General features: G+C 42.3%; 3 protein-coding genes, 1 long non-coding RNA gene and 1 other non-coding gene across 16 annotated transcripts in view; 3 read left to right on the top strand and 2 right to left on the bottom strand.

Annotated features, from left to right (window-relative positions):
• Positions 1-96,079, bottom strand: part of RIC8B (RIC8 guanine nucleotide exchange factor B) — a 100,682-nt gene extending 4,603 nt beyond the window's left edge. Inside the window, exons 1-13 of one of the 9 annotated variants that reach the window (XR_015164032.1) lie at positions 95,868-96,079; positions 87,171-87,218; positions 60,180-60,788; positions 48,608-48,702; positions 41,887-42,115; positions 41,054-41,149; positions 34,792-34,936; positions 22,538-22,682; positions 10,774-10,893; positions 7,774-7,857; positions 3,497-3,635; positions 2,675-2,851; positions 1,396-2,177 (exon numbers count right to left, since the gene is read on the bottom strand). Coding sequence is in view for 5 of the 9 variants with exons in the window: in XM_086401153.1 (XP_086257279.1) it covers positions 7,818-7,857; positions 10,774-10,893; positions 22,538-22,682; positions 34,792-34,936; positions 41,054-41,149; positions 41,887-42,115; positions 48,608-48,702; positions 60,180-60,788; positions 87,171-87,218; positions 95,868-95,951 (1,611 nt within the window). In the remaining 4 variants the exon portion in view is untranslated. Of the gene's footprint in view, positions 1-1,395; positions 2,178-2,674; positions 2,852-3,496; positions 3,636-7,773; positions 7,858-10,773; positions 10,894-22,537; positions 22,683-34,791; positions 34,937-41,053; positions 41,150-41,886; positions 42,116-48,607; positions 48,703-60,179; positions 60,789-87,170; positions 87,219-95,867 lie in introns of those variants that run through there. The other 8 variants (XR_015164031.1, XR_015164034.1, XR_015164033.1 and 5 more) reach the window with 8 other exon arrangements.
• Positions 96,080-108,203: 12,124 nt separating this feature from the next.
• Positions 108,204-280,434, bottom strand: RFX4 (regulatory factor X4). Of its 4 annotated transcripts, none has more exons than XM_086401147.1 (18): positions 280,014-280,434; positions 252,200-252,286; positions 234,881-234,941; positions 213,384-213,507; positions 181,288-181,349; positions 176,734-176,947; positions 174,734-174,811; positions 166,923-167,086; positions 160,975-161,075; positions 158,904-158,962; positions 154,381-154,525; positions 149,094-149,188; positions 148,541-148,658; positions 137,025-137,144; positions 136,293-136,454; positions 119,968-120,130; positions 118,153-118,291; positions 108,204-109,797 (listed from the first exon to the last, which is right to left on the bottom strand). In XM_086401147.1, the coding sequence occupies exons 1-18, from the start codon at positions 280,054-280,056 to the stop codon at positions 109,525-109,527; spliced, it is 2,208 nt and encodes a 735-aa protein (XP_086257273.1). In that variant the 5' UTR covers positions 280,057-280,434; the 3' UTR covers positions 108,204-109,524. The 4 variants fall into 4 exon arrangements, with proteins under 4 accessions (XP_086257273.1, XP_086257274.1, XP_086257275.1 ...); XM_086401148.1 differs by having other exon boundaries at positions 136,293-136,451; XM_086401149.1 differs by lacking the exon at positions 280,014-280,434 and adding an exon at positions 261,882-261,951.
• LOC147372377 (uncharacterized) lies at positions 112,776-130,425 on the top strand. The gene is made up of 3 exons (XR_015164030.1): positions 112,776-112,854; positions 124,994-125,075; positions 130,051-130,425. It is a non-coding gene; the product is annotated as an uncharacterized LOC147372377 (long non-coding RNA).
• TRNAY-GUA (transfer RNA tyrosine (anticodon GUA)) lies at positions 183,592-183,662 on the top strand. Its single transcript has one exon. It is a non-coding gene; the product is annotated as a tRNA-Tyr (tRNA).
• On the top strand, positions 279,022-279,870 carry LOC147372375 (uncharacterized). The gene has a single exon (XM_086403674.1). The coding sequence runs from the start codon at positions 279,022-279,024 to the stop codon at positions 279,868-279,870; it is 849 nt and encodes a 282-aa protein (XP_086259800.1).
• Positions 280,435-288,358: the final 7,924 nt, after the last annotated feature.

The following is a 288,358-nucleotide window of genomic DNA, read 5'->3' as shown; positions in this document are numbered from 1 at the left end:
AGGTCTAGAGTCAGGAAGTCTCTTTGAAGTCCTGGCTCTTCCACTTACCAGTTGTGTGATCTTGGGCAAGTCTCTGAGTCTCTGTATTCCCATCTGTGAAATGGGGATAATAATACTAGCTCTACCTACCTACTTCCTAGTGATGACTTAAGGGGTTATAGTACTAGCAGTGGTAGTAGTAACAGCAACAATAATAGTATAAATGAAAGAGTTCTATGTACTGTAAAGGAGTCCTAAATATTAGTTGTTGTTATTGTGGTACAGTGAAAGGCATATAAAGGTTTTGGAATCAGACCTAGGTTCTATAGCAGTAAGATCTTGAATTCTCTGAACTTCAGTTTCCTTATCGGTAGAATTGGGATAGGAATACCCATTTCACTGAATCGTCATGAGGGTGAAAGGTCATTATACATATGAAATACATAGTGCGATGGCTGGGGTGTAGTTGGAACCCATGAGACGCATTTCCTGTCCTTTATGTGCTTATGGAAGGAAGGTTTCCACAAGATTGTTAGGGCAGTCTTTGGGAATAAGTGGGGGAAGAATATGCAGAAGCAAATAAAAGACATGGTCCCTGTCCTCAAGAAGCTTTTAGTCAGTTCAGAAGGTAAAACACACACACATTAAACAATATTAAAGGAATTACAGAACAGCAGATCAACAAGCTTGAGATGATTAACAGGCAGAGCCCTGCTTTCCCTAGCTTGACAGTTCAGTACACCCTTACTGTATTTGAAATTTATTTAAAGGCAATTTCTCATCCTGTTTGGGAATGGAAGGAGAGAGGATCACTTACAGATAGACTCTTTTCTCTTATGGACCCCGAGGCTTACTTTTCAAACCCCCATCCTAATGATTCTGCTCTTCCTCTCTATCATATAACAGCCCACAAATACCAAAATGAATTCTTTGATATAGAAACTTACTCCTAAAAGGTCTGAAAAATGACCTGGTTATACTAAACTGCTTCATTTAGTAAGATCTGTTGTATCTAGATGAGCAAGATGTGGACAGAGAATGGGAAGCATTAATGAATACCACAGAACTGTTATTCCACCAGTCATATGGGCTATGTACACGTGGGAGGGACACGGAGGAGATGGGGATGCTGATCACAGGCTCCTGGCAGGAGATGGGTTCAGGGCCAGACTGTAATGGCAGTGATGGACACAGATTCACGGGGAGAAAGGCATCCCGAAGCAGGAGGTTAGTCAAGCAAAGGCACAGAAGCGAGAGTCAGTTGTGTGCAGGGACTGGCAAGCAGGCTGGCTTGGCTGAGATAAAGGAAAAAGAAAGCTCAAGACAGATATGGGGTACAAAAGAGGATTTGGATGGAGACTTTGCAATCCTGGGCTGACAAGTCTGGGTTACAGTACAGAGATATTTTGTCTTCTATTTCAAGGGTCCCATATTTTAAGACTATTTATTAAAAATAATTCTTATTACAAAGGTTGAAAGCTATAAAACAATACTGCTTTGACATTTAAAAAGAAAATATTCTACACTGTATTCATTTTCATATCCCTATGTGTCTAGCACAGTGCCTTGCAGATGGTAGATCCTCAATAAGTGTTTATGAACTCAATTTAGCTGCAATTGGTATTATCTTGTATTTTCACAGAAAGGAATGGTATAGTGTTTTATGTGACACCTAATAAACAAACCCTGACCAAGAGAAAAGGTTCATTTTCATCACCAAGATTTACAATTAGGAAAAGTATTAGCATTCTACAGGGAATTCTGCATGATGCTTTCCAGAGATTTCTCATTTTCTACAGGACTTGAGCAACTTGAGGACAGAGTCCATGTCTTCTCTGGCTGTGATCTGCAGGATCTAGGATGGGCACATAATAGGTGCTCAGTAAAGTTCTACTGAAAGAATATAATACATGGGTCATAGCACCAATGGACAATGGTAGAGAACCATTTGCCACGAGTCATCCTCATACTATTTTAACTATAATTACTTCCCTGATGAGTCAATGTCATCAGACATTCTGACCGTCCAGAAATCAAGGCCCTCTTTGTGCCATACAACCTGGAATTTCCAACCACTGATTCATGTAGACTCGGCTGCTTACATCTGGGGCACCAGTGGGTCTAGACTCAGATTGTCCACTAATGTGCTGGGTGTCCTTGGGCAAGTCATTTCCTTCTCTGGGCTTGAGTCTCCCCATCTATAAAATGAAGGGGTTGGACAAGATGATCCCTAAGATTCTATTCTAATTCCAAGAGACTAAATATTAGGTTACTAAATAATTATGATCTACTTAAAAAGCGGCTAGGTTTTTAAGACACTGAAACTGCTAGGCTTTTGTTTCTAATCAAGATCTTCTAAACCTAAAAGTCAAGCACAGCAGCCTACCTAATTGTCACTGACATACACCAAGACCACAAGTCCTTTCTGCAAAGCTACCAGCAAAATGATTAGAATGATTCCAAAAATAAAATCAAAGCAATGGCAAATGTTACAAGGATGGATCTAAATTTAATCATGGCCCTCAATAAACAGGCCATTTCATGAAGAGTTACTGGTCCTAAATCATGAAGGTCCCATCTAAAAAGGATGGCTAGGTGTTAGATATATGTAGATCATGGTTAAACGAAGATACTGTATACTGAAATGTGCATCAGGGTTAAGATATTCACATAGCAATAACTCCTTCATACTTACCTTCAATGCTATACACAGGCCTTAACACAAGTTAAGACTGCCCTCGTTATCATCAAAAAGTACAGTGATGTCTACTGGATAAAGAGCCCATTCTAGGCACTGTGACAGTATCATGGCGGGCTTCTCATCTGATCAGGCATCTGGCCAGGGAAGAGATAAGCCTCCAAGAATGTTCAACTGGAACGAAACATCATTTAGAAATTTGATCTTACTAAACGATAAGGAACCATAATCTATAAGGGCTTGGCCAGGAACGAGGACACAGATAAAGCACGTCCAAGAAAGGAAACCTTATTTTGCCCCAGCCTAACCCTTAGGACTGCTAACGGAAACCAAAAAGTACTTTTTTAAAGGTTTAGGGGTGGGAGATTATGGAATTTATACCATATTGAAAGCTTTATAGTCTGTCTTTTTTGTCCCCAGATATAGTTCCACATTTTCCTGAGCCACCATTTCCCTGTAAGTATGCTCCTCTGGGATGCCTGGGCTTATACAACCTCTCAGGACTTAGCGAAAGCTCCACTGTTTAGACTTCTGGTTCCTACGTAACTTTCCCCCAGAAATGACAGTGCAATATTGGGGCTCAGATACTAACATACCCAATAGCACATTATAGAATAGGCCAGATGTGTATGTGTATAAAACACCTTACTTGACCTGGAAACAAGAGAATACTCTTGCCCAAAGCACATGTTTTTGTGCAATACAAACAAAGCATTCAATTCAAGTGTACTTGTTGAAAAACAGGACATAATTAAGCAGTTGGTAAAATGCATTCTTGTTTCCCACTTGCAGATCTCCCAAGAGTCCCTTCGAATTTACCTATACGAGTTTCAGCTTCCCGCTTGCCACTTAGCTTGATAACGACTCAAAAATCATTCCCTTGTTTTCAAGGGCTCTTCTTTCTTGTCTGCTCTGTGTACTACAGGGCAGTATTGACACATGGAATTAATGACAGGGTCTGTAATGAAACAACAGTCATGCAAACACCAGTCTGCTCTTTTGATAAAACAGCATGTTAGAGACCTATTCACCTCCCTCTAATTGAGTACTGCATAATAGTTCCAATCCTTTTATGTAACATATTTTGTTCTATGATTAGAAAAGAAGAAAAAGGGGGAACCTATGAAGCATTGCTTCCTTCAATCACCCCCTGATTAATTCTGATTTTAATGAGGGTGGCTGTTATTTAGGCAGGTTCTGTTACATACTTGTTTTGTTGACTTCTGTACAATGTATAACAAAACCCAGGATGGGATAATTGGGAACCATTTCTTTGGCACAGGGATTCCTGTTCTTAATGTAAGGTTGGCTTGGAAAAAAAGAACCCTGACATTTAAAATTAGCCATTTCGTATTTAATTCCTTTCACATTTGGAAGATAGGATGAAAATAAATATATAAATAAAGTATTTTAATTAACAGAGCTTTTCCAAAAATGCCTGCTGTAACGGAGCCTGTGAGAGCCCCGAGAAGGAAGCTCTGTAATCTTTGCTATAATTCTGAGAGTGCATCTTATTTCAATACTTGAGCATCAATGGAATAGTCCATAATCTATTGAAGTACAATGGATTTCCTCAAAACTTGTGATATTCTGAAGTGTTTTAAATGCTTTGTCCTCAAGAAATTAATACAACTTTTGGCACTAGTTAAATGTTCAGTTATATACCATCAGAGCATGTCCTTTGCTGACCCTTCATCTTTCAGTATAATCTTCCATCTGATGGCTTCCTAGTGCTGAAGTTATACTCATCTTTTACTAAGCCACTAACCAATAGGTAGGAGAGGTATGGTGGCTTTTCTGTACCAAATCCGAGGTCTTCAAGCTCCATTTCTCAAAAACATTTCTGAGACCCTTCCCTCAGCCTCACCGTCATGCTTTGGGATTGGGTACAGTTGGGAAGTTAAAATATACAACATAAAAATATCATTCCCAAGAGAAATGGATATGGCACACTGTCCACACCATGCATGTCCTTCCACTTCGGGAGCTGAACAAACAGGCAACAGCCTTGTAAATAGGGAAGCCTTTCTAAAGTTAATTTTCTTCATATGATCACACTGCATATAAGAATCTGTCAGAATATTCTCTTTTCAAAATAATTAAAATATTTTATAGTAACATAGAATCATAGCAGTTTTACTGGTTTCCTTCATATGAAGCTGTTTTTGTTTTTGATATAAACTGCTTAGGACCTGACTTGATATTTGAGAAAAGCTCAATTATGGATTGAAAAAGCAGGAATGGCCTCCAAATCTTAATTTTCTTCTCAGGTAAATAGGCTTACTATCTGTCTTTGTCCTTTGAATCTATTTAAAATTTAGAGCATCTTACTGAAGATAATCAGACTGACAAATTTGAGAGCTGTATGTTGGTAATTTTTTAAAATAACAGTTAAGATTTAGAGTCTGAAGTCTAAGAACCAAATCCTGACTATATCACTAACAAGACGGCTGATCTTGGTTTAGATACTTAATCACTGGTCCCATTTACGCCTCAATAAAATATCTCTTACCCTATCTAATTCACAAGGCTGTTTTCAAACTTAAAAGCAATATATAAAATATTAGTCTTTTATTATTCTCATTTCTGTTAGAAGATCACATGCAAAGCTTCTAAAAATGTGTTATCCACCTCACATTAAAGAGTATGGTTAAGAAAATATAGAGAAAGAGGTTAGGGATAATGTTAGAAAAATAAAACTGAGTTTTACCCTTAAGTGAAGGTGATCTTTATTTCTTGGTAATTTCTCTACAGACCTTTCTATCCTGTTGTCCAAAATTAGCAAAATAAATATTAATAAGAGGTCAGCATGCCAACTGACAGTGTTGAATAAAGCAGTAGAAATGGAAGTTCTGACATGTTCTTCTCCATTAGAAAGGAGGAGGGTGACTAAGAGCAAGTAGTCAATGGAGATTATTCTTATTTGATGTTTCTATAATAAACAAAAGTCATTTTGGCTAGTGCTTAAATCAAGAGCTCAAAGTAGGCATTCCTACTACAGAGTTAAGGGACAATGACTACTAATAAGCAATACAAAGATTGCATGACATCCTACTTAGAGGTGTCCAGCCAGTGGAAAGGCCCTCTTTAACCTAAAGATGAACAATATCGTATTTCTCCCTTACCACTGTAAGGGTATATTAGTTTAACTGGATCCACGTTCCTTTAATTAAGCTTCTAAGCAAACTTGCAGTGTATTTTTATTGAGATAGAACAGTGCTATCTAACAGAAACATAATGTAAGCCATACATACGTAATCTTAAATGTTCTAGTAGCCACATCGAAAAAGTAAGAAAAGTAAGATTAGTTTTAAAATAATTTGCTTAACCCAATATATCAAAAATATTATTTCAACATAAATTCATAATAAACAATTGAGGTATTTTATATTCTCTTTTTGTACTGAGTCTTTGTTGTTGTTGTTGTTTTTTTTTGTACTGAGTCTTTGAATGTCTGAGTATTTTAACACTTAGAAGACATCCCAATTCAGACTAGCCGTAGTCATATATGACTAGTGGTTACCATATTGGACAGTGCAGATCTAAAGGATTTTCTGATGTTAGCAATTGAGATCATTACACTTTCGTACCCACAATAGATCTTACAATGCTATAAAAACTGGATCATATTTCTGAAATGTACCTACAAAGCATTTCCTTGGTTAACTCATCAAGGTGGGAGTAATCACAGTTGTTATTTTTATAAGCAGAGTCAAGAAATTTAGTTATAAAGAAAAAATTATATAGTTATTACTTTCAGTCATAAATTACCTGTCCCAGCTTTAATAAGCTTAAAAATAATATTTGGAGACTAAAGGGGAACTATTTCTATATTTGGTACTTGCATTTATTAAGAAAGCCATGTTCCACCAATACTACATAATGGCTAGCAAAATTATATTGGACAAGGAATAGATAAGAAAGGGAAGAAATGGAAAACAATTATTTATATAGATGTAAATTTTAGAAGATTTTGATATAATTTATAAGCAAAAAGGCAGTGTACCTTGTTAAACAGTGATGGGGTAAGTATGCAGTAGAAGATTAGTCAGTCCTGTTCCAATTAAGAAACTAAGGGGGATTAGAAAAGTCAAAACAAAGTTTGAAACTTGAAATATTACTTCCCTTGGTTAGTTTAGGCTTAAGCCATCAATCTTCTCTCCCCTCTTCTGGAGGAGGCTGTGCTGTTATATGCAAATTGTGTGCTGTAGCTAAGGTGAATGCAATTGTATTAGCCACACTGGACTTGCTTAACCACATACAATCCAAATTCTAATCTCCTGCTTAAGTTGCAGGGACTTATATTTTTTCCAGTTCAAAAAAGGAAAGAAGAGGTGGAGAGGCAGGCCAATTTCATCCTCTTTCCCACCTCTGTTCTCACATTAAAAATGTCAAATGAAGCTTTCTATAATCTCCATGCCTCAGGCCTTAATGCTTATGTCTGATAAATATTACAATTATCATTCTATATTAAAGAAATTAGGTACCCCATTATTTAAATTAGCCACTCATGGACCAAAGTACCTTACAGAATTCCTTTCCAGACCTGCATTTTATGACATCTGGCCAAGAAATTGAACTGACAAAAGTATACTTTAAAGTCTTTAAACCATGTAGGCTATTTTATTGAGCAAAAAAATTAACCTTTGATTTGGGGATCAGCTTTGACATTTCATCAAACACACTGGGAAAATCACAGGGTACAAGGCACTGTACTAGCTAGACATGATGGGACTTACAGGGCTCAGATTATTCTCAAACTCTTAAGACCTCCAGGTCCACTGCCAATCCCCTTACCTACATCTGTCTAAAACAGAATCCTTACACTAAAAAAAGAAAAATCACATGGAATACCACTGTCAGTTGGTATTCAATGGGAAGAAAATGTTTCAGCACTGATCTCTCCAGTGTCCTTAAAAATCTAGCTTAGATAAAGTTGCTAAGGCGGTGAGCAACTTGAGGCAGTGGCTATGTCCAGCCTGGAGGCAAAATGGAAATGTAATTTAAATTTTCGCATTGGTGGTTTTTACAGTTTTGGTGGTAAATAACATCTGTACCCTACACCAGGCTCAGTAATAGTACTTGGCATGACCAACCTTAGTCATCACTTTGGTAAGTGCTTTGGCACGGGCCACTGTTGCTAACCACCATCCTGGTGCAGGTCCTTCACATCTGCTCTCCTATGGATGGAAAAAAGGGAGTGTCTAGTGTCCATTCATTGGCCACATCACCTCCAATCCTATCCTTTACTCACACACCTTTCAACTCAGGCCCAGGAGAAAATGATTTCATTTTTGGAAAGGAAAGCTAACCAGACAAAGCTATAGTACACTCTTAGCACAGTAAGACTTGGTGGGATGCAGAACATCCTTAGAGTGACAGCTGAAGGAACTAACCAATAGCACATTGCTGAAGAGGATGATTTAGGAAATATTCTGGCGAACACTGACTCTAACAGACAGAAACAGTAGCACAGTGGACAGAGCAAAGGTCTTGAATTCTGAAAAATGAAGTTCTTAGCCTCACTTTAGCTAGAAAGACAGTGTATGTTTTGTAAACTGTGAAAGGAAATGTGTACTTTTTGTAAACAGTTTTGTAAACTGTGAAAGGAAATGGATTTTCATCAGTCATTAGCTTGGAAATGTGTGGGGCAATTCTTTGGGCCTTGCTTTCCCTAATGATAAATCTGATAACTTAATCAGACTGTGATAAATTAGCTCTGGTTATGAGCTCTTTAGAAGAAAGATGCAGTATGTGAATAACAAAGATTTATCTTATTAACAAGAGTAAGTTTCCCTCCACCTGGAATGAACGGTCATTTCTCCATTTGTTAATCTAACACCTCTTAAACTTCAAGGATCAGCACAATTGTTACCTTCCCTGTGAAACAGTCCCTGATTCATCGCAACAGAATGAACTGCTCCTTTTCCTTGGTGCTCACAGTTCAATACAGACCTTATTTTGACATTACTTCCTTCTACCCTGTGTTCTAGAGTAGCTTATAGCCATATCCCACACTAAAAGGTGAGTTTTCCAAAGGCAGAGACTACCACATTCACCTCTGAATCTCCCTCATCTTCCTAGCACAGTGCCTTGCACAGAGTACCTGCTTAATAAATATTCCCCGAATTTACTGATTTTAGTCTCCCTTGGCTTTATGGCATCTTTTTTACCTCAAAAAAAAAAAAAAAAAAAAAAACAACAGTGAAAAAAGAGAAGGAACTAAGACAAACACGTAAGACGACGCATAAAGAATGGGTTCATTCTTTGCATTCCAGCTTTGGAATGCCCACTGCTCATCTCCATACAGTTTTGTCATTGACTGTTATTAGTGAGAGCAAATGTTAGAAAGCACATAAAGGCAGACAATGTAAAAAAAAAAACAAACCCACCACACATCATGGAAAAGTGATTTAGGACTATTCTCAAAATTGTCTTAACTTCAACTTGAATGGTGAAATTCATACCATCAAAGCCAACACAAGATATATTTTGCTATGCAAAAATCAGTATCACCTTCAGATTGACCTGAGAGTCGGCTGGATGTTTACTCATCCAGGGCAAATTGGCAAGCTGGATAGTATCTGTGTTATCTTTTAAGAACTCATATTACTGAAATGCAATTTAAGAGAAACAAAATTTATTCAACCTAACTAGTTCACTGTCTTCACGCTAGTATGCTCCATCCTGGTCCTTGTTAATATCTCCCCCTCCATCTACCAGGCGGACTCTGTTGGTTCTCATCCTAGCTGCTGTAGTTACACTGCTGTGTTTCACTTGCCACATCAGATCCTTGTGAAGTACAAATCTTATTTTTATTTGCTCATTCAGAACCTGTTCCTCTGCCTCCTATGTTTGCTCTAACAATATATCTTCTCTTTTACTGTAAATTCATTCAGGGTAGAAACATGTATATTCTATACAAAGTATGAAGAATGTCATATGCAAAGAGATAACAATGTCTTTTGAATATTATGAGCATGGTTAGCTGTAAATTCTAAACTTGGGAAAATGATGGAAATTTAAAAGGAATAGCTGGAAGTCAACTAAATTCTATCGCATTATCAGCATCATTTGAAAACTCAGACTCTGTAGAGGGTCTAAATATCCTAACTTGTCACACTCCTCATGTCAGCTCTTCCTGTTTTTGAACACTTCTGTTCTAAGCTTCCTGCTGTGCTCTTAGTCTCTGACTATTTCTTTATTATACCTTTGCCTTTTATGGTTCACTTTCTGGCTTTACCATTCCAGTTGCTACTTCTCTTGACTGAGGGATACTAGCCTTTGCAGAGTTGTTGTGAAAAAGGAGATGACCAGAAGAAATTCACCTTCTGGTGGCAGCTGCCACCAACACACAGAAGCACTCACTCAAGATGGCTTAAAGGAGACAGTGACTCAATATATGACTAGAAAATTGAGCAATTCAGGCAAGTGTGAAAGGAATACTTTCTAATAACTCCTCCAAGATGACTAGTTACTTATTAGTATATATTTAGTTTAATTATTTTCAAAACTGGCTATTTTTGGAGGGGAAGGAGGTGTGAAGCAAGAAGGGAAAGTGAAATTGTTTTTAGAATCCCTAATTAATACAAGTGCCTGCTTTCAGAAAATCCTTCATTTGAGCTATTCCTTTTCACCTTTTCCTAGACAGTTTAGAGTTCTTGGTTTCAGCAGCAATCCAAAAAGAAAGAATTGCAAACTTGCACATCAAAAATGAATAAAAATAAAAAGCATCATGATTTGGAACAAAAACCAAAACAGACTAAAACGAAAAAATACAAGAAGCAGCAAAATCATCAAACCTAATTCGCAGCATCTTTTTGAAGACAGGGAGGTTAGTTGGTTAAATATCACAGTGACCTGGCAGCTACTCTCCTAGCTTTGAGAGTTGAAATGTTGAGGAACGCACATCCATAAGCGGCACATGTAGAAGAACCACAGTGGCCAAGAGAGGTCTGAACTAGTGCTGCCTGGGCCAGCCTGTTCCAATCAACATGGATTTCCAGAGTTGCTGTTCTATGGTAACTCTCAGTGAGAGAGACAAAGAAATAGAACATTTTTAGAAACCAAGCAAAAAATGGAGGGGAATACAATACCTGGAAAGTTTATCAAGCATGTTGACAAGTTTCATGGCTTCATATTCTTTTTGTTCTTCTGTCATTTCATCTATGGGGTTTGGCATTGGTTCCTCTAAATGACCAGTGATAAGATTAATGCTACAAAAAGAAAAAAAAGTTATGCTGTATGTTTTCAAATTATGCTCTTTCTATACTTTTCTGGTCCAAGTTTTAAGTTATAATAAGAAAGAGTATAATAGCCAAAAAATTGGCAGTAGCAATTTTATGGTATAGAACTGCTATAGGAATTTTTTTAAAAAACTGACTTTTCCTACTAATTTGCTTTGGGAAGTGGGTGATAGCTAACTTGCCAGCTTTTTTTTTTTTTTTGAAGGCATGGCTACTTTCTAAAAATTGGAAATTAGATTGGTGCCGTTAGGATAAATATCCTTGGATGCACAGCTTAATTATATAGGGGACAAATGATTTCAGAGAAGAAGAAACCTGTTTTGTGATACAGCATAAAACAAGTATGTCAAAAAAAATTGGAAAAATGATGACAGGCTGGAATCTGAAAATGAAAGCATGCCAATTTATAATCTCAGGAAATTAGTCCATTAGTGAGACCACAGAAGGCAATGAGTGTTTAAATAATAAAAGATAAAGCAGAACAATTTTAATCAGATTTGATCTGACCTAGATGAAAAAAAAAAGGAATGAAATCTAGTCTACCAAAAGACAGGTATGCCATCTGGCTTTCTGGAAATAGATTTAATAAAGTACTTAAAATGAATGTGTTCCATAAACTTTGTATGAAGTTCTAATACCAAACCAAACTATCCTCTTATTTAAAAGTCATACTATTTTTTTTTTTTTTTGAAGAGGAGGAGGGGGAGGTGAAATAAAAGATAATTCTTTAAATGGCTGCCAAGTATCTATAGTTTAAACGTCTTTCTGGATAAGCAGACAAGAGGTTATAATATTCTGTACCAGCCAAGTACAGACAGTAATGTTTTTAATGATCAAATATCCCTGCAAACAGAAAAGTGCCAATAAATTACTTTCTAGGGTTTATAAACACAAATGCTTTCAGGGGCCAGGCCTTAAGGATAGGCAGATGACTGAACTGGCTAAGTATAAGTAACGTGGAGTATTGTGGACTAGGGTAAAATGGAGAACAGTTCTAGTCTAAACAGGGAAAAAAATCATGTGGGCCAAAACCAAGACATTGTGATTGCTTATGTCCTTGCTTGCTGGCCTGGCTTTAGACTTTATACTTGGGCAAGTTGACTTCCTTAACTAAGCAGGGCTTTTCCTCACATAGAGCAAGGGCTAGGTACTATAATGTTAGAAAAAATATTTCTTTTTCTACATTTTTCAGAGGCTGCCTGACAGATTTCTTGCAGAAGGACTCAGTGCTCACCATCCTCAAAAACTGGATCTTAAACATCTATTTTACCATTCTGTATAAAGACCTTTGTCAGGGGTCATGGTTAAAAGACTTCTTTTTCCTTCAAAGCAGTGGAAACCCTCACCCTTTTACACAAATGAAATCTACACAGAAAGCTGATATATGAAATAGATGAAAGTGGAACTGCTCGGGCAGAAGAGGGGCCAGGGATGGCCAAGGAGGGTAGGGGCCTAGAATCCCTTCTATTTGCTTCCCTTCTATCCTCACTCACTTGCTTCCTCTGAAGGCAGCCCCTAAGACACTTTCAGGAACTCTGGGGAAACAGTCTGAAAACCCACGGGCTTGTCAGTGATTCTTAGCTTTGGCTGTAAACTGCAATCATCTGAGAAACTTTAAAGATGCGACCTGGGCCTCACCTGAAACCAACTAAATGTATTTTTTCCCCAGTTGATTGTGATACACATTGAGGTTACGAACCGCTAGGATAAAGCCTAGCTAAGACGCTCACTGTGTGCTACTAGTCCCTCTCCTTTTTTTCAGGTGCTCATGCATGCTCAGTTGCTAAGTCGTGTCTGACTCTGTGACCCATGGACTGTAGCCTGCCAGGCTCCTCTGTCCGTGGGATTTACTAGGCAAGAATACTGGAATGGGTTGCTATTTTCTACTTCAGGGGATCTGCCCCCTCCAGGGATCAAACCCAAGTCTCCTCGTTTCCTGCATTGGCAGGTGAATTCTTTACCACTGTGCCACCTGGGAAGCATCAGGTGCTCATAAAAGAAAAAGGCCTCGAGTTGGTGGCCATTAACAAAAATGTTGAACGGGGTCATCTGCTGCTGCTGCTGCTGCTGCTGCTGCTGCTAAGTCGTTTCAGTTGTGTCCGACTCTGCGTGACCCCATAGACGGCAGCTCACCAGGCTTTCCCGTCCCTTGGGATTCTCCAGGCAAGAACACTGGAGTGGGTTGCCATTGCCTTCTCCAATGCATGAAAGTGAAAAGTGACAAGTGAAGTCGCTCAGTTGTGTCTGACCCTCAGCAACCCCATGGACTGTAGCCTACCAGGCTCCTCCGTCCATGGGATTTTCCAGGCAAGAGTACTGGAGTAGGTTGCCATTGCCTTCTCCAACGGGGTCATCATATTTCCCCAAAGTCAGGAACAAAGAGGACCCAAATCAAGCTTCTGAGAAGGTAATTTTTAAGAAGTCTCCAGATGCCACACTGAAAATGTAATTCCACCACTCATCTCTTATTTGCTTAGGCATAAAACAACAGGACATATTTTCACTGGTTTCTCTTCTGCTGCCTGTTAAATTAGAAAAACAACTAGTCTTAAAAATAAGTAAGTAAAGGTATTTATTATAAGGCACATGCCACTTTCCAAGCGGACAAAAGAAATACGGCCTTAGAAGAAGGTATAAGGCAAGACAGGTGTATTAACTACTTTAGGTCATGCTCATCTGTCTCTTAAGAGAAGTCTTCTCTTTTCAAGCTCAATGGAAGGGTGACAAAAAAAATTAGATCCACACAATGTTTTAGAATATAATGAAATTAGCACAGGCCATCTTGTGCCTTAGGGAAAAAAATCTGTCAGGAGGATACCACAGCACATGAAGTCAGGACATGATTTCTGGATCAGGGCACATTTGATTCTTTTCTTGGTTCTTTTAAGGACTTAGTGGAAATGATGACTCTTTTCTACAAGCTGACCTCAAGTCTAATGCTGCTAAAATGATTTAACAACTTGCTGTGAAATTAGCTACTAGAGTCATACAATGCTTTGCTCACTGAGCATAAAATTCACTCTTACACAATAAGAACTTACCATCCTTTACCCCATCCTTTACCCATGTAGTAAAACATTCCAACCCCCCCCAAAACACTCTGGGAATTGAACTTTCAATTTTTTCCTTAAAAAAACATTCCCCGCCCCAAACCCCAAGCTGATACTCAGAAGAATATAACCACCACCATGGCACGCAGAAGTTGCTGAACTCTGCCACTCAGTTATGGTAAAAAAAAAAATCAAAAACGCCAATATGCAGGGGGCAGGAGGCAGCCTTAGACACTGTCTCCCCTCCTGCTCCCCACTTCAAACCAATCTCATGCAGTTTCCCCACCCAGAAAAAGAGAAAACAAATAATAGTCACCACCACAGCAACAGAGTGAGGTTTCATAAAAGAGTATTTTCGCTGAACAAATACTGCTACCTTTATAACCTTAAGAGTATAGTCTGAGATGTAACTTTCCAGGTTTCAGAATCTTAACACTGAAATTCTAGGACTGGTTTTTTGTCCAAGACTCGGTCCTAAGATACTTTAAGTACACTAACTGCGGTAGATACTTTATTGGGTAATTTTATATTTATCCTAGTTTTTCCCACCTTGTCTCTGCTCCCGGCCCCCATATTTTCATCACTCCAATCCTAACTCTTCTGTGTGATATTTCATCAAGAATTTTGTATTATATATAATGCCATTATATGACTGCAGCTATAGGTCTGCAGACAAAAGGATTAAGACTTTTACTCTTCAAATTGTTGCTACATTTGGCCAACATCAATTGCATTATACTACTTCACTTAAAACAAAAAAAGGAGCTATTAAATGTTCCCTGAGCTATAAGAAAGTTAACATCTATCTCTAAAAAACATGGGTCAAATTTTACTCCAAGCATCCTGGTTAACAAGCTGTAAAGTCAAGTCCCTGCAGAGGCTAAGGCAGATACGATGAACAAAGAAGGTACATTATGAAATCGAAGGAGCTTATGCCTGGTATGACGGGGCCACAGTCACGCAGCTCAGTCAGGTACCATGTGGCACTGTAGGCCTAATGTCATCAGAACTTCCACCTTTTCAAAAGAAGTTACGAATCTAAATTTTCATCTGAAAGATATGAATTCTAAATTAGTTTAAGCCCTATGTAAAACAGATATTAAAAACATAAAACCAAATAACCAATGCAACATCAGGCAAGTGAAGCAAAACCTACTTGTGGGCTAAATCTAGTCTACGGACTAACGATCTGTAACCTCTAGGAAAGGGATCAGGGCTTTTAGGAGAAGGCGTTTTTGAGTCCAAACTAAGGAAGAAGAGAGCAGTGGGGTGGGAAAGGAGACATTATGTGCTCATGAAATTAGAAATATCTTGCCAGGAAAAACTCTCCATAATATCTGCCACCCATAAAACAATAAATAGAGTGGAAATTTACCATACCCTGTTTTCTTGAATTCCATCCCCTGGCCCCATTTCCCAGCTAGATGTGGAGCCTGAAGAGGGCAGGGACCTCATCTGTCTTGGTTATCCTCATGATAAGAAGGGGCTGACCAACTTAAATTTATAAACACCTTAAAAAAACTAATATATTCAACAAAAATTTACTGAATGCCTACTGCACATGAGGCACTATTTTGGGGACATCTCAATGAATAAAAAAAATTCTCTCATGGAGTTTATCTTCTACTGGGAAAAACAGACTAGATGAATAAGTAAATTGTATGGTATGTTAGAAGGTGGTAAGTGCTATGAAGAAACAAGAGCAAGCAAGTGTGAGGTGGAGTGGTGAAGGTAGGGGTGTGGCAATTTTTAATGTGGGGACAGAACAGACTTTACCAGGAAGACGATAACTGAGTTAAGACGTGCAGAAGCCAACGGAATGGCCTTACAGCTCTCTGGAGAACAGGCATTCCAGGCAGAAGAACAGTCAGTGCCGAGGCCTCGGGAGTGTGTCTGGAGCGTGACAAGCAGTGAATCACCGGGTGACAGCACAGTGAGAAAGGCTACATGTACATCACCATAAGGACTTTGATTTTTAGCCTTTGGAGAGTTTTGAGCAGTGGTAATGTCCGACTTACATTTTTATAAAGATCACGTTGGCTGCTGTGTTGAGAACTAAAAGAATGACAAAAAAAAGTAAAGAAGTAAAGTAAAAAGTAAAGTAAAAAAAGTAAAGAATGAGTAAAGAATGACAAAGATAGAAGCAACAAGACCAGTGAGGAAGCTATTTAAAATGATCTCAGAGGGAGATAAAATTTGAGCTTGGACTAGAATAGTGGCAGTGATGGTAGTGAGGGGTGACTATTTCTGAATGTACTATGAAGGGAGAGCCAGAATCACCTGAGAGATTTATGTGAATCAGAATGAACTGAATGAAACTTTTAACTTTCAGGGATATCAGGACTTATAAAAAATATATTTTCTCTTATTTTCTATTTTGGTTGTATCAAAGAAAGATAAGAGATGCTCTAAGAACAGGGAGATTACGTGAAGGGCAAACTCATCTCTCCTTTTGATTGGCCCTGAAGAATATGGTAGCAGTTAAAACACAAGCTTTGACTTCACACATGTTAGGATGGCTAAGATATTAAAAGAAAAACCTGAAAAATAATAAGTATTGGACAGGATATGGAGAAACTGGAACCCTTGTGCACTGCTGGTGGGAATGTAAAATGGTATGGCAGTTCCTCAAAAAATTAAACATAGCATTACCATATGATCTAGCAATTCCCCTTTGGGTATATACCCAAACTTATACACTCACATTCATCATTCATAGCATTATTTACAACAGCCAAAAGGTGGAAATAACCCAAGCATCCACTGATGGATGAATCGATAAACAAAATGTGGTAAATACATACAACGGAATGTTACTCAGCCTTTAAAAGTAAGGAAATTTTGACACATGCTATAATATGGATGTGTTTTAGAGACATTTTAAGTGAACTTAGTCACAAAAGGAGAAATATTGAATATTATTTCACTTACATGAGGTTCCTAGGCAAATTCACAGAGAAAGTGTAACAATAGTTACAAGGGGTTGTGGGGACAGGGGATAGATAAAAGTTTCAGTTGGGGAAGATGAAAAGTTCTGGAGATAGATGGTAGTAATGGCTACACATTAATGTACATGGTGCCACAAATCTGTATGCTTAAAATGGTAAATTTTATGTATATTTTACCCTCAAATTAAGGCAAAGTGAAAAATACAATAAAGCCTGCTTTGCCTACCTCAAAAACAAACAAAAACCTCAAAAAAGACCAGCTCTGGAGTTAGGTCACCTGATTGCTCATGAATTGTGTGCCCTAGACAAGTTCTGGAAACCACTGAGCTTTATTTTCCTCATCTGTAAAATGTGGATAACCTTTAGCCCAAAGTTTGCTGTGAAGATTAAATGAGATAATATTATGAAAGTTCTTAGTACAACACATTAGATACTCAGTAAATGTCATTTATTCACTCAGTTATGTCCGACTCTCTGCGACTCCATGGACTGTAGCCTGCCAGGCTCCTCTATCTGTGGGATTTCCCAGGCAAGAATACTGGAGTGGGTTGCTATTTCCTTCTCCAGGGGATCTTCCCAACCCAGGGATCGAACCCACATCTCCTGCACTAGCAGGCAGATTCTTTACCACTGAGCCACCAGGGAGTCCCATTTAATAAACACCAGCTACTAGCATAGTGAGCTACTTGTCAAGAAGTAAGCAAGCCAAAAGTCCTTGAATCCAGTGAGTTAGTTTATTAAGTTAAATCATCACCATGGAGCTGCACATGCAATCTTCATTAACTAAAGAAGCCACACAACAACTAGGTTTTTTGTGGCATTTGCTATGGTTAAATCCAGTTTTAAGATATTTTAAAGAGATACCAGTTAATAATGGTGACTGAGGTGAAAATTTGAGAATTACTGTATAAGACTGATTTCACATTTAAGAAGTAGGATAAATTATGGAACAATGTCTTAATCACAGATTTTGCATTCTATTAACAATGCAAAGAAATAGGGTAATGTGGTATAATTCATTTATTAATTATTAAGTATCATGGATCAGCAATATAAGTAGACATACTGAATACACATAAATACATCAAGTTGCATCTAGGCAACTAAAAAAGCTCCAAGATACTTTTAAAATTACAGTGCTTTATATGTTTCTTATATTGGGCTGTTTCAAGTGCTATCCTTGATATAAAGGATATAAAAAACTATGGTTGTAAATCAGTAGGAAATAAAATCTGAAGTAAAGCTCAATACTGTAGATTCAGATAACATACCTCTTGCTGGTCATTTACTCAAATTAAAATACAAAAGAAAAGTCAGAGAACTCAATTTTCAAAGTGCAAAGCTGGTATGAATTGTAAATATCACAAAGGCGAGTTAACCAGTATGCATGGGAGTAGAGGCAGTGATTTTATTTTCAATTTTGGTCTTTAGAGATCTGAATTTAGATTGTGTTTCATGACTGCTTACAGGAAATTAATTCTAGTTCCTAGAAAGGCTAGTTACAACCTACTATACATAAATATACCATCATAGTCTAAACTAGGCAAAACGAGAAATCTTCAAGTCCTAGTTCTGGTTTATCTACTTCAAGAAATATTAAAAACAAAGCTATCTCTTCATTTGTATAACCCCAAGATATGGAGAAAATTATAATGGGACTTGACTTAAAGCAGCATAACAAAATCTTGACAAAAGAAAACCAAGTCATTTGTGCTGAAGAAACTATAATATCTATACAGCTGCTGCCATAGCTACTGTTGAAAAATACATGGTCAAGAAGGAAACACCCCTGAATTGCTTAGTAGTATAATAATTTTAATCTGATGGGTGTAATTATGAACTAGTGTGGTGTATTAAGAATACAACAGGGCATCCTAGAGTTCTATACACTTTGGCCCTTCCCTTCTTCTGCCCCTCCATACAGCAGCTCTTTTTTAAAGATACGCTTTTGGACTCATAGGCTCCTATATACCATACGAGGCCTGAAGGCAACTAGTCTAAAATGAGTCAAATGTCACTACGGTACACATCTGTCAACTGATGTTTGGAATGATGTACAAACCACAGGAATCAGTTACATTATACCATCTATACAGTCAAGGAGCCTTCATACTCAGAGGTGGAAAAAAACAGGTATAAAGTTAGAATTTAGAAATGTGTGCTAAGTCACTTCAGTCATGTCCAACTCTTTGCAACCCTAGAGACTATAGCCTGTCAGGCTCCTCTGTCCATGGGATTCTCCAGGCAAGAATACTGGAATGGGTGGCCATTTCCTTCTCCAGGGGATCTTCCCAACCCAGGGACTGAACCTGCATCTCTGATGTCTCCTGCACTGGCAGGCAGGTTCTTTATCACGAGCACCACCTGGGAAGCCCTGTACATTATATCACCAATACAGTCAAGGGGCCTTCATGCTCAGAGGCATAAAAGAAACAGGTATAAAGTCAGTATTTAGAAATGTGGTTTCTCTTTTATACAGGACCAGTGCTTATTTAATTACTTTTTTACAAACATGGCTAGATATACACCAAAAACCTGTGTGGCATATACTTGATTCTATGACTGTATTTTCTCTAAGTATGTTAATTGCAGAAAGCTATTTCCAGTCCATTAAATACATTTATCTTGACACAGAAAGGACTGTTGTGATATTAACTGTCTCTCATGGCCTAAATGTAAGCTCCATACTATTCTTAGTTTCAGATTCCACTAAAGGATTACAGGTTACCTTGGTGCATTAATCAGAATCCACTTATATTTTTGACAACGGGATGAGGGCCAACTGAATGAAGGGTAATTCTCTGCTTCTGCCAATACTAACAGTGTTTGTGAATAAGTGCATCATAAGAGAAGCAGGCTGTGATCCTGAGAGCACTGATTGGTGATGGTTAATCAGGCGGTAGGGGAGTAAGTCATCCTTTCAGATGCTGACTTTATAAACTTGACCAGATTGCTAAGAAGTTTTCATAACAATTTTAAAGGAAGAAGTTCTTTGAGCTTGTGGATCACTGTCCAAAGCACAAAGGATTATCTTGCTTGCAAAGCACTTTGTTTACCACCACTTCCATGGGAACCATTTTAATAAGTATTTTAAATTAACAAATGAAACACTGCTGCACCTGAAAGAGGAAAGATGTAAGAAAAAACAGAAGCAGATCTATCTGAAAAGGGAAGATGTGATGCTATGTTAAAAGACATATTTACACTTGTAATGAGCAATGTTTAAGAAACACAACAAGATTTCACAATGGTGACTATTCTGGCCACACTAACACACCATTCCTATATTAATGATACAGGCCAGGTCCAAAGGCTGAAGAAGATTCCAACCAGGAATGTAAGGCCTAAACACAAAATCTTTCCATGGTCAAGATTCAAGACAATAACAATATCACACATCATGGTCCTTGATTTTAAAAAGCAGTGCTCTCCGATACTGGATGCTTGGGGCTGGTGCACTGGGACGACCCAGAGGGATGGTATGGGGAGGGAGGAGGGAGGAGGGTTCAGGATGGGGAACATGTGTATGCCTGTGGCAGATTCATTTCTATATATGGCAGAACCAATCAATATTGTGAAGTTTAAAAATAAAATAAAATTAAAAAAATAAAAATAAAAAGCAGTGCTCTCCTGAAATCTAACATCACTTCCATAATGTAACACATTTCTATTTCCTGTACTATTGGGAGAGACCCAATGTTATTGTATTTTTTCTGAGGTTTTTCTTGTTATAGTAGTATTCTTGTGTTTGCTAGATATATGTTAGTTACTCAGTCATGTCTGACTCTTTGTAACCCCATGGACTGTAGCCAATCAGGCTCTTCTGTCCATGGAATTCTACAGGCAAGAATACTGGAGTGGGTAGCCATTTCCTTCTCTAAGGTATCTCTCCAACCCAGGGGTAGAACCCGGGTCTCCTGCATTGCAGGCAGATTCTTTACTGTCTTAGCCACCAGGGAAGCCCTGCTTGATATACGATCAATGCCATTTTAGAAGTCATCCACCAAACAAATTAAAAAATACACACTGAGATGCAATGATGTCAACCATTCATGAGTACTCAAGAATTTCCTATGTTAGCTGACTGTGTCCACATACCCTGGGACACACTGAATGCTTAACGTAATTTCTTCCTTAATTTAAAAATACGAGACTCTTTAAGTGGTATATTTTAATGTCTCAAATAGAGGATATTAAACTAATATGGAAATACAGTTTATGAAATGAAAAAAGTCAAGAGCTAGCAAGAATAATTTAGAATGATGACTTCTATAATTATGCAAAGATTAATATATTATTTTTCTACCTTAGCTTCAAATATCTGATAGAGACGCCCAATTTATAACATCTAAATGGTGTCAGTCTTAAGAATTTAACGCTTAAAGTCACTGCTAGCTTTTTTTCCCCCAAAGCCTTTTTCTTCTGGGACACACTCTGTAAGATCTTACCAAGGCTGAAAGATCTGGGGATGCCACAAGTAACACCACCTACTCAGACCTGATTTGCTAAGAATACAGGCCCTATAAGTCTTGTCTGATTAGGGAAGGATATTTTTTTGTTTCTTTTACATTGGCTTTGGCAATGATTTTGGTTTTGAAACTACATCAAACTAGGGAGTGATCTTTTTTACCTTCTGACAACCCATTATTGTCACTTCAACAAGGCACAATCTACACTTTTAAAAATGGGCTGTATCTTGCAGATAATCATTTTTCCAGCCTCGATCTACTACTACGTGACCCACATCACACTCTAGAAGACTGTGGGTAGAAAAGAGCATATGTCGATGTCATCATTGATAGGGCAGGGCATACCCTTTTAACATTCAGTAATGCAAACCAAAAAACTGAGCTCAAATAACTCCTAATAAGTAGAAACTAAGAAATTTAGCTGGGATTGGAGTTGAGAGGGGGATGAAAAGGATGGGAAGTGGGTAGAAGAGAGTAGAGGTGGTTCGTTTCAGGATGAGAGACAACTAGTGTCTTTGACTTACAACCAATGAGTCAAGGAAAACTTGATAAGAGTCTCTGGCTTGCCTACCCAGTGGACTAATGCCTCTGCTAAAAGATGGTTCCCTAGTTGCTTAATTAAAATTTACCACAGAGCCAGATTTCTTTCCTTTGGCTAGTAATGTGCCTTGTGGCTTTACTTGATTGACTTATAAAGGCTTTCACACAAGAGGAAAGATCAGAATGTATGGAACCTACATTTAGATTTCTGAGAAAGACTGAAGCATCAGATAGCCAACTTAAATACTTGGTCTTGGTTATACCTTATAAAATCTCAACTTATGGAAAGGAGAGCACAAAATAAGCAACAATATCCTTTAAGTATGTGACAGGAGACGTCGAAAAACACTACCTCTCTTAATACTTAGGAGAGGATGATGAGCATGTTAAAAGCATCATGCAGCAAAACATTTCTTGCAGTATTATCCTTCCTCAATCACTTGAAGTCATTCTCTAAGGCACTAGCTATGCAACTGCCTCTAAAACAGTATTAAACAGAAAGCTTCCAAATCCACAAAAGAAGAGAAATGAAAGACAAAGGAAGTGAAAGGCAAATAACCAATCCAAAGGCAGACAAAGTTAGGTGAAAAGAAATGTGATACTATACTTTGGTTTTGCATTTTTGTATTCTTCAGTGTCTGTGTCCTCGTCCTCTGAGTACCAATTATCTCCTCTTCCTCCAGCCAAGAGGCCCCTGGCCGCCAACAGTCCTGCAGCATTCCCATAGCCAGTGTATTTCAGGAGACTATCCACTGCAAAAACAGAACAGGTTTTTAGACAGGAATCCTTGAGTGCTCACTGTTATCACCAACGACTCACCAACACAGGGAAGCTGGACATACATGCCATGGTAGTAAATCTTAAAAGTTGAGAGGTTGTCAAAGTGTGGTAGTAGTAATCCTATATGTTCTGAGGACCAAAACCCTTTTTTAAGGTATCAGAAATTCAAATAGAGCTGTTTTGAATACACTCTGTGGCAGGAGTGGGGCTTCTGTGACTGCCAGGCCATTGGTAAGGGTGATGTTTTAAGGTTTTGATCACAAAATTGTTCTCTTTATTCAGTTTCAGAGAAATGATGATTAGAGTTAATGAAAGCCAGACTGGGATTTTACCAATATAGCATATAATATAAAATCTTTCTTATTTGCTTCTGTAGGAACTGGAGGGATATTAAGATAATAAGGAATAACAAAACCTAAGTGAAAGTTTGTGACCCCATGGACTATACAGTCTATGGAATTCTCCAGGCCAGAATACAGGAGTGGGTAGCCTTTCCCTTCTTCAAGGGATCTTCCCAACCCAGGTCTCCCACATTGCAGGTGGATTCTTTACCAGCTGAGCCACAACGGAAGTCCAAAAAAACCTAAGGATATTAGCAAATGTAAACAGAATAGGCTAAGTTATTGCTTTTTCAAAGAAATCAGAAAAAGTATGGAAGCACATTATACCCAGTGAGTATAAGGCCAGGAACTGCTGGACCTTAGTGATGGCTCTACCATTTATTAGCAGGTGGACCTTAGGTAAATTATTTTGCAGTTCTTTACTCCAGTTTTCAGATATAGAGAACTGGAATAATACCTACCTCACAGATTAATACATGCAAGGTGCTTAGAAAAGTATCTGGTATTAGGTTGGTACAAAAATAACTGCTGTTTCAGACAGTGAATTTTAAATCATCATAACTAGGCTCAAATGCATCCTTATTAATCGAAATAGGAACCACTACCATCAACACATCTTGCCAACAAAAAGTACGTCTGTTTATTCTTATAGTGTAAAAATCCATGCTTCAGGATTCCACAAACTCTTGGAAAGCATTTTCTGCCTCCTGCTGGTTGTGGAAGCATTTTTCCTTGCAAATAGTTGTCGAAATGATTGAAGTGGTAGTTGGCTGGTGAGAGGTCAGGTGAATATGGCAGATGAGGCAAAACTTCATAGTTCAATTCGTTCAACTTTTGAAGCATTGGTTGTGCAACCATGTGGTCAGGCGCTGTCATGGATAAGAACTGGGCCCATTCCGTTGACCTATGCTGGCTGCAGATGTTGCTGTTTTCAGTGCATCTCACTGATCTGCTGAGCATACTTTTCAGATGTTATGATTTTGCCAGGATTCAGAAAGTTGCAGTAGATCAGATGGGCAGCAGACCACCAAACAGTGACCATGACAATTTTTTGGTGCACATTTGGCTTTGGGAAGTGGTTTGGAGCTTCTTCTCAGTCTAACCACTGAGCTGGTGGTCACTAGTTGTCATATAAAATCCACTTTTCGTCACATATTACAATCCGATTGAAGAATAGTTTGTTGCTGTGTAGAATAAGAGAAGACGACACTTCAAAATGATGTTTTTTCTTTTTTTCCAGTCAGCTCATAAGGCACCCACTTAGCTTTTTCATCTTTCCAATTTGCTTCGAACGCTGAATGACTGTAGAATGGTCGACGTTGAGTTCTTGGGCAACTTCTCGTGTGGTTGTAAGAGGATCAGCTTCAATGATTGCTCTCAGTTGGTCACTGTCTACTCCCAATGGCCAGTCACTACGCTCACCCTCAAGGCTCTTGTCGTCTTTGCAAAACTTCTTGATCCACCATTGCACTGTACCATGAAGGGCACGGAGAGGATGTAGGATGAACAGTCCAGGGTAGAATTGTTCATTAAATTTTCAAATACTTGAATGACAGAGTATCTCCCTTGACACTGAAAATAGGTAGTTTGAGAGCAAGTAAAGGGAAGTCTGCTTTCAAGGGACTCAGAAACTAGTGAAATTTATGCAAAAGGAAATATGGATTAATAATGTAAGTAGATTAAATAAAGTTTTACACTAGTCACTTTAAACTATTTTCTACATTAAAACCTATTGGTAACTATGGTCTCTTTGGTACTAATTCTCAATGGATGCTGGGTAGAATCATTAGAATTTAATGAAGGATCATGGTGGTATAATTTGAAAGCCCTCTGAATAAATCTGATATGCTCTCTCTTTCCATCAGTTCTTCCACAAGACGGAGTGATTTAGATAAATTAATGGATTCTTAATGGATTATTATATGTGCACGCTCAGTCATGTCCAACTCTTTGTGACCCCATGGACTGTACCCTGCCAGGTTCCTCTGTCCATGGAATTTTCCAGCCAAGAATACTGGAGTGGGTTGTCATTTCCTGCTCCAGGGGATCTTCCTCATACAGGGATTGAACCCATGTCTCTTGTGTCTCCTGCACTGGCAGAGAGATTCTTTACCACTGCACCACCTGGGAAGCCCTAATGGTTATTAAGGGAAGTGAATAAACAGTGTATACAAATATTCCTAATATTCATGACCCTAGACATGGTCAGACACAAAGTCACTAAGGCTGAAGGATCGTATATCTGAACCCACATTAATAATGACACTCTCATTGCAAGTTTTTGGATAAGATATATTTTTAAACAAATACGGATATTTAGCAGTTCCAAAACTGTGAAAGTCTAAATTGAGATGCTATGAATAGTTTAAATAAATATACTAAAAAATAATTTAAAAAGACACAAAATTTAAATAACCACCTACAGTGGCTAAACATTAAAATAGTTTAAGAATGTAGTTTATGAAAGGCCAAAATAGGTTAAAAAGAAGTCAAGAGAACACTAAATAACCTGCTTTCTTATGCAGAAAATCCTCCTGGAAGCTAGTGAATGGTAAAAATTCCTAGCACTTTTATGAAAATTGTGCTTACTGTTCATTCACTGGAACAAACCTTCTGTGTCAACTCTGTGATAGTTTGGGTTACAAAGACTGTTTCAGACACACCTTGCTTTCATAACAGTAGATAAGGCTATAGCCAATAATTTAAAAATCAAATGAACATTTGCTAATAAGATAAACACTTAAAAATTGGCGTTGGGAAGGGGAGACAAATGAACTACAAAAACCACACAGTGAGGAGGCATTTTCTTTGTGAAGTTCTGATTTATATTACTGATATCTAGTGGAGTGTTTCTAATTACTTTTTAGTCTATTTTTGAATATTCTCTATAACATCCTATTTGATATTGGGAAAGTAGTAAAAGGAAAATGGACTGAATTTGGATGTTAAGATGAGCTGTTAAGGCAAACAAAAGATCTCCTGAGTGGTCCTTAAAAGAAAAAAAAAAAGAAACACAACAAATGTTTTTGTCTTTGTCACAGTACTCATCCATGCACTTAGATGAAACTGCTAAAGAAATGAAACAAATGACAAGAAAGATTTCACCATGATTTTATCAAGATGCTAGAGGGCATTATGAAGAGGAAAGCAACCACAGCAGCACATGGCAAAGTCAGAACTGCACTGGTAGTAATGGCATTACTGCTTATACAAAGCATGGGTTTTATCACACTTGACTAACAAAAAAAAAAAGGCTTTGCTCTTTTACTGAGGAGAAAGAAGAGCACAACCAGATTCTACCAGAAACCATTCCCACTCTCTGTTACATACAGAAGGATTTACAGTACTTTTCCTTTCAGTTAATGCTGAAAGGAATTCAGTTAATGCTGTGACTTTTTGAAATACCGTACTAGAAGCTTCCTCTGACTAGTCTCTGTACTTCCAATCTCACACCCGCTCCTCTCCTGGTTACACACAACTCCCTTATATCCTTGTAAAGCAAAAGTATGACATAAGCACCTTTCTGGATAAAACCTCCAAAACCTCCCACAAAGGCTAAAGCTCAAATTCTGAAACAGGGCCTAGAGGGATCATTTTCTTGCCTCTGCCTTCTTTCCTAAACTCATTTCCTACTGCTCCTATGCAATGCAGATTCCTCACACTTTGAACTAGTCTCTTTTCTGTACATAACAAGGCTTCTTCCCACTTCTCTTTTCTCTTGGATGAAGACTTTCTCTGACCTTTTCCACACCAACCAATCATTTCCTCTTCCAGGTTGCTGCCATATCTGGCACATTCTTCTCTTATGGTGCTTACCAAAGTATATTACAATTATTACAATAATTGTATAATAATTGTATAGTAATTAATAATTATTATACAATAATATTATAATTATTCCTTTATATGAAAAAGTTCATAAGACAGTGTATTCACCACTGAATTCATAGACAGCATTAATGTTTGGTCTTTCATTAAACATTTATGGTGTACCTACTACCTGTAAGGTACTCTGTTAAACACTGGGGAACCAAAGGTGAAGAAGATAAGATATCTAACCTAAAGAAACTCAATGTCTAGAATAAAAGTTTAACAAAAAGTTATAATATAACAAACGTCAGAAGTATTTTAAAAAGAGAGAAGAATAAGTAAAAATGGTACAAAGCAGAGAATGATGAACTCTTCATTGGATGATCTTCATACAGATGACACAGATGAAGATTATGATCTTCAAGAATACAAAAAGCTTACTATGCTAACAAGGATGGAAGAAGCATTCCATGCAAAAGGAACAGCATCTGCCAAGCCATGGAGATGAGCCAAGGAACAGTGCAGTATAATCAGACAAGAATAAAGAAGTCTTTAGTATGATTAAGCAAAAAGTGTAGGGTAGGGAGTAGATTTAGGGAGTAGATTTAGTATACTTACACTATAAAGGTAGGCCATGGAGTAAAATTTGTATTTTATCATGGAGGTGACAGAGAGTCATTGAAAGTTTTATAAGGGGGAATGCCAATAGGATAAGTGTACTCTAGAACAGTCTCTCTCTCAGCCGTGTGTAAGAAAGAATGAAGAAAACCTGACCAGAAACAGAGGGATAGTATTATTTTAATAGTTTATTAAGAGGGATGCAGATTTGGAAATCCCCCTCAAATAGGCTGAAGCAGAAGCCAAGGGAGGGGATAATACTGCTCAGGAAGCAAGATAAAGTGAGGATGGGGCCAGATGAGAACTTTAGAGAAAGATAGCAATTAGACGTGGACAAAGATAGGATTGAACAAATCAGACTGAAAAGAATGAACAGAGAAGTGGGTCAAAGGAAATCTAGGAGTGTGTTGTAGTAGAGACAGACAATGGTCAACAGTATCAACTGTTACAAAAGAAAGATGCTATTAAGATAAAGACTAAAAACTATCCATTCCTTTTGAAAATTAGTTGTGGCTTCCCTTATGGCTCAGATGGTAAAGAATCTGCCTGCAATGCAGATGACCAGGGTTTGATCCCTGGGTTGTGAAGATCCCTTGGAGAAGGAAATAGTAACCCACTGCAGTATTCTTGCCTGGACAATCCCATGGACAGAGGAGCCTGGAGGGCTACAGTCCACAGGGGTCTCAGGACTGAGCAACTAACACTTTCTAACACTTTCTTTCTTTGTGACTTTGTGACCTTACTGAAAGCATTTTCAGTGGAATCTGGGAAGTAGGGAATGGTGGAAATGCCTTACTTGCTGCAAGTTGAAGTCTGAGTGGGTAATAAGGATACTGAAAAGATGAACAAATTAGGAAGAGTTAATAAAGGAACAAAGGGTTAACACTTGATGGAGCAAAGCTTTTGAGAAGATAAGAAGAGAAAAGATCATCAGGAGAGGGAGACTGCTTGGTTTCAAGCTGCTGCTGCTGCTGCTAAGTTGCTTCAGTCGTGTCCGACTCTGTGCAACCACATAGACAGCGGCCCACCAGTTTCCCCCAACCCTGGGATTCTCCAGGCAAGAACACTGGAGTGGGTTGCCATTTCCTTTTCCAATGCATGAAAGTGAAAAGTGAAAGTGAAGTCGCTTCAGTCGTGTCCGACTCTGTGCGACCCCATAGACGGCAGCCCACCAGGCTCCTCCGTCCATGGGATTTTCCAGGCAAGAGTACTGGAGTGGGGTGCCACTGACACTCCTATTACTGTGACTGAAGTAAACGAGACAAAAGTAAAGTGTATAAAGGTGTGGGGCTATGCGCTGAGAGAGTTTAAGCCTTATTTATCTCTGCAATTCAGCCTCTGCCCTACCACAGTGCCTAACACATGCTGAGAATTAATAAATGTGTTAAAAGGAGGAGTTTGGGAAGGGGGGAAATACCTCACAAAGGCTTGTTTTACAAATTATTTTCTTTATTAAACTATGTGAGGCTTGTTTTAGGGCCCCTGTATAAAGTACATAATTGGCAGAACAGGTAATAAAAATTTAGTTTTGTTAGGGCTCAACAAAGAGGCAGCTGTTAGTTGTGAGATATGTTTAGCCTGGCACAGAGGACACTTGGAGAGCTGTTTCTGTACCAAATCTTCCATAGTTTTGCATTTGTAGCTCGCTCTGTTTCAGTTTTCATTCTTAACCTCATCTCTGTTCCTAACCCAATTTGACTGCTTTGTGCTGTTTATACTTACTGGTCTGACCTCTGTGCCTGGATCAAGGTACTTTAACTTTCAAACTCAGCTTAAAGACATTCATCTTTAAGAGGCAAGTTTAATCACTCTGATAAATTATTTTAAATTTATTTTATTGTGATATAATCTGCCTCCAAACCCAACCCAAGCTCCAAAATCTTATGATGACTTATAAGTTGAATATGGACTACAAACTTTTTGGTGGTTTTAAATTAGAATTAGAATTTTAAATTAGAATTAGTTGACAGCATTTGAAAACTGAGGAATTTTATGTAAAAACCCAGAGTCCTGGCTTCTCTTGAAAAATCTGGATGATTTGGTAACACTGACCACATGTCCCTTCATGGTAACAATCAGCTGGAGCTAAATAGCAGCAAGGTCCTGTTTCTAGTCCCCCACATTCCCCTTGCTCCTCCACTCCCAACCCACTATCTCCCCAACAATTAGCTAAGTGTCAGGTTTCATTGATCATCTCATGTTCTATCCATTTGACTTACTTTATTAATTTTGTAGGCATCTGAATTTGTAATCCTTGATAAGGTAAATAATATGAGGGCAGAGACCTTGTTTATCATGTATACCTTTGTATTCCCAGGGTCGACCTCAAAAAGTATTCAAAATTTGAATAAGCAAATTTGTATTCCAGAAGAATACTTTTACTATTAAAGTCTAACTGGAAGGAAAAGCAGATGAATATAAATAATTGTTAAAGACCAAATGAAAAAGATAAAGTTTTGCTAACATGCGTTTGGGGCTCAAAGTTAGGACTATGAAACCTCGAATACGGGGTCCTGGGGGAACAAAGTTAACCATTTCAAATAAAAAACAATTAACAAATTCATTTTAAATGTATATACCATATGTGTTATAACACTAACACATACGTGACGTGATTGATTATATTTATATTTATATATAAAAGATGCTTGCTCCTTGGGAGAAAAGTTATGACCAACCTAAACAGCATATTAAAAAGCAGAGACATTACTTTGCCAACAAAGGACCGTCTAGTCAAAGCTGTGGTTTTTGCAGTAGTCGTATATGGATGTTAGAATTGGACTATAAAGAAAGCTGAGCACCAAAGAATTGATGCTTTTGAACTGTGATGTTGGAGGAGACTCTTGAGAGTCCCTTGGACTGCAAGGAGATCCAACCAGTCCATCCTAAAGGAGATCAGTCCTGAATGTTCATTGGAAGGACTGATGCTGAAACTGAAACTCCAATACTTTGGCCACCTGATGCGAAGAACTGACTCATTGGAAAAGACCCTGATGCTGGGAAAGATTGAAGGCGGGAGGAGAAGGGGACAAGAGAGGATAAGATGGTTGGATGGTATCACTGACTCTATGGACATGAGTTTGAATAAGCTCTGGGAGTTGGTGATGGACAGGGAAGCCTGGCGTGCTGCAGTCCATGGGGTCACAAAGAGACATGACTGAGCAACTGAACTGAACTATATTTAGATTTATAAAATTATTTAGATATATATTTAGAAATGTAATTTATATATTTAGGTAATATATGTATTTAGATATGTAATGTATATATTTAGATATTAATTACAGATAAAATAAACTTCATTTTTCCCCTCTTAAAAACTTCACAAGTACACAAGAAAGCATGCTCATTGCAGAAAACTATAAAATACAGAGAACTAAAAGAAAATCTCCAGGCATTCTACTACTTAGAGGTAACAAGTGGATAAGATTTTGATAAACATTATATTTTGATAAACATTTTTTAATGAATACATACATGTGTGGTTTAGATTTATGTGTATACACACACACACACAATTATACTTGAAAAACAGCTAATTTCTGATCTCAGAAAACTTGACTGAATTCAGCAAGTTCTTACAGACTGCTAAATGCAAGGTGCTATTCCAATCACTTAATTTCAAGATGTGGGATCTTTTTTCATAGAAATAATTGAACTGCTTAAAACAGCAAATGTTAAATGAGCTAGTCTATGAGAATGGTTGAGGATAATTACTGGTGACCCTTGAACAACACAGGTATTAGGGATGATGGCCCTCCAAGCAGTTGAAAGTCCTCCCATAACCTTATAGTTGGCCCTCCATAATTGCAGTTCCCCATCTGTGAGTTAAACTGTGGCTTGCACAGTACTGTAGTATATATTTATCTGCATATAAGTGGACCACGGACAGCAGTTCAAACCCATGTTGTTCATTTGTGCATTATGGGTCAATTGTATTATGAGAGGAAATATGGCAGAATGGAAAGATAGGACTCAAATTCAGGCTTAGCTTTAAGCAACTGCATGACCTTGGATAAAACCCTTGCCTCATTTATGACACTGAAATAATAATAATATTTACTTTAGAGTCCTTATGAGAATGAAATGAGATTATGGCTTAGAATGTTTGACACATGATACCTCAATAGTTGTGTTTATTATCACTATAGTGATATTGATCTTATTAATATACTATCTTAGCAGTAACTTAAGTGGTTGTATCAGTCAGAAAAAAAAAAAAAAGAATTCAATGAATGCAACTCAATAACAAAAGTTCCCAAACAATTCAATTAAAAGTTAGGCAAAGGACCTGAATAGACACTTTTCCAAAGGCATACAGATGCCCAACAGGTACATGAAAAGGTGTTCAATGTCACTAATCATCGGGGAAAATGCAATGAAAACACAATGAAAGATCACCTCACATCTATTAGAATGGCTTTTATAAAAAACAAGAGATACAGGGATGTGGAGGGATGCGGCAAAGACAAAACCCTTTTACACTGTTGGTGGGAATGGAAATTGGTGTAGCTACTAGCTACTATTCCAAGAGTCATGTACAGATGTGAGAGCTGGACCACAAAGAAGGCTGAGAACCAAAGAATTGATGTTTATGAATTATGGTGCTGGAGAAGACTCTTGAGAGTCCTTTGAAGTGCAAGGAGATCAAACCAGTCAATCTTAAAGGAAATCAATCCTGAGTATTCACTGGAAGGACTGATACTGAAGCTGAAGTGCCAATACTTTGGCCACCTGATGCAAACAGCTGACTCACTGGAAAAGACCCTGATGCTGGGAAAGACTGAAGGCAAAAGAAGAGGGCAGCAGAGGATGGTTAGACAGCTTCACTGACTCAATGGATTTGAATCTGAACAAACTCCGAGAGATTATGAAGGACAGGAAAGCCTGGCGTGCTGCAGTCTGTGAAGTCACAGAGAGTTGGACATGACTTAGTGACTGAAGAACAACTACAGAAAACAGTAATGGAGGTTACTAAAAAATTAAATATAGAACCGTAATATAATCCAGCATGCCACTTCTGGAAGTATATTCAAAGGAAATGAAGTCAGTAACTAAGAGATATCTCAGCTCCCATGTTCATGGCAGCATTTTTCACAATAGCCAAGAAATGGAAACAAGCTAAGTGTTCATCAACAGAAGAACAGATAAGACACACAGAGTTGGCCCTTAAAGAATCCTAGGGTTAGGGATGTCCACCCTTCATGCAGCTGAAAATGTGGATGTAATTTTAGAGTCTGCTTTCTGTGTCTGTGGTTCCACATCCACAGACCCAACCAACTGTGGATCTAACCTATCATGGATCATGTAGTACTACAGTGTGTATTTATTTAAAAAACATCCACATCTAAGTGAACCCAAGCAGTTCAAACTCGTGGTCAATGGTGAACTGTATATAAAATGGAATGTTATTCAGCCACGACAAAGATGAAATCTTGCTATTTGCAACACATGGATGAACCTAGAGAATATTTATGCTAAGTGAATAAGCCAGACAGAGAAAGATAAATACCGTAGAACTCACTTATAAGTAGAACTTGAAAAAAAAAAATTCAAACACACAGAAACAGAGAGTAGAGTAGTGATTACCAGAGGGTAGAGGGTAGGGAAACAAGGAGATCTGGTCAAAGGGTACAATTTATAAGATGAATAAGTTCAGTTATAAGACTAATAATTTCTGGGGATCTAATGTACAGCATGATGACTATAGTTAACAATACCCTGTTGTACACTTTAAAGTTGCTAAGATAGTAAATCTTAAGCGTTCTCACCACACACACACACACACACACACACGTAACTATGTGAGGTAGTGAATGTGTTAATTAACATGACAGAGGTAATCATTTCACAGTGTATATGTATATAAATCATTATGTTGTATACTTTAAATATATACAATTTTATATGTCAAATATACCCCAGTAAAGCTGGTGGGGGAGAAAAGAATTCAACTGACTGAAGATTTTTAGAGAAGTGAGTGAAGTTTCTCACCTCTAAGTTATCTAGCTCACAAAACTGAGGTACTTTGAATGGATAAGAAAGCTGTGGTACATATACACAATGGAGTATTACTCAGCCATTAAAAAGAATACATTTGAATCAGTTCTAATGAGGTGGATGAAACTGGAGCCTATTATACAGAGTGAAGTAAGCCAGAAGGAAAAACATAAATACAGTATACTAACGCATATATATGGAATTTAGAAAGATGGTAACAATAACCCGGTGTACGAGACAGCAGAAGAGACACTGATGTATAGAACAGTCTTATGGACTCTGTGGGAGAGGGAGAGGGTGGGAAGATTTGGGAGAATGGCATTGAAACATGTAAAATATCATGTAAGAAATGAGTTGCCAGTCCAGGTTCGATGCACGATACTGGATGCTTGGGGCTAGGGCACTGGGACGACCCAGAGGGATGGTATGGGGCGGGAGGAGGGAGGAGGGTTCAGGATGGGGAACACATGTATACCTGTGGCAGATTCATTTTGATATTTGGCAAAACTAATACAATTATGTAAAGTTTAAAAATAAAATAAAATTAGAAAAAAAAAAAAATAATAAAATGAAAAGTGGAATATAAAATCTGCTTAGTTGGGGCTTTTACTAGTACTTTTATAAACCAGGAGATGAAGAAAGAAATAGGTAAAAATACCTGAATAACTTGGTTCAAATTCTTGTTTGGAGAACTTTTGCAGAGCAAAATAACACAATAATTTAAATTGTTAGATGTATTTCAGAAGACAATCACTTTATATGAACTTATAGAATAGTATTTATTATAGTATAGTTACTTTTTAATTTCTTTCTATTTTTGTCTTACCATTAACTCAAGGGTAAGGGATGTATCTTAAGCATCTATAGCTCACATTCAATAACTTTTTATTGATTAAAGAAGAAATGAAGAAATAAAAACTCCCGTAGTTTTAATTCCAAGAGAAATTAAAAAGGGGAACTAACCTAGGCCTTTGCCTATCAAGATAGTAACACCTTAATTACGTAAGTAGATTCTTCATAATGACTCCAGGTCTTCACTCATAAGGATTAAGAAGTCTGGGTTAAGGACACAGGAGGCAAAGTTTAAATGTAAGTGTGTTTAGTAGTGTATCTGTCTGCATGCCTCAATAAATTCAGAAGTGTATAGAAAAGCTTTTAAATTATTAATTTTTATTATCTCCTCAAACCCTCTAATGGAACAGATAGAGAATAAGTTGTGAAAAGAGCAGAACAAGATGGCCACTAATAACAGAAACATTTCCCAAAGACCCTCAGAAAGGTGAAAAAGTAGAGGGCAAAGAGTTTAACCTACCTCTCTCTTTGCAAAGGACAAAAAGGAATTCAGCAGCAATTTGCTTGACTCCCAGGTCAACATGTGTCATGAGGCGCACCAGTTTATTTCTCACAGTTGAGCCAACTTCAGGTCGATTTGTCACATCCCTCAATGGTGGTAAAACCTAATGGCACAAATGCAAAACCATCATCAATCGTTTAAGTGCTAGATTAAGTAAGAATAGTACCATCCAACTAGTTTTTCTTATAATTAGTCTACCAAGCTTAGCTTTATAAGAATAGAACAAACATTAAAAAAACAGTTTTCCAAATAAAACTAAACAACAACACCGACTCAATGGACATGAGTTTGAGTAAACTCCAGGGGTTGGTGATGGACAGGGAGGCCTGGCATGCTGCAGTCCATGGGGTCGCAAAGAGTCGGACATGACTGAGCGACTGAACTGAACTGAAACAACAACAATATAATTTCATTTCATGTCTGCAATGAAATTTCATCTGAAGAGAAACAGCTCTTCACTGACCACCATGATATATTCAAATCCATTCCTGGGTGTTTACTCATCTCAGCACCTTGGAATGCCCCAGCTGCCTCTACCAAAATCCATTTTAAAGTCTGGGTCAAATTTCTCTTTCTCCCTCAGAGACTTCTTTAATACCCTTACTCATTGATTTTTTTCCTTCTTTTAATTCCTGCAACATTTTCATTAGTTACTAAACAACAACAACAAAAATAAAAAACCCCTGTACATATGTTTTCTAGTTGTTTTCTTTATAATAAAATGGTTATTAATTATTGAGTACTTCCTATGTGCTAGTTGCTGTAATAGATGATATACATACATTCTCTATAATCAACCCTCACAGTTACCACGCAAGGGAGCTGGTATCAACACTGTCATTCCTATTTTATAGACTGGTCCCCAGAGGAGTTACAAAACTTGCTTGGTTTGTCTGTTTGATAACTCACTCACTCACCTAGACCTTTCCTCTTTTGGTTCTCCTATTATCTTACTGCTTGCTTCATCTTAGCCTCTAGGCCAATTATCTTTTATTCTCTTGTTCTTTAAAAAATATTTTTGGCTGTGCTGGGTCTTAGTTGTGGCACATGGAATCTTTAGTTGTGGCATGCTGGATATTTAGTGGGAGCATGTGGGATCTAGTTCCCTGATCAGGGATCAAACCTGGGCTCCCTGTATTGGTAGGATGGAGTCTTAGCCACTGGACTGCCATGGAAATCCCTTTCCTCTTGTATTTTAACTGCTGGACTATTCAAGGGTTGAGTTCTTGGGCAACATTTCTTTGCTATTTTCACTCTCTATTGGTGATCTCATACAGTTTTATGGATTTATATGGTCTCTATTTACTGCTAACTCCCTAAAGTATATCTCTATCTTGATTTCTTCCCTGACCCCTAGACTTTAAAAAGCTTCTCAAATTTAGCATGTCCTGAACAGATTTTGAAGCTCCCAACAAAGTTGTTTCTTCTACAGTTTTCCATCTCATTAAGTGGCAAGTCTATTCTTCCAACCTGGGCTTCCCAGGTGGTGCTGCTGGTAAAGAACCACCTGCCAATGCAGGAGACATAAGAGAATCAGGTTCAGTCCCTGGGTCGGGAAGATTCCCTGGAGAAGTGCATAGCAACCGACTCCAGTATTCTTGCCTGGAGAATCCCATGGACAGAGAAGCCTGGCAGGCTGCAGTCCACAGGGTCGTAAAGATTTGGACATGACTGAAGCGACTCAGCACTCTTTCAGCTGTTTACTGCTGCTGCTGCTGCTAAGTCACTTCAGTCGTGTCCAACTCTGTGCGACCGCATGGACTGCAGCCCACCAGGCTCCCCCGTCCCTGGGATTCTCCAGGCAAGAACACTGGAGTGGGTTGCCATTTCTTTCTCCAATGCATGAAAGTGCAAAGTGAAAGTGAAGTCACTCAGTCGTGTTTGACTCTTAGCGACCCCATGGACTGCAGCCCACCAGGCTCCTCCATCCACGGGATTTTCCGGGCAATAGTACTGGAGTGGGGTGCCATTGCCTGCTCCCACTGTTTACTGCAAACAGCCTTAATTCCTCTCTTCCACATCCCACATCCAGTCCATCGGCAAATTATTTTGGCTCTACCTTTGCTTTATATCCACAACCCGACCACTTCTCACTACCTCCTCTAGTATTACTAAATTCAAGGTACCAATATTTTTCACCTGAACTGTCCCCACAGTCTCCTAAGTCATCCCTGCTTCCATTCTGGTCCTTCTATGATCTATTCTCTACAGAGCAGTTAGGACGATCCTTTCAAAGTCAGATCCTGTCATTCCTCTTCTTAAAGTCCTTCAGTTCCCATGGCCTCTCATCTCATCATAATAAAGGTCGAGATCCTTCCAGATTCCTTGGGTTTCACATCATGTGTCCTCCTGCTACTTTTCTGACAACTTCTTGCTCACATTGCTATACTTTCACAGATGGAACTCCTTAAACTGAGCACTTTCTTGCCTCATGGTCTTTGCATTTGCTGCTCTCTCTGCCCAGAAACCCTTTTTCTAGAAACTGGCTTGGCTCATTCCCTTACTTTCTTCAGGTCTCTGTTCAAATATCATTTACAGGAAGACAATCCTTGGTCACCATAAGGAATTCACCTTCAGCATTATCTTTTCTCATCCCCTGCTCCTGGTTTAGTCCTCCTCACAGCACTTATCACCACCTGACACAGCATACATTTCTTAACTGTCTACCTTCTTCCATAAGAGTCTGGGGGCAGGAATTTCTTTCTGTTTTGTTTACCACTCTCAGTGCGTGGCACATAACAGGTTTCAATAAATATTTCGTATTTGAAGGAAGAATGAATTAATTCAAGTAGCTTTTATAAATGCCTTCTATAGGCGAGGCACTATGCTAGGAAATGAAGATAGACACAAAGTCAAGTTATAATTTACTATACCAGACTCTTTATGTGCATATTATTTTTATTTAATTCATTCAGCTGATTTCCTTCCTTCCTTCCTTATCTCTTTCTATACTGAGTGCCTACCATGTACCAGGAGGTGTAAAAAACAAACAAACAAACAAACGAAATCTCAGAAAACTGAATAATTTACCCAAATGTTTATAGAATCCATATTTCAATATCTCTGGCAGGACAGAGCAGATTGCTATTTGTGCCCTGTAAGCATAAAATAATTACACAATAAATTCTTATTATTTGATTCAGCTAACCCTACTGAGTTTATCTCCCATTTCTAGAGAAATGAGACATGAAACAAGTGATTTCATGTAGTATGTACCTACAGTTCCAGAGCACAGTATCTATTAATAATGGTTATCACACAAAAATTTTATTAGCTATGTTTTCAGTTCCTTAAAACAAGTTTTTGAAGTGAAATTTTGTTATATATTATGCCCAGACAAACTGTCTAAGTCTGGATCACTTCTGGTGGTGGTGGTGGTTTAGCTGCTAAGTCGTGTCTGACTCTTGTGACTGCATGGACTGTAGCGTGCTAGGCTCCTCTGTCCATGGGATTCTGCAGGCAAGAATACTGGAGTGGGTCACCATTTCCTTCTCCAATGGATCATTTTTCTCCAAAATTTCTATTATCCCCCAAATACTACCTTTCATTAAATTTTTTCTTTTGAGAAATCTTGTCCAGTTCTTTTTTCAAACCCATGGAATCTTCATCTCTTCTAAATGCCTCTCCAGACTAATCCAACCTGAATCAGTAATTTCTACCATCTGTTCTCTTTCTACCTGCCCAAATACTGAATATTCAAGACCAATTTACTTTGGGTATGCACAAGGTAGATTTAAGCAGGTATTAACCACTGGGCACAATAACTAATTAGCCATGGTTCCATTCATACTGTTACCAAAACTAATCATCTATTACTTGAGGTTCTGCCCTTCTTGATCATCATAGTCTAGAGTGCATCTTCCTCAGAAGGAAAGTTGATTTTTGTATTGTGCCATTTATCCTTCTTTAGTCAACTTTTTACTTGTTATGTCTCCTTTGTACTGCAGTATTTCTTTGAGGACAAGGAGTGGGTCTCACAGTCTTTTGTACCTACATAATGTATAGACTAAGGCCTTCATATAAAGAATCTGTTTAACAAACAGGATATATTTGGGGTGTCCTGTTTAGAGATAGCAAAATCTAAACAGTTTAGTGGAATGTGGATCTCCTATGTGAAAAGCTAAAATATAGGACACAAAGTATTTTCATGTATTATTCTTCACTAAGTCTTTCTAGTCAGAATAGATGTCTTAAAATAATCAAACTTGGAAATGACCTTAATTCAATTATCTAATTTATTTTGCTTAAATGATTATTCATGTTTGATGGTACCTAGTCCTCTAATGGACTATAAATTCTTCAAAGATACGAGTCCCTACTTTCTAATCTCTCCTTATCAGCAATATCTATTAATATGCTCTACACAGAGCAAAGTGCTTATTAAATCTTGACCATAAACATACAGAGAAAAATGAACCTAGTTCATTTATTAAGAGAAATTCTACATGACAATAAACAATGGGGTGGAGGGTGGTGCCATGTATTGAATGAGGAAAGAAGGAGAAGATAGAGGGGCAGAAGACAGCAAGTCAAGAGATTAGTTTGGGATATGTTAAACTTAAAATACCTACTACCCATCTAAGGGGAGGAGATGGGTAGGCATACATTATATAAGTCTGGACAGCCTAGGAGACAATCAAGGCTAGAGATAGAAATTTGGGAGCCATTGGTGAATAGAAGATTTTCCAAACCAAGATTGTTAAATGAGATCAGCAAGAGAGCAGACATACAGACAAAGATAACATTGTCTTGGGGAACTCAGAACACTGCAAAGAAGAGGTTCCCTGTGTGTCCAAGAAACCAAGTGAAGAAATTACTTCAAAAAGGAGAGAATACTTAATTATATCAAAATGGTATTGGGGAATAAAAAAAAAGATTTGAGAACTATTAGATCTGGCAATATTGGGTTGATGACTTTTGATAAACACCTCTGTAGTAGAGTGGAAAGCATGAAAACCTAATTTCAGTGGGTTCACAAGAGAATCAAAATGAGCGAAAAGCAGAGAGAAGGTGAGCACAGAAAACTCTCCTGAGGAACACTGCATGAAGAAGAGCAGAGAAATGGGGAGGCAGCTTGAGAAGTGGGATTAAGGGAAGGTTTTTCTGCCTTTAAGATGGGAGATGTGTTTGGGTGCAGATAAAAATGATCCAATACATTAAAAAAAAAAAAAGGTGAGAAAAAAGAGAATAAATGTAGGAGCAAAGTTCTTGAGGTGAGAGGGAAAGGGTTCCAGGATATGAGCACAGAGGCTGGCCACAGAAGGAAGCAGGGACAGTTCATCCCCTGTGACAGAGGGGAGACAAGGGATATGGTGGTACAGACAGATGCAGACAGACGGTAGATGCGGAGATAGGAAGATCATTTCTTACCATGAACTCTAACTACGACCATCATAACCTTCGGCATCAGTTCTCTTTTGAGATGGTCTCCTCACATCTACTCACACTCCTCTGGCCTATCTAGTAGCCAGAATATCTTTAAATATAAATGAGGTCACACCACTTCCCTTCTCAAATCTGCCCAATGCTTTCCCACGTCACTTAGAAGAAAGCTGAAAGTCCTACACAACCTTACGTTGTTTGATTCTTGCTTACCTTTTGTACTTTATCCAGTACTCTCCCTCTGGCATGACATTGTCTAGCTTTTCTGCTTTTTCTTAAGCATACCAAAATATCCTCTCATCCAGAGACTCTGAACTCATTCTCTCTGGTACATTCCTCTTCCAGAATATTCCCAGAACTATTCTCAGAGAATATCCTCTTCCAGATATTTTCAAAGATCCTTTTCATACTTATCCAAGTTTCTGCTCAAATTTTCTCAGAGAGACTCTTCCTTATTCCCTTAAGTTTTCCCTTCCTCTGTGTCTTTCTTCAGAACACTTATCACTACTTGCCATTGTATCAAGGTACTTGTTTACTTTTTAATATCCCTACTATAAGGGAAACTCCACAAGGCAAAGACTTCATTTGTATTTCAAGGCTTAGAACACAGCACACAAATCTCAATAATCATTTGTTGAGTAAATGAATGAATGACTTAAAAAATATACAGGGTCACTTATTTCTGGATTAGGAAGATTTCAAAGATTAACACTAACTTTTTTGAGTTTCTGACATTCTGAAAAGAAATCACCGTGAAAAAATTCGACTCATTGATTTTATGTTAAAAAATACATGTAAGAAGATTAACTTTGAGATGAAATATGCATTAAACAGTTACCTGATCTTTGAGAAATTTTCTGATGTTTCGATGGGCTCGGGAACATTCTGTTAACAAGCTGAGAACTGGAGTGAGACCCTCTCTATAGCTGCTTCCCTACAAAGAAAACCATACATGCTGCATTAGATTAGTTTCTATCAGTGTTACTTTTCTTCATATAACTGAGTATATTAATACTCCTCTTTTTAAGGGGGAGATATTTTATGTTACCAAAGCTGTAAAAACTATTTAAAAAATTATTTTCTTAAAAATATTTCTATTTCATGAGTTATCTTCATGCTTACTAATGCTCATTTGTATCCTTCTTGATTTTTCCTACATTTTATAGGATTCTCACTGGCTCAGACAATGGGCTTAAAGGCAGCAAAGGTTTTCATGACCGACCCAAACTAACTTCCTGCCTTTTAATATAGTTACCTGACAAAGACAGTGATCAGAAAGGAGAAAATAAGCAGCTTACAGTGGCAATTTTCCTTTAAAGATGTCTTTTGGCTGTTATGGAAAATATTTATCATCAATTTTTTTTGGGGGGGGATAATTTTTACTTCTAGAACTTATAAAATACCTACACTAGAAAATTACTTTTTCCTTTGTTTTCAGGCACTAGTCACAATTTTGGTGTCACATCAACACAATTTTCAGCTTTAAACAAATAAATTCACTTGGTTTCAGCAATTTGTCATTTATGGTAAATAAAAAGCTTTCCAGAGTATAAATAATTATTCAAGATATCAGCTATAAAAAATTTAGATTCAAAAATCATATCCTGTGATGTTTGTATATGTGTACAATTACATTCTTTAGAAGCATCTTCTCCATTTTATCAGAATTACCTTGTCTATTCTCTTCTCCATAAAATTGAGTAAGACATGAATGGCTTCCATATTCATACCATTGTATACCATGGTATTGCTTTTCAAAACTGTTTCTTTCTCAGCTGTTTTATCACTGGGCAGTTCATCTAAAGTTGTTGCTTCTTGGGCTGTTTCTTCATGGGTTAATGGACAAATGAGAACATCCAAACAAGAGACCGGAACATTGCTTAAAAGGTTGACTGCATTGCTGAAAAGCAATTTAAAAAGACAATATTTTAATTTGATTGAATAGTCCTTTAAAATGCAAACATAGTAAGACTTTTAGGAGTCAATTAAAATTCTTCTTTTTCAAAATGAGCCTTTAATATTATTTGGCATTTACTGACTAAGAGACAGAAAATAAAAAGAATTGTTTCAAATACACATATGGCAAATTAGAAAGAACAGATGTTAAATGGACATACACAATCACATGATGTCATGTCACTTTCTGAAATGCTAAAATAGGAATTAGTGAGCTTTAACACTAGCTCTTTAATTTTATTATGATACAATACTAGTCTTGCAGTTTTTCCTTGGGGTTTTAAATCCTTTTGTGGATCCACTGGGGTTTTATTATTCCTTAGATTACAACATAAAGCATTTGAGAAGCACTGTATATAAGCAGCTTATCACGGAGGCAACAGCATTAAAAACCAAATATTGCAGGATTAAGTTTTGTCCTTTCTAGACGTAGAAATACAATTTTTAGATCATCCCCTTTTTCATAAGACACTTCCAGAAAATGGTAAACGGTGCTTTTTCTCCCTCTCTCATGCCCGGATTTCTTTAAGAAGCCAATATAGCTATTTCAAATCTTCATCCCCCTAGGCCTTTCTTGCTATGTATTAATGAAATCACAAGCCTAGTATGTACACCAGTAGGGGGAACCCAAACCTTGTATTTTTTGGTATTCCCTAAAAATTTTCTGCTTCTCAGTGTGTAAGAGGTTAAAATGACATTAAGAATTTAAAAATCAGACATGCTCTTATTTAATATATTTTCCTTCATGTATTATTTCATATTTTTTCATTTAAAAGGAGAGGTGTTGTTCTGTGCTAACTGGATCTTAAAAGCCTGTGCCTCAGAACTTCCGGATAAACAACAATGGAGAGACAGGCATTACATTTCCTAGTGACAGAGAAGCAGATCTAAAAATAACCACATCCTGACTAAAAATAAACTCTTGCAAATGCAATTTAAAAGTCTAACCACTTGGAAACCAAATTCAGGGCTTAATCTAACTGATGCGGTCTTAATTTAGGCCATAGTAGTTTCTTTTAATTTAGATTATAGTGACACCCTCAAAAATAACAAATAACAATGAAACAGAAATAAAATACAAAATATTTTCTCTCCTCTACCCTGAAGTGTGGCTGCATTTCCCTAAGAATGAGTATTTCTTTTCTTTCTTTTTATATTATGGGGAAAAAATTTTATAAGAACTCCAAGTTTAAAAAGTAGTAAGTGGTTAAAGGGCATCAAAAAAATCAGAACCAAGAAGGAAAATAATTTAACAAGTCCTCTGAATGAATGGTTCCTGGTAAAATACAAGTTATTTGGTTCTACCTATAAAGAACCTACTACAGCTGCTGCTGCTGCTATCACTGCTACTACCATTAAACAAAGTCCCTTTTTGGTTATTTGTAAAAAATCACAATTGGCTGAAATACCATAGTTTTCCCTCAAACTTCCCTTTTAAAATGTTTTGCAATTATCTGTAGATTATTATCTATAGATAAAAATATTGTGCTCCTAACTTAAGGATTTGGGAACTATTATTAGATATCATAGATTTACTGGCGGTAAAAGAAAAAAAATAGAACTCTTCTTAATTAATTTCTAAAACCGTAAAATCCATTTTGAAATGTTACCGGTATTTTTTCAACACAGAGGGCAATAGGCTGGAATCTAACACAGAGACCACAGGGAAAAGTTTAAGGTGATGCATTACATTATAAAGGACTGCTTCCCTTTAAATTCATCTAAAATCAGCAGTTTCTAGGAATTTGGTAAATTTAAAAAATCAAATGTAGAGTTTGAGTTAACAAATATTTAGAGGTTTTAGACTTTTCAAGATAAGGTTCCATTTTCTCGTTTTTTATTGAACAACTGGGTTACCAAACAACTACAAAATTAATTTTCTGGCTCACTGTGTTCGAGCTATTCTTTTTAAGTAAGGAAAGCCAGCTTTTTGAGTTCTGTCACTTCTCTGACAGTTTTATTTGCGGTAGAAGAGTGTATGAAATTCTCCAGCTACCAGGAAGTCAGTGACTATGCACAAATCTGCACAATGGTGTTTGCATTCCTACTCCAGGGGGTAGAAATACTGTGTATATTACTCTCCCCTTTTCAGCCTCCTAGAGATCATTAATCACTGGGACATGACATCCTCCCACTCAAGCTCCCAGCCCCCTCCTGATATGCAGATTCAAAAGCAGGGCCTATTTAGAGCTCCTTAATGCTCTGATTAAAGTCTTGTTAGTTGTGGGAGAAGGAAGGCAATCTGAAATTCAGTCCTGTATCAATCACTGGGCTAAACATAATTTAATACCAGATGACACCGAGGAGCATGATAACAGTATAAGCAGACCTACAGCTGTTAGCAAACTTTCCTGGTCAAATGTATCTTCTGTATATTGGGAGCTCACATACCTTTTTTCACGGCTGGAAAATCTTATGTGAATCTCAAGATTTCCAAAAGATTTTCAGAGGTAAATACCTAAGTTTACCCTAATATAACTCAGAGGTAAATACCTAAGTTTACCTTAATCTAACTCAGTTCAGTAATTATTAATTACTTATGCCAGGCATTTTTAGACAGGTACTATGAAGAAAACAGAGGTAAATCCCTCCCCTTCTGGAGCTTATTTTCTAGCATGTAGAGATCAGTCAAAACAAAAAAGCTAATTGAGTAGAAGGTGATAAATGCTCTGAGAGTAAAATTCAAGAGGGTAAAGGGACATGTGTATGGTGGTTTAGCCACACAAACTTCTTGGCAGTTCTTCACACCTGCCACTGCTCCTGCCCTAGGGCCTTTGCTTCTGCGCTATTTCCTGGACCGCCCTATCCCCACACAGTCAAAGGGCTCACTCATTCCCTCACTTCCTTTAAGTCTTAGCTGAAATGATACCATCTAGGTGAGGTCTGCCCAGATTACCCTATTCAAAACTACAACTCATCAACTTAGTTGGTGAGCCTTGGAGAACAAAGATCATACTCTCTTTATCTTTGTTGCCTCTAGAGCTCAACATAGTGTCTAACACATAGTACGCAGTTTATAAATATAAACCAAAATAAAATGTTCCAATTTACAAACATTTATCAAAGTCTGTCATGTGTGAGACATTATGCTTATTTTTTAACATTTTGTATTTGTAATGTGTATCAAATCAACACACTGTACCCCTTAAATGCATATAATGTTATATGTCAATTATGACTCAGTAAAGCTAAGGAAAAGACATGCTTAGCACTGTAATGAGGTGTCATTAGGTGTTAAACTGTCCCCTTCAATATGTGAGATAAAATGAACTGGTCTAAACAAAGAACAACAAAAAAAAGCAAGGAAGCAAGTATTTTTTAAATACACACTGGCACTTTTGGATATAAAAAAAAAAAAGAAATCTTTGTTGATGCCAATGAAAGAATTAGGCTGAGAAGCTGAAGGAAATTAAATCAGATCTGGTCCTTCCCTCTCCTTTCTTCTCTAGCATACAGGCCATCCCCATCTTCCCCCTTCTCTCCAAAATAAAACAAAACCACAACCACATCCACAAGCAACTCTTCTTTTTTTTTTTGGCTAAGTGTTTAGCATAAGCTTACTGATTATGGACAAGAGGGCTGAAAATACTCTCAGGCAGATAGCAGAGACAGACAGAATTAGGATGTCCTTTAATGGAGCCACAAAGGTGGATCATACCAACAATTTACTTTTTACCATAAATATAGACAAAAGGAAATGAAATAGAACATATAGATTTTAGAAACTATATAAAATTCTGATTAGTGGTAATAAAGTTGATGTCAAGGTCAGTTGTCTTTGTCAGCTAACTCATTTTATCTCTATGTCCATGTCCTCCTGATTTCTCTAGGGGAAAAAAGAAAGGCACTGTCTTACAGAGACAACGTATCAGAAAAAGCTGCTGCTAAGCCATATTTTTACTCATTTGTCTCCTAGAGCACCTTAGTAGGCTCCTGACATGCCTGCCAAGCATCTGGCTTGATAAAGTCTTAGATTAACAGAAAAGAGATTTCACTACACAATCACAATATATACAAAGAAACAGCTTTCTAAACAAAATATCAAAATTGAAGAAACTTTAAAGAAGAGATTTGGAACGAAATATTGGATCTCAAAGCCAATATGCTCATTATAATAACAATAACAGAAGCAGCAGTGGCAGTAGGGTTGTGGTGCTGGCAGGAGCAGCTTCTCCCCTATTTTCTGGGAACTTACTCCATACCAGGGATGGATGGCTTTACTAATTTCTCTCATTTAATCACTGTTACAATCCTTTGAGTTTGATGACAATGCATAACCATCCACCACACTAGGTTTACTTATTTCATTACATTTTTCCTCTTAAAAAAAAAAAGCAAAAACAAATTTACAAAATAAAGGTAAAAAATGGAACGAGATGTTGAAATATGAAACATTCTGATTATCTTTAAAATGATGCTTTTAACCACACACACACAGTTTTCAGAGCCACTACAACTGGGCAGAATTTAGTAGATATTACAATTCTAATAAGGTTCTTAAAATAACCCTTTGAGGCTGGTACAGTTTTTCTGAATTTAAATAGATTAGCTTAGAGTCACTACTGCTCTAATGATACTAATCACTTTAATTCTGATTAAAGGGACATGCAAGGCCAGTCCAGATAAACTGTCATGTCAGCAGCAACCTCAATCTCCCAGGAAAGCCTTTTAGAAATACATATAAATCTGTCTGTGGCTCTAGGGAAATTCCTTCTTATTTACAGTAGAGCTAACACATAATTTATCAGAGCAACTTATAAGATAAAAATAAATTTAAAGAAAAATATTTTTTTAATATAAGAAAAATAAGTATTTAAAGCAAATATCATCAGAAAGTAAAATAAAGATCTCAGACTACTTAAAAAAAATCTTTTCTTTTTTAAAAAAAACCTCTACACAGTTTTGCTCTCTTTTGATGAATACTGGTGTACTGTTTTAAAATATTAAATTCACCCTTCAGAGAAATCCTTAGTAATGTTTTTGTGACTAGTGTAACAACTGCCATCAAAACATTTTCTTCTCATATCCTTGTATGAATGTCATTTAATTTGTGATATCAGATTTCTAAAATAAATAAATGTATACCTGGGCTTATAAACCCATTTTCTTTTAGCTTTAATATCTAGGTTTCCAGTGTTTCTTGTTACGAAAAAATTAGTGAGACAAAAATGTTTAATAAAATCTTTTTTAAAGGATTTGAGCTACTGCAGTTAATCTGATTATTTCTAAGGACACAGTTCTAGATAGTTAAAGGAACTTTTGATCTGCAGCTGCAGAAAAAAAGTATACTTTTTAATTGTGAAGAAAACAATTGTTTGAAGGCTTGCAGGGCAGAGTACATAAGGTAACCTACCAACAAACTTGAGTACAATATCAAATGATAAACTGCCAATCATAACTAAAATAATATGGATATGACTGAAAAATAACAAGGGTATGTTTTATTTTACACTCTGGTTGTATTTCTATACAGTTTTACTTAAGCTATATTTTGGATATACTATATGTACTGTATATACTGTAAATATAATGTATGTTTTGGATACTTTCTAAAGGTAATTTCTACTATTAGAAGAACCCAATTTTCAATTGTTTTTAAAGATTTAATGCCAAAGTTTACAAATTTGAATTTATTTGAATTGTTTAAAATGCCATTTGTGTTCTTACAGAATAAAGCACCATAGACAATCTCATGTTAAAGTCAGAGGTGTTGTTACTACTAATCTGACATAAAATAGAAAGTAAGAGAACTAGAAAAATGCATTAATACTTCTTCAGTTGTTCTCAGAGAATGATAACTTTTAACAGCAGTACATAATAGCTCTAGTAGGCAAGTCACAAAACTTGAACTATTTTTTTATATACTGATACTTGAGACTGTGACCCAATTCTTATAATAAGTTTCTAAAATTTAATTAACATTTCTTAAGATACACTTTTTGATAAACCCTCTTACAATGAAAATAGAATATTAGTTTAAGTGTAGTAATTAAAACCAGGATTCAACCCCAAGCTCTTTCACTTATATGCAATCTCAGAGAAACTGCTTGATTTTTCTATGACTCAGTTTCATCACGTATTGAAAGGGAAAAATAGTACCTACCTCATGATTAAAAGAGGTTAGTAGTTATAAAGCACTCAACATAATGCTACACACAGTATTCAATAACTGTGAGTTATTATTATTGTTGTTCTGGGTTTTATTGTTGAATGCAACAAATGCCAAATTCTCTTGCTGAGGGGCTCAATATAACAAAGTCAAAGGAAACAGAATGAGAATTTCTTATCAGGGCATAGTAATGATTTTCAACCAACTGGCTACCTGATTTACTATAATATTTCCAGTTTCTTGTGTTTATAACAATTAAAATCAGATGCATAAAAACAATAAGAACTGATTATGTCTTTCATTGCGATATCAACAGAGGCTACCCACCTGTGTAGCTCTTCTGTTTTGTCTTCAGTTGGACCTACGATTAGTAAACAATGGCGAAGGACAGCTGCCATGACACGAAACTGATGAGACTCACTCTATGGCAAATAAAACAGAAGAAAATTGGAGATTGAAAAAAATGCCTTAACAAAGAGTCTGGTACATTACTACATTCCTGGGAGTCATCCTATGGCATATCAGACCCCCAAAACACTTATTCTCATGCGTACATAATAGACAACAGGATATTCCAGGAACAATTTCCAAGGTAACACTAAGTGAACAGTCATCTCATATGAACAGCTACAGCTACTGCCAGAAATGGCTGAAACCAGAAGTTGTTGGATCTGACCTCTCCCTTATGACATGTCAGTCAAAGAGAAACATGATCAGATCCATATATTACCTACTCTGTTTTATCTGATGACAAGATTCAGTGCAACTAGGGATCTTTTCCATTTCCAGAAAGTCTAGATTCTTTTGTTGGATAGTATACTGTTCCAGTTTACAAGTCAGTATAAAATTCAAACACATATAATACTATCAGATATTTCAGAAGCAGGTTGTGTGTTCTCAGTAAAAATATCTTATCTCTTAAGTTTCAAAGATGATGGATTAAAATCTACTAATCTACTTGATTTTAATGAATCTTCTTAATCTCCTAGTTCCTCCCAATCTTGCTCCTAGGCTCTCCAAAGTGACAAGCAAGTGATGAAAAACAAGTAATCTGAGTTTAATCTCCTATTTTCCTAATGTTTACTCGTCGTGGTATTTGGTGGCTGAGATGGTAAAGTGTCTGCCTACAATGCAGGAGACCCGGGTTCAATCCCTGGGTTGGGAAGATCTCCTGGAGAAGGAAATGGCAACCCACTCCAGTACTCTTGCCTGGAAAATCCCATGGATGAAGGAGCCTGGTAGTCTACTGTCCATGGGGTCGCAAAGAGTCGGACACAACTGAGCGACTTCACTTTCACTTTCAGTGGTATTAAAGACATGTAGACAGTCAGATAGCTCAGTTGGTAAACAATCTGCCTGAAATGCAGGAGACCTCGGTTTGATTCCTGGGTGAGGAAGATCCGCTAGAGAAGGAATAGGCTACCCACTCCAGTATTCGTGGGCTTCCCTTGTGGCTCAGCTGGTAAAGAATCTGCCCGCAATGCAGGAGACCTGGGTTCAATCCCTGGCTTGGGAAGATCCCCTGAAGAATGGAACGGCTACCCACTCCAGTATTCTGAGAATTCCATGGACTGTATAGTCCATGGGGTTGCAAAGAGTCGGACACGACTGAGCAACTTTCACTTGTCAGAGGGAAGGCAAATAATAGGAAATAAGCTAAGCTCTGAATAATCATTTGGTTTGCGGCTGCTGCTGCTGCTAAGTCGCTTCAGTCATGTCCGACTCTGTGCGACCCCATAGATGGCAGCCCACGAGGCTCCCCCATCCCTGGGATTCTCCAGGCAAGAACACTGGAGTGGGTTGCCATTTCCTTCTCCAATTCAGGAAAGTGAAAAGTGAAAGTGAAGTCGCTGAGTCTTGTCCGACTCTTAGCAACCCCATGGACTGCAGCCTACCAGGCTCCTTCGTCCATGGGATTTTCCAGGCAAGAGTACTGGAGTGGGGTGCAATCATTTGGTTTACCTCTTTATTTTTAGTGAGATCTTGCGCCACTACAATTTTTTTAACCATCTGCATCAAGGTTGTACCTTTTTTATTCCAGATTTTTAGTAATTAAGAAGACATATGAAATTAGTGATAATTATCTATTATAATCAGATCCTGGATATGTTACATTTTAGGAAGTTTCTAATTACTTCAAAAGCTATTAAAAGCTTTAAAGTTTTGTTTGTATATATATATGTGTATATACATATATATATAATTGATTCCAAGTCTATGTAAAGTGAAATATGGTCACATATTATACATATATGGACTGATGCTGAAGTTGAAGCTCCAGTACTTTGGCCACCTGATGTGAAGAGCCGACTTAATGGAAAAGACCCTGTTGCTGGGAATGATTGAAGGCAGAAGGAGAAGAGGGTGACAGAGGATGAGACGGTTGGGATGGCATCACTGATTCAATGGACATGAACTTGGGCAAACTCTGGGAGATGGTGAGGGATAGGGAAGCCTGGCGTGCTGCAGTCCATGGGGTTGTGAAGAGTTGGACATGACTTAATGACTGAACGACAACATCTTATATTCCTATATATAACTTAGCGCTTCTAGAAAGATGTCTTTTATAAAATCTAACAAACAACAGCACAATTTCATTGCTCATAATGTAATATTTTGAATATCTCAATATTTCAAATATTTCATATTTCAATATTTTGAAACAACACTATCACGTGCTAATTTGGAAAAGATGAAGGTCTCAATGGCATGATAGAAAAAGCATTGCACTTAGAGTCAAGAGTATAGGTTGTGACTTTAGGCAAGTCATATAGCTTCTCTGAGCCAGTTTCCTCTATACAGCTCCACAAACATGAGACTGCTGGGGTTACAAAAGGATTAAAGAAGCTGACATACATGAAAATGCTTAGTACTTTCAATGAAACATTTGAGGGTGAGGGGGAAGGATGAGGCAGGAAGAAATCAAAAGGGATAGAGCTGAAATGAGTGATAAGGAAATTACTGTGTGTTGGGGAGGGGAGACCAGTGGAATGCTAGAGATGCTAAGGGTTTGGAATGAATGCTGTTCTACTTGCCATCCATCTTCAAATGCCTGAATCAAAATTCTCTAATATGCAAATTACTTTTACATACATCACATTACATGAAGCACACTGAAATGCACATGAAATTCGTCTATTACTTAACTCTTGGGCTTCCCTGGTGGCTCAGATGATAAAGAATCCGCCTGCAATGTGGGAGACCTGAGTTTGATCCCTAAGTTGGGAAGATACCCTGGAGGAGGGCATGGCAACCCACTCCAGTATACTAGCCTGGAGAATCCCCATGGACAGAGGAGCCTGGTGGGCTATAGTCCATGGGGTTGCAAAGAGTCGGACATGACTGAACAAAAAACCACAGCAGTTAACTCTTAAAAAGATCATATTTTCTTTGGTTTGGATAATTAACTAGGAATACACTTCCTTTAACACTAGATTTTTCTTTATTTTAAATATCACATCATTCTCTTCTCATGCTGATGTCAACAAGCCTCTTGCAAAACTCCATGCTGGTCTTTCCACTAGTCTTTTCACTTCTGCAACTGCAAGTGAAAATCCAACTTCTTTCCATCCCTTATCCTCCTGTCCCAGTCTTTGTGACACCAATTCCCAGGTTGTACCTTATGTCTGCATATCCTCTTTTACTGTAAATACACTAAATTCTTTTACTCAACTACTGAAGTCCCTAGAGTTTTTGCCATGGTTATCGCTGACTCCTTTTCATCCTCCAGGTCTCAGAGAAGCCCCTTCTTGGACCACCTTGTCTAAGTAGATTCCTTCTTTTATTATTCTCTTTCATTGTATCTTGTTATGATTTCTTTCAGGGAATCATAATCTGTAATTTCACATTTGTTTATATACTTACATAGGCATTGTTTTCTCCATTCATCTACTACCTTCACAAGTTTAGAAGGCATATGTTTAATAAATGTTCAATAATTTTAATGTAAATAAAACATAAAAAAGTGCTCAAATTCTAAGTGTACAGCTAGATAAACTTTCACAAAATGAGCACGTCCATACGACCAGCATGAAAACAAAGCAATGCCAGGACTGAGAACCTCAGAACTGCCCTCATGACCTCTTCAAATGATAGATTTCCAGCTCTTCAATTATAATTCTAACAAATAACATCATAGGTGAGTGATTTTTGTTGTCATGAATTTTACATGAAGGGAATCATAAAATAGAGACCCTTCTGCATCTGGTTGTGGGATTTTTCATCACTTGAGATTAGTGTTATCTGAAGTGCTGGTCTGCACTGTTTGCCACTGATCTGCAATGCCATGAGTACAGAAGGTACACTTGAACATTTAGAAACTTTTCAAGCAGTCTGACATTGTTGTGTAATACTGTATTACAAGAGTTCCATCCTGACATCTAGGGAAAACAATGTTTCCTCATAGCTAGGTTAGGAAGTCACTGCTGAATATATTATAATTCACATATCCATCCTACTCTTGCTGGACGTGGACTATACTGAAGAGTGCTGCTATGAACATGTACACACTTTCTTACATGTCATTTGGTACGCTGGGTCATATACATAAGACACACTTTAGGAGGTTCCACAAAACAGTGTTTCAAAGTGTTTAGACCAGCTTACACTTCTATCAGTGTGCTCTACAGCTGTGCCAACACTTGGTATTGTCAGCCTTTTAAATTTGCCATTCAGTGGATGTACAGAGGTTTTATTATGCATTTTCCCAATGACTGATAATGTTGAACACATTTTTTTCTTATATCTGTAAGTCATTTGTATAGCTCTTTTATGAGGTGCCTGTTCAAGTCTTTTGCATATTTTTCCATTGGGTTGATTGACACTCTGTAGAATTTCTTTAAAGCATTCTAGGTAGAGTACCTATTGCATATATGTATTACAAATGTAATTTCCCATTTGGTAGCTTGTTTTTTTACCTTCTTCTCTTGATGAACTCATTTTAATGAAAGCCCATTTGTCAATTTTTCCTTTATGGCTTGATCTTTATTTTGTACTGTTTTAAAAATCTTTCGTATTTAAGAATTGTTTGATTTATTTAAAATAGAGTCATGAAGATAATCTTCTGCTTTCTTCCAAAAGCTTTTATTACTTTACCTTTTACATTTTAAAATCTCTTACCCATCACAAATTAATTTTTTCTGTATGGTATAAGGTAGAGATTTAAATTTATTTAGTTTTGGCTGTGCTGCATCTTTGCTGCTACATGCAGGCTTTCGCTAGTTACAATGAGCAGGGGCTGCTCTCTAGTTGTGGTGTGTGGGCTTCTCATTGCAGTGGCTTCTCTTGTTGCGAGCATGGCCTCTAGGCATACCACAGGCTGAATAGTTGTGGCTTGTTGGCTCCAGAGTGTGGGATCAGGAGTTGTGGCCCATGGCTTAGTTGCCCCGTGGCATGTGGAATCTTGCTAGACCAGGGATCAAACCTGTGTCCCCTGCACTGGCAAGCAGATTCTTAACCACTGGACTACCAGGGAAGTCCCTAAATTCATTTTTAATTGATTAAAAAACCTACCTTTTCCCACTGCACTTCAATGTTACCTGTATCATAACTCAGTTGACTATATATGTATACGCTTGTTTCTAGACTTTTTAGTCTATTATTAGTCTATGGCTCAATAAATATTTGTTGAATAAGAGCTATCATTTAAGATGTCTTACTTAACAAAGGTTAGAGTGGACATGATTTCCTACTATCGGTTATTCTGCTGGGTGACCACATAAATAAACTCTTTGATCTTCACTGTCCTTCATTTGTCAAATGAGATTAATATTCCTCCTGTCTTATATAGATGCTTGAAGGATTAAATATAATTGCTCTTTACAAAACAGTATACAAACAACTTATAAACTGTCGTTTACTTCTTCAAGAGCTTAGATTTGACATCTTTAGGGCATCAATATTTTTTCCTCTGTAATCCTACTATCTCCAAAGATTGATAAGGGAAAAAAATCCCTAAGACAAAGAGAGGAGGAAGAAAGAGAAAAGCAAGCAAGCTTGTTGGGATAGCAGAAATCAAAATGAGATAACACTAAAAGAGAGGTAGAAACTCATGAAACTCTTTGGAATCTTTTTTTGGTGGGGGGACCTTTTTATATAGACTTTGCTTCCTATTTATAGGTTCCACTACTGTACCATTGCTTTTTCCTCCTATGCAATCTGTGTAATATTTTCATTTTTGTTTGGTAAAGGTATCAATATCTTCATACCTTTTCATTGAAAGCTTTAACTGATCTAATCAAGGCCTGAGAAAAAGTCTGAAAGGAGAATACTTCACACCAGTGGGTCCTAAACAGGCTATGTTATCCCAGGGTAGTTCTACTTAGTTCAAGAAGGTTTAGGAAACTGGTCCTATGAAAATTAAATTTCAATTCTACAAAAGTGAAACATAAATACACATGCACACACAAACGTACACATGTACTCTTACCTGGAAATATAGCTATACCCCGGGTAGTATTTCACCCTATGTTTTACCCAGGCTATTTTTCAGTTATCTGTCCTTCTAAATTAGCATTATGTTCAAAGATCTCTGTCTCCTTATAGGCAAAGATTAAGTATTCTACCTTCACATCTTTTACAGCTAACATGGTCCTGGGCATAAAGTAATAAATGTTTTTTTGAATTGACTTACAAAGGGAAATATAAATGCTATAAAATAGTGTGCTGTATCTTCAAAAAAGCTAGAATCTGCTCTCTAAACAATGTTATTAAATGTTTTAGGTTTCTAGAAAAATTTTTTAATAGTTTTGAAATTTTAATTTTCTTTCCTCCTTGTCATTTTGGGCTATTTCTCTTATATATTTCTGTTTATGCAGATTACACAAACTGCATCACATTTTATTTTTCATAAAACAAATACTCACTAAACATTTATTCTGTGCTACGTATATTGCTTAGCAAAAAGACTAAGACAGTGAGGTCAGATAGACCTCCAAAGATCTAGAATACATGGCATTTGTAGCATCTGTGTATTCTGAGGTAATTCTTTACTTTCAAACATACAGAAAGTGTAGAGAAGAACAGTAAATAATATGACAAAACAGTTACGTATCCATCTGTTCACATGTCTGATTTTCCTACTGTACTGTTAGTTCTCTGAGGGCAAAGATGCTTTATAATGCATATTGTGTACCTAATACAAAACTCTGCATATGTTGGGGACAAAATAAATGTTTGTTGAAAAAATGATTCAGTTAAAAGAGAGAAGCTTTATTTTTAATTAAATAATGTCATGTACTTTCTTCACATTCCTTCAAAGTCTCTAAAATAATTATGGAATCAAGCTCTTCTGTTACAATGTGACATTCCAATTGACTCCTAAAGATACTCACTCTCTTATCTCACTCAAACATCCTTTAATACTCAGATACTTGTACTACTTCTCTGTTTGTACTTGGTTGTCTGGCTCTAACATGTGTGCTTTTCCTTGTATTTTTTCATTATATTGCATAGATACCTAGGAAACACTGCAGAAAGGAACATATGTTAAAAGTAAGGGATCTCTAGAATAACATGCTTTCCTCGATGAGCCAAGAGATTTAGCAAAGTGTTAAAACAGGAAGAAGACAGGATCATTTCCATGAACTTTTCTAGAATTGACTTTGGGTCCTATAAAAGGAATCATTTGACCATTTGACCTTTTAAAATACACTACTATCAGGAAAGGGAGAGAAAGAGACAGGGAGGAAGGTAGGGAGACAGACAGACACCACATGTAGAAATAAGGCTAGCTACATTTCCTAATGAATGGAAAAGAATCTCCAAATTCTACTAATGGCATTGGCTTCCAGACAGGAATTTAACATTGAGGCATGAATCTAAAATGAACAAATTCCACTAATTTGCTAAACCTCAAGAAAAATTTAATTTTCTGTTTTTGTGAATTGTAAATGAACAGTCATAAAAAATACCTACTAGAACAGTTAAAACCAAAACCAAACATATTTTTTGTGACAACTGAGTTGTAAAATAGGTAAAGATTTTAAAAAGTGAAATGCCCAGGTTTTGAAAGGTATAAACTAGTCCTGTTCTTCTGAAGGTCAATATTTGGTAATACATATACATTTAAATACGTATGACACATACAAAAAACCCTAAAGTTTTGAAAAATCCTTTGGTGTAGGAATTTCAGGAATTTATCTACAAAGACTTTGTAAGAAAATTCACTGTATTACTATTTAAAATAGCAAACAATTGCAAAAAACCCAAATTCTTACACATAGGGCATTTGTTAAAGGTTGATGGATCCTTATGAAGGAATACTTTTAAGTATTTTTACACATATACTTATGAGTGTTCTTTCATAAGGGCTTCCCTGGTGGCTCAGCTGGTAAAGAATCCTCCTGTAATGCAGGAGACCTGGGTTCAATCCCTGGGTTGGGAACATCCCCTGGAGAAGGGAAAGGCTACCCACTTCAGTATTCTGGCCTGGAGAATTCCATGAACTGTATAGTCCACGGGGTCACAAAGAGTCGGACATGACTGAGCAACTTTCACTTTTGTTCTTTCATAAAGATTTATTATCTTTAACAAACATGAGAAGAAAGTGGTTATTAAAATTTATTTTTTTTGGATGCAGAACTCTATATCCCAAATGAAATCTAGTTACAGCCTAAATTTAAAGAAATAACAATAGCAACAGCAACAATCAAAGGTGCTTTTTTTAAAGAAAGGGTGGGAACCTGAAACACTGTCCACTCAACCTCAGAGGTCACTCCTAGGAACTTTATGGCTTCAAGGAACACATCATGTAATCTACTACTCTTCAAGAACATTTATTGTGGAAAAGAAAAAAAGCAAGATGATAAAATGACTGCATTTTTGTAAAAAAAAAATATATATATATATGTTTATATATTATACAACAAAGAATGGTTAGAAAGATATACAGCAAAATGCAAATAAGGCTTATCTCTGAGTGGTAGATTTACAGATAATTTGTACTTTCTTCTTGCTCATGTTTTTTCCCTTAGATCTCTGCAGTATTATTTAGCAAGAATTCCCTTTCAGAATAAGGAAAATATTATTTTTAAATCTGTATTTTAAAGTTGGATTCTTCCATACAGTCAGCTTTCCATATCCCTTTATTTCAGTTGGTATTTTAAAGTGTTAACAATTCTTTAGATGATTGCTCACCTGGAGAAAGATGTCTTTAATCTGACAATCAAGTAGATATTAAAATTCAGGTAAATGAACTCTTCCTGACAAGAGGAAGAGTTTCTCTGCACCCTTACTATAGATTTTCTTTATGCCAAGTTGTCATGGGTAGCCTGCCAGGCTCCTCTGTTCATGGAATTCTCCAGGCAAGAATACTGGAATGGGTTGCCAGTAATACATCCTCCTCCAGAGGATCTTCCTGACCCAGCAATCAAACCTAGGTCTCCTGCATTACAGGCAGATTCTTTACTGTCTGAGCCACCAGGGAAGCCCAACTCAGTTTGGATGATCCCAATTTTGTTGGCCACATCCAGAGCATCACAGTCAAGTTGTAGACACCTCAATAAAAAGTACTCTATACTCTGATTTCTGTGTCTCTTCACATGCTGTTCAATCTTGGAGAAAGGTTTCCTCCCCTCATTCTTTAGAAGGCCGAATCATTCTCAGTCTTCAGATCTCAGGAGAGACTTTCAGAGGTCTTCTCTAACTGTAGTAAATATTCTTCATCATTGTACTGTTTCTTTCCTAGCACTTAACACAATTCAAATTACATATTTGTTTACTAATTATCTGTCTCACCAATAGAACTGAAGTTTGAAGAGACTATCTGTACTCTTCACCAATATATTTCACAACGCCTGGGTAATACCTGGCAATTGTTCATAAATATTTGTTGACTGACTAAATGCTTGCTAAAATTTGAATTTAGAGACTTATGGAGACTCAAATGGTTTAAACTAACCTTTCCCACGCATGTGTGCATGAGTATGAAGTTGCTTCAGTTGTGTCCAACTCTTTGCAACCTATGGACTGTAGCCCACTAGTAGTCCAATTCTCCAGGCAAGAATACTAGAGTGGGTCTCCATGCCCTCCTCCAGGGGATCTTCCTGACCCAGGTATCAAATCTGGGTCTCTTAAGTCTCCTGAATTGGCAGGTGGGTTCTTCACCACTAGCGCCACCTGGGAAGCCCAACCTTTTCCATAGTCAAGACTCTGTTGTCAATACTGTTTACAACTTCTGATAACTTCAAAATAGCCCAGAGGCATATTAACTAGGTACATTTTACACAGGTTGTATCAAGAGATCCATGACTCACAGGGGTTTGTTGAGATGTCCACTTCAGGACTACTGATCCTTTATCATGTATCTTTTGAAAAATAAACATTCTATAATACAGAGTAAGCATTTGGCACTTCAACATTTTCGAAAGCCTCTTCCAGCCCTGCTATTAATTATAACTGAAGCACACTAATTAGGGCCAATTTCAGTATACTGTTATTTATTACACATCATTCCATACATATGCTGATGTGCAGCCGCTGAACTATAAATCCTTTCTGTCAGGAATCTGAAAGGGTCTGAGCTACTATTTTGGACACAATTTAAAAAACAGGGGCTCCAACAATGGCAAACCAACAGTCTCAGAAAGGCTCTTGCAACTAAATGGAGAACTTAAAAACACCAAAGCAAACAGTGTAAGAAAAATAACCATAGAAGGTACCAAATAAGCATAGAGACATAACATTTTAAATACTTCCAAATATTTGGTTTCAAAGCACAAATGGAGCATGTGGGCTTTCTGCATCTTTTTCTGCCAAGTCCCAGGAAAAACTAACCATACTACAGTCATCTAAAACAGCTGTTAGGACTGATCTTCAAATATTTGGTTTCAAAATATAGACCTATTTGCACTTTAAAACTCAGATGCCTGCATACTGCTACTATAGCACCACACTGAGATAATCCTTTCAAAGTAAGGTGCTGGCAAAAACAGATCTTTATTCATGGTGAGAACTGCCTCAAATGGACACGGGAAAATGTTAACTTAAGTCTTAAAGTCAACTGTCAAAAAAGATAATTTGCTCTGGCACCAAAACACTTCTTTTCTTTCTTTTTTTAAGAAAGAGACTAAATTTTATGAGTTACTTAAGGTTAAAGAGAGAGGGTAAATGTGAAATGTTAAGATTGTAGAAGCAAGGGAAAAGGTTTGTCCTCTTCACTGAAAATTGTTGACTTTCTTAAACTAATCTTCTCATTTAGCATATTGTTCTTGTGGTACTCAAATATAAACTATCGAATCTGCCTCACTTTGGGTTGCTGGATGGTCCAAGCCACAGAAAAGGATCTTAGTCTAGAAATAAATCAAGTGGTTTAAAATAACCTTCCCATATTCTGGTGTAATTATACTGGTTTTCTAGGACTGTGTATCAGCATATATCCTAGCTGTATCCTACACTTCTGATAGAGTAACACATCAGGAGACTGGTATGACAGGTGATAAACACAGTGTCTTTTACTCTTCTGAGCAGACATCCATTCTGACTGACTGATTTCAACTGGCCTAAATATCTTAATGTTTCTTTAAAATAGCAGGCAATGAACATGCCTATACCTTTATGAATCACTGTTTTGTTTCCCATCAACTCTTATAATAATTTAAACCTTGTTTCTGAAAGAGGCTCTTAAAAAAAAAAAAGACACATGATAGTACAACTCAGAAAAGGAACTATACTTGGCATCTTACAAAACAGCAGTCCATCTTCACCCTATTCTTCTGATAAGTGTCACACAGATGGAAAGAATAAGAGTTATAAATGGTTAAGAAATGTATCCTGACTCATATAACTGATTAATGAGGGAATTGGAAACTTCCTCCATTTCCCTGTTTAGCATTCCTTTGTTTCAGGCAGCTCCCAAATCAATGAAATTCCAAGCAGATGAGAATACTCTTCCTGACCTTACCTCTTTATGCACCTTCCAACTGTCTACCGTCACATTGAAGAGAGCTTTAAGGGCCTCAATAGCACAGTCTGTCTCCTGAGGTGAGAGAGGAGGTCCATTATGGTCTATGGCCGATTCATATTCATCGGTCCACTTGATGCTAAAGGCACTTTCCAAGATCTGGGTTAGCAGCGGTAGTCCTTGGAGCTCATAGCGCAATTGTGACCTGATGTCGGTGTGCAAAAGTGACAGGACGAAGAGCAAGCGCAAGTCAAAGCACTTAATGTCACTGATAAACTTTCGGTCCTTGCACTTTCTGAGGAGGTTACAGAGCTTTGCAGCAAGGTTAAGTTCCAGACTGAGCTGCTGTGCCATCTGACTGTTGAACACTATGTTACAAAGACATTTTAATGACTCCACAATAACTGGGAACTCTGACACCTTCTCCAAAGAATCATCCGACTCATTTAGCTTGGCTAGTCGCAGCAGTATCTGCATATTTTCCTTGGTTGTTACAGGAACTAAAACCTTTTTGTCTCTGGAGAGAATGCGGAGAACTTCCAGGCAGGACACTTGACATGTTGTTGGGATGTCCTTTAAAAGGACTTTAAATATGCCTTCACAGAGTTTCTGAAAAACAAGAATGAGTATGAAAAATATGGTTATTTGGCTTAAGTGATTTAAAATGGACTGTTTCTCTATCAGTGTATTAAATTGCAGTTCAAGATCTGGTTAGAAAAGATTTTTACTTTTTTAGTCACAGAATGTTAGAACTGAAAGAGATCTTATATTTGGTGCACTTCTTTCACTTTACAGATTTGGAAATTGAGGGCCAGAAAGGTTAAGCTACTTGTATGAGGCCAGAATGAATTAGTAGGGTAGCAACAGTTAGAGTATGGGTTTCCTAACTTCCAGCCTAATATTCTTAGTTTAAAAGAGAATTAGTGACTTTATACAGATGAGTTACAAATATCTTATATAAGTTTGTTCTTAAGAATTTTTAATATCAGACTACATATACTATGAGGATGGAAGGTAAGCATCTGAATCATAGCTATTCCCCTCCTGGAAATAAAAATTAATGCCTTGAGAACTGGTTCACATTTGGCCACAAGTATAGGCTCTTACAAAAAGACTTAAAGAAGCCTTCATTTATGCCTAGTTTCAGCCTTGATAATGTTTTCTCAGTTTATAGTACTATGGGCAGTAGTCCCATGTTATATAAACCTTAGAACTCTCTTTAGCTAATATGTAATAACATTTAATTATCAAATGACCCCAGAGAAGATCTTTTGCTGACAACACTGCTAACAATTATTCCAAGTACTGGGTTCCAAAGAGGGCTCAGCTAGCATATATGATTCCTTTCAGTCAATTGCAAAAAGGTGCCCCTCTCCACACTAACTGCAGAAAGTGTTCCTACTGGGTGGTCAAATTACAAAAAAAGCCCTCTTCCTCCATGCAGCCCTGTGCCAGGACATATGGCTTGGGAAGCTCAGACTGTGGGCAGGATCTTAGCTTTCCTTTTCTCTTGGAGTAGGGCACAGATTACACAAATATACTTGTAGTCCTGGTTCCAAATCTTGCTACCACTATCTCAGAAACAATTCTTTCAGTTCAATTCAGTTCAGTTCAGTTGCTCAGTCGTGTCCGACTCTTTGCGACCCCATGAATTGCAGCACGCCAGGCCTCCCTGTCCATCACCAACTCCCGGAGTTCACTCAGACTCATGTCCATCGAGTCAGTGATGCCATCCAACCATCTCATCCTCTGTCGTCCCCTTCTCCTCCTGCCCCCAATCCCTCCCAGCATCAGAGTCTTTTCCAATAAGTCAGCTCTTCGCATGAGGTGGCCAAAGTACTGGAGTTTCAGCTTTATTTGGAACCAAAGTGTACTCTACCTTGAATTTTTTGAAAAGGTTTTTTCTGTCATTGCCAAATTTAAGAACCACTGATAATTCTCTTAAAAGTCAATGTCCAGTTTTCTTCTCCATAAACTGCAGATCTGGGTCTCTGAACCTCAAACCTTGTATGAGGAGCAGCAAGTATAACCATTCCACTGCCAACCATTTCTATACCCATTACATTTTATAAAAACAAAAGCAACAACTATGACCAATACAAGGTTTTACAAAGTTTCTATTACTGTCATCGGACTTTAACTGAAAGAGGCTATCTGTGGGTCAAGAATTATGATCTTGGCAGAAATTTTAGGCCATGTGCATCTTCTCAGCACATCTGAGTCAAACAGCTATGGAAACGTCAATTTTAAATGTACTATGTTCTCTAGATGGAGGTGGAAAAGAAATTAACCAAGCAAGCTAAAAAAAACTTCACTACATTGTTAACTCTATCCCTTAACATACCTGATCAACTAGAAGGGACTTCCACTTAATATTTTAATATCATCATGAAAGCATTTTTTTTGTGAATGCTGTTTTGGGATAGAGGAAAGTATAATATGCCCATTATTAAAAATATATAAAATAGGAAAATTTCTCCAATTTCAGATTTTTCACATCCAAGACAAAGAAAAAAATATCTTTTACACAGTTTCCTATGTGCTATATTCCTGGGTGGTGGAGTTAAATAACCTTTGCTCCCATATAATTTTAACCAAGAAGGAATTATCTACATTCCTATTTAAGAAATACATAATAAATAAGGTATTATAAAATATTATATACGTGAATTTGGAGTTCTACATATCTAGCAAAACACAGAAATCTTTAGTTCTTTTCTTTCTAAACCAAAAACAACAATAAAATCTTCCCCCCGCCGCCCCCCCCCCCCCGTGCGCCCCCTCCCCCACTCCAAGTCTGTGGGTAGGAATGACTTCTTTCTTCCTCCACTGTCAGATTCAAGAAAGAAAAAGAGCAAAGTATGAATACAAATAGCCAAGGCTATAAACCAAATGGACTGTTAAAACTCTGGGACATAAGAAGGCTACATAAAAGAGATCAGAGAGGTCTACAAAATTTAGAGTTAAAAACTGCCTCACCTGAAGGCTTGCAGGAAATCCACAACCGAGACTGTTTCAAGCATAGTTTTCAATCAGTTGTTTTTAGACATGTCATTTCTCATCACAGACTTGCCTCACATGACAAGTGTTAGGTAGCTTTCTGTTATAATGTCTCTTGAAAAGGAATACCACTTCTTGGACAATGAACCCCTCCCTTTTTTGTATTAAAATATAAGAAGTGATATTTAACAGACACATTCATTGCTCTACTCAATACAATCATTTCTATTTAGAGAATATTATAAAGAAAAATTAAACCATGTACCGCATTTGGATGAATCAGAAGTTTTTCTTTGCATTTGAACAAGCAAGAACACTGAAGAGGTAGCAATCCTTATGATTCCCCCATCTGTTGAGTGCATGCACGACTTCTGTTTCAAAAGTACTCATTTCTTTATTTTGCCTTAATGGTATTTTCCTGTGCTATAACTATTTTTTTTCAGTTGATTTTACTCCTTCAAAAACATGCCTTGCTCTCTTCAAATGCTTTCCATAGCTCCCTGTTGCCCACAGAATGCAGCTGAAATAAGCTCAGTGTCCCCTTTCCTATATCTCTGTCACACACATACACCCTCCCTTTTCTTTCCTTTCCAAGTGCTCCAAACAGACTCCCAGTCCCCTGACAATATGTCCTGAACCTTCTCCCACCATTACCTCAGCATGGCCTACCCTGTCCCCATTTCCACCAGCCAGGACCCCACTCATTTCCTAAGGTTTAATTTGAAGACTGAAGGGTCTAAAAGATTCCCCAGCTGCTCCCTCTGCTCTCCTATACAGCACTTAGTTTCAACAAGCATGTAGTTCCTTGGAGAGTGAGATGGATGTTGGGGCATCTCACTCCTTTCATCTGTATCCCACTGGCAGGCCCAGGTGTGCTGTAGCTGTTTTTAAATGCAAGATACCCACATACTCCCAAAGATTATCTGCTTTAAAGTTTACTACCTGACTCTCCAACCCCTTCCAAAGAATAATTCCTTTGTATTCCTCCACCACCAGCCATCTCTCACTATCAAGTCTTCTCTTCCTCTTTTTGCAAGTATAATAAATCATCATTACATAACATTTTAAGTACAAACTTTTTATTAACTTTCTAGGTATTTATTTATACAAACTTGTTATCATGGTTCAACTGATATATTTTTTAATCTGAAAACTATTTTGGTATCTTAGATAACCATGAAACACATAATTTTTTTCCATTAAAATTGATGGAAATATCTTCTGCTTTAAAATCTTTTCACTAAGAGGTAAGGTTTTCAGGAATGAACTAAAGTCATAAAGCAAAGCTTAGGTATGCTCATAAAGTATAATTACTTCAGAGAGGCTGACAAAAAGCCCTTTTAAAACGCTCATTAGGTTGCAGTGCGCGTGCTCAGTCGTGTCAGATTCTTTGCAACCCCATGAACTGTAGCCTACTGTGCATGGTATTATCCCAGCAAGAACACTGAAGTGGCTTGCCATTTCCTTCTCCAGGGGATGTTCCCAACCCAGGGATTGAACCCACATCTCCTGTATTGGCAGGTGGATTCTTTACCACTGAGCCATCTGGGAACCCCCACTAGCTTAGTAGCCATGGCTATTTCTATAAAGTTAGACTGCAAGACCCAGCAGCAGAGACTGAAGATTGAGATTCTCAATGTTGATACCAGGTTTTGTCAAAAAATTTTTGATAGCTTGCTCCCAAATGGAAACCCAAGAGTATACTATAGTAATGGTTTTCAGCATGCATCATAATCTCTTAAAGAATTATTTGTTGTTGTTGTTGTTAATTTTATTGAAGTAGAGTTGATTTACAGTCTTGTGTTAATATCTACAGTACAGCAAAGTGATTCAATTATACATATATACGTATATATTCTTTTGCATATTCTCTTCCGTATCACAGGATACTGACTATAGGACTCTGTGCCATATAACAGGGCCTTGTTGTTTATCCATCCATATATAACAGTTTGTCCCAAACTCTCAGTCCTTCGCTTTCCTACTCACCCTCCTCCATGGCGAACCATAAGTCTGTTCTCTATGTCTGAGTCTGTTTGTTTCATAGATGTGTTCACTTGTGTCGTATTTTAGATTCCACATATAAGTGATATCATATGGTATTTGTCATTCTCTTTTGGACTTATTTCACTTAGTATCATAATCTCTAGGTGAGGGTTGTTGAAACACAGATTGAATCAGAGTTTCTGATTTAATTGGTCTGGAATGAGGCCAGAATTGGGACTCTTAACAAGTTCCCAGTTGATGCTGTTGCTGTCAGTTCATGAGCCACATTCTAGGAACGAATGAACTACAACTAACAATGGACTGATATAACTTGGATGTTGGGGACCAGGGGTTAACTGAGAGTAACTGACCAGATAAGCACAGAAAAGTAGGCAGAGCTGAAAGCCATTAGCACAAACACCGTAACTTCTCAACTGTCCTAAAGACGTATCAGGGTGGCAGGAATAGGGATGGTATGTCATTATCTGGTCACATTACTTTTCGTAAACGTTAAAAATCACTTGAGGTGTAAAGTGTATTACTTGTTTAAGATCAGTGGTCCTAGGCCTGAAACTTGTTCAACTTATCATAGACTCCAGAACTAGAACAGTGCTGTGATTAAGGGCAGGGGTTCTGGATTTAAATTTGTGTTTAAAGGCTGACTACTGTCTTCTAATGGTGTGATCTTGGAAAGTTACTAAATGCAATCACGTATGTAGAGTACTTAGAACAGTGCTTGGAAAGCATTAAGTGTTCAGTACTGGTTATCATTTATATACTGTTATAAGGTAAAGATCTCAAATCCTCAGCTTAGCATTTATGATCCTCCAACCTGCATTTTGAGTCTTCTCTTTCATACTGCTCCCCTATCAAACCCTCCTCTCTAATTATATTTATTTCATGTAGAGTTTTTTTTTTTTTTTTTGCTTTCTTGCCATCTTCCTTTTATATGCATCCAGTCCTTCTCCTTCTTTGACTATTTAAGTTTTATCCATTCTCCAAAACTAAGCTTAAAATTAACTTTTGATATAAAGTTTTTCCTTACTACTTCAGCCCCCAACGTTCTTCCTCTCCAAGTAATGCCCATACCAAAATTTGTAGCAATCATTGGTTGCTAAAATCCTGGTTTTTTTTATGAGTTTGCCTTAGCTACTAAAAGCTCTCTGAAGGTAGAAAGGACATCATTCTTTTATGAGAGAAGAAAATGTACTATAGAGGCTTTTAAATCAGAAAAACCTGGATTTAACAGCCAGCTTTACCACTATGATTCAGACATTTTTTTTTTTTACTTCTGTGAGCCTCACTTTCTCATTTGTAAAATGGGAATAATATCACTTATATCTCAGAGGGGTGTTGTGAGTCTCTGGGACATAACAAGCACTTTATTAGATTTTCTTCTTCCTCTATATCGTGCATCAAGACTCTTCTTCCAGCTCCAGAATGGTAAGCTTTTCACTATTAATCTGTAAAACCAGGATTAGCTTTAACTTCAATTATGAAACAAGCAAAACAGGCTATGACATGTATATGAGCATTCAAATAATGAATCCATCATGATTTATATGCTGTCCTAAAAGCTGATTTCTAAAAATATTTGTAAAAGAGAAAAGTGAAGTTTTATATATACAAAGAAAATGTCTTTGCTTATAATATAGACATCATAGTTAGTCTATTAAACTCTGGCAACCCCAAAGAGGTAGCAAGAAAATACTTTTTGAGACAAATATTACTACTCAAAAGTGTCTGCAGATTGGTGCCAGTTCACAAACTGTTTGTTATCAGACCATCCCTGGTAGCTCAGCTGGTAAAGAATCCACCTGCAATGCAGGAGACCCCGGTTTGACTCCTGGGTTGAGAAGTTCTGCTGGAGAAAGGACAGGCTATCCACTCCAGTATTCTTAGACTTCCCTGGTGGCTCAGACAGTACAGAATCTGCCCGCAATGAGGAAGACCTGGGTTTGATTCCTGGGTTGGGACAATCTCCTGGAGGAGGGCATGGCAACCCACTCCAGTATTCTTGCCTGGAGATCCTCATGGACAGAGGAACGTGGTGGGCTACAGTCCATGGGGTCACAGAGTCAGACACAACTGAGTTTGACTAAGCACATAAAAAGTTGAGAATATGTATTCAGAAACCGTTATAGTGATTTGACTTTGCTATCCAAGAATGTAATTATTTCTTTAATGATTCATTTTTATTGTACTTTCAAAACTACTGGTCTATTACAAATTAGAGGAAAATTAAGAAACAAATAAGCAAAAAACTTGGTCCTTCATCACAAATAATGTGAAGGCACCGCTCTAAAGAATGCATTTTATCCCATATTTTCTTCAAATATATAATGAAGGCAGTAAAATTAACTCAGATCCCAGAGTAATGAGGAAATACTATAATGCCTCATAAACAGACTTTGTTTTTGTTGCTCAGTCACTAAATCATGCCCAACTCTTTTACAACCCCATAGACTGTAGCCCGCCAGGCTCCTCTCTCTGTCCATGGAATTTTCCAGCTAAGAATACTAGAGTGGGTTGCCATTTCCTTCTTCAGGGGATCTTCTAGACCCAGGGGCTGAACCCATGTTTTCTCCTTGGCAGGTCGATTCTTTACCACTGAGCCACCAGGGAACTTATTAAGGCTTTAATTATTAGGCACTGTGGTAAAAAGTGATAGATGTCCATCAAAATCCATCCTCCCTTTTTAAACAGTAAGAGAACTGTGGCAAGTTTCATGGCTGCCTGGTTACACTACACTCCTCAGCTCTTCTTCATGGCCATATGACTGAACTCTTGCCAATGGAATGTATGAGGACATGTTTTCAGGTTTGGGTCATTACAATAGTGGGCATGCCTTCTCCCCTTTCTTGTCCCCTTCTGCAGCCCAGAACCTGGAAGTGGCAGCCCAGTATAGGCTAAGCCAATGTTCAATGGCAAAGATATGACTTGACAAACCTGTAAAGAAGCTAGGTCACTGAATCAACACATGGAGCAGAGCTACTCACCTGCATGCTTGATCACTTATGAACCGTTATTTGGAAAGGTAATAAATGCCCATATTCCTTAAATCACTTCTTCATTGGGGGTCTCTTTGTTGCAACAACTTGGCTTTAGATTTAAATAAGAATGTACCTTTGAAATACGATGTCCCAATGAAGCCCCATATAGAACCTCTTATACCATCATTCCGTAAATAACATAAGTGATATTGTACCTCCCTGGTGGCTCAGATGGTAAAGAATCTGCCTTTAATTCAGGAGTGTGGGCTTGATCCCTGGGTTGGGAAGATCCCTTGGAGAAGGGAATGGCTACCCACTCCAGTATTCTTGCCTGGACAGAGGAGCCTGGTGGGCTATAGTCCATGTGGTCACAAAGAGTCAGACATGACTGAGCAATTAACACTTCCAATGACTAAGCAACTACTCTATATCTAATACCAAGACTCAGACCAACTTGGCCTGGTTGTGCCGTGGTTGGTTTGTATATTCATTTGTTCATCTATTTATCCATTCATTAACAATTCGCCAAATGTCTGTTTACTAAATTCAAGATAAAATGGGAATGATAGTATCTACTTCATAGGGGTATTAGGGGAATTAAATAAGATAATATGTATATGCTGCCTTAGAATAAAATACTCAACAAATGTTATTTACCACTATAACTATAATGTATATGCCATAATAGAGAATTTGAGTTGCCAAGTCAGAGAGACTTCACTTTGCTATTTTATTACCTGTGAGATCTGGGCAAGTTATTTGTTTTTTTCTGAGCATAAGGTTCATTACATGTGAAATGGGGATATACCCTATATATTACAGTGCTGCTTATTAAATGAGAGGATGGTACGCAGTAAGAGACAAAGTTGTACATTTCTAAGAACAAGACCTCTAAAAATGGGCCAATGACTGAACAACCAAATCAAAAATGAAATGGCAGTGAACAGAGAAAGTGAACACTACAAAAGACAAGGACTAAACTAATGTCTGTTTTATTTATAAGAAACAGGAAAATGCAATAACTTTCCAGTTCAACTTGGAAAGAGGGGCAGAGTACACACACAGCAGAGGCAGTGAGTTCAACTTGGCAGTAACCCTATGATAACTACAGGCCAGAAAACAGTCGAAGAGCCAAACAAAATGAGTATAATTTCCAGAATCAGAATATTAAGAGTTATAAAGGGCTATAATGACTACTTAATATCAATAAACACTAGCAGTGCAAAAGGTTCTATTAAAAAAATGGGTTTTGTTAAAGAATAAATCTGGGAAATTTATAAGGCTTATTAAAATATTAAAGATTCTCAGATGAACTATGGAAAAGAAACATGTTTTTTAAGCAGATACTTCCTTTATTTATTTGACCATAGAATCCTTTTAGAAAATAATACTTAATAATATATTCAGGATTGTGTGTGTGTGCTCAGTCATGTCCAACTCTTTGAGACCCTCTGGACTGAAGCCCACCAGGCTCCTCTGTCCATGGGATTCTCCAGGTAAGAACAATGGAGTGGGTGACCATGCCCTTCTCCAGGGGATCTTCCCAACCCAAGAATGGAACCTGTATCTCCTGCATTGCAGGTGGATTCTTTACCCACTGAGCCAATCAGGAAGCCCATACTCAGGATCAGGGGATTTATTTTATAGATAATGAAAGCTGACTCTCAAGGAAGCTAAACGATTTGCTTAAGCAGCACAGAAAGCTATAACAGAAAAGGGGACTGATTATTATTTGACTCTCAGTCCTACTCTCTTTTCATTCTACTGGTATCTGGTGACAAAATAAATAAAAATGAGTGTTACAACATTCAAAGCAATTCTGGGATAAGCTAGGTCTGTGAAAGGAATTACTGAGGACTGATTTCTTTTCCCTCCTTAAACAGACAAGTCCTTAAACATGGCTGTTATTATTTACTGTTTTTGGTCTTCTATTGTGTGTTGAAATACCTATCCATTCTCCTTAATAGAATTAAATACTTTCTCTTTAGTAAGAGTGGATTCCCCATGCCACCCCCACCTTCTTGTCCATTATGTCTGCAATGTTAGCCACATGCTTGATTTATGCTCTCACTGTAATCAACCAGTGTTCCTATAGTGATGGGATAGGACCCTGCTCTTAAAATAGGCACATTCATCTGGGAGATTTGGCATAGTGCCAGAGATACTTAAAGTCACAGGACAATCCTTGTGCATCCTCCTTAACTACTGTTTTACTAAAAGATTTATCAAGGGTGCAAGTAGGGAAGTGTTTCTACATGAAAATAAACAAATACGTTACAACTCACAATACAAAAAGTCACATGAATTTTTAAGATAAAAATTCAAATGGGAAACGAGTTTGTAGCTAAGGCAAAGTCCCTTGAATGATGCCTCCCTGGCTTCTCAGGTTATGCCTACACTCTTCTCTGATGGATGTCACTGGATATATATTCCACAGAGATCTAATTTTAGTTCTTAACTGGAGCTGAAGGTCAGCCACCTAAATCTGATAGTTCTAAACTTTTGTCCTCTGTGCACAGCAATGTGTGCACAGTGTGTGTGTGTGCATGCACGTGCGCGTACACAGATGCACATGCACAAGACAGAAAGAGATGTATTAAATTCTAAAATAAGCTTATTATAATCAATAGTTGGAACAATGCTGTCACTGCCAGAAGACAGACCTATTAAAAAATAGTATTTTACAGAAACATTAAACAATTAATGACTTACTGCCAGGATTCTACACTGTGCTTCTAAGAAAGGTTAGAGAGGATTCTGGAGGTCAAATTTGAAATCTCTTTATAAAAAGCAAAAGATGAGATTTTCTAAATAAATGCCCATGAAGCTGGTTTCAATTACATTTAGTTTAATATGGTATGATACCTATACACTTTGGGTTTTGTTTTTTTTTCCTACTTTTACTATGGGAGGCAATAGTAATTATCACTTTTTAGTTAATGGATACTGTCCTTGTGAATGAAGTTTTTATCTCACTTCCTTAATTTCACCTTTAGCTCCCCTTCTTGCACATGTACTTGTTTTTTTCATTAATACAATCCTTCTGGCTATGTTCTATATCATGGTGATCCTGCCAAAAGACTGAGAGTTCATAGTAACAACAATTATGTAAGTTTGGCTCAAGTTTCTTTGCTAATTAGCAATCCTGAGAAAGACATGATGCATCATCAAGAGTTCATTAACAGATGGGAAAAATAGCTTAGGTGTAAATGAAAACTTAAAAACCAATCAGCTGCCTTTCCCTTTTTGACTGAGGGCAGAAATGGGCATGTCAAAACTTTTAATTTCTCTTCAATACAGTACCAGCCAACTCTGGTTTTCTTGCTACTTAAGCAAGAGTCTTTATTTTTCAGAAAATGCTCTTCTTCACTACCTACACAAAACATATTTTAGTATTTTAAGTTAATATACTGACAAATACAGGAGCATTATCATTTGTTGCATTTTAGTTTGCCAAATAAGGGAACATAATCACATTTAATCTTTACTGAGTTCTCAGCCAAGTCATAGTTTGATTATGTAAAAGCACACTAACAAAGCTGGAAGATGTACATTCCGTCACAACATATACTCTATATCTTGGTGGCTGGTACAGATTCTCATCCTATGGATCTCTACAGCTTATTGTCTTTTTCAGTATATCAAAGTGTTACCTATATAAAGTTTCTCTGGAATTTCTTTGTCTCCTGTGTCATCTACTCCACAAGGCTCACCTCTTCACTCTGAAATACTCTAAATCCCTAGATGTCAGCTCTAGTTACCCAGGCCTCTATAGAAGATAATCAGGGGCTCTGATGGTAAGTTGAAGTTATGGACTAAATATTTGTATTCCCATTAAATTCATATGTTGATGTTCTAACCCCAGTGTGATGGTACTTGGAGATGGGGCTTTGAGAAGGTTATTAAGGTTAGATGGGGTCATGAAGGAGAGGACTTGGTCTTATGCGAATAGTATCCTTTTTACAAGAGACACCAGAGGGCTGGCTCACTCATTCCCCACTCGCTTCCTTCTCTGCACAAAGAGGAGGTCAAATGAGTACACAGTCAGAGAGCAGGTGACTATCAGCCAAGAGAAGAGGTCTCAGAAGGAAATCTACCTTACCAGCACCTTGATCTTTGATTTCTAGCCTCCAAAACTGTGAGGCATAAATTTGTTTTGCTTATGCAACCCAGTTTTTGGTATTTTGTCATGGTAGCACGAGCAGACTAAGACAGCCGAGAATAAGGACAAGAGTAAAGTTGTTTCAATGAGACAGCTGTGATGTTAGAGGTCTTTAAAGGCACAAGAACACACGAGTGGTGTAGCAGAAAAAAAGCACAGAAACATTTTGGGTTTTTTCTAATTCCTAGTTCTATTATTTTTTGAATTTGGATCTGGAGCAATTTATTTATTCTACCTGAAGCTAAATTTCATCATGTGTAAGATATAAATGTATCTATTTCACAAAGTTATTATGAAAAATCTATATTATTAATATTATATATTATTTAACATGAACAGCATCTGAGACAATGTATTGTAAGGAGTAAGAAATCTCACAGGTTATTTATTAGGAAACAGTACAACTGAAGTAAGGAAAGCACCTAGGTTTAAACACTAGCTTATAGCTATATGATCTTAGCAAATTTTTTTGTCACTGTGCCTAATTTCCTCATCTCTATAAAGAGGAATAACATCTAGGGCTTATAAATATTAAATGAGATGATTATATTTGAAAATCTCTAGCACAGTGCTTGGGATAGAATAGAGACTTATGCACATTACCTCATAAAGATGGCCAGATGAACGAGCAGATCAAGTAATATTAATAGGCACACTCTGCACAAGCACAATAGGGCTAGGAAATTTTTATCTGTATTTTCCATTTAATACCAAAGCCACTTGAAAAGGTAAGTGCTGATGTTATAACATGGCAATTTTGTATTAGTTTTATAGATTCTGTAGTATCCATTTAGAATCTATGGAGTTCATTGCTGAGCACTTGCGCACACAGGCCTGATAACAGGCATGTAACTTAAAATGCTCTCAATTTAAAATTCAAGTACATGCAAACTACTCAAGAGAAATAAATACTAACCAAGCGACAAAAGGTTGAGTTGGGGTTAGGGAGCTATAAAAGCACATAACTCAAGTTACTTATAATACTATGGAGACTGAACATATGTAAAATGAATAAGGACTGTAAATGTATTTCAATGCATAGCAATTTAAGTTGTGTATTAAAGATTAAAGGAATAAACTACATATTGAGAATTTAGCTAGAAAAAGCTTCTTGATAACTATGAATGCTAGGTAATAAGTAGGGGAAAAAATGAAAGAGATGGAGCAGGGGAAAGAAGGTAGAAGACAAGCTAAGTGATGGACAAAGGCAGAGGCAGAGAGGGATAAAGCAGGAGGATCAATTAAAGCAGATGTAGAGTTCATACAAGTAAAAGCTCTCTAACAAAGTTATCTAACAGCAAAGTGGCTGCTGTGGAGATCCCATTACTGAAAGTATTCAGTCAGATTCTGGTTGATTACCCTCAGCACAAGAGACCTTAGAAGGAATCACTGTCCTGGAAGATATCCTGGGTCCCTTACTATACTGTAAGTTCCTGAGGAGTCACCCTGCAATGACAGTCACTGAAGGCAGGAAAGAAGGCAGAGGACCTAGTTTGAGTCCCAGATCCTTCACTCATTTTTCATAACCTCAAGTAAGTCAACCACTCAGTTTTTCATCTATAAATGGGGAACTGGAAATGTCTGTTCAGCCTGGAACTCTTTCAGGTCCTAAGAGTTTTCAATCAGCCGAAGATGTACATGTTATACCCTTTCCTTAGTACATGGCCAAACTGTGTAAGGAACAGCTAATTGCTAAGATGAAAAAAAATCAAAACCCTATATTTTAGGCAAAATAATAATCGTAAAAGACACGTGCAGCATGCCTATGGGTCAAGTACTGTACTGCTTATGGGAGGGCTGACACTAGTTACCCTACCCAGTCATACTGTAAATCCTGGGCTTCTGTTTTCTGTCAATGGTTTTATTTAACTCAGTGTCAAAGTTTTGTTTATGCTCTGCAACAACTCTCAAATTCTGGAGAGAGTTGGAGCCTACAATCAGAAAACAGAATCAATTCATAAGCTATACCACAGGTCAACTCAATTATTAATGAGTGGCAGTATGGTGCAGCACAAGGGCTGTGGACCACACTGCATAGGCTTAAATCATGTCCTCCCACTTCACAAGTTTAGGCAAGTAATTTACTTCACTAGTTTAAGCAAGTAATTTCTTTGTGTGCCTTAGTTTCCTCATCTGTAAAATAAGTAAGAAAACAGTACCTCATTTATTAGCTTTGTTATTAGGATTAAAGATGTTAATATTCATATAGTGCTTGGAATGATGGGCATGTACTATTTAATAACAGCTTTATCAATACATAATTTATATATCATAAATTTACCCTGTTAAAGTATACAGCTCATTGATTTTTAGGATATTCACACTTGTGCAACCATCATCACTGTTTAATTTTAAAACATTTTCATCACCCTCAAAAAAACCCCAATACCCATTAGCAGTAACTCCCCATTCCCCTCTCTCCCTAGCCCCTGGGAAACAAATGATCTACTTTCTGTTATTACAGATCTGCCTATATTAGAAATTTCATATGAGTGGAATTGTACATTATGTGGCCTTTTATGTCTTCCTTCTTTCACTTAGCATAATATGCTCAAGGTTCATCCATGTTATAAGCACTTACAACAGTTACTTTTATTCTTTTTTATGGATAAGTAATATTCTATTGTATGGCTATAATACATTCCATTTATCCATTCACAAAATGATAGACATTTGGTTTGGTTCCATTTTTTGGCTGTTATGAATAATACTGCTGTGGATATTCAAGTACACAGTTTCCTGTGGACACATATCTTCATTTCTTTTTTGTAGATACCTAGGAGTGCAACTCGGAGAAGGCAATGGCACCCCACTCCAGTACTCTTGCCTGGAGAATCCCATGGATGGAGGGGCCTGGTGGGCTGCAGTCCATGGGGTCGCGAAGAGTCGGACACGACCAAGCGACTTCACTTTCCCTTTTCACTTTCATGCATTGGAGAAGGAAATGGCAACCCACTCCAGTGTCCTTGCCTGGAGAATCCCAGGGACGGGGGAGCCTGGTGGGCTGCCGTCTATGGGGTGGCACAGAGTCGGACACAACTGATGCGACTTAGCAGCAGCAGCAGCAGGAGTGCAACTGTTGGGTCATATAGTAACTCTGTTTAATTCTTTGAGGAACTCTTAGATTATTTTCCAAAGTGGCCACATCATTTTATATGCAGTAATCTATCAGTAATGTATGAGCATTCTGATTTCTTCACATCCCTGTCAACATTTACTATCTGACTTTTTTGATTTTAGCCATACTAGTGAGTATAAACTGGTATTTCATTATAGTTTTGATTTTCATTTCCTTGATGGTTAATGATGTTAAGCATCACATGTTGATTGGCTATGTGTATATCTTCTTTGGAAAAATGTATATTCAGATCCTTTGCCCACTTTAAAATTCAATTATCTTTTTATTACTGAGTTCTTTATATACCCTAGATACAAGTCTCTTATCAGACATACAATTTGCAAATACTATCTTCCATTCTGTGGGTTTTCTTTTCACTTTCTTGATAGTATAAGCACAAAAGTTAACTTTGATGAAGTCTAATTTATTGGTTTTTCTTTGGTTGCTTGTGTTTTTGGTGTCCTATCTAAGAATCCACTCCCAAATGCAGGCCATGAGGACTTACCCTATGTTCCTGTAAGAGTTTTATGGTTTTAGATCTTACATTTGGGTCTGATCTATCTTGAGTTAAATTTTGCACATGGTGTGAAGTAAAGGTTCAATGCATTCTTTTAAATGTAGCTAAGTTTCTCAGTGCCATTTGTTAAAATATTATTCTTTCTCCACTGAATGGCTTGTCACCCTTGCCAAAAATCTGTTGATCACAGACACACTGGTTATTTCTGGACTCTCAATACTATTCCACTGATCTAAATCTATATATGCAGGGTTTTTTTTCCAGTAAATACATACAACAAGATCCACAGTTGGTTGAAACTGCAGATGCAGAACTGTGGATATGAAAGACCAACTATAAAGTTACACATGGGTTTTTGACTGCTCAGGGAATTGGCACCCTAAACCTTGAGTTGCTTAAAGGTCAACCATATGTATGTTTATCTATCTTTGTGTCAGTACTCACTGTCTTGATTACTGTTGCCTTGTAATAAGTTTTGATGTTGGGAGTTGTAAGTTCTCCAGGTCTGTTCCTTTCAAGATTGTTTTGGCTCTTCTGCATCCCCGGCAATTCCATATGAATCTCAGAACTGGCTTGTCAATTTGTACAAAGAAGCCACCCAGAATTCTAAGAGGTATCTCATTAAACCTACAGATCAAAATGAGAAGTAGTGCCATCTGAGCATAAGTCTTCCAATCTATGAACATGGGATGTTTTCTCATTTCTTTACATCTTCTTTAATTTCTTTTTCAGTTCAGTTCAGTCACTCAGTTGTGTCCGACTCTTTGCGACTCCATGAATCGCAGCATGCCAGGCCTCCCTGTCCATCACCAACTCCCAGAGTCTACCCAAACCCATGTCCGTTGAGTCAGTGATGCCATCCAGCCATCTCATCCTGTCGTCCCCTTCTCCCCCTGCCCCCAATCCGCCCCAGCATCAGGGTCTTTTCCAATGAGTCAACTCTTTGCATGAGGTGGCCAAAGTATTGGAGTTACAGCTTCAATATCAGTCCTTCCAATGAACACCCAGGGCTGATCTCCTTTAGGATGGACTGGTTGGATCTTCTTGCAGTCCAAGGGACTCTCAAGAGTCTTCTCCAACACCACAGTTCAAAAGAATCAATTCTTCAGCGCTCAGCTTTCTTCACCGTCCAACTCTCTGCGTTTGGCTGTGGTGGGTCTTCATTGCTACACTGGCTTTTCTCTAGCTGTGGGGAGCAGGGCCCATTCTCCAGCTGTGATGCATAGGCCTCTCATTGTGTTGGTTTCTCTTGGTGTGGAGCATGGGCTCTAGGGCATTCAGGTCTCAGTACTTGCAGTGTGCAGGGCTCAGCAGTTGTGGCTCCTGGGCTCCAGAGCACAGGCTCAGTAGTTGTGGTATACAGGCTTAGTTGCTCCACAGCATGTGGGATCTTCCCAGATCAGGGATCAAATCTGTGTCTCCTGCATTGATTAGCAGGCAGATTCTTTACCACTGAGCCATCAGGGAAGCCCTTAGATCTTCTTTAGTTTCTTTCAACAGCATTTTGTAGTCTTCTACAAAATGGAATTATTTTCTGAGTCATTTCCTTAGTTGCTGTTCTAGGACTTAAATATCTTATATATGTATATATCTAAACAGAATTAGCTTCAATTTACATTAATTCCAGTGAGGTGTAGAAACACTGCTTCTATATGATGTTGTCTCTTTCCCCTCTTTGGTGGCATTATTGTTATACATATCAAAAATGATTACTTGATATATAATTTTGTCTTTTGAAGTCACTGAGGAGAAAGGACAGCTGGTATATACTTACAGCTTTTGTTATTTTGGCCTTATTGGTTCTCTAGAACCAAATAGTGACTTTATTATCTAGAGTCACTTCCTTAGTGCAGTACAGCTTTGCTCTCATCAACCTTTGTGCTACTTCTGACAAATATATCATGTTTCTGTATGTTACTAGCTGAACAATATACTATAGACATATTGTTTTATACAACTGTTTTTAAGATCATTTGAAAGAATAGGAGAAGAAATATGCATTTATATTATCTTTTATAATTACATAATTACCTTTACTAGTTCTCTTTTGTTTCTTTGTGTGGATTTAAATCGCTGTTTGAGGTAACTTGCTATCTGTTTGAAGGACAGTACTTCTTGCAAGGTGGGTCTAGAACAAATTCATTTTTTCATTTATCTAAAAATGTTTTTATCTCCCTTGCAATGTTAAAAGATAGTTCTGTTGGATATAAGATTCTTGGTTGAGGTTTTTTCTTTGAGCTCTTTGAATACATTATTCCACAGCCACAGGCCTACATTTCTGATGAGGAGTCAGCTGTGTATCTCATTGAGACTGCTCTGTAAGTGATGATCCATTTTTCTTTTGCTACTTTCAAAATTTTCTCACTGTGTTTCCATTTTAGCATTTTTATTGTGATGTGTCTATGGATCTTTTGGAGGTTATTCTACTCAGACATTATTGAGCTTCCTGGATATGTAAATTGTTTCCAATAAGTTTAGGAAGTTTTTAGACATTTCTTCAAATATTTTTTCTTCCCTTTTCTCTCTCCTCTCCTCTGGTACTCCAATTATATGTATGTTGATATATTAACATCATCTCATATTTCTCTGAGGCACTCATTTTCATTATTCTTTTTTCTTTGTTCTTTACCTTGTATACACTATTGCTTTATCTTCATATTTGCTCATTCTTTCTTCTGACAGTTTGAACCCAACATTGGGCCTCTTTAGTGATCTTTTTCCCCTTATTATACTTTTCACTTCCAAAATTTCCATTTGGTTCTTCTTTTTCTTTTTAATCATTTCTATCTTTGTATTGATATTCATTTGTTGTGATGTCATCAAATTTTGTATTACTTCTTTAATTATTGTTTCCCTTACTTTTCTGAATATTTTTTTCTTTTTTCGTTTTGGCCACACCACACAGCATGCAGAACTTCCGCCAACCAGGGATCAAACCCAAGCCCCCTCAAGTGAAAGCACAGAGTCTTAACCACTGGACCACCAAGGAAGTCCTTTCTGAATATATTTATAATAAATATGTTGAAGTCTGTCTGTTAAATCTACCCTCTGGTTGTTCTCACAGGCAGTTTCCACTGCCTGCTTTTTCCCCAGTGTATAGGTCATTCTTTCCTGTTTCTTCACATAGCTTTGTTTTGTTTTTTTTTTGAAGCCGGACATTTTAGATAATACATCAACACTGGGTATTGCCTATGCCATCCAAGACTTGCTATTGTTATTTTTCTTATTTGCTCAGTGACTGGATGAATTATTTTCATTGAGTATACTTTCCTCCTCCTCCCTGCAGATGTAGCTCCTCATGGGTCTCACCCTTTGGTCTGCTACAGTCATCCTGGGATGACAGTGGCTTTGGCAGGCCTCTCTTTGACTTTCTCTTCCCTGACCACACCCAGCTGTTAAGCTCCACTAACTACAGATTGATTGATCTATTGTCTTCAACAATGTCCTGAGGCATAAATTGCTCTACAGACTGAACCGATTTATTACAGTTCCTTTGAAGAGACAGTTCCTGAGGTAAGTATTTAAGATTTGTTCTAATTACAGGAAGGTTCCTCCCAGCTGTCTTTCCTCCTTCCTTTCTAGCAAACTAGCTAGATGTCTGGTTAGCCCTATAACTCCAATCAATATGTCAGTCTCCTCCCGACTCCTTCTCCTTTCATCACAACCCATATCTTCAGGCAGAAACTTCACTTTGTTGCAAAAAGTTGGTCCCTCTGGGGAGAGATTCAGAGCTTACTGTTATAAGGTCTGCTTGTTTCTCTTGGCAAAATTCCTGAACCTTGGTTCTGATGCTGGGGGCAGAGACAACAGCATGCTTCTTTCATGACACCTCCTTGAAAGTTCAACTGGACGAGACAGGGGAGTAGCAGACCCAAAACTCCTCAATTTGCCTTCCAAGGTGGAATCTGTTTGTCCCACCAGCCAGGGCAAGGGCAGTTGGTGCCCCAGTATTCTCAATGTTGCCTTACTCAAGGTAGAGCCCATGACCCACGAATGGAGACTGGGTGAAAGAAGAGAGATCCCATCTCTCAGCTATAATTCACCCAGAATTTTGTCTCAGTGACATGTGGCTGGGGCAGGGTGAGAAATGCTGACCTTACCCCTGTTCCTACTGGTTAGTTAGCCTTTCAACTGAGGACTGAGGAAAGTAGGAGCTCTGATCTTGGCTCTATCAGTTTGCTGTTGTTCAGTCACTAAGTCATGTCCAACTCTTTGCAACCCCATGGACTGCAGCACTCCAGGCTTCCCTGTCCTTCACCATCTCCCAGAGTTGCTCAAACTCATGTTCATCGAGTCAGTGATGACATCTAACCATCTTATCTCATTCTCTGTCATCCCCTTCTCCTCCTGCCCCTCAATCTTTCCCAGCATCAGAGTCTTTTCCAATGAGTCAGCACTTCGCATCAGGTGGCCAAAGTATTGGAGCTTTAGCATTATCCTTCCAATAAACAGTCAGGGTTGATTTCCTTTAGGATTGACTGGTTTGATCTCCCTGCTGTCCAAGGGACTCTCAAGAGTCTTCTCCAGCACAACTAGAAAGCATCAGTTCCTCGATGTTCAGCCTTATGATCCAACTCTCACATCCATGCATGACTACTGGAAAAATGATAGCTTTGACTATACAGACCTTTGTTGGCAAAGTGATGTCTCTCTGTTTTTTAATAAGCTGCCTAGGTTGTTCATAGCTTTTCTTCCAAGGAACAAATGTCTTTTAATTTCGTGGCTGCAGTCACCATCCACAGTGAGTTTGGAAGCCAATAAAATAAAATCCGCCACTGTCTCCACTTTACCCCATCTATTTGCCTTGAAGTGATGGACCAGATGCCATGATCTTACTTTTATGAATGCTGTTTTAAGCCAGCTTTTTCACTCTCATCTTTCATCCTCATTAAGAGGCTCTTTAGTTCTTCTTTGCTTTCTGCCATTAGAGTGATATTATCTGCTTATCTGAGGTTGCTGATATTTCTCCCAGCAATCTTGATTTTAGCTTATGATTCATCTGGGTCTGCATTTTGCATGATGTACTCTGCAGAGAAGTTAAATAAGCAGAGTGACAATATACAGCCTTGACAAACTCCTTTCCCGATTTTGAACCAGTGTGTATTTCTATGTCGGGTTCTAACTGTTGCTTCTTGACCTGCAAATAGGTTTCTGAGGAAGCAGGTATGGTGGTCTGGTATTTCCATCTCTTTAAGAATTTTCCACAGTTTGTTGTGATCCATAGAGTCAAAGGCTTTAGCACAGTCGATAAAGCAGAATTGTTTTATAACATTTAGAAAATATTATAAAAACATTTTATAGATGTTTTTCTGAATTCCCTTGCTTTTTCTATGATCCAAGGGATGTTGTATCTCAGTTTGATCTCAGTTTGGAGGAGGGTTTCCATCTCACTCCACTGAGAGTGGGAAGAAAGGGAGCAGGTCTCAGTTTAAATACCACAGACTTTCACTTTTCTGACTTTCAGTATATTTTCCTGAATAAGTGTTCCTTCATTGACTTCATGCTTTTAGGACTATTTCCAGATAATTTAAATGGCTGTTGTTGTTGTTGTTTTTAAATAACCAGTTTAATTAAGGAGCAGGTTCATAAAGCTCTCACACTGTCATGGCTGGAAGCAGAACTTCTTGCTGAGTTTTTCATATGAAAAAAAGGATTGAAACTCTAAAGTACAAATCAGAGATACTACTCAACATTCCCAAGCAGAAAGTGATCCATACAGAGATCACGTATGGACTGTCATATCTAAGGCTTACTAAATCAGAAGGCTATTCTGTTCTTTCTTCCTACACTTAGTCCTTCAATACCTTGGTAACACATCTAAAATAAAAAATGGAGTCTGAAATGAAGTCTAAATTATTTTACTTCTGAACTACTGTGAGGCATTCATCCTGGCCTATGATATAATTCAGCCCTTCTGGTCAAGTTTTATGCCAGTTCCAGCTGGATAGAAACTTTAAAAATAAAAGTTTTAGAATGCATTTGGTAATATGTGTGTTTGTGTGTTTTAAAGAAATTAAGATGTTAAAAATGATTATCTTTAAAGTTATTGGTTTCTAAATGAGAACCGAACTTGCATCATATATCAAAGTATTCCCCAAAGTGAAGACATCAACTAAAATTTGAGTCAAATTTGCAAGACACACAAAGCTCATTTTGTTTTAGTGAAAATTGGAGTTTAACAATTTCAAATGACTATACTAAATGTAAAAGGCTTTTAGAACAAGCATTCATGCCTCAAGCTATCCCTAAGCATGGATTCACAGTATACGACTGATGGTTCTATCTTGGCACATTTTCCTTGGGGGACTCTAATATGGAAAATTACCCATTCATTTTCTATAGTCCACAATGACAACCCTCAGTATGCATCTGTAGCTGAGAAATGCCAAACCAAACACCATAGGAAAATAGCCAACTTAGGAACCAAGGCCTAACACAGGACCTGGCACACAGGAATTACTGAAAAAATATTTGTGGACTACAGAGATCTCTACTAATATGCCAAGTACATCCAACTTTGTGGAAAAAAGAAGAAATATTTCAAACGGTAGAATGGACTTTTGTGTTCAAATAAATTTATTTCACTCCATAAACCAGCTCCACAAAGGATACTATCTCCAAACCTAATAACATTTTTATGTTCCCCCAAAAGGAGTATGTAAGATAATCGCAAAAGGCCAATTTTAGAGAGAATAAATGATTTAAAAATGCATTGGTCTTTGCTTACATCCTGAATCACATAACTCTGAAAGAATATATTATCACATATATTATCTTATATCTGATATACTGTAATGAAAAGTTTAAAATATCAAAAAGAGAAATGAAAATATCATCCACAGTAATAACACAAAGCCACTATTTAGTGAATTTCCTTGTAGACATTTTTCTTTGTATACTTTATATTAGTTTTACATGGTTATGATCACATTGTATGAATATTTTTGTATTCTGCATTTTCAGTAAACAACAGTTATGAAAAGTGCTTGAGAATCTGCTGCCTACTTAAGAAAATATCAAACTCAAAACCAAACCATATGTACAAGTCATGAGAATTCTGGTCTCCACTTAATCTCCAATCCCCTTTATTCATTTAACAGGTATGTATTGTAGGTGCCTATTTTGTGCCAGATGCAGTGCCAAGGACTGAAAGTACGAAGAAAAGTAAGCTAGAATTTTAGTCCTCAAAGAGTTCTCAACTCAGTAACTACCTTATACCTTCACAGATATATGAACTTACCTATGTCAGTTTGAAGTTAATGAAATAAATGCTTGAAATTTAACTATTTTTAACATGATTCTTTTGAGGAAAATAACTAAATACCTAAAAGTTTATCTCAGACAACAACTTAAGTTTTCTGCATTTGATATGGTTGTCTTCTTAGAGGTGAAAGAGCTGCAATTCTTTTAATCATTTTACGATAGGTATTTTTCCAATATTTATTGCAATTAGTTCTCTTTATTGGCCTTGAGATCAGCTGTGCTTCAGAAACCAATATAAGAATTTTCATTTCCTTAAGGTGTAAAATTTCAGATTATTCATGATACCTTCCTCCGTCCTACATATTTGCATGATACATTTGTTTATGTGTTGGTATACAGTCATAGCCATCTATTTAGGTAGACAAGATGTAAAGTAAATGCTTCAGTAAGCACAGGTGCTTACACCCAAATATACCATGAGCCACATGCACCTGGAACTATCTGCATTCTATGCACAAACATCAGAAATGTGTCTGTCTCTACTTCTCTGGAAAAATTTAAGCACTCCTAGTTGGTAATTTCCTTTGATATTTTCTGATTTAAGTCTAAAGTCTAGTTGCCTAAATGTTGTCTCAAGGTATAAGAGATAAAACAAGGTACTGAGTCATAATTTCAAACCTTCTGAAATATACCTCAAGTGATAATGAGTGGGAGCCATGGAGCACTAAACAGTGAAGGAGCTGCACATAATAGCAAGAAAATCTGTTCTCTGCTTGAGGCTCCACCACTTACTAGTAATGTGAGTGTTAACAAGTTGTGATTAACATAAGCCTCAGTTTTCTTATCCATAAAATTGGTATGGTGATATTCTCTCCATACTTATAACATTACAACTTTACTACTGAAAAGCAAATCTTCATAAAAGTGCAAAATGCTACACAAATGTTAGGAATTAGGTCTAAGGATCATTACTTTATAACCAATTCCTAGAAAGTTCACACAATCAAGTTTTATTTTTTGAAAGGCTCTGTTCCCTTACATCTACTTATTGGTTGTCATAAGGTTTTACATAAGAGAGGTGTGTTTTTCAGAGCAACAGCACCTGTAGTTTATGGAAAGGCGTGATGCTGTTACCAACAAACAGGTAGAAGGCTCCAGAGACATGTTTAGGAAAGAGAAAAAGAGAACTAGAGCAGGAAAGCAAATTGGATGGTAATTTGAGTTCCTCCTATTTTAAGACTGGGTTTAATGTGGAGACATGCCTAATATTCCATGTCTCTCTACACTGAGAACTTAAAAAGCTGTTAGGATGCAGATCCTTTAGAGAAGTCCAATAATTTTGATTTCAAAGTCTTTATGGGCCTTAGGCATGAAAGAGTCACTAATGGTTTTAACCTTTGGAGACTGAAATAGTTTTGTTTGCCAACGTTTTTACGTTAATGAAGATTACCTAGCTCAGTCCCTAATGACATTTGTTTATATCAGACCTCCCAGGAAGCAGCAATCTATACACTAAACCAAAATTAACACCAGTACAGTAGTTATGGTCACCAAAAATCTAAAAGGCAGTAAAAGACAATATCTCGAAAATGTCAAGTTTTGCTACTACCCTACAGGAAATAAACATGCTTTACTAGCAACTGTGTGGGAATTTTTCTTCCCTTAACTGAAAGCCATATGGAGGGAGGGAAATCTCTGTCTTCATGCACTTACTTTGACTAGTGAAAGGACTGTCAAAGATTTTAGTGTCAGATCCATAAGGTACCCCAAATCTATGGATATAGTATGGATTCTCCCAACTAAGCTAAACAGCAGCTGCCTTCCTAGCCTGAATACCTAAAAAATGTATATATTCATTTTTTAACACCTGGCTTCTTTTTTCTTCTACTTGACCATCTCTCCCATTAGCACATAATAGTCTCTCTCCTCCCTCTCTCTTTCTCTTTTACCACAGTGCAGTATTCCATTATGCAAATCTCTATAAGTTTCTACAAATATTCCCTGATTCCTGGAGGTTTTTTTGTTTCCAATCATCTGCTATTATGTACAATGCTTCAGTGAGTAACACTGCTTACTTTATTTCAATCTATCCACAGAATAGATCTAAAAGTGACATTGCTTGGTCAAAGGGCAAAATGCATCTGTAATTTTGGTAGATATAACTAGCTTCTATTCCATACGGACTTGTGTTATATTCTACTCCCACCAAGTGAGTAAGGTACTTATTTCCTGAAGACCATTTATCAAAATGCACATGCCTGGATTCCATCCCCCAAATTCTGACTCAGTAGACAGTGATGGGGCCTGAGCAGGCCTGTTGAAAAAGCTCCCCAAACAGCACATCCCTGGCTGAGAACCCTGTTCTAAAGGGTATTCTAGTCTTGTTTATATTGTTTAAATTCAAAAGAAAATCAGTAAATCTTTAACTTCCAAAGTTTATACTCCTTGTCACTCATTCAATAAAACTTTTCGAGTACCTATCTGTGCTGGGCATTCTAGATGCCGAGGATATAAAGATAACTATTATTATAGCATCTGTCTTCAGGGAGTTCACAGAGTCTAACAATGAGAAACACACACACACACATAAAATTAAGAAACAAATAATAAGCATAGGATTAAAGATTTACAGAAAATTTTATAGGAATACTGAAAAGGGGCATTTCACCCTAATAGGAATGCCAGAGGTTTCCTGAAGGAGAAGCTCCTAGAGGTGAGTAGGAATTAAACAGGTGAAAGGGTGAAGAAATATACAAGAGGGCATTCCAGGCAGAAGACAACACATGCAAAGATAGGAAGTAGGAAACAGAAGGGATGTGTATATGTACATAACTGGAAACATTTCATGTTCCTAGAGCATAAATTACAAGGGACAGAAGTAAGCAAAAGGCTGCAAAAGTAGGCAAGCTTCAGATCACTGACCATCAAGCTCATGATAAGAAACTTGAACTTTATCCTATAGACAAAGAAAGTCACTCAAGGGTTTCAAGGTTGAGAGTGACACAATTAGATTGTTGTTATAGAATTATGGACAATGGAATTATGGAAGCGCACATAACTGGAAAAATAATGAACTGTTAGGAAACTGGTACAGTAGTCCAGATGAAGGTATGAACAAGGGCTGGGACTAAGGAGGGAATGTATGGAGAAATCTTAAGAGGCAAAATGAGCAGGATGTCGACATTAAATATGGGGGTAGATGTGAAGAGAGGGATGATTTCAAGGTATGATCAAACCATTACCAGGAAAGCACTGGACTTAAGCTATTTTTCCAGCAGCAATCATGGGTTTACACGGATTCAGTCATGCTCTCTCACCTGGTCTTACTGTTTGTAAGGCCAAGGATAGAAGTACAGGGCCCAGGAAACACTGAGGCAGAACTGGTGAGCTTCTCCTTGAACATCATGTTCCAATCAACTAAGTAAAGCAACCACAAGCTACCCCGACAGGCCAATGTGACATTTCATGATCCGATCCCTGATGCACCCTCTCTTATAATAACTCCTCTAGTGATGAGCCTCTTGATCCCATTTTCCTCTTTACCAGTGAAGTCAGTGACCAAGATGATTGCTGGATACAAAAAAAGCTGCCAGCACAGAGAACAATATGTGGTTGAGGCACAGCAGCATCAATAGCTGTTTCCCCAAAACTTAACCCAAAGCCAAGCCTGGCTTTACAATATTAGCAATTAGCAATTTTTGGCAGCCTGCAATCCTGCCATCAAACAAAGCCAATCTCTGGAGAGGAGAAGATATGGGGGAGGGTCCCCTCTGAACCCCTCCCATTCCCCTGATTTATGCAAGTGTAACGGTTCTATGGGGATGGAGCAGGAGGGTGTTGTGTGTAATTCATACTAAACCTGGCACTTGTCTTTCTTCTCAGAATTCCTAAAAACCAAACATAAGGGAAACTGAATACTAAACCATCAGATGAAATCAAGTCTGCTGTTATAAAGCCATGAATGAAAATACATACAGACACACACACCACACAAAGTAACACTAAGGCTTACCTTTCTTTTATCTTCATCTGTTGATTCAAATTTGAAAGTAGCCCTATGCTGAAGAGGGAAAAAAGGGAAACAATGTCATTTTAAATGTACAGATTTTTCATTTTGGCTATGTTAAAAAATATCTGATGTCTACAAAAAAAGTTGTCTTCCCAAATCACCTCAATATTCTTACTAAAGAAAAAGAGAAGCAAATAACTATAAAGCAGTACAAAAAGACTAAAGCAAAAATATATACAGAAAAGAACAGAGTACCGAGCCACAAACCGCCCGAGCCACAAACCGCCCAGGGAAATCTGGAATGCTTTGCACAGAGTATAGAGCATTTGAACTGGACCTTGAGGGATGAATAGGAGTTTGCCAGAAGGCAAATGAAAGCATTCTAGGGACGGAAACAAAGGCTCATGTGTGAAATGGTATGATATATTTGTGAAATAAGCAGCTCTGTTGGAATGAAACACAGGACACATGTTAGAGGATGACAGGAGCAGAGAAATATAAGAATGGGAAAGTAGACTGGATAGAGATTTGGAAGGATCTTCCAATGTTGTTGAGGAGCTGGTACTTTACCAAATGGAATAAGAAATCATCAGAGAATCATAGATAGGGAAGGACAGTAATTCTGTAAGAATGAGAGTTTAAACCATGGTTCCACCACTTATTAGTTAAGCAAGTAATAAATTATAACTGTATTTCCCACGTGAAAAGAGGGGTGCCTACTTCACAAAGCTGCTGTGAGGGTTAAAACAGCTAAGGCATATAATGTACCATCTGAGTGCCTGGCACATAGTAAACACTCAGTTAGCATTAGGATGATAATGATGATGATGCCAATGATATTGAGAAAAAAATAACTGAAAGAAAAAGGAGGGTCACGACTCTCCTGCAATTACTGGCAACACTATTTTTTCTCTGTAGCTGAAATAGAGAATGGAGTAAGTTGTCCACTGTCAAGAGAGTGGCAGTACCCCAAAAAATAGAGCATAAAGTTCCTCATTCTCTTCTCAAGTTTTACTCAAGACAGCCAAGTGCGCTTAAGAATCCTCCAAGTTTTCCTTTAAAAAAAAAACCTTTATTGAACATCTCTCTGCCTTTCCTTTGTATTTCTCATTGGCAACACTGACAAACATTTATTGGCAACCCATCAGGAGTTAAGTACAGTAAGTACTAAAGATATTATCATTACAGGTGGTTCTGCATTGACAGCTTTGTAGAAGAACTGATTTTTGAAATTAAATGAGATTGAGAAATGTTGACAAAGAAGCAGTTCTGAAGTACAAAATAGTCAGAGGAAAGACTTAGAGGTAATAGAGAAGGCCATTTGAGGAAACCTAAAGAGAAGCTGCCTCACATATGGTTTGCAAAACAATTAAAATGGATGTCAGATGGTGAGGGCTTGGATTTAAAAATTTATACCTGAACTGACATAAAGATGACAGGCCACCAGGGGAAGACTCTGAAGGAGGTGTAAACAGTAGCTTATTCTGGAAGAATATTTTGAACAGTAGCTTACAGACCAGATCAAAGGAGAACAAGGCTGAGGACATAAAGCTCTCTGAGAAATGGGCTTCAGTAATCCACGTCTAATATTGCTGGAGGCAGTATAAATTGACACTATCTTCAAAAACGAAAGTGATTTGGCAACACATAATAGCAACCATAAAAATATTCATATCCTTTGACCCAGAACGTCTGCTCCTAGAAATTTATCCTAATGAAATCATCCAGAGGAGAGAAAAATTATATTCACTGCAGTGTTATCAAATGTTAAGGGAAAAAAAAAAGAGACAACCTGAATATCTAACAACAGGAGACTGATTAAGTAAATTACTGTGCATTCATCTGAAATATTATCATACTGCAGTTTTTTTAAAGATGGCTAAAAAGTTCTGTAACAACATGGAAAATTATTTTATGACAATAGCTGTAAAAATAGTAAAATATCAAATTGTATGTCTATGATGACAGTACCTATATCAATGTATGGATGGATGCATTCAAACAAAGGCTTGAGTGTTAAAAATGCAAAAATAAAAACTATACAGGGTTGGTGGAATTTCTGGTGGTTCCTTTGACAAAACTTGTTGATATATTGTTATTATTAAAAGAAAAAAATTGACAGGTAAATGAATTAATGAACAAACAAGGAAAGAAAGAAGAAAAGGAAGGAAGAACAAAAGCTTTAACTTAGAAATTTACAGACCCAAGGTTAAGTAAAAACTAACACTGAATAAAAGATAAAGAATCAGTAGATTGTTCTGTTGGTTATAAACTGAAGCCTAGTAAAGGTTCACTACAAATGAAAATACATAATTGCATTTAGAACTAAGAAAGCTTAATTTTTGCCATCATATGTGAAATATTAATTCCATACATTATCTGGAATAAATGTACCTAGTTGCCAATAGTCCTCCTAAACTTTTTTTTTTTTGCATTTGTGGTAAGGAAACAGAAAAAGAAATTATCTTTAGAAAGACCCTCACTAAGTTATGAAAATATTTTTTAAAAGGTTTCTACATAGAATTAAATCTTTTAAGGTGATAATTTAGATTAGTACCAAGGACTAATTTTTCTTTTGCTTTTTAAATGTAAAGTTGATTCTGTGATAAAACTACAATATTAAAAAAGGAAGAAAAGAAGGGAAGAAGGAAGGGAGGAAGAAAAGCTTTCAAAAGCCCTGTCCAACGGGCATGAGGACTTAATTTAATTAGCAAATATACTGGTGTTGTGAGGCAATAAATTGAATTTAGAATATGTCAATCTATTCAGAAACTCAGACCCCTAAGGTTGTTTGGATTCAAAGATGTTGACTTCTCTAAGGCAGGCTTCTCTTATCTAACTTAGATCATACCTAACCTATTCTGTACCGGGCTTCCCTGGTGGCTCAGACAGGACAGAATCTGCCTGCAATGCAGGAGACCTGGGTTCAAATCCTGGGTTGGGAAGATCCCCTAGAGGAAGGCATGGCACTCCACTCCAGTATTCTTGCCTGGAGAAAAGCCATGGACAGAGGAGCCTGGTGGGCTGCAGTCCATGGGGTCGAAAAGCATCGGACATGACTGAGCAACTAAGCACAGCACACCATAACTCTTGTTCTCTCCCCTTTTTAAGGCTGAAAGAGAAGGGAAGGGGATCCAGCATTTCTGGCTGCAAATGTCTTTCTAGAACTGCTGGTCAACAGTCAACACTTCACCTTCTTTGTATGCTTAATTTCCAGATGAACAGGACCAAATATGAACTGAACAGTAAAGCTTTAGAGACCAAGTAAGTTAGTAACAGCTCAGTAACACAGCCAGCTCTTGAGGACTCCCCCTGCCAGTTTCACATCCCATGAATAGGCTAGGCTCAATAGTCAGAAAGCACTGGTTTGCATCCAGTCCCACTGTTTACTGAAAGTGTGACCTTGGTCGAGTTATTCAACTTTACTGCCTGTCAAGAGTTTCCTTATCTTTGTGTATAGCACCTTGCACATTGCAGGTGTTCAATAAGTAGACACTACTGTTGTTACTGCACAGTCTACGGGGAGGCATCCAGCCAAATACTGATCCACTAGACACCTAGGATTTATTTCATAGATTTCCAAAGATATACTCAAACAGTACCAATGCAAAGGAATCAACCTAACTGGAGTGGTGTCTGTGTGTGTGTGTGTATGTGTTGTGCTGTGTTTTAGGAAGAGAGATTATTTCTAGAACTAAACCCCAGTAACTGAGATTATATAATCCAATCTGGAAATAAGAACATATAACAAAGGAACAGCCCACTACACACGCTCATCAAAAATCTGTAGAATGAACCCAAAGAGTCAGAACTCAACCTCAAAGTGTAAAACAAAATGTCCTCTTACATGGTCCAGGATGTTTATATACCCTGTTCAAATGTGGAGGCTGTATTTCTACAACTGTCTCCAAATTAGGTCCCTATCAATTGGATTCTTATGGCAACCCACTCCAGTACTCTTGCCTGGGAAATCCCATGGACGGAGGAGCCTGGTGGGCTACAGTCCATGGGGTCGCAAGGAGTTGGACACGACTGAGAGACTTCACTTTCACTTTTCACTTTCATGCACTGGAGAGGGAAATGGCAACCCACTCCATAGTCTTGCCTGGAGAATCCCAGGAATGGGAGCCTGGTGGACTGCCGTCTAAGGGGTCGCACAGAATCAGACACGACTGAGGCGACTTAGCAGCAGCAGCGCATAAACACACCTCACTACTATCAGTGCTGTTTTCCTCTCTTATGAGGACTCATCTCAGAGACCTACCTACCTGTCTGTATCTTAAGTAACTTTTACCTTTCATTTGGCCATAAACTTGTCATACTTACATAATGGAATTCTGTTGGAGCTTGCCAAGGGGTAATCATATGCCCAGGTGGCCTCTATGGCCGCAAACCATCTCTCTAGTCATCATCATAGTTGATGATGATGCTACACCAGTTTCTTCTCCTATTAATTCAGAGTATTGGACCCAATGATCTTTGAGGTTCCTTCTAGTCCAAATATCCTGGATTCAAGGAACTAAGATACTTCTATGCACCTCAAGGCCCAAGATCACTGTTTGTTGTTGATAATCATAATGAAGGCTACCAGTATCTCTATTAAATCTGTTAAAAGAACAAAATACATGGCACTCAATACATTTTAACAGATGAATTGAGAGGAGAGGAAAAAGGCAACCACTCTTCCTATTTTTAAAAAATACTTTCCTACACTGAGTCAACTTGCATTATGCCCTTGAGAAATAGGCAAATTTCCTTTTAAAAGGGATAGATAGATCTTCCTTCTCCCCAAGATGACAACATCAGTGAATAAAAGAAGGTAGCTTGAAAATCAGAATCTCCTTAACACAGTAGAAATTAGATGTTACCTGGAGCCAGATAGGTAAATGTTGCTCTAAACATGGTACAAAGTATTTCGCCAGCCATTAATAAGTGCCATGGGTCAAGGAAAAAGAAAAACTGAAGTATATTCTCTCTTTTTATTTTTAATCAGACTATGTCAACTCCATGCCACAGGGTTAATCTCTGACTTTTTCTGTTTAGAACTAACAGCTATGGGTTTTTCTTCAGTGCCAGGCGGTGTTCTGATTTATACATATAACTTATTTAATCCTGACAACAGTGGATGATGCAGGTACTATTATTATCCATGTTTGGCAGATGAGTGAACTGAGGGACAGTAAAGTTAAGTACCTTGTTCTATACCACATGGATGGTAAATTGGGGATGAGAATTCAGGCAATTTGGCTCTAGAACCTGTGCTCTGGCCACAGGACCTCTTGAGAACCTTGATCATTAGGGAATGCCTCCTAGATGCCTTGCACAGTATTCAGCATTATACCTCAATTAATTTAGACCTCAGAATAACTTAGGTGATGGAACCTAAGTTACAGATAAGGTACATATCTGTACATAGGTACATATCTGTTACCTACGTTACAGATAAGGAAACTGAGACTCAGGTTTAAAATAACTTATCCATAGTCATGAAGCTAATAAATGGTAGATTTGAAGCAAGATTTATCTGATTCCAAATTCAACCTTCTTTCCACAATACTTGAGCTTCCTTTTGAGAACAACAAACTAATCATTCTCTCTCTACATCATTCATTTCCCTTCTTGGTTAAACTCTTTAATGCCTCATAATCACTTCATTCTAAACATTTCTCATCCACTTTTCCAGATAAAGAAAACAAGGAACACAGTAGACCCAGGCACATTTTTAGAATTTCAGATTCCATTTCCCAGAGAGTGGGACAATTAATTTGACCTCCTCATTCTTATTGCCAGACCACTGCAATCATACTTCCCCTTCTTCTTCATCTGCCTCTAAAGTCTCTTCCCTTGAGGGGCAAAGCCCCACTGCCAACATGAAACGCAATTTTCTTTGTTCTTTGGATCTACTGTAATCAGCATTAAACATGAAAACTCTTTTCTGAAGGAATTGGCCAACCCAGTTCATATCAAGCCACAGCATTCTCAAGGCTGGCCCCCAGAATGCCACCCCAAAACTATACACATTGGTCATTACAACTTTAAAACCATTCCCAATGTGAAAGTTCAGAACTTAAGCTCTGATAGCACTTGGAGTAGTGCTATCAGTACTTGCCCAGGAGTAGTAAATGAAACTAACCTGGAGGGAGATCAAGGAAAGGAAGAGATAAACTAGAGGAAGCAAATCTGGAGTTCTAACTACTTTAGTCGTGAAGAGAAGGAGGAATATTGAAGGAGGTGATAAGATCCAGGTAGAGGTTTTTTCCTCCTTCCTTCCCACAGAAGAAAGTTTCTATTTATTGCTGGATACCTGGGATATAATAAGTGCTAAATAAACACTAGGTGATTCAACACAACAGCCAAGTTTTCTGTTGCATTTTGTTCTTTTGAAAATCTGTTTGTAGCTGCCTCAAGTCATTTTTGGAAAGCAATTATAAATCAAGTTGCATGAATATACTGTCAGGCCTCCATATCTGCAGGTTCCACATCCATGAATTCAGTCAACCATGGATCAAAAGTATTTGAAGGAAAAAAAACAAAACTGGAGAAAGTTCCAAAAAGCAAAAGTTGAATTAATGGGCAACTAGCTACATAGTATTTACATTGTATTTACAATTATTTACATAGCATTTACATTGTATTATTAGCAATCCAGAGATGATTCAAAGTATAAGGGAGGATGTGTGTAGGTTATTCCCAGGTGGTGCTAGTGGTAAAGAATCTGCCTGCCAACGTAGGAGACACAAGAGACGAAGGTTCGATCCCTGGGTCAGGAAGATCCTCTAGAGTAAGATATGGCAACCTACTTCAGTGTTCTTGCCTGGAAAGTTCCATGGGCAGAGAAGCCTGGTGGGCTACAGTCCTTGGGGCTGCAACAAGTTGGACTTGACTGAGCAACCGAGCACACAAGCACACATGCCATTTTATGGGCTTCTCAGGTGGCTCAGTGGTAAAGAACCTGCATGCCAATGTAGAAGACGCGGGTTCAATCCCTGTTTCGGGAACATCCCCTGGAGAAGAAAATGGCACCCCACCCCAGTATTTGTGCCTGGAAAATCCCATGGACAGAACAGCCTGGTGGGCTATAGTCCATGGGGTCACATGGGGTCACAAAAGAGTTGGACGTGACTTAGCAACTAAGCAACAAGAACATGCCATTTTATATAAGGGACTTGAGCATCCATGAATTTTGGTATCCACGAGGGAGGGAAAGGGTCCAGGAACAAAGCCCCAGCAGATACCATGGGACAACCATAATCTCCAAATATGTACACCTGTGCATAAAGCATATCAGAGACCGAAGAAGCTAAGATATGAATATAACTGAATCCATGCAGCCACCCAAAGAAAACAGCATAGTACTGTAAAAGAGCAATCAGAAAACCTAGATTCAAATCTCAGCCTCATCTCTCAATGACTGTGTGGACTTGGGGCAACAACATTCTAAATTTTCTCATTTGTGAAACAAGGAATATCATCACTTTCCTCACAGGATTGTTGAGAAGATCAAACGGGAGTGAAGTTGCCTGATTTTTGAATATTTTCCACATAGGGCAGAAATGGCATACTGGCAGCTCCATAATGCAAAGCATAGGTTAGTGCAGTGGTGGACACATAGCAAACACAGGAGAAATTATGAATGGAAGCAAAGGAAAGGAAGGAATATGTTATATCTAGGATGTGACATGGTGCTGGGTGTGTTCTCACAGAAGTCAGTCATTTCTATTAAGTAGTCTTCTAAATGGAAGAATAAAGGTGTGGTATGTCACCTTTAGAAGTGAGCTTGTACAATTCCTGGAAGGAAAAGTAATGGAGAGCTAACGGTTCTTGAAGAGACATTCAGAGAAGTGACTGGGATATAAAAGAGGATACCTTTTTAGTGTAGAGTTGTAAAGTGGAAAGAATAATGAATGGTTTGAAGACCTAGGTTGGAATCCCAGCTCAGAAGTATGACCTTGGGCAAGTTACTTAACCGATCTAGAATCTCAATTGCAAAACGCAGATAAAACCTCACTGGACGGCTGTCAAGATTAAATAAGATAAAGGATGGGAAAGCTGATAATGCGATACAAATAACAGGTATTATTAGGAGTTAGTCTCCTCCCAGTAGGTCCATGACCTTGGCGTGATTTCAGTTCCTCGTGCCTCGGTTTTCTCATCTAGAAAATGGGAAGAATGATACTATCTACTCTACAAATATTCTGAGAATCAAGTTAGACCATATATGAAACATCACGCCTTGAAAACTGTACAGTGCTGTACGTCTATAAAGAACTGCCATCGTGGCCGCTACGTCTTAGGCATGTCAAAGGCCGTGTTTATGCAAAGAAACACGTATTTTTATGCTATGCAGGTGAGGAAGCCTCGCGTTCATTTCTGCATCCAAGAGTGGGGCACAGGGCACAGACGGACATTCACCGATTCCGGGGGTGTGACTTGCACGCTTGGGAAGAGGACCGTGGGACAAGCTGCTGGGCCGGAATCAGAGTGGTGGGAGCCAGGGTGGGGGCAGGGGGGATACAGGATGCACGGATGGAAAAGGCTGGGGGCACAAACACGCATGCCCAAGCCGGAAACGTTTTCGGGGGAGAGCAATGCGCATCCCCGGCGTGAGGGGGGGGTGGCGCTTGGGAGGGATGCGATATGCAAGCCCGGGGGGGCGGCCCAAGGGTGCTATACCGCACGCCCGGGGCCAGGGCTCTTTACCTTATCGCTGTAATCCCTCAGGACCCGCTCGATAGCCCCCGCCTCGCCGGCCCGGACGATGTAGAGGGCGCGCTCCTCATCCATGGCCGCAGGTGCGGGGGAGCCGCGGCCGCTCTGCGCGCCCAAGCCGCTGCCTCCAGGTAAACGCCTCGCGCCCCCGCTCGCTCGCTTCTTCCCAGCTTCCTTCCTTCCCTCCTTCCCTCCCTCCCTCTGCCTCCAGCCCGCCAGCCTCCGCCCGGGCAGGCCCGACGTCACCGCCCCTCAACTTTCACCCCGCGACGTCACCGGTCCCCCAGCAACCGGCGCCTAGCCGCCACCTCTGACAAGGCCCAGTACGCGGTAGAGGCCTGGCGGACGGCCTGACGTTGGGGGTCAGGCCCGAGACCCTGCTTGCTCCCCTGACTCTCCCTCCCTCGGAGAAGAGTCCAGCCTTTTAAGTGGGCTTTCACAGACAAAGCTGTTCTTCTCTCCTGACCCTCCTCTATGAATCATTCTCCTCAGCTGACGAGAGCGACCCGGCTCTTCCCCGCCCCTCTAAGAGCAACCAGCTAAATGGACTACAATTCCCTTCGTGCGACGGGGTCATTCCACTCTTCCATCTAATCTACTGGAGTGCCGAATGGCATGTCGGGACTCGTAGTCATCCAGCGGGAAAGACTTCCCGCCAAAGGCATGCTGGGAACTGTGGTCCTGCAAAGGCCGGAAACGGGAGTCCAGCGGCCGCCTGAGGCCAGCGGCCCTGAAACCGTTAAGGGGAGGGTCCAAACGTCGGCTCTGCCTCCTTTTTGTTCCTTACCGAGCTGACTGTCCTGCTCGAGCCCTGGCTGGTCGGACTGGTTGACAGCCGCGGAAACTGACACCCCTTGGTGGCAACTGTCATGCACCGTTTTAATTCCCTCTTTTCTCGTTTAGCGGTTTCGGTCTCTTTGAAATTCTCTCCTTCCTTCCTTGTTTGCGGTCATGCTATGTATTCAGCTACAATAATGTGGGAAATGGTAGACAGCTCTCGGATACAAGGGGACTCGGCTGGGTTTTTTGCCTTCATAATAATAATAATAGCCGCCGTGTATCGCGTGTTAGGGACTCAAGACTCAGTGTTAGGTGATTTCTCACGGCACTGAGATTTTTGTGGAACCATAGGAATCCAAATAGATTAAGTAATTTGTCCAAAGTCACATAGCCAGTAAGTGGGGAATTCGATATTTGTATCTACGTCTTTCCCCAAAGGCAGGTCCTCTACGACCAATAGTAAATGTAATAATATGGATATACTAGTAATGGTAATGATGATGATGATGGAATCTCACATTTGCTAAGTGTTCGCTACATGCAGACATTCTGTCACATACTTTACCTATGTTATCTCAGCTTCTCACAAACCAAGTCAACAGATATTAGAGAATCTATGCTGTGCCAGACACTGTTCAATACAGTACAGGACAGTTCAGTGTGTCTACAGTGGACCCAAAATGAAGTCCCTACTATTGTGGAGCTTCCATTTTAGTCGTTAACCTTATCCTCAGTTGCTTCAGTCATACCCTACTCTTGGTGACCCTATGAACTGTAGCCCACCAGGTTTCTCTGTCCATGAGATATTCAGGAAATGATACTGGAGTGAGGTGCCATGCCCTTCTCCAGGGGAGCTACCCCACCCAGGGATCAAACCCACATCTCCTGCCTCTCCTGCATTGCAGGCAAATTCTTTACTCCTGAGCCACTGGGGAAGCCTTAAGCTTGTGAGGGAGGTACTATTCTTAAGGTGAGGAATCTGAGTCTTGAAGAGGTTAATAGGTTAATTTACTGAGATGGCAGAATTTGAAAATTGAATTTGAACTAGGATCCTATCTATGCTCTTTCTACACTCCCAAACTATTTGTTAGAGTGTGGATGAATTCTCTAAGTAACTTTCAGTTTTCCATTCCAAGCTACCTTTACCAGAATCATCTTCCATGCCAGCCCTGCTTACCTCTCCCTCTCGAGCTGTGCTGAAGAATTAGAAGGGGCAAAAATTTATTCATCTAATAATTATTGAGTTTCTTCTATGTGTCAGATGTTGTGCTAGGATCTGAGAACTTAGAAATAAGAAGTATGGAATCTGAGCTCATGGAGCTTTTGGTCTTTTGGTGGATCATACATTTCATGCAGCAAACCTTTATTGAGCATATTTGTTGAGCCAGATATTGGGGTAAGTGCTGTGTCCATAATAAAGTCAGATTTTGGTCTGTCTCTTTAAAAAGCATCTTCTTAGGCCACGGTTTAGTAAGCTATATTCCTCATTTAATAGTAATATCTTGCAGTTATCTTTAATTGTTTACAAAGCATTCTACTGTACACCATCTCAGTGGATCATTGAGCGAGGTATTCCCATTTACATATAGGAAATCAGGCTCGGATTAGTTAAATAACAACAACTGAGACTCAAACTGAGAACTGTAACATAAAATATTTGGTTGCCTACTCTCTGTCCAGTACTGTACTACATGGTTTTTTGGTAACCATATATTTATTTTTGGAGCAACGGCTCCTGGATAGGATACTAGCTAGCATAAAGTATCTGAGTAGAGACATTTATTTTAAAGAGGGTCTTATACACATGTGTTTGAAATGTCTGTTTACCAGAAATAGGCTTATGTTTTTAGGCTTCAACCCTCTACTTCTAAAAAGAGATTTTAAAAATGTGAAACCACATGAATTAATGGCTTGGGAAATTGCACTTTAGTAATTTTAATTAAGCACTAATATTCTGATTTTATAAATCAAAAGGATCTTTGACTCTAATTCAAGTCATCCTTTGACCACTGACTAGACTCTGGTCCCAGAAAAATTAAGTGACTTGTCCAAAGTCAATAGTTAAAAGCAGACTCTGGGACTAGAGCCTAGACTAGCTAAATTCTGGATCACTACATCACTTTACCTCCCTGAATATTTAGTTATGTGATACTTTCAGTGACTAGAGTTTCTAGTTCAGCAGTAACTCCAGTTCCTGTTGATTCTTGCCTGGCTTGGTGCCAAGGAATTGGGATTTAGAGTCTGGGTAATCAAAGCAACAAATATTTATTCACAAGTCACTGCTCTAAGATATAATAATATAATTCTGTATTTATGTTTGGATAGTGCTGTACTGTTCTCAAAATATCTCCACATAGATCATCTGACTTAATCCTTGTAATAGCTGGAAAATGCAAGGTCAGTAGGACAGGCACTATCTTCCTTTTTATAAAGAAAAGGGAAGTTCAGTGTATGGATTAGCTTGCTCATGAGCAATAAGTGCTCATAAGTGGTATAGTTAAGAGCTAGAAATGCTCTGGGCTCTGATAGCATAAAATGCTATGACCGTATGGGTCAGGGCCAATGAAAAACCCTGCAAATAGATACTAGTCATTTATTTTGGACTTTGATATATCCTGTGCTGGCATTTCCTCTGCCATAACAATGGACTGGTCGGAATGTGCCAAATTAAAGGTCTTATAGAAGTACCTGGTGGTAACAGCTTTTAGAATCCAAGTCTTTCACATGTAATATTTTTTATACATTTTCTTTAGAAGAAATTTAAAAACTAAACAGCTTGGCCTACTCACTACAGCTCCACAATTGGACTTCAGAGAATTTCACTAATTCGAGATACAAAGTGTCATTCAACAACCACCACGCCACCATGTGAGGCTACTCTCTCAATGTCATCTGGTGTCCTAAACTGTAAAATAAAGGAACTGATCCAGATAGAGTCTTGGTTCTCTCTCAGTTCTAACATTCTATGATCTAAGGACAACAAAAGCATATTTGAACATGCTCATTCTTTAGACAAATTTATTAATGAGTGAGGTTTTACATATAAATATGTGCAAATCAAATTACAATATGATGTATGCAAATCATGGCTTGGGCATACCTGCAAGGATTCTGATTTAGTTGATCTGTGGTGAGGCCTGGGTACTGGTAGTTTTAAAAGCTTCCTGGTTGATAATCACTGGACCAATATTCTGATAGAATATCAACCACTAAACGAATATAATTTTTTTGTAGACTATCAACCTTATAAGCCTGTGACTCATTAATTAGTCTTTGAGAAATCAGAATAATCTAGGAGGTTAAAAGTTACCTTAAATTCATTTTCTATTAAGAATGAAGTTTCTTTTTTGTAGCAAAGTTATTTGACATGGTTTGTACCTTTAACAAATAATTTGGGGCTCACTGGAGCATAGCATTGTCTTCAGTCAGTTCAGTCATTCAGTCGTGTCTGACTCTTTGCAGTCCCATGGACTGTGGCATGCCAGGCTTTCCTGTCTATCACCAACTCCCGGAGCTTACTCAAACTCATGTCCAATGAGTCAGTGATGCTATCCAATCATCTCATCCTCTGTTGTCCCCTTCTCCCACATTGAATCTTTCCCAGCATTGGGGTCTTTTCCAATGACTCAGTTATTCACATCAGGTGGCCAAAGTATTGGAGTTTCAGCTTCAGCATCAGTCCTTCCAATGAATACTCAGGACTGATTTCCTTTAGGATGGACTGGTTGGATCTCCTTGCAGTCCAAGGGACTCTCAAGAGTCTTCTCCAACACCACAGCTCAGAAACATCAATTCTTTAGCACTCAACTATAGAGTCCAACTCTCACATCCATACATGACTACTGGAAAAACCATAGCCTTAACTAGACAGACCTTTGTTGGCAAAGTAATGTCTCTGCTTTTTAATCTGCTATCTAGGTTGGTCATAACTTTCCTTCCAAGGAGTAAGCGTCTTTTAATTTCATGGCTGCAGTCACCATCTGCAGTGATTTTGTAGCCCAAGAAAATAAAGTCTGTCACTGTTTCTACTGTTTCCCCATCTACTTGACATGAAGTGGTAAGAATGGATGCCATGATCTTAGTTTTCTGAATGTTGAGTTTTAAGCCAACTTTTTCACTCTCCTCTTCCACTTTCATCAAGAGACTCTCTAGTTCTTCTTTGCTTTCTGTCATAAGTGTGGTGTTATTTGCATATCTGAGGTGATTGATAATTCTCCCAGCAATCTTGATTCCAGCTTGTGCTTCATCCAGCCCGGCATTTTGAATAACGTACTCTGCATATAAGTTAAATAAGCAAGGTGACAGTATACAGTCTTGACGTACTCCTTCCGATTTGGAACCAGTCTGTTGTTCCTTGTCCAGTTCTAACTGTTGCTTCTTGAGCTGCATACAGATTTCTCAGGAGGCAGGTCAGGTGGTCTGGTATTCCTATATCTTTAAGACTTTTCCACAGTTTGTTGTGAAAAACCACAGTCACAGGAAACTAACCAAACTGATCACATGGACCACAGCTTTTTCTAACTCAATGAAACTATGAGCCATGCCATGTAGGGCCACCCAAGACAGATGGGTCACGGTGGAGAGATCTGACAAAACGTGGTCCACTGGAGAAGGGAATGGCAAACCACTTCAGTATTCTTGCCTTGAGAACCCCAGAATAGTATGAAAAGCATTGTCTTAGGTACCATAAAAAATAAAAACAAGTAGAATCAATTGATCCTGTTCTTTGGGAATATAAGAAGCATCCAGGCAGTTGGCAGATCTTTTCTACTGTTAGGAAGGAACAAATTGAATGTAAATATTATGCAAATCAAAGCAAGATAAACATTTATGGGAAGAAGAATAATCAGAGAAGCCTTCTTGGAGAACTATATAGAGAATACTACAAAGAGCTTAGAGGGCTAGCAGATAGGAGGAAATGCCAAGAGAGAAGTTCGAGAGGCCAGAACTAATGAAACACTTATTGAGAAATGAAAACCAACTTAGCTGAATTTGAAAGCCTGCAAGGGAGATTTAGAGGTCAGTTGGTCAAGTAGGATAAGGAAAAATTAAATCTGGGAGACGTCATTATCACTGATGACTCTATATAACCATCCAATCCAGTTTCAGCTTACAACATGTTCCATTCCTGAAAACTACCTCACAATACCATATAACATAAATAGAACTGGGAGACAGGAAAAGGTCTGTTGCTGACTGGTGTCAAACCCTTGTGTGTGTTATTTTAATTTCTCTGGATCTTATTTATAAAATTAGAGTTTAATTAGGTGACTTCAGAGGTTTCTTTTTAAACTCTTAGAAATTTATGATTACTTGATCCAGCCTTTCAGTACCTGTGTGAGATTCCTCTGTAATATTCCTCTGCAGTATTCTAATTGCTAAAATTGAGCCCATGCTGTTAGTCCTTGGCAAATGTACCTGTAGCTGTTTAATACTGATTGACTGTCCACAGTGGGGCTCTCAAATTAAGCACACGAAATGGGCTCTGCCCTTTAGGAGTTTTTATTTATCCAAGAGCTGGAATGTGGGTCAGACCTATTTGCATCTTGCTGGCTTGGACTCCCATCCAAACACCTCTTGGGAAAACCCAGCACTTTGGGTGGCAGTGCTGTAATGTGGCGAAAGAGCTGGACTGGGAATTGGAAAACCTGGTGTTTAGTCCCAATTCACCGCGTGAGTCTCAGAAGCCCATCATTTGTCAAATTCCTTAAAACCATTCTGGCAACCAGTTTTTTGTATCTCAGAGGAAAACTTGAAAGCCAAAAGATTCTACTTGCCTTCTTTGAACATTGATTTTCTCAACTGTGACGAACATGATAATACCTACTTTGCAGGATGTCGTAAGGGTTAAAGGAGATGACTGTCCGAGTGGCCAGCACAGCAGTCCTGGCATGGAGTAGCCACTCAGATGTTAGCTGAACTGGAATGAAAAATGCAACCTCCCTCACAGTGATGCTGGAAGATGTGGGGATAAAGGTCATGTTATTACTATTGGTGAACAAATGCTTGAGTTTTTGTCGTCGTTGATGTTTTTAACAATAGAAAAGTAATTTTAGCATACCTCTTTGATCTTTAAACCTTGAAGTTAATGTTTTTAACACTGACATGCTTTGACAAAAGAGTTTGGGGGATAGTGACTGTCCTTTGTGTGTGTATGTAAATAAGGAGGCTAAAACACTACACACACATGTGCACACACACACTCTATACCAATGTCTTTGTAATTAAGTTTTGAGAGTCACATATCAGAGGAAATACATTCTCACAACCTTTCTTCCCGCCACTTCCTTTTTAACTCTTAATGCAGTAAAGCATTAATTTACTTACCAACATTTGATTAAACTCTTAAGTTTCAACCCTAGGAGGAGGTGGCAGTGGACAAAGGATTATTGTCATTCATCATCACCACTTTTTAGTCTTCCCCTCCAGTTGCCTATGAAGGATTAGCATTTCCCTGAAAGGAGGAGGACAGAATAAATTGCATCTCCGGCCAAAGAACTGCCAGCTCCTTTCAGCTGGGGGCACATACCGGGAGCTTTTCCCATATTAGTCAGCTTTATCTCAACTTTTGGGCACTGCCTACATCTGACTTTCATGGGTTTCAGGGTCAGTCCAAACAGAATTGTAGGGTTGTTGAGGTCAGAGGCCACTGCTGTCAAAGGGTAGTGACCTGAACAGCAAGAGGTAGCCAGCACCCCTCCTCCACCCCCTCCAATGACTTCATTCTAGTGAATGCTTGGCTCATTGCATCTCCCCTGCAGAGCTTTTTTTTTGACCTAGTAATAAAAATCCTCCTGTGCCCTGCTTTTTTTTTTTTTTTTTTACATTATTATTGATTTTCTTTTGTTCCTGTTTCTCTGTAGAATGACCAAGTCTTGATTCTTGATAATGTATTGGTTTGTATGTACCCTGGGAAGCAACGGAGGGAAGCTGGTGTCTGCTGTGAACTTACAGTGAGTGGATGCCACCTTGGGTGTGGGAGAAAGAGCTGATGCAGCTTAGAAGCTGCCTTCATTGAACGCACACAAATTTCCCAGAACTTCTGAAACTCTCTTCAACCCCAGCAGGTTGTCTTACCACGGTCAAGGTTGATTTATAAACTGCAAAGCCACTTAGAGAGGAATAGGGGCTGGAGGGCATGGAAACAAAAGTAGGAAGGAGGAAGGAGGCAGGGTGCTGTAGCAGAGAAAACAGTCTGGAATGGAACAGTGCAGTTAGTACATCCTGACTCTGGACACTAAACCGGTCATCGCCTCTGTCTCTCCACCTGTAAACAGAAATGACTACACCACTGACATCTCAAGGAGGTTATAAAAAGTGGGAAAGATGCTTCTGATAGGGCTGGCATGTTGCAGACCCCCCAGGAACAGGAACCTCTAGAGCTGGTTCAGGAATGGACCACGCGTTGCTCAGTGTGAGAAGAAGGAAGTTTGTCTCCTCATTTAAAACTTGGCCTTCTGTTGTAATTACATTTCTGTCCTTAGGAAGACATTTGGCAGGTTCTTGTTTCCACGAGGTGTAGCACAGGCCGGGACGTTTTGGATACTGTCTCTGGTCAGGGCACCGTTTGGTAGTCCTTGGAGAATTCACTCTTAGAAACTTCTCTCAGTGGCTTTCCCGTCTATCAGGAGACTGTTATAAATATCAAGGATCAGCACTGCAGCTGTTCTGAAGCTGATTCTCTCACCCCTGCTGTCACGGTCAGACCTTATTATTTTTCGTAATAGTTCTTAAAACAACTGGTTTTAGCTCTGGAGGCATTTATGATGACAAAGGGAGGAATAAAACTGGGGAGCCCTATTTCTCCACCCACCCTCTCTCTTCACCCACACTCCTTTCCTAGCAACAGCTCTTTTCTCAACTCTTGAGCCTACATCTTCCGTCCCACCTACACCAGTAGCAGCAAAATATGGGGGAGAGAGGGCTGGCGGGGCGGGGGGAGTCGAGACGCAGGAGGAGGGATGGAGGAAGAGCTTCAGGGAGGAGGCTGATGAAGCACAAAAGGTTCTGACCTCCTTGGAAGAAGAGGAAACCACAAGGGCTGGCTTAGTTTGGGAGGCTGCCAAGGAACCGAAGCAGAGAAGGTCCAGGTTAGGAGGGCAGGCGGCAGAGTGGTAGGGAGGTGGGCTGGGCTGAAGGACAAACAAAACAGTGCTGTCAGGGAGAGGTTTGTCAGCTGGGGGAAACTATAAACAGTGTGGATGATTGGTGTCTGCCACTCTGGACAGACCGGAACCTTATAAAAAGGAAACTCGGGGTACCTATTCAGGGGAGAGCAGTCCCTGGATCTTAGAACTTCAAGGTGGCAGAGGTCATGTTTCTCAACCTGGGCTGCATATTAGAATCATCTGGAGAGCTTAAAAGATTTCCCCATCACATTCCAGGTCAGTTATTGACTGTGGGTGAATCCTACACATCCCTATTTTTACAGAGTTAATAGAGTAATGCTAATGGGCAGCTAGAACTCAGAACAGATGACGTCTAATCCTACTTAGAGTAGGAATGCCCCTTCTACATCATCTCTGGTGGAACCAAGATTTAATCTCGGTTTTACCTCACTTCGAAGCCAGTGAGGACATCCCTCTATTTTTCCCTTAAGCTTCTGACAATAATGATGATTTGCATACTTCAGGCCCTTGACCAAGTCTGAACTCTGAGTTTCAGGAGCTCTACAGCTACCCCACCCCCACACTCTTTCCCATGTGATAAAGGGAGTGTTTAGCCCTTTCCTAGGATTTAATTTTTTTCAATCTTTCCATTCTGCCTTTAAGAGGTATGAAAAGCTGGGACAAATAGCCTGTTTGTTTTTCCTCTTTCCTTCTCCAGATTCATGTCATTTTGACTGATGTCACGTTAAAGCAAATAGGACAGATCTGCAGGATGGGGGAGATAGCAGGAGACTACTGCCCCAGTGGAGTCGTGAAAGAGAGAGTGGGATCAGATACAAGGAAGGGGTGTTGCCTGGTGATGGTGGTGCAAGGATATGGGCTCAGCTTGTGGATGTGAACCTCAGGCCATTTCTTTAGCACCAGCTGGTGGAGCCATCGCCTTCTCTCTCGTGGCTGCCTCCCTGAATCACTGCCCAGCTGCCAGTCTGTTCTTTGTTTTCCCTAAACTGTCCACCCTCCTCACCCAGATCTGCCCACCCTGGTTCATCAGCACACAGACTGTAATTCAGGATGTCATAGTCATAGAGCAGGCCTGCTCAGGGCCCAGAGTGGGGAGGTGACCCCTCCAAGGTCACCTTTCCATGATTTCAGGCCCTCTCTCCAGTGAGGTTGGGTTTATTTGATGATGCACATTTTTGATTGGTCTGTAACCAGGCTGTGGTCTCCGAGGGGCCACAGCTCCCCTTTCTTCCCAGACCTGGGCTATGCTAGAGGCCTGACAAGGGCTCAGCAGGATGGATGCCTGGACTCCACAGGCCTGCGACGTGGGTGAGCCATCCTGGCTGCCGTTCATGACTTCAGCTAGTTTCAAGCTGGCAGAGTCCTTTTCAGAGAGTGTCCTGAAGAGGGGAGGGTCCCTTTATTGCCAAGACTCCTCTGTTCTTCCTCTGACAAGTGGCTGGCCCCACTCCCAGTGGCCGACCTTGCCCATTGCCGTCATGGTGACTGGCTAGGAACTGTCAAGAGGGAGAGAAGGTGCAGCTGAGTCATGAACTCACAGCAGTTGTTACCTTTTCTTACTCATATCCCTCTCTGTTCTGAAGTGGAAGCTTTAGAACAATTGGGGACACAGGCAGTCCACTCATCTCCCAAGAGATGGGTACCTTGTGGTCTGGAGAGAAACGCCCAGGGGCCACTTGCCTCACCTGAAGCTGCCTTCTTCCTGCGGTGCTGATGCCTCTCTCGGTTCCTGGCTGTGCTGTGAACACATTCTTTCCTCTGCAAAGTTCTTGGAGTAATCACTGTATTTTCCGGGATTCAGGCCCTTGTTGGTTGTGACTATTTTTGCCTAAATATCTATGCGTTTAAAGAGCTTGTGGTTATTACTTGTGTACATGGGTGTCGTTTATTTCAATATTATGTACTGCTGCTACCTGGCCAGAGAATTTGGCAACTGCTTAATTTTTTGTGCTTAGTAGGTCAAAAGTCAGACTTGCTACACCGATTCATTTCTGGAGCATGAGCTTTGGATTGTAAAGAGAGCAATAGGTCTGGTTATTCTCAGGCTTATTTTCAGTGACTAAATATGAAATTTCATCCTTCCTCTCCCTTATTTTCCTCATATAAAGCCAACTTATGGACCTTGGCTGAAAGATCAAACTAATTACCATCAGAGAGTGAAATCCAACATCTGCTTTCTTTTGGTAGAGCAACACAGCTAATTTTTTTAAAGGGGATACTATATAAAATGTATAATTTTAATCCCCAAAGCAGTTTCAGGTGTACGTATGTTATGTAATAGCAAGTAAGAGCCTGGCTTTAAAAATAAACCTTTTAAAATGCAAATCGAGTTGTCGAATTCTCATGCCTTTTAGTTAAAATAGTCAGTACTGCCATTTCTGGAAATCTATGGCTCTGAATTTCTCATAGATCCTAGACTCTTTAACATTTGGGCAAAACATTTAATAATTTTGCCTCACTTTCCAGCCCTAGAATCAAACTGCAATTCTGGAAAAAAAAAATCTGTTGATATTTATTAACTATTTAATAATATTAGTGTCCTGTTTCAGAAGTTTATTAGCATTTAAACCACTGTGCTTAAAATATCTTTACACCTGCTGCTAAGTCACTTCAGTCATGTTCGACTCTGTGCGGCCCCATAGACAGTAGCCCACCAGGCTCTACCGTCCTTGGGATTTTCCAGGCAAGAGTGCTGGAGTGGGGTGCCATTGCCTTCTCTGATCTTTACACCTAGCGGTCATTAAAGCATAATGAAGTGAGTGTCAGGGGACCTCCTAATGATGCTGGCATTGAAGAATAATATCCTTTGTAAGAGCTGAAAGGCTCTGCCCTTTGCTGACACTGCTGCTGCTGCTAAGTCACTTCAGTTGTGTCTGACTCTGTGTGACCCCATAGATGGCAGCCCACCAGGCTCCCCTGTCCCTGGGATTCTCCAGGCAAGAACACTGGAGTGGGTTGCCATTTCCTTCTCCAATGCATGAAAGTGAAAAGTGAAAGTGAAGTCGCTCAGTCGTGTCCAACTCTTAGCGATCCCATGGACTGCAGCCTACCAGGCTCCTCCGTCCATGGGATTTTCCAGGCAAGAGTACTGGAGTGGGGTGCCATTGCCTTCTCTGTTGCTGACACTAGCCATCAGGAAAACTTCAGGTCAATCCTTGTATGTAGGACTGGTTCTTACAATCAGGTTGTAGGTGCTAAATCATTTTTTAAGGACTGCATGTGTGGCCTATCCACATTTTAATAATGACAAGATCACAAGGAACTTGATAAGCACAACCATAGAAGACCATTTATTTTTGTTTTGCCTACTTACATCCTAGGTATTTAGAATGTCATATATATTACACACACAAAAAAACCACATATGCGCACACACACATACAGAGGTCATATCAAACACAAAATGAACAAAAAGAAAGCAGGTCACTCCAGTACTTTTATTTGAGTGTGAAACCATTCATATCTTGCACAACTGTACAGATAAAACTATTTCCATTTTAGCTGTAGACATGATTATCACACTGAGTGGTGTGATCAAAGATTTTATTTACAGAACAATTGCTAAAACATCCGATGTCATATTTCCACTTATTTCTTACCCATAGGGTAATAGGTCCACCATAATTTCTTGGTGTTTTTTATAATACAGAAAGAAAACCTATGTTAATCTCTAACAAACCTCACAAATTGCTACAAATCTGACAGAAAAATGCCTATGAAAAAATTTTCCAAAAGTACAATACATTTTTTTTTATTTCCACACATACACAGTATAGTATAGGCTCAAAGGCACAGCTTTGAATTTTTTCTATCAAAGTGTCGGAAATCATTACAGTCTTATGAAGGAACCGTGAAAGTCATCTTCACACTTGGTGCTTGGTAAGTTAAAAGTTTGGTCCGTTCAGGTTCACAAAGTTAATACAGCAGAGCTGAGTGTGATACTCAATGCCATAAGTCCGCATTCTCACAGAACTTTAGAAAACCCTCTTCTGCCTTTTGCTGACACTAGCCATTGTGCAAACTTAAGACAAATACTTGTGTGTAGAAGAACCGGTCCCCTACAAACCTCAGTCTACTTAAGGCATACGGAACAGGCCTCTTCCTTCCCTCCCAACAGTGCTTACGTTCCAAGACCAGGCAGGGACGGTGACAGCATGAGTGTAACAGGGACTCTAGGGTTTATGGACACCTCCATTTAGCCCTGGTGCTCCAGGAAGCAGTGCTGACACCACCAGCAAGTTGAGATGTTTAAGACACTTCTGAGGGCTGTTCATCGTACAGTAAGATGACAGCCGGATGGAAAGGTGAATGCTCTTGGTCAGTTATGTGCCCATCCAAGAGTGCCAACCAGATTCTGTCTCTAGTATCCATCCTTCAAGACTAAAGAGTTTTTGTCAACAGGAAAATAAGTGGTTTATTGGGAGTGGTTGCGAAGTCATGGAACAGAGGGAAATGTCACAGGTCGGCCTGCCCGAGATAGTGCTCTGTACAAACAGTCAAGTCTGGCTTGGATACGGGAACCCAATCTCACTGACTCTTAGTGAGCCCCGTTTCAGAACTAAAGTTTATTCATCCGGCACTGAATCCCAGCCTCATGTTCATTAGGAAAGTGGATGCCTAGGAATAGTCCAGGAGTTACGATGTAGAGAGATAAAGTCTTCTGGGGGTGGGTGGGTGATGGGTTTATTATTATTATTATTATTATTATTAATATTAAATATGGATTCCTATGAAAGCAGTCACTTAGCCCATCCTGTGGAGGCTTCTCCGTTGATGTAAGCAAAGCCAGGAAAGTGTTGCATGTGCTCGTACTCAGAATTCCTGCGCGTGGTCAGGGGTGTGTACATGTCGCTAGAGTTTCCATACCTCGTGGAATGCACAGACGGGCTTGTGTAGCACGTGTTGGCTGTGGGCACCTCTGGCCATCGGGGGGTGACTGGGGTAGGATGCAGTCTGGGAGTACTGCTCATCAGACAAGGTTCCATCCGGGAAGTGGGGCTATTAAAAGGGTACTTGTTGAGGGGAAAGAAATTCCACAAAGTTAGAATTAGCTTGAAGTTGCACGTACACAGTATCAGTCATGTTCACAGTTTACATTAAATTCCTAAGAGACTGTTAATGAAAGTTGGTGGGAAGTCATCAGTGAGATTCTGCAGGACTGACTCTTGGTCTAGGAAGCATCCAGCAGGAGAAGAGCAAAACATTTCATAGCCAGAGCTGGGCTGATATTCATTCAACCAGTCATACAGACTTTGTGCTCTTCATCTGCAATGTTTGGGGAAGTCAAACCCCAAAGAATGAATAACCCCACTGGGAATACAGGAGAGAGAGAGAGAGAGAGAGTGAGTGCGGGTGTACCTGAGTCACAGTATGTCCAAATAGACATGGATGGATGGATGGATGGGTTTGAACTGTATCATTTTATCATTTATGGAGTTGTGATAGGTCCCACTCCATCAACCCAAGAGAACAATACTGCCAAGAAAAACACAACGACCTCATTAAAAATAGCATTTTGCAATTGAATCCACTTATGAACTGCAGCCTAAAAGCAGGTTTTTGAAGAGGAAGCAAGTCAACAGTGTCGAAGGTTATTATTAGTGCCTATCATTTAGAGAACATCTCTTTTAGGTTCACATTCACTGGAGTCCTAGAAGATAGGATGGTGAGTTATTGGCCTTGGTAAGAACCTGGAAGGAGTCGAGATAAGCCCCTGGGAGTGGAGGAAGGTGCTTTTGTACAGGTCAGGAAAAAAGGTGTTAATAGCTACCAGACAAGGGCAAAAAAACCCATTTCTAGAAAGAATCAGAAATAAGAAGAGTGCCCCAAAGAGCTGCTTCGTTTACATTCTTTTCAGTTTCCAAGACAGCTATGCAAACGAGCTGCTTTTTGTAGATGAGAGGGGAGGAAGGGGAGGAGTTCTGGGCTCCCTTTGCTAGAGCTCTGCGTTTACAGGCTGGTCGACACAAAGATTTCCTTGCTGTGCTAAGGGCCACGCCAACATGAACAGGAGCCAGTCAGCCAGGATGGCAAGGGCAGCGAGTAGGGAGAAAGTCTGCCTGTGAATGTGCGAAGTCTTCTGTTCTCCCATCTGTCTTCCCTGACAGTTGGAGAGTGGAGCCCCGAGGGATTAGGTGGGAGGCTGCCTCCTGTGAGGGAGACAGACAGACTGAAGTCTAGACAAGCCAGGAGAAGGGGTTATGACAGCAATGGCTGCTCTCTGTTGTCGAGGGGGCCAAGTGAACTGTTCTCTGCCTTTTGAGTGGGAGCCCGAGGGGCAGTGGGGGAAGGCTGTTAGGCCCAAAGCAAGCGAAGAGAACCAGCTATTCACAGGTCAAGAAGGAGGGCTCCAAGGTCCGGTAGTGAGGGCTTGGTCTTCCACAGGAGAGACAGCTTGCCTTACACAGTCAGAAGAACAGGTAGGAAAAGAGTGAGAAGGGCGGAGGTGGTATCTGGAGCTCAGGGGAGAGGAGGCACCCAGGGCTGTTGCCAAGGAGACCACAGGAGCCTCCAGAGGCTTTCATACTCCCCAAAGCGGCTCTGTGTGTGAGTGTGTGTGTGTGTGGCAGCCCCTCTGAACCCCAAAGAGACCATGATAAGACTGGGTCCTGACCAAGATAATGAGCCCCCAGGTATTAAACAAGTAATAGTAAAGCATATTATTACAAAATGGTCTTTAATTTTTCCCAAAAGTTTGCTCCCCCCTCCCAATAGCCTCTCTAGTAAACTCCTCAGATACATGTCCCCTCCCTAGCACAGAGACCTCCTCTCTGGCCCTCAGGCATGCCAGGCTGGTTCCCATCTCAGAGTATTTTGTCCCACCTGTTCCCTCCACCTGGAGCACGTCTCTCCCACCCCTCCCTCCAAGCCCCTTCCCTGCTTGCCCTTTCATCATTCTTCAAGTCTCAGCTCAAATGTCACCGCCTCAAAGAGACTTTTCTGGACATCTTGTCTCTCCAAGCTAGTGCCCCACCTTCACCTCTCGAGGCAGGATCTTAGCATCCTGCTTGTCAGGTATCTCTTCCCACTGGCTTGTATTCCTAAGCTCCTGATGGGGCGGTGTCATCTTCCCCACCGTGTTCCCAACATCTGGAATGATGCCTGGTACCTAGCAGGTGCCACATTACTATCTGGCAAATGAACCCTAGGTTGTTACCGCTAGAAATAACCTCAGGGGTCATGTACTCCGACCCCACGTTGCATTGATGAGACAGCTAGGATCCAGCTAGGATGAGGTGCAGAGCCCATGGTGAGCTAGTGGATGAGCTGGCAGGGGAGCCCAGGCCTGGGCTAGCTCTTTCCCCACAACTTCAGTCTGGCCCAAACAAGGCAGGAGCTACCACACAACTGTAGTCCAGAGAATTCAGAGAGGAAGACTCTCCTTTGGAACACAGCGCATTAAACTTGAATCTCTCTGTCACTCTGCCTTTAAGTACCTTCCTCCCCCTGCAGACCACAGGGCCTGGTAACTCCAACCAGGCCTCAGCCTGATGCTCCTGAGAGGCGCCTCGCTTGCCTGGCCTGTGTAGGGACTGTATCACTACGTGGACTCGCAGCCTCCTCCCCACAGAACCCAAGAGAGTGTGGCTTTTGTGCCAAATCAAGGCCCCTCAATGCAGCTGTGCCCAGGGGTTGTGTCACAGGCTCAAAAGAGTAATTGCCTGGAAATGAGACGGGCTCAAAATATCCCCAGTGTGACAATAAAATTCTGTTACCACAGGATCCGGCCTGGAAAATTCTGTCCCGTTAGGTCAGCTAATTGCAAATGAGTCAGTGCCTCGTCTTCCCCTTGGTGAAGAGACCATTGAAAGCTGAGAGGCTGGAGTGCCGGCTGTCCAGCCCGGCCATTAAAGCCACCAGTGAAGTTGCTCTTCCGTCCAGTGGGAGCACCCGCCTCACCTCTCACACTTCACATCTGGGTTCACGGGGCTCCTCCAGATGCTGGGCACAAACCCAGGGGTCCCCGGAGCTCTGTCCAGGATAAAAGCGCTTTTTGTTGAAGGCCCTAACTGGAAGTTACCCTTTTCTAGGTCAGATCAAGGACTGTTGCTACTGATGTGAAAATGGAGGTGAGTCCCCAGTCCCCACCCTGTGGGAGGTACGTGAGGGGTGTCTGTGGGCATGTGTGGGTGTGTGTGTGCACAAGTGGGCAAAGATTCCCTCAAGGGACCAGGGTGTGAGTCCATCTCTGCTGAGACTGACCCTGAGCCTCTTTGGAACCATATTAGGAAGTTCTATTTTGAGAAGTGACTTCTCACACCAAACGCTGACTTTCCTGCACGTGGAGAGAGAAGAATGAGCCCTTTATCCCTGACCTTCACCAAACGGGCCTCTACTGGAGAACGGGTGAAAGGTGGCCCCCTGTTTTCCCATGAAAGGCGGCTCTTACTGCCCAAAGTCCTGCCAACAGGCGTCCCCCACCCAGGACACAGCTCCCCCAAATCTGTGCCAGACGGTCCACATCTGCAGAGCTTTTTGGGTCAAGATTAACTGAGTTAGTACATGTGAAATACTTAGAGCTTCCACACAGTGTGTCCGTGCGTGCTAAGTCACTTCAGTCGTGTCCGACTCTTTGCGACCCCATGGACTGTAGCCCGCTAGACTCCTCTGTCCATGGGATTTTCCAGGCAAGAATACTGGAGTGGGTTGCCATGCCCTCCTCCAGGGGATCTTCCCTACCCAGGGATCGAGCCCATATTGCATGTCACCTGCATTGGCAGGTGCGTTCTTCACCACTAGCGCCACCTGAGAAGCCCCAGAGCTTCCACACAATAAGTTTTCAAAACATAGTTGCAATTATGAATATTATTCTTCCTCGAGTCATAGGTTCGTGGTCCACTAATGATAGGAAGAGCCCTAAGTGATTGACTATCTGATCCCACCTCTCATTTTACAGTTGAGGGAACTGAGGTCAAGAGAGGGATAAATGATCTTGCGGTCACACAAAACTTACTGCCAGAGTAAGGATCCATTCATCCCGTTATTCACTGACCCTTGTATACTGAGGTCCAACCAAGAGCCAGGTCTGTTTTGGGTCCTGGGAATATAATGGTCAGAAGGGGAAGGACCTAGACCCCTTCGCCTTCACAGGGCTAGTATAGTGAGGGAGATAGATATTAATTCTACAATTACAAAAAATAATAATAACTGTGGTTACAAAGAATAATCATAGTAATATACACAGATAGTGTTTACTATGAGCCAGCCCCTGTCCTAACCTTTATCACTCAACCCTTGCAACAACCCTATGAAATAAGTACTAGAATTATCCCCATTTTTCAGATGAGGAGATTGAGGCACCAAGTTAATCAGAGGCCGAGCTGAGATTTGAACTCAGGAAGCCTGGCTCTACAGTCAGAGAAAATCTGTTTTTTCTCTTTTCACTCACCTTTGGCCCAGGATGCTACCCCAAAGTGGAGCATGCTAAGCAAACTTTGTAGCAATCACTGTGCCTCTGAGATCAAGGCACTGGAGACACTGTGAGAGCTGTGTGACCAGCTGGTAAGACTGGGTCTTGGCCATACAGCTGAGAAATGAGCAACAACTTTCTGGTTCACTATAAGTGACTTTCTAGCCAGTTTGCTTATGGTTGGTCTAACGGCTTTTGAGCTCAAGAGCCCAGTTCACATTCACGGCTGCTGACAGGTAGAGGTTCCACGTTTGTTTTCTTTCTGGTTGGGCATGAGGATGGGGCGCCTGGGAAGGGGCTGCTGATACTGTTCCTTGTTCACTTACTTTGATGTGGGACAAGTGCAGCATAGAAGGGTGTTTTTCTGGAATAATTCAGACCTTTCCCTGTGCAGCCTCATCCATCTGGACTTGCTAATTGAGGAATTATGAGCATTCAAGCAGGAGTGTGGAGGTTTACCTCTGTAGTACTCATGAAGAAAACATGTCTTGTACAAATGAATAGTAGAAACAAGGGCACACGGTACCATAGTTCAAAAAACAAATGACTTCACATTATTTTGAGTATATAAATGCTGGGGTGTCTGCAATAACTGGACTTCACAAAGATGTTGTATTAGTTCTTTAAGACTAACATAGTAGGCATTTATTTGCAGAAAATAGTGTCTTGTGTTAATGACCAATTGCATTCTTTAACCATATTTTATCATTATGATTTTTCTTCACTTCAGACTAATCTTTTCCCCACTGAGTCTGCTATAATGAAGTGTGATATTTGGTATTCAGGATTGGAATGGCTTGACCTCTGCTCTGGGAAGCTAAAACTAATTAGCCCTACAGTAGATTTTCCTTTGTGGTCAACCTTAAACCACAGAACCAGGAAAGGGAAGAAATACAGTATCTTGGTGTGTGTTTTTTCTCTTTGGGAACCTGAAGCTTATTGAAAATAGCTGCAGTAACCTCTTGAATTTCCCTCCTGCCCTCCAAAACACACACCCTGTAGTGTTCAGTGCCACGGGCTTGGGGTTGAGATTTGGAGAATTTGCCTTTGAATCTGCTTGGTCACTTACTGGATGCATGACCTGGGGCAGATTACCTTCTGAGGTTTTCCTCATCTTTAAAAAGTGGGGAAAATGCCTTCTTTGGGAGGTTGCTCTGAGATTTGAGTGAGCCTATGTATTTCAAAGTGCCTCAACAGTACATCAATGTGAGTGGAAAAAAAAAAAGGAGGGATTTAGAAAGTACTAGATAGTACCTTCCCCAGGAGAAACCCTGACCTCATCCATCAACCTGGGCAGAGATGTGGTGTAACTAAACGTCTTCCCACCCCACTTTACAAGTGGAGACGGAGGCATTAACCATAAACTGCAGGGTGTGAGTATGTGGTGGGGGTCAGAGGTTGTGAAAGGACCGAAGAGTCACAGAGCATGGTGGTGAAGGGGCTACAGGACCCTGTGGCCTCCCACACCCAGTCTGGGTTCAGCGGCTCCTCTATGGGCGTTCGTTTAGTCCCCAGCTCTCCAATTAGGATGAGTGATTAGATGATGGTGCTCCAGCTGGGGACCATTGTGGTTTCCACAGTGGATGCTATGGCCTGTCTTGGACCACTGGGGGCTGCGTGGGCATTTAGGAGCCCGTGGCTTCTTTTTATGGCAAAAGGCTTTAAAAATTTGATACTCAGAAAAACCAGCTCCAGAAGTTTCATGAGGAGAGATGAGGGGGTTGGGAGCTGTGGCTTGGGATCTCAGCTTGGTCTCGCCAGGGTCTCCTACTGGAGTGGAAGCTCTCTCAAAGCAGGCTTGCCTCCATCTCCTTCTCCCTGTATTCTCACAGGCTAGGGCAGTGCTTACCACATAGTAGGTACTTGACGGTCATGGGGGAATGAATAAATGGATGGATGGATGGGCTGCTTATACTGTGAAAGTGTGACCCAGTCTATGGCGGCAGCTCTTAGTCATTTAGGGGGTCAGCGTGGGGAGCACAGACCCTGGTCCCAAGAGAAGCAGGACCTAGGGAGCGGGTGTCTCCGTGTGACGCAGATGGAGACCTATAATAATGCCCCAGGTGATGGTTTAGAGGAATCAACTTCTTGGCTTGTCTGGGGATTGTCCCAGGGCTCCCCTGGGACTGTGGATAGAAATCAAAACAGATGCCTGTTTGCCCCAAGTGCCCATTTATTGTGGCTACACTGCTCGGTGCCCTCCCTCGGAGGCAAGTCTATGCTGACAGCTGATGTAATTGCAGCCTCCACTTCAGCTCACATCCTGCCACCTCTGTTCTAAGACTCCTGTGCGTGCTTCCCTGGCAGCCTCCCTGCTCTCCCAGTCCCCTCTCTACTTCCTGGTCTCACTAGTGCTGCAGAAGCATTTTCCTAGGCTGAACTCTCATCATGTCTCCCAGACCTACCGTGGCTCCCTCTCTGCTTGCCTCACACAACAGTTGTCTCTGCTGACCCACCTCCTGTGTACTCCTCTGTTAAATTAAGCAGCAAGTGCTCTCTCTAAATGACAGAGGCTAGGGCTCAGGAGCCTGTACAGCTAGGGTTACGCTGCCTGGGGTTAAGTCCTCGACCAAGTTACCCTCACTTCCTTTCTGCAAGGGTTACCATGGGGATGTGGAAGGTGCTTGGCACAGGACAGTGTTCAGTAACAGTTAGCTTTTCTTTTTGATGAGTGTAGTGACCTGAGGATCCTAGACTTAATTTCTGCCTTCAAGAAGTTTTGGGGTCTCTTGCAGGTATCAGGAAAGTCAGTGATGAGAAGTATACCAATAGTGGAAAGCCCAATGCACCATTTGAGTACAGAGGAGTGGCACCTAATATGGTTCTGGAAGAAGGACAAGGACAGTGTCAGCAAATGGGATGCTTGTCCTGAACAATAAGCAGAAGAGGTGGAGGAAGAGAATCCCAGCCTGAGGCAACAGCATCTGCAAAGACCCAAGGGAGCTGCACATGAACTGGCATGGAGGGACAAAGGTTGGGTGTGGCTGGTAGGCCAGAAAGGCAGGCAGAGCCCAGATGGTCATGAGTCTTGAGAGACGTGCTAAGGAATTGAACTTGACCCTCAAAGCGATGATATGCAAAAGAGGAAGAGTGTTGTGGCCAGGTTTTTGTTTTGTTTTGTTTTACCCAAAAGGTTCTCTCAGCTGCAGTACTGAGGACGGACCAAGGATGGGACGAGTTACCGACACAGAGACAGATGGGAGGGCTTTGGTCACCGTCTAAGTTAGATAAAGACCTGATCTGAGGCAAGGACGGTGAGGGTCCAGAGACACCAAGGATGCGGAACTGGATGGAACTGGTAACACTTGTGTTTGGGGCCAGTAGACAGCAAAGCGTCTGAGGCATGGAGAGCGCCTAACACTGGTGTAACAGCGGAAACCACCATCCCCGTTCACCAAGGCCACAGAGGATCAGTGTGGCTTGTGAGACAGTGAAGAGCCAAAGGCCCGAGAATGATGTGTTAGGGGTCCATTTCAAGAAGACTCTTCTACTAAGAGTCTGTGGTTGGGCTGCTGGACAGAAAAGGAACAGATGTGAAACTGAGAGACCATTTAGGCTGATGCTGAGATGAGCATCCTGACAGCACTTGATAAAGGTCTGACTGCACCGGGAAGGGGCAATGGGAGAGGAGACAAAAGATCCAGTCTGAAGGTGGCTGCCCGAAAAAAGGGTAAGAGACCTCACTGCTGACTGGCTCCCAGGAGAAAGGTCAAAGGGAGGACAGAACTAGAGGCACATGGTCGGTACCCACGTACGTGAAAGCAAGTTGGGATGACGCTGACTGAGCACCCACTGTGGGCAGCCACGGGAGGGACGAAGTGGCACTGAGGAAAAGACCAGCCTTCCCTTGGAGGCACAGAGGCTGCACACACAGTATGCAGAAGGTGCTTATTGTGTTGACTAGACCTGGTACCAAGCTCACCAAGGCCTGGGCAGGCAAGCAGGACCACCGACTCACCTGCGCAGAGCTCCTGTGGTACGGGGAGTAGTGGAGCGGTCCTGAGATGGCTGTGTCATGCGGGAGAGCTGGGTACTGGCTCTGCATCGGGGGAGGATGCTGGTTGCCATAGCTCCCATAGTTATAGCTTCCCGTGTATCTAAAATGCAGGAGGCGCATGGAATATTGTGAGTAATGGCAGGGAGAACAAAGCAGTTTGACACCTTTAAAAATCAACCTCATCTACTCCTTCATTTCTTTCTTTTTGTTTTTCATTTTTCTTTTTCTCCTTGTTTCCTACCGTCTCCATTCTGTGGCTTTGTTGTGATAGTGTCAAACTCCCAGGTGGGTCTTCTTCTCGCCTTAGCATACCTCCCTCACCACCCAGTGAGTGCGCAGGGAATGAAAACCAGCCCTGAGCAAAACATCATTAGTGATGGAGACCTTGTCTCCTGTTGTGGTAAAAAGCCCCACATTATAGCCTGAAGTCAAATAGGAAAAAAAAGAAGAAATTACTTTGGGACTTATGTTTTTGTTTTGCTCAGGCCTCTGCTTCTCCATCTTGGGGAAGGATGCAGTGTGTTTCTCTGAGCTCTCTCCTGAGGAAAACACCATGGCCAACCAGGCATCAGCCTCTGGTTCTAAGCCTGGCTCCACCAGCTCCCAGCTGTGGGGCCTTGGGCTACCTGCATCCTTGTTTCTCACATCTGTAAAAAATGCTGCACCTGGCTACTCTGAGAGTCGTATATGTGAAGACACCTTGTAAACATAGGATACTGCTTTGGAAACATAGAACACTGTTACCACTATTCTTAATAACATCTTTACATCAAAGATGCTGGTGTATGACCACATGAGTGTCTGTGCTGCCATTTCTGCAGAATTGAAAGCTCTCTGAAACAATTCTAAGTAGATTTTGAATGTGTGGGGGAAATACTCTCAGGGGATCCCTGAGAAAATAATGGCTGTTTCACTGACTGGCAGGGTCACCTGAGCCTTTGGAATTAACTCCAAGTATGCCCACAGTCAGGCCTCAGTTACTGCATGGAAGGGACTTGAGTGGTCCTCCTCCCTCCCCTCCTGTGTCCCCCACAGCTGGTTTGTTGGAACCTGGTTTGTGAGGCTCACTGTGCCCTCAGAGCCAAGTCTCACCTTCTTGAGAAGGAGGGCCCTTTATAACATCATCACTGTTTCTCAGATCAGGGCACAGTAGACACTGGAGGAGGAAGGTCTTTTCATAAAGACAATGCAAAATGGCAAAAAGCTGCTATGATTCAGGTTACCCTTTTAAGGGGATTTGTAACTTATTCATCACAGTAACACCACTACAGATTTGGGGGAAAATATGGGCAAAACAAATGATTTATTTATTCAGGGTCCAAATCACCACTGGAACCCACTTGGAGTTGAACCCCATGAGTAAGCCCTGTCCTCCAGGGACCCCCAGCCTTGGGTGGGGAAGCCCCCTGCTGATTGAGACTTGGACCCACCATGAAGTTGTATGTTATATGCCTATAAAGTAGCCACCCAGGGGAGCTGGTGAAAGGGACTTTTCCATTTTCTTTCCTAAAGGAGGCAGAGTCTCAATCAGCCCCACCCTTTGCAGCCATGTGGCCTGAGGAAGTGAACTTAGTCCAGCTTTAGTTTCTTCATCTGTCAAGTGGGTCACCTGCCCACCTCATCTGGTTGTTGAGGGGACTGCATAAGCTAGTCGCACAAGGTGTGGGCAGACCTCAACAAAGGGCAAGTCCTTCTTGTCCTCTGCGGAAACCACTGCTGAGTAAACCCTGCCCTTTCAAAGCAAAAGTAAAACAACATCCCAGGAAAGCCACCTACCCGTGCTCCTCTCTGTGGGGATAAACTGGTATCCTGTGTGTGACCGAAGAGGAAGGCACGTGTGTGCTCCGCATACAGGGCAGCTGTTGAGAGTTTTCACCCGGGGACCCTGCTGCTGTTGTCACCGTGTACGTTAGAGACCACGTGTACGACTGCATTGCTCCTGCAAAGATAAGCGAAGATGCACCATCACCAGCAGTTCTCACTCCCCCAGTTCTTCCCTAGCATGCTACTGGTTTCCCACTGCTCTCTAGCTGAAAGCCAGAATCTTTACACATCCTGTGTCTTGGTTCTTGCTGACCTTACCAGAAGCATCCCTCACTCCCTGTTTTTGTACCTCTGATCCAGCCACCATAGCTTTTTTTCATTTTTCCGGAGTACCACAGTTCCCAGCACCACAAGGCCTTTACACATGCCTTTGCATAGCCATTTCCACTGCCTGGAACCCTCAGTCTTCCCTAAGTACTCACTCATTCTTCCTATTTCAATATGAAGAAGCTGTCTCCTAACCCCAGATCCCATTAAGTCAGGTCCCATACAGCATGATTGTGCCTACCACAATTTATAACCTTACAGCCATTCATGAGTGTGATTGAATTAACATCTGAACCCCCTCCCCACCAGACTGTCAGCTACATGAGGGTAGGGGCCTTGCCTATATTGCCCACCACTGGGTCACCAGTGCTTAGTACAGAGACTGGTGGCCAAAGGGTTTTCAATGAAAATTTTAAAAGAAAAAGGAGAATCCTTGCATCCCTGGGATAAAGCCCACTTGGTCATGATGTATGATCTTTTTAATATGTTGTTGGATTTTGTTTGCTAGAATTTTGTTGAAATTTTTGCTTCTATATTCATCAGTGATATTGGCCTGTAGTTGTCTTTTTGTGTGGCATCTTTGTCTGGTTTTGGTATTAGGATGATGGTGGTCTCATAGAATAGTTTGGCAGTTTACCTTTGCAATTTTCTGGAAGAGTTTGAGTAGAATAGGTGTTAGCTCTTCTCTAAATTTTTGGTAGAATTCACCTGTGAAGCCATCTGGTCCTGGGCTTTTGTTTGTTGGAAGATTTTTTATTACAGTTTTGATTTCCATACTTGTCATGGGTCTGTTAAGATTTTCTATTTCTTCCACATTAACAAATTGAAAGATTAAAAACCATATGATTATCTCAATAGATGCAGAGAAAGACTTTGACAAAATTCAACATCCATTTATGATAAAAATCTTCCAGAAAGCAGGCATAGAAGGAACATACCTCAACATAATAAAAGCCATATATGATAAACTCATAGCAAACATTATCCTCAATGGTGAAAAATTGAAAGCATTTACCCTAAAGTCAGGAACAAGACAAGGGTGCCTACTCTCACCACTACTTTTCAACATAGTTTTGGAAGTTTTAGCTATAGCAATCAGAGAAGAAAAAGAAATAAAAGAAATCCAGACTGGAAAAGAAGAAGTAAAACTCTCACTGTTTGCAGATGACATGATCCTCTACATAGAAAACCCTGAAGACACCATACTTAGGAATAAATCTACCTAAAGGAACAAAAGACCTATATATAGAAAACTATAAAACACTGATGAAAGAAATCAAAGATGACACAAATAGATGGAGAAATATACCATATTCATGGATTGGAAGAATCAATATAGTGAAAATGAGTATACTACCCAAAGCAATCTATAGCTTCAGTGCAATCCCTATCAAGCTACCAATGGTATTTTTCACAGAACTAGAGCAAATAATTTCACAATTTGTATGGAAATACAAAAAACTTTGAATTGCCAAAGCAATCTTGAGAAAGATGAATGGAAATGGAGGAATCAACCTGCCTGACTTCAGACTATACTACAAAGCTATAGTCATCAAGACAGTATGGTACTGGCACAAAGTCAGAAATATAGATCAATGAAACAAAACAGAAAGCCCAAAGATGAATCCACGCACCTATGGACACCTTATCTTTGACAAAGGAGGCAAGAATGTACAATGGAGAAAAGACAGTCTCTTTAACAAATGGTGCTGGGAAAACTGGTCAACCATCTGTAAAAGAATGAAACTAGAACACTTTTTAACACCATACACAAAAATAAACTCAAAATGGATTAAAGATCTAAATGTAAGGCCAGAAACTATAAAACTCCTAGAGGAAAACACTCTCTGACATAAATCACAGCAGGATCCTGTATGACCCACCTCCCAGAGTAATGGAAATAAAAGCAAGAATAAACAAATGGGACCTAATTAAACTTAAAAGCTTTTGTACAACAAAGGAGACTATAAGGTGAAAAGACAGCCTTCAGAATGGGAGAAAGTAATAGCAAACTAAACAACTGACAAAGAATTAATCTAAAAAATATACAAGCAGCTCATGCAGCTAAATACCAGAAAAATAAATGACCCAATCAAAAAATGGGCCAAAGAACTAAACAGACATTTCTCCAAAGAAGACGTAACAGATGGCTAACAAACACATGAAAAGATGCTCAACATCACTCATTATCAGAGAAATACAAATCAAAACCACAACGAGGTACCATCTCATGCCAGCTATCAATAAGTCTACAAACAATAAATGCTGGAGAAGGGGCAGAGAAAAGGGAACCCTCTTACACTGTTGGTGGGAGTGCAAACTGGTACAGCCACTATGGAGAACAGTGTGGAGATACCTTGAAAAACTGGAAATAGAACTGCCATATGACCCACAATCCTGCTGCTGGGCATACACACTGAGGAAACCAGAATTGAAAGAGACACGTGTACCCCAGTGTTTATCACCACACTGTTTACAATAGCCAGGACATGGAAGCAACCTAGATGTCCACTGGCAGACGAATGGATAAGAAAGTTGTGGTACATAAGCACAATGGACTATTACTCAGCTATTAAAAAGAATGCATTGGAATCAGTTCTAATGAGGTGGATGAAACGAGCCTATTATACAGAGTAAAGTAAGTCAGAAAGAAAAACACCAATACAGTATATTAACACATATATATGGAATTTAGAAAGATGGTAACAATGACCCTATATGCGAGACAGCAAAAGAGACACAGATATAAAGAACAGACTTTTGGACTCTGTGGGAGAAGGTGAGGGTGTGATGATTTGGGAGAATAGCACTGAAACATGTATATTACCATATATGAAATAGATCACCAGTCTAAATTCAATACATGAAACAGGGCACTCAAAGCCAGTGTACTGGGACAACCCTGAGGGATGGGATAGGGAGGGAGGTTGGGGGGTGGTTCAGGATGGGGGACACATGTATACCCATGGCTGATTCATGTCACTGTATGGCAAAAACCACTACAATATTGTAAAGTAATTAGCCTTCAATTAAAATAAAAAAAATTTTTTTTTTAAAAGAAGAAAAAAGAAAGGGAAAACAAGAAGAAAAAAAAGATTGAAGAACAGAGAGAGGACAAAGAAAGCTCAGGCGATGGAGCTCCAATGGGCTCTCCAAATAACGTCTCAAGACTCAACTCAACAGGTGTTAAGGATCCAACAAATTGCTTTAAACAAATGTAAGGAGATTATTGGGCTCCACCTACCCAGGTCTTTTTGAAGATTATTAGACAGTGACCTTAATGTTGACCTAGTCCATACATACTATTAATTCCCTTAATTTGCTTTTTAATTGGATACCTTGAAAGTGCTAGGGATTGGGGAAAGAACCTGACAAAATTTAAAACCTTCAAGAGGCTTAGGAACTTTATGAGATGGTGAGAATAAAAAAGGGTAATTTAAGAAATCACTAATAGTGATAATAAATTCATCAACTTAATTTCTGATAAGTGTTAGAATGTTGATACAATAGAAATGATTAAACCGATTTTGAAGGGTACTGGGAATAGGATTAGACACCTCCTTTTAGGCACATGGAAGACTAAAGAACTTGTTAAACGGAGGTCATTTTTAAGGTGAAATAAATCACTGCAGATGGTGATTGCAGCCGTGAAATTAAAAGATGCTTAGTCCTTGGAAGGAAACTTGTGACCAACCTAGACAGCATATTAAAAAACAAAGACATTACTTTGTCAACAAAGGTCCATCTGGTCAAGGCTATGGTCTTTCCAGTGGTCATGTATGGATGTGGGAGTTGGACTATAAAGAGAGCTGAGCGCAGAAGAATTGATGCTTTTGAGCTGTGGTGTTGGAGAAGACTCTTGAGGGTCCCTTGGACTGCATGGAGATCCAACCAATCCATCCTAAGGGAAATCTGTCCTGGGTATTCATTGGAAGGACTGATGTTAAAGCTGAAACTCCAGTTGGCCACCTGATGCAAAGAGCTGACTCATTTTAAAAGACCCTGATGTTGGGAAAGATTGAAGGCAGGAGGAGAAGGGGACGACAGAGGATGAGATGGCTGGATAGCGTCACCAACTCAATGGACATGAGTTTGGGTAAACTCCAGGAATTGGTGGTGGACAGGGAGGCCTGGAGTGCTGCAGTTGATGGGGTTGCAAAGAGTCGGACACGACTGAGCGACTGAACTGAACTGAACTGAAAAGAGAAAACTTTGGTCCTCCAATCTTGTACTTTCTGCAGCAGACCATTTTTATCTTGAAATTCTTCTGGGAAGATAAAGAAAAGGTTTTCATTTAAAAGTGGAATTCTACCATAATGTCTCTTTGCTCTGGGTCCTAGTTCTGCCACGCACTGGTTGTCAGATCTTGAGCTAGCCTCTTAAAATTTATATGCCTTTATTTCATCATCTGTAAATTAGCAATAGATACACCTATCTTGTATAACTGTTATGAGGATTAACTCTGATAATATATGTCAAAGAGCCTGGCACGTGGTAGGCTTTTAATGTTATTCAAGCACTCTTTTGAACTCAGGTATTCTTCTATAAGACTTTTTTTTTTTTTTTTTTGGCCGTTTCATGCCATCGGCAGGATCTTAATTTCCTGATCTGGCCCCCTGCATTGGGAGCATGGTGTCTTAACTACTGGACCACCGGGGAAGTCTCATATCAGATTTTATTAAAGTAAACATTTCTTTATTTCCCATTTCAGATTCCAAAGAAGACAAGTTTCTTGGGTCAGATTCTGTCATTAGGGATGAAATGTTTGAATAGCAACAATGACTTAACTAACAGTGAGTAAACTTCTAAACTCATGTCTTTCTGCAAAATCACAAAATCCTTATCCACCAGTACAGCTAAAAGTACCCCTTTCTTGTTTAGACATCAATACCATATTTCCCCCTGCAAAGATAATGATGACTTTAGCAGGCTATATGCTAGCTGTCATTTATAATAAATGCAAGAAGACTGGAAGGAAAAATAAATAAATAAAATGCCTGTGTCTCAGATGATTGGATTATGGGTGACTGCTGTCCTCTGTATTTTGAACTTGATATAAAATCATATAACTTATAATTTAAAGTACCCTTTTTATTAAAAACAGGTTATTGCTGAGAACGGTTTTAATATTTTATCTTCTTTTGGTTTATCTGTATTTTTCTATAAAGAATGTATATTGCCTCTGTGAAAAGAAAAGCATTATTAAAATATATTAAGCAAATTTCACAATTAGAAACGGAATTGGAGGGGGTGAGAAGTTTGGGCAAACAATGAACCAGCCACAGCAAGCAAGTAATTAACCCTTCAAGCCCCTGGGCCCTCAGGAGAGCAGAGTGAGGTCAGTGGGTATTTAAAAGGGGCAACCAAGGAAGCCAAAGGATTTTCTCCCCCCACCCACCCTCAAGCAGTAGGAAGACGCAGTGAGAATAGCCATCACCTGAGAGAATGCAGAAGTTACTTTTGTGTGAGTTTCTGGAGCACGGCAACTGCTCCTTATTCATCTCTGTATCCCCAACAGAGGGTCTACCAAATAGTAGGTGTTCAGTAAATTTTTGTTCCATTGAATTTGTTGTTGAAGGAGTACATGCTGCTAGAAATAGACATTATCAAACAAAAACCTAGTGGAACTCTTGGAAAAATGGGCTCCTGTGGTCTGGGAAACAAAACCCCTAAATGGCCATGTGCCAGCAAGCTAACAGATCCACTCAGGCAGGCTTAAGCAGATTAACACCTACTGGCTTGGGTGAGAAACCCTCTCTGCCTAGGGAGCAGAAAAGAACACCCCTTGCATTCCCTTTCCTACCGGTGGGACCTCCAGTGAGAATTGCTGCTGCTGCTTCTTCAAGGAAACTAATAAAAGAAAATCTGTGCAGTTAACAGTTTGTGCCTCATTTCTAAGACAGCTCTAATGCTTTTTATTTGTTGGTAAAACAATAACAAACCTTCCCTGTTTGTCTTATTTCCGTATCTTTCTCTTCTTCTCCCCTCCCCGGTCCACCACCTCTAATTAAAAGTCTGAGAATAGTGGTGAATGTCCTTGATCTTTGAGAATCCTCTAAAGATCCTATAGGATTTGAGAATGCTGTAATGATAGTTGTTGTCCATGTGATAATATTGTAACTACTGGAGAGGAATACTTTCCTTCCTTCCCATCCTCAATAAAACATTCCTCTTCCCTGCATTTTTTATATGTGTGATCTTTTTTTCTTGTAAGGGGTTGCTTTAAAAAGAGGGTGCCTCGGGACAGGGAGGATGGTTAGAATATAATAGGAAATCAATAATGAATTTGTTAAATGAATAAATGAATGAATGATCATCCAACATAGACCAGGCCTCACGTTAGTTTCTTTTTATATATTGATTCATTGAATCATCACAACAACCTTTTGAAGTAAGTAGTATTACCACCTTTTTCAGGTGAGAAAGTTGAGGCCCAAAACTTGGTCAGGTGAGTGGCAGAGGGGGATCAGAACCCAACAGTAACAATTGCTTCTCACACTTGAGTGTGCATTTGGATCACTTGGAGATCTTGTTAAAATGCAAATCTGATTTGGTTGGGAGACTGGGAGTTGAGCCATCAATTCTGCATGTATAACAAGCTGCTAAATGATGACAAGATTCTAAGTGATCCCTCAGACTGCAAGGAGATCCAACCAGTCCATCCTAAAGGAAATCAGTCCTGAATATTCATTGGAAGGACTGATGCTGAAGCTGAAACTCCAATACTTTGGCCACCTGATGTGAATAACTGAGTCATTGGAAAAGACCCCAATGCTGGGAAAGATTCAATGTGGGAGAGGGGGACAACAGAGTATGAGATGATTGGATAGCATCACTGACTCACTGGAAAAGACCCTGATGCTGGGAAAGATTGAAGGCAGGAGGAGAAGGGGGGATGACAGAGGATGAGATGGTTGAATGGCATCGCCAACTCGATGGACATGAGCTTGAGCAAGCTGCGGGAGTTGGTGATGGATAGGGAAGCCTGATATGCTGCAGTCCACGGGATTGCAAAGAGTCGGACACGACTGAGCAACTGAACTGAAATGATGACAATGCTCTGGTCCACAGAGCACACTCTGAGCAGTGAGCCTCCAGGAAACATGCCTCCTATCACGTGTTTCACATGTTCGGGGCCGTTATAGATCACAAGTTGTGACTCCGGTACAGACTTGTGAACATTTAAACTGCTTCCTAGTCTATCTGGCCATACCCTTCCTTCAGGTCTTGGACTAAATCACATGAACCTTTTCCCCACAAGGCTTCTATGAACCATCACAGATGTTGCTCAGGTTTTGGGCCAACCTAAGCCTTTCTTAGTACCCTCCTGAGAAATAAGCTCTTAGAAGTACATCTAGATTCTAGAGCTGCCTGCCCTATACAGTAGCCAGTAGAAATTTAAATTCACTAAAATTAAATACAATTAAAAATTCAGCTCCTTCATTGTGCTAACTGCATTCAGTTACTCAGTGGCCCCAAGTGACTGGTGTCTACTGTTTTGGACAGCTCAGGTTAAAGAAAAAAAAAAGGAGTTCCCATCATCACAGAAAGTTCTATTTGGATAGGATTGCTTGAGAGTATTTGACACTAAACAAACATTTCCCATAACATTCAAAACTCAGAAGAGAAAGATTTTACATCTAACTCCACCCCCACTGGCTATCATCTATCCTAAAGGTAGTTGTGCTTAAGAAGAATATTTTCTAAGTTGAAAAGCTCATCTGTTTGAATTACACGTTACCAATAGTTCCGTGGCCAAAATGAGACTGACAAAACTGATGAGGGGCAGCAAATGAATCAGCTCCCAGAGAGAGAAGTTGGTTCATGACCTGGCCTCTGTGCATCTCTGCAGCTTCCTCTCCTGTACCCTCCCCCTCATTTATACCCACCAGTCAGTCCTCACTATGCCAGGCTCTCTTCTGCCTCAAACCCGTACACATGCTGTACTCTACTACTTAAAATGATCTTTTCTTCTCCCCAGTCTTTATGTGGCTAGCCCCTTGTGACACTTCAGGTTTCAGACAAATGTCACATCTTCAGAGAGGCCCCCTCTGACCACCCAATTAAGATGGTGCCACCATAGCATTTATGACCATTTGAAATTATATAGTTACCTGATGCTTAACTTCCATATTGACTCTCTTACCCACTAGAATATAAGTATCATGAGGACAGCAACTGCACCTGTTCTTTTTTTTTTTTTCCTTCACTTTTGTACCCTAGGACACGGCACAGATTAGACATGGAATTACTTGTGGCTGAATGAATGACCAAATGAATGAACAAACATATCTAAAGATCCCAAAATGAAGCCAAGACCTTGGTGGTGTGAAGTCAGGGGCAGATTAAACAATCTATTTTCAATGCCAGCTTCTATTTCCTAATCCTGTTCCTTTAGAGAAAAGGAAGCAACAGGGATGGAAGAGGAGGAATTCACTGGCAGGGACCATTCTGAGTTCTGTGAGTGAGTCAGGCGGCTCTGTGGCAGGGCTGCGGTGACCACCAGCTCCCACTCATTTCGGCTTCCCTCAGAATAACTGAGCTTTTGTTATTTGGAAAGACTAGGGGCCAGTTATCTTTGTTACATCCTCAACGGATGCAGAGAAAACGCAGCTGGGCAGGCCAGATGTTCTACAGTTAGGGCTATTTATGAGGAATTTGCCTCTATTTCTTTAGGCATCCTAGCATCTCAGTGATTTAATTTGCTGGTTTTGTGTTGTAGGGAACCCATGATGGGAAGTTGAAAACATGAGTTTAATAGTTAACTTTTATTGTCATTGCTGAAAGAGGGCATACTTAAAATGACATTATAAATGAGCTCTTAGAATTCTTCCGTGGCCTGACCTGGAGAGAGTGGGATTTTAACGTTTTGCTTTTAAAGACATTCAAGAATTGCAGCCCAGTGTCATGTTAAGTGGGCTGCTCAGTTTGGAACCACCTGCCATGCTCCTCAGGAGGAGAAGCGCCAGTTTTCCTTAAAGTAAGCTAAGGTTTCTGAACCTTGCTGGGTCATGAGGGAGCTGGCATGCCACCAACATTAGGGGGAAAAAAAGGATAAATGGGCTTGATTCTGCCTTGTGGAAATCTTAAAATGGAACCATTTATGCAGTCTCTCAAGGCATTGCCATAGACTCTGACATACCCAGTCAAAACTGGCCGTGCATCATGTGCAATTCGAGGTGCTTGATATGCCTTTCCTTTTCCCTCTGACTTTTAAAAACAATGAATAAATACCATCTTAAAACATATTTAGGGCTTCTCTGGTGGTCTAGTGGTTGAGAATCCACCTGCCAATGCAGGGGACACAGGTTCCATCTCTGGTCCAGGAGGTCCATCAAAGGACCATCTCTGGTCCACATGCCACGGAGCATCTAAGCCTGTGTGCCGTAACTACCGAGCCTGTGCTCTATAGAGTCCACGAGCCACAACAAGAGAAGCCACCACAGTGAGAAGCCTGTGCACTGTAAGGAGAAGCAGTCCCTGCTTGCCATAACTAGAGAAAGCCGGGGCACAGCAATGAAAACCCAGTACAGCCAGAAATACATATGTAAATAAATCTTTTTAAAAAACATATTTAGAAATCCATATAGGGATGGACAGAGCACTACATACAGATAAAGGTGGGACGTGGTTTTCCTAGTGAGTCATAGCTCATTCTCACCCTACTTTGTATTCCTTGTATCAAAGGATCCCCAAAGGTTATGTGCAATGAATTAATGTTCTTTTTGTGCTCACCAAGCAGACATAATACTGTTCTCTTTTACACAGCTGAAAAAATGAGGAAGTGTCCATCAACAGTGAGATGCTGGTTTGTGGAAGACCTGCAAACACCTGATTGGCTCTAATACTCAAGGAGCTGAACTTGATAATATGTACATCATCTGAGCAATGATATTCAGAGTGCTGGAAGCCCAACAGAGTCACTGAATCACACAAAATTTCATTTAAGATGTTAATAAGCTGTTTCACCCAAGAGTTGTTTTAATTTTTTCTACTTCTTTACTTCTTGCTTCCTGGTTTGGGTCCTTTTAAAAACAAAATGGTTTTGCTTTTTTTAAAAATTTTAACCACTTTTTGGAAAGTAATAGTATATAAATCAAGCAATCATTTAAAGATAGAAATAAAAACTGAGCATGAAAACCATATGCTGAGTTAAAAAAACATGACAAATGCATTTTAAAAGATTTCATAATGTACAATATTGTTCAGAAAATACACATATTCCCAAATTTAAGCCTACTGTAATAGATTTCCTAATGTTCAGGTGTATACCATGGATAACTCGTGCTTTATATTATAGAATCTATAAAACCATACATGTTGTTAGGAAATTATGCTTGTGGTTCTTCCAAGACCATGAGCCACAATGCATGCCAAGGTCCAGTCCAATTTAGCAATGGAGTATTTCAAAAGTGGTACTTGAGAAAAATATTACAGATAGTTTTATACAGGATGACATTTTTAATGCCCCCTGGAGATATCTGAGAACAAAGCTGGAATGTGCCAAAATCTTCAAAGGTTACAGTCATCTGAGGAGAACCTGTTTCACATTTGTATTTCTAAGAAGCTACTTTTACGACGCCTGAACACATTGCACAGAAATCTCTCAACACATTTATGATATTCCTGTGCCTTTGACTATCACACCTGCCATACCTCGAGGCCTCCACATTAGTACAAAGAAAGCCAGCGGCAGACTTGCGAGCTGGCTGAGAAAGATGATGAGATCCTAGAACTCTTTCCTTCACACTCCTCTTTCCCCTTACTGCCTTGGAGTCTTCTTGTTTGATCTGTCGCTACGTTGACCAAAAGATTCCACTCAAATTGTTTCTGCTTCATAATGCACAGCTATCCCAGTTGCATAATTTCCCTGTTGATTTTAGAAGTATGGATGTTATCACTGGCTGACTGACGTGCTTGTCTGCCAGGCAGTGGGGGATGGGGGGTGGGGAGAGGTGTGTGCACGGGCAGGATTATTCAGGTAAGTGGCTTCTAGGTGCTCTCACTGCCCTTCCTTCCTGAGGAAGGAGACCCCCAATTCCAGCCTCCAAAGAACCCCTGAGCAGCAGCAGAGCTTGAACAATGCTCAAGTTCTCATCCCATTTTATTTTCAGCGGATAAAGTTGTTCTTTTCTGCACAACTTTTCTTCCTGAGCCTTCTAAGCAGGAACTACAGCAACCCACTGTGGAGGGAAAAATGGGAGGGAAGTGGGAGGGAGTCAAATTCTTCGTCCTCAAAGTAGAAAATTAAATGCGATTTGAGGTGCATCTTCGTAAATAAGGGCTTCCCCTGTGGCTCAGCAGTAAAGAGTTCGCCTGCAATGAAGGAGGCACAAGAGACACAAGAGACACGGTTCAAACCCTGGGTGGGGAAGATACCCTGGAGAAGGAAATGGTAACCCACTCCAGTATTCTTGCCTGGAAAATCCTGTGGATAGAGGAACCTGGTGGGCTACAGTCCCAAGGGTCGCAAAGAGTTGGACATGACTGAGCACACACATATGTAAATAAATGTAGTGATGCTCACATTGAAATTTCCACTGAAGAGGAGGACTCTCTCCAGCTGTGGACCCAAAGTGAAATCACTGCTCCATCTAATGCCAGTTACGGACAACCCTGCTTCCCATCACTGCTCTGAAGAACCCGTCTCCTGAACTGTCCCTGACGAAGGGCCACTGGGGTGGTTAGCATGTTTTCTGTCCCTGGCAACATGGAAAAGAGGGCAGGCACCTTATAGGCTTTAAGCATCTGCTCATTTCCTCTCTAAGTAGCTCTGTCTCTGGAAACATTTGGGAAAGAATTAAACAAAAGTCTCCTGGGGTATATATTAATACTTGAAGTTCCCTGAAAATTACATGCTGTCTCTTGACTCCAAGCCTGTGCTTGGAATACCTTTTCTCTCATTATTTGGCTCCCCAGATCCTTCAAGTACAGGCTGGAGGCCCTGCTTTGTGCTCCTTAACTCTGACCTTTCTTCCAATTCAGCAGTCATTATGTTATAACTACTGTCTTGATCTTCAGAACCCTGTGCTGTGCTGTGCTTAGTTCCTCAGTCACGTCCAAATTTTTATGACCCCATGGACTGTATGTAGCTCACCAGGCTCTCTGTCCATGGGGATTCTCCAGGCAAGAATATTGGAGTGGGTTGCCAGCCCTCCTCTGGGGGATTTTCCCAACCCAGGGATCCCAATGCAGGTCTCTCTCCAGCATTGCAAGTAGATTTTTTACTGTCTGAGCCACCAGGGAAGCCCAAGAATACTGGAATGGGTAGCCTATCCCTTCTCCAGGTGATCTTCACAACCTGGGAATTGAATCAGGGTCTCCTGCATTGCAGGCCGATTCTTTACCAGCTGAGCTATCAGAGAAGCCCCATCAGAACCTTGGCATCTAACAATAAACTCCCAGGGGTAGGCACCACAGTTCACCTGTTTGTATCACCAACTTCTGAAGTGTTTAGCTCATAGAAGCCACTTGAGAAATATCTATTGGATAAGTTCAGTTCAGTTGCTCAGTCGTGTCTGACTCTTTGCGACCCCATGAACTGCAGCACACCAGGCCTCCCTGTCCATCACCAACTTCCGGAGTTTACCCAAACTCAAGTCCATTGAGTTGGTGATGCCATCCAACCATCTCATCCTCTGTTGTCCCCTTCTCCTCCTACCCTCAATCTTTCCCAGCATCAGGATCTTTTCAAGTGAGTCAGCTCTTCACATCAGGTAGCCAAAATATTGGAGTTTCAGCTTCAACATCAGTCCTTCCGATGAACACCCAGGACTGATCTCCTTTAGGATGGACTGGTTGGATCTCCTTGCTGTCCAAGGGACGCTCAAGAGTCTTCTCCAACACCACAGTTCAAAAGCATCAATTCTTCAGCGCTCAGCTTTCTTTACAGTCCAACTCTCACATCCATACATGACTACTGGAAAAACCATAGCCTTGACTAGACAGACCTTTGTTGGCAAAGTAATGTCTTTCCTTTTTAATCTGCTGTCTAGGTTGGTCATAACTTTCCTTCCAAGGAGTAAGCGTCTTTTAATTTTATGGCTGCAGTCACCATCTGCAGTGATTTTGGAGCCCCCCAAAATAAAGTCTGCCACAGTATCTATTGGATAAATGAATAGATAGATAGACGTGTGACTGAATGAACAGATAAAAGACAGGACCTAAACACAACAATCTCATCCTATTTGATCTTCACAAACACATAATTTCACTCCCAGTGTATTTTAATTGGAACTGTGATGTAACTAAGCCCACGTTATGAGGGTCTGGAGCAAGATTCTAACCTGGAGGGAATGCAGCTCCAGAGTCACTGTGGACGCCCGTGAGGGGTAGGGAAGGCCTGAACCTGGTGGCAGCAGTGCACTGGAAGGAATGGTCAGTCAAGCTCTGGGTTAGAACAGCTGGCCTTGGGAGATGTGGAGGAGAATGCCATCTGTCTCCCCCAAATCTGTCCCTCTTCCCGCCTGGGGGCTCACTATCCACATTCCCCACCTCTGTGTGCAGGTACATGAGGCCATGTGACAAAGTCCTCACTGAGAGAATGTAAGTGGAAGTGGCACGTGCCGCCTTCAGGCCAGGGCTTCTATCAGTGGCTTTTTCCTCCTTCAGGTCCACTTTCCATTTCTCTCAGCTGGTTGCAGACTTAACAAAGCCCAAAGCCAGTGGTCCTCAAACTAGTCAGCCTCACCATCACCTGGAGGCTTCTTGAGCAAATGGCTGGGCCCCACCCTAGAGTTTCTTTTTAAAAAAAAAAAAAATTTATTTATTTGGCCGATCCAGGTCTTAGTTGCAGCACTTGGGATCTTTGATCTTCGTTGTGGTGTTCGGGATCTAGTTCCCTGGCCAGGGATCAAATCTGGGCCCCCTGCATTGGAAGCATGGAGTCTTAGCCACTGGACCACCGGGAAAGTCACCGCCCAGACTTTCTGATTCAGTAGGTCTGTGATGGGCTCTGATAACAAGCATTTCCAAAAAGTCGCAAGGTGATGCTCATACCACTGCTCCATGGACCACACTTTGAGAAGCAATGCCCTGGGGTATGGTGGAGCCCCACATTGAACATTCATTTTCAAATGAAAGGAACATTCATTTCCAAATGGTTGTATTAAAGACAGCCTCCTCCCTGACTGAGATACCCTGTGTGAAATGGATTCCCATCGTGTTAACTCCAGCCATGTTTGGGTCTGTTACTGTGGCTTAGCCTACCCTAGCTAATCCAGGAGGAGTTGAGGGAGAGGAGAGCTGATTCCCAGATTTGGTACTGGGGCAAATGGCAGAGTAGAAGAGCAGATTTGGGTGGAAAAGATAATGAGGGACTTCCCTGGTGGTCCAGTGGTTAAGAATCCACCTTGCATTGCAGTGGAGGCAGGTTTGACCCCTTGTCAGGGAACTAAGATCCCACATGCTGCAGAGCAACTAGGCCCACTCTCCGCAACTAGAGAGACCAGCTGCCGCAACTACTGAGCTCACAAATCATGACTGGAGAGTCCGTGTACCTTAACCAAGATCCCGCATGCCACAACTAAGGCCTGACACAGCCAAGAAATATTTTAAAAATAAAAAAGGAAAGATAACGAATTATTATCACAGACTTACCAAGCTCTCCACTCCGCAGCCTGGTCTGTTCACCCCCACCCTCACCCAGGCCCATCCGGCAGAAAGTTGTCTCTGCCTTTCTTTCCTGTGTGCTCACTCTTCTATTAGCTGAGTCCTTCTTATCTTGAGGCTGCCTTTGAGTTTCACCCCTCTCCCAAAGGCTTCCCTCCTGCCTGCCCAGGGTTCTGGTGGGATGGACAGGGTCTGCTCCTCTCTCTGAACTCCTACAGCACTCTTGGCCACAGCCCTCATCTTATAGGCAATCCGAACACTAACCGCTTCTGTCTAGATAGTGCTGCACTGTTAACCAAGCACTTTGACTTTTCTTACCTCATCTAATTCCCATATTTCTAACCACATGAGAAAACCTAGAGGTGCACACAAACACACACCCATACACACATGCACTCTATTCATTATTATGTATTACCCAACACTTACTGCATATTCCACATACAATATATCATTTCCACAAGTCTTGAGAGCTAGGACATTTGCTGAATGACCGAATGAATAAATTTGTTTATGGCAACTGCTGACTCTGGTGCCTGCCAGGACTGGGAATTTAACTCTTTTCCACCCTTTACTTTTCCTTCTCCATAAAATGGGACAATAGTTACCTTGTAATCGAGTAAAAGAATTATGCTGAGGGTCCTTTGCTCATGGTAAAGTAACACTTAAATATTAACAACTAGCTATGATTATCCTTGTAACATTTCTTCCATTTTCAAGCATCTTGGCATGCAAGATCCTGTGGGATGTGACTTGAATTTACCTTCCCAGGCTTAAAACACGCCTTCATGACCCCCCATATTTTAGCCAGTTTACCATTCCCTGAAAGGGTCCCACACTTCCCGCCCCCGTGCATTTGCATACACTGTCCTCTGCCCAGAGGCCCTTCTGTAATACCTTTGTCAGTTAAAATCAAGTGTCAGCTCCCCGCTTCCTTGTGAGGTCTCCACAGCTAGATGGACTGTCCCCTTCCTTGGGGACCCACAGCATTAGCTCGAACCTTGCTTACTGCCCCGCCTACCTTAGTACTGCCACGGCTTCTCATATGGCTTCCTGTCTCCCCATTTTCCAGAGATACCTCTCAGTTTCTGGTCCATAGAGAACCCTTTCTCATTTTCCAAAATGTCTGTGTTCTGTGTTTTATATCATTTTAATCATGTCAGTGACTTAGTTTCTCTTTTTTGGTGGGGGAATCTGGAGATTTTATCATGTACTTAATCTGCCAACTTAAAAACAGAAGTATCAGAAGTATATGAGCAGATGAATAAATGGATAAATCCAGGAGGATACTCAGATGTTGGCACTGTTCTGGGAGGGCGCTGGAGGGAGAATGTTTTTCCGTAGAGCTCTGGATTTACACATCATCTCCCCACTCAGAGCCTTGGAGGGACGTTCATTACCTGTAGTGCTGAGGCCAGTGTACTCAGGCGATGGGTTGCTGACAGGGGAGGAGGGGGGCGGCACTTCCACTGACGCGGCAGACTTTGCTGGAGAAAATGATGGCACAGGTGAAGGGGTTGGCGGGGCAGCCTCTGTCAGGATTATCTCTTCTCGGACTTCTGCTGTGGGAAGAAGGGTGGATTCTTAGAGCCAAAGGTGAAGGCAAGTTATCCTTAAGGGACTTTTACAAAGGAAATGTTCTTGTATTTATCAAGTCACGTGCATGCTGTGTGCTCAGTCACTTCAGTCATGTCTGACTCTTTGCAACCCCATGAATTTTAGCCCACCAGTCTCCTCCGTCCATGGGATTCTCCAGGCAAGAACACTGGAGTGGGTTGCCATTTCCTCCTCCAGGGGATCTTCCCGACCCAGGGATCTAACCCATGTCTCTTATATCTCCTGCATTGGTAGGCAGATTCTTTACCACTAATGCCACCTGGGAAGCCCCTATCATGTCACTCCTCTGATTAAAATCTTTGATGGTTTCCCATCACCATGGTGGCACACGAGGCAATTCCTGCATACACACATGCCCACTCTCAAGAAGGAAAAGACTGTTGGTTTCCCACCGTCTGACCTGTTCACCAAAACTAAATTATCTGGGATGTGGAGCTGAAGAAACACAGAGCACAGACGTAAGGATACAAGTCAATGTGAGAAAGAGGGCACGTCCCAGTGAAGTGCCAGCTTACCCGTGCTTCCTTCTCCCTTCATCGCTCGCATGAGCTCGTTGGCCCGCTCCTGGCAGTGCAGCGATTCTAACAGGTAGAGCACGTAGTCATCAAACATCAAGTGAATTAGATGAAAAGATCCTGGTAAGAGGAGATCCAAATGAAAGGTAAGCCATCTCAGCTCAGGTGTGCCCTCTGGTCTGGTTGACAACACATTGAGCAGTTGTCTGACCACCTGTCCCAGACCCTCACTCCCGCTCAGGTACGAATCACCTTGTTGTCAAGAGTTTGCTCTCCTTTGCCATCTCCTCTCCTAGCCTGGGGTTTAGCATAAGGTTAAGTGTTGGAGAAGACTCTTGAGAGTCCCTTGGATGGCAAGGAGATCCAACCAGTCCATCCTAAAGGAAATCAGTCCTGAATATGCATTGGAAGGACTGGTGCTGCAAATGAAATGCCAATACTTTGGCCACGTGATGCAAAGAACTGACTCACTGGAAAAGACCCTGATGCGGGGAAAGATTGAAGGTGGGAGGAGAAGGGGATGACAGAGGATGAGATGGTTGGATGGCATCACTGACTCTAGGACATGAGTTTGAGTAAGCTCCGGGAGTTGGTGAAAGACAGGGAGGCCTGGTGTGCTACAATCCATGGGGTCTCAAAGAGTTGGACATGACTGAGTGGACTGAAGTGTCTCAATTAATAAATTGAGCAAGTGAGTCTCTTCCTTGCTCAACTTATTAATAGGACATCATCAAAAATGGCACCTATTGAGCCATCTGTCAAACTGCATCTGAGCTCCTCCACTCACACTGTCCTCATCCTTGTCCAGGCACTCTACTTTGTTCAGCATTTCTGGACATAGTGTCTTGCATTTTCCTCTCTTCCACAAGCTTCTGACTCCCATGACTAGACTGTAAGGATATCCACAGCAGGGACTTTGTCTTCTAACTCACTGGTGTCTACCAACGTATGTGACATAATTCTAGGACCATAATCGATGTTTTAAGTTAGCAACAAATGAATTATTTCCTTGAGTGTTTCTGAGACCTCTGTTTACCACATGGTGCTTACAAAAGGTATTGCTTGAAAAGACTAGGTATCCTTAAGTAGTAGTCTTCATCTTAAACTTAGAGTAGATTGTTTCATAAAGAGGGATATGAACAATCATTTTGGAAGATTTTTCCAATGTGTTGGTCTTTGTGCTCAAAATATTATATTCAGTAATTCAGTTTCTATAACCACTTTGTAAAAGTAGGAGCTTTTATTTCTGTTCTGCAAAGTCAAGTTGTTCAAGATGACAGCATACATTACTTCAAAACCCTCATTTCTTGCATGTTGTGCTGCCTCCATGGACATGGATCCACATGTGGGACGGTACTCCATATCTGCAGTTGGAGAGAGGGGCCAAGCCCTCATCTCTAGTCCCATGTTTCCACCTCTCAAAGGGACATTTCCACATGGATATCCTGCTGTCCCGTGAAGTGTCCAACACTTCTCACTGACCTCTCCTTCCCCCATTTCTCTTGCTTTTTTTAGGGGCCTTCTGAGACTCCCCAGCATTATTTATCTCACGATCTGATCATCATCATCAACATCACTATGACTGCCATCACAGATTTATTGAATGCTCACTATATGCCAAGGACCTGGCTAAGCACTTAACAGAGAGTTCATTCTTTCAACAAAACTGTGAGATAGGTGGTATTATCCTCTCTTGTGCTGTACTCATTTGAAAAGACCCTGATGCTGGGAAAGATTGAGGGCAGGAGGAGAAGGGGATGACAGAGGATGAGATAGTTGGATGGCATCACTGACTCAGTGGACATGGGTTTGGGTTGACTCCGGGAGTTGGTGATGGACAAGGAGGCCTGGCGTGCTGCGGTTCATGGGGTCACAAAGAGTCGGACATGACTGAGCAACTGAACTGAACTGAACTGTGCTGTACTTAGTCACTTAGTCATGTCTGACTCTTTATGACCCCATGGACTGCAGTCCACCAGGCTTTTCTGCCCATGGGGATTCTTCAGGCAAGAATGCTGGAGTGGGTTGCCATGCCCTCCTCCAGGGAATTTTCCCAACCCAGGGATTGAACCCCGGAGAAGGCAATGGCACCCCACTCCAGTACTCTTGCCTGGAAAACCCCATGGACGGAGGAGCCTGGTAGGCTGCAATCCATGGGGTTGCTAAGAGTCGGACACGACTGAGCGACTTCACTTTCACTTTTCACTTTCATGCATTGGAGAAGGAAATGGCAACCCACTCCAGTGTTCTTGCCTGGAGAATCCCAGGGACGGAGGAGCCTGGTGGGCTGCCGTCTATGGGGTCGCACAGAGTCGGACACGACTGAAGCGACTTAGCAGCAGCAGCAGCAGGGATTGAACCCAGGTCTCCTGCATTGCCGGTGGATTTTTTACCATCTGAGCCACCTGGGAAGCCCATTATACTCTCTTATGGATGAGGAAATGAGTCTCTCCATTGAAATTAAGCAGGGATTGGTCTCAGGTTGGTCTGGCTCCAAAACTCTGTTCCCCTTTCCCATATAGATCCATCCAGTTCAGTTTCCTCATAGCACAGATGGGAAGATTAAAGGATTTGGTCCTCAGAAGGGCCATGTGAGCTGGGTGCTATGCTTTTACAGGTCTCAGAAATAAGTTGATAAGGGCCAGTTTGGGGCTTTAGGATGGCGCTCCTCTTAGGTGGAATTTATTTTCTCCTTTTTAGTTGTACCTGGCTTCTTTGTGCACATGCACACACACACACACAACACCTTTCAGTTCAGATAGATTGATTCTTTTGGTCCAGAAATGCTACAGAATAAGATTCCTGGCTTAACGCTGAGGCCCCCAGATGCCCCCAGGTCATGCACATCTACTCCAGTCCCTCCACAGAGCTCCAGGACCATGCCCCCCATCTTGAACTTGGTCCCCATTCTTCCTCCATTCCCAGGGTGCTGTGTCTGTTCTTTGACCCCATTTGGAATTCAGAACATTCAGGTGTTTTTGAGTCATTGTGAGATGCAGACTTCCACAACTAAACTTTCCATCCACTTTCCCAGAATGAGTCCTGTAGGTAGAGCACGGTGGGTAACCGCGTGGGGCTGGATCAAACTGCCCAGGTTGAACTCCGGCTCTGCTACTTAGTAAGATTTGGATGAGTTGCTCCTTGGAAATGTTAGAAACAAAACCAGCCATTTACTGAGCTCTTGCTCTGTGGCAGCCACTGGGTTAACTGCTGGAAATTTACTACTGCATTAATCCTCATCACAAACATTTGAGATGATTGATACCCTCCTTCTACAAAGGAGGAAATTGAGGCTCAGATGGGTAAAGTTAACTGTCCAACGTCACACAGTTATTGTCAGACATGGGACTTGAACCCAAGTCAGACTGATTCTGAAGTTGTTCTTCAATCAGTTATGCAATAAGGTTCTCTGAGAGGGGAATAGTCAACTCTATTTTACAGAGGTGCCATAATGAAGAAAAGTACATGTGCTTAATGAACAGTGGCTAAGGTCTCTTTTGCTAGTAATGTTCTAAGATTAGAACATTCTAACGTTCTAAGTCCTATGGTGTGACTGTTCCATTCACAGAGTCAAAGAAGTCAAAAGACAGCAGCGTATACCAAAAAGTTCCAAAGGCTCTCCACAATGAAGAAGTATTTGCTGAGATGTGGCTCTAAGTCAACAAGGATAGAGAGAAAGACATTATGAAACTGAATTAGAATGGAAAACCCTAGATAATAAAAATGGGTTTAGTAGTTTTAGCACAGACAGGCACCTCGGATCATCTACACAATACTCCTGTCTAATAGATAAAGAAACAAGATTTGATGAAGTGAAGACACTAAGATCACCCTCTTAGAAAATATCAGAGCTAGGCTTGAAGGCCAGTACTCCAGGGGAAGTGTTGATTTGGGGATTTAATCTCTCCTCCTAATGACTCTGATCAGCTACCCAACTGGTCTGATAATTTCAATCATCCTTCAAACAAGTAAAGTTTGTAGAGCTACTGCTGCTCGCTCACCACTGTGATAAGTGCTTTGAGTACAAAGGAAACTTCAAGCTCAGTCACTGACTCCACAAAAGCTACAGTGTCCTTGGTGAGCAGAAATCCATCCTTAAGATTATTAGGCAACAAGCAGTTCAGTGCCAGGGTGTCATGACCATGGGAGCAGTTCAATTAGAAGGGAGGAAAGAGAAAAAGGAGATTCAGAAAGACTGATGAGAGGAAGAAGAAGAGGGGAGGGAGAAGGAAACATAGAAACATCAAAGACAGACAGGAGAGAGGCAATTACAGCTAACATTCCTGCTTTATTTCTTCCCTTAGCACTTAACACATCTGCTATTCTATAGACTGAATTTATTTATCTTTATTATGTGCCTCCCTACATTAGATTGTAAGTGCCATAAAAGGAAGGAATTTTATGTCTTTTTATCTACCCCCCCCACCCCCTACAGTGTTCTACACTCAGCATCTAGAATAGTGTCAGGCACAGTGGAGGCTCCATGGTTATTTGTTAGACAAATGAATGAAATGAGTAAGCACTGACCACTTACCATATGCACCGTGCTAAGCCCTTTTAATTTTCCAACAACACTGTGAAGAAGATATTATCTTCAGTTAACACACGGGGAAATGAAAGCTCAGAAGATTTTAAAGCACTTGCCTAAAGTTACAGAGCTATTGAGCATTGGAGTCTGTTATGGAAAAAGGTTTTAGGATACAGACAAAAGGAGATTGTTGTTGTTATATGATGACATAGTTAATGCCATCTTATAGAATCAAAGCACTGCTTTTTCTTCTGAAAAATTTCAAACATACGGAAAAGTATAAATAATTTTAAGAGAATTCCCTGGCAGTCAGGGGTTAGGATTCCACACTTCCTATGCAGGGAGCTTGGGTTTGATCCCTGGTTGGGGAACTAAGATTTCACATGCTGCATGGGAAGGCCCCCCCGCAAAAAAGAGAGAGAATTTTAAAATGAACACCCAGTGTACTCAACACTAAGCTTTATAAATTTTTAACATTTCACATATTTGAATTTTTTTTAATTGAAGATAAAAATGAAGCCCCAGTGTTCCCTTCCTTAACATGCTCTGACACAGCGTGCCCTTATGTAATTACTGTCTCAAATCTGCCATTTATTGTTCAAACACATTTCTACATACATTTATATATCCACAAAAGCTAATGATATTGTTTTTTATTTTCAAACTTGATAGACACGGTACCATATTTTACAGAGCATTCTGCAACCTGCACTTGATACCTTGGGTTTTTAAAGATCTATCCACACCAAGGCGCATTGCTCTTGTTTAATGGCCATGGCCATTGTGTGACCATAGCACGATTTATTTGTCCATTCTCCTGTTGATGGAATTTAGGTTATTTACGTTTTTGACTACTGGAAACTGGCTCTAATGAATCTCTTTTTTTAATTTCTGTACCTGTTTAGGACCAGAGGTAGAATCTCTGGGTCTAAGAGCATCTACATTCTTGTCTTATGAGGTAGTGCCAAACTGCTCACTAATATTTTTCACACCCTTACTGGTAGTGTAGTTAATACAGTATTTGCCATCTGAAGGGCGTGAAATGTTACTGTCTTTATGTTGCAGTACCCTAATTTTTAGAGAGGTGCAACCTCTTTTCATATGATTATTTCCATTTGAATTTACTTTTCTGTGAACTGTCTATTCATGTTCTTTGCCCATTTTTCTATTAGGGTATTTTTTTTTGAAGATTGTATTTAAATTATTTATCACATTATTTTCCAAACACGAACAGGGTACACGTAAATAATACTTTCAAATTTTTTCCCTTGAAGGCCTTAAAATAATTTTTGTTAGAATTATTTTACTGACACCTTTCTGTTGCTATTATGAATGCAAAATATAAATATGGACATATAGACTGATACATAGAGATAGCTATTTTCTATTTAATGGTAAGAGTGCTAAAGATTTTTTTAAAACTGAAGTCAGTAACCTGCCTGAATTCTTATTTGTTCTATTAGTTTGTAGATTATTTTTTGTCAGCCATCATGACATCTATAAAGACGATTTTGTGTTTTCCTTTCCCATTCTTATATTTCATTTCCTTTTCTTGTTGCATTTGCTAGCACCTCCAGTACATAGCTATCAGAAACAGTATTAAAAAGCATTTGTTTCTTATTCATGACTGAAATGGGAAAACTTCTAAAGTTCCACCACTTAGTATACTGTTTTCTGCAGGTTTTTAAAATACTCTTTAACATATTAAATGAATTCCCTTCTGTTCCTAGTTTGCCAAGAGTTTTTAAAAGTTATACTTGAGAGCTGAATTGTATCAAATACATTTTTTCCTCTGTATCTATAGATGTTCATATAATTTTTCTCTTTTAACAGGGAAGACCTTTAATTTGTAATGTATGTTAATGAGTAATTTTCTGACTTTGAATCATACTTGAATTCTTGGCATTGTACTCATCAACCATGATTTTTAAAAAATTTGCCCTGGATTTGATCTGCTAGTATTTTATTCATATATATAGATGAATATTTTCATCTATATTTATGTGTGGTTGAGTCATAATTTCCTTTTCCTCTACAGCTCTTCTAAGTTTTTGAAGCTGAGATTATATCAGCTTTCCTTCTTTTGTTTTTATTCTCTAAAACACTGATTTTCATGTTAATTTTCATAAACTAAGGATTTTATGCTTCTTAAGGGTTTAGTAAAAGTTGCAGTTTATGCCTGATTGTTTTGAGGGAAGAGATCTTTTCATTTACTGTGATTATTAGTTGATCTTATTTCTAGCATCTTATTTCATGTTTTGAGTTTATATTTTTTCTAAACTTCCTTTATTTTCTTAATTCTTGTCAGTTAAATTTTCACATTTTTCCATTTTTCTTTGGCAAATTACGATTCTATTCTTCTAGTGATGATTCTATATCCTACACATCTATTAAGTCCAAACTATACATTCGTTTCAACAAAATCTAAAGTTATATAGTATTTCAAGACAAAGACCTTTAGCATACTCTAACTATTCCTGAAAGATTCTCTCCCCACTTCCCTGTGTTTTATTGTTTCCTACAGTTTAATTTTACCTTTTTATAACACACAACAAAAGTTTTTAAATTACAATCAAAAGTTACTTAAATTTGCTTATATATTTTAAAATTTCTTTCATCTTAAAGATGGCCCCCAAATTCTTTAACAAGCCTTCCTGGGAAAATTGTGTGTGTTGTGCGGGGGGGCGGAGGGGGTGGGAGGTGGTCTATGCACTTCTTTCAATCTCGGGAGGTTTGTGACTGCTTTTATCACCAGAGCAAGGGTAGTGACACTTTCGCTTCTGAGACTGAGTTGTAAGAGGCATTGTCGCTCCCTCCTTGGCACACTTGTTCAGGGGGCCTGAGCCTCCGTGAGAGAAGTTGAACTGTTCAGAGGCCACCGTGCTGTGAGCACACAGCACGGAAAGTGAGCCGCACAGAGAGGCCATTTGAGTGCACCCTGATCCGCTGTCCTAGGCTCCAAGTCATCCCAGCCCAGGCACTAGACACCTGAGGATTCCAGAGGATTCCAGCCTCCAGCTGGGTGAGCTCCAACTTTTGAGTCCTCCCATCTGAGGTCCCAGATATCACAGAACAGAGGCCAGCCATCCCTGCTGGACTCTGAGGTCCCAGACATCATACAGCAGCGACCAGCCATCCCTGTGTTCACATTCCTGACACATCGAATCTGTTGGCATAATTTTGTTTTAAACCACTACACTTTTGGTAAACAACAATATCTAGAACATTGCTATTTCTTGCATCCCAGAACTTAGTGATGGTTTTATTTTTCTTCTTATTGAAATGTACCCTTTAATTTTTTTAAGTGAAGTTCTACAGGCGCCACAGTTCTCTGAGTTTTTGTATAACTGAAAATATCTTTGCTTTGCCCTCACTTTTCAATAATGGTTGACAGTTCTTTGTTCTCAACAGTTGTCTTCTGGCATCTCTTATTACTCATGATCATCTAATTATTGTTCTTTTCTCTCATAGCTTAATTTTTTTTTTATTCCATCAATATGGCTTTAGAAAAACCATCAACGAGGGGTAAACAGTTTATCTAGCCTTTTTCATGCCATGCATCTGAGCCCAGGATATTTGTCTTAATTATGGTAATTGAGAAAGCATGGCTTTTGTGGCAAGGCAGATCTGATTTTGAAACAGAGCTCTGCCACTTACCATATTGATTTTGGGCAAGAAAATTCTCCATCTCAGTAAAAAGATACCTATCATTGTCTGCCTTGCAGAGTTGATGTGAGAATTAAATGGTACTGTGTGCTTCCTACACACTTGTCAAAAAGAGTAGCGTTATCTTGCTTTTGCTTCCTGTTCTATCACAGCTTCCTTGTCTGTTATATTGAGGCACTGCTAGTGGACCTCATAAGTTGTGAGAATTCAGTGAGAAAGTGCCTAATATTGTGTCTAGTGTATATTAGGCCCTGAATAAACATTACTTTGTTTTTCTTATTACTATTTGGCTGAAGAAAGTTAGAAGACGCCTTAGCAGTGTGACCCTAGCGGGGGAGCCCCTAGCGGGGGAGCTCAGCTCAGTTTGCTGTATATTCTGGGCAAGCCCCGTCTCCTCTCTGGGTTTCTGCTTTTTCTCTCCAATACAGGGAAAGCAATTCCTGCCTCCTGGTGCTTGGAGGGCTTGTGAATGACATTTTGAAGGTCAAGATTCTGCAGTTTAGCAGGTTCTGGGTAAGAGAGCCAGGCCAGGACATCCAAACCTTGAGAAGTAGTCTGGAGGCTCCGTCCGTCACAGTCACTTGGCCTGGGAGCTGCTCCCATGTGGCTTCCCCTGCCCTGCCTGAGCGGGTGAGCTTTGACTCTAGGCCAGGACAAAAGTGTGTAGAAAGGTGAAAACTTGGGAAATGATACGCAGCCCCACCCCCTTAGCCTTCAAATCCAAGGCAGCTTTCCACACCATTTCATGCTGAAGCACTTCCGGGGACTATGTTTGCCTTCTGGATGTTCCCAAACAGTGAAAACAGGGGCATCTGGTGAAAACCCAGAGTGAAAGGGTAAAGACACCTGCCTGCCTCGGGAGCCAGGTATCCTAGGAACTGGACTCAGAGCAGTCAACCGCAAATGCATTGTTGTTGTTGTTGTTTAAATAGAGTCTCTAATTTCCTCACCTCCATTAGGATGAAAAGTTCATTGCCCACCACCCTACCTTTGCTGACTAATTTTGCTAGAAAGTGCTGCTTGCAGCAAAGAAAGAAAGTCTGGCTACTTTAGTTCACAGCATAGGCTCTTTCAGTGAAAAGGAATTAGGGAGAAAAGAGTGAAAAGGAATTAAGGAGAAGAAAGGAGTCAACTACCTTTGAAAGAGGCTCTTCTGGGAAGAGGTGATAGAGTCCCTGCGGGATCATTGTGATATTCCACACGATCATTGTGACGGTCAGCCTGCTACGCGGACACACAAACGCCCGCACCATTCACAGGGCCAGGATCGTGTGGGAGTTATAAGATATATAGAGCTGGCCCCTGCGGCTGGGGGTGGGGCCAGGGAACAGAGGGCTCTTTTTCCTAATTAGCTGTTTTTATACAGGGAACACATGACCCAAACACAACCACCAACTGTGTCTTTGACATATACAGGCAGAAAGGGGGAGCTGGGCTTTTGTCTGCCGCAAATTCTTTCAACTTGCCTGTCACCCCAAGCCGCAAAACTCAACAATGAGTCGGATGAGCAGGACCATTTCAGAGACCTTGCTAAACGGACTTGGAGACAGGTATTATTTCCATCTGTTCAGGGTTGAAAAATACAGTAAACGTGAAATTGGGTCCATATCTTTTTCCTTTCCTTTTCTAAAAGTTTTGTGACCATTCTTTGCCATTTGCCTGAGTTTCCAGTGTATCCTAGAATAGTGTATGGTTCAAAAAGAAACAAACACATTTTAAGGAATAGTTTTTCTTAGTACTTATTCACTGAACTCTCATTGTTCTACTGTCCATAACATCGACTGTTAACTTAGTAAATACAAATGGATTTCAAAGACTATTACAACGTCAACTACATTCTCTATCTAATGAAGGGTATTTGATAATATAGTCAGTTTAAGAATCAGCAAATTGAAGCATAAGATATAAAGCAAGGAGAGGATGCTTGCTTTGTGGATGTGTATACATTTATTTGTGTGGCATCGTTCATTCTTTGATTCTAAAACAATGAAAAAATCTTGAGTATTTTTTACCCATTGGCTTAACTGAAAGCAGTTATGCACAAATGGTTTTCCCAGAGCCAGAGGTAACATGTGCTAACACTAACTATGCTGAACTGGAAGTCATCAAAATGCCGTGTCTGATGTCACTGCCCAGGTAGCGGTCACCAGAGCATTTCCATACACAGCTCAAAGAGAATTTCCGTCTGTAGCCATGGTGCAGGCAGGTTCAGAGAACTTCCCAATGCTGAGATTAAAGAAATCCACAACAAAACACTTCTCCAATTGGGTAAACACAGTCTTTCACGGACAGAGCTGTTTAGAAAAAATAGTGCATTCTTTGTTTCAACACATATTCACCATGTTGTATAGCACAACTGGAAAATACTGACAAGACCATAAAAAAAATAGATGGAAAAGTGTCAGATTAAACCCAGAGCAAAGCCCAGAGCTGATTGGCTTAATTGGAGATAATGAGAAGCAAAAATCACATTTCTACATGCAAAGTTAAACAGAGAACAAGGTAATTACCCTGAAAATTTACCAACAGCCCTTTGCTGAAATGCCTAGAAAATTGAAGGCCAGAGCGGTTTTGAGATTTCAAATGTCTGGATAATGCCTAGAAGTCCTACGTCACTTGTTTAATGATGACCTGAACTCCGTGCATATGCCATTCTTTCTAAGGAAACATAATATTCCCCCCAAGTCAGTGATTAGGTTCTTGCCCACAGACTATTAGAAGCACCTCTGGGCAGAGATTTCAAGTTCCGTTAACACTGGAAAACAGAAGACAAGGACTTGGGGTAGGGATGTCTCCTGGAGGTGGTGCAAACCCAAGGGGTCAGGAAAGCAAAGGGGAAAATGAATGCAGAAGTCCTTCACGAGGGATCAGACCAGGGCATGTCATCAAAGAAACTTGTCTACCCACCGCTGGCCTGTCAGTCAAGCCATTTGCAAATGTTTGGACTCAGGGGCTTCTTCATGTGCCCAGTCTTGGCATATCCACACTATGAAACTTGTCAAAATAGTCCTGTAAAAGTAGCCATGACTGGGGCTTCCAGAAAAAGGGGAGCACAGCCGTTGCTATTTACTCCTCTTTAAACTCAAATAGTAGTGTGTGCCAACCTCTCATCTTCAGATATGAATACTTCTCCTTTAGCATGCAATGCCATCTTTCTCCCTGAAAGTCCTAACATCATGTCCCCCAGAACAGAGGATGTTTCCGGGTGCTGTCGTTATGGTCTCAGAGACAACAAGACCATGCCTAACTCTGGAGAGATGGACTGGATCCATGGAGCCCAGAGAAGACGTTTTTGGTTTGGAGGGGGCTGGGGTGGACTTACCGAAGCTGGGGGCACTGTGCAAGGTCATGTCCCGGATCACCCTTGTGCCAAAACAGGACCACATCAAGAGAAACTGCTGGGCCACCTTCTTCAGGGATCCTTGTCTCTTGGCAGCCACCTAAGAGAGAGTGAACAGCTCTAAGAGTGGTTGATTTGATTTTCACTTATTATTCTTTTTTATAAAAAATGACAAGAAGGTTTATGGGTCTCTAAGTTTAATGTCATGGAACGGTGGTTTTTGACTTTTGATTTTTAGCAGCAAAAGTACACTCTAAGAAATGAAATCTTAAGTCAAGACTCAATGTGTACAACAGAAAAAAGAGATTCTGGCCTGGTTGAGCCAGGGGAGGGAGCCTCAGAGTCTTGCCTCCTTTGAGTCTCTTTGCTGCCTACCTCCAAAGGGTGGGGGGGTGGGCAAGTTTTGTTTTGGATCCCTAGGGCTCTGAGGCCACCGAGGAAACACTCAGCTAGCTTGCTGCTGGCGACCCAAGTGCCACCAACAAGAGTGATGGACTGCCATACAGGGCCGGGACCTTCCGCTCAGCTGACCCACCTTCACAACACACCGGTCCACCATGGTGTCCAGCCACTCGATGTAGGACTCAATGGGAGACTGTTCCTCCAGGAGGTGGTCAAATTCCTGATACACTGTCAAATAAAGGAGAGCCCCCCACACCATGCAGTTGGGTTTAAACAGAGAAACATTCAAAGATTTAGAGAATACACCCCGACTTATCTTTCCAGGCTCATCTTCCATGCCTAGGAACACTTTCAACCATGGCCACCCCCAGCTTACTTGCCATTCCTTTAAACCTCTGCTTGGATTGTTTCAGTTCAGTCAGTCAGTTCAGTTGCTCAGTCGTGTCCGACTCTTTGCGACCCCATGAATCGCAGCACGCCAGGCCTCCCTGTCCATCACCAACTCCCGGAGTTCACCCAGATTCACATCCATTGAGTCAGTGATGTCATCCAGCCATCTCATCCTCTGTCGTCCCCTTCTCCTCCTGCCCCCAATCCCTCCCAGCATCAGAGTCTTTTCCAATGAGTCAACTCTTCGCATGAGGTGGCCAAAGTTCTGGAGTTTCAGCTTTAGCATCATTCCTTCCAAAGAAATCCCAGGGCTGATCTCCTTCAGAATGGACTGGTTGGATCTCCTTGCAGTCCAAGGTACTCTCAAGAGTCTTCTCCAACACCACAGTTCAAAAGCATCAATTCTTCCACGCTCAGCCTTCTTCACAGTCCAACTCTGACATCCATACATGACCACAGGAAAAACCATAGCCTTGACTAGACGGACCTTTGTTGGCAAAGTAATGTCTCTGCTTTTGAATATGCTATCTAGGTTGGTCATAACTTTCCTTCCAAGGAGTAAGCGTCTTTTAATTTCATGGCTGCAGTCACCATCTGCAGTAATTTTAGAGCTTGGATTGTTTAGTCCATCACAAAACAGCAGAAATGATCCTCCTGTGAAATTCTATTTACCCTCTTATGCCCCCTTTCAGCAGAGCTGATCATTCTTCCTCTATATTTCATAGCCCTTAATTATTTGTATTCTTACCTTCAGTATATCATGAAGAGCCCTTTGTTATAGTTAGCGGTGTTCATGGGTGTATCCCCCTGCTATCTCTTTGTCTGATATCTTTATTAGCTGGTGCATTCCCTGTGACATAGCTCTTATCCAGCAAGTGCTTGCTTGTGCAAACAGGCCAGACACATGCTAATGCTCTCTTGCACTCTCTCAGCACATCTGATCATTCAAATGTTTCTGAACCATGATGGTATTGGCCAAGTAGCTGAACCAGCCTCTTAGTGCTTGACATGTAGCAGATGCTTAACAAATATTTGTGGAGTAGAGGGAGCAATCTCTGTGCTTTCAGTTTCCACATCACTAACAGGAGGATAATCGTTATCACTTCACAACCTGTCTTCAGGCACGAGTCAAACAACTGAATCTAGAAAGATTTTGCAATCACTGGAGCACTGTAGAAAGTAGAGACATTGCTGTGATGATCTCCAATCAAAAACAACATCTTTTATTATATTTTTTGTGTATTTTTGTTTGTGGGGCTCGATAAATCAAACCATAATTCAGGAACCACACATTCCTACAGTTTTCATTTGTCAGCAATTTTTGTTGTTCCATTTTCCAGGACCAACCAATCTACTCTACTTTACTTGTGATAGCTTCTGCAAGAGGTTGGCTTGCAGGACCCAAAGTCAAATACTTCAGAACGAGAAAAGACTTTCCAAACCCATTTAGTTGATCTGTGTCATTTTCGAGATGAGGATGTCTCATGTCTATGTCTAAGAGGCTATGTTTAAGAGGTCAAATGACCCCCTCAGAGTCAGAGGATGAGTTGGTGGCAGAACAGGAACTGGCACCACTTTCTCTTTGGTGACACTTTCCCCTTCCTGGCATGGTCTGTGTGCCCAAGCTACTGTGCTTCAATCAATGATGATATGATGATAATGATCATGGTTGCAGTGAAAGTGTTAACTGCCAACATTAACTGAGTGCTTGCCGCATGCCAGGTACTGCCCTAAAATGTTTTATATGGACACACCCTCTAAACTGAGACAACCTCCAGCATGTATGTGAATGTCACGAGGCCAGAACCGAGAACAGTGCCTGATACTTGGTAGCTGCTCAAATGTTTGTTGGAAGGATGAATGGCCCCCAGAGGTAGGTACTGTTATTACTTCCCTCTTTGACAAGTGAGGAAACAGAGGCACTCAGAGATGAGTGACTTTCCAAAGGTTTCACCTCTGGTTAGAGGCAAGTTTCAAATACAGTGGGACTCAAGCACTTGCCTTGCAACCTCTTCACCACACTAGCTCTACACTATGTACCAAGAGCAAGGCACACATTGTCCCATTTAATCTCTTTGCATTATCCCCATTTTACAGATGTGGTAGCCAGAGTCCACCAGAGCCAACATTTGACTTAAGGTCTGTCAGGCATCCCAACCCTATGTTCTCATCGCAGCACCACTTAACACTCCTTCTAATCAGCATGCTCAAATCCTTATGTGCACTTTTTAATTGAAGGTAAATGAGCATCCCCTGCCAGCATCTACATCATGGACATCATGGTAACCCCCTCAAGCAAGAATCTGAAGACTTGTCAATTGGTTGTAAGGGAAGAAGAGTTCAGTACACACTTGCCCCTGGTCCTTCTCAGACTGCCCTTGGTCCAGCTCGCTGTGTTCAGGGACTGATTTCCCAGCTGTCTGGAAGGAGCAAGGGTGACACCCATGTGCCAGCCCATCTGCCTTCAGGCTTCCTCAATCTCCCGCATCCTGTCACTGCATCACTTAGTATATTCCCTCTGGTAAAACTCATCCATTTGGAAGGGCTTCCCAGGTAGCACTAATGGTAAAGAATCTGCCTGCCAAAGCAGGAAACAAAAAAGACATGGATTCAACCCCTGGGTTGGGAAGATCCTCTGGAGGAGAACATGGCAACCCATTCTAGTATTCTTGTCTGGAGAATCCCATGGACAGAGGAGCCTAGTGGGCTATAGTCCATGGGGTTGCAAAGGGTCAGACATAACTGAAGTGATTTAGCATGCACACAAGCAACCATTTGGAAATTACTTCTTTGACTTCTGATTTGCCATTAGCTCTAAGCTCCATGTGGGAAGGGCAGTGTCTATCTTATTCACTGCTCTCTGCTTAGCATCTAGCCCAGTGTTCAACCCAGGACAGGCATTCAGTAAGTACCAGGTGGCTTGACCTAAACTTCATTACGACTCCCTTCCTCTGCTGCTGTTGCTGCTGCTAAGTCATTTCAGTCGTGTCCGGCTCTGTGCGACCCCAGAGACGGCAGCCCACCAGGCTCCCCCATCCCTGGGATTCTCCGGGCAAGAACACTGGAGTGGGTTGCCATTTCCTTCTCCAATGCACGAAAGTGAAAGTGAAGTCGCTCAGTCGTGTCTGACTCCTAGCGACCCCATGGACTGCAGTCCACCAGGCTCCTCTGTCCATGGGATTTGCCTGGCAAGAGTACTGGAGTAAGTTGCCGTTGCCTTCTCCGCCCTTCCTCTAGAAGAATACAAAGATTCAAAGGGCAACATTCTGCCCCTAGCCTAAGAAAACAAGAAGTGTGTACGCGTGTTAAGTCACTTCACTCATGTCTGACTCTGTGCGACCCTACGGACTGTAGCCCGCCAGGCTCCTTTGTCCATAGGATTCTCCAGGCAAGAGTCCTGGAGTGGGTTGCTGTGCCCTCCTCCAGGGAAGAAAACAAGAAGAGAAAGGCCCAACAGGTTCTTTCCAGGAGAGGCAGTAGTGATCTGCATGCTGCTCCAGCAGAGGCTCAGCGCCTGGCCCCAAAACAAGCAGTGGTGATTGTATGTTTCCTTATGAGTCTGGGTTACAGTTTCTTCCCCCACGAAAGCTGGAGAGAGGAGAAGAGAGCTGAGTCCAGTGCTGCTAGGAATGGTGAGCAGAACCAGGAAGCTGGATCACTCTGGGCTTTCGCCCCTCTGGTTTGGTCCTCCACAAACTTTGCTGGGCCCCTCCTCCACACCTGGCCCTGTGTGAGGCCCTGGGGGCACGACCATCTGGGTACAGATAGAAGGCAATGGCACCCCACTCCAGTACTCCTGCCTGAAAAATCCCATGGACAGAGGAGCCTGGTAGGCTGCAGTCCATGGGGTCGCTAAGAGTCGGACATGACTGAGCGACTTCACTTTCACTTTTCACTTTCATGCATTGGAGAAGGAAATGGCAACCCACTCCAGTGTTCTTGCCTGGAGAATTACAGGGACGGGTGGGCTGCCGTCTCTGGGGTCGCACAGAGGCGGACATGACTGAAGCTTCACTGTTAGGGTGCTCACAGTCATGCTCTCCATTGCTTTCTAGAAGGAAAAACAGGACAGGGAGCATGACTGTAAAAACTTAGAATGGTCCTAGAACATCTGAAGCTTGCCCACATCTCATTATTTTTGTCTGCTCTGGCATGCACTAGTGCATGGTAGGACACGGAGACTAGACCTGGGTTCCAGGTTCAGCTCTGCTGCCTTAGGCAAGGTTCACTGGCTCAGGGAGGCTCAGTTTGCTCATCTGTAATATGGGGGTGATAAGCGAATCTTCCCTCAGGACCTGGCATAAACTAGGCAGTCTATCAGCTGAATTATGATTTTAGTGACAATCTCTAACATTCTCAACAGGGGAAAGCAGGCTGGAGGCTGTTGCAGAGGAAGAAATATGAGCCTGAGAGGAGCTCCGAGGTCGCGAGGAAAGAAACTCATATGTTAAGGATGGTGGTGTTCTGTAGTCCTCCCATGTCCTCTGCTGCCAAGAACAGCAACCCGACCATATCAGGATAATATCTGGAGCAATAGTCTCCCAGTCTTTGCCCACAGGGGTCACAAGTTCACAGAAGTAAGTCACCATCCACTTCCTTCTCAGATATCTACTGTGATTGACAGGTTCACCTGCCAATATGTGGGCTGACTCCCGTGACTCTCCATGGAAAAGCAGGCAGCACATCCAGTTACCTCCAGGCTGACGTACGCCAAGAGAGGTGCCAAGCTTTGTTCCTCATTTGTTGATGCCACCCAGGGAATGGCAGCTGGCACCGAGGGTCGTGTGTGGGGCCTTCTGCCTGATGTGTCCTGCCCGATATCCCAGAACCCATTTTCCCCAGCAATGTGGACCCATGTCCTTGTAAATCAACCGGCTCCTCCCCCTGGGCCAACCCCTTTAACAGGGACAACAGGAGGGGAGGGATGGGATCCCAGGGAGAAGGACTGGGTGGGAGTGCCACTTTGTTTACCAACATACTCTTTCTTTTTAAACAAATAAAGAGACACACGCCCTGATGGAGCATCTTACACTGGATGATGAGCTTCCGGTGCTCATCACGAGTGTCCTCCATGGTGTAAAGGGTTTGCTTGGTAATGCTGTTGAGGTCCACGTTCCTCCAGTCTTCCAGCATTTGGAACGTGATGTCTGCACTGTGGATCACTGTTCGAGATGCCTGGAAATCCAATCCAATCAACTCATTAGCTCATGGGTTGTTAGATTCAAACCCTTCCCCTTATTTCCTTTCAGTTCTTTTTAATGAATCTACTCATGGGGCTTCGCTAAGTGCTTTGAAATTCAAGAAAACTCAGAAGATGAGTCTGTAACTTGGAAGATCTGTATACTGTCTTCTGTGGCTCTCTCCTCATGTCTCTGTTTATAAGAAACGACCCCCCAGTGGCCTAGGTCAAAACAAACCTGCTATTCCCCACACCTCCTCCCTCCCACCCTCCCACCCCGGCTTTGGTCTTGACCTGGTGCAACAGTGGGATGAGGCCCAGAGATCTGTCAGCCTCCTGATGGGAGCTTGTTGGGTGAGAGCTCTGTGTTTAACAACCCATGTCTCTAGCACCTGAGAATTGACAGGCTCAGATTTTGAAAAGGTCCCACTACCCTTGGGACTATGATAGATTTCAACCTCAGAAATGTTGCAAGGTGTATTTTTCATCTAAATACATTCTGAAGCAGTTTATGGTCTACGTTTTTGTTTTTCGGTTTTTATGTGACTATAATGACTAAAACAAAGATGAATAATTGAGATAGAAGAAAAGGAAAACTATACCTTACAGCTCAGTGGTTTGTTAATGTAAGTGTGAATGTGAGTGTGTATGTGTGTTTAATCTGTGGCTTCCCCAGCAATCCTCATAGTAGAATTTAAATTTGAGAGCTGGAACAATACTCGGAACAATAGTTGGAACTAGCAAGTTGGAACAATACTGATAAAAGCAAAGAAAAACATTTCCAGAATCATTTCCTTTCCTTGCATGTTTTCAAAAATGTCTTTAATGAAACAAGATTTCAAAGACACGTGGACCTTTTAAGTCTCCTAATGCTTGTGAATTTCCAATCAGATGTAAATACTGACAGCCCCTTTTACACGTAGACTGTCCGAGTACAGGTAAAATCTTCCTCATATCAATGTAGAATGCTTTGAAGGACACAGGCATTGGGTTGATTTCTAATGATAATGAGAACAACTGAATATGGAAATTTCAGATTCTGGATTCAAACATACTGAGTTCAAATCCTGACCTTGCTGCTGACCAGCTGATTGATCAGAGGCAGGCAAGGAGATTAATTTCAGTTTCCTGACCTCTAAAATAGAGATATAATAGTATGCATCTCTTTAGGAGGGCCATTGTTGGATATTCCTTGGGGTAATGTTTGCAAGGTGCACATTTCAGGGAGTAAGAGCCCAGTAAATGGGCCTTCTGTCATGCAGGTCAGTTCTCTTTGTTGGGAGGGCACTGACACCTGAGGGGCCTTTGCACTGACTGCTCCTGCTGCTGGAATGTTCTTCTCTCGCCCTGCCCTGGCCTCCTGGCCATCATGTATGCTCCAAGTGAAGTGTAGCACCCATGCAGAGGCCTTCTCTAGCCGCATCATTTGAATAGGATCTAAAATGCCCGGTTATCCTCTATTTCCACTCACTTTCCTTCATAATACTTATCACTTTTTATTATTTTGGTGTTTTTTTTTTTTTCTCCTGCTGAGGCCAGGTGTCTGGCACACAGTAGGCACTCAAAGGATTTTGTGGGATGAATGGCTGAGATATGAATGCCAAATTGCCCGCTTAGTGTATCCAGAAGGGCCTGAATATTTGGCTTTGGTTTTAAGTATCTGGCGGTGGGGGCATTTGGTCAGATGTTGTTTTGTCTGACTTGCTTTGTGTATGTTTAGGAAAGCTCGCCGGGATATTAGCTGAGATGTTACATGATGTCTCATCCCCCTCACTAATCCTGATCCTTTGGGTGGTCCAGGAATGTGTCTGGTGGCTGTCCAGTGAAGATGGGAAAGGTAGCAATTGCTGATTAACTTACATACAGTCTGTCTGGAAAGTGGAGAGAGTGTGTCTGTGTGTGCACATGAGCATGTAGGCTGTTGTGGGCACACAAGTGGATGCTTTTACTACCTGGCACATTAAAAGGTCAAGCCTTTCCACCCTTCCTAAGTGTCTAGTTCTATGTCCTAACTGCTACTGCTAAGTCACTTCAGTCGTGTCCGACTCTGTGTGACCCCATAGATGGCAGCCCACCAGGCTTCCCCGTCCCTGGGGTTCTCCAGGCAAGAACACTGGAGTGGGTTGCCATTTCCTTCTCCAATGCATGAAAGTGAAAAGTGAAGGTGAAGTCGCTCAGTCGCGTCCAACTCTTAGCGATCCCATGGACTGCAGCCTACCAGGCTCCTCCATCCATGGGGTTTATCTAGGCAAGAGTATTGGAGTGGGGTGCCATTGCCCTCTCCGTCTATGTCCTAAAACCATATCTATTTCCCTGATATGACCCTAAGATTGTCTCTTCCAAGCTGGGGAATAGAACCAGAAGACAGTCACCCTCAGAAATATGACAATGCTTCTTTTTTTCCTTTTTAAAAGAATACCTCAAATCAATTAATTTTATATACACATTAAAATATTTTATATTTAATAAATATGTAAGCTACAAAGACAATAATGACAATTCCCAAGACCCAATACCCATGATGAATATGACTTTCCATGAGCTAGAATTTACCATCCTTAATGGCTGGAAATGTTTGCTTCTATCACATTGCTGATTTTGTTATTATAAAATTATTATTGTTTTTGTTTAAAAAGATACACATCTATGCAATATACATTTAGCAGAAAATATTTAACAAGAAACTTTTGATCTTTATGGGTAGCTGTTACGTGTTTAGTGATAATAATGGAACCCTCAGGCTTATGTCGAGTCCATCCTAAAACCTTTTGATGGAGAGGGGTAGGATTTGAAAACTAACCCTGGCAGTGTTTATTTTGTTAATATTCATCTTATTTCCTGAGTCCCGTCCATCTGTGAGGCTCTACCTTACCCCAGAACAGTGCCCCGGGGTGGCCTCTGTGACAGCATGAGTGTGGAGGGTCTCCTTCTGGTCTCCAAACCACCCTTTGTGCTATTTTATTCCAGGGGCAGGGCTGGAACAGTGAGGTGTGTGTGTGTGTTGGGGGGTACTTTTATACTTTCTGGTTTCTGCTTCCTTCAGGCCACTCCAACTAGAGACCCCCATCACCACCTCGACCTTGAGTAACCACCACCGATCCGGAGCCAGCAGTGTAAGGGAAAGGTTACAGACCCGAACACACAGACAAGGCATACAGGTGACACTCATGAGCGAGGTGGGCCAAGCGTAAGAGAAAGTGGGGGTGATGACGAAGAAGCTCAGCCCATCCAGCGGCTTGCTACCCTGGGGAAATTAGTTCTGGGGTGGCAGCTCTTAAAAGTTTTCTACAGAAAATGTGGGTGTTTAGTTGTCATCGCCCAGTTTCCACTGTTAGTGACTAAATGAAAAAATATTTTTGAACCTATGCCAGTCGAACAAAAATAATGCCACACATCTGAGGGCCAGATTTGACCTGTAGCCACCCGTTTGTCCCCTCTGCTTTAAGGTCATTCATATTTTAATGAATGTTAGTGGGCTGCCTTAACAGACTTAGATTTGCTTCCTTAAGGTGCAAAATGAACAGAAATGCAAAGATTTATGCCTTCAGTTAGAACTACAGAACTATAGTGGGATCTTCTAATTTTTACTATATATACCTTTATTAGTTTTGTTGTTGTTGTTGTTGTGAGTACATATCACTTCTGTGCTAAAAAGAACAGAAATCTGGGGCAAAACAAAATTGGGGTGATTCTGCACCCCCCTAGGTTACATGTGGCAATGGTGAAGGCATTCTTGACTATCGCAATTGCGGTGGTACTTGGGGGTGGGTGGCCTTACTGGCATTGAGTAAATAGAGGCTAGGGATGCTACTAAACATCTACAATACACAAAACAACCCCCCACAATAAAGAATCACCCAGCCCCAAAAGGCAACTGTGGCTGAGAAACCCTGACGTACTCAAGCAAAACACAAACTTATGGACCTAGAGTATCCGAAGGGTTAATGGACAAATGACGTCAGAAATTATTTTCTATGTTAGCTGAAACCACTTAGTGATTGGCTAACATTTCAATTCCTTATCTGTAGAAATTCAAGATAATAGTGAGAGTGTACTAGTGTTTTTTAAAAGACTTTTTTGATGTGGAACCATTTTAAAAGTCTTTATTGAATGTTATAATATTGCCTCTGTTTTCTGTTTTAGTTTTTTCATCACAAGGTATGTGAGACCATAGCTCCCAAACCAGAGATAGAACCTGGACCCCCTGCACTGGGGGGTGAAGTCTTAATCACTGGACCGCCAGAGAAGTCCCATGAGAGTGTACTGTTAAACAGCCACATCATCCTGATGGAGCCTCTCCAGAGTTTCCCGTGGATTTGCCCCTCAGTTGCAATGACTTAGCAGTAGTTAGAACGTATAACACAGGACAGCTACCTGGCAAAGGTGATTTAGTGATGTTTGCCGTCTCAGGATTTGGGAAAATCTTCTTGACACTGCAAGAAGAAAAGAGTGAGTATGAAATACTTGCATGCTTTATGGTCTGACCTGGGATTTTCTGGGGGCGATTTTCAAAAGTAGCTTATTTGCCTAACTTTTTCTCATGCATGGTCCAACAGTATTTTCTATTACCCACTGATGAAACCCTGCATCTGCTCTTTTGTTCTCCCACTTGGACAACTATTTCCTAAGATGGTGATATTTGGGGTACATATTTCAAAGTTGCCTGCACTCCACACTGGCAGGTGTGAGAAATTGTGGCGTCAATCAACCGTGAGTAAAAGCAATTATTTACTTGTCTTTCATTTCGCTAATTGCAAGTTCAATCTCTTCTCCCCATAAATAATTGCAGGAATCGAGTGGAAGCTTTGAAGAAGGCCCTTTAAAAAGTAGTGTATCTACTAGGAAACCTTGATTGAGCAGGGTTGCTTCTAGGATGGAACCCTGGGCAGCACCTTGAATATGGCTTTGTATTCACAATCTGTCGTTTTCAACCAACGGTCTCCATGCCCTATTGGTGTGTTTTGATGATTGGGTCCTCTGCTAACATAACAGGCTGATGCTTTGAAGTGGGGTGATCTTATATCTGTAGATTTTGAAGCACACAAGCCACATGCCAGTCTGAGATCTTCGTCCTTACAGAGTCCTTTGGAGAGGTGTATGTCTCTACTCCTTGTAAATTCTTCAAGTGCACCCCCAGGCCCCCTGGGGAGAGCGGATGCCTCCAGGCACCCACAGGTGGCAGGTGCAACAAACCTCCTGGCTTTAGACTTTCAACAGGTTTGTTTTGCCAGCGTAATTAAAATGGGCACGGGGCATTCTTCTCATTAATTTCTGAACTGGTCAAGAAACAATCAGAAATTTCCCTGGGATTATTCCAATTTGTGCTCAGAGCCAGCTTGGTTGGAAAAATAGGGCGTGGGGTGGAGGAATGAGGGGTAGGTGGGTGGGGTGGGGGGACAGATGAACTTCTAATTTTCCAGGGCGATCAATCGTTAATCCTTCTCCTTAATTACTTTTTCTTTAACTTTGTGATGTGGAATTTAGTGCTTGTGAAAAGAAAAGAACTGAGAGCCGTGAAATAAAGCGGGCTTTATCAATAGGTGATGGGCACGGCAGGCAGCCTCAAAGGGAGTCTGAAAGGGCCCCCTTTGCCTGTGGAGAGAGGGTAATTTGATCTCCTTCATTTTTCTTGCTGGCACTTATTTCGGGCAAGAATGGCAAGCTGTATTCAAATGGAGCTCTAAGAAACATATACCTCAAAACTTTGTTTTGCTTAAAATCATTTCATCTTTACTTAATGGCACGTGAGACTTCCCACAAGTATGGACACACTGAGCCAGAGGAACAGGTCCAGTTTTCTCAGGCAAAATGATTACTAGGGGACTGAGTGGTGACGCTTGTCAGAGAAAAGATCCATAGTCCCAATACCCTGTGAGAAATATTAATTTTGCTTTCCCCTTAGGTAGAGAATTAAATATGTGGACCCCTGAAGCTGTTTTTCGTCTTCTGTTAGCCCCATTCTGTGGGCAGGAGCTTCGGGGAAATCTCAGTTTTAGGGTCAGAAAGATGTGAGTTCAACTTCTGGCCCCTAATTACCAGCTATGTGACTGTGTAGCTTGGGGGAACTGTCTTCGCTTCTCTGAGCCTCATCAGCAGAAGAGGGATATTGTTTTCTACATCAGCGAGTGAGTGAGGATTAACTAGAATAAAAAGTGTGGCCGTGATAGCAGAAACATGGACGTCAGACAGACAGACCTGCCTCTGCAGCTGACTCTGTCTCTGAGCCTGTTTCATTTTCTGTAAAGGAGAGGTGTGCCACCCTTAATAAACATTTTGTAAGGATTAACTAAATTAATGCATGGAAAGTGCTAAGCATAGTACTCAGTGCTTTGTAGGTACCAGTAAATTGTTAGCTCTTATTGTTATTTTATTGACAACCTGTGTGAAATACCTGGTACTAAAGTGTTACCCTCCCTTCCCCTCTGCTTCCAAACTTAGTACTTACATTCAAACTTGATGTTTCGCAAATTTTCTGGGAGGTCATGGAGAGCCACTTTTAGCCACTCATCCAGTTGCTTAGCAAACTTCCGGATCACCTGAGTCAAGCTAGAAAGAGGAATGACACATCGTTAGCACCTCGTGGGCTTCCCAGGTGGCTCAGCGGTTAAAGAAGCCAATGCAGGAGATGCGGGTTCGATCCCTGGGTAGGGAAGATTTCCTGCAGAAGGAAATGACAACTCACTCCAGCATTCCTGCATGGGAAATTCCATGGACAGAGGAGCCTGGCAGGCAGGCTACAGTCCATGGGAGCTGCAAAAGAGTCAGACACAACTTAGCAACTAAACAACAACAGCAAAAAAGGGCTTCACGTGTTCCCTACAGTACAGGCCACAGTCCTCCCTGCAGGGCCCTACAGAGTCTTATGATCTCTGATGGTGTTTTGACTGCAACCATTAGGAGTCACTGAAAGCAGCAACTCAGGGGTGGGGCAGGCAGCCCCGGGGACACCGCCATTTCAAAGCCCTCAAAGATTCATCAAATTAAACATGTTCAAACAGAATTCATTATTTCCCCATCACACCTGGTTCTTTTCTTGTGTTCTCTATTTCAGTGGGCACTCTACTTTCTGTTAAGTTTTACTTTTAATGCTTTTACTATGAAACACTTTAAACCTCCAAATACCCATGACCCAGCATGAATAATTAGAGACACTTTGCCGGTTTGATTTACAACATGCTACTCTTTCTTTTCTAGAGAGTTTTACGCAAATTCAAGATGTTGTATCATTTCACCCCTAAAAACAGAGTATGCATTTCTAACTGACAAGTTTTAAATATGCATATATATTCAATATGTACGTACACGCACACACAAACATGTAAAACCACATGCCACTGTGTTGACAATAAGAGGAAAATTCTACAAAAGGAAGTAAATATGAGGAGCTAGCCTATCAAATATTAAAATATAACACGTGTATACCTGTGGCAGATTTATGTTGATATATGGCAAAACCAATACAATATTGTAAAGTTAAAAAATAAAATAAAATATATTTAAAAGCACAGAGCTTAAAGATAGCGTGACCCTGAAACATGAATATGCATGGGTGCGTACTAAGTCGCTTCAGTCGTGTACAACTCTTTGTGACTCCATAGACTATAGAGTGCCAGGCTCCTCTGTCCATGGGATTCTCCAGGCAAGAATCCTGGAGTGGGTTGCCATACCCTCCTCTAGGGGAATCTTCTCAACTCAGAAATTGAATCCATGTCTCTTTCGCCTCCTGCATTGGCAGCTGGGTTCTTTACCACTAGCGCCACCTGGGAAACATAGAACGTGAATATACAGCAATATAAACGGTATAGACTAGGAAGGCTAGAAATAGTACCAATTTACTACATAAAATAGGAGGCACATTAAATCTGTGAAGAAAAGATAGAATAATTAACATATGTATTGGGATAAGAAGAACTGCTGGGGGAAAAAGGCACACTTTACATCTTCAGTTCAGTTCAGTCGCTCAATCGTGTCCAACCCTTTGCGACCCCATGAATCGCAGCACGCCAGGCCTCCCTGTCCATCACCAACTCCTGGAGTTCACTCAGACTCACGTCCATGGAGTCAGTGATGCCATCCAGCCATCTCATCCTCTGTCGTCCCCTTCTCCTCCTGCCCCCAATCCCTCCCAGCATCAGAGTTTTTCCCAATGAGTCAACTTTACATCTTACACAAGGATGAATTATAAATTGAATAAAAGTTCAAAGGTACAAAATTAAACCATAAGTTTTGTGGGATAAGCCATGAGAAAATTCTATTGTAATTGGAGTGGGGAAGAGGTTTAAAACAATGATACAAAATCCAGAAGCCATAAAAACAAGGGCTGATAAATTCAACTATGCAAATACATTTTCTGTATGGCAAAAATAAAAGAACAAAATGAGAAAATATTTGCAACTCTTATTACAGACACATGGTTAATATCCCTAAAAAATAAAATGCTCTTAAAAATCAATGAGAAAAACAGCAACTACCAAATAGAAAAACAGTCAAAGATTAAGAGCAGAGAGTTCACAGGAAAGAAATAAAAATCACTCTTAAAGACATGAAGGGATGTTCAACACCATTCATAATAAGATAAATGCAAATTAAAACTTCACTGAGAAAAGTTTAAGTCACATAGGCTTTGAACTAGGAATTGAGCCCTTTAGGAATTGATCCTGCATGTATACTCTATGCAGTAAGATGAAGGGTTGTTTCCCCCAAAATAAGTCCACTGGAACCTGTTAAGTTGACCTTATTTGATAAAAGGGTTTTTAGAGATGTGATTAAATTAAGGATCTTGGGATGAAACCTTGGATTAACTGGGTGGGCCCTAAATCCAATGACAAGTGTCTTTACAAGAGACAGAGAGACATAGAGTGGGGGTCAGTGTGAAGATGGAGGCAGAGACGGGTGGTGCAGCTACAAACCGAGGAATGCCCAGGACTGATGGTAGCCATCAGAAGCTGGGAGAGAGGTGTGGAACAGATCTTCTCTCGGTCTCTGAAAGGAACCAACCCTGTGCATGCATGTGTGCCAAGTTGCTCCAGTCGTGTCCAACTCTGCAACCCCATGGATTGTAGCCCGCCAGGCTCCTCTGTCCATGGGACTTTCTAGGCAAGAATACTGCAGTGGGTAGTCATGCCCTCCTGCAGGGGATCTTCCTGACCCAGGAATCAAACCTGAGCCTCTTATGTCTCCTGCGTTGTCAGGTGGATTCTTTACCACTAGCACCACCTGGGAAGCCCAAGGAACCAACCCTGACAGCCCCCTGACATCAGACTTTCAGCCTCCAGAACTGTGAGGCAATATATTTGTTTTTTTTTTTCCAGACCACCCAGTTTGCGGTACTTTTTGTTGCTGCAGCCCTAGGAAACTAACAAACTGCAACATATAAAAGAATGTACTGAGAACATTATTCATCACAGCACTGTATAGTGGTGGGACAAGACTGGAAACATCATAACAACGAGTTAAACTCAACACAAAGGCATAATATGCAGGTGTTAAAAAAGAAGAAAAAAACAAACCTCATTATAGGCGGATGTAGAATGTTCTCTGTAACAGTCCCAACAGGAAACAGATGCCACTCAAAATAGTGCAGTTTATTTATAAGGGATAAGTCATAAAGGCATGGATAGGCATAGGTGAACCCATAAGGGTGACTGCAGCAACCCGGGTTTAGGGCCAGCAGGCTGTCACCCACCTCACACTCAAAGGACAGCATGGAGGGAGAGAGAGAGAGAGGCTGCCTGAGCGGGTGCAGAGCCCCAAGGAGGACGTGGCCAGCCAGAGGTGACCTCACAGGGAAGGAGGCAGAGAGGCAGTCTCCTGACTTCACTCTTCTCCCTCCTTCTGACCTCCTTGCTGACGCCCAACCCTCACACTGGCTGATCTGAGCTGGAAGCCAAAGGGAAATGGAGCCGCATAAGGGGGCTGCACCCTCCCCTGCTCCACCTCACAGGGCAGAAGGTGGCACAGAACACAGAGGAGCCTTCCTCTGCAGGGGCACAGAAGCTGTCCAACACAGTCTTCAAGACTTGTTCCTTTTAGAAACAAGGTACAAAACAGCATATATAGGGTGTCACTAGAGCCTATTATACAGAGTGAAGTGAGTGAAAGTTGCTCAGTCATGTCTGACTTTTTGTAACCCCATGGACTATTCATGGAATTCTCCAGGCAAGAATACTGGAGTGGGTAGCCTTTCACTTCTCCAGGGATCTTCCCAACCCAGGGATCGAACTGAGGTCTCCCACGTTGCAGGTGGATTCTTTACCAGTTGAACCACAAGGGAAGCCCATACAGAGAGAAGTCAGTCAGAAAGAGAAAAACAAATACTGTATATGAATGCATATATATGGAATCTAGAAAGACGGTACAGATGAACTTATTCGCAGATCAGCAAAGGAGACACAGACATAAAGAACAGACTGTTCACAGTGGGGGAGGGAGAGGGTGGGAAGACTTGAGAGAGTAGTATTGGAACAAATACCTTACCAACTGTTAAACAGACAGCCAGTGGGAATTCCCTGTATGATGCAGGGAACCCAGAGCTGGTGCTCTGTGACAACCTAGAGGGGTGGGATGGGGAGGGAGGTGGGAGGGAAGTTTAAGAGGGAGAGGACATGGATATGTATCCCTGTGGCTGACTCATGTTGAAGTATGACAGAAACATATTGTAAAGTAATTATCCTCCAATTAAAAATTAAATTAAATTAAAAAAGACAAAGTATATGTCATGCATTGGTTACATGTTAATAGCAGATCTGAATGGCTCCCCCCCAAGAAAATGTTTATATCTGATGCTCTGTGGGAGGGGGCCTGGGTGTCTGGGGAAGAAGAGTAGAATGGAGACATTTCGCTGTGTATCGTGTCATATTTTTTGAATTTTTTTAATGTTTTGTATCTTGTTTTATAAGATTTTTTTTTTGACATGGACCATTTTTTTTAAAGTATTTATAGAATTTGTTATAATACTGCTTCTGTTTTATGTTTTTGTTTTCAGGCTGCACGGCAAGTGGGGTCTTAGCTCCCCGACCAGGGAAGCTCCCATATCCACTGTACTGGAAGGTGAAGTCCCAACCACTGGACCACAGGAAAGTTTTGAATGGTACAAGTGGTTTAAAATATTAAACTTTTTTACTAATATTTAAAAATATAAATAAAATTTAATGTCTTATACTTTAAAATTTAAAGTCCAATTCTGCCTCATTGACTATGCTAAAGCCTTTGACTGTGTGGATCCAAACTGTGGGAAATTTTTAAAGAGATGGGAAATACCAGACCACCTTATCTGCCTCCTGAGAAACATGTATGCAGGTCAAGAAGCAACAGTTAGAATCAGGCATGAAACAAGGGACTGGTTTAAAATTGGGAAAGGAGTATGTCAAGGCTGTATATTGTCACCCCGCTTATTTAACTTCTATGCAGAGTACATCATGCTAAATGCCAGAATGGATGACTCACAAGCTAGAATCAAGATTGCCAGGAGAAATATCAATAATCTCAGATATGCAAATGATACCAGTCTAATGGCAGAAAGCAAAAAGGAACTGAAAATCCTCTTGATGAGAGGGAAAGAGGAGAATGGAAAAGCTGGCTTACAACTCAACATTCAGAAAACTAAGATCATGACCTCTGGTCCCATCACTTCATGGCAAATAGAACAGGAAAAAGTGTAAGTAATGACAGATTTTTTTTTTTTTTTTTGGCGGGGGCGGGGGGAACTCTAAAATCACTGCAGATGGTGACTGCAGCCATGAAATTAAAAGACACTTGCTCCTTGGAAGAAAAACTATGACAAACCTAGACTGTGTAGTAAGAAGCAGAGACATCACTTTACCAACAAAGATCTGTACAGTCAAAGCTGTGATTTTTCCAGTAGTCATGTACAGACTTTAGAGTTGGACCATAAAGAAGGCTGAGTGCTGAAGAATTTATGCTTTCAAATTGTGGTGCTGGAGGAGACTCTTGAGAGTCCCTTGGACAGCAAGGAGACCAAACCAGTCAATCCTAAAAGAAATCAACCCTGAATATTCATTGGAAGGTCTGATGCTAAAGCTGAAGCTCCAATACTTTGGCCACCTGATGCAAAGAAGTGACCCATTGGAAAAGACCCTGATGCTGGGAAAGATTGAAGGCAAAAGGAGAAGGGGGCGGCAGAGGATGAGATGGGTAGATAGCATCACTGACTCAATGGACATGAACTTGAGCAAACTCCAGGAGATAGTGGAGGACAGGGGAGCCTGGTGTGCGGAAGTCCATGGGGTTGCAAAGAGACATGACAGCAACTGAACAGCAGCAACAAAATTAAAGATCTTTACAAGGGAGGACCCCAAAGAACACAGTTATTTTCCATAACTGAGAAGTGGCTGAGGACCTGCCACACGGGGATAGGAGAAAAAGCGTGCCCACCTGTCAGGTAGCGCCTGCAGTACGGTGGGCATCAGCACTCCGGAGATAGCCTTGTAGAGGATAGAGTCGCACACGCCGACGATGTTCACCACCGTGGAGGAGCCCAGCACAGGCAGCATGTGGGGCGGCATTCCTTGCCAAAAGTGCAGAAGGAAACTTTGAACCTGTATTGACCCACAGAGAGGAGAAGAACCATGAAGTTACACAGGGCCTTCCCAGCAGAGCCTGGGGACTTGGCCAAGGCCACTCCGGTCCACAGTGCTCTTCTCTGCTCCCGCTGCAAACGCAGAGGCTGTCTCAGCCTGGGGTGGATTTTGAGCTTTGGAAGGTCCTCCCATCCCAAGTCCTGACCCTGGCCATCTGTGCGCATGCCCCCTGCTGGAGGAGCACCTGGCCTGGCAGCCTGGGGTCTGCTCTGCCCTGGGAGAGAGGAGTAGCTTGTCACCCCATCAGCCCCTTCATGCTTACTGGGGTCTGCGTAAAAAGGTTAAGAAAGGGAAAGTGGGACATGGCTTCTAAAAAGCTTGGAGCACTAGAACTACTCTTTGAGCCTGTTGGTGCCCTGGGGGCCCCAAGGAGTTCTGCAAAGGAAAAGAACAGTGTATGAGCTGCTGGTAAAAGGAATATGTCTAGGAGGAAAGAGAGTAGGTGCCACAAACTGAAGTCTCCTGATGCACATGTGCCCCCAAAATTGATAAACTGCAAGGGCCCCTTTGTATCCAGATTACATCATTTTCTCAAAGAGCCTTTGGTGCAGCCTTGGCTGGCTGGTGTTATTATGGGATGCTAGATAGTGATATCTGGACAGTAAGCTATGACCACACCCCAACCCACAACTCTAACCACTAGCACAGAACAGAAATCTAGTAGGCACTCAAAATGGAATTATTGTTGTAAATATGAGGATATCAGGCCCCTACACCTCTATCTTCCAGGGTGTGAGTTGGAGGTCAGTGAGAGAGAAGGGTAGGGGGTGGAGGGGTGGGACAAGACAAAGGAAGTGAAAGGACAGAGTTGAGGATATTTACTTAGTGCATATAATAACATTTTCAAGGGGCTTCCCTGGTGGCTCAGACAGTAAAGAATCCACCTGCAATGTAAAGACCCAGGTTTGATCCCTGGGTTGGAAAGGCCTCCTGGAGAAGGGATAGGCTACCCACTCTGTGGGCTTCCCTGGTGATTCAGTTGGTAAAGAATCTGCCTGCAATGCGAGAGACCTGGCTTCCATCATTGGACTGGGAAGATCCCCTGGTGGAAGGTATGGCAACCCATTACAGTATTCTTGCCTGATGAAGCTCCATGAACAGAGGAGCCTGGTGGGCTGCAGTCCACGAGGTCGCAAAGAGACAGACACAACTGAGCAACTAAGCACAGCACACCATTTCATGTTCCTGCCTAGAGAATTCCATGGACAAAGAAGCCTGGAGGGCTACAGTCCATAGGGTCACAAAGAGTCAGACAGAACTAACATTGAGGCACGACTCATCTTAAGGTTAGGGAAGAAATAACTGAATTGCTGCGAATTCTTATAAGCTCGACTTGGTTCCTAGACCAGGGATCATTCTTTCCTCCACAGATGGGCACTCCTGAACCCCATGCACAGCACTGCCTATATCTCTGGTTCCATAAGTCAATCTTGATCCAAAGCAGGAAATAATTCAGTACTTGAAGCTAACACTTTGGAGGTGGTATAATTATTGGTGTCAGCATTATGTATTTACTGAGGGCTACTATATGTTAGAAACTTAGCACAGTTTCTCTCAGTTGATACTACAGCTGAGGATTGCTGCTCCCATTTTGTAGAGATTAACTTATTTGTCCAAAGCCAGACAGCAAGTCAGGGAATGGATGGATAGAGTGCAAGTCTGCCTATCTTTCCATAAATCAATCTCATGGCTACTTTGCTTTTCTTTTGGTAACTGGACTTCTATCCCATTCCTGAGACCTATGGCTCTCCTTGGACTGTCGCCTGCCTCCCAGCTTTCTGGCCCCACCCTGGGAATCTGCAGATGTCCTTCAAGCCCTTATTAGGAGTTGGGTCTTGCTTTCCTCTTTACAGGCTACCTCTGACCCCAGCCTGGTGACATCAACTCAGCCTCAAGTGGACAGACTATCCTGATGCCCATGGCCTGGCTGGACTTCTCAATGCAAATACTGGATGGGGGGCTTGATGGATGAGGAATGGAGAGAGAAGCATGCCCCCTAACTTCCTAGAGGGAAAATGGTTAATTGCCAAAAACATGATCAAGGTGAATGAGGTCAGATTTGTACATTGTAAAACTCAAGTTGCAGTTCTGTTAATTCCATGACAGTGAAAATATGGCAAAGTTTTCAACCAGATTGAAAATTAAAATCAGATGAGTGAAGACTGCCTTTAAGTCCCCACTACCAACTAGAGGGGTAATATCTCTATGCCTCAGTTTCTTTATCAGTGAAATGGGAATTAAAATAGTATTAACTAGATTTTGGTAAAGATTCCTATAAAAGTACTTATTATAGTGCTTGGCACATAGTAAATGCCTAATAAAGGTTAAATTCTATTACTATTACTATATTATGGAGGCATACCACTTCTAGGCATAAGAAATCAGTGCATGCATATGTGCTAAGTCACTTCAGTCATGTTTGACTCTTTGCGACCCTATGAACTATAGCCCACCAGGCTCCTCTGTCCATGAGACTCTCCAGGTAAGAATACTGGAGTGGGTTGCCATGCCCTCCTGCAGGGGATCTTCCCAACCCAGAGATCAAACCTGCATCTCTCATGTTTCCTTCATTGGCAGGTGGGTTCTTTACCACTAGTGCCACCTGGGAAGCCCCAAGAAATCCCTGTACTGCCATAAATGCTTGAGATACCCTCGCCTAAGTTTCTGAGCATCACCCAGCCAGGATCCCCATGGTGGCTCTGCTCACCTATCAAGGCTCTTGTTTTCATTGGGATAACGGATGGCTATTAGCTGACTTGGGCCTGGAGATAGCCACATCTCTTAGACAAGGTACTCGCCCTCCAGACAACCCTCTGCTGTCCCCAGATCCCATCTCATCCCAGGATATTGGCCTCTGGCCAGGTCCTGCACTTCCCTGCCTGACCTTCCAACTCTGAATAAGAAGCACTGCCCAGTTGATTGCTAATATTTGGAAGATTCTGAATTCATTTGTCTTTCTAAGTTCTCCTTGCATGTAGCCCTACTCTCTTTTTATGAGTCGGTTTCCAGCAGAAATTCTGGAAAGCATCAGCGACTGTGTACAGTAAAACAAATCTGTAGAAGATCACTCACACGAGCAGCCATCTGTCTTTTTCAAGTCTGTCCAACTGGCACTGAGAGCCGCCGTCGGTTCTGTCACTGGAGCAGCATTTGTAGATGCCGTGTTACCCAGTTTCAACCTCACTCTGCATTTAAGAGCCTTTAATGTCTGCTGGCGGAAAAGGCAATGGCACCCCATTCCAGTACTCTTGCCTGGAAAATCCCATGGACGGAGGAGCCTGGTAGGCTGCAGTCCATGGGGTCACGAAGATTTGGACACGACTTTCCTTTCACTTTTCACTTTCATGCATTGGAGAAGGAAATGGCAACCCACTCCAGTGTTCTTGCCTGGAGAATCCCAGGGACGGGGAAGCCTGGTGGGCTGCCGCCTATGGGATCGCACAGAGTCAGACACGACTGAAGCGACTTAGCAGCAGCAGCAGCAGCAGCAATGTCTGCCAGACACGACTGGGCAACTGAACAACAACAACAGTGTCCGATGGGCTGGCTCCTCAGGAGGCGCGAACACACTGCAAAGCTCAAGGGCTGATACTTGCAAGTTAGGTGTTCTTATCAGGAAGTAGAGTCAACAGGACATTCTGATAGACTAGATATGAAGAATTGAGGTTTGTGGCTTGAGCAGTTGGATGTGTGGTAGTGGCTATCTAAGACTCGGGAAAAACAGATTTAGGGTGGAAAGTCAGAGCTCTGATTAGGCCATGTTATGTTAGATGGCAAGTCAGTTGAATCTGGAGCTCGGGACTAAATAATTATGTAAAAAAGAGAGTTATCAGCTTTAGCAAAATGGAGATGATGTTTACCTATTAGTAGGATGAAATAAGATTATTTATAAAATGCCAGGCATCGTGAAGGCATTTAATAAATGGAAGCATAACTAGACAGAAAAAGTTCTCCTTACTCCTTGCAAGCAAAAATGGTGAAAGAAGCACAGGTAAATGATTGAAAACGATTATTTAAAACAAGTTTTCTGGATTATCTACTTTAGTCCCTTGAATTCTCAGCCTTTTTCCTCTCTGCTCTATAAAGCATCAGAAGGTGATTTCCTTAACAATATCTACGTAAGTTTTTTATTTCTTTTCCATGTCCATACTTACTTTATTCCTGGTATATTGGCATCTTGTGGAAATATATCTGATGATTTCCAGTCATGGGTACTTAATTGCTGTAGTGTTAAAAGGAACTTGACAAAACAATAGCTAGCAGTTATTATGCTCTGAGTTTGAAATTAGATACTTTAATCTATACAATTTTCATGTAATTATCACAATTTTACTATGAGGTAGATATAGCTACCTCATAGCTGCCAAAGCAGCCTCTCATCTCCCTCTGAGTCCCATTTTACAGCAAAAGAAACTGAGGCTCACAGAGGTTAAGTACCTTTCTCAAGGTCACAGGCTGGTAAGTGGTGGATTTGAGACTCAAACACGGGGCTATCTGATTTTACAACTCTTTGTGCAATGTAGTTTGGAGAAGGCTTTGCAGGAAGTCCCCTATATGTAGACTTGGCTTCTTTGCACTCTCCTGATAATGCTGTAAGTCTGTGGAGGTTTTCCATCCATCCATCATCCATCAATCCATCTACTCACCCACCCAAGAAATATTTACTGAGAGCCTGAGAGTATAGCTGACCTGGATACAGTAGTAAACAAGATCCCTGCCCTTAAGGGCTTGTGTGTTCTGGTGGCAGGAGACAAACAATGAACAAGGAAACAAGGTAATTTAAGACTGTGATACTAGCATACATTGTGACCTCAATGGATATTAAAGATCCTGAAGATCTGAAACAAACTACATCATCAAAATGTACCAGAGACATCCACCATCTATTTACCGATGACTTTTCTCAGCTGTAGGAGAGAAAGCCATTCTCATCAGAGGTAAAATAGCCCCCTGCATTCTTTTTGTGTTTGGGTAGAATCAACCGCATTTTCATCAGCCACCTCAAAAACAGCCACCAAATACCCCTGCCAGTGGGGTGGAAAGAATACTGGACCAGCAGCGGTAGGTGACAAAGATCTAACCACCTGTGTGACCTCCCTTAATTCTCTGATTAACATATCTGATAAAAGCAAGCATTTCTATGACCTTTTACCAGGCATTGTCTCATCTCCTCCTTCCAACAATCCTGTGAAATGGATAGGCAGGGATGGTATGTTTATCTTCATTCCTAGGATAAGGAATTGAGCCACATCTTGAATCCAAGCTGAGCTCCAAGTCTGGCCCTTCTCCCACAGGAACACTCAAGCCCTCACAAGGTTTCTGGACCTCTCACCATATATTCTGCATCCTAACTGCTGGTGTGTGTTAGTTTCTCAGTTGTATCCAACTTTTTGTGACTCCATGGGCTATAGCCTGCCAGGTTCCTCTGTCCATGGAATTTTACAGGCAAGAATACTAGAGTGGGTTGCCATTCCCTTCTCCAGAGTTACTGGTATGCATGACTTTTTTCCCTTCGAGGCTTATCTTATCACCCCATTCCCGGGATCTAGCAGTGTATAAATCATTAGATGCCCAATAAGTGTCGGAATTAAGAAATGGAAGCCAGTGAAGGGAGACGATGAGTAAGTTTTGATAAGAATGTTAAGCGAGGACTATCACCAGTTTTGTTATGAGTACTTGTGGCAGAGAGGGACCACTAGATCTCCTCTAGTAAATAAGCTGCTGCCCAGAGAGGAGCCACACTTCCCAGGTCCCCTTACCTCAAGGAGCAGAGGGGGGTGGGGGGAGTGCCATGAGACCAGCTCTTGCCAATGGAATACAGGCAAAAGTGATGCATCTTATCTCTGGGCCAACAAGTTCAAGAAGAGAGGATGTCTTTGCTGTAATCCTTTTCCCTGATCCATCAGCTGAACAAAGAGGATGCCAAGACTCTAGGGCAGGCTACAGCCATAAGGTAGGAGGAGCCTGGGTCCCTGAACCACCCCCAGCAACCAGCCATCCAATCGAGGGCATCCACATTGGACTGTGACATGTCTTGTCAAATTGTGTTGAGACTTGAGGCTTGTGTGTTACAGAAGCCAGTGTTGTCTTAACCAATCATGAGTCATGATTTGCCCAGATCTCAGGGTTCTTTGATACATAAGGCATAACCAAACCACAATATGAGAGAAAGCAATGAGCTTTCTTTCTTTAAGACAAAAAAATCGACTTAAATGGTCACAGAAGGAATTTGGGAGATTTAAAAACTTAGTGGATGAAAATCAAGAGCAGGAAGAAGAGTCCTACTCTATGGCCCCCTCTTCTGGAGCTGTGCCTATGAACCAAGTGACAGCTCACATAAGGGGGTACCACTGCTGCAGCAGGCTCCAGAGGGAACAGTACAAGGAGCCGCACAGGTACCAGCAAGTGCTCAACAAGTCTTCACTGCCTTACCTCATCCTGTCCCCTCCATCTCCAACAGCACACGAACCCCCCACTCTAAAAAGGGAAATCTCAGGCATTTTTTCACCAATAACAAGAGATTCGTGTAGCCCTTTTACAGCTTAGGTTGTGCTGTGCTCAGTCACTCAGTCATGTCCGACTCTTTGTGACCCTATGGCCTGCCAGGCTCCTCTGTCCATGAGGATTCTCCAGGCAAGAATACTGGAGTGGGTTGCCATGCCCTCCTCTAGGGAATCTTCCCAATGCAGGGATTTGACCCAGGTCTCCTGCATTGTGGGCGGATTCTTTACCATCTGAGCCACCAGAGAAACCCAAGAACACTGGAGTGGGTAGCCTATCCCTTCTCCAGGGGAACTTCCCAACCCAGGAATCGAACTGGGGTCTCCTGCATTGCAGGCAGATTCTTTATCAGTTGAGCTATCCTGGAAGCCCAGAGTCTAGGTTATCTTCCCTCAGATTCAATGTCCACATCTGATCCCAGGTGGTTTTATTTGTTTTTGTTTTTGTCTGAAAGGCATTTTCTTTAAACAGAATGGCCTCAGGTTATGGGGTGAAACATGTGGTTTCCTGCCATCCTTTTGGAAGGTTCTTTCTGATGGCGTTTTAGACAAGAATATTTTACTGTCTCTGTTTATATAACCAGTGCTCTATCCTCTCATTTCTTCTCTCCATTCTTTAACTATAATATTTTAAAATCAAAATTAAATCCTCACACTGTTTGTATTCAAAGATGGTCCTACGGACAGTGTTAAATGGACATGGGGACTAGAACTTGAGAATGGAGGGTAATCAGCTCCAAATGCACTGAAGCAGATGAGCCTCAGGAAAAGGTTAAATCCAAAATATAGATAAGCTTTCCTTTAGTTTTTCTGAATGCATAATTCTGGCATAATGATATCTTGACAAAACTGGGTTCCCAGTAGGCCAACTGGGCAGGATGTAGTTCACTCATTAGAACAAGGAAAAAGCCATGCCAGCCACTGCCCACACAGAAAATCTGCAAAATGGGGGTAGTGATAGTGCTTGCTTCCTGGGATCACTGCGGATTCAGGGAGCTAATGTACATCAAGGGCTTCTAGAGACCTGGAAACTAGTCAAAGCTAGTGTTATTGTAATATAATATTTTAATGCAGAGTATTCACAGCCTAACACTTATTGACCTACCTCATCAAAGTTGGCTCTTATTACAGTGTCCAGTATTCTCTGACAGTGTGTTCTGTACATCATAATAAAGGTAGAAACCTGTGGGGGTGGGGAAGGATCAACAATAAAAGCATACATTAGTACACATTACTGCTGCCTTTGGAATTTCAAGTCATTTATTCTCTGTTGAGGGGATGAAATTTGTCTAACTCCTATGCATCCTGTAATGTCCCATTGAAACTCATTTCCCTCAGCTTCCTCCTCTGTGCTCCATAGTGCCTGAATGTTTCTCAGAGCACTCACCCTGTTGTACAGAAAGCACAGGTTTCTCTTTTTGCCCCAAGTCTACCCCCTGAAATTCTGGATTTTGGGAAAATACTAATAAAAACAGCATATTATTCATGCTTGTGTATCAAGCATTTAGCACAGTGTCTGGCACATTGTAGATAGAGTTCAGTAAGGCCTACTGGATTAAATTCTCATCAGCTGAGATATTGAAAAGTTAACATTCAGCCTACATCTATAAGAAGAGGTGCTTTTGTCAAAATCACACAAAAAAGACATTTGAAAATTCTCTGGAATCTGCTTAGCAAAAGAACTGCATCTCTAGCTTCACTTTCCCAAGAATTTTAAAGCAATGGTACAGGAAATTTGCTGAGAAAAAAAAGCAAATTTGAGAAAAATAAGGATTTATTTATTCTTTTTGTTTGAGAACATAGATATACGTTTAATACAAACTTAGTTTGATTGTACAAGCATCTGTCTCCCTGGCTTGACTGTAAGCTTCCTGACAGCAGGAATCAAGTCTCATTCATCACTGCATTCCAGTGTGATATGTAGAAACTCAACACCTACTGGTACCCTGGGCCACATCAAGATAGATGCATTATGCTGTATAGCAGAGGGAACTCTACTTAATGCTTCTATGATGACCTAAACGGGAAGAAAATCAAAAAACAACAGGGGATATATGTATACATATAACTGATTCACTTCAGAAACACATTATAAAGCAACTATACTCCCATAAAAAAAAAGATAGATCGCTTAGGATGGGATCACCTAGCAGAGAGTCTCCAGATTGGTGTTTCCAATTATTTCTCCCCAATACCATGGCCCAAACTATCTGAATCACTACCACCTTTAAAATCTTCTTTGTCTGTGGGAGTGTGATGTCACCACATCCTCTGTAGCACATGGGGAAATAAACTTAATCCTATGAAAAAGCTATGCAGAGGAGGGGGCCCTCCCCTGTGAAAGGAGACCAGTGCAGCACCGCAGATGGGTAGGTAGGTAGACAAGTTGGACAGGGAGAGAGGTAAACATTTTATTTTAGAATAGGATTGGGTTTGCAGGCCAGTTATGAAGGTAGTTCAGGCAGCTTCTGTATACCTCATATCCCGTTATCTCTACTATTAACATCTTGCTTTGGGATGCTACCTTTGTCAGAACTAATGGACCAACTTGATTCAGATTTCTATCCTTATACTTTTAAACTCACTATTTTGCAATATAAGTGTGTATAAGTGTGGTGTATGTGGGTGTGGTGTGTGTGAGTGGTGTGTGTGTGTGGTGTGTATGAGTGTGGCACGTGTGAATGTGGTATGTGTGTGCGGTGCATGTGTGGTGTGTGTGAATGGGGTGTGTGAATGGGATGTGTGTAAGTGTGGTATATGTGAGTGTGGTATGTATATTTCTGGTATGTGTGAGTGTGGTGTGTGTGCGTGGTGTGTGTGAGTGTGGTGTATGTGAATGTGGTATGTGTGAGTGATGTATGTGAGTGTGGTGTGTGTGTGGTGTATGTGTGTGATGCGTGTGAGTGTGGTATGTGTGAGTATGGTGTGTGTGGAGTATGTGTGTTGTGTGTGTGGTTGTGGTGTGTGAGTGTGTTGTGTGTGATTGTGGTGTGTGGGTGTGGTGTGTGTGGGTGTGGTGTGTGTGGGTGTGGTGTGTGTGGGTGTGGTGTGTTTGTGAGAGAGAGAGAGAACCACCCACTCCAGCAGTCCTGCAGGCGTGCTCACCTTCTCTTCTGGCAGACTGGCCGGTAGATTTAGATCTTTGACATTCGGAAATTCTGGCAGCAAGGTTCCAAGTTTGGACCGGGGTGAATACGCCACCGTCTGCTTGCTCACTTCTTTCTTGCCTGTCTCGCTCACCCAGGCGGCTCCTTTCTTGGAATACATCACATCATAATATTGGGAGCTTTCCTTCACTGCAATGCCATAGTAATGGTACCTGGGCCGTAAAGTAAGAGAGAGAGAGAAACCCACGTATACCCTTATCAGCTGGGGGATCCTGAGCCATTGGAGCCCAAGGCCAATGATGGCTTGGACCCATTCTCCCTGAACTAAAAGAGTTAACTCCCCTGTTAGGCTCAACATCTTAGAAATCTAGAATTAAAACAAAGTTCCATGTTGCCAGCCATCAATCAGACAGGTAAAAATAACCAGAATTGCCTCCTACAGACAATGTTAAGTCAAATACTTTGCAAAGCAGAAAGTGGGATGAAAAAATTTCCATTTGTACTTAATCTCTTGTATCTAGCCAAGCATGATTCTACAGGCACAGCGTCTGAATGTCCCCCTCAGCAAAGACCCAAGGAGACGAGGGTGTTCATGGCTGCCAACTGTACCAACAACAAAAATTTATTTGGCCTATGTTTTTCTTAATCAATAAATAGCAGTCTTAAACAACTGTATCTAAAAATATAAACTCAGTGTTTCAGTTGACACTGAATGGAAAACAAAGACCAGAACCCTTTATTAACTCAGGAAGGGCTTAATAATAGTAATGTTTTCAATTAAGACTAATGAGGGATGGAGGCTGCATTTTGCTTGGATTTTAGCGACAATCTATGAAGAACTTATGGTGTGCTAGGCACTTTGGCAAATGCTTTCCCTACATTTATTTGTAAAATAATGCTATGAAGTGGAGATTATTATAACCTTTCTACAGATGAGAATTGGAGGAGAGAAAGCTTAAGTAATTTGCTCAAGGTCATACAGCTTGTTCAGGGGAGGAAGTGGGTCGATCTGACCACAGAGCCACTGTGCTGCACTAAGAAAACACATTGCTACGAACTTTGATGTTTGTCAGAGCCTCTTATGGAACATAATAAAAATACAGATTCTAAGGCCCCTTCCCAGAACAGGGGATAGGGCCCTAGAATCAGCACTGAGACAAACCACAGATAATTTTCACGCACATCCCTCTGGGATCCACAAGCCTGCTGGGTGCGGCCCTGCAGGACGGTCCTGGCTTGATGGGATGGTCATTATCTACTATTTGTAGCATAGTCGCTAACAAGGTGCTAAGTGCTTTACACACATTACCTGATTTCATCTCACAAAGCCCCTGGGAGGCTGGAACTGATTAATATCCCCATACTACAGACTAGGAAACTAAGACCTAGAGAATTAAGACATCCAAGATCATCTAGTGAGTAAGCAGTAGAGGCAGGATTTGAGCCTCTAAAGGTGCTTTTCACCACTAAGCCAGTGATTCTCAAACTTTACTAATGATAAGAATCACCTACAAAACATATTAAAATACAGAATCCCAGGTCCCACCCCCAAAGATTCTCATTTAGCAGGTCCAGGGTCATTTTGTGCAATCACATGGCAATATTAATGTAAGTAATTCTGGACCTCGATTTCAGAAATGCTGTATAATGTGGTAACTACTCTTTTCTACTGGTAACGATTTGGTGGCGATAGCCAGGAAATAACTCAAAGGAGAAAACACTCTTGAGTTCTGGGAGAGCCTTCCTGGGAGAGGAGAGCTGAGCACAGGTAACCTTCCGTCCCCCAAATCCCCCTCCACTCCGGATACCATTCTGTGATACTTCTGCTTAGTGGGCATTGCGCCTCTATCTGAATGCCTGCTGGAATGAAGAACTCGGACCCTCCAAAGGCAGCCCAGCTCATTTTAGGTCAGTATAGCGATCAGGAAGTTCTTCCTTATGTCGAGCTGATTTCTATCGTCTGTGCCTTCTACTTGCCAACTGTCATAACTGCCTTTCCACCCGGAAGGCACTCCTTTGGTGGGTGGGGTGGGCGAGTTCCGTTTGCTCTGGGAGACCTTCCAGGTGGGAAGGTAGTTATGACATGCCTCCCTAACTTTACAAAGTCCGCCCTTATTCTTTCTTAAGCTCAAGATGGTAATAACGTATTAAGATCAGACCACTTCTTGATTTTTCAGAGTATACTGCTAGAATTGCCAACTGCAGTGAAGCTAGTGACGCTAGTGCTCTGATCACTTCTCAAGTTTTTATTTCAGGTCTGTAAGTTTTTTTTATTTCAGGTCAACACACTGTCCACCAGCACACCACCCCCCACCCATTTAGTCTGTCCAGGTAAATTTGCTGAGGGATTGTCGCTATAAGGGGCTTCCCTGGGGCTTTCCTTCTTTATCTGGCTTCCCAGATAAAGAACCTGCCTGCTGCAGGAGCCGCAGGAGACTCAGGTTCGATCCCTGGGTTGGGAAGATACCCTGGAGGAGGGCATGGCAACCTACTCAGTATTCTTCCCTAGAGAATCCCATGGACAGAAGAGCCTGGTGGGTTACAGTCTATAGTGTTGCAAAGAGTCGGACAGGACTGTCTCCGTAAGGCCAAGTGGCATGTTGGAGACCAGAGCTTCTTATTACCTTTCAGTTGGTTGAAGGTGTGACCAACCTTGGAGGATGCTTATGGAGAGGATACAATGAAACTGAATTTTTAAAGATATTGTCCCATTTGCCAACCTCTAAGTCAAAGAAAAAGAAAACAAAAAACAAAAGCAGGCCCTTACATATAGACAGAATGAAACTTTCTCCAAGTTTATGTAGGATGGGAAGACTTTCTCTTCTATTTTTATTATTCTTATTGCCTATTTTTACCACATACCTATCATTACTATCTACTTATACTCTTTTATCTCAGAAACGTGCAGCAATGTATTGGAACCAGTGATGCTAAAAAGACCATGGGCTGGAGAAAAAAATAATTCCTTTCCATTCATTCAATAGCTTTCCAGCCATCCACTTATCTGTAGATTGAATTGCCTTTGTGTGCCAACCACATGCTCACCAGAAAACAAGAAAGGAAGAATCTGGGTTTTCTACTCCATACTCTTACCAGGGCTGAAAACTCATTTTAAACAAATACTTGACTTCTTCAGTATGAACAAAATTTATTCTTCAGAGGAGTCACCCTGAAAAATTATTAGAAATTTATTCCAAAATACCCCTTGCTCAAAATTTTTCTCTTTGAAAATTGCCCCCCAGAACTTCTGAGCCACATTAAAAAAAATTAGTCTCATTTGATTTTCAGACCTTTACTAAAAAGGGTTTCCCCAGTTTGATCATCTACTTTCCACATTCTTTATCCAACTTGGCTCCAAAGTTAAACCTACCCTTGGAGGGTAGGAATGTGCTGCCCAGAGATGGCTGGGGGCTGGGATGAGGGGGACAGTATTGGATACACTGCTTCTGAAGCACTTTAAGTGACAAGTCTTACAAGTCCTATATGTGGTTGCTGTGTTTTAATAATAAGTTTCATTATTTTATAAGTCAGTGTGGGTTGATCTGCTACCCAACATGGTCAAAATGCTTATAGAAATGCTGCATAATACAGCACTCCCTAGTGGAGTCCCCAGGTATAATTAGCATAATAAAGGTTCTGACAAGTCCTGTATAAAGGAACCTGTTTAGTTCAGAGCTTACCAAACTTTGATGGTCAACAGACCTTCTTCACGGAACACCTAGTCACTTCCAACAGTATTTTGAAATACCCTTTGAAATGAGTCTTTATAAATCTAGATTTTTGTGAAGCCTGGGCAGGATAGGCAGAGATTCCCTTCCTATTGACTCTCACCTGGGAGACAGACATCTGCACAGCCTTCTCACTCCTCGGGTCACCTCCTCAGTAAGGCCTTCCTTCCTAGGCTACCCTTTCTAGACCAGGCCACCCTTTTGTTATTCCCTAGGACAATCCCCTTCACAATCTAATGATATTTGTGTGTGTGTGTGTGTGTGTGTGTGTGTGTGTGTGTGTGTGTGTGTCTTCCCCTGGAGAATATTTGCTCCGTCCAGGACCTGTCTGCTCACGTGTCCCCAGCACTTAGCACCATTATCTGACATCAGAAAATGAGAAGCAAACATTGGGGGGTTGGTTGACAGAATGGGTGACTGGGAAGCAGGATGCCTGGGTACCACAGCATCTTTTGGCCCATCTCCCTTGCAGGGACTGGTATATATTGCTTCTCTGGCTGACTGGATTCTGTGAGAGTACACAGTTTGCTGGTCAAAACAATCCGAGTAACCTGGAAACTGGTCAAAAGACCACAAGGTGCTCCTTTTAGAAGATGCTCAAGACTACTTCACATAAACACCTACAGGCAGGGAAGCATCAAGTCGGATTCCTTAAAGCAGCTGGTCTTTGGACAGCATCTCTGTTAGGGCTCCTAGGAGAGGGGGCCACTCCCACCAGGCACAGACTTCTCCCCAGACTGAGCTCAGGATGAGAGGCCCGGAGTCTGGGTCTCTGGAGGCCCATGGACGCGCGCTCTGCAGGTGGAAAGGCCGTCGGTGCTTACTTTGACTGTCCGCGGGTCCCGAGTCTCCTGGTGGTTAACTGAGGAAACTGCTGCCTTATGATCTGCAAGTCAAGCAAGAATCAGTTACCCATTGGAAAAGGCTGGGAGCACAGTGACTGTGTTTACGAACGGTAATCTAAAGAACAGAGGAAAACGTGGACCCTGGGCTGCAATGAGGGCGTCTGACAGGCCCCCTGGAGGACCACAGGTGTCGGGGGGTGGGGGTGGGTCAGGAAGAGACCACCTGAGTGATGCAGGGGCTCTGGATCCTGAGAGGGTCTCACTTGGCTGCTCCGGGCTTCCCTTCCTGCTCACAACACAGGCAGTGTACATAGTGACTCTGAGCTTGTCTCTCCCCTGTTTATAGCCCCGCAGTGATGGCTTCCAATGTACCTGGAACCAACCCCCCACCTCAGCCTCTGTGACTTGTGCTTACCTCCTGGCCTTCCTCTTCTCTGACTCTCACCCTGACTCACTGGATCCCAGCCACACTGGCTTTCTTTTTTTTCTTATTTCTGAAACATGGCAGGCTTTCTCTCCATTGGGGGCCCTAGTACTGAAGTTCCTTCTGTCTGGAATACAATTTCACCCAGTTCAGTTCAGTCACTTAGTCATGTCCTCATGTCCGACTCCACAATCCCATGGACTGCAACACGCCAGGCCTCCCTGTCCATCACCAACTCCTGAAGCTTACTCAAACTCATGTCCATCGAGTTGGTGATGCCATCCAACCATCTCATCCTCTGTCGTCCCTTCTCCTCCCGCCTTCAATCTTTCCCAGCATCAGGGTCTTTTCAAATGAGTCAGTTCTTTGCATCAGGTGGTCAAATATTGGAGTTTCAGCTTCAGCATCAGTCCTTCCAATGAATATTCAGGACTGATTTCCTTTAGGATGGACTGGTTGGATCTCCTTGCAGTCCAAGGGATTCTTAAGAGTCTTCTCCAACACCACAGTTCAAAAGCATCAATTCTTTTGGTGCTCAGCTTTCTTTATAGTTCAACTCTCACATTCATACATGACTACTGGAAAAACCATAGCTTTGACTAGATGAACCTTTGTGGGCAAAGTAATGTCTCTGCTTTTTAATATGCTGTCTAGGTTGGTCATAGCTTTTCTTCCAAGGAGCAAGCATCTTTTAATTTCATGGCTGCAGTCACCATCTGCAGTGATTTTGGAGCCCAAGAAAATAAAGTCTGACACTGTTTCCACTGTTTCCCCATCTATTTGCCATTAAGTGATGGGACCAGATGCCATGATCTTAGTTTTCTGAATGTTGAGCTTTAAGTCAACTTTTTCACTCTCCTCTCTCACTTTCATCAAGAGGCTCTTTAGTTCTTCTTTGCTATCTGCCGTAAGGGTGGTGTCATCTGTGTATCTGAGGTTATTGGTATTTCTCCCAGCAATCTTGATTGCAGCTTGTGCCTTGAGAGTCTCCATTTCTTGAGATTCTTCTTGCCTTGAGTATCCCATTTCAACCAGATCCTCACAGTATTAGGTCCTTTTCCTACAGCATTCGGGCCTCTGGACAAAGTCCTTCTGCCTATGCCTTCTCTGCCCAGCAGGTGCAGAGTAACACAAGCAGACACCTCCCACCCCCATCATGAGACCCTCTTTCCTCTTTTCTCTCACTTTGAACTCTCTGAAGTTGTCTTGAGCTCTTATTCTCTGAGTACTTATCTTACATCTCCTTCCACTAGAGCACAAGCTCCATGAGAGCAGGGACGTGGCCCAGGCCACAGGCAAAGAGAGGTGAGTCTGTGTTTGTTGGATGAAGGCATGAAGCCCAACTCTGGGGGGTCTGGGGAGCCTCCTCTGCTCATTTGCCTAGTGGACAATGCAAATTGCTGCTGCCCAGGACAACTACATGGATTTGCCAGAAATCTAGGAGGGGGAGCCATCTGCCAAGGCGAAAACACAACCAATGCATCTTTCTTGGTGTTTAGAGCAATGATGTTTATGAACAGGCAGGATGGTGGAGGGGTTCTGAGCAAAGGCTTTGGAGCTAGATTACCTGGATTAGATCAGAGCTCAGCCATTTGTTATCAGGGGCCCTCTGGCAGGTTATTTAACATTCAAATAACTCAGCTTCCTCATTTGTAAAATGGGAATGATAATAACCCCTACCTCAGAAAATCTTTGTGAAAATTTAAAACATAAACATGTAAATAATTTGTAACAGTGCCTAGCACTTAGTAAGTGATCAATAAACGTTACCCATTATTACCAGTGATTATCTTGATGACTCATTCATTCTGTTTCATTTCCAGGGACTTTTAAGTCTAGCCACATTCTTCCAGCTCCCTTCCTGGCTGGCTCAGCGGTAAAGAATCTGCCTGTAATGCAGGAGGCCCAGGTTCAATCTCTGGGTCAGGAAGATCTCCTGGAGAAGGGAATGGTAACCCACTCCAGTATTCTTGCTTGAAAGTGAAAGTGTTAGTTGCTCACTCATGCCTAACTCTTTGTCACCCCATGGACTGCAACCTGCCAGGCTCCTCTGTCCATGGAATTCTCTTGGCAAGAATACTGGAATTCTTGCTTGGAAAATTCCAAAGAGTTGGACAGGATTGAGCAACTAACACTTTCATTTTCCCTTCTAACACAGCATCGAGCAGGCAAGCATGGTCAGAGAGAGCAAGTCTGTACACTGTCCTTCATGAGAGATGCTGTTGCTGGTTTTCCACCAGCCCGGCATGAGCTATGAGCATCTTTTCATTCATCTCTGTTGGTCCTCTCACACCCTCTTCCATCTACATTGATTCTCTCATTGATTGATTTGCTCATTCATTCAACAAACTGTAGTCCTATGGGAACCTGGACTCACTATCTAACCTCTCGGTGCCTTAGTTTCCTCCTCCAACATCTGAGGACTCGGGGTCTTCTGTAGTTCTCCCCTCATCAGAGGGATAAATGTTGGTGGCCTCAATTGAATTGGCATCAGCAGGGTGGAAAGAATTGGAGAAATTAGAGAGAAATTGAAAATCTGGAATAGACAACCTTACATGAAGGTTGATTATTTCTGTATATCAGGAAGCTGCCAACTGTCTCCAGGGTAGAGAATGGCTGGGACAGTATTTCTTTATTTGAAAAGGGATGAAAAAAGCTGAAATCCTCCCAAGGATGTTTAGAGAATCTAATAAGATAACATCATGATACCACTTTTGGGAGTAAGAAAAAGGGCTTCTAAGATGTAATCTTGTAGTGATGATACAGACCAAAGTGATGCAGTAATTCTCCAAATTCTTTAAGGGTGTCATTTTTGAGACAACACATCCCTGGTTTCTTTAATCTCAACTCCTGTAAGCCAAGGATGTGAGCTTCTCACTTTGTCTACATCCCTCTCAAATTGTTGTGACCCATACATCCCCAAAATATGAAAACGCTGATTCAAACGGATACATGCCCTTCAATGTTCATAGCAGCACTATTTACATTAGCAAAGACATGGAACCAACACAAGTTCCCATCCACAGATGACTGACACAGAAGATTGATGTAAGAAGATACAGTGTATATACAGTGGAATATTACTCAGTTATAAAAAAGAATGAAATACTGCCATTTGCAACAACTTGGATGGACTTAGAGATTATTGTACTAAATGAAGTGAATCAAAGACAAATATTATATGATATTACCTATAGGTGGAATCTAAAAACAGTACAAATGAACTTATTTACATTACAAAAACTAAGATAGAAAACAAATGTATGGTTATGGAGTGGGGAGGCATATATTAGGAATATGGGATTAACAGATGCGCAGTATCATACATAAAATAGATAAACAGCAAGGATTTACTGTATAACACAAGAAACTTTATTTAATATCTTGTAATAAACTATATTGGGCTCCAAAATCACTGCAGATGGTGACTGCAGCCATGAAATTAAAAGACACTTACTCCTTGGAAGGAAAGTTATGACCAGCCTAGATAGCATATTCAAAAGCAGAGGTATTACTTTGCCAACAAAGATCCGTCTAGTCAAGGCTATGGTTTTTCCAGTGGTCATGTATGGATGTAAGAGTTGGACTGTGAAGAAAGCTGAGTGCTGAAGAATTGATGCTTTTGAACTGTGGTGTTGGAGAAGACTCTTGAGAATCCCTTGGACTGCAAGGAGATCCAACCAGTCCATTCTGAAGGAGATCAGCCCTGGGATTTCTTTGGGAGGAATGATGCTGAAGCTGAAACTCCAGTACTTTGGCCACCTAATACGAAGAGTTGACTCATTGGAAAAGACCCTGATGCTGGGAGGGATTGGGGGCAGGAGGAGAACAACAGAGGATGAGATGGCTGGATGGCATCACTGACTCGATGGACATGAGTTTGAGTGAAATCCGGGAGTTGGTGATGGACAGGGAGGCCTGGCGTGCTGCGATTCATGGGGTCGCAAAGAGTCGGACACGACTGAGCGACTGAACTGAACTGAACTGAATAAACTATAACTGTGAACTGTGGTGTTGGAGAAGTTGGAGTTGTATATGGTGCTGGAGAAGACTCTTGAGAGTCCCTTGTACTGCAAGGAGATCCAACCAGTTAGTCCTAGAGGAAATCTGTACTGAATATTCATTAGAAGGACTGATGCTGAAGTTCCAATACTTTGACCACCTGATGCAAAGAACTGACTCATTGGAAAAGACCATGATGCTGGGAAAGATTGAAGGTGGAAGGAGAAGGGGATGACAGAGGATGAGATGGTTGGATGGCATCACCAACTTAATGGAGATGAGTTTGAGTAAGCTTCGGGAATTGGTGATGGACAGGGAAGCCTGGCATGCTGCAGTCAATGGAGTCGCAAAGAGACAGACATGACTGAGTGACTGAATTGAAATGAACTGAATAAATTATAATGGAAAATAATCTGAAAATACACATTTTATACACACACACACACATATCTGAATCACTTTACTGTACACCTGATACTAACACAATATTGTAAATGAACTATTTTTGTTGTTGTTGTTCAGTCGCCAAGTCAAGTCCAACTAATTGTGAACCCGTGGACTGTAGCATGCCAGGCTTCTCTCTCCCTCACCATTTCCCCGAGTTTGCCCAAGTAGATCTCAATTTTTAAAAATTGTTGCCACCCAAGGAAATGTAGCACTAAGCATGGGGTTTGACTCAGGGGGTCAGTGACAGGACTCTCTAACACTTTGTTTGTCATGCAGCCTAAGACCACACCAAGGTTTAGTGGCCTCATCCCTTTGGGTCACTTATATTAACTCTGGCCAAGGATGCCCTCTAGTCCTTTACCACATAATTGGTTTCAGAGCCAAGATGTAAAGCAGCTGTTCATAGGGTACAATTACTGAACTACAGACAAGCTATAGACATGACAGCAGAGATGGAGAGAAAAGCATAGGAAGTATAAAGACAGATCCACATGTTCTTCACATTAGTTAAAAGTGGGTTATAATCTGGGTTCTGAGTTTTCTATCTACTCAAGCAAAGAAAGTAGATACAGTCAAGTTAGTTAGTCCAGTATCCATAAGATATTGTTGTTTAGTAGCTACGGGTTCGACTCTTTTTTATTTCATGGACTATAGTCTCCCAGGCGCCTCTGTCCATGGGATTTCCCAGGCAAGCAAACTGGAGTGGGCTGCCATGCCCTCCTCCAAGGAGTCTTCCTGACTCAGGGATCAAGCTCAGGTCTCCTTCATTGGTAAGTGGAATCGTTACCACTGAGCCACCAGGGAAGCCCATCCATAAGATAAATGCACCATCCATAAGATAAATGCACCATCCATAAGATAAATGCATATCAGTTGTTTAGGAAAAGCAGAGGTTTTTTTTTTTTTTTTCAGTCTGGGAAATTTTTCTATGCAATGGGCACAACAGTAAGGTGCCATGTTTAAAAATGCTCTGATATTAGCGACATTTTGAAAACAATGATACTGAATCCCGTCAAGGGTGTGGTAAAACTGAAAAGCTCATAGATTGCTGATGACATTGTTTATTAGTACAAGCCTTCTGAGAAGCATTTTTACCAATAAATATCATACTTTTTCTACTAATTCCAAGGGAAAAAGCTAAAATAAGGAGAAGCTCTGTGCAGGGCTACTAATGAGACTGAAAAACTGGAAACAATGGAAATGTACATGACAGAGAACTGGCTAAATTAATGACTGCATATCCACCCAGTAGAATATTATGGTAACAAAGTCTATGCTATGACACAGAAAATGCTTATGACATAATGTTAACTGAAACAGCAGGCATCAAAATTTATGCTAAGGTTGTAATTAATTTTTGTACAACTAGAGGAATGAAAACATAAAAATGGATATTTGTTAGGGTAGCAGGATGGTGGGGAGAATAAAAGATTTTTATATAATGCATTGTGCACAAAATCAACTCTTTAGAAAAGGATTTTCTTCCTAGAAATATTCTTAATTGACAAGGAAGTTCAAGATATTCTTGAAGGAAGCATAAAAAATCTGTAAGAATGTTATACTGGTTGTTTTTCTTTTTAAAAAATAGATCACTTCCTACAGACAATATGTAGATTTTTTTTTTTTTTTTTTGACTGAGAGGCTTGATTCTTACTTGATTTACCAGAAAGGGCAGAGTTGTGAAATCTTTTTAAATGTTTATCCAAATGGTGTGTAACATAATGTCCACAAAGCAAACAGCAGTGCCTGGCCCTTGGCCCCTAGACTCTGGTCCAGAGACATGCCTGGAGGCACAGGGAAATGAGGACAGGCCTTCAGGAGGCACTGTTCTTGTCCTGCCTTTGTGAGGCAAGAAAACATAACCAGCGTGTATGTGATTTTTTGCATTAGGTTCTTGAGGAACTATCAAGTCATAGAACAGGAACTGTAAATTCACAATCAATTTAACTTATGATTTCCTCCAGAGTCAATGGGTTTTATTTACTCTTTTTGAAATATGTGTAGATATTGAAGGCTTCCCTGATGGCCTGTGCTTCCCTGGTAGCTCAGCTGGTAAAGAATCTGCCTGCAACACAGGAGACCCTGGTTTGATTCCTGGGTTGGTTCCCTGGAGAAGGGATAGGCTACGGACTCCAGTATTCCTGGGCTTCCCTGGTAGCTCAGCTGGTAAAGAATCTGCCTGCACTATGTGAAACCTGGGTTCGATCCCTGGGTTGGGAAGATCCCCTGGAGAAGGGAAAGGCTACCCACTCTAGTATTCTGGCCTGGAGAATTCCATGGACTATACAGTCCATGGGGTTGCAAAGATTTGGACATGACTGAGTCACTTTCACTTTCACTTTTCCCTGGTGGCTCAGTGGTAAAGAATCTACCTGCCAATACAGGAAATGCAGGTTCGAACCCTGGGTCCGGATGATCCCCTGGGGAAGGGAATGGCAACCCACTCCAGTATTCTTGCCTGGGAAGTCCCATGGACAGAGGAGTCTGGCGGGCTACAGTCAATGGGGTTGCAAAAGAGTCAGACATAACTTAGGCACTAAACAACAACAACAATACACACAGTTTTACCGTCATTGAGATCAGCATCACCCTTTGATGAGTCACCCAGGACAGACCACTTTCTTCCTAACACTGCACAACCCCTCTCCTGTTGGTTCTGCCCAAGACATCCAGTGGATTTCAGCCACTTCTCCTGATGCTCTGCCACAGCTCCAGCTCCTGTGATCTTTCACCTGGACCACAGACCCAGCTTCCTAACTGGCTGCCCTGTCTCCAGGCTTGCTGCCCTATCTCCGGGCTTGCTGCCCCACCAGCAGGATCTTTCTAAAATCCAAGTGCGATCATTTCATTTTCTTGTAGAAAATGGTGGGTGCCTCCTCGCTACCCACACTGGAGAAAATGCCAGCATCCTCAGGCTAGCCCAGGATGCCCTCTGTGACCTCTCCCAGCCCAGCTCCCAGCCTCAAATCCTGCCTCTTCCCCAATGTGCTCCCTGAGCTTCAGGGACATGCTGATTCCTCTGTCTGGAATGCCAAACCCATCTTGTCTCCCACTCATCCCAAGGAGCTCCTCTTTCTCTGAGCCTCCCCCACTTCCTCTGGGATCCTACTCATGAACACTTAGATGTCCCCTGCCTCTCTTTTCCTAGGAAGCCGGGAAGCATAGGACACGGAGGTGAGTTGGTTAAGCACACAGGCAAGTCCTAGCTAAGGCACTGTGCCCATCACTTGGCACATATTATCTCAGTCAATCATTACAAGCCAGGTTCCATTGCTATTTCCTCTGTACAGATGAGTAAACTGAAGCTTGGAGAGGCTAAGTAACCCATACAAAGCCACGCAGCTCACAAGGTGCAGACCTGGGATTTGAATGCACCCCGTCCGACACAACACTCTACCACAGCAGTATGGTTCCCTCTGGATGAATGAAAGTGCCCTAAAGTCCCTCATTCCTTCTTTTCACAGAAACTTGTCTTTCTTTTATGTCATATTCCTGCATTTGTTCATGCCAGGTGTGTTGGAGGAAGGAAATGATTTCTTCTTCCCATCTATACTTCCAGGAATGTTTCTTTTCAGTTCCCCCCAACTCTGACTCTCTTGGAAATGTTCTGGTGGCCTCTGCTATGAGCAGCATCTGAGAGCACTGTCCCCTAATAGGCAAGAAAGGTGGGAAAGTTTGGAGAGGACTGACATCAGCAGGCAGACTGTTGTCTCCTCCCGGGTTGAATCTACCCACAGCCAGTAAAGAGGAAATCCAGCGATTAAACACTCCTTCTGCTTGATGAAAATATTAACAAAGTAAAAAGTCATTCTTTTTGGATAAATGAAGTCCCCAGGTGGATTTGGACTATGGACGGAGGTTCATGACATTGTACAGGAGGCAGTGATCAATACCATCCCCAAGAAAAAGAAATGCAAAAAGGCAAATGGTTGTCTGATGGCCAGACAAATGGTTGTCTGGCCTTACAAATAGCTGAGAAAAGAGAAGCAAAAGGCAAAGGAGAAAAGGAAAGATATACCCATTTGAATGTAGAATTCCAAAGAATAGCAAGGAGAGATAAGAAAGCCTTCCTCAGTGATCAATTCAAAGAAATAGAGGAAAACAATAGAATGGGAAAAAGACTAGAGATCTCTTCAAGAAAATTAGGGATACCAAGGGAACAATATCATGCAAAGATGGGCACAACAAAGACAGAAACGGAATGGACCTAACAGAAGCAGAAGATATTAAGAAGAGGTGGCAAGAATATACAGAAGAACTATACAAAAAAGATCTTCTGACCCAGATAACCATGATGGTGTGATCACTCACGTAGAGCTAGACAACCTGGAGTGTGGTCAAGTGGGCCTTAGGAAGCATCACTATGAACAAAGCTAGGCCTTAGGAAGCATCACTATGAACAAAGCTGAGCTATTTCAAATCCTAGAAGATGATGCTGTGAAAGTGCTGCACTCAATATGCCAGCAAATTTGGAAAACTCAACAGTGGCTCCAGGACTGGAAAAGGTCAGTTTTCATTCCAATCTCAAAGAAAGGCAATGCCAAAGAATGTTCAAACTACCACACAATTGCACTCATCTCACACACTAGCAAAGTAAAGCTCAAAGTTATCCAAGACAGAGTTCAACTGTACATGAACCGAGAACTTCCAGATATTCAAGCTGGATTTAGAAAAGGCAGAGGAACCAGGGATCAAATTGCCAACATCCGTTGGATCATAGAAAACGCAAGAGAGTTCAAGAAAAACATCTACTTCTGCTTTATTGACTACGCCAAAGCCTTTGACTATGTGGATCACAACAAACTGCGGAAAGTTCTTCAAGAGACAGGAATACCAGACCACTTTACCTGTCTCCTGAGAAATCTACGTGAAGGTCAAAAAGCAACAGTTAAAACCAGACCTGGACCCACAGACTGGTTCCAAATTGGGAAAGGAGTACATCAATTGTCATGTACAGGAGTACTTGTATATTGTCACCCTGTTTATTTAACTTATATGCAGAGTACATCATATGAAATGATGGACTGAATGAAGCACAAGCTGGAATCAAGATTTCTGGGAGAAATATCTATAACCTCAGATATGCAGATGACACCACCCTTATGGCAGAAAGTGAAGAAGAACTAAAGAGCCTCTTGATGAAAGTGAACGAAGAGAGTGAAAAGACCTGGCTTGAAAACTCAACATTGAGAAAACAAAGATCATGGCATCTGGTCCCATCACTTCATGGCAGGTATATGGGGAAACAATGGAAACAGTGAGAGACTTTATTTTCTTGGGCTCCAAAATCACTGCAGAATGTGACTGCAGCCATGAAATTAAAAGATGCTCACTCCTTGGAAGAAAAGCTATGACCAATCTAGACAGCATATCAAAAAGCAGAGACATTACTTTGCCCACAAATGTCCATCTAGTCAAAGTTTTTCCAGTAGTCATGTATGGATGTGAGAGTTGGACCATAAAGTAAGCTAAGTGCTGAATAAATGATGCTTAAACTGTGGTGTTGAAGCAGACTCTTGAGAGTCCCTTGGACAGCAAGGAGATCCAAGCAGTCAATTGTAAAGGAAATTAGTCCTGAATTTTCATTGGAAGAAGTGATGCTAAAGCTGAAACTCCAATCCTTTGGCCATCTGATGTGAAGAACTGACTCATTTGAAAAGACCCTGATGCTGGGCAAGACTGAAGGCAGGAGGAGAAGGGGACGACAGAGGATGAGATGGTTGGATGGCATCACCGAGTCAGTGGACTTAAGTTTGAGCAAGCTCCAGGAACTGGTGATGGATAGGGAAGCCTGGCATGCTGCAGTCCATGGGGACAAAGAGTTGGACACAACTGAGCAACTGAACTGAACTGAAGTGAATTTACCGCGGGGGACAACCCAGGTCAATACCTGTCTACCCAGTGGATTCCGACAATTCTCTGTGGCCATAGGCTCCTTCACCAGGAGCTCAACGCCCTTGTGCAATGCCACCTTTTCCTGCCATCTTTTCTCTTTAAATTACCTGTCAGGTGTCCTATGCTCCATCCAGATCAGCCTACTCCATGTAGCTGAGCTCTCTGACTGCTTCACAGCTTCTGGGCTCCGTACCTCTGTACGCTCCACTTGCATCTGTCTCTTCCTCCTCACCACTGTGCCCTCAAACCCACTACCCCACATACACCGTATGCCTCCATCACAACTTTCCTGGTTCCCTGACCAGGTAAGAGCTCTTCCGTCTCCAAACTGCTGCACCCACTGCTTCCAGTCTGTGACCAAGTTCCACTCTCCCTCTGTCATCAACATAACCTGTATCTCCATCTTTACCAGCCATGATGTCACACCTGGGTTGCTGCAACCATCTCCTTTTGTCCCTGCTGCCAGGCACGCCTTGCCTTAACTACTTCTCAGTAAAGCCTCCAGACAAGTCCAAACCCACCAGTTCCTTCTTTCATTCTGGCTCATCTCTCATCTTCCTCCTCTCCCCATCCCATGAAGTATCGAAGGATATTACCACTTTTTTTTTTGTTTGTTCGAGTAAAATTGCTTTACAATGTTGTGTTAGTTTCTGCTGTACCCCACTTTTTAAAAATGTGCTAAATTGAACAGCCAAAAAAAAAATGACCTATGTTTCTTTCTTCCATTTGAACACCAGGCTTTTCCATCTATCAGATGAGGATATAACACTTCTTCGGCCTGTGTTTCAGGCTTATAGCAGGGTCCAAGAAGTTAGAGAGTGGACCTAGAGCTTTGTCAGCCAGGAGGAGGAGGAGCCTGGAGGCTAGAGGATCCACGTTGGTGGAATTTCACTGGCTGGACAGGTGAAGAGGTGCCAGGGAGGGTCACCTCTGCCTCCCTCATGATGTCTTCCACGAGCCATCATCCTTTTCTAGCACATTCTCTTCATTGGCAGAGGTAGCACTGTATCTTTCCATATTTTGATAGATCTTCAGAGGATTCTCAGTTAACCCAGTTTTAAGGCTTTTGTGGTATCTTGGCTCAGAGGTAAAGAATCCGTCTGCCAATGCAGGAGAAGCAGGTTCTATCCTTGGGTCGGGAAGATCCCCTGGAGAAGGAAATGACAACCCACTCCAGTATTCTTGCCTGGGAAATCCCATGGACAGAGAAGCCTGGGATGGCTATAGTCTGTGGGGGTGGGGGTGGGGGGGTGGTCACAAAAGAATCGGACATGACTCAGTGACGAAACAACAGTATCCAAAGCCATATATCTGCACTGTTAGCATCTTTAGTTTCGTTTGTGAAAATGCTTTTTCTCTAAAAATATCTGATGGCCAAATCCTCTTCTCCAAAAAGAAAGGTCATTTCAGATGAAGCAGGAAGAAGAGAGGAAGTCTGCTAGCAGTGGGGGGTGGGGGGTGGGTGGAGGCCCGGCTGCACCACATCGCTCTCTGCCCCACTGGAGGTCAAGACTTCTCCCACTCTGAGCAAAGAAAGCTGTTGCCGACAGCACCTCCTCCCTCCAGCCACAACAAAAACCTGTGGGAAGGGAGTTGGCTTTTTTTTTTTTTTTAAGTGTTTCTTATAGGCTGAAAATTACAAATTATTCTCCTCTCCTTTCACCAAATAATCAACTGGTCCCTGAATCTGAAAGCCCAGCACAATTTAGTTGGAGTCTCAAAATGCAGGGTTGGTTCAGCCCCACTAAGGCTGTTCAGCTTTTAATTTCTGGAGCAAGACTCAGCAAACAGTCAAACACTTTTGTGAAGCAGTAAGAGTCGAGCTTCGCTGTTTGATAAATGAGCAGACGGCAGGCAGCCCCTCTTTCTTTTTTTGTATGGATTCAATGAAGCCTGCCTAAAGAACACCACATGCTGTTCTAGCTACTGATCTAACATTCCGCGACATCCCAGTCTTCCAAATTCCCTTTAATTACTCGGGAGTCCCACCCTCCGCTCTTTCAGCCTGGGCAGACAGGGCAGTGGGCTCCCCGGGCTGGGGGGTGGGAAGTGGAGAAGCTCTGGAGAGCTGGTCTCTCCGGGGGCTGCTGGAAACTTTTCTTAGGTGGTGGTTGGGTTGTCTCCTTCCATGGTCCATTCTTTACTCCATACAACACACCGCTTTAGGTAGAAGGGAACTCAGCACACAAGCTACCCTGACATGTGGGTGTAGTCTTTTAAGAAATATAAGTGAGTTTGGGGCAAATGTTCCTGAAATGGCATCTTCGAACCCTCGGCCTCCTTTAAGATAAGGAAGGGGAAGAGTAAGAGGAGGAACTGACACCCACACACTAGACGAAGTATTTTACTTTTTGGCACTAAATTTAATCCTAAAAACCACACTGGAGGAGAACATGATGGTTCCCATTCCACAGATGAGAGACTGGGCTTTATGGTCGGCTGCCTGGACTCACAGACACCAGCAAGTAGAAGAAGCAGGGATCCAGTTCCACGGTGTTTTCTGTTCACCACTTTTGCTGACACCCAAGGGAGCCAGCAAGGCATCCACTAACTGCATGAGACCCTCAGTGTCCTCTGTGGGTGTCCCCTCAAAAGACACCTTCAGAGCCACATACGGAAGCCAGTTGGCCTCATTACTCTACAAACAGGCCTTGTTTGATTTTGACCCCAAGTTGTATTGTCCCGATCCAGGTTGATCTCCAAACTGAGTCATCAGGGATGCACTGAGAAAAGGCTTTGGGTTGTGCCCCCAAACTCAATCCCCCTCAGTAGGCAAAGATTTGCCACCGACAAGAACTAATCCAGAAGTCCCAGTGCAATGAAGTGGAGATCCCCCCAGACTCTGAGGGAGACAAATTCATGTGTACAAAGAATCAAGTCTGCAGGAGACTGTTTTAAAACAAAAGTTTCCCATCTTATTTCAGAGGTCATTTTGGTGTGGGAAAAGAAAAGGGCCTTTTCAAATAGTCAGAATTATAAACTCAGTACAATGACAAGTTGTTCTTTTATAACCATGTATCGTAGAAGTCTTGGGCTTTCTCATAAAACACACAACAATTTTTTGAACCAGAGAGAAAAAGGATTAGGGGAAGAAGTTATTTAAAAGGGATTCTAATTGTCACAAGGATATTCATTCTCTTTGTTGACAATAGACCTTGTCCCTTTTTCAGAGAAGAAAAAATAGTTAAGGATGGTAGTATGAATAAGTTTTCCTGAACACTTTACCTCAATGCTACCACCTTGAAATGGGTGTTTGCCAGAGTAATTTTACTAAAAAGCAAAATGGCTGTCTGGGGAGGCCTTACAAATAGCTGTGAAAAGAAGAGAAGCAAAAAGCAAAGGAGAAAAGGAAAGATATAAACATCTGAATGCAGAGTTCCAAAGAATAGCAAGAAGAGATAAGAAAGCCTTCTTCAGCGATCAATGCAAAGAAATAAAGGAAAACAACAGAATGAGAAAGACTAGGGATCTCTTCAAGAAAATCAGAGATACCAAAGGAACATTTCATGCAAAGATGAGCTTGATAAAGGACAGAAATGGTATGGACCTAACAGAAGCAGAAGATATTAAGAAGAGATGGCAAGAATACACCGAAGAACTGTACAAAAAAGATCTTCATGACCCAGATAATCACGATGGTGTGATCACTGACCTAGAGCCAGACATCCTGGAATGTGAAGTCAAGTGGGCCTTAGAAAGCATCACTACGAACAAAGCTAGTGGAGGTGATAGAATTCCAGTGGAGCTATTTCAAATCCTGAAAGATGATGCTGTGAAAGTGCTGCACTCAATATGCCAGCAAATTTGGAAAACTCAGCAGTGGCCACAGGACTGGAAAAGGTCAGTTTTCATTCCAATCCCAAAGAAAGGCAATGCCAAAGAATGCTCAAACTACCGCACAATTGCACTCATCTCACACGCTAGTAAAGTAATGCTCAAAATTCTCCAAGCCAGGCTTCAGGAATATGTGAACCGTGAACTTCCTGATGTTCAAGCTGGTTTTAGAAAAGGCAGAGGAACCAGAGATCAAATTGCCAACATCTGCTGGATCATAGAAAAAGCAAGAGAGTTCCAGAAAAACATCTATTTCTGCTTTATTGACTATGCCAAAGCCTTTGACTATGTGGATCACAATAAACTGTGGAAAATTCTGAAAGAGATGGGAATACCAGACCACCTGATCTGCCTCTTGAGAAATCTGTATGCAGGTCAGGAAGCAACAGTTAGAACTGGACATGGAACAGCAGACTGGTTCCAAATAGGAAAAGGAGTACATCAAGGCTGTATATTGTCACCCTGCTTATTTAGCTTATATGCAGAGTACATCATGAGAAACGCTGGACTGGAAGAAACACAAACTGGAATTAAAATTGCCGGGAGAAATATCAATAACCTCAGATATGCAGATGACACCACCCGTATGGCAGAAAGTGAAGAGGAACTCAAAAGCCTCTTGATGAAAGTGAAGGTGGAGACTGAAAAAGTGGGCTTAAAGCTCAACATTCAGAAAACAAAGATCATGGCATCCGGTCCCACCACTTCATGGCAAATAGATGGGGAAACAGTGGAAACAGTGTCAGACTATTTTTCTGGGCTCCAAAATCACTACAGATGGTGATTGCAGCCATGAAATTAAAAGACGCTTACTCCTTGGAAGGAAAGTTATGACCAACCTAGATAGCATATTCAAAGCAGAAACATTACTTTGCCAACAAAGTTTCGTCTAGTCAAGGCTATGGTTTTTCCTGTGGTCATGTATGGATGTGAGAGTTGGACTGTGAAGAAGGCTGAGCACCGAAGAATTGATGCTTTTGAACTGTGGTGTTGGAGAAGACTCTTGAGAGTCCCTTGGACTGCAAGGAGATCCAACCAGTCCATTCTGAAGGAGATCAACCCTGGGATTTCTTTGGAAGGAATGATGCTAAAGCTGAAACTCCAGTACTTTGGCCACCTCATTTGAAGAGTTGATTCATTGGAAAAGACTCTGATGCTGGGAGGGATTGGGGGCAGGAGGAGAAGGGGACGACAGAGGATGAGATGGCTGGACGGCATCACTGACTCAATGGACGTGAGTCTCAATGAACTCCAGGAGTTGGTGATGGACAGGGAGGCCTGGCCTGCTGGGATTCATGGGGTTGCAAAGAGTCGGACACGACTGAGCGACTGATCTGATCTGATCTGATGCATTTAACAATGTGGGGAGAAGTAGCACATTTGGGTACCAGGCACTGGAGGTTGAGGGAGGTTCTATCCTGATGCAGGTTCCACCGGAAATTCCACAAAAGAAATTTCAAAAAATTACAAGAAACTTACATCTAGAGCAATGAGACAGAAATGGAATTTCAAATCATGCATACAGACTGGTGAAGAATTCCAAGAAAACTCCCAGGGCTAGAAAGGTAACAATCTAACAATCTGTTGCCCCTTGATAAGTACTGTGGATAACAATTCCAGGAAGTCCAAAAATCCATATGTGAGCCCAAGATTGTCCTTAGGCTGATGGTATGATGTGTCATGTGTGTGAGTGTAAAAGGAAACAGTCATCATACACTGATTTAGCTAGAATGAGGTGAGTTACATAAGATAAGGTTAAGTCAAAAATGGAATAATTCTGAAGACGATAATAAGAGAGGGTGAGGGTGGTGAAGGTAGCATGTGTGCAATGTAAGAAATTTTTAGAACAATTGTTCTCAAAATTGTTCAGAAGGAAGAGCATCTGGAAAGGTTGAAACATTGATATGTTGCTGATGGTATATTAAAAGCATGATGTATTAAACTCATAAAATGTTGCAAAGGTAAACTGAAATCACAATTATAGCTGAAGTGCATTGACTGTTTATATTTACCACGCACTCCATGGACGGAGGAGCCTGGTAGGTTGCAGTCCATAGGGTCTCGAAGAGTCGGACACGGCTGAGAGACTTCACTTTCACTTTTAACTTTCATGCATTGGAGAAGGCAATGGCAACCCACTCCAGTGTTCTTGCCTGGAGTATCCCAGGGACGGGGGAGCCTGGTGGGCTGCCGTCTATGGGGTCGCACAGAGTTGGACACGACTGAAGCGACAGCAGCAGCAGTGGTAAGGCAGCCCTTTTAACAGTCATTATCTCAACAGTCCTCAGGTGGTTAGAACCATGTCCCCATTTTACAGAGGAGGAAACTGAGGCTCATAGCTATTAAGAAGTCTTCTGAGTTCATGCAGCAGGTAAATGGTGGAGATGGGATTCAAACCCATACAATTTGATTTCTAAACTTTCAGGCTGCATGTCAGTAAAGACTCCTGAAATAACAAAATGTGGAATCTGGTGTGAAATTAGACATTCTGATATGGACACACTATAGCAGATACTAAAGGTTAAGAAAAACATATGCAAGAAATTGAAGTAGAAGGAAACTATCCATGTGCTTAATTTTTTTACTTTGCAAGTTGAAAAAAGACCATCCCTGAAGAATCCCAAAGATTCCTCAAGAGTCCCGTGGTCTGTCTCTGTGCCCCTCCACAGGTGTGTGAGCGACCTGGGGTCAGGCAGATTGTGAGGACTCAAGGAGGAACTGCTGCTGTTGCTGCTGCTAAGTCGCTTCAGTCGTGTCCGACTCTGTGCAACCCCATAGACGGCAGCCCTCCAGGCTCCCCCGTCCCTGGGATTCTCCAGGCAAGAACACCGGAGTGGGTTGCCATTTCCTTCAGTGCATGAAAGTGAAAAGTGAAAGGGAAGCCGCTCAGCTGTGTCCGACTCTTCGCGACCCCATGGACTGCAGCCTACCAGGCTCCTCCACCCATGGGATTTTCCAGGCAAGAGTACTGGAGGAGGGCAGTCACTTAAAACAAGAGGGATCTATGGCCTCATCTGTGTTCCCCATTTATATGGCTGACAGAAGCACAGGTCCCAGAACATTGTTGTTCGTTTGTTTTTTGCATTGCTCAAGCAAGGATGGCAGGAAGGAAGGAGCCATACATTCAAGTAAGCGCTACCCACAGCCCAAATTCCCAAGTACCTCAAGCCTCATGGGGAAAAGACAGGATATAAATAAATTCAATTCATACAAGTGCGTCTGCTGCCCCAGACCCCCTTCCTCCAGTCTTCCTACCTCTCATGGCCATAGCAGACATCCACTGATGGCCCCCACCTGTCAGATCCAGCCCTGCCACTACATGTATGACTTTAGGAAACTCATTCAATCCCTCTGACTTTTAGTGTTCTGGTCTGGAAGATGAGAAGGTCTCACCAACAGATCTCTAAGTTCCTTTAATAGATTAAACTTATTTGTATTGAAGTATTAGCAACCAGTAAATATTAATGAATTATCCTGCTTTGTCATACTTGCAGGACAAACTAAAGGCCTTAAATGAAAGGAATCAAGGATTTTGAGAAATCATCAAGCCCTCTGGGGGTGGGGAGTAGGGAGGGGTATTTGTGAGGCCAAAGGGCCTCTGCATGTATTCAAATTGCCCTGTGGTCACAGGTGTCCAGTTGCCTATTGGTGAATCAGCCTCTTCTTGATAAGTTCAACAAACCGTGGACCGTAAATCATGTTACCCACACACAGTCTAAGCTGGTCACCTGTTGCCACCTACACTGGATCCCGTGGGCTCCACATTTGAGAGTAGACCTTACCCGCTCTCGGGATTCTGGGGTCCATTTCCTAGTTGTGACACAAAAAGGACACATGGGGGAGAGACAGGTGAAGGTGATCAGAAGGTGCTTACTCCCATTTATTAGATAAATGAGTTCTGGGTCGCCACATACAGTACGATGACTGGAGTTAAAAATACTGTACTGTATGTTTGACAGTTGTGAGGAGAGTCGACCTTAAAAGTTCTCATGGAACTTGTCTGGTGGTCCGGTGGTTAAGTATCCAGCTGCCAATGCAGGGGACACAGGTTCGATCCCTGGCCTGGGGAGATCCCACATGCCGTGGAGCAATTAAATCAGTGCACCACAATTACCGAGGCTGCGTTCTAGAACCCGTGCAATAAGAGGAGCCCCTGCAATGAGAAGCCCACGTACCACAACTAGAGAGAAGCCCGCACTCCCCACAACGAGAGAAAGCCTACACGCAGCAAGGAGGACCCAGCCAGCCAAAAATAAACAAACAAATTTCTCATGCAAACTATGAATTTTAAAAAAATTCCCATCACAAGAAAGAAACTTGTACCTCTGTGTAGTGATGGATGTCAACTAAATTGATTGTGTCAATCATTTTGAAATATACACATATATCAAATCACTGTGTTGTACACCTAAAACTAATATAATGTTAAATGTCTATTACAGCTCTTTTTTTTTTTTTTTAAAGAAAAGGGTTACATGGATTTCTGAGAAGCTCTTATATGGATAAAATGGCTAAATGTCTACCTCTTTTCCTCTCTAACCAAACTCTAATTTTTTATTCCAGGAGATGGTGGACTACATTTTCCCACCTCCCTGACAGCCAAGGGCAGCCAGTGAGACAAAAGGGAAATCGCTGGGCAGGGCTCTGGGCAAGCTCTGGAGAGCTGACTCGGCTGAAGTTTTGACCTTTCTCTCCCTACACCCTTTTTTCATACTTCTTGCCTGGAATATAGGCTTTGTTGTCAGGCAGCCACTTTGGACCATGAGGTGACCTAGAAATTAGAAGCTATCTGGTAGGGATGGCAGAGCACAGAGAGAGAAGTAGTCCCGGTAGTTCCCTGATGCTACTGTAGAGCTGTATACCAGCATAGGTTATCCTCTTTTAGATTTACTCTATGTGAAGAAAAGTAAAACCACTAATTTATTTAAGTCCTTGTTTGGGAATGAGGAGGGGCATCTTTTAACCACAACCCAACACAATTCCTAACTGATAAACCTTCTGATTTCTACCCAGGATTTACCTCATAAGAAAGGCTCCAGTGGCCCTAGAGTCAACTATTTCATCTTTAAATGGGAACAAAGAAGGCATCTAGTTCACAGAGCTGTAGAAGATTAAATGAGGTAATACATGCAGAGGGCTTGACCCAGTGCCTGGCAAAAGAGTCAGTGTTACTGTCATCATGATTTCTAGTTGAAAAGTGTCTTAATATGGTAAAGATGTTTGCACATTTGTAGACTAACTTCCCCCCGTGATAGATGGAGGGACTGAGGTTCAGAGAGGGAAATGGGGCCTGTCCAGGGTCACACAGGGTAAGGGTGACAGGCCCTCACCTTCAGGGCTCGGAAGACTAGCATTGTTGGGAACTCCTCACCTATCGCACATGGTGGGCCTCAAGAGAAGTTTGAGGAAGAAGACATTCTTTTGCATTTCAGCCTCCGCTGGAAGGAATATCTGCTGCAAGTGCCTGGAAGGCATTCCAGTTAGAGATGTTCTCTTAGCCAGAAATCGGAGGCCCAGTTTTTCTTTCTGGAAAAACTTAACTCTCGCTAAACACAGTTTGCATCTCTGTGCAGGTAGAGCTTTTTGTTGTTGCTTTGTTTGGGGGTTGCAATGGGTCTTAGTTTCAGGAGGTGGGCTCTTTGTTGGCAGTGTGGGCCGTGGGTTTAGTTCCCTGACTGGGGATCAAACACACATCCCCTGCATTGAAAGGTGGATTCTGAACCATTGGACCACCAGGGATGTCTTAGGGAAGGAATTTTTTTTTTTTTTTTTGGCTAGGTAAGAAGTGGATTTATTTAGAAAGAAACACACTTGGCAGACAAGAGTGTGGGCCACCTCAGAAAGCAGAGTGGCCTGGGTGGAGTTTTCAGAACTTCTAAAAGACCAGTGGCGCTAGCGGTAAAGAACCTGCCTGCCAAGGTTCATTAAGAGACATTAAGAGATGAGGGTTTGATTCTTGCATCAGGAAGATCTGGAGAAGGGCATGGCAAACCACTCCAATATCCTTGCCTAGAGAATCCCATGGACAGATGAGCCTGGGAGGCTATAATCCATAGGGTCGCAAAGAGCCAGACACCACTGAAGTGACTTAGCATGCAAAAGACCAGTAGAAGAGCAGGAGAAAGAAGCATTTGGTGAAATGGAAACACCCACTTCTGCCTTCCATGGATCTCACAAGGCTGTGGGTTGGGAGAAGGCAATACTGGGTTCTGAGAAGTCTTCTGGACTGACCTGGTTCTCAGACTGCCCCTCACCCACCACCCTGAGGAGGGCACAGTTTCCTCCTCTGCACCCCTTCCTCCCGTCCTGGCTGCTCACAGCTCAAGGGCACGCCTGTCATCTTGTTTTGTGGTTTCTCACATGCACACACCCAGAGGACTCCCAACCTCTCGCCCATCTCCTGAGATAAATGCACTCCTAATAAATGGGTGAGCCCATGGGCTGGTGGGGAGGCAGGCTGGGAAATACTGGCAGGGGTTTCCAGTGCCTGGAACACCCAGAGGGGAAGAGCTGAAGGGGGAATATCTCGATTGCAGTGACCAGCATGCTTAACCACTGAGAGACGGAGAGGCCAAGACTTCACTCCTAAATTTGATCACGTGTAAGTGTCCAGGTGACTGCTAATGATGACACCAAAGTCTAAAGGACAATTGTTTAGGCAAAACCTGCCTCTACACATACCCACCCTAACCCTAAAAATAACTTGCTCTGTGTAAAGGAGACAGTTAAGTACATGGATTTTGGAACCAGACTTCTCAGGTTCACATTCTGAATCACAGATCTACTTACTGGCTTTTTGACCTTGGGTGAATTACTTAACCTCTCTGGGACTCAGTTTACTCATCTATGAAATGGGGAAAATAACAATTACCACCTCACAGAGTTGTTTGGGGGATTAAACAAGGTTGACATATGTAAAGTGCTTAGAATAGGGCCAGATATGTAGAAAGTCCTATGTAAGTGTTGAAAGAGGGTGTTTGCTATGACCACTGCATTCTCTTGGCAAAACTCTGTTAGCCTTTGCCCTGCTTCATTCTGTATTCCAAGGCCAAATTTTCCTGTTACTCCAGGTATTTCTTGACTTCCTACTTTTGCATTCTAGCCCCCTATAATGAAAAGGACATCTTTTTTGGGTGTTAGTTCTAGAAGGTTTTGTAGGTCTTCACAGAACCATTCAACTTCAGCTTCTTCAGCATTACTGGTCAGGGCATAGACTTGGATTACTGTGATATTGAATGGTTTGCCTTGGAAATGAACAGAGATCATTCTGTCATTTTTGAGACTGCATCCAAGTACTGCATTTCAGACTCTTTTGTTGATCATGATGGCTACTCCATTTCTTCTAAGGGATTCTTGCCCACAGTAGTAGATATAATGGTCATTTGAGTTAAATTCACCCATTCCAGTCCATTTTAGTTCGCTGATTCCTAAAATGTTGATGTTCACTCTTGCCATCTACTGTTTGCACTACCAATTTGCCTTGATTCATGGACCTAACATTCCAGGTTCCTATGCAATATTGCTCTTTACAGCATCAGACTTTACTTCCATCACCAGTCACATCCACAACTGGGTTTTGTTTTTGCTTTGGCTCCATCTCTTCATTCTTTCTGGAGTTAGTTCTCCACTGATCTCCAGTAGCATATTGGGCACCTACCAACCTGGGGAGTTCATCTTTCAGTGTCCTATCTTTTTGCCTTTTCATACTGTTCATGGGGTTCTCAAGGCAAGAATACTGAAGTGCTTTGTCATTCCCTTCTCCAGTGGACCACATTTTATTAGAACTCTCCACCATGACCCATCCATCTTGGGTGGCCCTACAAGGCATGGGTCATAGTTTCATTGAGTTAGACAAGGCTGCCATATGATCAGATTGGTTAGTTTTCTGTGATTGTAGTTTTCAGTCTGTCTGCTCTCTGATAAAGAAGGATAAGAGGCTTATGAAAGCCAGAGAATGCACTGGTCATAGCAAACACCCTCTTCCAACAACACAAGAGACACATGGACATCACCAGACAGTCAACACTGAAATCAGATTGATTATATTCCTTGCAGCCAAAGATGGAGAAGCTCTATACAGTCAGCAAAAACAAGACGGGGAGCTGACTGTGGCTCAGATCATGAACTCCTTATTGCCAAATTCAGACTTAAATTGAAGAGCATAGGGAAAACCACTAGACCATTCAGGTATGACCTAAATCAAATCCCTTAGGACTATACACTGGAAGTCACAAATAGATTCAAGGGATTAGATCTGATAGACAGAATGCCTGAAGAACTATGGATGGAGGTTCATGACATTGTACAGGAGGCAGTGATCAAGACAATCCCCAAGGGAAAAAGAAATGCAAAAAGGCAAAATAGTTGTCTGAGGAGGCCTTCCAAACAGCTATGAAAAGAGAAGGGAAAGACGAAAGAGGAGAGGAAAGATATACCCACTTGAATGCAGAGTTCCAAAGAATAGCGAGGAGAGATAAGAAAGCCTTCCTCAGTGATCAATGCAAAGAAATAGAGGAAAACAATAGAATGGAAAAGACTAGAGATCTCTTCAAGAAAATTAGAGATACCAAGGGAACATTTCATGCAAAGATGGGATCAATAAAGGACAGAACTGGTATGGACTGAACAGGAGCAGAAGATATTAAGAAGAGGTGGCAAGAAAACACAGAAGAACTATACAAAAAAGATCTTCATGAACCAGATAATCACGATGGTGTGATCATTCACCTAGAGCTAGACATCCTAGAATGTGAAGTCAAGTGGGTCTTAGGAAGTATCACTATAAACAAAGCTAGTGGAGGTGATGGAATTCCAGTTGAGCTATTTCAAATCCTAAAAGATAATGCTGTGAAAGTGCTGCACTCAATATTCCAGCAAATTTGGGAAACTCAGCAATGGCCACAGGACTGGAAAAGGTCAGTTTTCATTCCATCCCAAAGGAAGGTAATGTCAAAAAATGCTCGAACTACTGCACAATTGCACCCATCTCACATGCTAGTAAAGTAATGCTCAAAATTCTCCAAGCCAGGCTTCAACAGTACGTGAACCATGAAGTTCCAGATATTCAAGCTGGTTTTAGAAAAGGCAGAGGAACCAAAGATTAAATTGCTAACATCTACTAGATCATAGAAAAAGCAAGAGAGTTCAAGAAAAACATTTACTTCTGCTTTATTGACTATGCCAAAGCCTTTGACTGTGTGGATCACAATTACCTGTGGAAAATTCTTCAAGAGATGGGAATACCAGACCACCTGACATGCCTCCTGAGAAATCTGTATGCAGGTCAAGAAGCAACAGTTAGAACTGACATGGAACAACAGATTGATTCCAAATTGGGAAAGGAGTACATCAAAGCTGTATATTGTCACCTTGCTTATTTAACTTATATGCAGAGTACATCATGAGAAATGCTGGACTGGATGAAGCACAAGCTGGAATCAAGATGGCTGGGAGAAATATCAATAACCTCAGATATGCAGATGACACTACACTATGGCAGAAAGTGAAGAAGAACTAAAGGGCCTCTTGATGAAAGTGAAAGAGGAGAGTGAAAAAGTTGGCTTAAAGTTCAACATTCAGAAAACTAAGACCATGGCATACAGTCCCATCACTTCATGGCAAATAGATGGGGAAACAGTAGAAACAGTGACTGACGTTATTTTGGGGGGGGGGGCCTCCAAAATCACTGCTGCACCCATGCAATTAAAAGATGCTTGCTCCTTGGAAGAAAAGTTATGACCAACCTAGATAGCAGATTAAAAAGCAGAGACATTACTTGGCCAACAAAGGTCCATCTAGTCAAGGCTTTGGTTTTTCCAGTAGTCATGTATAGATGAGAGAGTTGGACTATAAAGAAAGCTGAATGCTAAAGAATCGATGCTTTTGAACTGTGGTGTTGGAGAAGACTCTTGAGAGTCCCTTGGACTTCAAGGAGATCCAACCAGTCCATCCTAAAGGAGATCAGTCCTGGGTGTTCATTGGAAGGACTGATGCTGAAGCTGAAACTCCAATACTTTGGCCACCTGATGCGAAGAGCTGACTCATTTGAAAAGACCCTGATTCTGGGAAAGATTGAAGGCGGGAGGAGAAGGGGACAATAGAAGATGAGCTGGTTGGATGGCATCACCGTCTCGATACACTTGAGACTGAGTAAACTCCGGGAGTTGGTGATGGATAGGGAGGCCTGGCGTGCTGCAGTCCATGGTGTCGCAAAGAGTCGGACACAAATGAGTGACTGAACCGAACTAATGTAAGTGTTTGCTATTTTTACTAATTTTATTAAACATCCATGAATGCTGTATTTATAATTATACATAGCTAGACACCTCTAGGGCTTCCCTGGTGGCTCAGCAATAAAGAATCTGCCTGCAATGCAGGAGACCCGGGTTTGATCCCTGGGTCGGGAAGATCCCCTGGAGAAGGGAATGACAACTTACTCCAGTATTCTTGCCTGGAGAATTCCATATGGACAGAAGAGCCTGGTGGGTTATAGTCGGACACAATTGCAAAGAGTCAGACACGACTCCACGACTAACATACCCACACCCAGATACTTCTAATATCTGTTAAAAAGAATTGTCTTTAATAAGATTGGGTAGTTTGACTGAGTATGATGTCAGATGTAGGCCAATTCTGATCCCTATTACCTTGTGTTTGTTTCAATTGACAATTCTGTTGTTCTCTAAATATTTATTTCCCTGCCTCTGCTGGAGCACTAGGGCTATCCCTTTGGAAATGTTTTTTCTCACCCTGGCAAGCCTGGAGGCACCAGCAGCAGGAAGGAAAGGTCAGGGATGAGCAGAAGGTCAAACCATTCCCCTCCCCCGCCCCCATTTCAGGTTTCCAACCCCCATCAACTGGCCACTCATGGGGTGGAGTTGAGGGGAAGGAGTTCTGAAGTAAATGAGAGACTGCAGTTTTAACTGGAGCACTGGGCTGGACTTTAGTGTCTACAAGAGCATCTACATTATTGAAAAGAGGCTTGTTTTTTCAGTCGATAACCAAAAAGCTATTCAACCTGCCACAAAACCATCAGGGGTTCAGGAAGGCAGTTTGGCCAGAACACAGTTGAGGAACAAAGCAAAGCCATTTTCTATTTGTACGTTTGGCCTGTTCCACACTCATTACACTTGTGGAAACTCATCTGGGTGTCTCTGAGAATAAGAGTGCAACACGAGGTGCGCAGAGACCTGGTCAAAACCCTCCAGCACGAGGCCAGAGCCACAGGGTGAATCCTCAGGCAAGGAGCGAGAGTGATGGGCAGTGGGAGGTCAGCTGGAGAGCACCACCCTGCAGCCAGTGGAGGGGGACCCACAGGAGGTGCCCGTAAACACACTGCTGGACACCCACCCAGGCACACGGATGGGGATCCAAGCAGAGCACACTGATAGCTGGGAGGAGCCTTTGGAGAGCACCGACTGGGCAAAATGACTCCAGCTGCTTTCCTCTAGCCACCCTCCCCCACTGACCCCTCCTCTAACCCTGGAGGAGTCAGAATAGGAAAGAAAAAAACTCCCCCTCCCCTTTCACAGAGCAAATTCTGAGGCATAGAGAGAGGGAGACTCTTACTTCCATGGAAGTCAGGTGAAAGTTTTAAATTGGAGAGAACCCAGGTGGGCACTAATGGTAAAGAACCCACCTGCCAATGCAGGAGAAGAGACTTGGGTTCGATCCCTGGGTTGGGAAGATCCCCTGGAGGAGGGCATGGCAACCCACTCCAGTATTCTTGCCTGGAGAATCCCATGGACAGAGGAGCCTGGAGGCTACTGTCCATGGGGTCGCCAAGAGTCAGGCACGACTGAGTGACCAAGCACACATGCATGGGCTTTTTCATAGCGGAGAATGAGTTTTAATAATCCATCCAGGACTGATATGATGGCTGATCATGGCCTGATGCCATGGTTGGATGCGGGATTTCCCTGCGAGGTTGTCAGAGGGCAGAATAGGAAGGACGGACACTGGTACCTCAACTAGTTTATCCTTACTTGGCAAGTGGGCTAATGGAAAGTGGGTACAGTGCCAATTTCATATGGTGACCATATGGGTTAAAAAAATTCCCATATGTCGAATGATTCATAGTGTTCTTGGTGAATAGCAATAATATAAATCATTCAGTCTTCAAATATCTGAAGACCTACTATGTGCCAGGCACTATTCCAGGGGGTTAGGCATGCATGGTGAACAAAAAAAGTCCTCATGGAGCTTCCATTCTAAAGAAAGAGACAGACAAAACACAAGCAACTTTTATATATATATATATATATATACACACACATCAGTTATACGTAATTACATATTGCATACAATATATATATTGTATACAATACAGGTGGCACTAGTGATAAAGAATCTGCCTGCCAATTCAGGAAATGCAAGAGATGTGGGTTTGATCTCTGGGTTGTGAAGATCCCGTGGAGTAGGAAATGGCACTCAACTCCAATATTCTTGCCTAGAGAATTCCATGGTCAGAGGAACCTGGGGCTACAGTCCATGCAGTCACAAGGAGTTGTACATGACTGAGTGCACACGCAGTATAATACAGTACAGATAACTATAGTACAGTACAGATAACTATATATACTAGTAACATCATACATATATAAGATAGTTCAGACAGTGATAAGGAAAAAATAGAGCCCAATAAAACAGAGGAGACAGAGTGGAATGGAGCCAATTCTAGATAGTGATTTCTTCCCTTGGTAGAGAATTTTAGTTTTAAAACATGTTCTCATAGCACAGTCTCATTTTATCCACACAGTAATTTGGTGAGGGATGCTTCCAAGGAAAGGTAAGGAGACGGGAGCTCAGAAAAGTTAAGTGTCTCCAAGTTGGGTGACCTTTCACGACCCTAGTTAATAGCGCGAGCAAGCACAAGACCAGTTCAGCTAGCAGCCTCAGCATTCTCGGTAATTCCTAAATTAGTTCCAGGACCCAAAGTCAATACATTACTGGAAGCCAGTGCTTTTGGAGCTTGGCCACAGTGTTGGAGAGAGAATTTCTATTTCGGATCTCACTTGCAGCAGAGCAATTGCTGCCATCCACTTTATCGAGAACAGTATCTCAGCCAGGTGACTTTGGGAAAGCTTCACTACCAATGCCTGTTTCATTTCAGCCCATTTACAAGTCAGATGGGAAGATGACTACCAGTTTAATTTTTCTCTAAAACCTAAGCCGAAATAGTGAACTTTGCTTGTTCTGAGCTAAAAGTTCAGAGATGAATCATACGTTCGGACAGAACTGCTCAAAGGGAGACTGTCCACGATTCCCCTCCAAGGTTTTTCAGAACAACTAGTCCCTTTCTCTCTAGGAGATGGCAGCTGCAGCTTGCTCGGAGCCTTCAGGAAGGGCAAATGTGTCTGGGATTTCAATTCAACAAACTTAATGTGAAAACCTTCAGTAGGCACCTTCTGTCCTCTGTGGCTGGGAGGACAGCCCTCCTTTCCAGTGCACTTGAAATCGATGGCAAGGCAGCTGCAGAGAGCATTTTTCATTTATGCTTTTAATTCCATTAGAGTATGTCCCTGCTTTGGGACTGAAGATAAGATGGCATTTGGATGCTTTTTTAAATGACTATTCTGAAAGCAGCTGGCACTGTAATTCTTAGAGAGGAAACTTACTATTTGGAAAAATACTTTGAAAAGCCGTTTGGAATAAATGAGACCTTGTGGGTATAGATGTCAGCAGGAACCAAGGATTGGAGAGCAGAGGAAAATTGGTGGAGGTCATCCCAAGAAAGAAGGAGAGAGTGAAGGGAACAGAAGGAGCTCTAGGAGGAAGCAGAGAGGGCTGGGATCAGCTTTGGGGAACTGGCAGAAGGAGGACCAGGGAGCATTCTGAGATGGGGACATCTGTTCCATGGGACAATGTTTGGGGTGTAAACCACCACTGCAAACTTCAGTCTGTTAGGATCACAGATGCCTTCTGTGGACTGCTTTGTGCAAAGCAAAGAAGACCCTGAGTGCCATCCCTAGCTCGTGATGGTGCAGAATAGGGCTGTCCAACAGAACTTGCTGTGCAGATGGGAATGTTCTATTGGCACTGTCCAATATGGTAGCCTACAGTTACATGTAGCTACTGTGTATCTGAGGAACTGAATTTTAATTTTAAGTTAAACAACTGTATGTGGCCAGTGGCTACTATACTGAACAGCACAGGTATAGAGAGAGGTGGTATATATAGAGGGAGGAGTCCCAAGTCAAGGTGACCCTAAAGAATGCTCTAGGTAGAAAACTACCACACAATTGCACTCATCTCACATGCTAGTAAAGTAATACTCAAAATTCTCCAAGTCAGGCTTCAGCAATACATGAACTATGAACTTCCAGATGTTCAAGCTGGTTTTAGAAAAGGCAGAGGAACCAGAGATCAAATTGCTAACATCTGCTGGATCATAGATAAAGCAAGAGAGTTCCAGAAAAACATCTACTTCTGCTTTATTGACTATGCCAAAGCCTTTGTGTAGATCACAATAAACTGTGGAAAATTCTTCAAGAGATAGGAATACCAGACCACCTGACCTACCTCTTGAGAAACCTGTATGCAGGTCAGGAAGCAACAGTTAGAACTGGATATGGAACAACAGACTGGTTGCAAATAGGAAAAGGAGTACGTGAAGGCTGTATATAATCACCCTGCTTATTTAACTTATATGCAGAGTACATCATGAGAAATGCTGGACTGGAAGAAGCACAAGCTGGAATCAAGATGGCTGGGAGAAATATCAATAGCCTCAGATATGCAGAAGACACCACCCTTATGGCAGAAAGTGAAGAAGAACTAAAGAGCCTCTTGATAAAAGTGAAAGAGGAGAGTGAAAAAGTTGGCTTTAAGCTCAACATTCAGAAAATGAAGATCATGGCGTCTGGTCCCATCACTTCATGGCAAACAGTGGCTGACTTTATTTTTCTGGGCTCCAAAATCACTGCAGATGGTGATCGCAGCCATGAAATTAAAAGATGCTTGCTCCTTGGAAGGAAAGTTATGACCAACCTAGACAGCAGATTAAAAAGCAGAGACATTACTTTGCCAACAAAGGTCCGTCTCATCAAGGCTATGGTTTTTCCAATAGTCACGTATGGATGTGAGAGTTGGACTATAAAGAAAGCTGAGCGCCGAAGAATTGATGATTTTGAACTATGGTGTTGGAGAAGACTCTTGAGAGTCCCTTGGACTCCTCCCTTTGAGGAGATCCAACCAGTCCATCCTAAAGGAAATCAGTCCTGAATATTCTTTGGAAGGACTGATGCTGAAGCTGAAACTCCAATACTTTGACCACCTGATGGGAAGAACTGAACTTATTTGAAAAAGACCCTGATGCTGAGAAAGACTGAGGGCAGGAGGAGAAGGGGACAACAGAGGATGAGATGGTTGGATGGCATTACCAACTCAATGGAGATGAGTTTGAGTAAACTTGGGAGTTGGTGATGGACAGGGAGGCCTGGTGTGCTGGAGTCCATGGGGTCGTAAAGAGTCAGACACAACTGAGTGACTGAACTGAACTGAACTGAAGGATGCAAACACCCTAGGACTTGTTGAAATCCTGGGGGCAGATTTAAGACTTGGAATGCTAGGTGGAGGGGGTCTAGGAGGTGCTAGGAGGAAGGGGTCAGAGATAAATTGATTTTACCTAGATCACAAGATCAAGGAAACCCTGAGCTGACAACAGATTTGAGAGAAAAAGGAATAGAAGGTCCTTACACAGGCAAATTGGAGTTTCTAGAAATGGTGAATTTTTTTGGTTTGTTTTTGTTTCAAAGCCTAAGCTAACCAATGGCTATTTGTATCTGTGCACAAGCATCTCATGGAGAATTCATAAGAACAACAGTTGTAATGCACATGGTAGGTGTTACTAAGTATCTGAGCAACCAGATGACTGATAGCATGGTAGGCCGTATCAGCCACCACCGTTCTCTCCTGTGTATCTTGCAACATCCCTGGGAAGAATGCAGGAGTTAATTCCCTTTTCAGAGCTGACAGGACTGAGGCTCAGAAAAGTTATGTGATAAGTCCAGGAGAGCTGGGATTCTTGGTCATTTGGTTCACCCAACCTGTCTTCCTATCTGAGAGGCTTTATCTGGACTCTCCATCACAGTCACTCAGGGTGCATGTGAATACGAGAGAATGTTGCAGGACCACAGAACAGGAATGCTCTCCATCTGGATTCTTCCTTCTCCCACTGCTGAGGGCTCACAGTCCCCCTCCCTAGTCTGCGAGCCTTTCCACAGGGGGACCCAGACCAGGTTCCCTTTAAGTCCCACTGCCTGCCATAATGCTTCCCACACAGCGTGTCTCAGTCAATACTGCCCAAATGAATAAATGAACCGGCAAAAGTTGTTTGACTTTTTTTTTAAGTTCTTTTCGCTTTGGAGAACCAGCATTAACCCATCACACAAACATTTTTCCCTCCCTAAATCACCACCGAGCATCTTCACATTTTTTGAGTGAAGCCAGTTCTCAGCCACTTGGTTTCAAACTCTCTGGTGTGGTTGCTTCAGGCCTAACATGCTCTGCTGTTTTTTTCTTGCTCATGATATATCTGTTGGGGATCTGATAAGGAAATTTCTGAAACTTAAACATCTTCCTGTTGTTTCAGTCCACTACACTCCCACTCAGAACACTGGTAAGGAATAATGGTGCTGGACAAGACTGCCTGTTTTTTTTTGTTGGCAGATGCAGGAAAAAAAAAATTATACGTGGTAAAAAAAAGAAGCTAATAAAAGGAGAAAGAGTTTAGACATATTGACTCAAATTGAGTGCTTTCAGGATTTAAAATATCTAGGTTTTTATCTATCAAATAAACACATGAAGTATCTTTTTTTTTCCATTGGAATACAATTGCTTTACAATGTTGTGCTAGTTTCTGCTGTACAATGAAGTCAATCTTAAAGTTCCAGCTGCCTGCCTTGCGCTGCTGAATATGAATGTTCAGTGGTAAGGACTTTCTGTAGAGATAACTACAGAAAACGTGTGGAATGTATTTTCATCAAAAGTGGATAGAGAACAGTCAGGTCTGCAGTGCTAGGACAGATTGTACTGCCTCCAGCTGAGGACTCCTGGACTTCCACGCTGATGATGCAAGCCCTCTTCACAGTTTCTCCAAGTCTCTCACGTTGCTAACCCAAGTCTGTCCCACTGACATCCACATAACATACTTTTCAGTTCAAGAACTACCTCTCAGAGAAAAGAAGTTACTGTTTGCAAATTGAGTACTGAGGAAATTCAAGGTAGACGTTCACTTTTATTTTACAACATGTCTGAATTGTTTGAAGTTTTTGATCTTTGGTATTACTCTGTTTTGGCATTAGGTTTGGTACTACTTTGTTAACAATTGTTTGACATTTTAATGGCAAAGTAACCAAAGTATTTACTTTGGTAACCTAAAAAAAACTTGAATTATTTAAAACATGGTTAAGAACTACACATCCATTACTGAGAAGGGGAAGAAAAGGAATAAGCTAGGTGAGGTTGGACTCACCTTCCCAAAGCTGGCAGCATTAACAGGCTGGGTGTCATTCTTCTCACAAAAATCCAGGTAATGCATGTAGAGGGCGCTGCGGGGGATGCACACTCCTTCTGCAATCTCGTAGTTCTCCTCCAGCCTGGGGAAATAAAAGCGTGATGAGAGAACCCAAGCAAGAAGGACCTGTTCTTTCTAGTCCTTCTCCAGAGCTGGGCAGGCCTTAGAAATAACTCTTCTACTACAGATGGGAAAACTGAGACCCAGGAAGACAAAGCAATATGCCTAAGGTCGGGCACGGAGTTGGCAGGATCAGACTCCTGGCCCCTTTGGGTACTACCTCAGGTCACTTTTCCAATGCAAATTCTTAATCCCTTTCCTCTTTGGGGTCATTGACCTGACTGCATTCTGGGTGAATCAGGTTCCCCACAACTCCAAGCAATGATACAGAATATTGCAGGTGCCCCCCTTTACCCAAGCTACCCACTGTGTAGCCGTCTCTAATAGGTGTCAAAATCTTGGAGCTTCTTGGCTAATGAGAGCAACAAAGTGAGACAGCCAGGGAAAACAAACACCCCATGACAGGCTGGGAAGCTCGAGGGGCTCTGACCTGCTCACTGAGAGAGGTTTTATGACCACGGCAGGGGGCTAAACTGCTTGTTTTCTTTCGGCTCACCTTCCCTGCTGTACTGAGATTATATCATATGATTCCAGAGCCATTACCTTCTTAATAACTATAGGCTAGGGGTTCAGGGTACCACACTGTGGGCAGATTCTTTACTGTCTGAGCCACCAAGGGAAGCCCAGAGAATTTCCACTTCGGTTCAAATTCCAGCTTTGGCACTTGCTGGCTTGGTGACCTTGGGCAAGTTATTTAACCTCAGCCCTCAGTTTCTTTCTGGAGGTATCAACTGTAACTGCCAGACTGTTGCATCTGATTGTTGATCAGATGTAATGTGTGACACAAACCAGCATGGGGCTTGGCATGTGGTGAGCACTTAGTAGGTGTTGGACTTCATTATCATCCACTCTCCCTCTCCATAAAACATTTTTGAATACTTAGATGTTCAGAATTTGTGCTAGATACTGGGGACATAAGAGTAAACTAGACAGTTTTTTTTCCCCTCTTTAACTCAAACACCAAAACTCAGACATCCAATCACCAAGTTCCCCCTCATTAAGTCAGCCATGAAGAAAACAGAAGACAACAGCACGTTGGTGTTCACTGTGAATGTCAGGAGCAACCAGCACCAAATTAAACAGGCTGTGAAGGCTTCAGCAACAAGTTTATGGTTGCCGGCGGGAAGGATGAGGGATAGGGATAGTTAGGGATCTGGGGATGGACATGTACACCCTGCTATATTTAAAATGGATAAACAAGGACCTAGCACAGGAAACTTTTCTCAGTGTTATGTGGCAGCCTGGATGGGAGGGGAGTTTGGAGTTCAGTTCAGTCCTAAATCATGTCCAACTCTGCAATCCCATGGACTGCAGGATGCCAGGTTTCCCTGTCCATCGCCAATTCCTAGAGCTTGCTTAAACTCATGTCCATTGAGTCGGTGATGCCATCCAACCATCTCATCCTCTGTCACTCCCTTCTCCTCTGCCTTCAATCTTGCCCAGCATCAAGGTCTTTTCCAATGAGTCTGTTCTTCACATCAGGTGGCCAAAGGATTGGAGTTTCAGCTTCAGCATCACTCCTTCCAATGAATATTCAGGACTGATTTCCTTTAGGATGGACTGGTTGGATCTCCTCCAAGGGAGGAGTCCAAGGGACTCTCAAGAGTCTTCTCCAACACCACAGTTCAAAAGCATCAATTCTTCAGCACTCAGCTTTCTTTATGGTCCAAATCTCACATCCATACATGACTACTGAAAAAACCATAGCTTTGTAGCTTTGACTATATGGACCTTTGTTGGCAAAATAATGTCTCTGATTTTAATATGCTGTCTAGGTTGGTCATAGCTTTTCTTCCAAGGAGCAAGCGTCTTTTAATTTCATGGCTGCAATCACCATCTGCAGTGATTTTGGAGCCTAAGAAAATAAAGTCTCTCACTGTTTCCATTGTTTCCCATCTATTTGCCATGAAATGATGGGACTGGATACCATGATCTTTGTTTTTTGAATGTTGAATTTTTAGCCAGCTTTTTCACTCTCCTCTATCACTTCCATCAAGAGGCTATTTAGTCCCTCTTTGCTTTCTGCCATAAGGATGGTGTCATCTGCGTATCTGAGGTTATAGATATTTCTCCCTGAAATCTTGGCTCCAGCTTGTGCTTCATCCAGCCTGGCATTTCACATGATGTACTCTGCATATAAGTTAAATAAGCAACGTGACAATATACAGCCTTGATGTACTCCTTTTTCCAATTTGGAACCAGTCTGTTGTCCCATGCCTGGTTCTAACTGTTCCTTCTTGACTTGCTTCTTGCCTTGCATACAGATTTCTCAGGAGGCAGGTAGGTAAGGTGGTCTGGTATTCCCATCTCTTAAAGAATTTTCCACAGTTTGTTGTGATCCACACAGTCAAAGGCTTTGGTGTAGTCAATAAAGCAGAAATAGATGTTTTTCTGAAACTCTCTTGCTTTTTCTATGATCCAACAGATGTTGGCAATTTGATCTCTGGTTCCTCTGCCTTTTCTAAATCCAACTTGAACATCTGGATGTTCTTGGTTCATGTACTGTTGAAGCCTCACTTGGAGAATTTTGAGCATTATTTTGCTAGCGTGTGAGATGAGTGCAATTGTGTGGTAGTTTGAACATTCCTTGGCATTGCCTTTCTTTGGGAGGAGAATGGATACAAAGTATATGTGTGGCTGAGTCCCTTCACTTTCACCGGAAACTATCACAACATTGTTTGTTAATTTGCCGTTCCCCGATGGGGCTTCCCTGGTGGCTTAGAAGGTGAAGAATCTGCCTGCAATGCGGGACACCCAGGTTCAATCCCTGGGTCAGAAAGATACCCTGGAGAAGGGAATGGGAACCCACTCTAGTATTTTTTCTTTGCCTGGAGAATTCCATGGACAGAGGAGCCTGAAGGGCTACAGTCCATGGGGTTGCAGAGAGTCAGATACCGATGAGTGACTAACACTTTCACTTTTCAGTACAAAATAAAAAGTTAGAAAAAAAAAACAACAGCCTATGAAGAAGCTCTATGACATTTATGTGGCTGAGGTCACACCTTGATCAGACCTGATGGAGAGGAAAAGGCATACATTTGACCAGCTCCTGACTATGATACTTTGGATATTGAAAACAAAATTGGGATCATCTAAACTGAGTCCAGTTGGCTGTCTAAATATAAAAGTTTTCACTATTGAAATAAAAAAAGAAGAATGTAAACATCCAAAAGAAACAGCCTCCTTTGTCATGGACACATTGGAAGGTTAAACCTCTTTTTCAACAAAACTGCTGGGGCATATGACAGTTTGGGGACTTCTCTTTGAGCCCTGCTGCCACCAGACCATGAGGCACACACTGTTCAATAAACTCACCAACAGAAAATATTTCTCCTTTGATGGTGAATTGAATTTTAGGAAATAATCCCAAGTCATTTGGAACCAAGCTTAAGGGCTTAAGTAACTGGAATACCCTTTTCTCCCAGTGATTTTTTCTAGGGGGTCAGAAATAAGGCATGATGCTAAAGCAATGAAACAAATGTCCTCGAGTGGCTTCTAACTTTCTCCGAGGGCACTTGCCAAAGAAGTGGTTCAGCGCTGTCGTAACTGAAGAGGAATGAGGACACGGCCTCCCAAGGTGCCCACTTGAAAGGGCAGTGGTCCTTTGGCTCATTGCAACATGTGCCTGAGAGAAAGTCAGCTCAATCATTTCATATTCCAAGTGCGCGGATGACGCAGACAGCCAAACAACCCAAGGGACGCTCAGAAGAGTGAAGACGCCTGTGCTGACCTACCGGTCCCAGGTCATCTCACCCACTCCCCCTTCTTCCGGGAAGGGGAACGCTGAGTAACGCCTGACAGTTTTTAGAAGTGTTCCAGGAAATAGTTGATGCAATCCCTTCTAGGCAACCTAATTCCTTGAGGCTAGGGTGGTGTCTGATTCACTTCTGCGTTTTTAAAGTCCAGCAGACTTCTGGGTACACAGCAGGTGCTCAGTAAATGTTTGCTGGATAGATTGTTTCAGTCATACATTCCTTCAGCAAGTATTTATTGATCTCTTATCACCCACCAGGTGCTGGGGATGCCGTGGTACACAGAATCGTCCTTGTTTGTGCTTGGAGAGCTGATGAATGGTGGACAGTGGATAAAGGGGCTTCTGAGATGGCTCTACTGGTAAAGAACCCGCCTGCCAATGTGAAGACGTAAGAGATGTGGGCTTGATCCCTGGGTTGGGAAAATCCCCTGGAGGAGGGCATGGCTAACCACTCCAGTATCCACGCCTGGAGAATCCCCATGGACAGAGGAGCCTGCTGGGCTAGAGTCCATGGATCACCAAGAGTCGGACATGACTGAAGTGACTTAACACAGCACATAGCGTAGACAGATAAAGATACAGGTCATCTTCAACTCAACAAATATATTTGAGTGCCAGGCAGTGTTCTAGACTTTAAGGAATCAGTGGTGACCAAAACAAAGGCCCTGTCCTGAAACGGCTTACATTCTGTGTGTCCCCAGCATCATGAATCAGAACTCAAAGGGTGTTACCCTGTGGAAAAATGGTTTCACTTAGAGATTAGGTTTTACTTAGAGATTAGATTAGGCTCTATCCTGAGCCTTGGGGCTGGTGTGAATGGGGGTCAGCCTTTTAATGGACCCCTAAATGCCATTCACAGTATCGTCTCCCTAGAAAAGTGAAGTTCAAAGGTCCAAACAACCAGCTTATGCACAAACTCGTGGGGATCATCTGAAAAATGCAGCTTTCACAAAGTGGGGTCTCACAAACATTCTTTGTTTGGCCTGAACAGTGTTGGCCCAACTTTTAAAATTCAGGACATTTCACATAAGAAGCTGGATTTCTGGCTTCTTTTGAAAAGGCTGAGATCTGGCAGCTTTCGGCCCATATTCCCGCATGACAACAATTGGCCAGAGTTACATGCACCCTGGGGTTGGCCAGAGTCCTCCCTCCTCACTATTTTTCTTACACTCAATCTATTTTCTGTTCCCTGTCTGCCTCCTGTAGGCTCCTGTGTTGACATAAGACACAATCTATGCCCTAGTTTACTTTGCCGTTTATTTGAGGGAGAATAACACACAGAAATAAGAATATTGAAGCACAACAAATTCCCAACCACAGGTACAGAGGAAGGTGGGAAAACAGAGAAATTACCGTGAAGATGGGAACAGATGACTGTGGTTCCATCTTTGTAACAACAACAAAAACAGTATCATCTGTTGAGCTCTTATTAGGTGCCAGGCACTGGGTATGGATTATCTCTCAATAACCATATGATGGAAGTGCTATGCCCATGTTTTAGATGAGGAAACTGAGGCTCAGAGGATGAAATTCATTTGCCTATAGTCATGCAGCTAGTAACTGGGAGAGTTTTTCACACTCTGAGCCACTGTGGTATTCTGCCATGGTAGATGGAGGGGATTCCAGGCAAGGAGAACAGCAAGGATAAGAGACCAATGTGGCACAAGCTTTGGATGATGGAGACACTGGTCTGAGTGGAGAATGGGGTGTGTAAAGCAGTATCTACAATGAGAGAACTGTGGGAGCACGGAGAATTCTTGAATGCCACACAGGAGAATATGGCTTGACATAAGAGTTAGCAACCTCCAGAGTTGAAGAGTTACTATGAGAATGGTTTTGCTTCAAGAGAAAATCCCTCTGCCATCAGGCCCTCTGGGAGTACTCAGGACCTTGGACTTTGGGCAAGGAAGTATACCAGGGCAGATGATACCAGTAGCAGCTGCATGGTGAAGTGAAAGTAGCTCAGTTGTGTCCAACTCTTTGCAACCCCATGGACTATACAGTCCGTGGAATTCTCCAGGCCAGAATACTGGAATGAGTAGCCTTTCCCTTCTCCAGGGGACCTTCCCAACCCAGGAATCGAACCGGGGTCTCCTGCATTGCAGGCGGATTCTTTACCAACTGAGCTGTCAGGGTGAATTGGATCAAGTGCAAGAGCACAGCCAGCCGTGGGTGGGGTATGCTGTCAGTAAGAGGCGACCAGCTCTACTGTGGAGCTGTGCTGGTGAACCCTCAGTGGTTGCTCACAGATGCCCACAGCCAAAAGCAGTACCCGGATGTAGACCAGCCACTTTGAGGATAAAAAGCCACAGGACAAAGACTGGGGTGCAAGAAGCAAGAGGAAGCCTGCATCCTTGGTGACTTGCTTAAGTACCTGCTCCAAGCATGGACCTCCAACAGCTGGGCATGAAATAGAGAAAATAAAACCTCAAGTGTCAGGGCTTCCCTCATAGTCCTGTGGTTAAGCATCCACCTTGCAATGCAAAGGATACCAGTTTGATCCCAGGTCCAGGAAAATCCACTTGCCACAGGGCAAATGTGCGCCACAACTAATGAGCCTATTCTCTGGAGCCCTTGAACTGCAACCACTGAGCCCACAGGCGGCCACTATTGAAGCCCACATGCCCTAGAGCCCGTGCTCTGCAACATGAGAAGCCATTGAAATGATAAGCCCTCACGCAGCAACTACAGAATATCCCTCACTTGCCACAACTAAAGAAAGCCCATGAGTGGCAACAAAGACCCAGCACAGCCAAAAATAAAATAAATATTTTAAAAAATAAGTTACTATGATAGTGTTATTTTCAGAAGGCAATGGAGTGGTACCGAGAGAACTGGAAAAAAAAAATATTCAGAGCCAGGAATACCCAGGTGTTTCTAGGATGCTGTAGGAATAATAATAATGTTATCAAATACAATGGAATACTACTCAGCCATAAAAAAGAATGACATAATGCCATTTGCAGCAACATGGATGGACCTAGAGATGATCATATTATACTAAGTAAAGTAAGTCAGAAAAAGACTAATACCATATCACTTATGTGGAATCTAAAATACGATACGGATGAACTTATTCACAAAGCAGAAACAGACTCACAGGCATAGAAAACAATTTTATGGTTACCTAGGGGAAATGGGGTGGGGGAGGGATACATTAGGAGTTTGGGATTAGCAGATACCAACTATTATATATAAAACAGATAAACAACAAGGTCTTACTGTATACTACAGGGAACTGTATTCAATATCCTATAATCAACAATAATAAAAAAGAATATGAAAACAAATATATATGTTTAACTGAATTACTTTGCTGTATACCAGAAATTAACACAATATTGTAAATCAACTATACTTAAATTTAAAATGTAATCAACAACAGTAACTAGCATTAACTGAAAATTTAGTATGTTGTATTTGCCAGCAATAGATTGAGTATAAAAGAATGTTAAAAACAAAAAAAGACAACAACCCAATCAGGTCTCATAATTTTCATCTTAGACTATTGAGATTTCCATTAAGGGATTTCCTTAGAAAACTTTACTTCAACTCTTTTGGCCACTGTGTTGTGGGACATTTTCCAGTCTAATGCATACACAAGAACAACCTGGGCAGTTGGAACCTTGCCCATAACCAGTGCATAACCAGAGACTCAGAGCAGGGAAATACCACTTTTTGCTTATCTTTGCTAATGATTTCCTAAAATTAATTTTGGCGAGAAAAATCCATAGACACATTCAGCAAACATGCACTTCAAACCATTTGGAATTCATCTTACAAAAAGCATATGATCTTTAAAACTACAGGAAGCTTAACTTTTCAAAGCATGGGAGTGCCATGATGGAATTTATTCTCTGGAAAACTCACCTAGTACCTGTTGGACAAGGGGGACTAATGAAGCCTGGCACATAGTGGCTGACACTAGTACCTGTCAAATGAATGAATGAACAAACGAGATCAGGTTGGAGTGACTTTAATACTTGGGGCAGGAAATGATGGAGTGTGGACTGAAGGAGTGGCTGAAGGGGCACATAGGGTGTGGGTCTCATGCCAGATGTGAGAAGAGTGGGAGCACCCTGGGAAGCCCTCAAGTTTAACTGGGCTGAATGGGTGGAAGGGGGCTCCATCCCCATGATTAATAAATGACAACAAGGCAAGTTATGGGGGTGGGGGTGGGGGTGGTGAGAAGGATAATGCTTCCAAATGTGGTGCTCAAGGGCATAGGCTCCCAGGTAAATTTCTGCTCCCCCACTCACTGGTTACTTTACTTAACCCCCTGTGCTAAGTCGCTTCAGTCGTGTCCGACTCTGCGATCCTATGACTGTACCAGGTTTCTCCGTCTATGGGATTCTCCAGGCAAGAATACTGGAGTGGACTGCCATTCCCTTTTCCAGGGGATCTTCCCAACCCAGGGATCAAACCCTTGTTTCCTGCGTCTCCTGCATTGCAAGGGGATTCTTTACCTCTGAGCCACCAGGGAAGACCTAAGCCCCTGTGCCTCAGTTTCTATTTGTTGTTTATGCGGCTTGTTTGCTCACTAAATCTGGTCACTCATGGAATCAGGATTAAATATGAGATCAAGTTTAAAATACACGTCATTAACTGAAACCATAGCTACGACAAGCAGTTTGAATCATATGGGTGTCAGTCATGGTTCACACAGGCTAAGCTAACGAAGCAGCCACCTGCCAAAGGCCACAGCCTTCTAAAATAACCACATTCTTATCCACGTTTCATTTCTCTTACTGGAGCTTCTTCGCCTCAAGGTATCTAGGTGGCTTATGACTATGAAGCATTTTAATAAGCTCTAGGAGCAAAGAGATGTAATTGGCGTTAAGGGCGACTTTGATGCTTGATGAGTTTCTACAGGAATAGCATCATGACACCGTTCCCCAAACCTCCTCGCAAACTGCAGAAGGTCCGTGCGTGAACCGAAGTTGCTAATTGGAATGCCAGCTTCCCTGCCCAAGGCATGGCAGAAAGAAAGGCAGTTAATTATATCTCTTCATATCTGATGAAATTTCCCCTTTTCCTCCCCACTTCTACAGAACATCATTAGTCTGGCATGGTGAACAATACTCCATTATACCTGGATTTTTTTTTTTTCTTTAATGATCACAAAAACATTCTACTTCTTCCATTTTCTGATCTTCTATTTAACAACTTGATCATATTTGAATTGAGCCTATCCTATTATGGAGGGATAATGACCTCAATCCACTCGCCAACACAAATCATTATCTGCAGTATACATTGTCAAAAGGCCTCCTCACTAAGTTTCAGCACACAGCATCTGGGGGCACATGCTGGAAGCTTCATATTAGTGCTTTACAATGAAGAGCAGATGTCTCAGCTTGTAGCATAATTTCTCCCTCTGCTCTCATTTTAAACCTATTTTTCTTGTATATGCACATGGGCATTCAGTCCAGCCTCCGCTTCTCAAGTCCTTGTAGATGTGTCTGGGACAGAAACTTTTTTCTTCTATTTTACCAAAAGTAAAGACAACAGGATGACAGAGGATGACATGGTTAGATGGCATCACCCCCTCATTGGACACGAGTTTAAGCAAACTCTGGGAGATAGCAGAGGACAGGGAAGACTGGTGTCCTGCAGTAAATGGGGTGACAAAGAGTTGGACACAATAACTGAACAATAAAAAGATGCCAGGATTCTTTTATTTTTAAATTGCTAAACATCATAATTTATTACTGAGGTTATCAGAGAGATCTGAGACTGTAAAATATGTGGGAAAAATAAACTAGTTAAGCACTCAGAGCCAGACAATAGTCTAATCCCTTCAGTGGCTCCTCTCTATCTCTCATACAAGTCCAAACTCCTTGCCTTGACACCCACAGCTCCTTCTTTCTGACCCTAACTACTTCTGCATCTCCAGCTTCTCTGGCCTCACTCCCCTACATAGACACTTCTCTCCAGACCCCTGGACTGTCTGCCACTCCTCAAACACACCTGCCACATTCCACCCTACTATACATGTTCCCTGGCCTTCCCACTACCGGAGGGGACTCCCTCTTTTGAGCCTCACTCTTCAATGCTCAGCTGAAATTTCTCTTCCATGAAGCCATGTTTAATTCCCACACAGCCCCATCTGCTAAACACTAATTTCTTCCTTGACAAATTCACATATTCATTCATTTGATAATAAGTAGAGTGCTGAGTTATATCTGTAGAAAGCATCTTACTTGAGATGTGTCCTCTGCTCCCAAAGCTCTCACTGCCTCCTAGGGATTTCCAGGGCTCTTCCCATCTTTTCATGGCTCTAACAGCTTCACTGAGAGAAAGCAGTGTTACATCAGGGATCACTGAGCTTGGAATCCTCCTCCATCACTGACAAGCACTACTGTCTCAGGTATGTTACCTGAACTCTCAGACTCTCACTTCCTTCATCTGTGAAAATGAAGGGAATGGTATCCAATACTCATCTCCCAAGGCTGCTGTGAGGGTAAAACAAGAATCCATGCACAACCTTCAGCCCTCCAGCTGGTATATGCCAATCACTCAATGGAGGGTAACTATCAGTATGGAGGGTAACTGTGTTATTGTGGAATATTCAGGTAATGCTTCACATCTTAGACTGAAATTTCTTTGAAGACTGGGACCAAAGCACATTTCTATTTAGTCAGTGTAGTTCCTAGCACTGTGCCCTGAACATGGTCAGTAACACAGCAGATAGAAGGAAGAGGAAGGGAGTGGGGATGGGGGGAAGAAAAGCAAGCTTTTGCACAGATCCAAAAAACAAAAAACTTAAAAAAATTTTTTTAACGTGGACTAATTTTAAAGTCTTTAATGGGTTTGTTACAACATTGTTTCTGTTTTATGTTTATTTTTTTGGCTCTGAGGCATGTGGGATCGTAGGTCCCTGACCAAGGATCAAACCCACACCCCCTGCAAATGCAGGTTTGATTCCTGGTCAGGGGCCTAAGATCCCACATGCCTCACAGCCAGGGAAAGTTCCTCAAAAAACTTTTTACAAAAACTTCAACACCTGGGTGGTCAAGGGGAAACCTGTTTACATTAACAGATTTGATTTATATATATTTTCAAGGGCCTACTCTGTACCAGAGATGCTCATGCTTGCTGTTGCTATTCCCTCAAGATGGGTAACATTATCCCCAGGATGTAAAGGAAGAGATGGAAGGCTAAAGTGACTTGCCCCAAATCACAAGGCTGGGGAAAAAGCCTGCCTTGGAGTATGAACTCAGGGGTGACCCTTATAAAGCTCTCACTCTGTGCTAGGGACTGATATCCATCTGCTCAGTGAGTCAGTGTTTATCTATTGAGCATCTACTATGTGCCAGGCACTGGAGAATACAGCAGTCAACAAGGAGACACAAACCCATCCTCTGCTTTTAGGAAGCTGACAGTTTCTCAGAAGGTAGATGGGAACCCAGGAAGGACAATCAGTTCAGTTCAGTTGCTCACTAGTGTCCGACTCTTTGTGACCCCATGAACTGCAGCACGCCAGGCCTCCCTGTCCATCACCAACTCCCAGAGTTCACCCAAACTCATGTCCGTTGAGTCGGTGATGTCATACAACCATCTCACCCTCTGTCGTCCCCTTCTCCTCCTGCCCTCAATCTTTCCCAGCATCAGGGTCTTTTCAAATGAGTCAGCTTTTCGCATCAGGTGGCCAAAGTACTGGAGTTTCAGCTTCAACATCAGTCCTTCCAATGAACACCCAGGACTGATCTCCTTTAGGATGGACTGGTTGGATCTCCTCCAAGGGAGGAGTCCAAGGGATTCTCAAGAGTCTTCTCCAACACCACAGTTCAAAAGCATCAATTCTTCAGGGCTCAGCTTTCTTTATAGTCCAACTCTGACATCCATACATGACTACTGGAAAAACCATAGCCTTGACTAGACGGACCTTTGTTGACAAAGTAACGTCTCTACTTTTTAATTTGCTGTCTAGGTTGGTCATAACTTTCCTTCCAAGGAGTAAGCGTCTTTTAATTTTATGGCTGCAGTCACCACCTGTGATGATTTTGGAGCCCTCAAAAATAGTCAGTCACTGTTTCTACTGTTTCCCCATCTATTTCCCCATCTATTTGAAGTGATGGGACCGGATGCCATGATCTTAGTTTTATGAATGTTGAGCTTTAAGCCAACTTTTTCACTCTCATCTTTCACTTTCATCAAGAGGCTCTTTAGTTCTTTTTCACTTTCTGCCATAAGGGTGGTGTCATCTGCATATCTGAGGTTATTGATATTTCTCCCAGCCATCTTGATTCCAGCTTGTGCTTCTTCCAGCCCAGCATTTCTCATGATGTACTCTGCATAGAAGTTAAATAAGCAGGGTGATGATATACAGCCTTGATGTACTCCTTTTCCCTATTTGGAACCAGTCTGCTGTTCCACATCCAGTTCTAACTTTTGCTTCCTGACCTGCATACAGGTTTCTCATGAGGCAGGTCAGGTGGTCTGGTATTCTCATCTTTTTCAGAATTTTCCACAGTTTATTGTGATCCACACAGTCAAAGGCTTTGGCATAGTCCATAAAGCAGAAATAGATGTTTTTCTGGAACTCTCTTGCTTTTTCGATGATCCAGTGTATGTTAGCAATTTGATCTCTGGTCCCTCTGCCTTTTCTAAAACCAGCTTTAACATCTGGAAGTTTATGGTTCACATATTGCTGAAGCCTGGCTTGGAGAATTTTAAGTATTACTTTACTAGCGTGTGAGATGAGTGCAATTGTGTGGTAGTTTGAGCATTCTTTGGCATTGCCTTTCTTTGGGATTGGAATGAAAACTGACCTTTTCCAGTCCTATGGCCACTGCTGAGTTTTCCAAATTTGCTGGCATATTGAGTGCAGCACTTTCACAGCATCATCTTTCAGGATTTGTAATAGCTCAACTGGAATTCCATCACCTTCACTAGCTTTGTTCGTAGTGATGCTTTCTAAGGCCCACTTGACTTCACATTCCAGAATGTCTGGCTCTAGATCACACCATTGTGATTATCTGGGTCATGAAGATCTTTTTTGTACAGTTCTTCTGTGTATTCTTGCCACCTCTTATTAATATCTTCTGCTTCTGTTAGGTCCATACCATTTTTGTCCTTTATTGTGCCCATCTTTGCATGAAATGTTCCCTTGGTATCTCTAATTTTCTTGAAGAGATCTCTAGTCTTTCCCATTCTGTTGTTTTCCTCTATTCATTTGCATTGATCACTGAGGAAGGAGCTTCCCTTGTGGCTCAGCTGGTAAAGAATCTGCCTGCAATGCCAGCGACCTGAGTATAATCCCTGAGTTTGAAGATCCTCTGGAGAAGGGAAGGGGTACCCACTCCAGTATTCTGACCTGGAGAATTCCATGGACTATGTTGCACTGGGTCACAAAGAGTTGGAAGGACGATCACCAGATGATAAATAAGTTCAAAATGGTGGCTCACGTGGGCTCTGGGTAGGCTTGAGTCAGATTCCCCAAAAGCCCAAAACAAACAAACAAAAACCCCACCAAATCTATTTTATTGAACAAACAATTAAATCCAAGATTTGCTGTTGGGTAGACAAACATGGGCTTCCCTGGTGCCTCAGATGGTAAAGAATTTGCCTGCAATGCAGGAGACTGAGTTTGATCCCTGGGTTGGGAAGATCCCCTGGAGAAGGAAATGGCAACTCATTCCAGTATTCTTGCCTAGAAAAATCCCATGAACAGAAGAGCCTAATGGGCTCCAGTCCACGGGGTTGCAAAGAGTCAGACATGACTGAATGACTAACACTTAACCTGTCTTCAGACAAACATGAGTTCAGGTGGGTCCCTGGTATTTCTCCCAGGACCTCGGCTGGCCCCGGCTCCCCTTGGTTGAGGGTCTTCTTAGGCGTTAGGCATTTCCCCCACTTGGGTAGAGTGAGACTGGGAACCTCTGCCTTGTTTTCCTCCTCTTCAAAGAGGGGTAACAGTTCGGCCTCCTCTACAAGTATTCATGGGATCCAAGGATCTCGGTTGGTGACATCAGCTGGGGTAAGCCTGGCACACCACGGGTGTTGGCTCAACCTGTTTAGTTTGGTCAGTGCTCAGCCATGGACTGAATCAGGGATTTATTTCTGCCATTGTAACGACTCAAGTGGACCGGAATCTGGAGTAATCTAATCCAAATCTCGTTTCTCTCCTACAAGCTACTGAATTGGTATTCCCGAAAGGCCTGGCATTAGCCACGGTCTGGCATCAAAGTCGCTCTGTTCATTTTTTGATTAATCAAGTCTTTTTTTTTTTTTTTTTTTAACAGAAACTAGGCAGTGTAATAGGAGACTGTCGCAAGTTTGGTCTTGTTGCTAACCCATCTGTTGGGACCTAGGCTAGGGGTTGGCAGTCAGAGTGCTAGTGGCCCCGACTGGCAGCAGAGAAGATTTCAGCACCATCCTCTACGGTAGCATAAACCACCCCTTTCAATCTTCCCTTTCCATCTAGTCCCTGTCTACTCAACTCTACCTCACCATTACGAATAGGACTGCAGAGAACATCATAGGTGCTCCCTTGCACACCTGGGGAAGTGTCTCTCCGTGTCAGTATCCAGGCGTGGATGCATATATCAACATGTTTTTAATTCACGGGATTGCAAAATTGCCCACTCAAAAGGCTTTACCATTTTATACCTTCACCCACAGCATAAAATATTTTCTAGAATTAAGAACCTGGCTCTGCAACGTAGCATCTCATTCTCTGAGACATTTACACCCTTCGTGTTGTCCTGTTTATCTTTCTCCCTCTCTAGGTGAAGGTTTCTAGCAGGACTAAGTCACATGGGCTAGATGCCGCCATTATCTATCACTTCTGGTTACATTCACAGCTAAGAATGTTTAGCCTCTCTCTCTGGAAGGAGGTGGTCTAACTTATATGATGGAAGCAAATAAGGTTGTGCTTCGTTGTTGTTCAGTCGCTTAGTTGTGTCCGATTCTTTGTGACCCCATGGACTGCTGCACACCAGGCTTTACTAACCTTCACTGTCTCCCAGAGCTTGCTCAAACACATGTCCATTGAGTCGGTGATGCCATCCAACCATCTCATCCTCTGACGTCCCCTTCTCCTCCCGCCCTCAATCTTTCCCAGCATCAGGGACTTTTCCAATGAATCAGCTCTTTGCATTAGGTGGCCAAAGTATTGGAACAGTACCCAGTCTGATTTTCTACCTCTGGCCTCTGAGGACATTTTAAAGAGAAACACCAAATTTATCTTGTTTCATATTGATTTTAAGATGTGGAAAGCCTAGCAATCATTCAAGTCTAATTATTATTTTTCAAAAGAAAGGAAAATGTCTCCCATGTAAGTGACAGGTCTTCCATTCCCCTCCTTGGGGAAGGGCCTTCCTTTCCCTGGAAACTGCAGATGGGAAAGTGTCTCCACTCTGACGGCACAGAGAAGCTCCGAGTGACACTGGCCACAGGAGAGGTGTGTGAGAGGGAGGAGGACATGTGCTGGCCGCAAGCCGGCCAGGACAGTGCAACGGGCTGCTTCCCCGGCCGAAATCCTCCTTGTGAATAGAGGTTATTGTGTGGCCAGGATTCCAGCAGGGCTCATCATCCCCAGTGGGTTGGGCTTGACTAACCTCATGACCGAGGATGCTGGAAAGTGTTTGGCGGAAGGCATTTGACAATATTTGCCTGTTTTCTGCTGGGGGCTGCCTCCAGATCATGTGACTCTGCTTATTTTTGGCAGCTTGGCTGCTGTATTATTTGTTCTTAGAACGGGGATGGTCTCTGGGGCCATGGGGAGGGGGCTGGCAGCCAGGCTGGGGAAGGCAAAAGAAGCAGATGGCTCCTAACCCAATCCCAGAAACAAGCCAAGCATCCTGGGAGAGCTGGGCACTGTCAGGCCAGCAGCTACCACCTGGGTGGTGAGGCCAGGGTCCCTTCCTGAGCCTGCCCAGTACCCCTAGAGAAAGGGGACAACATGAAGGATGAAGATACCTCAAAGGATGAGATGCCCTGTCGTGGAGCAACATTCTTTTTTTAAAGCATTTTGTACTGAGGCTGTATATAAAATGGTAAGGCTGTTACAGCGGGCAATTTTGCAATCCTGTTAACATTTTCTGTGCATCCAGCACTTCCACTGCCTGATACCCATGCAGAAGAAATACTTCACCAGGTGTGTGAGGGGACGTATGAAGATGTTCTTTGGGGCTCTGCATGTAATGATGAAGATGAGATCTGGACACAGCTAAATGCATGTCAAGAGGGAAATGTCAGGACTTCACTGGTGGCCCAGTGGTTAAGGCTGCCTTTCAGTGCAGTGGGTGTCTGTTTGATCCCTGGTCAGGGAACTAAGATCCCACATGCCCCAGGGCAATTAAGCCTGAGCTGCAACAGAAGAATCTGTGGGAAGAAACTGCTTGCCTCAACTAAGACCCCATGCAGCCAAATAAATAATTTTTTTTAAATAAAGAGGGAAATGGTGAAAGGAATTCTGCCTCGGTCTTACATGAAATACTGCACAGTGATTAAAATGAGGTTGTTCTTTGTGGACTAATCTGGCTATAGCTTGAGGATATGTGGAAGAAAAGCAAGCTGAGGAAGAAAGCAACTGTGCATCAAGACAGTGTGACAGGTTGTGGAACTAACTATATTTTTGTTGTTATATATCTTCATTCTTTTATAAAGGAGAAAATACTAAATAAAACACACAGTTCAGAAACTTCTATCAGTACATGTGTGTTAGTTGCTCAGTCATGTCAGACTCTTTGTGACTGCATGGACTGTAGCCCACCAGGCTCCTCTGTCCGTGGGATTTCCCAGGCAAAAATACTGGAGTGGGTTGCCATACTCTCCTCCAGGGGATCTTCCTGACCCTGGGGATTGAACCTGGATCTCCTGCATTGGAGGCAGATTCTTTATCATCTGAACCGCCAGGAAAGTCCATCCTATCAATACATATGCAGGTAAATGCATAGGTAAGGGACAGTACACACACACACACACACATACACACACGTGTATGCATGTATGCACAAACATCCACACACACGCATATTTCTCACTGGTAACAGCGTTGCTTTGGAGGACAAGGGAAGGAACTACATGAAGAAAGGACTTTAACCTTATCTGTAATGTTTTTGTTTTTCAATAAGGAAATACATTTTGTGTAAAGAATTTAAAATTCAAATGTAAATGAGTATTTGTTGAATTTATTTGCATCCTGCCCTCTTCTAAAAACCTAACAAAATAAGAAAAATGAGAAGAAAATTAGACAAAGGAAAGAGGTGGGAAAGTATAGAAACACCAGATTTAGCTCTGGACTTCTTGGCAGCCAGAGCAGAAAGGGGACATAGTATAAATTATGCCATTTTCCCTTGTAAATGGAGGGTGTCTTCAGTTCCTTCTGAGAGACAAAGTTTTATACTGAAACTCTAGTCTAAAATAATATACTCATGTGGAACTCGATGTAAGAGGTCACACATCCTCCACCATGGTTTTGAGCATGACTGTCCCATCACTTCATGGCAAATAGGTGGGGAAACAATGCAAACAGTGACAGACTTTAGTTTCTTGGGCTCCAAAGTCACTGTGGATGGTGACTGCAGCCATGAAATTAAAAAACACTTGCTCCTTGGAAGAAAAGCTATGAGCAACCTAGACAGCATATTAAAAAGCAGAGACATCACTTTGCTGACAAATGTCCAAATAGTCAAAGCTATTGTTTTTCCAGTAGTCATGTACAGATGTGAGAGTTGGACCATAAAGAAGGCTGAGTGCTGAAGAATTGATGCTTTTGAACTGTGTTATTGGAAAAGACTCTTGAGAGTCCCTTGAATAGCAAGGAGATCAAACCAGTCAATCCTAAAGGAATCAATCCTGAATATTCATTGGCATGACTGATGCTGAAGCTGAAACTCCAGTAGTTTGGCCACCTGATGTGAAGAGCCAACTCATTGGAGAAGACCCTGATGCTGGGAAAGACTGAAGGCAGGAGGAGAAGGCGACGACAGAGGATAAGATGGTTGGATGGCATCACCGACTCGATGGACATGAGTTTGAGCAAGCTCTGGGAGATGGTGAAGGACAGGAAAGCCTGGCGTGCTGCAGTCCATGGGATCGCAAAGAGTTGGACACAACTTAGCCACTGAACAACAGCTGTCCCTAAGTTTAGAGAAATGTCCTTGCTTCTTCTTCCCTGCTGTTTACAGCCTCCCTGCCTCCTTATCCCGTCTCATCAGTGTCACTGTCTTCCGTACTGGCTAAGCTCCCATAACACAGACCACTTTCTGCAGCTCCCTGAACAAGCTCCGCCTACTCCACCCTGGAGAGAGTGAACAGGCAGTGGTGCATCCGCGCATGCCGAGGTTACCTTTCAGGACTGAGACGTCCTTCCCCACTGTCGAGAGATTGACTGCTGAGGCTGAAGCTTACCTGGGGAGTCGTCCTCAGCAGGACTGGAAGGGAACTGCCTCGCCCAAATTTAGCCCTGTTCCTGGGGGCTGCCTGCCTGCTGTGATGAGTGAGGTGCAGGAATAAAGGCCCAGATCCATCGCCTCAGTTAGTCTCTGAAGGGCTTATCTCTGATGGGCCACCCCAGCTTAGAACTCCCTGTGGGATCACCAAAGCCGTTGCCGTAGCCCCCTTGCAGCCCGATAACCCTCCTTACACCCTTGTGGTATCAATACTGGGCACCCACCTAATAAACCACCTGCACACATTGTTCTGCTCAGGGTCTGCCTCTGGGAGAGCCTGACCCACACTGTCCCCTCTACTGAGAACGTTTCCCTGATTTTAACACTACTGTGGTGTCATGAGGACTTCTTGTCACATAAATGTCCACTTAGATGTCACCACTTCAAGGAAGCTTTCCCTCACTAGTTAACCTAAAATGGCCTCTGAGATACTATCATCTCAGCCAATTCTAATTCTTCACTCTGTGCTTATCTCTATCTAATATATTCCTTGTTTATTTATAAATTGTTATCCAAATTTTTCTTTCATCAGCCCCTATTCTTGGTCTGTCTTATCCACCACTGCATTCTCAGAGCCTAGAATAGGGGCCAGCAAACAGTAGGTGCTAATATTTCTTAACTTAGTTAATGACTGAAATTCTATCTTAAAAAATAAAGGGGATTGGAGGAAAATTTGAGGTTTGAACAACTTGATGCCTCTTGATAATAATAAGACTAAATTTTACAAATTTTCACACTTAATTTGGCTCTGAAAACAGATTTTTTTTTTTTTTTTCATAAAAACAAATCCACTGCCTGGCTTTGTGAATTGGAAGATGAAATTTCTTCTGGAATGACATATGGGACCTTTTATTTAGAAAAATAAATATTTTGTATAGACTTAGGTGCAGTGGGAGAACTGACTATGAGTATATCAGGAAGGAGAGAAGCCCTATTTCAGGATGTCCTTGTGGGACTCAGAAGGAAGATGTCTGCTGAGTGATCCACAGTTGCTAAGCTTTATCTAGCACCCACTCTTCTCCAGACACTGTTCAAGCCCTCTGTACATACTCTTTGTGACTACATTATGAGGAAAATACTACTGCCATCCCCATTTTACAGGTGAGTAGACTGAGGCACAGAAAGGTGAAGGACCTTGCCCAAGGTCACACAGAAAAGCACAGCTGGGAGTTAATTCCTGGCAGTCTTCCCAGGTGGTGCTAGTGGTAAAGAACCCCCTGCTAATGAAGGATATGTAAAAGATGAGGGTTTGATCCCTGGGTTAGGAAGATCCCCTGGAGAAGGGCATGGCAACCCACTACAGTATTCATGCCTGGAGAATCCCACAGACAGAGGAGCCTGGTGGGCTGCAGTCCATAGTGCTGCAAAGAGTTGGACATGACTGAAGCAACGTAATACACATGCATGCAATCTGATGTAAGAGATTACACTATCGACAGCCTCTCTGTTGCCAGGCAAATGTCAGAAGATCACAGAAAAACAGATGTGAACAAGGTGATTTTCTTCTGGTCCCTTTCAAATTCTTCACTCTGAAATGTACAATGTGTTCAGATGATTAAACCAAGAGTGTCTGCTGATTTCTAGCATTTCTAGAAACTCTCACTCCCCAAGTCTTTTATGTTGATCCTTCACTCGATGTACTGGCATTGTGAGAATTTGTGTGGCCATAATTTGGGCAGAAGGGCATAGGGAGAGATTTGAAGAGAGTAGTAAAGTAGAGTTTTAAATAAAGCAAAAAAGCAGCAAATGCAGCAAGAAAAGGAATGTAGGGACAAATTGAAGGAAACAAGCCAAAAGACTGGAAATGGAGCTCTTGAAAACAACCTTTGCTATCCTTGAAGCAAAACAAGCTGACTATTGAGACTCTTGTTGGAGAAGATTGAGTTGCATTCCTGAATGCTTTCTCCCAACATTGTTTTCCTCTCACCTGTAGGTGGATTTGTCAAAAGAATCTAATATGATTTGCTCATTAAAACCCATCTGCTTCCTTTTCTGATCTGGCCTCTCCATCTTTCCTGATTTTTCTCTTCCCTTTTTCTGAAGCAAAGACTTTGCAGTTAAAGTGATCCAGCCAGGTTCCTGCCTTTGCCACTTCATGGCTGTGTGTATTTTTGGATAAACGATTTAACTGCCTAAGCTTTCTTTTCCTCATCTGTAAAATGGGCATAACAACACCAACTTGACAGAATTGTAAGAATGAAATGAGACACTTGTACAAAGTGCCTAACATGTAGCCTGGCACACAGTAGATTCATCCCTTTCTCTCTCCTTCCCCTTTATTCCTTACTTCCTTTGCCTTTGTGGACTGCACTGCTAGAAGCAGTAATAGCCCTTAACTGACAAAATCCTCTGAGGGGTGAGTGTCAGGTATTCCTGTAGCCTTGGTGTTCAAAGCCAGAACATAATTTGTAAGTCAAGCTCTCAGAGGGGAATTTACCTGTATGTATCAAACATGAATGCAAACACTTAAACCACATCATTAACTGTTATATCAAGTCCAGGAATTCCAAACAGTAAAGGGAGAGCCATTCAAGTAGATAATTTGTATTCATGTTATTAATCAAAAAATAATTATAGTATGAAGTGTTAGTCACTCAGTCATGTCCAGCTCTTTCATAACCCTATGGACTGTAGCCCACCAAATTCCTCTGTCCATGGGATTTCCCAGGCAAGAATACTGGAGTTGGTTGCCATTTCCTCCTCCCGGGGATCTTCCCAACCCAGGGATTGAACCTGTGTCTCCTGCACTGCAGGCAGATTCTTTACTCTCTGAGTCACCAAGGAAGCCAATTGTAGTATAGTTGCAATTAATTATTAATTTATTGAGGGGTCATTGGTAAGGGAGAACAGACCTATGCCTTTATAATTGGCTGCAACATTATTTATTAAAATAATAGATTCTATTCAAGTCAATAACAGCCATGTGGAATCCAGTCCTTGTCAGTGTTTTGATGTGGGGAAAATAAGTCTACTCCCAAATAAAATAAACGTGAAAATTTAAATCTCCAGGCTATATCTAAGTTGAGTACTTTTTACACACCTGCAAATTAAACTGATTGCATACGGGCTATTGGGTGTCAAGTTACTATGACATTCCAACTGATATGCTGTGCTATTGGCAAGAAGACCAGTTATATGAGCTTTGCATCAAGAGAAAACTTGTTCAGAATGGAACTTACCATTGCAGAGTAGCAGGAGTGGAGTGGGGCTTGGATGCTCTGTTATTTTCTTTTTCCTCATCTGTTAAAAGAAAAAGGAGTGAACTTCAGTAGGAAACCAATGGGTGTTTCAGCTCTCCCAAGTTTCAAAAGACTACACTGTCCTCAAATGTTGATGCTTTGAGAGCAATGGCATTTTTGCTTTTTCAACATAAGAGATTTATCACACTTTAACAAGAAAAAAAGGAGAAACTGACTTTTACAGAAAAATCTTATATCAATTTGTATTTTTATTTGATATAATACATTACAGTATGAAGAGCTATCTCCATCACTGAATAGTATGACTGCACTCCTCCAAATCCTAGAGACATGAATGTTGGTTAACTTAAATCTATCATGGTAATTTTATATCCTCTAACACACTGGTAGATTAGGTGGGGCGTGTGACATGGTGATCTGGACTATCAGATTAAGAAGAAGCCCTGTGGAACTTTTGGGAAAGTTTTTTTTTTTTTCCTAACAAAAAGGAAAAAGGGCCTTGATTTCAAATTTCTGGTCTCCAAAACTGTGGTGGGGGGGGGGTGTCTGCTTTTGAAAAAAAGAGGGAGAGAGAGAGAGGGAAAAAGGAAGAAAGGGAGGAATGGAGGAAGGACGAAAGGAAAGAAAAGAAATGAAAGGAGAAAAGAGGGAGAAAGGGGAAGGGAGGGAGGGAGGGAAAGAAACAGAAGAGATACCCTGGTCTGACCTACTTTTGAACGTGGCTGTGAGTGGACATGATAACTGGAGTGAGGTAGCAAACTTTCAACTGGGAAAAGAGCAGTCTGAGGACAAATTCAATGCCAAGGAAGTCAGAGAGGAAAAGGGGAAAAACCTGGGGATTCTGAATATCATGCTGTGCCTCTCATTCAGTTCAGTTCAGTTCAGTTGCTCAGTCGTGTCTGACACTTTGCGACCCCATGCCTCTCATTAACCGACCCTAAAAATCCCTGCATCTTTGTTTGGTGAGATAATACAATTTTCTGTGTTAATAAAACCTCTTTTCATTGGTTATTCACTTCCCTGCCTCCAAAACCATCCGAACTGTACAACACTATTATTTCTACACATATCCACATTCATCTCTCTGACTTGAGTATCTTGCTTAAGAAGATCCCACTTAAGAGGGCAAGGATGCCTGATTTCAAACTAAATTACAAAGTTATAGTGATCAAAACAGTAGAACACTGGCATAAAAACAGACACAGATAAATGGAACAGAACAGAGGCTGAAATAAACTCACATGCACAGTCAATAATTTGTGACAAAGGAGCCAAGAACACACAATGGCAAAAGGACAATCTCTTCAATAAATGGTGTTGGGGAAACTGGATAGCAATATGCAAAAGAATTAAACTGGACCACTGTCTTACACCATATAAAAAAATTAACTCAAAATCAACCAAAGGCTTGAATGTAAAATCTAAAACTATAAATGTCCTAGAAGAAAACATAGGCAATAAGCATCTTGACATAGGACTTGGCAATGGTGTTTTTTGGATTTGATACCAAAGGAAAGGCAACAAAAGCAAAAATAGACAAGTGAGATTACATCAAACTAAAAATCTTCTGCACAGCAAAGAGAAGAAACAGCAACAACAAAATAGGCAGCCTACCGAATGCGAGAAAATATTTGCAAATCATATGTCTGACAAGGAGTTAATATTCAGAATATATAGAGAACTCAACAACCCCTAAACAATCTGATTCAAAAATGGGCAGAAGATCTGAATAGACGTTTTTTCCAAGAGATATATACGTGGTCAATAGGTACTTGAAAAGATGCTCAACATCATTAATCATCAGGGAAATGAAAATTAAAACCACAGTGAGAGATCACCTCACATTTTTTAGGATGACTGTTATCAAAAAGACAAGAAATAACAAGTGCTGGTGAGGATGTGGAGAAAAGAGAATCCTCATGCACTGTTGGTAGGACTGTAAATTGCTGCAGCCACTATCGAAAACGGTATGCAGGTTCATCAAAAAATTCAAAATATAACTACCACATGATCTAGCAATTCTGGGTATTTATTTGAAGAAAATGAAAACACTAGTAAGAAGAGATATCTGCATCCCACGTCTATTGCAGCACTATTTACAATAGCTAAGATATGGAAACAACCTAAGCGTCCACTCACAGATGAATGGATAAAGAAAATAGTTTACACATATATATATACATGAATATTATTCAGCCATAAAAAGAATGAGATCTTGCAATTTGCAACAATAATGATGGACCTTGAGGGCATTACACTAAGTGAAATAAGTCAGAGAAAAGACAAATATCATATGATTTCACTTATATGTGGAACAACAAAAAACTTATAAATAAAGAGAACAGATATAGACTGGTGGTTGCCATGGGTTGTGGTAGGGGATGGGGGAAATTGGTGAAAGGAGTCAAGAGGTATATACTTTCAGTTATAAAATAAATAAGTTGTGGGAATGTCACATACAGCATGGTGACTATAATTAACAGTACTCTCTGAACATTGCTAAGAGAGTAAATCCTAAAAGTTCTCATCACAAGAAAAATAAATTCTGTAACTATGTATGATGATGGATATTAACTGGATTACTGGGGTCATCATTTTGTAATATATACAAGTATCGAATTATTATATTATACATCTGGAACTTTATATAGTGTTTTGTATGTCAATCACATCTCAATTTAAAAAAGAAGAAAGCAGAATGGTATCTTAGTCATCTTTGTGTTCCCTCCAGCCAGTGCCTCCCATTGGCACTTAATTAAATAGTTGAGTCTGCCTTCCACAAATGTCTTCAACAATCTTAAAAAAATAGCACAAAAAGGAACATAAACATATGAGTCTCATAAGAACGTAGGTAAATAGATGCAAAGAGCAATACTCAACCTCAACTGTTCACAAAGAAATAAAAAGAAAACAGTGAGGCACAACTTTATATCTCTGAAAACAACAAAAATTTTAAAAATAATAATCCCCAAAGCTAGGGTGCAAACGGTCAAATTGACAGTGTCACACTTCTCTGAAGGTAGTGGTAACTGGTACAATAGTTTGGTAAGTAATTTTGCAGTGATATTGACAGCTATCTAAAATATTCAGTCACTTGGCCCCACAACTCAACTCCTAAGAATTACACTAAGTAAATAATTGAAAGGAAGGCTGTGTTAAAAAACAACAGCAACTGCATTTTTTAAATAAGGAAAAATATATAAACATCCTAAGTATATCTCTGTCCAGCTTGTGCTGACTCGTGATTTACATTTTTGTTTCCCCTAGAATTGGCAGGATTTTTTTCTCTGAAAGTGAAAGTTACTCAGTTGTGTCTGATTCTTTACGGCCCCATGAACTATACAGTCCATGGAATTCTCCAGGCCAGCATACTGGAGTGGGTAGCCTTTCCCTTCTCCAGGGGATCTTCCCAACCCAGGGATTGAACCCAGGTCTCCCGCATTGCAGGCGGATTCTTTACCAGCTGAGCCACCAGGGAAGCCCAAGAACACTGGAGTGGGTAGCTTTTTTTCTCTGCTTTTTAAAATTTCAGCACATCAATCAACGTGGGTCACAAAAGATCTATATTCTAAAATCAACTCAAAACCTTACTGGCCATGATTGAGAAAAACGCCTCAACCTCTGGGCTTTATTTTTTATTCACTTGTAAACCTAGTCATTTTAAAGGGCTATTGAAGGGATCCTATTAATTAATTCAACAAAAATTCATTATATATCTAATGTATGCCAACTAGACACTGAGGATAAAGAAATTAAGCTCTTGTCCTAGAGTCTGGTTGGGGAAAGAGACAAACAAACAGTAGCGAGAGAAATCAGGTTCAATAAGAAGTGATAAATGCTGTGATGTGGGTAGGCAGAGAGCATATCACCAACCCAGATGGCATGAAAAAGCAGGGCCAATCAAGAGAGACTTCCTAGGAGAAACCACAAGTAAGCTGAACCCTGGACTGGGCCAGAGATGGGAACAGATGTCAAGGAAGGTGAGATAAAGTCAAGGGTAGGGTGGAGAAGGTGAGGGGATAAAACCATGGGGACTTGAAAAATCAGGCCACCTTCCGAGAAGCAAGGTGGCTGAGGTCCTGGTCAAGAGGTGAAGGGGTGCAAGGGGGCTGGACAAGTGCTATGACATCTGGTAATCCCCTTCAAGCTTTAAGACAATCTCTGGTCTCTAAACTCACGGTAATAATACTAATGCCTGTCTTGAAAGGTACTAGGGGAGACTGAGTGAAAGGAACCCAGGGACTTCCCTGGTGGTCCAGTGGTTCAGAGTCGCCTTGCAATGAGGAGGACGCTGGTTTGATCTGTGGTCTGGGAACTGAGATCCCATGTGCCTTGGGGCAGCTGAGCCCGTGCACAACTACTGAGTCCATGAGCCCATGTTCTGCCATAAGAGAAGCCACCACAATGAGAATCCACAACCAGAGAGTAGAACTCAGAGCTAAGAGCTGGAAAACGTCAGTGCAGGAGCTGCATGGCAAAGGCTGCCCTGGGCTGCTCTGGCTCTGAGGCCTTGGAGCGTCTCTGTTCAGCTGAAATCTACTGCAGGAAGCAGGCAAGGGAGGCTGCCTCTCTGCTCGGGAAAATTTACGGGGGGCAAACACAAGCGCACTGACAGGGACCCTGCACAGCAAACGCACAGCAGGGGACAGCACAGCTCCAAAGAGGAAGTGGCGTTTGAGCTGACCTTGAAGAGAGGATCAGAATTTAAAACACAGCTTTGTTTACTGTTTGCAAAAATAATACATGTTTGTTTGTTTTTTTTTTATTTCGAAAATACGTGGAAAACGGAAATCTCTGGAAACCCAAGTGCCTCTCAATAGGACACACTATTGTCAACTCTTCATCCTATCTACTGCCAGTCTTTTTTCGGTGTTCTCTTTTACACCCAAGTGCACACACACAACACACCTAACTTAAGGTAAGTGAGGGTCACAGAGCACGTCCTTGTATGTGCTTGTACACTTGTACGCTGTCTCTCTCAGTCACCCTTACAGGGACAGGTCAGATTTTGAGACAGGGATGCTGAGGGAGGGGGTGCTCCGGGGGGTGGGGGGGAGGGCAAGCAGAATGCAGAAAGGCATGGGGGAGGGAAAGGCAAGTGGCCCATTGTCTGGAGCCAGAAAATTTCCCCATACCAGGATGATACCCTAGTGCTTCCTGTTCAGGGGATGCATGTAAGCTCAGTTGCACAGTCCTGTCTGACTCTTTGCAACCCCATGGATTGTAGCCCACCAGGCTTCTCTGTCCATGGAATTTTCCAGGCAAGAATACTGGAATGGGTTGCCATTTCCTATTCCAGAGGATCTTCCTGAAACATGGGTCAAACCCTCATCTCCTGTGTCTCGTGCTGTAGCAGGCGGACTCTTTACCACTGAGCCATCTAGGAAGCCCATTCAGGGGTTACCTATCTCTGTTGTATCAGGTTTTTTCCCCTGACTAAACTTTGTTAAGGCCCCATTTCCAATACCAACCACTGGTAAGAGAATTGGCTTTGAGGGCAGGCAGACCTGGGTTTGAGTTCCAACTTTGTCCTCAACTCTGTGAGAGCCTAAGCAGTCACTTGACTCATCCAAGTTGGAGGGCCCTCCCCTAAAACATGAAAATCATAACTGATGTCACAAAGATTGTTTGAGGATTAAATATCACAAACTATGATTAAAAAAAATACCAGAAACATTTAAAAAGAGGACTGTAAAAATACTGATAGCATTCACCAGCTAAGTACTTAAACCAGGCACTGTATACCACTTTTCATTTGCTATCTTATTTTGGTCCTCCAAACAGTGTTAAGAAGTTGTTTTATATTCTTTTATAAGTAAGGAAACCAAGCTTTGCATAAGGCTGAAACACTTTGGCCACCTGATGCGAAGAAATGAATCATTTGAAAAGATCCTGATGCTGGGAAAGATTGAAGGAGGGAGGAGAAAGGGACAACAGAGGATGAGATGGTTGGAAGGCATCACCGACTTGATGGACATGAGTTTGAGTAAACTCCGGGAGTTGGTGATGGACAGGGAGCCCTGGTGTGCTGCAGTCCATGGGGTCGCAAAGAGTCTGACATGACTGAGCCACTGAACTGACTGAAACACTTGTAGGAAGCCATGCACCCCATGAATGGAGACTGGACTTCCCTCAATGATGGACATGAGGTGGCTACTGAAAGCATTTAGACCAGAACTAGTCTACCTGGAGCCAACAGGGACCCTTGGCTCAGTCATCAAACAGAGGCCTCCAACCTCTGCAGGCACTTTCCCTCCAGACCCCTGGCGACTTCATTCCCAGCATCTTTTCCTCAAAGACTGTGTGCGTCACACTCAGGCATCACCCTCTTATCTGATGGCTCTCAATCCTAATTCCCCAGAAGTGCTGGAGAATGTACTCATTCATCAGATATTTATTGAGTATGTTCCAGCCCCATGCCAGGGGCAAAAGGGAGAGAAAAAACAGACATGGTCTCGGCTCTCTTGAGCTCAAACTGTCAGCCAATAAAATGTAAGTCTTGGACAAGAGCTGAGAAGGCAGACCCAAGAAGCTATGGCAGCACCAAGTAGGGGTATAAGCCCAGGCTTGGGATCCAAAGGAGCAGCAGGAGCCAGCTAGGCAAAGAGGACAGGTGAGCATGTTTTAGAAAAATGAACATAGCCGTGGTTGATAGAGACTTTTGGAATTAGCCTTGCCAAGTACCTCTTCATTTTAACAGGCAGAAATGCTTCAAACCAAATAAGATGCACCCTGTAAGGCAGAATTCCAAGCCGACAAGGTTCCTGGAGCCATTCATGGCCCACACTGGGCCATCCACCCTCCAGGCCCACATCGCTCGTCCTACCAAAGCCAGAGAGCAACATCGGCTTAAAATTCCTCCCACTGAGATGCTGCCCAGTGCCTGGTCTTCTCTCTGCCCCTCCATTCTGCTCCCACTTTGCAGTTTTAATTCCTAATATCCCCGTCCAGGGAATCCTGGTCCATTTCCCAGTGGTGAGCACCTCTACTCCCCTTCCTGGATCTATGCCCTAATATTAACTTGGCAGTCAAATTCCCAGGCTCAGATCCTGGCTCCGTCACTTGCTGGCTGTGTGACCTCAAACAAACTTTTGGTGCCTTAGTTTCCTTATTTGTAAAGTAGGGGTAATAACAATTCTAAGCACTAATTGTGAGAGTTAACTAAACCACTCCTGGCCCAAGGTGTGCACTAAGTGGTCCCTGGTACAGTTACAGTTGTCACTCCTCCAGAGAGGTTGTGCACCCGCCCTGCCCTGTCCTGCCCACAGGCCTGGGTTTGGCAAGTCCTGCAGCTGGGACAGTTATCCACTCTGTCCCCTGGGCTCCATAGCACCCTGGCTGGTCCCTAGTAAAGCTCTTGTCACGGGGTGCGATCACTACATGCTGATCAGTGCATCTGCCTTGGGGGTTTGTAAGCTCTGCGGGCACAGACCACAATCACCATGGTATCTCCAATACCTACACATGGAAGGTATTTGTGGAACAAATAAATGGCTAAGATAATACCACAATCAAAAGCTGAGTCTACCCATCTGATTGCAGCAAGCATATAAAGTAACAGTACTGCTTCCCTGGTGGCCCAAATAGTAAAGATTCTGTGTGCAATGTGGGAGACATGGGTTCGATCCTTGGGTCATGAAGATCCCCTGGAGAAATAGCTATGCAGTATTCTTTACTGGAGAATTCCATGGGCAGGGGAGCTGGCAGGCTACAGTCCATGGAGTCACAGAGTTGGACACAACTGAGAAAATAACACTTTCACTTTCATCATGGAATGTTCACTGGGGTCTTATAACATGCCAGGTACTGGGCAAAGCTCTTCACATTACTGCATTTAATTTTCATAGCTTCCTGAGACAGTGAATAATTTAATGAATGTGAAACATCAAATACTTGATACATTCTTAGTGCTTAGTCAATGTTAGGTTTAATTATGACTATTATCCCCTTTTACAGAGGAAGAAACTGAGGCTCAGAGAAGTGAAGTGCTTTACCTTAAGTCATACAGTTTAACAGTGGAGCCAGGAGAGGGACCCAGGCTAAAGGACACCCCAACCTCCCTGAACCCCAACACTTATGAGCCTCATTCTCCCTTCAAACCTGTAGAACTGAACTAAAGACTTTTAGGGAACATATTACCTACCTAATCATTTGTCTTCTGCCTCTATGCTGGCTGAATTCACAATATTTGGGAACTCTATTTTAGAATATTTCTTGCCTAGAGCTGGTGTGGCAGCGTTTAATATGGATGGAGAACGTTTCTAAATTAATTACTTCTTTTCAAATCCCAGGAAAGGTTCAAATTTATGTAAGCCTCAAGTTTCACTTCAAAGTTCTAATTCTATTTCCTTTCATTATACTAATCAGGCTGCACCTGGCCAGACCTCACCTGTTGGGAACAAATGGGGCTGCCAAACATTTCGTTCCCCCTTATCTACTTCCCTTCCAGCCCCTCCAAAGAGCACCAGCTGATGATCAGGGGGCCTGGACCAGGCCTTTGGCAATGGGCATCAGCCCCTGGCAGCAAACCCTTCTCCCCGTGGGAATGGGGCTAAGTCCCAAACAAGACTGTGATGTTGGCAGCACTGCTCAGAGGGGGCCCCACACCTGCTTTCTTTCACCTCCTCTGGGTAAATTCCTTCATAATCTTGGAGCAGGAAAGAGCCTTTCTAATGTTGATACAAAGCCCAAAGTCATACGAGGAAATTTTGAGAAATTTTACCACATGAGGAAAATCTAAAGTTTCTAAGTGGGGAAAAAAACCCACACCGTAAGTACTCTCTTGGGAAACTTGCAATCATACCACAGACAACAGTCTCACCTCCCTCCTCTTTTATTAGAAAGAGCTCCAATAAAACCAAAAGGAGGACTTCCCTGGTGGCTCAGTGTTGAAGAATCTGCCCTCCAATGCAGGAGACACAGGTTCGATCCCTGATGGGGGAAAATCCCACATAGCATGGAACAGCTAACCCTGTGGGCCACAATTCTCGAGCCTCTCCTGTAGAGCCTGGGAGCCGCAACTAATGAAGTCTGAAAGTTCTAGACCCTGTGCTCGGCAACAAGAGAAGCCACCACAGTGAGAAGCCTGAGCACTGCAACTAGAGAGCGGCCCCTGCTCACCACAGCTAAGCCCGTGCAGTAATGCAGACCCAGCACAGCCAAAATTAAATAAATAAATATTAAAAAAAAAAAAAAAGGAAAAGACCAAGATACATGAGTGGTGGAAAATGCAAATGTTCCTGAAATGTGAAAAGACAATCGATTTCAATGAAAATGAACAGTACACCAAAATGCCATTTCTCACTTATCAGATGGGCAAAAATCCAAACCATGGTCACAAAACTCTGGTGTGAAGCTGTGGGAAACAGATGACTCCTATCTTGCAGGGAGAATGCAAAATGATGACCTCCCCCAATATGAAAAGACATTTAACAGAATCACTGAAATCCTACATGTCCTTTATCCAGCAGTCCTACATCTGTGAACAGATACTGCCACTACCCCTGGACACATGGGAAATGACCAGACACAAGGTTATTCACTGCAACTTGGCTATAACAGCAAAAGTGTAGAAAACAGCCCAGTGCTCATCTAGTTAGCTAAATGACATCACAGTGGAATACTACACAGCTGTGAAAAAGAAGACTAAAAACAAGAAAAGAATGAGAATGCTCTCTCCATTCTTACAGTCTAGGATTTCTAAAAAAAGCTCGTCACAGCAAAGTGTATTTTGCTGTGTGCTATTTTTTGTGTGTAAGAAAGTGGCAATAAAAGAGAAAATGGCAAAAAAGAACATATATATGAATATTTGTTTGCATAAAGAAATCAAATGCTGGAAGAATATACAATAAACATTGGAAATGCTTGAAGAATGCATAATAAACAAATATGCTTCCCATTAGGAAGCTTAGAAGGGAAGATCAGGGAGGGACCTAAAGATCCTATTGGGGAGGGAATATCAGAAGGAAGAACCTCTTCAAATGGTTAAAATGGTCCTGGAGTGCCAAAAGCTGAAAGTAAATTATAGATATGGATTGTAATCTAGCATGGCTGTACAGTATTTTGCTTTGCTAAAAACAATTACTTAATAAGCACTCACCCCACTCCAGTACTCTTGCCTAGAAAATCCCATGGATGGAGGAGCCTGGTGGGCTGCAGTCCATGGGGTCACTAGAAGTCGGACACAACTGAGCGACTTCACTTTCACTTTTCACTTTCATGCTTTGGAGAGGGAAATTGCAACCCACTCCAGTGTTATTGCCTGGAGAATCCCAGGGACAGGGGAGCCTGGTGGGCTGCCGTCTATGGGGTCGCACAGAGTCGGACACGACTGAAGCGACTTAGCAGCAATAAGCACTCAGTAAGCACTTATGATGCCCCAGGCCTTCTATATTAAGTGAGGCCCAGTCCATCAGACATGCTCCTCTCCCCTCAGGGACTGACAGCTGTGGAGGGAGTAAATGGAGGTGCAGAAGGGCTTGGCAGTGGGCTTCATACACGAAGGAGGAACTACCTAATTCTCCACAAGGAGAGGACAGATAGACACTCAGGGGGCAGAAACGGCAATCTGTAGGGACACTTGCCTGGCAGCCCAGTGGTTAAGACTCCGAGCTTCCAATGCAAGTTTCGATCCCTGGTTGGGGAACTAAGATTCCACATGCCATGTGGCACGTTCAAGAAAATATTAAAAAAAAGAAAAAACAGGGCAGCCCATGATGGGTATGGAGGCCGAGGAAGGGCAAGAGTTGGAGGTTGTCTTAAATCATAACCTAAGCACTGGGCCTCCTACGCCTGCCTGCAGGGCTGCACCTAGGTTCCCAGCCGGGACTAACCCTGCAGGGTTCATCCCACATGGGCAATCCAGTCTTTGAAAGCCATCCTAGATGGACTCTCTGTGGCACGCCTCCCACCCCAGACCTCTGGCTCTAAGCCCCTGTCCTTGCTCTAGGAGCTGTCCCAGAGCCTTTCTGCTGTTGGCGGGGCTGGGGGCTTTTGCCTACAACTCCATGGGAATGTGGACCAGTTTAACCACATTTCTCTGGAACTCTCTCTTATGGAGTTAGAAAATACCAAACTGGATGATAACCAGACATGCCAAGTCGGGGGAGAGAAAAGTAAATTACACCTCTCTAGCCCTGGAATTCAATGGGATTTTAATGTTAATAATGAGTCGCAATAAGTGGTGACCCACTGTGACCCCAGTTCTATGCCACCGTGCTGTTGAATTCCAACTCTTCCTGTCCCTGTGCTTTAAATATCCCCCTTCACCCCCGGTCTGTCAGTAACGCCAGAATAATGAGCTGGTGAAGGGTTAGGAAGGGTAAGGAAAGCAGATGTTGCACGGGGCAGGTGGGAGGGAGCTGCCGAAGGGTCTGACAGTTGTTAGGAGTTGTCAAAGAGCGGAGGGAACAGGACTTAGTATGGACTGTCACTCATACACACTCACACACACACACACTCACACACGCACACTCTCACACACACACAGTCTGATAACTCTTGGAGATACAGGGAAAACTCTAGACATCTGCCCAGGATCTAAGATAGACTGAAGTCATTTGATTTAGCTGTTAAGGAAATGGTGACCTGAAGCCTAGAAGACGGGCCCATCAGGGTTACAGGACTGTGCAGTCATTTGTTCTGTTTCCCACAGAGGGAAACAGGAATCCCAAGGAATCCCACTGGGTTCCTGCTCTTAGGACCCATCCCATCACCCCAGTCTGTCCAGTTCCCTCCATCCCACTGATATCACCCTGGGCTTCAGCCTCGTCCCCTTACCTGGGCCAGGTGGGAGCCTCTGAAGTGTCTTCCTGGCTCCAATTCACCTGCAGAGAACCAAACTCACCTTCTGAAAACTGGGGTCTGACACGCCTCCACTCAGCCCCTGCAGTGGCACCGTAACTATGCAGCTCCAAACCCCTCGTCAGAATCCAAGTCCCTCACCAACTTGGTCCAAACTCTGCTCCCCAGTCCTGGTTCCCATGACCCTTCCATCTCTCTGCTCAAGACAGTGTGGAATACTCTTCAAGTTCAAAACCTGCCTTGTGGGTTTTTGCCTCCCAGTCCTTTACTTAAAGGAACCACATGGATCCTAGGAGACCCAACGCAAACGCCGCCTCCTTCAAGATGCCTTCCCTAGTCATTTTCCAACTGTGTGACTGATCCCAAACTTCAGCATGCATTCTAATCACCTGGGGGGTTGTTAAAATGCAGAGTGTGCCTCAGTCAGTCTGGAGCGGGCCTGAGACTCTGCATTTCTAACAAGCTTCCAGTGAGGTCATACTGGAATCCAGGAACATACCTGGTATGACAAGGTAGAACATGCTGCACAATTCAAGTGGAATTTATCACATACAACCTTGCCTTACTAATATGCGAACATGCACCTTAGCTTCCCTTCTGGAATGAAAATTCTTTGAGAGCAGGGGCCTACAGAAGAGACAGCTTTTTTTTTAAGAGGTAAGAAATGTTTTAAATATTTATTTATTTATTTATTTGGCTGTACCAGATCTTAGTTGCAGCAGGCAGGATCTAGTTCCCAGACCAGGGATTGAACCTGGGGTAGAACATCACAGACAAACTGCTGTAAACTAAAGAAAAATATCTTTTTGTCTGAAACAAAAAGACACACTTCGTTCAAACGAGTAAAAGTCTGATGACTAACTTTTAGAAACCAGAGAACCATGCAATGAAAACTTTAAAGGGTTGAAAGGGAAACAAAAATCTTACCAAACTAGAATTCTATATTCAATAGCAAAAATATCTTTCAAAAATAAAGGTGAAGTAACAATGGTTTTCGTGATCTATACTACTCTGTATGGCCCTACCAAAAATAGTAAAGGAATTTCTTTGGGTTAAAGAAGTAATGATCCCTGAGCTTCCCTGGTGTCCAGTGGTTAAGACTCTGTGCTCTCAGTGCAGAGGTCATGGGTTTGATCCCTGGGCAGGGAACTAGGATCCTGCAAAGATTCCACATGCCGCACATTTCAGCCTAAATAAATAAATAAAGTTATGAAGGAAACGAAAAAAGTTATCCAAGATGGAAACATGGACTTGCTGACAAGGATGAAGAGCCCTAGAAAGGGTCAATATGTGAATAAACATCAATAAATATTGACTAATATGTAAGACAATGGTAAAAATGTCTTACAGGGCTTATAACATAGGTAGATGTAAAACACATTAAAGCAATGGCACAGATGATGGAAAAGTGTTAGATTAGGTCAGGCTGTGAGAGTGTTCATGCCCTGTATTTGAAGTGGGGGAAGGATTCATGTGAGGTAGACATGAAAGGAAGGGTGCAGAATGTAATCCCTGAGTGAAACACTCTACAAGAACATCTAGTTGGAGAGTTAGCAGAGAAAAACACTTTAAAATATTTACCTGTGTTAATCCCTCCCCCCAAAAAAAGGAACAAGGGAGGAATAAAGAAATAAAGTCAGATGGGAGGAATAAAAACTAGATAGCAAGTTTGCTGATTTAATCTCAACAATGTAAGTAACTATATTACATTTAAATGATCTGAATATTCCAGTTAAAGATAATCTGACTGGTTTTTTAAAACTATATAAAAAATCCTAATATTGAATTCAGAAAGGTTGAAAATAAAAAGACAAAGATATACCACAACAATCCCAATAAAAAAAAGAAAGCTGGTATAGTTATAGTAACATCAAATAAAATAGACATGAAGGCAATAAGTATTACTAGACATAAGGAGATGCTGCTGTTTAGTCACTAAGTCCCATGTGACTCTTTTTCAACCCCATGCACTGTAGCCCACCAGGCTCCTCTGTCCATGGGAGTCTCCAGGCAAGAATATTGGAGTGGATTGCCGTTTCCTTCTCCAGGGGATTTTTCTGACCAGGAATTGAACCCAAGTCTCCTGTGTCTCCTGCATTGGCAGGAGGATTCTTTACCATTGAGCCACGTGGGAGACCCAGTATAAGGAGGGACATCATTTCAACAAGAGGATTCAACAATCCTAACTTTCTAAGAAATGAATACTTTAAAATATGTAAAGCAGGAATTAACAAAACTGAAAAGATAGGTAATCACACTGTAATACCTCTCTCAGTACCTTGGAGACAACATCAAAATCTATAGGGATATGGAACATCTGAAAAACATGATTAACAACCTGATCTAATTGATACCTGTAGGATATTCATCCAAATGTGGCAGAATACTCATTCCTTACAAGCATACGTGAGCATCTGCCAAATCGAACACATGTTTGGACAAAAACCAAGTCTTACTAATTTTAAACATTGAAGTCATACAGAATATGTTCTGTGACCATGGTGGAATTATAACAGCAATCATACAAAGTTGCCTAGTAGAAAGGCAACTAGGAAATCCCCAAGTTTTTAGACATTAAGCAATAGATTTCTAAATAAATCATGGGTAAAAGAACAAATCACAATAGGAATTAAAAAATAAGTTTGACTGTATAATAATGCATGTATGACACCAGAAAAATTATGTGATGCAGTTAAGTAGTACTTGGAGGAATTTTTATACCTTTAAATGCCTACCTTAGAAAAAATTGAAAATCAATGATCTAAGTGTCTGTCTCACAATAGAAAAAGGCAAAAAATTGAACTCAAAGAAAGTGCAAAGGAGGGAAACCTAGAGGTAAGAGCAGAAGTACATGAAATTTTAAAAAGGTGTAAACTGAGAAAAGAAAAAGTGAAAAGTTACCAAAAATTAAAAACCTATACATAAGAGCTAAAACTATAAAACTTTCAGAAGAAAACAAAGTTATCAAAAATCAAAAACCTATACATAAGAGCTAAAACTATAAAACTTTCAGAAGAAAACAAAGGAAAACCTTCATGACATTGGATTTGGCAGTGATTTCTTGAATATGGACACCAAAGCACAGATAAAAGAAAAAATAGATGTCCAAGTGGAAGGGGACATGGGTAAACCTATGGCTGATTCATATTGATGTTTGATAGAAACCAATGCAACACTTAAAGCAATTATCCTTCAATTAAAAATAAACTTAAGACAAAGAAAAAATAGATAAATCAGACTACGTTAAAATTGAAAACTGTGCATCAAAGAGCACAATCAACAGAGTAAAATATTTGCAACACAAATATCTGATAGTGGGTTAATATACAAAATATGTAAAGAACTAGCAGTTGGGAAACTTAAATAGGCATTTCTACAAAGAATAAGACAAATAGTCAATAAGCACATGAAAGAAATGTTCAATATCACTCATCATTAGGGAAGTTCCTACAATTCAACAACCACAGAAATAAACTATCTGATTTTAAAAAAATGATCAAAAGGACTTCCTTGGTGATTCAGTGGTTAAGAATCCACCTGCCAACACAGGGCACACAGGTTTGATCCTTGGTTCAGGAAGATTCCATATGCCCCGGGGGAACTAAGTCCATGGGTCACAGCTACTGAAGCCCATGTGCACCCTGGAGTCCATATGCTCTTCAACAAGAGAAGCCACCCCAACGAGAAGCCTGTGCACCACAGCTAGAGAATAGCCCAGCTTGCCACAGCTAGAGAAAGCCTGCATGCAGCAACAAAGACCCAGCATAGCCAAAAATAAATAAATAAAATTTTCAAAGTTCACAAGCTTTATGTTTCAAAAATGGCTGAAAGACTTGAATAGGCAATTACTCCAAAGTATACATAATACAAATGGTCATTTAGTACATGAAAAGATGCTCAACATCACTAATCATTAGGAAACTATAAATCAAAACCACAATGAGATATTACCTTATACATTAGAATGACTATTACCAAAAAAAAAAAAAACAAAAAACAGAAAATAACAAGTATTAGCAAGAATGTTGAGAAATTGGAACTCTAGCACATTGCTGGTGAGAATGGGCAGCCACCATGGAAATACAGCAGTGCCTCAAAATAGTAAATATGGAATTACCATATGATCCAGCAATTTCGCTTCTGGTTATATATCCAAAAGGACTGAAGGCAGAATTCAATCGGTTATTTGTTCACCTGTGTGTATAGCAGCATTATTCACACTAGCCAAAAAATAGAAATAGCCCAAACGTCCATCAATGGACGACTGGATAAACAAAATGTGGTGTAGACACATACAGTGGAGTGTCATTCAGCCTTAAAAAGGAAGCAAATTGTGATACATGCTACAACATGGATGAATATTATGCAAAGTGAAATAAGTCAGTCACAAAAGGACAAATACTATGTGATTCCATCTATATGAGATTCTTACAGTTAGTCAAATTCATAAAGAATAGCAGAAAGTAGAGTAGTAATTGCTAGGGACCGGGGGAAAGGGGGATGGAGAGCTATTGTTTAATGGGTACAGAATTTTAGTTTGGGGAGATGAAAAAAGTTCTGGAGATGGATCATGGTGATAGTTGCACAACGAGGTGAAAGGCCACTGAATTATATACTTCACACGGTTAAAATGATAAATTTTACATCAGGCATATTCTACCACATTAAAATAAACGTTAAAAAAGAATGTTCAGAGATGCTTAAGCTGTCAAAAACTTGAAGCAAATTTAAATACCCGTCAACATGTAAATCGATACATACACTGTGATAGAAGCATACAGGGGAGTACTATGCAGCAATGAAAAAGAAAACCTACCGTGACATACAACAGTATGGCTAAATCTTCCCTGAAGAGTCCCTGAACCTATGAGAAAACTGAACTGAGGAGATGCACTTTACCAACTAAGAAAGACATTCTGTCGCTGTTGGAAGTGACTTTATAATAAGCTGCCCCCTTTTTATAGTGCTTTAGGGACAAATACAAGTCCCAAGTTGTCTTCTGCTCTTAATATAAGATACCCAGGAGCCCTAGCCTGACATAACGAACACAGCAATTTATATCTTTCCATCAATTCCAATTCTCTAGTTCAAGATGCAGGAAAAATCGTTACTTTCCAACACCAAAGACATTTGCGACTTTAAAACAACAGTCCCATGATACACTCCTTTAAATCCGTATCTATGGAGAATGGCCTTTCCCATTCAAAGTCCACATTTTCCCACTGGAGCATCACTGAGATGGAATCTTTAGGGACTCAGACAATGAGAATGTGTAAACAGCAAGTTTTTGCTATGGCCTCAGTTTCCACATCCATCTGAATGCATTGAACTCCCTCCTGGAGGATATTATAAGGAAGGCTTGGGTATTTCATAAATGGCTGGAAAGCCTCTTGTTTCAGGTAACATGACCTAGTCTAGCGTTCCAGATGCACCATTCCTCATCAGAACACAGCCTATAGCCAGGACATCATGGAAGATTGAGTTTTAAGCACTTACTTTCATCATTAGAAACATTCCCCAGAGATGTGTGGTTGGAATAACGCTTGTTTTCACTTTCGTTGAGACATCTTTCAATCCAGCTCTCTAAAAATGAAAAATAAAGAAAATCACACTGTTGGTGTTTGCAAAGAGACAGGAACATCATCAATGCACTAGGTTTAAACGCCCATCAACTTTCATCTGAGATCTGCCCAGACTGGAATTGGATTTAACATGAAGCCCAGTATGCACCATTGCTGATGAGATTTTGCTGAGTAGCTTGGAGGCAAAATGGTAATTCAAAGCTCCACTTGAGTATTTCTTGGCCAAATTCAACTAATTTTGGAGTATTAGTACCAACTGAGTGTCCACAGAGAATTATCTTTCTTCAAAAAGAAGATATTAATATATTCCTGAGAACTAGTTTGTAAAACAAAATTTAGTCAGCTGAATCACTGATGGTTTGGAGACTTGTGAACTAGCAGCAGAACCCTTAGTTCAAAAGAAAACAAAAAGAAAAGCAGATACAACCCTGAAGGTTCTGGTTGAAGCGGAGGGCAGGGAAACTTGCAGTTTCCTCCACCCCTACTCTGTCAGTGACCCCTGAAGGGGCTCTTCCAAGCCCAGACTGAGACTCCACAGGAGGAGGCTTCAGAAGGTCTGGAATAGTTACCTATTATTTTATTTATTTAAATTTACTTAGCTGACTCTGTGGGCCTCAGCTGTGGCACACAGCATCTTCAGTCTTCCTTGCAGCATGTGAACTCTTAGTTATGTCCTGTGGGATCTAGTTCCCTAACCAGGGATGGAACCCAGGTCCCCTGCACTGGGAGCACGGCATCTTAGCCTTGGACCACCAGGGAAGTCCCTCCATTAGTTTTAAAACCGAAAGACCATAGGAATTTTTTTTTAAAATCCAATTCCAAACAATACAAATGTACTTTCCATGAAGTAGCATAATGCTTTTTCTATGATCTAGAGAATCCACTATCGGTTCATTCATTCATTCAACAGCATCAGCTAAGTACATCAGTTCTGCTACAATGTTTGTTTTGAAACCACAAATGTGTTCAATGCAAGTGATACATTAGGGAACCATTTGTGCCTAGCACAAATTTTCTGTTTGCTTATGCTTGATTTCTTTCTTAGAAAACATTAAGTGAATGCAGAAACTGCACATAGCTGAACTGAGCCCTGTTCAGTTCAGTTCAGTTCAGTTCAGTCGCTCAGTCATGTCCGACTCTTTGCGGCCCCATGAATAGCAGCACGCCAGGCCTGCCTGTCCATCACCTGAGCCCTGTAGGAATATGCAAAAGGCACACGTGCTCACACCTCAAACACCTACCAGCTATTTGAGTTTACTGCATGGGTTGTGAGCCACAGATAGACCACGTTCCACCATTTCACAATAACACACAAGCTGTGGCCCTACCAAAGTCCACTTCCAAAAGTAAATTTCAAGTCTTTTTCAAGGTCAAGTGCCATACTTATTGTATTTATATGCCTCTTAACCATGTAACATGTGTAAAACTGTGCCATCCTTTTTATTAGGGTCCTATCTTTTTCCCCATGCGTCACTGACAAAGTTTTTAAGCGTTGTGCCCCTAGTTTATTATTCCAGTGAATGCTGTGCTTTTTGTTGTGCAGTTTTGTAGAATGGTGATAACTCGGGGGGATGCATATTAGTGTTAGAGCAGAACTGATTACACCCATGAATGTGTGCTTTTGAACAGTGCTGTCGCCTGCTGCCTTCTTTATAATATGGGAGCTGTCATTTACTGAACCCCTATTTTAATATTAACATACTTCATTGAATTCTGACCACCACTCTCTGAAGTAAGGATTTTCATCTCCAGTTTCCCTAGAGAGCAACTGAAGCTTAATCGAGTAATGTGACACCTCATAATTCAAAGAGCCAAGGAAAAGTTCATTACTTAGTAACATATTGTTAAAGGAAACCACACTAACACTGGCTCCTGAGCAATGTAGTGAGGGGAAAGCAAGCGCCAACAGCAGAGAGAAATGTTGGGGTTTTGGTGTGTATTGTATGTTTCAACAAACTGCTTTTTAAAAAGCTGCTTCCACAATTGTAGCAGAGAAATATCCAAGGAGTGGAACAGGCACCAGCTTGTTAAGAGGATATGGAAATCTGGTATTTCTAAGGAAACAGGGAGCAGCTGAGAGATTCAAAGCATTAAAACGCTACCCCCTTCCAGATAGCAAACGTACAATGTAGAAACAGCTTGCAATGGTTTCAAAGCTGTGATGACACAGGGTGGGTGTTTGTCATCACATCTTATGCAAAACCACATCTGGATACAAATCTCCAGAATTCTTTTCAGAATTCTCCAGAATGTCTCTACTCAGATCTTCTAACCCTTTCAAGTCCTGGCACATTTTCCCTGGCAACAGCCGTGGCTGATGTCAGATGGCGTCTCATGAAATTTGTAGTCCCTCCCTCCACCTAACCATATCACCAAAATCCATTTCTATTGTTCAAGGCCAGCCCTTGGTCTCCCTAGCTAGGTATGCACACCTACTCACTGTCACGTACCCATGGGCACACACATTCACAAATACACCGCCACTATCCTTCGTCAGTAGAAGGGAACACCCTCACCCATTTGCCTGTGCCAGAATCAGGCTTGTTATCATCACTGTCACTCCGCAAAGGGGCCTATTCTTGCAGATGGTAATCCCCAGCCATTGGAAGGGGGAGCCCTCTCTGAGAGCTCACTGCTACATTCTGGAAAGGAGCTGGCTCTGGTCACCAGGTGGGTCAAGAGATGCAACAACTGTCCACAAGAGTTCAAGTCAAGTAAGAGCTGTCCTGAGGGCAGTCCCTCTCCCCGACACTGGCCAACCCTAACCCTGGAGAGAGATGAAAGCAAAGTTACAGGAGGGAGAGAGGGGAGAGAGAAGAAATCTCACCAAGTACTCCTTTCCCCCATCCATTGCCCCCACTCAGACCTCTCTGACCCACGACTTAAGCTTGTGTCCACTCCGCTGCCCAGCTCTGCTCCCTGGAGCAGCGCAGAGTAGGTCTGGTCTCTGAGGCACATGTCAGATACAGGAGGAAGCCACACGTCTTCATTTTTTTCTAGTCAAAATGGACCCCACTTGTTTCAGCACTTTCTTGGGAGAAATTGTTCCTCTACTTTTTAGCCATCCAGTTCTCCTACTTCTGGCATCTTCTGTTTAATCAACGTCTGTTTGGACATGAGGGGCTCAGTGAGCTCTGAGGGTTCAGACGGGGTCTAAGCTGTGCCAGGTCTGGCAAACCATCACCTCTGTTGTTCTAGACACGGGGGTTTCCAGAGCATTCAAAGGTCTTGCATTCCAGATTGTATGAACGCAACATTCTGAAAAATCTATAGAAGCCACAGGCCTTGGAGTCACAGGTGCTTTCTGAGCTTTGTCTTCTTCCCTAGGGGGACCCTTAATAGTGCCATCTGCAACTCGTGTCCCATAGTCAGGTTGCTCCATAGGACTGAAAGGCCTCTATTCAGGTCACCTGAAGGAAACATTACATACTTTAAAACTATTACTAATGGGTTATGGTCTTACAAAGGTCAAGAATTAATCAACCAGAATGACAGGCATATTGAATGTTTAATGAAACACTGCATTCATCTGTCTTACTCATTTGTAGATTGTGTGTGTGTCCGTGCTCAGTCATGTCCAACTCTTTGTGACCCCCATGAACTGTAGCCTGCCAGGCTCCTCTGTCCATGGGATTTCCCAGGTACGAATACTGGAGTGGGTTGCCATTCCTTCCTCCAGGGGATCTTCCCAACCCAGGGGTCAAATCCTCCTCTCCTGTGTTTCCAGCATGGGCAAATGGGTTCTTTACCACTGAGCCACCTTGGAAGCCCTCATTTGTAGATTAAGGGGCTTAACAAAGGCCACCATATTCTGAGCTCTTATGGGTCAAGCATTATGTAAATGCATTTGGTACACCATCATACGTAATCCTCATAACAGCCCTACAAGACAGGTTCTATCAATATGCCCATTTTAGAGAGCAGGAAACTAAGGCTCAGAAAGATTAGATGACTTGTCCAAAGTCATCCAGCTAGTAAGAGGAGGATCAGTATTCACACTCAGGTCATAACCACAGTGCTGTCTCTCTGAGTGTGCTCTGAGCTCTCCTTATCCCATATCCCATACGGTCTCCAGAACACATTGCCAGTATTGCAACAATGATCACAGTCTGCCTTGTATTACAACTTGTGCTAAAACTCAACGTACATATTACAATTTTTGCTAAGTTCATTTACATGTTTCTTTGCAAGGCTTTGTTTTACATAACAGGCTCCTCAGTTCAGAACTTAAACATCTTAAGAATGCAGTCCATTTTATTTTATTTCTCTTGACTCTCCACTAGTGCCTGGTATAAAGTTTTTCCTATAGACTGGCTTCAACGAACATTATGTTATTGACATGAATGATATAAAAAAATGCACACTGTGTAAGGAGATATATCCACATGTCTATAGAATTTCTTAATCGCTTTCTTTTCTACCACATACAGCATAAAAAGGACAACACATCAAAGGCAATTTTCCAAATAAAGAAAAATTCAACAAAAATGTATTTTGTCCCATGTAGATCAAGAAGCTGTAGTCAAGTGAGTCTGATATAAACATGAATAAGACTGGTTTCTGCCCTCTAGTTGCCATCAAAAAAAACAAGGCGGATGCTCCTCCATCAGCTCATGATTGCTGGGACCCTGTCATTTTTGTTCACCTGTGCCCAGGAGCTGGCACTCTGCCTGGGTGCATAGATATAGTGCAATAAATATGTTGTTGAAAGCATTACTTTTTTTTTTTAAAACAACAGTAAGTTCCTACAATGTGCCAGATACTATGTGAGTTTTTACATGTGTGGAAAAGTCATAAATTAAAACTCAGGACAATATGATATGATATGTCTTAATACCTATATTTATTGTTATGAAAAACAAAAGTTCTCATACTGTGATCAGCACAGCAGTATTGGCGCTGTGCTCTGGGACACTGGAGAAGCAGAGCTCAATTCACACTTGGATAACCTCCTGTTCCCTCCTGCCTCATACTTGATCCATAAAAACCATCTGACCTTTTAGGAAGAACCAGGCTTGCTCTAAGTGTCCAACAGGATTAATAGATGACTGTGAGCATAGGCTCCTGGGCTGCAAAGCATCCTTTCACCTGACTCATCTGGGCTCATGGGTAGGAAGGAGGATGCCTCGTAGATTTTTCATCTTACAGGGAGTTTAACCCACATTCCTTAGAGGCCAATCTTCATGCCTCCCCACTTCAGATCAGAGATTTGGAAACCCCAATTTGAAGTGACTTTCTCAAGTTCCTAAAATGAGATTGAGCAGAACCTTAAATGGTTATTGGGTTTCCCAGGAGGAAATCTTGCTTCCCTTTGCAGCAGCAGCAAATAACAACCAGGCAGCAGCTGCACTGGGGGCACGGCACATCCAGGCCAGTCCAAGACTCAGAGCAGTGCTTCGCGAACATCCATTGGCCTGGCAAGAGGAGCTGACCACGTTGGTTGTCAAAATGCACATAATCCTTGAAGTTTACAGGGCACCCTGACACAGAGAACCTGATCTGAGCTTCACAGTCGACGTCATGGGATAGAAATTTCCACCACGTTACAGATAAGGAATGGCTTCCTCAGTGGCTCAGCGGTAAAGAATTTGCCTGCAATACAGTAGCCGAAGGTTATGTGAGTTCAATTCCTGGGTTGGGAAGATCTCCTGGAGGAGGGCAGGGCAACCCACTCCAGTATTCTTGCCTGGAGAATCTCGTGGACAGAGGAGCCTGACAGTCCATAGCGCCACAAAGAGTCAGACACAACTGAAGCGACTGAGTACGTAGGCACAGACAAGGAAACCACACAGAGCTGTGGCTTGTTGTCAGTGGTGTGGCCGAGGTCATACAGTTCAAAGGTGTTAAAGTCAGAATTCAAACCCAGATCTTCAGGCTCCAAAGCTTATGCTTATTCTTCCCACTGCATCCTACTGGCCGTGAGGCAGGAGATAGATGGGCCTCAGGCCGAATAGTTTCTCCCCTGTGGACAGAAACTCCATAACAGCAGGATCATGGAGGAGGCTGGACCCTGTCCAGATAAAAGATAAAAGACCACACATTCCTCATTCTTGAAGTCAAGGAGACCTCCATGACTACACATGCACAGAAAGGCTCCTTGGGAGTCAAAAATGGGAAGGGGTACCACCCATAGTAAGTGATGTCAACCTACCCATAGGTCTCTTCCCTAGAATCCATCTTGGCTAAGAGATGTGCACACACACAGGGGAGGACCCTAAGATACACCCAATACAGACTCAGAACCAGGCACAGCAAGATGACTGGCCAAAGGAAACCCAGAAGAAATGCCCCATAAAAGTAATTCAAACTACTGTTCTGTCTCCCTGAGCCCACCTGCATGTCTGTCTGCATGTACCCTTTTTCCTCCTAATAAACACATTACCTAATAAACACTGTTTCCCTCCTGTCTATATGTGCAAATTCATTTCCACATAGCTGACAGGCCAGGGCCTTGTCACTGGCCACTGGCCCTGGCAGTCTAGTGGCGAGGATTCAGCGATCTCACTGTCGTGGCCTGACTTCAAATTCTGGCCGGGAACCCTGCTTCAAGCCACTGCACCCGAGGCCACCCAAGAGCAGGCACAGGATAGTGGTTCCCTCTCATGCATCCATCTATTCATTTTGCAAACACTTATCAAAAGTTTTCAGTGTAAAGTTCTAACAGAAGAAATGAACAGGGACTTCCCCAGTGTACTAGACAACTCCGCACTTCTAGTACAGAGGGCGAGGGTTCGATCCCTGGTCGGGGAACTGAGATCCCACATGTCAGGTGGTGTGGCCAAAAAAAAAAGAATAAAATAAAATAATTTTAAAAAGAAAAGATGGACAAAAGCTATTTAACAGGAAACCAATATATTACAGCAGGATATTTCTGATGGGCAAGGGTCTCAGGATCTGAAAAGTTTTCTTATGCATTCTTTTTATTTATTTCCCTCACTCAGCTTAAAACCCAGTATTCAAAAAATTAAGATCATGTCATCTGGTTCCATCACTTCATGGAAAATAGAGGGGAAACAACAGAAACAGTGACAGATTTTATTTTCTTGGGCTCCAAAATCACTGCAGATGGTGACTGCTGCTGCTGCTGCTGCTGCTAAGTAGCTTTAGTCGTGTCTGACTCTGTGCGACCCCATAGATGGCAGCCCACCAGGTTCCTCTGTCCCTGGGATTCTCCAGGCAAGAATACTGGAATGGGTTGCCATTTCCTTCTCCAACGTATGGATGCATGCTAAGTCACTTTAGTCATATCCAACTCTGTGCAACCCTATCGACAGCAGCCCTCCAGGCTTCTCTTTCCACAGGATTTTCCAAACAAGAATACTGGAGTGGGTTGCCATTTCTTTCTCCCACAGATGGTGACTGCAGCCATGAAATTAAAAGATGCCTGCTCCTTAGAAGGAAAGCTATGACAAATCTAGACAGTGTACTAAAAACCAGAAACATCACTTTGCCAACAAAGGTCTATATAGTAAAGCTATGGTTTTTCCAGTAGTCATGTACGGATGTGAGAGGCGGACCATAAAGAAGGCTGAGCACTGAAAAATTGATGCTTTCAAACTGTGGTGCTGGAGAAGACTCTTGAGAGTCCCTTGGACAGCAAGGAGATCAAACCAGTAAATCCTAAAGGAAATCAACCCTGAATATTATTTGAGGGACTGATACTGAAACTCAAGCTCCAATATTGTGGTCATCTGATACAAAGAGCCGACTCATTGAAAAAGACCCTGATGCTGGAAAAGATTAAAGGCATGAAGAGAAGGGGATGACAGAGGACGAGATGGTTGGATGCTATCACTGACTCAATGGACATGAGTTTGAGCAAGCTCCGGGAGATGGTGAAGGACAGGGAAGCCTGGCATGCTGCAGTCCATGGGGTCACAAAGAGGTGGACACGTCTGAGTGACTGAACAACAACAACATTTCCCTCCTTCTTAAAAATGTAAATTCTAACAACCCTGAGAATCTCGTTTGGTGCCTAGTCCCCAAGGGCCCGGAGTGGTGTCAAGCACAGAGCTGGCAGTGATGGTTGTGATGAAGTGAATGAAAGAAGAGGGAGCATCCTTCCTCAGGAAGACCTCTGGGAAGAAACAGCATTGGAGCAGAGACAACCTGTGAGGGAGTGAGGACTTCCGAGATTCTGAGACCTGGAACCACAGAGACAAAGGCTCACAGGTGGATCGTGAGTGACCTGTTTATGGAACCTATTTATGGCTGATGCAGAGTAACCCCAGGGAGACAGTACAAGATGAAAGAGAAGATAGAGGCAGGCCAGGAAGAATGTGGAGCCAGTGGTTAGAAAAACTAGCTTTCAAAGCCCAGTCCTTTCACTTACTAGCTATGTAACATTGAGGTGGTTCCTGAACATTTTTAAAGTCCTGCCTCCCAGGTTTCTCCAAAAATTAACTGAAATGACACAGGTAAAGCACTTAGCATGCTTGTGGGAAAATGAGGGAAGCATGGTCTCTATCCACCAGGTGCTCACAGCCGTGGTGGGGACAGTCAAGCATATATTGAGGGCTTTCCAGGTGGCTCAGTGGTAAAGAATCCACCTGCCAATGCAGGAGACACAGGTTTGATCTCTGGGTCTGGAAGATTCCCTGAAGGAAGAAATGGCAACCCACTCCAGTATTTTTGCCTGGAAAATCCCATGAACAGAGGAGCTTGATGAGCTACAGTCCATGGGGTTGCAAAGAGTCAGACACAACTGAGGGACTGAGCATACACACACAGCATTTATTGAGTGCCCTCTCCACGCTGATCACTCTGCTTTACCTCTCTTCCTCACAGCAGTTCTGAAACAGAGCCCTGAACAGCTCCAACACTGTAAGGAGGAAAGTGAGTGTCAGACAAGCTAGGTGAAGTCACCACTACAGGTCTGTCTGACCCCAGTGCTGTTGGCTGTCACCCTGGCACCCTGCCTTTCTAAGCCAGCAGGTAACTGGGAGTATGTCTAGATTACAAAAAGGGGCTTCCAGCTCAGCTGGGCTGTTTCACAGAGGGTAGGGGGGACGGCATTTCAACTGGCCCTTAAAGAGGTCAGCATCTGCCAGACCAAGGAGGAGAGAAGGGTGTTCTGGCGAAGAGGGCCACCGTCATGGACAAAGGCAGAAAATGGGCTCTGGGAAAGGTGAAGAACCCACTGACCCGTGACCCAAGGCATGGTAGGGGACAGTGGGGGATTCCATTAGGAGCAGATTGCAAAGGCCTCACTGCCCCCTCTCCCAGGCCAAGACGCCTGCAGGCAGCTGGGAGCCAGCCATGACTTTGAGGCAGTGGGGGAATAACACGATGAGCTTTGTTTCTGAGGAACTGGGTGAGAACAGGGAGTTCTTGACTTATGCAATACCTGAGGAAAATGCCGCCTGACTTAGAAAGTGTCACCGAGTTTTAATAGAAGGCGGCATTCATCCACTTTCTATCAACAGTCTTTTGGGGCGCTGCGCTGGGGCCTATTTTAGGAACGCACAGCTTTAGAAATGTTTCATAAAAGAGCTGACAGGCCACACGTGGAGCTACCCAGGGAAGACCGGGCCCCAGGTCCCTCTGGGGGTGCCAGGGCGCACCCTCACACCCCTCCCCCAGACCCCAGGCATTACCAGTGGACCCGCGCCTCCAGGGCCTGCTCCTATCTCCCCTCAGGCCAGGATGTGCGTTCCTCTGGATCATTCTGTCTCGCCCCCTTTCCTCTCTCCCCTGGGGCTCCCCACGGTGGTGACACACAGGTTCGTGTGGGAAGTGGGCCCAGGAGGCCGGCAGCTGTGGCCTCTCCAGGGTGGGGGCGCCTCAGGTCAGTGGGTTGCCATGGCAACGCCACAGGCCTTGCCCCAGGGGCCGCTGGGTTCCAGGAAGGGACCCTTGTCCCTGCCTCCAAGGGGCAGCCCCACCCTGGCCCTGCTCTCATTCCATCCCTGGCCCACCAAACAGTGATTTGGCACCGACTGTTTGCCAGGCTCTGTGGCTCTAGTGGTGAACATGCAGCAAGGTCCCTGCTCTCAGAGAGCTTATAATCTGTGGTGGAGATGGAGGAAAACCAATAAACAAGAAGACTTAGAGCACAATGAGTGTCATGAAGAAATGAAGCCAGGGAATAGGATAGAGAGAGATGCGGGTGCGGTTTTAAGGGGCAGGGACACTGAGGGCCTCTCAGAGGAGGTGATGTTGAAGTGCAAAGGCCCAAGGTGGAAGGGGGCTCGAGGGTGTGAGGAAGAGCTGGGAAACCAGTGTGATAGGGGAGAGGGAAGAAGGGGGAGGGCTGTAGGAAATGAGGTCAGGGAGTTAGGATGCGCGACTTGCTGGCCGGAGTAAGAACCTCATATGTATTCCAAGTGTGCTAAGATTCTGTTGCAGGGTTTGATCAGGTGACATGAACTGCACTGGCTCAGAAAGGACAGCCTCAGCTTGTGAGGGGCCTTACATTCATACATCCCACTGTTTACCAACTCTTTATGGGGTAACTTGTTACAGGCACTCAGCTAGACAGTAGGAACATAGGAGGGAAGAAGACAGGCAGTTTCTGTCTTTGTGGAATGTTAGCGTTTAGTGCGGGAGTCAGCTATTCAATAATCTCACAAATAGAGATGTCATTACCAAGAAAGCCAGGGGAGAGGGGAAACAAAAGGTCTGGTCTAACCCATGAGAGTCAGAGAAACTTCTCAGAATAAGTAGCATCAAACTGACGGCTGAAGAGTAAGAAGACACATATTCCTACCCCAGGTAAACAGAGGGAGGATGGCAGGAGAGACAGCATGTGCAAAGGCCCCGGGGCTGGCAGGAAAATGACACATTCAAGAACAGGTATTAATTCAACATGTGCTTAATGAGACTGTCCTGCTTAACTAACATTCTGTAAGGTGCTGTGTGGCATGAGCACATAAAAGCACTGCCTCCATACTCAGGGCTGGGTTAAGGAGTCTGGATTCTATTCAGTAGAGGGTTGAGAACCTCTAAAAGTTTTCAAGCAGAGTGTGGCAGAAGCAAATCAGCTCTGTGGGCAGCTCCATCAGGGGCTGCTGAACACAGTCTTAGTGGGGGAGGGAAAGGGAAGCATGAGACCCTACCTCTTATCATCTAAACATGGACACTTCTGATACTGAAAAGCAATGCTGGTAAGAATTTTGCTGGGACCATATACATAAACCAGGTGCTTCCATGATAGTTCAGATAGTGAAGAATCTGCCTGCAATGCAGGAGACCCAGGTTTGATCCCTGGGTCAGGAAGATCCTCTTGAGAAGGAAATGGCTACCCACTCTAGTATTCTTGCCTAGAGAATTCCATGGACAGAGGAGCATGGCTTGCTACACAGTCCATGGGGTCACAAAGAGTCAGACACGACTGAGCGACTAACACACTGCACATAAACCAGGACTGCCTCAGGCTAACTGGCACTTAAAGTCCCCCTAGTAGGAGGCCACTACAAGAGTTTAAGTCTTCAAGGCTTGATGAGTGAGATGAGAAGAGATAAGAAATGTGTCCTCTTTCTAGCTAACTGTATCCACTCATCTGGCCTAGCCACAGTGTCCCATGTCTCTTCTTGATCTGCTGGGGTCTCAGTCACTGCATTATGTGAGTGAGTCCAAGGTGACACTTTTGCCATCTCCTGGAATGGTGCCTCTCAAAGCAAGCACCATCATCCTCATCAACATCATCATCATAGCAATGACTTGCCCAAGATCACACAGCCTAGCAACTGAGCCAGCTAACTCTAACCTAAGCATTAACTTACGTTTTGTTGTTGTTGTTCAGTTGCTAACTCATGTAAAACTCTGCGACCCCATGGACTGCAGCATGCCAAGCTCCTCAGACCTCTACTATCTCCTGGAGTTTGCTCAAATTCATGTCTATTGAGTCAGTTATGCTATAGAACCATCTCATCCTATGCCGCCCCATTCTCCTTTTGCCTTTAGTCTTTCTCAGCATCAGGATTTTTTCTAGTGAGTCAGCTCTTTGCATCAGATGGCCAAATTTATTGGAGCTTCAGCCTCAGCATCAGTCCTTCCAGTGAATATTCAGGGTTGATTTCCTTTAGGATTAACTGGTTTGATCTTCTTATAGTCCAGGGAACTCTCAAGAGTCTTCTCCAGCACCACAGCTTGAAAGCATCAATTCTTTAGTGTTCAGCCTTTTTTGTGGTCCAATTCTCACATCCACACATGAGTATTGGAAAAACCATAGCTTTGACCATATGGATCTTTGCCAGCTATGTAATATCTCTGCTTTTAAATATGCTATCTAGGTTTGTCATAGATTCCCTTTCAAGGAGCAAGCATCTTTTAATATCATGGCTGCAGTCTCCATCCACAGTGATTTTAGAGCCCAAGAAAATAAAATCTGTCACTGCTTCCACTTTTTCCCATCTACTTGCCATAAAGTGATGGGCCTGAATGCCATGATCTTAGTTTTTTGAATGTTGAATTTTAAGCCAGTTCTTTCACTCTCCTTTTTCACCCTCATGAAGCGGCACTTTGGTTCCTCTTTATTTTTTGCCATTAGAGTGGTACCATCTGCATATCTGAAGTTGTTGATATTTCTCCCGGCAATCTTATGAGACCCATAATTACACATCTTAAAGTCTCGTTGTGAGCACTAAGCTGTGTCTAAAATAATACCAGACACACAATATGTGCTCAAAAATGTTATTGCCCCTTCTTACTTTAGGAAAACTCAATGTAGAAAACTCTGAAGTGAGCAGAGATTAATAAAGATGTCATTATTTGCAACATAACAAGAATTAGCAAGGGAAGCCCAAGGATACACCAATGCCAATATTTCACAGATCCTGAACTCACCAACAGTTTTCGGAGACTAGAGAAAATTAAACCTAAGATGTTCAGTGCCATCTCCTGTCAAAGATAAATGCAATGTAAAAGCAGCTCCCTGCTCTGAAAATATCCCTGAGAACACCAGAGTTAATGTACATAATTGCTTAAGCAGGTTGGGAAATTGTCATTTTCTCTCCACTTTTAGCAGTGGGGAGAGCATACCTGGAGAGCAGGCGAAACAGGGAAAGGAGTGGCACAGAGCAAGCTGTAGACGCATGGAGCCACCATGAGTCCCAGGCACCTGTTTATGCCTGAGGCACTTTTCTGGTTTGTTTGAATTAATATTGTAGTAGTTAAGGACACGTGACCGTGGGCTCAACTGCAAGGTTCAAGTCAGACTGTCTTGCTGTCACCTTGGGTGAGCAACTCCACTTCCCTGAGCCTCAATTTTTTTTAATCTGCAAAATGGGAGTGGTAATAATGGCACCTCATGGGATTTGTATAGTGAGGCATAGAGTATTTCCATGATAAGCACTATGTAAGTCTTAGCTACCAATAGTGTAATTCTTATATCAGACCCACCTCCCCAGCATTGTTCTTTAGCTCCTTCCTGTTATCATTCTGTTTGATACTTGGATCTCTTGGTGCATGGCCTGGGAAGCCAGGAGGGCATTAATTCTAATCCTCCCCTTAAAAGGGGCTAGGTAAACTCCACAACCCGGGGCAAATTACTTAACCTCACGGACCTCAATTTTATTCCTATATTAAAAATATCTACCCCGTGAGGTTATTATGAGGATTAGGAGAATAACATGCTCCTAATATTAGTACTTAGTACTAATATGCTTAGTACTTAATATTAGTACTTAGTACTAATATGCTCCTAAGAATAAGCTCCTTAAGAGCTGACTGTACCTGATTCCCCACTCTTAGGACAGCGCTTGGCACAGAAGAGCAGCTCAATGAGGAGAGAAGAGGAAGGGAAAGAAATAAATGAATGAAGCACCAGCTCCATGCCTGGTTCACAGGGGCTCAGTGAATCTGCAGTTAATCTATCAAGGACTTGCTTGCACAAAGCCTTGAGTCAGGCTTTCTAGAAAGCAGGCAGAGAGATGCAGCATTCCTCACAATATGAAAGAGGGGTTGATTAATATCTTAAATAAATACTTACTGAGTGCTGACTTGTGTCAGACACTCTGGCAGGTGCTTTGCACTTCACTAAGCACAGAGAATAATGACACGGGTGGAAATCTTGAGAAACAAAGGAAGAAGCATCAAGTAAACACGGAAAACGAGGATGGGAAGTATGTACACTGAGAGCCAAAGTTAAGCCAGTCAGAACTTGAGGCACAAGGGAAGCCCCCAGCCCCTTCCCTGGAACTGCCTGTTTTTAATTTGTGTGGAGATGGCCTGGCTTCAAAAAATGCAACTAGCTTTGGTAGCATAACAACCTCAGTTTGGATACTCTTGCCGTATGAAGCAATGCAGGAGATGCAGGTTCAATCCCTGGGTCAGGAAGATCCCTTGGAGAAGGAAATGGCAACCTACTCCAGTATTCTTGCCTGAGAAATCCCATGGACAGAGGAGCCTGGTGGGCTACATTCCATAATGTCGCAAAGAGTCAGACACAACTTAGCGGCTAAACAACAACAAAAATGAACCAATGCACGTGACTGAATCCCATGGAGTGACAATTTCCCTAAGTACAGGATGGGAATGATCCGGCCCAGGTCACAGGCTTATGAGGTTACGTGTTGAAAAGACTGAACATCGTGGAAGTGCTGTGGAAAGTGTTTTCTTCTCCTATGCAGTCTTGGGCAGAGGGCAGAGACAGGGAGTGGAGAGAAGCCCTTGGAAGCTATTACAGGGACTCAAGGAGAAGCAAGTCCTCAAAACCCCTTTGTTTATTGAGCTTTTACAACATGCAAAGGCCCTGTGCAGACCCCTTTATATGGACTAATTCATTTAATGTTCACAATACCCTATAAGGTAGGTGCTATGCATGGCCCCACCTTACTGACAAGCAAACTGAGGCTCAGAGAGGTCACATGACTTGCTGAGTTCAGATTATCTAGCCCATGGCAAAGCCAGTTCTTACTAAGCCTGTGGGATTCCAGGGCCAGAGCAGTTAATGATTATATCAGTGATGGCAAACGATAACATGCTATGCAGTGGAAGGGGCTGGCTGTTATTTTAACAACCAAGGTTTTTATGCCTAACCAAGCAGTGATAAAGAATCTGCCCACCAATGCAGACACGGATTTGATCCCTGGGTTGGGAAGATCCCTTGGAGTATGAAATGGCAACCCATTCCAGTATTCTTGCTTGGAAAATACTATGGACAGAGGAGCCTGCTTGGGCTGCAGTCCATGGAGTCACAGAGTTGGACTTGACTGAGCACACACACGTGCATTATAAGGAAAAGCAGGCAGTCTGTGAGTAAATAGGTATGAAGCCTTTGATGATGTAAGATGTCAAATTGGCCAGAGTGACTGGCAGGCGAGAAATACCTTCCCAGCGGTGGTGCCAGGTTGAACTCAGATGAAAGGAATACATGGTATGAAGGGACCCCCACAGGAAGGAGCCCCTTTGAATGCCTTCGGTCAGCAGCCTTGGCCAAAGTCATCTCTCAAAGACATCTGTAAGATCTCCTTCTAACTCCTGGTCTTAGGCGGCAAGGAGGCAGTCTGATTTTGAAATCAGAAAAATTGGTGTTCAAATCTTCATTTGCCGCTAGCTGTTTGGCTTGGAGATGTTACCTGGGCTCTCTGCACCTCAATTTCCTCTTCTACAAGATGGGTAACTAATGCCACAAGTTGGGTATAAGAATTAATTGAGTTAACATGCATAAGCATTTCACACAGTGATTGGAAAAGGTTATAAATGTTATTAACTTGCTATTCAATTTCAAAAAATGAGTCACTTTGTTAAAAAAGCAACAAATAATTTTGAAAATAGCTCATTAGGTCAGCCTGCCATTAATTACCAAAATAATTTCAGTGTACTTTTCTCCTTCCCTCCCTCTGTCTCTTTCTTCCTTCTTTCTCTCTTCATTCCCTTTCCCTTCTCGAAAATAATCTATGTATCAATATATAGTCTCCAGGTACTATGTACAATTAGATGGATTTTGTGGGTTTTTTTTCCCCCTTTCTTCTTTTTAAATCACCTTTCAATACCAAGAAAAACTTTAAACAAAACACAGACCCACTGGGAATGCTATTTTTAGGTTCCTCATCTCTTGGACCTCTCTGGATCCCCTCTGCCCAGTGTGATTTCCCAGCTGTGCTCAGGGCTCAGCCGGCCTCTGAGTGATTCTCATGCCTGGTACGGTGTGGCAGGGACCAGCTCCAGGCAGGCAGCCCTCCTGGCTCCCAGTGCCTCTGGGGTGCCCTGCAAGGTAACACAGGCAGAGAACACTCTGCAGCCTGGGCACCCAGAGGAAACCCCAACGAAACAGAGAAATAATTCATTCTTCTAATCACAGCAAAGTTTTCAAACTTTAAAACAGAGCCTTGATTAGAAGAAAAGCTGTGGGTTTTTTTTTTTTTTTTTTCCTAAAAGCCTGGCATTTCTGAAAAGGTCCCCTACCCAAACCACAGCAACCTCAAAAACTTTGCCCACTGAGTCGAAAATAAAAGTTCACGGAGACCAAAGGCTCTCTCACAACAACAGCTCAATGCTTTAGAAATCTTCTTTTCAATGTTTAAAAATTTGAACATTTTAACTGAGGGCCTCAAGCCGTCTGGAATCTTTTTCCTTGTAAAACTCCCAGAGCTTTCTCAGCCAAAGTTACTTATTTTTTTATGATGTCTAATAATGCTTTATGGATAAACTATGTTGGTTGTGTAAAAGACATCATCAAGTAAAAGAAAAAAACTAAAAACAAATTTTAGCTGTTTTAGTAGTTGCATAAGGATGACATAAAATTAGTTATTTTCTTTTTGATCGAATAAAGAGCTTACAGAGGCATCCAAATTCTCCCCCAACTCTAGATTTTTTATCAGCAATGAAACTGAACACTACAAAGAAAACATGTCAAAATGTTTAATAGGTCAATTCCATCATAAATATATGTGAGTTTATGCTATGAGCCCAATTCTGGAATTTTATAAGACCCCAATAACTTCAATAGGAATTTCACTTACCCATGAGCATTTAGAAGCAGTACACAAATTATAAATACAGTACATGCATGAACACCCCTAATTTAGACTAATCATTTGGGGAAAAGATGATGTGGAATATCATCAATATATCTCAAATATCTCCCATGCTCATTTTTGAAAAATTATAAATCCTGTAATTGTAACATTCAAAGAAACACTTCCTTCTTCAAAAGTCTAATATCAGCTTGAAATGACTTCACAGCAGTCACAAGATTCAAAATAAACACGTTGACATGTTTCTCCACCAGATGCACTTGTGCCTTAAAAATTAGTTGCAGCATGATTAGCAACCACTAATCACTCTTAAGATTATTCAAATGACAGTCCAAAATCTAGTTCAGGAGTAGTTCACTTGTGTGTTCACTCATAGTGCACTTCCTTCAACACGATGGATTCAGAGGATCAGTGCTTATGAAGTAGTAATTCTCCTTTCCGGTTAAATACAAACCTGCTGCATTCATCAATCTCACTTAGGCTGCGTCTAAACAATGCTGACCTTTAGCACAAATCGGTTGTCAGAAAACACGCAGGACACTAAGCCCTAACCAACCTTCACTGGGTTGCAGCCTTTTCAAAAGCTTTCTCATTATCGCCTTAAATTAAAGCAAAACAATCACAACAAGATAAACCCAACACATACAGATTCACCTGTCTGCTGATGATTTTTGATTTCTCAGAGGCAGATTATGCTTTTATATTTCACTGAGGATTAACCAACCACAAAAGCGGAAACTATACACCTATTTTAAAGAACTTCTGCTCTGAGGATCAGACAACAGAGACCACACAACCTACGGGCACAGGTCAATCCAGTCCCCGTTGTCCAAATTTGGACCCTGTGAGGACATAAGGGCCAAATTGCATTCTTCTCTGCTTTGTGTGATCTTTCTCTCTTAAAGAAAGCTGTTAAATATTTCAAAAACTAAAAAAACCACAATGTAGATAAAATCAAGTTGTAAAAACAGAAAGAGAACAAATCGACATTTTCTCCTCACAGTAGAAAAATATGCAAGAAAGGCAAAAAGGACTAAACGGGTTTCCTGTTAAAACGAGTTTCAGAGAAAGACTCACTTGAAATTGAATTCTTTACTTCTTGAAAACCAAGTGTAAAATGGTTCAGTCTTTAGAAGAGTGATGCCTACAAGTATGGAGGGGGTGGATGAAGAACGTAGGCCATCACCTTCCAGAACAGAGAGGGCATCGGGGTTGTGCAAGGAGGCTTCTCTGACAGCTCCATGCAACTCTCTTCCAGGAGTCACATCCCAGTCAACAGGTGTTGCTTCTACAAAGACACATTTTCCTCTTCCTTTAACAAACTGGAAAACACAAGGGTAAAACCATGGCGAACAGAAGCATGAAAATGCCTTGTTCATGGAAAAGGTAGAGAAATGAAAATAAGATGAATCCCTCAGTCCAATCCTCTTAGAAAAGAATTATTTATCCTGACATGAGAATTGAGACTACTGGGGGGCTTCCCCAGTAGCTCAGTGGTAAAGAATCCACCTGCAGTGGAGGAGACGAAAGAGACACGGGTTCGATCCCTGGGTTGAGAAGATCACCTGAAGGAGGAAATGGCAACCCACTCCAGTATTCTTGCCTGGAGAATCCCATGGACAGAGGAGCCTGGCGGGCTACAGTCCATGGGGTGGCAGAGAGTTGGATACAACTGAAGCGAGTGAGCAACGCACCACACTTAGTACAGAAAACATCTAGATATGCAGAAACAATCTAAATTTTTTCAGGATTCTTATCCCCTTTTCCCAACTAGACACCTAGAATTTGGCAGAGAAAGACCAGATAGTTATTTTTAATAATAATAAGATCTGCCACTTACTGAGCAATTTCTAGGAGCCAAGTCGGAGAAGGCAATGGCACCCCACTCCAGTACTCTTGCCTGGAAAATCCCATGGATGGAGGAGCCTGGAAGGCTGCAGTCCATGGGGTCGCTGAGGGTCGGACACGACTGAGCAACTTCACTTTCACTTTTCACTTTCATGCATTGGAGAAAGAAATGGAAACCCACTCCAGTGTTCTTGCCCAGAGAATCCCAGGGACGGGGAAGCCTGGTGGGCTGCCATCTATGGGGTCACACAGAGTCGGACATGACTGAAGTGACTTAGCAAAAAAAGAAAAAAGCTTAAAGTGCACAATCTCATCATATCCTCTTTTTGTTCTTATTGAAGTATAGTTGACATACAATATTGTAAGTTTCAAGTGTACAACACAGTGATCTGACAATCATATACATTCCCACACAATCACCATGACAAGTCCAGTAGCCATCTGTCACCATACAAAATTATTACAGTGTTATTGACTACATCCCTGTGACTTATTCATTTTATAGCCAGAGCTTGTATTTCTTAATCCTCTTCACCTATTTCACCCAACAACCTCCCCCTCCCTGGCTGCTTATATTCTATGAAGAACACTGGAAGGTAAGGAGGGGATTTTTCACACAGCAATAAGGAAAGCAAGGCTTAGAGAAGTTAGGTCATTTTCCCCGGGTCACACAGCAAGCAAGTGACTGAGTTGAGATTTCAGCCTTGGCAAAGCCCATGTTCTTTTCATTAAGTCACACCCACATCCACCTGAAGTCATGGATTAACACACATATGTGTGAATGACTTCTAGCTGCAATATATCGTTTGTTAAATTACCAAAAGGCTACATAAATAATCACAGTACTGAATGGCTTCTGCCTCATTTGTGTATCTTGGTTGTGTCTATATATGAGCATGAATGAAGCCTAGACATTCACAAAGTGAATGATAAACTTCAAATGAATCCCAACAGTGCATTTCACATCTGGAGTAAAGAGATGTCCCCTTTTTTTAGTTCTACCAGTTTACTGCTCCCAACCCATCTCCCTCTACCCTTATGCATGCATGCTCAGTCATGTAACCCCACGGACTACAGCCCGCCAGGCTCCTCTGTCCATGGACTTATCCAGACAAGAATACTGGAGTGGGTTACCATTTCCTTCTCCAAGAGATGTCCTTTTTTTGTCCTTATTTTTGCCAACAACAATTTAAAATTTTGTCTCCACAGTATAAAGGACTATCCTTACACTTTCTTATGGGGAGATAATAGCATGTTTTGCTAAAATGATATGAACTTAGTTGGACATCCTGTTCAACACAACCCTCTCCCTTGCTAAAACAAAAAAGAAGAAAAAGATATTACAGCCTTGTAACCAACAGTGTGGAATACTTATCGGTTAGGATACTTATCCACTTTAAGGACATCCTTTATCTGCCTCCATTTTCCAATGTATAAAATGGAGTGGATAATAATAGCACCCCTAATATATACTTTAAAATATAACTAATAATGAATTTAAAGTGCTTAGTACACGTCTGGCATATGAAAGGCATTTGACAACCATTAGCTTTAAAAACGAAAACAAAAAGCTAGATGTATTACTTGCCTTCTTTCCCAGGAAACTATAGCACACACAATTAAGATCAATCTTGCTCCCCATGTTGTCAAGGTGCATCTCAGCTTAGCTTCTAGAGTTCAGAAACTTTCTTGTTTTGAGCCTGTTAGTTTCTTCCTTCAAACTGTGAGTGATAATAGTTTCTTCTTCATAGCATTATTGTAAGCATTATTTAGATAATGCATTTAAATTAAAATGCTTATCAAAGACATATAGTAAGTATTGAATATATGCTACCTGGTACCACTTTTACATTGCATACTCACAACAGTCCTATCAAACCATTCTATCAGTTCCATAAGTAAGTTGAAGCCCAGCAATATCCAGCTTCCAGACCAAAGACACACAGCTCCGTGGGGCAGAAGGGCACCCTGTGAGAGGCAGCAACCTACCCACCACCACGCTCTATCTTCCTTCATCTGGAGAACATTTTCTCCTCATAGTATGTATCACTGGCTGAGATTATTTTGGTATTTATCTGTTTGTCTGTCTAGAATGTATGCTCCAGAGGAGCAGAGATGGCATTTTTTAAGCCCAGCATTTAGCAGAATGCAGGGCAGGCACATAGAAGACACATAGAATTCTTGAATGGAGGAATGAAACAAGCTAACATTTGCCCAAAGCCTGTACCCAACCGTTTTGAGGCACTGCTCCCTACCACTGCCATCATTTAAAACCCTCTTCAAACCCAGATCACATGACAGCTTCAGCGAGGTTTTCTCTGGAGCGTGAGGGCACAACATTCCTTGCTCTTTCACTTTCATCCATGCATTTCCTTCTCACCAAGTTGGATTCAAACCCACCTGGTGGCCAGCGTCATCACCAAGCCACACCAGGCTAGCACTCTATGAGTGTCCAGCTGAAACAGCCTGGGTGGAGAGAGGGAATGGGCTTTCCCAACCTGGCCTCTGATCTAGCTCTGCCAGGTACTAGTTGTGACCCCCATGGAAGTTCCAGACCCTCTTTCATCCTAAAATGGGACAACACAGAATTGTGATCAGCCGTAAGTGGCTAAGGGCTTCCCAGGTGGCCCTAGTGAATCTGCCTGCCAATGCGGGAGACGCAAGAGACACAGGTTCGATCCCTGGGTGGGGAAAATCCCCTGGAATAGGAGATGGCAACCCATGCAAGAGACATGGGTTCGCTTCCTGCATCACAAAGATTCCCTGGAGGAAGAGATGGCAACTCACTCCAGTATTCTTGTCTAGAAAATTCCATGGACAGAGGAGCCTGGTGGGCTATAGTCCATGGGGTTGTAGAGAGTTAGACATGACTGAGCGACTAAGCACACACATAAATGGCTAATGTGTGGGAAAATGCCCTAAACACGGTTGCCATATGGTAGATAGTCAACAACACAGAGCATGCTTTCCTCCAGGCCCCAAGGGGACCTTTTTTTTCTGTCCCTTGTAGCACTCACCGCTCTAAATATGCCCATACCGTCCCTCATCAAAACTTTTTCAAGTCCTTAACAGCAGGGACTTAGGCCTTATTCATCTCCAGGCACTGCCACCCAACAGGTGCTCAGTCAGTGAGACAGACTAAAATTTCAATAAAATAAAATAAAAACTCTGATAAATTCATCCAAAGTTTTTTTTTTTTTTTTTTTACTTTTACTTTTACCCAACACCTCCAAATTATCTTTGAGTTACTCTCTTCCCCTAACCTTGATAAAACTGCAAGTATCTTGAGTGGGAAAGAAACAACATCAGAGATCCAACCCGGCTCTCCTGACACACACACACACACCTTTCCATCCTGCAGAGCTGTGGAGCCCTAGGGGCAGCTGAAGACTGTCCCAAAAGGCCTGTACAACAGGCAGGGGCAAGCAATCAGGGGCCTAGGCAAGTGGAGACCTGACTCTCTGGCATCCAACTTGTGATGTCACTGTTCCATATCTTTTCAGCCTTTTTTTTTTTTTTGCACAGACACCAGGCAAACACAAGCATCAACTTGACTTAAAATCACTACCTTGCCGTGTTGAAAATGGAAGAGAAACCCTGTGCCTGAAGCAGGTCACAAAAAATGCCTCTCTCATGGGGTGCCTATGAGGCTCAGTGTGTGATAAACTAACGACTTTATAAACCAAGTCCCAGGCAGAGTTCACAGACACACAGGCATGTAAATGAACTACAAACTCTCAGACAGACCATGGCAGTCTCTATATCCAATCTGTTCATTTACAGATGAGGCCACATTATCTGGAGAGAAGGGAAGGATTCCTCTGCTGAATGTATCACCAGGAGTGGCCAAGTGTGAGAAGAGCCTCATCTCTTCCTAAAAGCTTAAGCAATGGAGAGTAAAGTCTGGTTTTCTTTTTGATGGTAGCATCTCGTCACATGGGCCAGTGTGTCTTCTTATCCAGCGTATGTGAGGGTCTCTGATGGTGGCTTCATCACCTAGAGGCACTTTAATGTTCCCTAAATCGACCCTAGGCACAGCCCCATAAAACCTAATGCCTTAAGGAATGTTCCTTAGGTGTAATTGACAAAGGCAATCATAGGCCTTTAAAAAGGGGTTATCCAAGGTTCTTGACTCTTAAAATCCTAAATGACTTGTAAAACTATTTTAGTATATTATTAGTTTGAGGAGAGATTCACTAACTGTGCAGTGGATCACAGTTGGGATAGTGGTAACCTGGCCTCTATGGTAGAGAAGAATCCGTCTAACTTGTCAGAAAATCCCAGTCTGGGAGTTGTCTAACCCTTCATTTTACAGACAATTAAAATTAATCTTGGAAAGGCTCAAAGATTTATCCAAAGTGCTTCAGTCAGAATTATAACCTGGAGCTTTCCCCACTGCACAAAAGAGTAAAAGAATCCATAGAATCTTCCCTTTACTACCCGTCCCATTCTTCCAAAATTTCTGACCAGGCACCTCCTACTCTTCTCTTTCCCGCATTATTCTAAGCCCTCACTTTTTCAGATACCGTTTAAGAAGTGGGGCTGAGAAATTCATCTGGGGCGACCCATGGGTCCAGGGGAAGAAATGCCAGAACCTTTCACGTTGGAGAGCCTGTGGCTCGCGGGGGAGGCGGGCATACTGCCCAGCTGGCGCCTAACCTTGGGATGGGGAAGGAGGCTGGACGAGAACCCGGAGGAGGAGGGGTGGCGGGGTGGGGGCAGAGGCGGAATGAGAAAAGGTGTAGCTGCTGGAGAGAAATTAGAGACTTCGGGGCCTCTGGGAAGCAGGACGGTCCGGCTCTCACACAGCGGCAGGGAGGCCCCGTGCGAACTCCTCTCTCCTCCGCGTACTCGGCCTTTTGTTGTCGGCCTCTGCCTCTGGCTCCCGCTCATGCCCTCCGGTCCCCTGCCCCCCTGAAGTCACCCCAACTGCACTCATAATATTTTGCTTTGCGCTGGGTCTGTTTTCCACCACCAACTTCCAGCAGTCTCCATGGCGACGCGCTGGGGAGGGGAGCGCGCGCAGCTATGGAAATCCCAGGGCCTAGCCGCGCGGCGGCCACAGCAAACTTTTCCGGGTCTCCAGGACCTGCAGGCCGGGTGGGAAAGCGCGATGTCCTGGGCCACTTGCACCAAGTCGCAAGCCGGACTCCGGGATCCCCGGCTGCACGCTGTGCTGCCTAGTGCTGCAGCCACACGGCTAGGGGACCTGGGGACCACGCGGCTCTTACTGGATCCTGATGCCAAACCCAGACGCCGGAACTTGGCAGGTGGCGAGGGTGGAGCGAGCATGCCTCCTTTACGGGACACACACACAGGTCCAACGAGGGCTAGATAGTCCGGGTTGGACGTGAGGGCAAAGTTCAGAGCTCCGATCCTTGTTCCCCAAGCCCGCAGTCCGGGTCCCAGGGCCAGAAAAAGCGGCTCCTTTCCTAGGGCCGTGCCTGGGAGAGGATGGAGGAGGCCTAGAGCCCCGTCCCACCTGGGCGCTCCCTGTCCCGTTGCCCCAAGCCAAAGCCACTGAATGTCCCCACCTGCAGGCCCACGGAGCCAGGTCGGGCCTTGTTTTGAGCCGGGAGCCTGTAGACCAGAGTGCCTTCCCGCCGTTGTGGTCCAGGGGCCTCAAAGCAGGCTCTAGGGGTGCGTTGGCGGCTCTGGATTTTGGAGTTCCAGGTGGAAAGCGGGTAGAGGCAGACGTCTCTAGGTCGGGCTCATCAGTGCCCGTCGCTAAGGCGCCATCCCGTTTAACAAGAAACAATTCTTCTGTTGCGTAGGCGACCAACCTGGCCCCGGCCCACTTTGCACAAGTTCTCTGTGGCCTAAAATTCGACCTACTTTCCCTCCTCTCGTTCTCGAATCTCCAGGCACCTTGAGTAACTGAGCAACGCTCGCCTGTCAGAACCGCCGGGATTGGACCCACAGGCCACCAACATGTAGGCGCGGCGGCGGTCCGCGTGGGGACGGCTGGCCACCCCGGGATCCGCGAGGCTTTGCGCGGTGCGGGACTTCTGCGCGAGCCGGGAACAATATCACTGCCAACAGCGCACCGGCCGGACGGCGCGTCCCGGGCCCCACGCGCGCGCCTGTGGCCCCCACCGCCTCCCCGGGCTCCGCCGCGCCGCGGAGCTCCGGGGAGAGCGGCTCAGCTTTGTGGCGCTCGGCGGCGGGCTAGCCCAGGGCCCAGAGGCTCGCGCCGGCGGCTCCCCAGCCTCCTCCGACGGGGCCATTGTCTTAGACCCGCACTTGCTGAATATTTGGAGAAAACTCGAGGAATATATTACCAGCTCCGTGTGCAGAACAAAGGGGCGCGTTGCCGCAGGTCACGCTGAAGTGGCCCCCAGGCGGAACACTAGAGCCCCGGCCCCTGCAAAACCGTTCTGCCGGGCCCGAGGCACGTTGCGGGAATTTTCCTCTTAAGAGTAGGGGACGGTGGCCTGGCCCGCCGGCCTCTCTGACCCGGGATGCTCAGGAGTTCGCCTCAGCACTTGCTGCTAATCGATTGTGTCAGCCTTTTCGGAATGAAATACTACTAACAATAATATTCGTGGCTCGGCCCTAGATTTGCGCACAATCTGCCGTTAAAGGAGCAGAATCGAACTGCTCCAAGGAGCGCTGGTCCCAGCTAGCCGGGAAGAAAGGAACCTTTACATAACAAGGGAAACTCCAAAGAAAAGTTAATGGGATTAAATTCTCTGGAAGCGAGGTGAGGGAAGGTTCTGGACCGGACCGCGCCGAGCCAGCTGCACTTCCCTCGCCGTCGGTTTTGCAAACCCGCATGAGAATGTCACTTGGTGCGCCTCGTGTCATTTCGTCCCGCTGGGTTTCCCAGAACTTTTTGAGTTCCCCAGAACTTTTTGAGTTCAGGATGGCCATCTAGCCATCCACTCCCTTCCCCTTTGGTGGATGGGAGAAAAGTTTTCAGAACCCGTTGGGGTGTCTGCATTAAGTAAAAGTGACAAGGTGTCTCCATGACCACAAGATAGAACAGAAAACAGAAGCTCTCCACAACCCCGCAGCTATCCCAGGATGCACAGAGAAGTTCCAGTCCTGTTGAGGGGGATGCTAAAACCCCCAGCTGGGCTGTGCTGGTGTGGCGCACAGACACCTCAAGTCCTGCGTGGACCCCTTGCAAATATCAACACTTGGCCCCAAACCATGCAGACATGGGTTTAGTTTTGTTCAAGGATATTCACTTCTAAAATTGGGGTGCTCAGGACATGCATGGTGGCACAAATACTTCTCATGGAAGTATGGAGGGAAGGGATCCTTTCTCTCTCTGGGCTCCCTCTTTACCGCCAGCGGAGAGGACCCAGTTAGGGCTGGCCCCGCACTCGGTAGCCAGTCGCAGGGCAGGTAACCCTTCTCTTTGCCTTCATTTGTCACTGCATATAGTAAGGAAGGCTGTGGGGGTCAGCCCATCCCCACTCCCAGGGGGCCCACACCCACTTGGCGGGGACCGAAAAGGAGAGGTTTGATCTCTTGAGATCAGAAATAGACAATTTTCCTGGAAAATCAAAGATACCCCTGGCCAGAGGGTGGTGGGCATCTTGGCCACCAGGGCCCCAGCAGAAGCTAGAAGGGGCTGGAAACCTTTCTGCAAGAATGGGAAGAAGAACATCTGGCCGATGCCCGAATGACCCCTACTCCCAGTCCACATTCATTTCCAGCCTGCAGGTGGAGGTGGGGATGCCGTCGTGTGTTTGTTTATTTGCTCAGGGAAGACAGGCGCGTGTGTTAAGGATGGCAGAGGCTGGAAGGCACTTGTTGCTCCGCGCGGCAAAGTCCAGCAGCGGATGGATGCTCCTAGGCGTTCTCCCAAGCATCGCGTCAAGCTGCTGTCTCGGCCCAGGCTGCTCTCACGGCTTGTTTCTGCCTCTCCAAGAAACTCCGAGGCTGCAACCTAGCCGGGATAGGAGTGCACTGGTTGGAAGACGGCAACTGAGGGTTGTCCTTGTTCAGTCGCTAAGTCATGCCCGACTCTCTGCAACTGAAGGAGGAGGTGAATTTCCGGAGAATTTCTTCCACCTGGAAGGGGCGTAGGGAGCACAATTCTGATATAGAAGTTTGGCGGCTCCTCAAACGTACTAGAGCTGCGAGGCTCTACTGGAAAAAGAACCGAGACGCTGGGCTTTTTCGTTGTAAAAGATGCCTTGGCTTACTTTCTCCGTGGTTACGGACGGCCGCGACCCCCAAACCTGGCGCCTCCAGCCAACAGAACCCAAAGTGCCGAGCAGTTTGCAGACCCAGACGCCAGGCCTTGCCAGCCGCGCAGCATCCTGTTCTCTTCCGTAGAGTTACTGTCCCCAAGCAGAACGCATCGTCAGGTACTCCTTCCGGCCAAGGAGGCTGCACCGCGCTTCGGACTGCCCAGGGCCCCCTCCTCCCGACCGGGCGCGGATTCCCCAGGACCACCGGGCTCGCCTCTGCCACTCCCTCCAGCTGCGCATCTCCACCAGTTGGAGCCTCTGTCCCCACCTCCCAGGCGCAGTGCAGAGCCGTCGCCCTCCCCCGCCTCTGGGGCGTTCCGCTCGGCTTCCTGGCCCCAGCCACCAGCCTCGGAACGCACCGCTATTCCGGGACCCCCAAACCGGGGGAGGAGCTGGACCCAGGAGGGGGCGGTCGGCTCGCAAAGTTTCTGCAAGTGGCACCTCGAGCTCGCCGCGAACCAGCGAATCTTTACTTAACTTTATGTCCAGGGCAAGCGAAAGCGCACTCCACAGCGCGCGCACACACATTTACACACACACAATCACACGTTTACACACACTCACAACTTCCACGCATCCGCTTACACACATCGCGCATCGCACGAGATTGAGAACTTCTGCACGCTCCATTATTTCCTGGGGTTCCACTGTCAAGTTGACCCTTCTGAACTTTTTGCGACTCTTTCTGAAGTTCCCCTTCTACCTCTTCTTTCCCTCCCAATGTCTACCCCCAACCCCCACCAGTAGGACTAACCTGTGGAATCCATGTCGGGTTCCTCCAGTAACCCACAATGCATGCTCTTCCCATGGACAGCACAGGCGCCCCCCAAAAATCCTGATGTTTGGGGATCCCCTGTGCTAGAACTGCCCAGGGAGAAAGGGAGGAAGGAGGGAAGGAAAGACGCAGAGAGTCCAAGGATGTAAGGATAGAAAGAAGGAAAGGAAAAGGCAGAAAGAGAAAGAAGAAAGGAGAGAGAGAGAGAAGGGAAAGAGCTCGGAGAAGGGGGAGCGAGAAAGAGACAGCCAGAGAGGGGACACTCAGTAATCCAGCCGGGCAAAGCCAAACCCGTCAAAATGTTTGCGGATGTTTCATGGGAAAAAGCATCATTTTATAGGAGCCCCGATGGGAGCAATGTCATTGATAGGCCAGCCGGCCTGATGAATGGCCGCTCGTCAGATGGGGCCGTGGCGAGGCGCACTGTGAAGCCCATTGTGGGCCTGTTTTGAATAAGAAAAGCCGCCTCCGAAAAGGGGGGCTCAGAGCGACGCAATCCCAGCCCTCCGACTTCCCCCTTCTATTATAGCATTAGCAACGTTTTTCTTATTTAAAGTTCCAGAGGCCTTCTCCAGCCTTCGCCCGGCACTCATTACAGGCGAAATCAAAATTGGCTTAGATGTGGCCCCCTCCCCCTCTGCCTACCCCTCCCCCGATCCGGCCCGGCGCGGCGCAGGCATGGGAAGGGGGTGAGGGGGCGGCGGCAGGGGACCCCGAGGAGCCTGGGGAGTCGCCTACGCGGCCACGAGTGGGCCCCACTTCTTTCCTTCTCCTCTTGTGGCCCCCGCCCCAGGTTTGGTCCCGGGTTAGATTCTGAGTGGGAGCCTTGAGGATGAAACAAGCCTTGTCCCAGCCACGGGGATCCACGGACACGCGTGGGAAGGGTGGAGAGCTGAGGGGGGAGGGGAGGGGGCACTATGGCCCTAGGACCCCAGCCCCACCCCCAACCTGGGCGGCGACAAGGCCGCTTGGCCGCGGCGGGGGGGCGGGGGGGGGTTGACTCATCCCCCTCCAGAACTTTCCGTCTCCTGGGTATATCTGTCTCCTTCCCCGGTCCCTCTGTCCCTCTCTTCCCGCGTCTTCTCCATGCTGGGCCGCCTGCGTCTCTGTCTAGCCCCTGCTCCCTCATCTCTTTGTCTCCCCCTGGGGCTCTACCCTTCTCTGTCTCTATCCCCCTTGGTCTCTCGGACACCCCCCGCAGCCCCCGCCTCTTCCCGTAACCCTGTCTGTCAGTCTGTCTGTGTCTCCGGCCCTTCCTCCCTCCCTCCCCCGCCCCCCGCCCGCCCCCAGCCAGCCGCGAAGTTGGTGAGAAGCCTCGGCGTCTGAAGGGGGGGACGCCGTTTTCCCAGGCACCCCCCCTCCTCTGCCGGGTGTAAAGTGCAGAAAAGAGGTGGGGGGGAGTGGCGAGGAGCTGGGGGCGGGGGGCTGGAAGTGGAAGTGGGGCGGGGGACAGGCTGCGTCTGCGCGGGACCCGATAGAGTGGCCGGGCGTTCGCGGGCCGGCCGCGCTGTGATTAGAATATGAATGGGACTCGGCGGGCGGAGAGAAAGGCGGATTACCCGGGTGCTCTGACCATGGACAGAGGCAGCGCCGGCCGGCCGCGCAAGGGGCGGGGCGGGGCGCGCGGGCGGGGTCCCTCTCGCCAGCTCAAGGGGTTTCTAACCCGGGACCCCAAGCCCCTTGCGGCTCCCGCGGTCCCTGAGAGAGCCCCCCACCCTTGTCTGCCCTCCCCGAGCGGGGCTAAGTGGGACAGTGCGGGGAGGTGGGGAGCGCGAGGGGCCAGCACGTGCCCAGTTAAGGTCACGGTGCGGGAAGAAGGAGGGGGCGGGGAATGCGGGCTGGACAGAGCTTCAGCTTAGTGTATTTCAGAGAGCCCGGTTCAAATCCCAACTCAGTGAAAGTCTTCATCTCTATGGGCCTCGGTTTCCTTGTCTGTAAAATGGGGCCGAAATGTCCCCCTTCAAAGTGTGCGGTAAGATCAGACAAGGTAGTGGATATAAAAGGAGCTGAGTACTTGCTGTTCTCTCCGCGTGGTTACCATCTACCCGTCCCCAACACGTACCCGGTGGGACCAGCTCTTTCCCACCACCCTGGTCTCAGCCAAGCCTCACGTCCTCGGAGTGTGCCTGATCACCCTGTGTGAGGGGCCCCTCTTGCTCCGGCCAGTGCCTGATTCCTTACGCGTTTGTTTCTGCAGCAACTCTGTTCTCAGCCATTTGCTTTGAGCCCAGAGCCGCACCTGCACATTCTTTCCGGCTGCGATGGTTGGTGAAGGGAAAAGGGGTATGAAACCAACCAAAGGCGACAGTGGTGAATCACCGCACTTGGTCGTGGTGGGCGTGGTGGCAAAGACCGCGGGATTCGGAGTCAGAAGATCCCAGTGGCCGGTTCCTTTCTCAGCCTCGGCTTCTCCCCTGACGAAATGGGGTGAATGATAAAACGCTTCATCAGCCAGCTGAGCGACCCATCGAAGGCAAAACACTTGGCTGGGAGACTGACCAGGTGCATGGTGGAGGTGGCAGAGGCACCACCACCCGGAGTGCTTCCGGCCTCCGGGAAAACCCTTGAGGGATACCAGGCCGGTAGTCTCTAGACGGCGGACCAGATTATTATGATGGCTGTAGATATTACTTATTTTAATTATTAGGCACGCAAAACTGGGGCGGGGTGGACCAGGCTCGCCAGGGAGGAGTGAGGATAAAGAACTCATAGGTGGACCACGCAGGATGGGATGTGTGCCCTGCGCAGTTTCAATTCAGTTCAGTTCAGTCGCTCAGTCGTGTCCGACTCTTTGCAACCCCATGAATCGCAGCACGCCAGGCCTCCCTGTCCATCACCAACTCCCGGAGTTCAATCAAACTCACATCCATCGAGTCGGTGATGCCATCCAGCTATCTCATCCTCTGTTGTCCCCTTCTCCTCCTGCCCCCAATCCCTCCCAGCATCAGAGTCTTTTCCAATGAGTCAACTCTTCACATGAGGTGGCCAAAGTACTGGAGTTTCAGCTTTAGCATCATTCCTTCCAAAGAACATCCAGGGCTGATCTCCTTTAGAATGGACTAGTTGGATCTCCTTGCAGTCCAAGGGACTCTCAAGAGTCTTCTCCAACACCACAGTTCAAAAGCATCAATTCTTCAGCGCTCAGCTTTCTTCACAGTCCAACTCTCACATCCCTACATGACTACTGGAAAAACCATAGCCTTGACTAAATGGACCTTTGTTGGCAAAGTAATATCTCTGCTTTTGAATATGCTGTCTAGGTTGGTCATAACTTTCCTTCCAAGGAGTAAGCATCTTCTAATTTCATGGCTGCAATCAGCATCTGCAGTGATTTTGGAGCCCCCCAAAAATTAAGTCTGACACTGTTTCCACTGTTTCCCCATCTATTTCCCATGAAGTGATGGGACCAGATGCCATGATCTTAGTTTTCTGAATGTTGAGCTTTAAGCCAACTTTTTCACTCTCCTCTTTCACTTTCATCAAGAGGCTTTTCAGTTCTTCACTTTCTGCCATAAGGGTGGTGTCATCTGCATATCTGAGGTTATTGATATTTCTCCCAGCAATCTTGATTCCAGCTTGTGCTTCCTCCAGCCCAGCGTTTCTCATGATGTACTCTGCAAAGAAGTTAAATAGGCAGGGTGACAATATACAGCCTTGACGTACTCCTTTTCCTATTTGGAACCAGTCTGTTGTTCCATGTCCAGTTCTAACTGTTGCTTCCTGATCTGCATATAGGTTTCTCAAGAGGCAGGTCAGGTGGTCTGGTATTCCCATCTCTTTCAGAATTTTCCACAGTTTATTGTGATCCACACAGTCAAAGGCTTTGGCATAGTCAATAAAGCAGAAATAGATGTTTTTCTGGAGCTCTCTTGCTTTTTCGATGATCCAGTGGATGTTGGCAATTTGATCTCTGGTTCCTCTGTGCAGTTTAGGAGCAGACAGTCCCTGTCCTGTGCTGTCTAACCTGGGAGGGCACTGTTTCTCAGGCATAACAGTGCCAGCAGCACCAGGGAACTTAAAGAAATGAATATAAGCATTTATGCATTCACTCTGAATGCATACCTACTGTGTCGAGCGCTGTTCAAGGCGCTGAGGATACAACAGTGAACAAAATAGACAAAAAAAAAAAAAAAAGTCCTGTTCTTCTGCACTTTATGTTGGAGTCAGGTGAGATAGATAATGTATAAAATATATAGTTAAATTTTTCAGGATGTCTGATGATGAGTTCTATGTAGGGGCGAGACATAAGGGAGGGCCTCTCTGAGAAGGTAACCTTTGAACCTTAAAAAAAGTGCTATCTGCTGTTGGTGGTAATGTAAATTGATGTAGTCACTATGGAGGTTCCTTAAAAAACTAAAAATACAGTTAACATATGGTCCAGTAATCCTACTCCTGGGCATATATCCTGAAAAGATGAAAACTCTAATTTGAAAAGATACATGCACCCCAATGTTCATAGCAGCGCTATTTACAATAACCAAGAGGTGGAAGCAACCTATATGTCCATCAACAGATGAATGGATAAAAAAAAAATGTGACACATATACACAATGAAGTACTAGCCATAAAAAATAATGAAATAATGCCTATTTGCAGAAACATGGATGGACCTAGAAATCATCATACTAAATGAAGTAAGTCAGGCAAAGACAAATATTATATGATATCACTTATATGTGGAGTCTAAAAAAGAGATACAAATGAACTTACCAATCAGAAACAGGAACGGACTCACAGAAAGCCAACTTATGGTTACTAAAAGGGGAATGGGGTGAGGGATATTAGGAGATTGGGATAAACAGATACACACTAGTACATATAAAGTAGAATCTTGAGAGTCCTTTGAACAGCAAGGAGATCAAACAAGTCAATCCTAAAGGAAATAAGTCCTGAATGTTTGTTGGAAAGACTGATGTTGAAGTTGAAGCTCCAATACTTTGGCCACCTGATGTGAAGAGCTGACTCACTGGAAAAGACCCTGATCCTGGGAAAGATTGAAGGCAGGAGGAGAAGGGGATGACAGAGGATGAGATGGTTGAATAGCATCACCAACTCAATGGACATGAGTTTGAGCCAGGTTATAGGGAAGCCTGGCGTGCTGCAGTCCATGGGGTCTCAAAGAGTTGGACACGACTGAGCAACTGAAGAACATCAAATACTGAATCACTTTGCTGTACACCTGAAACTATCATATCATTGTAAATCAACTATACTTCAATAAAAAATAAAATAGTGCTATCTGGGGCTGATGACAAGGGTGCAATCATTTGTGAAAATTCATTGAGCTCTGTACACATGTGATTTTATGCATTTTCCTGAATGCATTTCAAACTTCAATGCTTGTTTAAATTCAGTGTAAGCAACATCATATACTAATAATAACTATCCTTTACTCTTTATGTATCAACTGTGATAGGTATTTTCTACTCATTATCTCATTTAACCCTCACAATACAGCTAACACGTAAGTAGTATTGTTGCCCCCTCTTTTAGAGAGGAGGACAACTTGGGTGCAGTGTATAGCTCTCCTGCCCTTCACAGGCACTGTGAACTCAATGAGTCACACAGCTCCTATCCTCCAAAACAGACACATGGGAGGTAGATGGGGCAGTGGAGAAAGTGTGGGTACTGTGGGAACCAAGAGTGGGGAGTGAAGCTGAGCCCGAGAGGCGGGTGTCAAGGCAACCTCCTCTAGGAAGTGATGACTAAGTCAGGAAGTGGACTCAGCAGGCAGGGGGATTGCGGGTGTTATATACTGAGGAGAGTATACATATTGAGAGTATGTGGTATATTTGGGGGTTGGAGCCTGGCATGGCTGCACATAGAATGGAAGGAAGGAATAACAGGTGATTTCTTTGGGAGATAGGTGGGGAATCAGGTCAGGAGGGCCATGCTAATCCTATCCTGGAAGGGATCTGAGCATATGGGACTTGTTGCTGTTTAGTCACTAAGTCACGTCCAACTCTTTGTGATCCCATGGACTGCAGGATGTCAGGCTTCTCTGTCCTTCACTATCTCCTGCAGTTTGCTCAAACTCATGTCCATTGAGTCAGTGATGCCATCCAACCATCTCATCCTCTGTTGTCCCCTTCTCCTCATGCCCTCAATCTTTCCCAGCATCAGGGTCTTTCCCAGTGAGTCGGCTCTACATTCATATTTTGCAGATACCAGTGTGGCCACAGTGTGAAACGAGGCTTCTAGAGGTGGTGGTCACTAAGGGTGGGGTGCGGGGAATCCTGATGGCCTGAAATAGGGACATGGCAATAGGGGCAGGAAGGCATGACTGAATTCAGGAGACAGTGAGAAGGTCGAATTTATCAGCTTTGGTGTTGACTGGACGATGTGCCCAGTGAGGGGCAGGGTGAAGTGATGTCCAGGTCTCTGACTTGGGCTATTGACACAATTCACAGAGACTGTCCAGTTGTGGGAGGGGCTGGCAGGAGGAGGGAGGATCTGGCAGCAACAGAGAGGTGACTTGAAGAGCTCGTAAAATTTCCCAGCAGCCCAGTAGCAATGACAGGCAGGCAGCCCCACAAAAGTGTGGAGTCGGCACTGATGTGTAAACCTGGGTGGCTGCTGAAGCCCCTGGAATGGAGGAAGAAGCAGCACAGAAGAGGAAGGGCAGGGCGGATCCCTCTGAGATCATCTGGAATGCTCTGCCTCCACTGCTATAGTCTGCAGAGGGCCTTGTACTTCCCAATCCTAACACTCACCTTATTGTAACTACTTGTCTGATGTTTTACTTTCTCTACAGAACTTACTCCCATCTAAAATTGTTTTGTTTCCTTCTTCATTGTATGCCTCTCCACTCTAGAACACAAGCCTTAGGAGGGCTGGAACTCTGTCCCTCTTGCTCACTGCTGTCATTCCTCTCTCTGGACAGCACTTATTGATCCCTATGAATGGTCCATCCACTGGTCTGACTGGTTGCAGGTGACACAGACTCACGGGAGCACAGGATAATGGAGTTGTCTCGTGCAGTGAAGTCACTGGACACGAGTTTCACACTTTGCACAGCACTGAAACACTCTAAGTGTAAATCAGAGCCCTGTGCAACTATTTTTTTTAATGTATGTATTTATTTGGTGGCAGCACACAGGGTCTTTGATCTTCATTGTAGCATGCATGACTTTTAGTTGTGGCATGTGAACTCTCAGCTGCAGCAAGTGGGGTCTAGTTCCCTGACCAGGGATCAAACATGGGCCCCCTACATTGGGCATGCAAAATCTTAGCCACTGGATTACCAGGGAAGTCCCTGTGTGCAACTGACTCTAAAAATTAAATCTGCAAGATGATATCTCCTCTATCAGCATCTCCAATTGCACATTTATATCTTAGAGTTGCATTATGTATGGCTCTAAGCCTGGATCACCTTCAGTAGATAAACCTCTGCTAAATAAGATTCACTCTTCATTCCCTTCCCATGTCTTCCTCCCTCCCTCCCTTGACTCTGCCTTCCATCTTTTCTTTCTGTATTTCAGCCAATACATGAAGTATCAGTCTTGTTCTAGGTAGAGGTTCAGAGATGAACAGGATAGAAGTTTCTTCCCTTCCCTTGCACCTCCTGGAGTTTACATGCTGTTAGGAGGTCTGATGATAAACAAATGATAAACAATATCCCTGTTTTTGTGGATCTTGTAGTAAAGATATGAGCCCAAACTTAATGTTTGTTAATGATTCATGTGTTATTGACATAGGTAAGTAATCACTTCAGCAAACACTGCTGGGGTACCTTCTATGCACCTCTACAAGGTGGGATAAGTAAATCAGTGAGAGTGTGTTTATCTTACATTGTCTTGTTTCAGTGAAGGTGAGTCAAGAAGAACAATAAAACAGCGGGATTAGTAATCTACAAGGAGGGTGTCTGTAGGTGCTATGGGAGGAAGGGACACCCTAGCTCACTCTCTGGAACCACATGAGGGCTAAATTGATTTCTGCCTACAGTTGTCATCAATAGTCAGAAAACGATCAATGAAAACCAAAGAAGGTAGAAATAGAATTTTCTGGCACTGAATAGGAAAGTTACAGGCATGTAATTGTAAAGACAAAATGTACATCTCAGTTGGAAAGCTGCAAAATACTTTGACATGGTTGGAAGACAGAGTGTGCCCAGGAAAGTAGACTAAAAAGGTAGATAGAAAGTAAACCACAAAGATAGGCTGAAAAAGAGTCCTGTGTGCCAGTCTAAGGGGCTGAGATTTGAAGCTGTGGAGGATGATGCAGCATGGACAATTATCATCAGGTATGGGACATAATTTGTATTAGAGAAAGATCATCAGAGAGTGGCATAAAGGATGGAGAATGCTTTCAAAGAGAGGGAAACT

This window comes from Bos grunniens, chromosome 5, assembly GCF_055505025.1.
Source record: "Bos grunniens cultivar Pamir isolate PY7600 chromosome 5, Bosgru_T2T1.0, whole genome shotgun sequence".
Classification (NCBI taxonomy): domain Eukaryota; kingdom Metazoa; phylum Chordata; class Mammalia; order Artiodactyla; family Bovidae; genus Bos; species Bos grunniens.
This window is presented reverse-complemented; position numbering and strand designations above follow the sequence as displayed.

Excerpts from the sequence above, each read along its gene's own strand:
- RFX4 (XM_086401149.1), bottom strand. The coding sequence starts at position 261,951 with ATGATCCAGAGGAACGCACATCCTGGCCTGAGGGGAGATAGGAGCAGG. Across the intron at positions 234,942-252,199 it reads GAATGTTTCTAATGATGAAA|ATGAGGAAAAAGAAAATAAC; the intron begins GTAAGTGCTTAA and ends TTCTTTTAACAG. Across the intron at positions 137,145-148,540 it reads GCACAGTGCCCCCAGCTTCG|GATCTTTTCATCTAATTCAC; the intron begins GTAAGTCCACCC and ends TCCTCTTACCAG.
- LOC147372375 (XM_086403674.1), top strand. The coding sequence starts at position 279,022 with ATGCCCGACTCTCTGCAACTGAAGGAGGAGGTGAATTTCCGGAGAATT.